This window comes from Zophobas morio, unplaced genomic scaffold, assembly GCF_036711695.1.
Source record: "Zophobas morio isolate AGI-343-1 ecotype UQ-CSIRO unplaced genomic scaffold, CSIRO_AGI_Zmor_V1 ptg000007l, whole genome shotgun sequence".
Taxonomy (NCBI): Eukaryota; Metazoa; Arthropoda; class Insecta; order Coleoptera; family Tenebrionidae; genus Zophobas; species Zophobas morio.
The window spans coordinates 7219812-7508169 of NW_026972112.1; the positions used below are offsets into that span (position 1 = coordinate 7219812).

Here is a 288358-nt window from a genome sequence, read left to right on the forward strand (position 1 = left end):
GCTCTATAGTTTCAACCTTTCCACTTTAATCAGAGAAATGAATAAATAAATAAAGGAGTGCCTTATTCGAATGTTTCACACGATTATAAAATCGTTTTTTCAGTTTTTCTAAATGGTTCTTTCTATGGTTCAGTGTTGATTCCATCAACATCGTTGTTTCTTGGGATGGGGGAAGAAAAAAATCTGAGATGACGCCACCAAATTTTTGAAGAAGGAAAGTTTTAATTAAGAATTTTTTATGTTTTTTTTTTACGTAGGGCATAAGTTAAATTGTAAACTTGTACGATTTTGAATTTTTTCAAAACCTTAGGTACTTTTTAAACTTAGATATACTTAGTTGACAATAGAGATGCTTTAATATCACATGTACAGGAGCATATTATTTTGTATATTTTAAATAAGGAAATACTGTGGCCTCGTTTTTAATATACAATTTTTGAATACAAAAATTTTTTCAAAAGTATTCTGAAATTGAAAGTTCCCCAAAACAATAAAGATAATTGTAATGAAGAATATTATTAATCGCACTGATGTATAAAACGTAAATACGGTGCGTAACGAGGTAAAAATAAAAATTTAATTTAATTTTTAAATAATTAACATTGATAAAAACCTATTAAATATTCTAAATTATTTCAGCTGAAAAGGTCAGTTTTAAAGAATAAATATCTGACGAAATATTAATGTTTGAGTTCTTGCTGAAACGTCGTTCGCTTGTATGTACAATACATACTTCTCTCTTAACATCCGTATTTTTATATCAATTTAGAATAAAAGAATTGAAGAAATAGGGCTACACTTACCCTTTAAATCCTGATTATCTTTCCTTCCGCGCAGATTATTGCAGACTTCTTCCTCATGGACACATCACAACACTCATCTTTCACTTTAAGCCCGGAATCAAATTAATTTTAATAAAAATAAACCACTAAAACACACTAATTTAGACATGGCACTTGCCCTCAATAAAGTGAAACCGACAGAACTCCTTTGCATGCGTAACATGGAAAATCAACAAAAAATTCTCGCCGATTCCTTATCAGACATTTTTTGCAGAGTTTTTTTTTCATCGATGCATCGCACAGGAAATGAATCTTAGCTAAAATACTATAACATTATTTATTAGCAGGACATAATTTTAGCACTGTGTGGATGAATGAGAAATTACAAATTAAAAAATTTGGTTCAAATACATCTTTAAAAAATATTCTATTTCTCAACAGTTAATAACACAATACAGAATTAAATTTTCCTCCATTTCTGCCAAAAAAAAAACCTCATGTAAAATAGATTCATACGGTGTGTTCCAACGTTCAAAGGGTGGAAAATTAAACATTCGCTGTAGAATGTAGAAAAAATTCTTCAACTCAATCTAATAGAGCTGTAACTTGAAAAGTATCTTCAAACATATAGAGTGTTCCGTTTAACTTATATGTACAATAAAGCTGTATGTTTACTTTTGGAGCGTAAGTTAGAAAAGTTTGTAATAGAATCCTTGCCTACTTTCATGTTTTACCGACGTTTCATAATCATAACCCCCAGAATATAAAAAAATTAATTGAAGTTTATTTCGACCTAACTTACCTCGCCCCTGAAACAATTCCCGCCTCTTTGGAAAACTATAAAATTTGCGCCACCGGGACACAAATTTGATACCGCGGTCCGCACAAGTGCAGTCGATAGAAACTATATTTAAATTAACATGAAAATTAATTCTTAGTAATTTAGTTAACTTCGAGTACAAGCACGTACAAGCATCAGCAGCCGCATAGAAGAAAATAAAATTTGATTAATTTTGTCTCCTTAAATCAGAGGACTGGAATGATTAATACAGCAAAACGATCGAACCGTTCTTGATTTGATTAAAAAAAAAAAAAAGATGTAACGAGGATGAGAATGAGATTCGAACTCACTATTGCAAGCTTTATTCGAACGCTTGGGAAGTAGAAATTCGTCACCTCTTGAGGGCGCAACCCAAGCAGCTACAACGCAATTGTTCGCACGCACGTGGTTATATACCGTGTGTTTATTAATTATTTAGATCAAAGAATACTATGCAATTTTGAACGTATGTCGTCTGTGTTTCGGATACTTTTCAGATAATGCAATTAAACAAACACATGTGTAATGTTGGTTATATACAAACATAAATCAATTTACAAATGAAGGTTAGCTCTTGCTTGTTGAAAACTAGAAAAACTAGTGAAAGAAAATAATTTCTAGAGATTTGTGAATAAGTGTACTTGAAAAGCGAAAACAAAGTTAAAGAAACTCTTGGAAATGGTATACACTCGCCTACTACTACGTGGAGCTTTTTTTTACAATTTTATGGCATGTATCTACGAACTTCTTGCTACAGATGCCTCAGTGAAGTCGATGGATTATTTTCCATGCGTTCTTCAACATCTTCTATGACTTTTTTTGTGATTTTTCCAGAAGCACCAATTTTAATTTAAAAAAATTTATTTTGAAGCTAAATATTTTCAAAATCTTGGTTTGAAACCATAAACACGCTGTTTTTCGATTTTTAGACAACTTCTTCAAAGGTACTTTATAAAAAGTTCGACCTCTTTTTTCAAAAATCGTCGAAAATTATCTTTTCTATATTTCGTGCTTCGTAATTTTGACCCCATTTCTTCGTTTTTCCAAAATCGCCAAAATGAAATAAAACATTTTAAGAATTTTTTTGGATTGTTAGACAATTTTTCCAAAAGCTCAGTTTTATAAAGATTTCGACGCTTTTTCGTTCATCTTCCACAATTACCTGAAGAGATTTTTTTTGTTTCGAATTGCTGACGTTATTTTCGGCCACACTTCTCTGAAAATTACAATGGTACTTTCAGAATCGCCAGATTGAAATAGATGTGACAATTTTTGGAATATTTTAAAAATTTGATTTTGGAACCGAATATTTAAAAAATCTGGAACCATCAACACGCTGTTTTTCGATTCAGATCGTCAAGATCTAGATCACAAAAATTTTTGTGAATTTTGAGGCAACTTTTTCAAAATTTCAACTTTCAGATACTACTTGTGAAAGTTTCGACATTTTTTCGGGCAACAGATTTTTTTGTACATTTTGATCTTTAGAAGACACTTTCAGTGTTATTTCTTCGAAAATTTTTCCAAAATCGGCAATACGTATTCTAAAAATTCAAATTTTAAACGAAATATTTCGAAAAACTTTTCCTGGGATCATCAACATGCTAGATTTTTCAATTCAGCTCGACTGCATCATATAAAGTTTTGAAGATGTTTAGCAGATTTTTCCAAAAGCTCAATTTTATGGAAATTTAGACCTTATTTTTCGACCATCTTCGAAAATTACCATAAGAAATTTTTGTTGATCTCGAATTGCAGAAGTTATGTTCGGCCACATTTCTCAAAAAATTACAATCGATATTCCAGAATCGCCAAAATAAAATATGAAGAATTTTGGAATATTTTAAAAATGTGACTTAAAAAAAGAATGTTTTGAAAATTTTGGCTTGGTTCCATCACGCTAAGTTTTTCATTTCAGCTCGGTGAGATCTATATTACAGAATCTTTGTGTATTTTTAGACAGTTTTTCCAAAAGCTCTATTTTATGAAAATTACCTTATGAGAATTTTTGTTAATTTCGAATCACAGAAGTTATTTTCAGTCACATTTCTCCGAAAATAACAACAAAAATATGACCAATTTGGGATACTTTAAAAATTTGACTTTGAAAAAGAATTTTTTGAAAATTTTTGGATTTGTTCAATCAATATGCTTTGTTTTTCGATTAAGTCCGCCAAATCTGTCACAAAATTTTTGGAATTTTTAGAGAGCTTTCCTAAAAGTTCAATTTTATGAAAATTTCGTAATTTTTTCGGCTTGTTTCAAAAATTATGTACCTGTACACATTTCTTTGTTGATTTTGAATTGGAACTTCTCTAAAAATTACAATTGTTTTCTCATAATGGCCAAAATGAAATATGACCATTTTTGGGATATTTTAAAAATTTGATTTTGGAAGCGAATATTTAAAAAATGTTGACCTGTGACCATCATTATGCTACGTTTTCGATTCAGCTCCTCAAGATCTACATTACAGAAAATTTTGTGAACATTTCAAAAGTTCACTTTTTCGACATTATTTCCTTGTGAAAATTCGGACTTTTTTCGACCATCTTTGAAAATTACTTAAACATATTTCTTTGGATATTTCGAGCTTGAGAAGATACTTTCAGCCTTATTTAACTTTGAAAATTCAATCCGTTTTTCTAAAATCCGAAAAATTAAATATAGCCATTTTTGAAAGATTTTAAAAATTCAAATTTTAAACGAAATATTTCGAAGAACTTGTCCTGGGCTCATAGACATGCTAGATTTTTCAATTGAGCTCGACCAGATCTACATCACATAATATTTTGTATATTTCTGGACAATTTTTCCAAAAGCTCAATTTTATGAAAATTTAGACGTTTTTCGACCATTTTCGAAAGTTATCCAAAGATATTTTTTGTGTATCTCAATCTCCAGCAGATACTTTCGACCTCATTTCTTCGAAAAATTCAACCTTTTTCCAAATTCAGCAAGCTGAGGTGTGAATCAATACGCTAGGTTTTTCGAGTGAGGTCGGCTAGATCTACAACACAGAATTTTTTTGCGGATTTTTAGACCATTTTTTCAATTTTATGAAAAATTCGACTGTTTCGATCATTTTCGAAAATACTCTGAAGATATTTTTTTGGTGATTTTTCCAGAACCACCAATTTTATTTTCAAAAATTTTATTTTGAAACTAAACATTTCCAAAATCTTGGTATGAAACCATAAACACGATGTTTTTCGATTTTTAGACAACTTCTTCAAAGGTACTTTATAAAAAGTTTGACCTCTTTTTTAAAAAATCGTCGAACATTACCTTTTCTATATTTCGTGCTTCGTACTTTTGACCGCATTTCTTCGAACATTCCAAACGTTTTTCCAAAATTACCAAAATGCAATAAAATATTTTAAGAATTTTTTTTTGGATTGTTCAACAATTTTTCCAAAAGCTCAAAATTTCGACGCTTTTTCGTTCATCTTCCAAAATTACGTGAAGAGATTTTTTTGTTGATTTCGAATTGGAGAAGTTATTTTCGGCCACACTTCTCTGAAAATTACAATGGTTCTTTCAGAATCGCCAGATTGAAATAGATATGACAATTTTTGGGATATTTTAAAAATTTGATTTTGGAACCGAATATTTAAAAAAAATTGTCTGGGATCATCAACACGCTTTTTTCGATTCAGATCGTAAAGATCTATATCAAAAAAATTTTGTGAATTTTGAGTCAAATTTTTCAAAATTTCAACTGTCAGATACTACTTGTGAAAGTTTCGACGTTTTTTCGGGCATCTTCGAACATTAGATAAACAGGTTTTTTTGTACATTTTGATCTTTAGAAGACACTTTCAGTGTTATTTCTTCGAAAATTCAGACTGTTTTTCCAAAATCGGCAATACGTATCCTAAAAACTCAAATTTTAAACGAAATATTTCGAAAAACTTGGCCTGGGATCATCAACATGTTAGATTTTTCAATTCAACTCGACTGCATCATATAAAGTTTTGAAGATGTTTAGCAGATTTTTCCAAAAGCTCAATTTTATGGAAATTTAGACCTTGTTTTTCGACCATCTTCGAAAATTACCATAAGAAATTTTTGTTGATCTCGAATTGCAGAAGTTATTTTCGGCCACATTTCTCCGAAAATTACAATCGTTATTCCAGAATCGCTAAAATAAAATATGAAGAATTTTGGAATATTTTAAAAATTTGACTTTAAAAAAGAATTTTTTGAAAATTTTGGGATTTGTTCAATTAATACAGGCTGACTGCGAAATACATGCAAAAAAAAAAATGGGGAATAGCTCACAATATGATTATGTCACTGGCAAAAATTCACGGTCCTAAGTGGTAGCAGTGTCTAGAAAAAATTATTTGAAATTAAATGTAAATTGTTATACGCGCCGCTGGTAATGTTTCTTGACCTACATAATTACTGCAATGAATGGGTAGGGGACTCGGAGTAAGTACCAAAAAAGTAACTTTATCAGGCACTTTTTTAATCGCAACGTGAAAAACACGAAAAGGGCCAGTCATTATCGAGCGGTCGTTGAAATCGGTGTATGGTCCAGTTTTCCAATGCAGAGTGTGTCGATATGGTGGTACAGCATCTCCGAGATCATGGTACCTTCAACCTCAGACTCACGATCGTGGTCGTGATGGGGCAGAAAGGAGAATTTGGATTTTCGCAGCTTGTAGTGCATCCTACATTAAAAGAACACGGTCACATCCATACCATGTTGACAAAATGCACGGTTTGGAGCCCGCTGATTGTCCACGTTGTGTAACTCACTTTTTGTCCGATGGAACTCCACATAGTCGTCGACAAGTACGATTTCAAGAGACGGTTTTCAAGAAATGTGTATTGGTTGGATGAAACAATTCGTTTGTGGAAATCAACAGTGTCCAAAAATTATCGAAGAGCTTCAACAAGTGAAAGTGGCAGCCGCTACTTCGGTGTTTTTTTACCTATCAACAAACCTCTTGCGACGTTCTGACGCTTGAATTGCTAGTCAAGGACAACATTTTCAACATTTCTTGTAAAAAGGTAGTAGCATTCTAAGTTGCTCTTATTTCTGTTCCAATAAACAATGTAAAATCGTTGTGACAAGGACCAAACATCCGTCAGAATCAAAATTACCAAAAAACTTTCACACTGACCTTTAACGATGAATGAGTAAATGAATGAACGAATGATAAGCAGCAAAAAGTCGGTTTTACTTTTAATTGAAACTGAAAGTGTTTAGGTCGTTTTTATTCGAACGTTTTTCCAACTCTGTTTACAAGGTGGCTCAGTGCCTTCGTATCGAGGGTGGTTCATGAGGGTTTTGCCCCATTCGATTTTTAATTTGTTTTTTCTATATTTCGGCTCTACTAGGGTGGGGGATGCCGTGGTTAAAATATTTGCACATATTTCGCAGTCACCCTGTATGCTTTGTTTTTCGATTCAGTCCGTCAAATCTGTCACGAAATTTTTGGAATTTTTAGAGAGCTTTCCCAATAGTTCAATTTTATGAAAATTTCGTCCTTTTTTCGGTTTTTGTCGAAAATTACCTGTAGACATTTCTTTGTTCATTTCGAATTGGAGAAGTTGTTTTCGGCCACACTTCTCTGAAAATTACAATCGTTTTCTCAGAATGGCCAAAATGAAATAGATATGACCATTTTTGGGATAGTTTAAAAATTTGATTTTGGAAGCGAATATTTAAAAAATGTTGGTCTGTGACCATCAACATGCTACGTTATCGATTCAAATTTTGTGAAGTTTTCAAAAATTCACTTTTTCGATATTACTTCCTTGTGAAAATTTCGACTTTTTTCGACGATCTTTGAAAATTACTTAAACATATTTCTTTGGATATTTCGAGCTTTAGAAGACCCTTTCAATCTTATTTAACTCTGAAAATTCAATCCGTTTTTCTAAAATCTGCAAAATGAAATATAGCCTTTTTAAAAATTCAAATTTTAAACGAAATATTTCGAAAAACTTGTCCTGGTTCATCAACATCCTAGGTTTTTCAAATGAGCTCGACCAGATCTACATCGCATAATGTTTTGTGCATTTTTGGACAATCTTTCCAAAAGCTAAATTTTATGAAAATTTTGACGTTTTTCGACTATTTTCGAAAGTTATCCAAAGAGATTTATTTGTGTATCTCAATCTCCAGCAGATACTTTCGACCTCATTTCTTCGAACAATTCAACCTTTTTCCAAATTCAGCAAGCTGAGTTGTGACGATTTTTGAGATATTTTAAAAATTTAATTTTGAAAGGGAATATTTCAATATCTTGGTCCACAATCATTAACAGGTTATGGTTTTTGACACACTTCGTCGAGATCTATATTGTAGAAAAAGAATTTTGTGAAAATTTTGGCCTAAGAACATGTTTTTCAATTCAACTCGATCAGATTTATATCACAGAATTTTTTGTGATTATGAAAACGTTGACTTTTTTCCGACCATGTTCGAAAATTACCTAAAAAGATATTTGTGTGTATTTCGATCTCTAGAAGATAATTTCGATCTCATTTCTTCGAAAATTCCAGCCGTTTTTCCAAAATTGGTTAGCCATTTTTGGAATATTTTAAAAATGCAATTTTGAAATAAAATATTTCAAAAAACTTGGTTTGGGATAATCAATACGCTAGGTTTTTCGATTGAAGTCGGGTAGATCTACAACACAGAATTTTTTTGCGGATTTTTAGACCATTTTTCTAGTTTTATGAAAAATTCGACTCTTTCGATCATCTTCGAAAATACTCTGAAGATATTTTTTTGTTAATTTTGATTTGCACAATTTATTTTTGGCCGCAGTTCTCCGAAAATTACAATCGTTTTTCAAAAATCGTCAAAATCAAATATGAGCATCTGAGATATTTTAAAAATTTGATTTTGGAACTCAATAATAAATATTTCATAAATATTGACCTGGAACCATCAACACGCTATATTTTTCGATTCAGCTCGTCAAGATATGTATCATAGGAATTTTTGTGAGTTTTTAAGCAACTTTTACCAAAGCTCAGTTTTTTGAGAAAATTTCGACCTTTTTTCGACAATCTTCGAAAATTACCTAAAGAGATTTTTTTATGTATTTGGATCTCCAGAAGATACTTTGACCTCATATTTTCGAAAAATCCAAAGTTTTTTCCAAAATCGGCAAACTGAAGTACGGTAATTTTTGAGATACTTTAAAAATTTTATTTTGAAACCGAAAATTTTAAAAATTTTAATCTGGGAACGCCAAAAGGCCATTATTAGATTTTTGGTAACGATGAATAGACAAATTTTGTGCATCATATTCTTAAAATTTATGTAAAAGTAAAGTAGAAATACTACCTTAATAGGTTTTATCTAATACAGTCGAAATCCAAAAATAGCTTAATGGCTGCATCTGGTCTCAAAGGACCAGATCAAAACCCGAGTAATAGGTATTTTCCCCCTAATTCATTACGCTTGTATTTTTTAGGTTCGGCTATTTTTTCATTGACTTCATGCTTGCATGACACAATGATTTTTAATTATGTGATAGTTCTCGACCGAAATGGAATCATAAAGTAAATTAATTAATCTTGAAATTAGACTCGTTGTTTCAAAGAGGATTTTTAGTGAAGTATAGTACTAAAAATCGTTAAGTAAAAGTTGGACAAACATTGCATTAATAAACTGAACTATATTAATTTGTTTGTTTATTAATCCTGAAAAGAGACTGGAAAATATTAGTGGCACTAAAAAAAAATTCCAACAAAACGCCGGATCCTCAAAAACCATATTTTCCAATTTCTCCATCTAATCAGAAACGAAATAAAGCTCCAGCTGTGTCTCGTCGTTTAATGTAAGCAAAATTAGTTGAAGGAAAAAAGTAAAATTTCAGGATAATCTTGTGCAGTTTTTTGCTTTATGTAAGTTCTGCTAAAAAAATCAACATACATATTTTTCATAAATCCACTTAGCCTTCTGTTCTAATTTTCCACACCGGAATAGTCACCAAATCGAAGATCGAACATTCAGAGCGGCTATTGGCGGCATTTTACTCCGAAGTAAATAAATCAGACATTTTCATTAGTAAGTCTGCGCCCTCTGCCCCAAGAATAATTTATCCTCTTTTGGTTTGCCTTAGAAGATTCACCTCCTTAAAATATGCAGTTTCTTTTCTTCGGCATTAGTTAACTTTGAGACAGAGATTTAGAAGCGTCTTTAAAATGCAAATCAGGTTCATCAAAGACTTTCTATGCAACCTCCTACCAATAATCGTCTTTTATTTACATCTTGTGTCCGAAGGGCGTTGTTTGCGGCAACAGAACACGTGAATAATTACTTTGTTCGAAAGCGGCAAGGAAAGGGTATTGATTTGGCGATGACGGTGTTGTGATTGTCAACAGGATAATCCTTCTTATAATGCAATATAATGGGAACTGATTTAATGAAAATATTTATATTACGCTCAAACCTTTATCTATCAAGAGCTGTCCGAGCTTTTCTATATCGAATCGGTTCGTAAATGGATTCACGCTTATGTGACAGATTTATGTTGCTAGTTCACACTCTAATAAATCGAAGGAAAATTTTGTTTTCATGTAGATACATTTCTCGTTTTTGTTTAGTGTATAGCTTTATTACCACTTAAGTGAGCAACCCTAGGGATCTCGTGCTGTCTACACCTCCGCCCCAATTATCATAATTCCCGGATTAAATTGCGGTAGGTTGTAATACCCCATAAATTTCGCCACCATATACCATTCGATCAATGATCGTCAATCCGGTGACGGCGACATTATTTAGAATAGATGATCCAACTTGAAATTCAAATTTAACCTTATCTGCGCCATTGTTTGGGGTATTTGCATTGGTATTATGAAAAATAGGAGGTATCATGAGCGCAGTCTTTTAGATAATGTTATCCTTGATGACTGTCATGAAAGTAAAGTCTACCGAAACGAACTTGTGAACTTATGGGCGAAAATTTATATTTCGGAAATACCGGAAACAGAATCGAATATTCATTGTATGTTACAACAGAAAAAACAAGCTTTAATAAAACAGGATTTATTAGCCAATAAACTATATAATCGAGGTTTTTAATTGCCCCAAAAATACGAGTGTATCCTCGATCACGCGGGAGTTCGCATTGCTGGTTGAATTGACATATTTAAGTACTTGCTTAACTGTGTTTTCAAAGTGAAACATGAAAGGATTGTGGATACAAAAATAACTCCAGTTTTTGTAGAAATAAAGAGAGTCTATAAATAAATTTATTTAATTGAAATTCCTTGCTAAAACTGTTATAAAACTGCGTAATGTCGCTAAGTTTCAGTTTTACTGCTTCACAAGTTCGACTGTAGGTATTTGCAACAAAATCAATAAGCAGTGCATTTAAATATTATGTCATATAAAATTAAACTTCAGTTCTTGCATAGAGCATGACCTATTTGTTGAGTTTTTTTGACGTTATTGATTTACTGCAGCAACTGCTAGAATTTTGTTAGTAGAGGAAATATTGAATTATCCAGCGAGTATTCGCAGTTCAAGTATGATATATTCTGAATGAACAATTCTCTGAAAATCAAGAACGGTAATGAGCGAAATGGAAATCTAAACATATGCTGGGGAGACGGTTAAATATTACAAAACTGTAAAAAAAAAAATAATTTTGGATTGCGTACGAAATCCATGTGTATTTAAATTAAATTTCTAAGTTACATTTTATTAACATCAAAAAACGAAACACAAGCATGGGTACTTTGAATCGAAAACATAAACCAAAAACCTTCGTGCTAGACTGATATATAGTGGAGCTTCCGTCCCACTATTTGGGGGGAAAATTTGAATTTATGCGCAGGCGCGGATTCTGGCTCACGCGAGTCTGCGCAAAACATAACTACAGACTTTGGCTAGAGTGCAACAAAAAATTTTAATTTTCCCGCCAACATGTGGCCTAGAGCTTAAGGATGCATAGAAACCACTATAGAACCACTGTAGAGAATAATTTTTTTCCTGAAATTTACGAGCTGGAATAAACTGTATCAACTGTGAAAACTGTTAACTGAGTTTAATTTAAAAGTTATGTAATAATAGAAAAGTTCTCTATATACCTAATAAAGAATACCCCATGAACCTTTCAAGTTGTTTGAAAGGTAAAACAAAACTTTTTCACGTTAAAAAAACACACGCAAGGATCTCACAGATTTTTTCCAAATTTTCTTAAAAACCGAACACCAGGAGGCCCTAAGATATGATTTTTCAGGTTCTTTCCAAAATATTAAAATACCAGGAGTTCCAAAGATTCTTTCTCATTCTGAAAACAAAACACAAAGATCACTGATTCTTTCAAAAAAACACTAGGGGATTTCAAAATTCTTTCAAACATTTGCAAAAACAAAACACGCGAAGCTCACAAGATTTCTTCACATTATAAAAAAAAATCTGGGGACACCCTAAATTCTTTTAAGTTCTTTCTAAAATAAAATACCACGAGTCCATAAGATTGTTTCAGGTATTCTCCAAAATAAAACACCAAGGACCCCAAAGATTGGTCACATTCTTATAAAACACCACGAACGTTCGAGATTTTTTCAAATATTTTCTAAGATAAAATACTAGAAAAAATACCACAGATACCCAAAATTCTCAGGTTCTTTCTAAAATAAAACACCAGAGACCTGAAAGATTTCTTTAAAGATTTTCAAAACAAAATACTAAGAGCTTCAAAAATTTCTTCACATTCTTAAAACACACCAGAGGCACTAAATATTCTTTCACGTTCTTTTTAAAATAGAATACAGGGAACACCAAAGATTCTTCAGGTTCTTAAAAAAGCACCACGGACATCCAAAAGATTCTTTATTATTCTTGAAAAAACAAAAAGAATCCTCTCGATTTTTCCAAATTCTATCAAAAACAAAACACCAGGAGCCCCAAGATTCTTTCACATTCTAAAAAAAAACACACCATGGATACACAAGATTGTTTCAGATTCTTTCTAGAATAAAACACCATGAACCCCAAGGTTGTTCCAAATGCTTCCGAAAATAAGTCTCCAAGATTCTTTATTATTCGTAAAAAAAACACCAAGGATCCCCGAGAGTATTTCAAATTCTTTCAAAAACAGAACATCAGAAGTTCCCAGGATTCTTTCTTTCCCAATCAAAAAAAAAATAGCACGGATACCAAAGATTCCTTCAGGTTTTTTCTAAAATAAAACACCAAAGATCTAAAACATTCTTTCAAACATTAAAAAAAAACGCCAGGATTTTCCAAGATTTCTTCAGATTCTTAAAAAAAGGACCAGATGCATTAAATATTGTTTCACATTCTTGTTGGAATAAAATACAGGAACACCCAAGAGTCTTTCAGATTCTTAAAAAAAAACACTGCGGATACCCAAGATTCTTTAAAGTTCTCTTTAAAATAAAATACCAGGAGTCCCCAAGATGCCTTTCCAATTAAAAAAGATACCACGGGTACCCAAGATTAGTTCAGGTTTTTTCTAAAAGAGACCTAAAACATTCTTCCAAACATTAAAAAAAAAAAACACCAGGAGTTTCCAAGATGTCTTCACATTCTGAAAAAAGACGCCTGAGACCTGAAAGATTTCTTCAAAGATTTTCAAAATAAAATACCAGGAGCTCCGAAGGTTTCTTTACATTCTTAAAAAAACACCAGAGGCACTAAAGATTCTGTCACGTTCTTTTCAAAATAGAACACCAGGAAGGCAAAAGATTCTTCAGGTTCTTAAAAAAACACCAAATTGGTTCAGATTCGTTTTAAAATAAAATACCAGGAGTCCTCAAAAATTTGTACTGTTCTTGAAAAAGTATAACGAATCCTCCAGATTTTTCCAAGTTCTTTCAAAAATAAAACACCAGGAACTCCAAGATTTTTTGACATACTAAAAAAAAGCACCACGGATCAGATTCTTTCAGATTCTTTCTAAAATAAAACACCACGAACGGCCAAGATTCTTCCAAGTACTTTCGAAAATAAAATTCTAGGAGTTCCCAAGATCTTTATTGTTCTTTAAAAAAAAACACAAAGAATTCCGAGAGTTTTCCAAATTCTTTCAAAAACAGAACACCATCTCTGGAGCCCCCAAGATTCTTTCTCAATAAAAAAAAGTATATCACGGATACCCAAGATTCCTTCAGGTTTTTTCTAAAATAAACACCAGGAGTTTACAAGATTTTTTCACATTCCTAAAAAACGCCAGAGGCACTAAAGATTTTTTCACGTTATTTTTAAAATAGAACACCAGGAACGTCAAAGATTCTTCAGGTTCTTAAAAGAAGCACCATGGACATCCAAGATCCTTTCAGGTTCTTTTTAAAATAAAATACCAAAAGTCCTCAAGATTCTTTATTATTCTTGAAAAAACACAAAGGATCTTCGAGATTTTTCCAAATTCTTTCAAAAACAAAACACCAGAACCCCAAGATTCTTCCAAGTACTTCCGAAAATAAAATTCTAGGAGTCCCCAAGATTCTCTATTATTTTTAAGAAAAAAAAAAACACAAAGGGTCCCCGAGAATTTTTTAAATTCTGTCAAAAACAAGACACCAGAAATTATAATTATAAATAAAATTCTGTTCCAATAAAAAAAAGGATACCACGGATTCCCAAGATTCCCTCAGGTTTTTTCTAAAATAAAACACTAGGAGTTTTGAAGATTTTTTCATGTTCTTAAAAAAAACCCAGAGGTTTTTAAGGTTCTTTTATGTTCTTTCTAAAGTAGAACATCACGGACACTCACGATTCGTCAGGTTCTCTTTAAAATAAAACACCAGACAGCTGAAAAACTTTTAGCTTCATCATTTAGAACATCAAGGACACCCAAGATTTTACAGATTCTTTCTAAAATAAAATACTAGGAACTCTCGAAATTCTTTCGTATTCTTAAAGAATACACGAACGATTCCAGAAAACCCTAAAGATTTCAATTTTTTTATATTTTCAAAAACAAAACACCAGGAACTCCCAAGATTTCTTCACATTCTTAAAAAAAATACCAGTAGGGACGCTCAACATTCTTTGACCTTTCTTTTTTAGTAAAACACCAGGAACCCCATGATTCTTGAAAAACACCTAAGATTCTTTCAAATTCTTTCTAAAATAAAATACCAGAAGTCTCCAAGATTCTTTATTATTCTTAAAAAACACAAAGGATCCCCGAGATGTTTTCAAATACTTTCAAAAATAAAACACCATAGATATCCAAGATGATTTCAGGTTCTTTCTAAAATAAAACACCAGGGACCTCCAAGATTCATTCAAACATTTTCAAAAAAAAACACCAGGCATTTCCAAGATTTCTTCACATTCTTAAAAAAAAAAACACCAGAGGCATTCAAGATTATTTCAGGTTCTCTTTGAAAAAAAAAATACCAGGAGTTCCCGAAATTCTTTCGTATTCTTAAAAAAAAACAAGAACGATTCCAGAAATTTTTTTAAATTAATTAACAAACAAAACACTAGGAGATTTCAAATTTTGTAAATAATGTCAAAAACGAAACACCAAGAGTTCCCAAGATTTCTTCAGATTCTTAAAAAAAAAGAACCACTAGGGACGCTCAACATTCTTTCACGTTTTTTCTTTTTAATAAAACACCAGAAGCCCCCACTGTTCTTAAAAAACACCAAGGACACCTAAGATTCTTTCAAATTCTTTCTAGAATAAAATACCAGAAGTCTCCAAGATTCTTTATTATCCTTAAAAAACACAAAGAGTTCTTGAGATGCAGATCCCCGAGATGTCTTCAAATTCTTTGAAAAACAAAACACCACGAATATCCAAGATGCTTTCAGTTTCTTTCTAAAATAAAACACCCGGGACATTCAAGATTCTTTTCCAAGATTCTTTCAAACATTTTCAAAAACAAAACACCGGGAGCTCCAAAATTTCTTCACATTTGTTAAAAAACACCAGAAGCCCCCAAGGTTTTTTCACGTTCTTAAAAAAAACACCACGGAAAATAAAACTCCAGTACCCTGTAAGACTTATTCACATTCTTAAAAATTGATATAAAAGGTTTTTTGAGGTTATTTCTAAAACAAAATACCGGGGATTCCAAGAGTTTATTTTATTTAGACAGAATTTCTCCCACCCCTGAAGCACACACAACTTTTACTTTTTCTATTATAACTCCAATCCAAATTAAAATAGGGGTGGATTTATTAATCCATTTATGAATTATAGTCAAAAGAACGTGCTACACGTCATGTTTAATGTGATGTTTTCTAAATAAAGTAGTTTGATGACGTAATCAAACTTTTAGAGGGGATATGTACATTGCTTTTAATACATACATTGAAACCAATTAATAAAATAAACGGTCATGAAATTTTTGGAATGAACACTTGAATTCTGTTTAATAAAGTTATTTCATCAATATCCCGGAAACCAAACATTAAAATTAAGGCAACGCAGCCATAACAAACATGATGTTTTTATTATAGAAATGCAGCGTTTGTTACATACAAAAATATTAAATTCGTTTGATGACTACACGTTAGAGAAAAAAAATTAAAAAAAAACGTAAACAATTTTGGTTTTAAAAACTTATGACCCAAAAGACTTTTTCGTTAATTGTAGTAATTTGGGTAAACTTGTCCCAGACGCCCTATTAATAAACATAACATGTATTAAAATCTGCACAGTTCAAATCAAGGTTGGCTAAAACCGGAGAAGTTATTATTACCACTATGAAAAGCTCCCACACAGCATTAACCCCAAAACACAAAGTAAGAGTAGGTCATGTTTGTTTCTCATAATACATAATTTCCCGTCAGAGCTTTCACCGTTGACCATAAGTCCCACCAGCAGCACTTATGCTAAAGTCCGTAAGTTTCCGGGCGCACGTCCCAGCCCGTCTCGCCCCTTTCCGGGCCGGACTCCGGGCGAGAGTAACTGCTACAGGTTCAACGTTGAGTTGCAAATTTCCCAAATCGACTGTCGACGGAACCGCACGAATCTGCTCGCGAACGTAAAAGCTCACACGCTGGAGATTTAAGCTCAGTCTCATCTGGGATACTGCCTAGCAACTGGGACTTGTTACCCTCCGATTGCTGGGCCAGAAAGCACGCGATCCGGCGTGGTCTAGGACACGTTTTCAATTTTTTTGTTTTGTGGTGGCACTGATCGATCTCTTGCGGACGGGGCCGATGCTGCAGATTTGAGAAGTGGAAGGCCGATGCTACTGACACTGCTTTGTTGAGAGGGTGAGTGATTTGTTGATGTTCGGGCTGTTTCTGCTATTAATGTGCTTGATTTATTTTGGGCTGTTTATGGCCGCTCGAGGGAGAGGAATTTACAATGATAGGGTTGGAATTGGTGAAGTTTGCTTGCTGGAGAAGAGGGTTGTTTATGTTTTGCTGGGTTTTTGTGGTTAGGTTAAGGGGGTAAATGTTAGTGTTGTTAGTGCTGCTTAAAGTAACACAATGTTTACAAAACTTAAACGTACGGAATTACACACCTTTTAAACAAATTTAATAATTTTGTGAAACACGAATTTTTTCTACAAATGTCTCGAACGCCTGAATTTTATTGATGTCTTCAGTATTAAATCACGTTTGCTTTGATGTTGTCCATTTAGTCACTTGTACAACGCATAATTATTAACTCACATTTATATTGAAGGTCAAATTAGTTAGGAAGTAATCAAAAGCCTACTAAATAATAAGGGTTGGTCTCCTCTGAAATTGGAGGGTTTTGGGAGTTTGCTTAATTGAATTAACAAATTTATTAGGTGACCTTTTGTAAACAAATAACTAAAGGAAGTCGGGTCAAGTACCTCGGCCCCTCATTATAACTACCGAAACATGTCTTGTATGATATCATAAGTTTGACATTACCGGAAATATATAAACTAGAAAAATTTCGTGAAAGCACAAGGAATATAAACCATATATTATTATTGTAATTGTTTTTGTCTATTACGCAAATCGTCGGCATTCAGCCAAGACTAGTATTTGTATCTTACGTGGCACACTTTTCAAATATATCTACTCTCGATTAGACTGTGGAAAATAATGGGACTCAGAAACGAGCTTTTCACTTTAATATCATAAATAATAACCCCCTTAACATCCCAGAAATGTATCCTTCAACTAGAATACTGCCTGATTCACAGAACAATTAAATACCAATTAAAGTTTTAAGACAACAGCAAGCTCTAATTGTGCTTTTTTTTAGATGGCACTATAACAAAGGTCAAATGAGTTAGGAAGTGATAAGCCTACTATAATAAAGTTTCGTCTATGAAACTGGAGGGTTGTAGGAGTTTGCTTAATTCAATTAATAAATTTATTGGGTGACCCTTTGTGAACAAATAACTAAAGGAAACCGGATAATGTACTTCAAATTTTCATTATAATCATTATAATAAGTTATGATTATTAACAATAATATCTTTTGTGATATTTCATTAATGTAACAAATGAAGTTACGAAAGTTTCTTTAAGGGAATTTCAGCAGCCATTCTGTAAGTAATATTTTCCTTAAGGTTCTAAATATCGTGATTGTACTTTCTGAAATATGTATTTAAAGTTGAAAGCAAGACAACCACAAGGAGGCAAATATATATGTTAACATTACTTCTACGTTTACTAAAATTAAACAAAACATCGTAAAAAAACTCAAATTTTAATTTTTACTCCCCAGATAATCTTCAAAACTACTGGACTACTTGTTGTAGATGTATTTTAGAAGAATCGCTTTGATAAAAAAAAATCAAAATCAGTTTACAATTAATTTACAAACATAAACATGGTAAAACGCTACCAAATTTTTTTTTATTGAAAATTACTACATAAATCCTGTCTAAATGTGCAAAATAGTAAACTTCTTGCACATAGTTTATTAGTGAATGTTTTTAAAACATTAATTAATTTTTTTGGTTATAAAAATGGCATTTCAGTTTTTCTGAAAAATGACGTCTTCACAAAATTTTATTAAAGACAACCCTTACAAGGCAAAACAAATTTCGACGAGGATCAGATTCGAACCCACCAGGGGATGCTCAAATTCAAGCCTTAACCACTGAATCACAAGTAATTATATATTACTTATTTTATAAATTTTAAATGGTATTCGCAAAATGTTGAGGAGACGTCATCAAATTGTTGGTGGGGTAACATACATTTAAAATTTGACAATAATCGGTCCGGTAGTTTCGGAGAATTAAAAATCGACACTGATAAGTGATAACAGACAGACGGAAACCGGAGACGTATTTTTTTGTACTCTAGTGGACAACGTGGAGAAAACATGAAAGTAGCTGTTTGGATGGGCCTTACTCCTTAGCGTGTGTTTAACAATCCGCGCCTATTTTATTTTTACGGGTTATGAATGTTATCATAAAAAAATTAAATTCGAATAATCTTTTTTTATAGATTGTGGAAGATTGTTGGGGGTTGGCTTGGTTTTATTAAAAAAAAAGAAAGAAAAATCGGAGAAACTTTCTGTTTTGTTTTTGAAAGCGTCTGAAAGAATGTTATAATATTGTCTTTTTTACAAATTTTTTAGAACAGTCTCTTGTGAAATATTTTTCAAATTTCGAAGGCCTCTAATGTTTAGTTTTTGAAAGAATTTGAAAGAACATTGGGGGTGCCTAGTGTCTTTTTTTTATTATGATGGAATTTTTAGGGCCCCTTGTGTTTTATTTTTGGAAGAAGTACAGTAGACGCCGCTTAATATGATCACGGTTAATGTTATCAATCGCTTAGTGTGATCAAAATGGCTTGGAACGGACCCACGCAATACCTATGCATTACAGTTTTTCCGTTTATTGTGATCAATATTTCGCTTATTGTGATCAATCTCGCAATTCTTATACAAACGGGAATTAATTTTTTGGAGAAGCGAGACGACTAAAACTAGTATTGTGTTTTAATGAACATTCATTGCTCTCAAAAGGTACATTCGCTTATACCACTTATTTTATACAACCACAATCAGTGGTCAAAAACAGACTTAAGTAATCAGTGTGTTTTCGACTTTTGGACGAACGAATTCTTTCTGTTTTAAATTTGAGTATTTATGTAAAAATTAGCAGGTCGAAACGACGAAATCTTAGTTTATCAGAGAAAAAAAAATTCCCAGCCCTTACTTAAGAAATTTCTACAACAAGCAAAGGAAATCAATGGTTCCTTTCTCAGAATGGTAACCAAAATTTAAAATAAATTCTAATATTTATGTACCTTCATCTATCAGCATAATAAACACTGTCTTGTTCATGATTTTGTTTTGTTTCGAGTTTTACTGTCTTTGATGGTGGACTTCGCTTATTATTATCAGTCGGTTAGTGTGATCAATTTGTCTGAGTCCCAAAGTGATCACATTAAGCGGCGTCCACTGTATTTGAAAAACGCTGAAGAGACAGCGTTGTTGTTTTTCGACGTTTCATAACTCCTAGAGTATGAAACAACAGGCTCCCCTGTACCGATTTGTATTAGAGAGATAATCTCCAAAACTACCGCACCGATTACTATCAAAATTAATCGCCCTATAGTGGGGAGGACTGTGGGATTGAATGCGATTAATTTTTAAACAATTTTATGAAATTACAAATATTCGCATACTAAAATTTAACACATATTTCAACTAGTACAAGAAGTAGCAAGGCCCTTAACTAGGTACTAGTGTTTTATAAAAATCTGTTGCACAATTTCTGCGATACGTAAAGTCTGAATTTTAAAAATTTTTTTAGGAAATATTCGATAGTTTCAAAGATTACCTGTTTTGTAAAGTCGCTGGTACATATATTGCAAGCAAGTAGAAACGACAAACCTGCATTTTTGTCTTCTATGAAAGGACCATTAATCGAAGAGGACTGTTATGAACTTACCCTTAACTATAATACTTATAGAAGTAAAACTGGCTGATTTTTGAAAATACATTTTTTTTAAACGAGTGTAGCAATGTGGGTGAAGAAAAAAGATGAGAGAAGGGAGAAAAGGAAAAGACAAAAGGAGCGAAATGATATGGTACGATGTCCACATAAAAAATATAAAAACGACCGAAAAAGGTGACAAAAATGATTACAAAAAAGGTGACAAAAAGGGCCGACATAAAAGAGTGACAAAGAAAAGGATAAATAAAAAAATAATTAAAAAAGAAACAAAACAGGTGGCATAAAACCATAAAAGCAAGTTGACATAAAAAGTCGGTGAAAAAGTGGCCTAAAAAATGTGGAAAAAAGGCAGAAAAATAAAAGCAAAAAACGGCAAAAAAGACAAGCAAATGCAAAAGTGGCAAAAATCGACTAAAAAAAAAGATGAGAAAAAATAAAAAGGGACAAAAAGGCGTTAAAAAAGGACAGAGAGGTGACGAAAACAATGAAAAAAAAAAGGAATAAACTAATAAAAAAAAAACTATGAAAAAGGCATCACAATAAAAAGACCAAAAAAGTGACCAAAATGCTTACAAAAAAGGCCGCAAAAAAGGAGCTACACAAAAAGGTTACAAAAAAAGGCATAAAAGAACAATTAAAAAAAAAAACGAAAAAAGTGACAAAAGAACAACAAATTAAGCGACAAAGAAGGTGACAAAAATCGAAAATAGATGAAAAAAATTGAAAGGGATAAAAGAAAAAGACAAGAAAACAGCGAAAACATGGTGACAAAAAGTGGAAAAAAAGTTGTATTATTAAAAGTGACGAAAAATGACAAAGAAGCGACCCAAAAAAGGATTAAAAAAATGGAACAATAAAACGACAGAAAAAAGTGCCATAAAAAGGGAAAAAAACACAAAAAAGGCGAAAAACTAGTAGCTAACATAAGGTGATAGAAAAAACAAAAAAAAAGGATTGATAAAATTGGTCGAAACTTGTTTCGACAGAACTTCTGCATTTTCGAATTGAGTTTTTTCTTTACACAATTTTGTGATGAGGTCATCAACATTTTTGCAAGAACAAAATTACAGTATTGTATTCCCAAAATTTTCTGGGAAAATGGAGTGAGCCGTTCCCGATTTAATCAATAAAATAAATTGACTGATTCATTAATTTTTTTTGAGTGACCCTGTATAAGCAAATGTAAAAAATGGGGTTCTTAATTTGATCAATAAAAAATTGGGCGAAGACTAAAATATGTAAAATTTGATTTTACGACTTTCGTTTTGTGATAACCGCTGTAAAGTACAAACCAGAGGCATAAATAACACCCCTTGTTCTTCAACGCTAGGTAATAGCAATCTGAAGTTCAACTGTTTATTTATGTTTATACATCGAAAGAATGTCACCTAGAAATTAGTTTGATTTGAATGAGTTTGTATTCTCAAAACAGGATTAAAATTATATTAATTAAACCACAATCGAACACAATGTGCTAAATATTATAATTTTTATTTTATCATTATTATATAAAGACGTGCGTATTCTTCACATTTTCGAGAAAATGGGGTCACTCGTTCTTCCCAGCACAAAAAAAAAGTTCGGCGTCGTTATTATACCTTGCAAATGTTTTTGCGAAAATTTGAACGTTTAGCGAAAAAAACTGAAAGCAGATTCGTACACTATTAGTATATGAGTATATTTTTGTGTAACATTATTAGCTAAATTTTGGTTAGCATTTAACTATCTACATGATATTTCCAAATTCTAATATACATACAAAATTTGACAACAATCGAACCAGCAGGGGCCATGAAACGTCGAGAAAATATAAAAGTGGCCATTCGTCGGATGGATTCGATTATTATACTTCCTTAGCTTACGCTCGGGAAATAAAAAGCGACAAAAAGCGCTAAAAAGGGACAGAAAGGCGACTAAAACGGTGACAAAAAAAGGGCAATAAACAAATGCCAAAAAAAAGACGGTGAAAAAAAGGCGTCACAAAAAAAAACATAAAAATGCAAAAAAGGGCAAAAAAATTCAAAAAAAAGCGCCAGAAAAGGTACAAAAAGGGATAAAAGTAGAAAAAAACTACAAAACACAACAACTTAAGCGGCAAAGAAGGTGATAAAAAATCGGAAAAAGATAAAATAAATGAGAAGGGATAAAAGAAAAAGACAAGAAAACCGCCAAAAAATGGTGATAAAAAATAGCAAAAAAAGTCGTAATATTAAAAGCGACGAAAAATAACAAAAACGCGACCCAAAAAACCGATAAAAAATGGCACATTAGAAGGACTGAAAAAAGTAAAAAAACATAAAAAAATGCAATTTTAGGTATTTGATACTTATACAATAGAAAACGTAAGGGAAGTTTTTGCTCCAAAAAAATGATGGTCCAAGTAGTCCAAGAACTTAAAACTTGTTTTACATTTTCTATTCCATGAGTATTAAATGCCTGAGAAAAATATCGGCTCTTTTTTTACTTGCGAAACTGACGATTTCGTCAATACGTTTAATTTTTGTTTCGTCTGTAAATTCACAGTTGACATTAAAATTTTTAACTATTCACATTTCCAATGCAATTTTGCAAAAAATATTCATATAAACTACGTGGCAGGAAATTCACTTATTCAGTCTCAACTTATCTTTAATTAACGTTGTATCTAAAAGTTGTTGATGTTTTTACTAAAATTATTACATTATCCACCCTCCATACCTTATTACGTAAGATTTATAATAGCTCATTTTGGCATTTAAACTACATATTTTTGAAGAACCTTGAAAATTATCATCAGTTAAATTAATATTATGATTAATTGTAGGTAAGTTAGTAATAAACGTTAAATGAAATTTGTTTGACGTCAGGAGGCGAGAGACCAGGTTTTCGTTTATTTTTGTTTGTCGAAAGTTTTTTTTTATAGATAATTATTTAGTTTTTTCCTTACTAAGATTTGTAGCGAATGACAGGAAATAAAATCCGAATATTTTCGTTCTTTTTTCCAACTAGAGTACCCCAGGCGCCTGAGCAACCGGCCCCGTAGAAGGGGCAAAAATATCTTACATTAGAATATTGGGGTTAAAATTCAGAGTTTTTTTGCTGTTGCTGTGTATTATTCAATTTATGTTATTATCATCCACTCGGTACAATTAAATGATAATAATCTAACCGAAATAAACATTTTAACTTTTCTTTGTTTGATACCTTTCCAGCGTTCACTACGACGTTCCCTCCAACATATGACACAACCCAGACGAGATCAAACGAGATCGAAATCAGAAATCTAGAGCTCGCGTCGTATCTGAAGAAGATCTAAACTGAAAGACGCTACTCCCACAATAAGCTCCTTAGAATCAAACGAAATATTTCAAACCTCCCACCGCATTCATTACACCCCCGACAAACACAATATTTTTTCCAGAACCTTGAACAAACATCGATCACCAAGTGAAATAAAAATTTCTTTATTTAACACACAAACATTTACACGGGCTCTCAGGTGCCACCTTCGTCCGTACGAAAGCTTCCTTTTTATTGGAGCGTTAAAAAAATTATTCAGTTATAAATTAAATCGGGTCGTATGTCAAGCGTGGAGCTTTGCCTTCGTTTGATTTATTTTTGATGGAAATGCCCTGAAAGTAAATTTGAATAGTACGCGCACGCATTGTTTGCCCTTTGTGAAGACAAATTACGTATTCAGTATCACTGTATAGAATGATAATATGACACACCAGACTAAGAGGAAATTTGTTCTGTCTTCCATTGAAATTCGGCTGTGTTTCGCTTTCTGTGACAGTGTCGAGCCCGTTGTGACAGACAGAAAGGGCGTGATTTGGACTTTTAATGTGTTTTTTGTGTTTGATGAGACAGTTGTGCGTTAATAAAGAACTTTGTTTTGAGGGCATCGGGCGGAATTGTTTAATCCTCACATTGCGGGAATTTTTCGGCCTCGAATTTTATCAATAGTCAACATACGCGCATTCCACTCGACTTCTTACTTTACCGCAAATTTCGCGCTGCGTGGGAGGTATTTTAGGCTTTTGCCTACAGTAATGGAATATTGCCTAAACGTCGACAAACAAAATTTGCAAATTGTGCGAGGTTAGAGAAACCCGCAGACGAATCTTGTTGAGACAGTTTGTCAATTTAAATAGCGTATTTCCAACTGTTCTGCTACTCTTTTTCCCACTAATCATAACAAAGACAATGTTAAAGTTCTCAGAATTTACTTTACTAAGTCAACAAAAATATTTTTTTTTTTTTATATAAATCGTTTGAGTTTCCTTGAGTGTACTTGTGATTAGTTTGTCTGCTGAGAAGTTTCGTTTTATTCGATACAAATAGTTCTCGATTTTTATTCTTTTTTAAATGGAGACCAAGGCGAGAAAAATGGGTCACTGGGTCAGAAAGTTGCTCCAGTGTTTGCAGCATATAAACATTCTCTGACTTTCGCAACGTTTTCGCGCATTCTCAATTAATTCTTACTAACTAAACCAATTTAGTGTTAAAAATATTTTGCCTGGACTGGTTAATGTTTTTATGATTTATCGTTTCCACAAAACAAATCTCGTTCATTTCCACTAGGTGGCCATCCCTAATTTAAAGCAGAATAATGAAATACCAACTTTACAGTTTTAATTTAACGCTGTTAAATTAGATAGAGTCTTTCGTGTCTTTCATAACATTATAAAATTAGCTTTGGAGGAAATTTCATTTAATCTGTATCTGCAGTAAGTTAAATTTTACAAATGACACTTTATTAAAACAAACGACGGTTAAATGCAGAAGCTGGAGTTTGTAGAAGCAGACACATAATTATTCATTCTTAGCTAAAACAGCTGCAGTGTCATATTAACATAATATAAGAACACGAACATCTAGAAAAATAGCGTATATAAATGTTTTAGTATAAGACTAGAACAAGACTAGTGTTCTCTATAGGATTATTTGGATATTAATGTTTTTATTTTATCATTTTGTAAATGATGTTGATGTTTAGGGTAAGAACTCAACATAGATTCATAAACCACAAGGATAGGAGTATACGATTCTATAAAATTTTAAAAACATTTGCTATTGTCAACGTTAGAGATGATATTGGTGGGAATGATAAAAACATTTATATTTTCTAGTATGTTGGATATTTCTAACATACCTACATATAAAATTTGATGACAACTGGTCAATAGTTTAATAAAAGCTGATAGAGACGACAGAGAGATGGAAACGGGAGACCACTTTTTTCGCATTCTAGGGATCATGAAACGTCGAGAAAGTATGAAAGTGGCAAATCGCCCGATGGACTCAATTACTATTTCCTTAGCTCAGGCTTAGAAATAAAAAATTGAAAATCTGTCTTACAAATTTTTGAATCAATTTCCCTCGCCAACCAAAATTTGCGTGTTCGTCCCTATCAAAATTTTTTCTAAATAAAAATCCATTTTTTTTCTATCATAAACAAAATCTTAATGTCAAAGTGTAAGAAAAAAATGTTCTTGAGGGGATCGGACACTTTAATCATCTCAGATTGGTCGTTGGTCAATGTTCTTCTTATATTAGTTTAAACTATTATTACAGAAGTTTGATTTTTTTGCGAAAATATGTATGTCCAGGCTAAAAAAATCAATGCGGATTCATGAACTACAAATACAGGAAGTATGTTACTTTATAAAAATTAAATAGTGTTTACCATACAAAATTTAAAGTGGCGTCATCAAATTGTTGATGGCGGTGAATAAAAATTGACACAGACGGAAATGGAAGACCTATTTTTCCATACTCTAGGGGTCAAGAAACGTTGAAAAACATGAAAGTAGAAAGTAGCTCTAGGATGGATCATATTACAATACTTCCTTAGCTTACGTTTGGAAAGTAAAAGTGTTTGTTACACAGAGAACTGCGAACGGAAATATAGGCCAAGAAACATAATTTGTAATCGAGCCCTCCTTGGAAAGGATTTAACATGTCGGTGATTGAACAACACTGATAAATTTTTAATAAAATAAGTGTGAATTTACTAGGAGGTTAGTTAGGTTAATTAATTTCATTAAATGAATAAAATAAATTAAATTACATAAGTGTTGAAAATGTTGCCCATTAAAAAGGTCTTAAATTGCATATTTCAATAGAAACGAGTTAAATTCCTAAGTCTGATTGGATATTTATTTTTTGACAACTCAGTCGTTAATTTTTCTGAGACACCTGTATAAGCAAATTAAAAAATATTAATTACATTTAAAATAAAACACAAGTATAGACTCATCATATTTTGCACATTTCGGGTAGATTCAGGAGTTTAACTCGTTACTATGGAAATTTGTAATTTAACACCTTTAAATTTCACAAGTTTTTAAAAAATTAATAGGGCCAAAATCAGCTTTATCTTAGCAAGTGCCCGCCCACCCACCCCCCATTTTCCCAGAGGATATGTCATTTGCCAAAATCTGTCTGTCTTACCAAGTACTAGCCCCGCCCACCCGCCGCCTATTTTCTCAGAGTTTATATCATTTGCCAAAATCACTCTCATCTTACCAAGGACTAGCCCCGCCCACCTGCCTCATATTTTCTCAGAGGATAAGTCATTTGCCAAAATTAGTCTTATTTTACCAAGTATTAGCCTCGCCCACCCGCCGCCTATTTTGTCAGAGTTTATATCATTTACCAAAATCACTCTCATCTTACCAAGAACTAGCTTATATTTTGCCCCACCCCTCGATCTGATAACGAATGAAAAATTCATCACAATTGAGAATTGAGATCAGGGCGGGTATGGGTGAGGTCTAATCTTCGGCTTAATTTTTCTTATTATACATAGGATTCTTTAAACAACACGTTACTCAAAAACATGTTTTTATTTTCTCGTAGAGAAATAACGACTAATAAAAAAAATTATCACAATTGAGACAGGGCTGGTGGGCGGGGCTTATATTTTGTCCCGCCCCTCGATCTGACAACGAATGAAAAATTCATCATAATTGAGAATTCTTCGGCTTGATTTTTTTCATATTATACATATTTTTTTTTTAAACAACACGATACTTAAAAACATCCTTTTATTTTCTCGTAGAGAAATAAGGATTTTGCAGTTAAGCTCTGCCCTCTTGGTTCACGACTAATAAAAAAAATCATCACAAACAAAAAACTATTTAAATAATTTTCGAAAGTGGGAGAAGAAAGGTGGTAATTTTCACTAGGGGAGAATATTGAAAAATCGACGTTTTGAAAAAGTTGTCCAAAAATCCACAACAAATTCATAGATATACGGTCCCGAGGGTAAAATTTTACAAATATATATTTGGTATGAAATTATTATTTTTTGTAATATTTTTGAAACCTGTAGAATTCATTGGAAATTTGTACCCTATGGAAACTCTGGAAACTTTGGAACTTTTGACACGTTTGGAACTTTTGGAATCCTTTGAACCCTTTAGAAACTCCGTAAACTTTTGAATTTTTGGAGCATTTGGAACTTGTTGAATCTTTGGAAATTTTGGAATCCTTGCAATACTTGCAATCCTTGGAAATCTTGGAATCCTTGGAGTCTTTATGATCTTTAGAGCTTTCGGAACTTTCGGAATCCTTAACATTTTAATATACATATTTAGATATTTAGGATCTTGAGGATATTTACGATCTTTATTATTTTTAGGAACTTTAAAATTTTTAGGATCTATAGGGTATTTAGAGTCGGAATTCCCGAAATCCCTGGGAATGTTACTTGGAATTCTTTGAAACCTTGAAATTCTTCGAACCTTTGAAACCCTTGGCACCCTTGAGAAATCCTTGAATTATGTCGAAAACTTTCGAACATTTGAAATCTTCGGAACCCTTGGAACTCTTCATCCTTGAAACCTTTGAAACCCTTGGAATGCTTGCAATCCTTAGAATCTATAGAAATTTTGATATATTTGGAACTTTTGTTGGAATCCTTGAAACCTTTGGACTCTCTGAAAGCCTTGGAATCCTTGGAACCCTTAGAATCAAAAGAAACTTAAAAACCATGGGAACTTTTGGAAGCTTTCGAAACTTTTGAATCTTTGGAGTGATTGAAACCCGTAGACTCCATTGAAATTTTGTAACCTTTGGAAACTCTGGAAACTTTGAAACTTTTGAAACATTTGGAACCTGTGCAATCTTTGGAAACTTTGGGATCCTTGCAATATTTTCAATTTTTAGAATTCTTGGAATTCTTGGAATATTTGGCATCTTTGCAGTGCTTGAAATCCGTAGACTGCATAGAAACTTTGAACCCTTTAGAAGCTCTGTAAACTTTTGAACTTTTGAAACATTTGGAACCTGGTGAACCTTTGGAAACTTTGGAATCCTGGCAATACTTGCAATCCTTGGAAATATTGGATTACTTGGAAACTTTATGATCTTTGGAAACTTCGGAACTTTCGGAATCCTTAACATTTTAATATATTTAGATATTTAGGATCTTTAAGATTTTTTGAAATTTTTAGGATATTTATGATCTTTATTATTTTTTGGAACTTTAAGATGTTTAGGATCTATATGGTATTTAGAATCGGAATTCCCGAAATCCCTGGGAATATTACTTCGAATTCTTTGAATCCTTGAAATTCTTCGAAATCTTGAACTTGGCAGCCTTGAAAAATCCTTGAAGTATGTCGAAAGCTTTCGAACATTTGAAACCTTCGGAACCTTTGGAACTCTTCACATTGTTGAAACCTTTGGTAACCTTAACATCTTTGAAACCTTTGAAACCCTTGGAATTCTTGCAATCTTCAGAATCTGTAGAAATTTTGATATATTTGGAACTTTTGTTGGAATCATTGAAATTTTTGGACTCTCTGAAAGCCTTGGAATCCTTGGAACCCTGAGAATCAATAGAAACTTAAAAACCATGGAAACTTTTGGAAGCTTTCGAAACTTTTGAACCTTTGGAGTGATTGAAACCCGCAGACTCCATTGAAATTTTGTAATCTTTGAAAACTCTGGAAACTTTGGAGCTTTTGAAACATTTGGAATCTGTGCAATCTTTGGAAACTTTGGAATCCTTGCAATATTTTCAATTTTTAGAATTCTTGGAATTCTTGGAATATTTGGCATCCTTGCAATGCTTGAAATCCCTAGACTGCATAGAAACTTTGAACCCTTTAGAAGCTCTGTAAACTTTTGAACTTTTAAAACATTTGGAATCTGCTGAACCTTTGGAAATTTTGAAATCCTGGCAATACTTGCAATCCTTCGAAATATTGGAATCCTTGGAATCTTTATGATCTTTGGAACCTTCGGAACTTCCGGAATCTTTAACATTTTAATATATTTAGATATTTAGGATCTTCAAGATTTTTAGAACCTTTAGGATATTTATGATCTTTATTATTTTTAGGAACTTTAAGATGTTTAGGATCGATAGGGTATTTAGAATCGGAATTTCCGAAACCCTTGGGAATATTACTTAGAATTCCTTGAATGCTTGAAATTCTTCGATCCCTTGAACCCCTTGGCAGCCTTGAAAAATCCTTGAAGTATGTCGAAAGCTTTCGAACATTTGAAACCTTCGGAACCTTTGGAACTCTTCACATTGTTGAAACCTTTGGTAACCTTAACATCTTTGAAACCTTTGAAACCCTTGGAATGCTTGCAATCTTCAGAATCTATAGAAATTTTGATATATTTGGAACTTTTGTTGGAATCATTGAAATTTTTGGACTCTCTGAAAGCCTTGGAATCCTTGGAACACTGAGATTCAATAGAAACTTAAAAACCATGGAAACTTTTGGAAGCTTTCGAAACTTTTGAACCTTTGGAGTGATTGAAACCCGCAGACTCCATTGAAATTTTGTAATCTTTGAAAACTCTGGAAACTTTGGAGCTTTTGAAACATTTGGAATCTGTGCAATCTTTGGAAACTTTGGAATCCTTGCAATATTTTCAATTTTTAGAATTCTTGGAATTCTTGGAATATTTGGCATCCTTGCAATGCTTGAAATCCCTAGACTGCATAGAAACTTTGAACCCTTTCGAAACTCTGTAAACTTTTGAACTTTTGAAGCATTTGGAACCTGCTGAAACTTTGGAAACTTTGGAATCCTGGCAATACTTGCAATCCTTGGAATCTTTATGATCTTTGGGACCTTCGGAACTTTCGGAATTCTTAACATTTTAATATATTTAGCTATTTAGGATCTTAAGGATTTTTAGAAACTTTAGGATATTTACGATCTTTATTATTTTTAGGAACTTTAAGATTTTTAGGATCTATAGGGTATTTAGAATTGGAATTCCCGAAATCCCTTCGAATATCACTTGGAATTCTTTGAATCCTTGAAATTCTTCGAACCTTTGAAACCCTTGGCACCCTTGAAAAATCCTTGAAGTATGTCGAAAGCTTTCGAACATTTGAAACCTTCGGAATCCTTGGAACTCTTCACATCGTTGAAACCTTTGGTAACCTCAACATCCTTGAAGCCTCTGAAACCCTTGGAATGCTTGCAATCCTTAGAATCTATAGAAATTTTGATATGTTTGGAACTTTTGTTGGAATCCTTGAAATTTTTGGACTCTCTGAAAGCCTTGGAATCCTTGGAATCCTGAGAACCAATAGAAACTTAAAAACCATAGAAACTTGAAACTTATACTTTCGAAAGTTTTGAACCTTTGGAGTGAATGAAACACGTAGACTGCATTGAAATTTTGTAACCTTTGGAAACTCTGGAAACTTTGGAACTTTTGAAACATTTGGAACCTGTGCAATCTTTGGAAACTTTGGAATCCTTGCAATATTTTCAGTTTTTAGAATTCTTGGAATATTTGGCATCCTTGCAATGCTTGAAATCTCTACACTGCATAGAAGCTCTGTAAACTTTTGAACCTTTGAAACATTTGGAACCTGCTGAACTTTTCGAAACTTTGGAATCCTGGCAATACTTTCAATTCTTGGAAATCTTGGAATCCTTGGAATCCTTGTAACCTTTGGAGCCAGCTCAACTTGCGGAAGCTTTAGGATTTTAATATTTTCAGACCTCGTTTTTTTCTTTTTTTCTGAAAATTTTAAAACAATCTTGAAGTTTTAGGTCTTCCAGTTTGGGAAGAATGTGAAAGTGCTTTGGAGCTTCTAGCCCCGCCCACCCACCCTCTCTTTTCTTAGAGGGTATGTCATTTGCCAAAATCAGTCCTAGTAGGTACAAGCTTAGTTGAAATTAGTTGAAAACATTTTCTGGGTAGATTTCGATATCCAGAAGTCATTTTTGGCTTTGCTGCTCGGAAATTCCTACCGTTTTTCCAAAATCGCCAACTGAAATTACAGTTCCATCAAAATGGCTCGGTATAAAAATTTTGTAGATAAAAAAGGAAATAATTATTAATTTTTGTTCCACAAAATACAATTATTTTAAGAAAATACGAGTACTTTATGGTTTTTATATATTCACACAAAAATGTTTAAAATTTGTTTATTTGAGACAATAGAAAAGTCAGAACAGGTCAGGTCACGTTAGATCAAGTCAGGTCAGGTGCATGAAATAAGAAGGATTTTTAGAATCTTTGGTATATTTACGATCTTTATTATTTTTATGAACTTTCAGATTTTTGGGATCTATAAGGTATTTAGAATCGGAATTCTGGAAACTCCTGGGAACATAACTTTGAATTCTTGGAATCCTTCTGATCCTCGAAATCTTTGGAATATATGGATAGAAATAGTTCGAAACCTTCGGAACCTTTGGAACCCTTCACATTGTTGAAACTGTTGGAACTCTTAACATCCTTGAAACCTTTGAAACCCTTGGAATGCTTGAAATCCTTTTGAAATTTTGATACCTTTGGAACGTTTGTGACCACTAGAATCCTTGAAATCTTTGGACTCTATGGAATCCTCTGAACCCTTAAAATCAATAGCAATTTAAGAACCATTAAAACTTTTAGAAGCTTTCCAAACTTTTAAACCCTTGGAATGATTGAAACCCGTAGAATTCATTGGAACTTTGTAACCTATGGAAACGATGGAAACTTTGGAACTTTTGGAACATTTAGAAGCTGTGGAATCTTTAGGAATTTTGGAACCCTAACAATATTTTCAATTTTAGAATTCTTGGAATTCTTGGAATCCTCGGATATATTTTGAGTTCTTAGAGCCTTTAGAATATTTAGGATCTTTAGCGAATTTAAGATCTGTAGAATCTTTATGGTATTTAGTATCTTTAAATTTTTTAGGATCCATAGAATCTTTAGGATTTCCAGACCCTATGGAATTCTTGAATTTTACCAATTTCTTCGTCAACCTGTAACTGCTTATAATCCTGACTATCTATCTATTTTACCTACCTTGCAAAGCTGCTAAAAGTTTTTCAACTTGCGAAATAGAATAATGAACATTTTCAATAAATGTATTTACGATAATTCTAATTCTACCAACTTTTTTGAAAATAGGAAGACGCTCCTTGGTTTGAAAAAAATAGATTTTACATCTTTTTGTTTTAATTGAAATATTTTCATGTTTATAACAGCCCAAATTACCTGAAAACACAACCTCAAATTCACATAATATATAATTGTTGTAGCTCGCTATTTTGATTAACATTCTTTTTCACAAAGTCTATCAAAAATTGGACCTTTCTTCATAGAGCACACAAACTTATTTTTTTTTTAAATATTAGTCAAATTTGTATTAAACTTGCACTCAATCGTAAAAACTACGCATACAAACCATTCATTAACGAATTTAATTAATTAAAAATTTGATAAACTTCAGTACGATTCAGTGTTAACCGGAACTTCTCGTTAAAAATTCTCTCGACACTCAAAGTATGTCTTCTTCAAACTACAACTCATTAAAAAAGAACTTACTTCCGTAGAGTATGATATAAAAATCTGTAGAACAGTTCGACCGATATTTTCAATAACTCACCACCAGGGGACAGCGTCTCTCGGACCTCTAGAATAGACTTTGCGAAAGTGCTATAACTGGCGGCGGACACCTCCCTTAAACTAAACATTAATCCGAAATTGGATTGTTGAGCTTAGAGAGATGCACACCTCTAGATTTCATAATATTTTAATTTATTTATTTAACTAAAATAGCAAAATCAGACCAACCATATCACATGAAATTTTAATGAACTCCAGTCAAAACAATATCGATTTAGGCCGGCGGTGTAAAAACAAGCAAATGTAACTGGATTGGATTAAGTCCAGGAATATTTCGTGCAATCTCTTGTAAATGTTTCTGCATCCATTGTATCCAATACTAGAACAATTGCCGATTTACTTCACCCAGCATAAAGATAATATAGTATCCATCCCTATAATAATTGTAAAGCAAATTCACAATAAATCTCGACGACTATTGTAGTTTATTCAAGCAAAGCCATAACATTTTATCAAGTTATGAGATAAGAAGAGAAGCCCCATAAATTCTCACATTTCAGCATTGTTGCTTTGTTCCCCACAGTCTTCCCGAGATAAACCTCTTTTCAACTAGAATCAATTGATTTATCTCTCAAAGGTAGTCAGAAATTAGAAATCATTCCTTGAAATCAGAACAACGTGGATCTATTTATAACAGCAACGAATACTTTGTTGTGCAAATTTACGTTTGTTTGCTTAGCGCACCCTAAAAGAGAAATACGAATTATCAATCAATCATTAAAACAAACAGAATGCGAACTGCGCGCCAAAGTTAATAAAAGCTGATATTAACGATATTGGGTGTAATTTATTTTGGCAGTAAGTCTCCCATAATGGCAGTTTATTGGGTAGATAATAACGTTACCGAATGTCGGCGGTAACCCACCGAGACTAATGTATTGTAACTGTCCATGAGTAATTAATCAAGCGCAACAATAAACTTCAATACGATTATGTCATTCTGGTAATTAGTCGTTAAATCAGTTTTAAATTAGTTACGGTGAACGACATAATGTCGAAGAAGAAAAGGACCTAGAAGACGGAAAAATTAACACGCAACCGGAAATAAACTAGCGCTTGAATAAATGAATCAAAATTCTTCTTTAATTGTCTCCTACGATATCTATATTTAGCTCGACTGCTCCAGCCGTACCTTTTCTCAAACTTAAGTTATGAAAAAAGTTCGTGCGGAGCGACTTTCCATCAGTCGAGCCCCGAACGATTGTCATAAAATTAATTTGCATAATTTTTGCCCCCAACAACTCGGAAATATTTACATCCACGGCTAAAATTTATTAAAGAACGGACCGTAAAACGTCAGGTCGCGTCTCTAACACAACATTAAAACTTTATTGATGATAAAGAAAAAGTACGAACCCAATAAATTAGTTTTGAAAACGTAAAACCGGCGTCGTTACTGCGCCATCAATACCTCCATCATGTGTAGTACGAAAACGGTCTTTTTCGTCGCAAATTACACTGTCATAAGCAGAAAACATAATAGACGAATGTGAAAAACGTGCATAAATGTCGGGTTTAAGGCGTCTATTTCATCCCTTCCGGTCGCAGGGGCCCATTACGACGTACGTACCTAATAACCGTCCGGTTTTTATTAATGCGAGAAACTGTGTTGCAGGAATTGCCGCCATGTTTTATTAGGGGTCGAGCAAATATTTGCCCATCTAAAGCACTAATCCACGCGAAATCATACTCCGGGAACTGTGGGAAGGGATTCGGTTATCGGTTGGGTGATATTTTCATTGAAATTTTGGTGATGGATATTTTATCTGGTTGGAAGTTTGTTCCACACACAGTGGGGTTGAAGTTTTTATTATTTCATTAAAGCGTATGTTGCAAAAGTTTGACTACAAAGTTGGAGTCGTAATTTCGACTGATTAAAATATAATTTTGTTATTAAATTATGAAAAGTAGGGACCTGTAATGTTCCGAGAGGCGTAACTTGAATATACCCACATCGGACTAAAATGGCAGTCGTCAGTCTGAATTCGGGTTCTATCCTTCGTTACATTTCATGTATGAAGAAAAAAATTAACATTTTCGATATCTCCAACCAGGAGCACATGAGAATTCAAATAAATAAGCTCTTCTGCGGCTCAGGACGTAACTTCTGCTAATGACAGGACAATCGTTCTTCCTTTTCTTAATTTCTAAAGAACCACCCCTCCACCAAGGATAAACAAATTACTGATGTGGGATTTTCTGCCTACAGGAAATCCGCCTCGATCAGCATCGGCCTAATTAATTAGCTCGTTATTGGAGTGATTGAAAGTTAAATCAACATCGTGTGGTTCTTTTCAAATAAAAATAACGTGGGACTTTTTTGCGATTATTTAATCTTCTTACCCACGACGGTCATTAAAATGACTGAGAACATGGATGAACATAATTAGAATATGTAGATGTAGTCCCACTTATTCCACTCATATATAGATTTTTATATTTAATTCAGGAATTTGCTGATTTTACCTGCTGAGTTTATATCTTCTCAAAACTATGAATTACGTTTTATAATTTCTCCTTACATGTAGATCCGTATTAAAAATAAACTTAATCGTAATATTCACTCTATGTTGTTCTCATATATGAGGTTGCGTGGAAAACGAAGTCAAAAATATATCTTCAGATTTTAATTAAAATTAATACAAGACATTAACCTTTTGAGCTACCAAAAATAACAACATCTTACGTAATAAAATTATAACAACATTCAGAAGTTATTTTCAACTTTTTCTCAGAAAAAATCGCCAAAATGCAATGTTAGTTTTGAGAATTTTGAAAAATTTCACTTTGAAAGAGAAGATTTCGAAAATCTTGGTCCAGGATCATCAACACGGTATGCTCATCGATTCACTTCGTGGAGATCTACGTTCCATAATGTTTTGTGGATTTTTAGGAAACTTTTTCAAAAAAAGACTTTTTCCCCACTTACTGAATATTTTCAAAATTCTCATGCGGGATAATAGAATGCTATATTCTTGAAGTAACCAAACCAAACCCATATCTCAGAATTTTCTGTGAATTTTTGACAAAAATTTTCAAAATGCAATGTTAGTTTTGAGAATTTTGAAAAATTTCACTTTTAAAGAGAAGATTTCGAAAATCTTGGTCTAGGATCATCAACACGTTATGTTCATCGATTCACTTCGTGGAGATCTACATTCCAAAATCTTTTGTGGATTTTTAGGAAACTTTTTGAAAAAAGACTTTTTCTCCACTTACGAAATTTTCCACTTGTTTTCGGCCAGTTTTCAAAATTATCGACAGATATTTTTTTGTAGATGTGGACCTTCAAAACTTATTTTCTTCCTACCATTTTTCAAGAGTCGCCAAATGCAAGTTGACAATTATTAAAATTTCTAAATGAATTTCAAATAGAATATTTTCAAAATTCTTATGCGGGATAATAGAATGCTATATTCTTGAAGTAACCAAACCAAACCCATGTCTCAGAATTTTCTGTGAATTTTTGACAAAAATTTTCAAAATGCAATGTTAGTTTTGAGAATTTTGAAAAATTTCACTTTGAAAAAGAAGATTTCGAAAATCTTGGTCTAGGACCATCAACACGTTATGTTTATCGATTCACTTCGTGGAGATCTACATTCCAGAATTTTTTGTGGATTGTTAGGGAACTTTTTCAAAAAAAGACTTTTTCCCCACTTACGAAATTTTCCACTTGTTTTTGACCAGTTTTCAAAATTATCGAAGGATACTTTTTTGTAGATTTGGACCTCCAAAACTTATTTTCCTCGTACCATTTTTCAAGAGTCGCTAAATACAAGTTGACAATTATTAAAATTTCTAAAAAAAAAAAAAAATTAGTTTCAAACTGAATATTTTCAAAATTCTTTTGCCGGATAATAGAATGCTATATTCTTGAAGTAACCAAACCAAACCCATGTCTCAGAACTTTCTGTGAATTTTTGACAAAACGTTTCAAAATGCAATGTTAGTTTTGAGAATTTTGAAAAATTTCACTTTGAATGAAAAGATTTCGATAATCTTGGTCCAGGATCATCAACACGTTATGTTCATCGATTCACTTCGTGGAAATCTACATTCCAGAATTTTTTGTGGATTGTTAGGGAACTTTTTCAAAAAAAGACTTTTTCCCCACTTACGAAATTTTCCACTTATTTTTGACCAGTTTTCAAAATTATCGAAGGATACTTTTTTGTAGATTTGGACCTCCAAAACTTATTTTTCTCGTACCATTTTTCAAGAGTCGCTAAATGCAAGTTGACAATTATTAAAATTTCTAAAAAAAAAGATTAGTTTCAAACTGAATATTTTCAAAATTCTTATGCGGGATAATAGAATTTTACATTCTTTAAGTAACCAAACCAAACCCATGTCTCAGAATTTTCTGTGAATTTTCGACAAAAATTTTCAAAATGCAATGTTAGTTTTGAGAATTTTGAAAAATTTCACTTTGAAAGAGTATAAGAATATTTCGAAAATCTTGGTCCAGGGTCATCAACACGTTATGTTTATCGATTCACTTGGTGTAGATCTACATTCCAAAGTTTTTTGCGGATTTTTAGGAAACTTTTTTAAAAAAATACTTGTTCCCCATTTACGAAATTTTCCAGTTGTTTTCGACCAGTTTTCAAAATTATCGAAAGATATTTTTTTGTAGATTTGGACCTCCTAAACTTATTTTCCGTCTACCATTTTTCAAGAGTCGCCAAATGCAAGTTGACAATTTTTAATATTTTCTAAAAAAAAAAAAAATAATTTCAAACTGAATATTTTCAAAATTCTTATGCGGGATAATAGAATGCTACATTCTTGAAGTAACCAAACCAAACCCATGTTTCAGAATTTTCTGTGAATTTTTGACAAAAATTTTCAAAATGCAATGTTAGTTTTACGAATTTTGAAAAATTTCACATTGAAAGAGAAGATTTCGAAAATCTTGGTCCAGGATCAACACGTTATGTTTATCGATTCACTTCGTGGAGATCTACATTCCAGAATTTTTTGTCGATTTTTAGGAAACTTTTGCAAAAAAAGACTCTTTCCCCACTGACGAAATTTTCCACTTGTTTTCGACCAGGGGCCCTATTCTTGAACTCATGCGGCTCACTTTCGTATACGAAAATCGTTCATTTCGTATACGATTGTCAAACTTCGCATTCTTGAACCGAAAAACGGTCAGTCGTATACGAATTTGTCGTACGAAAAGCAACGCATGGTCTTTACCGAGCGAAAATGAATTTCGTATACGAAAGTGGGTACGATTATTACCGAACTCGTACCGAAACTCAGCGAAGCGCATTGCTGACAACTGAGTGATGGAGTGATTTTGAGGTTAACTCACATGTTTATGTTTACATTTTCTGTTGTGATTGTGTGAATAAAAAAAAAGAGCAAATTGCACATAACGAGCGAGTCAACCCGCAACTTGCTGCAGGGCGCACAATGCAAGCTCGAATAATAAGAAATTATTTTTGAAAATAAATGAAATATATTTATTATTTTATAATAGACTACCATTATTTCTCCTTAACCTATTAGCGATTCTGCGATTTCTTCTTTGGCCTTTACTTGCCGCTCCAATAAATGACCAAACTTAGAAATAAACAACTTAATCCCTAAATCGCTATTTCCGTCCCAACTTTCGAAACTGATAACATTCAGCCTTATCGTCCCAACTGTCTTTTTGAGAAAAGAGAAAGTCGTCTTTAGGAAAATTTCAACCCTTCAATTAGTAAGTGATTTAATACATTTTTATACCGGACACATGTTTTAGAATAAAACATAAAGAATTATGTTATTAAAAACAAATTATATTATTTGCTGTTTCCAGTTATATTGATATCACTTGATAGTTAACATAATATTCACAGTAAAACCGATAAATTCCATATTATTAACTTGCGGGACTTCCAATTAATCTTTGTTGTACTTAAAACGTTAAATTTTCCCTCTCATCTTCCACTGGTCGATAGTGGTTTCTGACAGCAAAGCATCATCTAGGCCGTATGAACTTATCTACGACTGTACGCAAATACGTCGCATGCGAAATTGTATTCGTCTAGCGCTCAAGAATACAGAGCGTGCGACTTTCATCTTTCGCGTACGAAATCACCATGCGACGATTTTCGTATACGACTTGAAGTCGCATGAGTTCAAGAATAGGGCCCCAGTTTTCAAAATTATCGAAAGATATTTTTTTGTAGATTTGGACCTCTAAAACTTATTTTCCTCCTACCATTCTTCAAGAGTCGCCCAATGCAAGTTGACAATTTTTAAAATTTCTAAAAAAAAAATGGATTTCAAACTGAATATTTTCAAAATTCTTATGCGAGATAATAGAATGCTACATTCTTGAAGTAACCAAACCAAATCTTTGTCTCAGAATTTTCTGTGAATTTTTGGTAAAAATTTTCAAAAGGACAATTTTTCAATACTTTCTTCGAGCAATTCGAAAACTACCTAAAAGGATTATTTTTTTTGTCAATTTCAATATCCAAAAGTTATTTTTGGCTTCATTTCTTTAAGATTTCATCCTTTTTTCCGGAATCGCTAAAATGAAACGGCAGTTATTACAATACTTATCCAAATATCGTGCACCCCAACTTGTGCCTGGTTCTGTAAATGGGTGTTTTAATTATTTAATATTATAAACCGGAAAGATAGGATAGAAACCAGATCAGATGCAGTCTTAGCAAGTACGTTTTAAGGTAAACTTTACCATTTACTTTGACGAGTATGTCGTAATATCCCCAGCATGACTGTCGACTTTTCCCCCTAATTACTCCCGGACCTCGACAGCTTAATCAACCCTTCAACAATCAGCGCCAAGGAAAAATCGGACACATGTTGAAGTCACATTCTTCCTAATTGGAAGCGATAAGAAAATCGTCGAAATTGGGGAAATTACTTCCTCCGAGTGACATGTGCTAGAGCGTCCCACACATATTCACTATCTCGTGAAAATCATTGTCAAACTGAACAATGGAGATGTGAAATTAGAGCGCTTTCGCACCGCCGAGTCAATATCTCAGACAGTACAAGCATCAAAGTGATTTCCTTGGCAAACTACATCTCGGTAATGGTTGCTGCATACGATTGTGGATGCTGTTCGTGTAGGACGTGCAGTAATTTCCGACCATAATGGATCCATCAAGGAGACATCGCGTTTCCGGGGAAATTTCAGACGGATGCTTATTACCGCTGTTTTTCGATAAGCAGCCAATTTTGCAGGAAAATTGTGTTTTTGATGGAGTTTCGAGCCAAAAACGTGGAGCAGGAGCTGCGAATATATGCACGGAATTATGGACGCGTTGGAAATGCAAATGTAAACAATTACGTTTGCCTATTGGTAAACTGTTCATGTAAACAGGCGAGCTATGTTGTGTTCCGAATTAATTTCCTAACGTTGCGAATTTTTGTTGCAGTGGCGGGGTTTGTGGAGAGAACGACATTATTTTGAGCATTTATTCCTCATAGAAAATTTATTTCGCATGTGTACATGGAGGTTTTTTCACTTGTACGGAGTAAAATGGCCCCATTTCCCTGTTTGTGTGCTATAAGCGATGTGTGTTTTATGAAAGTGTAATCGTTGTTTTATCTAGGGATGCTAAGTTTAGCTCACGTTTTGTTTTAATGCTACTGTTTTTGCGTTGGGTTGTCGGATTAAGTGTAGTGTACTATGTCTGTAGTGCGACTTATTATTTAAAAAAATCCAATTTACAGCATCTTGTTCCTAAGTTTATCGTATTACGAATATTTAACAACTATTTAGTGTTTTAATAGAAAACGTACAACATTTATTATTAACTTTATAAAGTACGGTTTATCTTGTTTGTCGTTTCAAGATAACTTCGTGTGAATTTAATGAGGTGTCACCCATCCTAGTCGACATTCTACAAAGTCTGAATTTGTCTTACAAAGTTCATGCTTTATAATTTATAATACGTACTAAAAATAAATGTATGTGATTTTGTGTGTAAAACGAGATTGTGCCATTTCATTATTCTTACTTTATTCAGTACAAGAAAGATACAAAAATTGCAAAAACAACTAGGATTTTTCTTATTGGAAATTAGGCTAACGGAACTACCGACACTAAGCGTGCAGCACGTCCTGAATACTCGTGATATAGGTTTGCCCCCACACATTAGTAATATCAGGTTCTGGAGAACAAGTTTAAATTGTTTATTATATTCGCTGTCAGAACACATTTTGATTGACGGGTCTAACAAACAATTAATTCTAAATAGTTAGAAAATGGCTAACAGACTTCACATTTGTGAGTTTGCAAATGTCTTCTGGGGATTTGAGTTCCAACAAATTTCTAATTTCACAAACTTTGCCTTAAGCTGGCCGAAAGTTGTTTTAGGTTAAGTGGATTCATAATTTAGAAGGAATACATAAAACATTTCAGATTATTTTGAAAGTTCGGGTTTAAATAGTAAGGTTTTTGTTTAAAAAATTCGGCAAAAGAGTGAAAAGGTGGAAGCGTTCATAATTCTAGACACATTTCAAGGGTACCAAGTCTTAGAGAATAGGTTTGGAAACATTTCTACAAAATGGACAATACGTTACCTAGGTATTCTCTAAGTCAAAAAAATCCTTTGGAGAATTAGCAACAATTTTGTTTTTTATTTGGATTTGTAAATAGATCCTGATTTTAACAAATTAAATGTAAATAGTTTTTTGAAATTCTTTCAGAAACAAAACCGAAAAACCCCAACGATTCTTTCACTTTTGAAAAAAGACATTAGGCGCACTCAAGATCTTTCAAATTCTGTCAATAAGGAAACACTAGGGATCTGCAGCATTCTTTTAAAAATAAGACACAAGGAATTTTTTCATTTTCTTAAAAAAAGGCATCCGGAGTTTACCAGATCTTTGCAAATAGTTTTAAAAAAAGAAGATTGTTTAATATTTTGAAAGTAGAACACAAGCTGTTCCCAAGATTCTTTCAAGGTCTTGCAGGAACAAAATACTAGGGAGCAGAAGATTCTTTGGAATTCTTTCAAAATGTAACACCAGGTATCTGCAAAGTTTAAAAAATGTTTCAAAAGCAAAACACAAGGGACTCTGAAGATCGTTTAACATTTTAGAGACATAACACAAGTTGCTTTAAAGATTCTTCTGAATTCTATCCAAAACAGAACACAATTGTCATCAAAATTCTTTAATATTCTTGAAAAAAGGAGGCCAAAGATTCCTAAGATTCTTTTAAACACTTTCAAAGACGAGCTCCATGGTCTTCGAGATTTTTTTAATATTCTGTAATAATTTAAAAACTGTTTTAACGATTCTTTCCAACTCTTTCAAGAACAAAACACCCAAGATTCTTGACTAATTTTAAAAAGAAACACTTGGGATCTCTAAGGTGCTTTTAAATACTGTCAAAAAACAAACTCAGGGCCCTCCGAATATTCTTCAACATTTTAAACGCAAAATACACTATGTCCCAAATATTCTTTCAAACTCTTTCACAAAAAGAACACAATAGATCCCCAATATTCGTTGAAATTCTTTCAAAACAAAGTTCCAGAAATCTACGCGACTTTTGCAAACTGTTTCGAAAGCAAAACACAAGAGACTCCGAAGTCCCTTTAACATTTTAAAACCAGAACACATGCTGTTTCAAACTCTCTTAAAAATGAAACATCATCGGTCCCCAAAATACTTTAATATTCCAATTCAATCATAAAATACTAAGCAGGTTCAAAATTTTTGGAATACTTTTAAAAACAAAGCCAAATGGGCTTCAAATATCGTTTAACATTTTGAAGTTACAGTTATAAGATTCTTTTAAACTCTTTCAAAAACAAAACACCATGGATGCCCACAATTTTTTAATATTCTTAAAAAAAGGCACTAGAAATCCCTAAGATTTTTCGAAATACTTTCCTAGATAAAACCCCATAGAACTTCGAGATTTTTTTTCAAATATTTTCATAAGCAAAACACAGTCGATTCCCAAGATTCTTAAAAAATCATTAGAGACCTTCAAGATTTGTTGAAATTCTTTCCAAACAAAACATCAGGGGTCCACCAGATCTTTGCAAAGTAGTTCAAAAACAAAACACCAGGAGCTGCGAATATTCTTTAAAATTTCCAAAGCAGAACAAAACCTGTCCCAAAGATTCTTTCAAACTCTTTAAAAACCAAACATCATGTATCCCCATGATTCTTTGATATTGTTTAAAAAACGCTATGGACCCCAAGATCCGTAAATTTTTACAAAACAAAACTCGAGAAGTCTACGAGGTTTTAGCAAATTATTTCAGAAACAAAATATAATGGTTAAGAAGATTCTTTAAGATTTTAAAAACAGAACACGCGCTTTTGTAAAGATTCTATCAAATTCCTACAAAATCAAAGAATTTTTGAGAATTTTTAGGAAACAAAACTTAGTTTTTCAAAATGAATTTTTTTTAAATATTTCAAGCACTTTTCGAAAATTACCCAAAAGCATTTTCTCGTGTGGGAGTTAGAGTTGTGGAAATTATTTTCGGTTTCATTTCTTCGACAATTCCAACAATTTTTCCAGAATAGTTAAAATAAAAAATGACAATTTTATGGACATATTTAAAAATTTTCATTATCAAACAGTTTTGAAAATGTTGGTCTGAGACTATTAATGGTAAATGTTTTTCGAATCAGCTCTTCGAGATCTATATTTTAGATTTTGTTGTGGAATTTTAGATAACTTTCCAAAAAGTTAAATTATTGAAAAATAAATTTTTAACCATTTTTCGACCACACTTTGAAAATTATTTAAAGATATTTACTTGTAGATTTTGACTTTTAGAAGTCATTTTCAGCTTTATTTTTTCAAAAATTCTAATTTTTCTAAAACTGATAAACTAAAAAATGACCATTTTCAAGATACCTGTGTAAAAAATTTCGTTATCAAACAGATTTCCGAAAATCTTAGTTAACGCACCATATTTTTCAAATCAGCTCCACGAGATCTATATCCTAGAATTTTTGAGAATTTTCAGGCAACTTTTCAAAAATTTCAGTTTTTTAAAATGAATTTTTAAAAAATTTTTGGAATATTTACTGTTCGAAAATTAACGAAACATTTTCTCGTAGACTCCGATTTGTGTAAATTATTCTCGGCTTCATTTCTTCGACAATTCCAACAATTTTTCTAAAATTGCTGACATAAAAAATGGCAATTTTCGAAATAGTTAAAAATTTTCATTATCAAACAGATTTTCGAAAATCTTGCTCTGAGACTTTTGGTACTAAATGCTTTTCGAATCAGGTCCTCCAGATCTATATTTCAGGTTTTTTGAGAACTTTTAGACAACTTTTCAAAAAGTTTAGTTTTCGAAAACTAATTTTTTAATAATTTTTCTAGTAGTCTTCGAAAATTACCTAAGGACAATTTCTTGTCGACCTTGACTTTTAGACGTTATTTTCGGGTCCATTTCTTCGAAAATTTCAACAATTTTTCCAAAATTGATAAACAAATAATGACCCTTTTCGAGATACCTACATAAAAAACTTCATTATCAAACAGATTTTCGAAAATCTTAGTCTGGAATCGTTAACGCTTCATGTTTTTCGAATGAGCTTTTCCCAAAATATTTTGAATATTTTCGGACATCTTTTTTTATAATTTTTTGCCATTTTTCGAGCACTCTTGGAGAATTACCTAAAAAGATTCCGAGAGTTCGACGTCTAGAAGTTATTTTCTGCTTCATTTCTTCGTAAATTTAATATTTTTTTCAGAATTGATAAAATAATAAATGTCAATTTTCTGATTTTCGAAAATCCTTGTCTGGGAACATTAACGCTTTATGTTTTTGGCGTCAACTCATCAAGATCCACAGTCCAGAATTTTTTTGAGGATTTTTGACAATTCAAATTTTCAGAATTTTTACCATTTTTTGAGCACGAAAATTACCTAAAGACATTTTCTTCAAGACTTCGACTTGTAGAAGTCATTTTTGGGTTAATTTCTTCGAAAATTTCAACACTTTTTCCAGAATTGATAAACTAAAAAATGTCTATTTTCGAGATATTTAAAAAATTTCATTATAAAAGAAATTTTGGAAAATGTTGGTCTGGGACCATTAATAGTATTTATATTTTTTAAACAGTTCCAACGATTCTTTAGTATTCTTAGAAAAAGACACATCTAGTCCCTAAGATCCTTTCAAAGACTTTCAAAGACAAAACAGCACGGAGCCTCAAGATTTTTTAGAATATTTTCAAAAACAAAACCCAAGGAACGCCGTACATTCTTTAACATTTAGAAGCAGATCACAACCTGTCGTAAAGATTTTTTTCAAACCATTTCAAAGAGATAAAACTATGAATTCTCAAGATGATTTGAAATTTTTTCAAAAACCAAATACAAGGGGCTTCGATGATTTTTTAACATGTTAAAAGCAAAAATCCTTTCAACCTCTTTTACAAACAAATCACTAGAGATAACCAAGATTCTTTAATACTCTTAAAAAAGGAAGCAATAATGTCCCTAAGATTCTTTTGAACACTTTTGAAGATAAAATACCATGGATCTTCGACATTTTAAAAATATTTTCAAAAACAAAACCCAAGGGTCTTTGAATATTCGTTGTTGTTGTAAAGGTTCTGTCAAAATCTTTCAAAAACAAAACACCACGGATTTCCAGGATTCTTTAATATTCATAAAGAAAAGACATTTGGGATTCCTAAAATTCTTTTTAACACTTTCAAAACAAACCCAAGTAGCCTTGAATATTCTTTAATATTTTGAAGACATAACACATGCTGTTTCAAAGATTCTTTCAAACTCTTAAATACAAAACATCATGGGTCCCCAAAATTCTTTAATATTCTTAAAAAATACACCAGAGATCTCTAAGATTCTTTTAAATAATTACAAAGATAAAATACTATGAAGATTCAAAATTTTTGGAATACTTTCAAAAACAAAATCAAATGAGCTTCAATTTCGTTTAATGTTTTAAATACTGTTTTAAAGATTCTTTCAAGGTCTTTCATAAACAAAACACCAACGATACCCCAACATTTATTAAAATTTCTTTAAAACAAAACACCAGAAGTTCAAGAGGTTTTTGCAAATGATTTTAAAAATAAAACACGAGGGACTCCAAAGATTCTTAAAATTTTGAAAGCAGAATATAAGCTGTTTCAAAGATTCTTTTAATCTCTTTCAAAAAGAAAACACCATGGATCCCCACGATTCTTTAAAATTCTTAAAAAAAGGCAATAAGAATCCCTAAGATTTTTCGAAACACTTTCGGAGATAAAACACCATAGAACTTCGAAATTTTTTTCAAATATTTTCATAAGCAAAATACCATCGATTCCCACGATTCTTAAAAAAAAAACACTTCAAGATTCGTTGAAATTCTTTTCAAGCAAAACACCAGGGATCCACGAGATCTTTGAAATTTATTTCAAAAACAAAACACCAGAAACTCCGAATATTGTTTAAAATCCCAAATATTCGTTCAAACTTTTTAAAAACCAAACATCTACTCCCTAAGATTCTTTCAAACTCTTTCATAAACAAAACATCATCGATATCCAAGAATCTTTTACATTTTTAAAAAAAGAACACTAGGAACCCCCACCATTGATTGAAATTCCTTTAAAACAAAACACTAGAAGTCCAAGAGGTTTTTGCAAATGATTTTAAAAATAAAACACGAGGGACTCCAAGGATTCTTAAAATTTTGAAAGCAGAATATAAGCTGTTTCAAATGTTCTTTTAAACTCTTTCAATAACAAAACACCATGGATCTCCACGATTCTTTAATATTCTTAAAAAAAAGACACTAGGAATCACAAAAATTTTTCGAAACATTTTCGGAGATAAAACACCATAGAACTTCGAGATTTGTTTCAAATATTTTCATAAGCAAAACACCATCGATTCCCAAGATTCTTAAAAAAAAACACTTCAAGATTCGTTGAAATTGTTTCCAAGCAAAACACCAGGGATCCACGAGATCTTTGCAATTTATTTTAAAAACAAAACACCAGAAGCTCAGATTATTCTTTAAAATCCCAAATATTCGTTCAAACTCTTTAAAAACCAAACATCTACTCCCTAAGATTCTTTCAAACTCTTTCATAAACAAAACACCATCGATATCCAAGAATCTTTTACATTCTTAAAAAAAGAACACATTGATTGAAATTCCTTTAAAACAAAACACTAGAAGTCCAAGAGGTTTTTGCAAATGATTTTAAAAATAAAACACGAGGGACTCCAAGGATTCTTAAAATTTTGAAAGCAGAATATAAGCTGTTTCAAATGTTCTTTTAAACTCTTTCAATAACAAAACACCATGGATCTCCACGATTCTTTAATATTCTTAAAAAAAAGACACCAGGAATCACAAAAATTTTTCGAAACATTTTCGGAGATAAAACACCATAGAACTTCGAGATTTGTTTCAAATATTTTCATAAGCAAAACACCATCGATTCCCAAGATTCTTAAAAAAAAAACACTTCAAGATTCGTTGAAATTGTTTCCAAGCAAAACACCAGGGATCCACGAGATCTTTGCAATTTATTTCAAAAACAAAACACCAGAAGCTCAGATTATTCTTTAAAATCCCAAATATTCGTTCAAACTCTTTAAAAACCAAACATCTACTCCCTAAGATTCTTTCAAACTCTTTCATAAACAAAACACCATCGATATCCAAGAATCTTTTACATTCTTAAAAAAAGAACACTAGGAACGCCCAACATTGATTGAAATTCCTTTAAAACAAAACACTAGAAGTCCAAGAGGTTTTTGCAAATGATTTTAAAAATAAAACACGAGGGACTCCAAGGATTCTTAAAATTTTAAAAGCAGAATATAAGCTGTTTCAAATGTTCTTTTAAACTCTTTCAAAAAGAAAACATCATGGATCTCCACGATTATTTAATATTGTTAAAAAAAAGACACTAGGAACCACTAAGATTTTTCGAAACAATTTCGGAGATAAAACACCATAGACCTTTGAGATTTTTTCTAATATTTTTATAAACAAAACACCATCGATTCCCAAGATTCTTTAAAAAACATTAGAGACCTTCAAGATTTGTTGAAATTCTTTCCAAGCAAAACACTAGGGGTCACGAGATCTTTGCAAATTATTTCGAAAACAAAGCACCAGGAGTTCCTAATATTCTTTAAAATTTTAAAAGCAGAACAAAACCTGTCCCAAAGATTCTTTCAAACTCTTTAAAAAGCAAACATCATGTATCCTCAAGATTATTTGGTATTCTTTAAAAAAACACTATGGACCCTAAGATCCTTGTAAATTTTTACAAAACAAAACACGAGGAGACTATGAGATTTTACCAAATTATTTCAGAAATAAAATATAATGGGTTAAGAAGATTCGTTAAGATTTTTAAAATAGAACACGTGCTATTGCAAAGATTCTTTCAAATTGCTTCAAAATCAAAACACCATGGATCCCGACGATTCTTTAGTGTTTTTAGAATGTCCGGTCCCTTAGATCCTTTTTCATTTTCAAAGACAAAACTGCATAGAGCTTCAAGATTTTTTAGAATAAAGCAAAATCCAAGAAACGCCAAATATTCTTTAATATTTTAGAATCAGATCACGACCTGTCTTAAAGATTTTTTTCAAACCCTTTCAAAGACATAAAACTATGGTTTCTCAATATTTTTTGAAATTTTTTGAAAAACCAAACACAAGGGGCTTCTTAAAAGCCAGCTGTGTCAAAAATTCTTTCAAACTCTTTTAAAAACAAAACAAAACGCAAGAGGTACCAAATATTCTTTAATATTTTAAAAATAGATCCTTTCGTATTCTTTAAAGAAAGCTCTAGGGATTCCAAAGATCCTTTAAAATTCTTTGAAAACAAAACACTAAGAATCCACAAGGTTCAAAGATATTTTCAAATTCGTTCAAAAATGAAAACACCGTGGATCTCCAAAATTCTTTTACATTCGTAAAAAAGACACAAGGAATCCCTTAGATTCTTTTCAACACTTTCAAAGACAAAGCACTATGGATATTCGAGATTCTTGCCAATATTTTCAAAAACAAAATATAAGGGCTCCGAACATTCTTCATGATAATATTTCCAGCAGAAATGACTGTATGAATTTTAGATTGAAGCCCTGTAATCTTTAAATTTAGTGAGATTTAATTATTAAACATTACTGGGTCTTCATGATAATCTTGGCTTACGCTTGAAATTTCGGTGGAAGTAATCAATTTGTTGATCTTGGCGATTATCTTTTAAAACCACCAACAAACACTTCCGTATTATACGAACTTCGATGAAGCAAAAATTATTACACAAGGCATGTGCCTATGGAAGTAAAAAATTTAAAAATCAACTAGGATGTTAAAGAATCCTGTAATATCCTGTCGATGTAGCTGAATCATGCTGTTACAAAATTACGTTCTGTCTGCGTATAATGTATCGTTCTGATAATGCCATTCTACAAAGTGGCAATAGAAAAGAGATATTTGAAACGTACAGTGAAAGTGTTTTTTGTTTCCTCATGGTCATGAGTCATGAATGACACTAGAACTTCCAAGATTCGTTTCGATGGTCTAAAAGTAGTGCCATAAATCCGGGTTTCATTTCGATAAAAGTAAAGTTTTTGTGTATATTTGCCTCTTATACGAACGATCCTTAGCACAGCTAACAAGAATATTGTGCACACGTATATCTATTCGAACTTCCAAGTAACTGATATGTTATTTTTATTACAAAAAAGTTCATAAATTAGATTTTCTCTGACCTTCTCAACTCCACAACTCACCGAACAGCATTTTTTCGCCAAAGAGCGAAATAAAACTTTTTCTCTATGATCAGTTTAGATAAAATATGCTCGTCCCAGCTCGCACAGAAGGAACACAAATATTCGAAGACACTAAAAAAGTTGATTTGTTTCGCCTCGAGGTCTTTTAAATGGAAATGTGTGGCTCCGCTGAAAAATTCCCTTGCAATAAAACTTACTCCAACTTACACGAGTCCGAAACTATTCCACCGAAAAGTGAGAGGCCGCAACCTCCCCTCGAAACCTTTCGCATCATCATTAACGCGACATTAATCCAAAACTTCCCGCACTTAAGAGTTTGTGTATAAGTTTAAAGTAAAGCCTTAATTCAGCAGAAATCGTAAGCAGTACACAAGACGCCTCCTCGAACCGAACCGATTGCTTCGTGATTGTTAAATTTGGTGGAAATACGTGTTCAGACATCTAAGCCAGATTACGCTGATTCTGGATTAACTTTAGCAGAAAGTGAGTCGCAAAAACGCTCCGTTGCTCATTGGTTCCTCATGGAGAAGAAATTAATTTTTTTCGGAAAATATTTTGGCCTGGCGGGTAGTTAACCGTATTTATTGGTTTTACAACCTTTAACCTTCCCGACTCGATCCAATAAAATGTTTTATGGCATTTAGAATTTCGTTTGAATTTTCTCCGAGGGCGTCTGCATGTCTTAAAGGGGAGGGTTTGACTTGGGAAATGGGTCGTCGAAGGGGCCGCTGTGTTAACATTTATTGGATCTTCAAGAGTTGGAAAGACAGGAAAGGTCAAGCTTATGACTTTTGTTACGTTTATGTTTTTTCCAAGAATGATAATTATTATTACTGTTAGTGACTATTATTTTTTGTGGCTTGTGCGTGGACACTTTTATATACTTTTTTAGTGTCTTCTGTTCATTTATTTGGGGTAATTTCAAGCAACACTGAACACCTTAAATGCGAAAGTTAACACCAAAATCAGTTTTTGTGGTTATTTGTATAGCAAGTTAAAAACGTTACAATAACAATTACAACAATAATAATTAATATTTTATTCAAAAAATTACGGAAGTTTTTCAAAAAAGGAAACAATGGGATTTATTGTCAAGACCCAAGACGAAGATTACTTAATTATTCATGAAGGTAGGATTTTCGGAATACCCGGTGTTTGTCGTCAATAATTAATTAACACGATTCTGAGGGTAAAGGGGATGTTTGAGTATTCCTATAGAACTAGTTTTAGTTCTCGTAACTAAATAATGAATAGTCCTTATATTGCAAATTAATGAATATTTGTAAATATTATTACAAGTTATTCCCAATAGAGTAACTACTTTTCAGTAAAAATAATGTATTTCTTCGAGTACAGTCAAAATTAGAAACAACAAACAAAAACGATTTTTTTCAGAACCAATGTTATTTAATTTTGACTTATAAGAACAAAAGCATATTTTTCTCTTTTACGTGAAAATAAAAGATAAAAATAAGCATAGATTTGCGATCACAAACAAGTTTCCTGTGAGATTAGACAAAAAGTTGTGGAGACGTCGTGAGAAAATTGATTTTAAGTACTTTTTTTCTAAGCAATATCAAGAAACAATATCTTTTGACTAATAATATTTTTTTTGGAATATATTTTTCTACGCTATTTGGAAAGAAACGATGAAAATTAGCACATCTTTGTGATCTTGAAAAAAAAATCGATCATATTGGTGCGTTTTGAAACCAAATTTTATGAATGTTTATACTTACAAGACACATTATTTTTAGCTGAGATTTCGCATTAATTTTAAGATTAGTATTGTCACTAAGGATACATTTTACATTAAATGTTTGCTAATTTTGCTAATTGGTTAATATATGTACACAATAAAATGTCTACTGCAGCCATGATAATTATTAACAAAAATATCGTTTAAAAAATTTATAAGATTATCTCATAATTTATATCAAATTTATAACTTGATGAACGACTTTTTTTAGTATTTTTATCATTATTAAAAAAAGTCGCTCTGATTCCCGTCCTCATTTGGTTCCTTTTTTCTTATTTATGTTCGTTCATAGTTTTTTCGTTCTTTCTATAATTCCCCTTATCAGTCTCGTTCTCTACAATACTTCTAACTATGGTTATAAATCTGGTTCCCATTTTCTTTACATCTTTATACTTATTTCCGTTCTCAATATTCTTCTAGTTCTTGTTCTCATTTTGTTTTTTTTTTCGTTCTCCTCCGTTTCCTCTTTCTCATTGTCACTTTTGTTTCAATTTTTGTCCACACTTTCGTTCTCTACAACACTGTCGTTTTAATTCAAGCTTTAGTTCGCATTATCTTTCCTATTCCCATTTCGTTTTTTACAATTCTCTTACTGTAATTCTTTGATTTTCAATTTTTTTAAAATCTCGTGTTCTCGAATGTATTTTCGTTATAATTTCTCATTTTAATTTTGGTTCCCATTTGTGTTCTCATCCTTGTTCGTATTTTATATCTCATTTTCCTTCTTTATGATCATTTTGACATTAAATCTAATATTGGTTCTTATTTCCTTCATATTCTCTCAGTGTAATTCTAATTTTAGTTCTCGAATTCCCTCAATTTTCGTTCTTATTCACTTCAATATAATTATCTTCAGTCTCTTTTTGTTTTCGTTGTTATTCTAATTTTTATTTTAGTTTCTTACAATTGTTCTCAACCTCACTCTAATTTTAGTTCTAATTCTGGTTGTCATTTTATTTTACGTTTTAGTTTTCAGTCTTCTTATCATTCCTTTCTAGTTATATTTCGTTTTCATTTAGGTTGCTTTTTTCTTATTAATGTTCGTTCATATTTTTCTTTGTTCTCTCTATAATTTCTCTTATCATTCTCGTTCTTTAAAATCCTTCTAACTGTGGTTATAATTCTGGTTTCTATTTTCTTTATATTCTCATTCTTATTTCAGTTCATAATGTTCTTCTAGTTCTTGTTCTCATTTTGGTTCTTTTTTCTGGTTCTCCTTCGTTTTCTCTTTCTTTATGTCACTTTAGTTCCAATTTCAGTCCACACAATTTCGTTGTCTTTAATTCTTTCATTGTAGTTCTGATACTAGTTCTCTTTTTCTACATTTTTCTTCTTATCACCTTTCAGTCTCGTTCTTATTCTTGTTCTCAACGCCGCTCTAGTTCCAACTTTATTTCGCTCTCATTTTGATTTTTTTTTAAATCATTCTAGCTCGCATTATCTTTTTTATTTTTGTTTTTCTTTTAATTCCCGCCACACTTTCGTTTTCTACCATCCTCTGACTGTAATTCTTTGATTCTCAGTTTCTTTAAAATCTCGTTTTTGTTCTCGAACATATTTTCGTTATAATTTCCCGTTTTAATTTTCGTTCTCATTTGTGTTCTCATCCTTCGTATTTTATATCTTGTTCTCCTTCTTTATAATCATCTGCACATTAGTTCTAATATTGGTTCTTATTTCCTTCATATTCTCTCAGTCTAATTCTAATTTTAGTTCTCAAATTCCCTCAATTATCGTTCTTTTTCACTTCAATATAATTGTCTTCAGTCGCAATTTTGTTTTCGTTGTTATTCTAATTTTTATTTTAATTTCTTACAATTGTTCTCAACCCCACTCTAATTTTAGTTCTAATTCTGGTTGTCATTCAATTTTACGTTTTAGTTTTCGGTCTTATTATCATTTCCTTTCTAGTTCTAGTTCTATTTCGTTCTCATTTTGGTTTCTTTTTTATTATTCATGTTCGTTCATATTTTTCTTCGTTCTCTCTATAATTCCCCTTATCATTCTCGTTCTTTACAATCCTTCTAACTGTGGTTATAATTCTGGTTTCCATTTTCTTTATATTCTCATTCTTATTTGCGTTCACAATGTTCTTCTAGTTCTTGTCCTCATTTTGGTTCTTTTTTCTGGTTCTTCTTCGTTTTTTCTTTCTCATTGTCATTTTAGTTCCAGTTTCAGTTCACACTTTCGTTCTCTATGATTGTTTAATTGTAATTCTAGTTCTGGTTCTCATTTTTCTTCAATTTTTCTTTTTATCACTTTTCAGTCTCGTTCTTATTCTTGTTCTCAACGCCGCTCTAGTTCCAACTTTATTTCACTCTCATTTTGGTTCTTTTTTTGATCATTCTAGCTCGCATTATCTTTTTTCTTTTCGCTTTTCTTCTAATTCTCGCCACACTTTCGTTTTCTACAATTCTCTGACTGTAATTCTTTGATTCTCAGTTCATTTAAAATCTCGTTTTTGTTCTCGAACATATTTTCGTTATAATTTCCCGTTTTTATTTTGGTTCTCATTTGTCTTCTCATCCTTCGTATTTCATATCTTATTCTACTTCTTTATAATCATCTACACATTAGTCCTAATATTGTTCTTATTTCCTTGATATTCTCTCACTGTAATTCTAGTGTTAGTTCTCAACTTCTCTCAATTTTAGTTCTTATTCACCTCCATATTATGATCGTCTTCAGTCTCACTTTTGTTTCTGATATTCTAATTTTTATTCTAGTTCTTATTATTTTTCTCAACTACACTATAATTTTTGTTCCATTTTACGTTTTAGTTTTTTGGGTCTTGTTACCATTTCCTTTCTAGTTCTAGTTCTATTTCGTTCTCAATTTGGTTCCTTTCTTCTTATTCATGTTCGTTCATATTTTCTTCGTTTTCTCTATAATTCCCCTTATCATTCTCGTTTTTTACAATCTTTCTAACTTTGGTTATAATTCTGGCTCCCACATTATCTTTATATTCTCCTTCTTATTTCCATTCTCAATGTTCTTCTAGTTCTTGTTAGAACTAGAGCGGGATTGAGAACAAGAATGAGAACGAAAGGTTGATAAGAAGGAAAATGAGAGCCAAAATTAGAATTACAATGAGAGAATTGTAGAGAACAAAAGCGTGGACGGAGATTGGAATTAAAGTAACAATGACAAAAAGAAAACAAAGGAGAATGAGAAAAAAGAACCAAAATGAGAACAAGAATTAGAAGAACATTAAGAACGGAAATAAGAAGGAGAACACATATAAAGAAAATGTGGGAACCAGAATTATAACTACAGTTAGAAGAATTGTAAACAACGAGAATGATAAGGGGAGTTATAGAGTGAACAAAGAAAAATTTGAAAGAACATGAATATGAAAAAAGAAACCAAAATGAGAACGAGAAAGGACTAGAACCTGAAAGGAAATGACAACAAGACCGAAAACTAAAACATAAAATAGAATGAGAACGAGAATTACAACAAAAATTAGAGTGGGGTTGAGAACAATTATAAGAAACTGAAATAAAAATTAGAACAAGAACGAAAACAAAAATGAGACTGAAGACAATGATATGGAGCTGAATAAGAACGCAAATTGAGGAAAATTGAGAACCAAAACTAGAATTACAGTGAGAGAAAATAAGAACCAATATTAGAAATTATGTGAAAATAATTACTAAGAATAATGAATAAGAAGAAAGGAACCAAATTGAGAACGAAATAGAACTAGAACTAGAAAGGAAATGGTAACAAGAACCATTTCCTTTCTAGTTCTAGTTCTATTTCGTTCTCAATTTGGTTCCTTTCTTCTTATTCATGTTCGTTCATATTTTCTTCGTTCTCTCTATAATTCCCCTTATCATTCTCGTTTTTTACAATCTTTCTAACTTTGGTTATAATTCTGGCTCCCACATTATCTTTATATTCTCCTTCTTATTTCCATTCTCAATGTTCTTCTAGTTCTTGTTTTCATTTTGATTCTTTTTTCTGGTTCTCCTTGGTTTTCTCTTTCTCATTGTCACTTTAGTTCCAATTTCCGTCAACACTTTCGTTCTCTACAATTCTCTTATTGTAATTCTAATTTTGGTTCTCATTTTCTTATCGACCTTTCAGTCTCATTCTTATTCTTGTTCGCAACCCCGTTCTAGTTCTTTATTTCGCGCTCATTTGTGCTCATTTTCACTCGCATTATCTTTCTTATTCTCGTTTTTGTTCTAATTCCCACCACATTTTCGTTTTTTACAGTTCTCTCACAACAATTCTTTGACCCTCAATTTCTTCAAAATCTCGGTTTTTTCGTCTAACATATTTTCGTTATAATTTCTCGTTTTAATTTTGGTTCCCACTTGTGTTCTCAATCTTGTTCGTATTTTATATCTCATTTTGCTTTTTTGTAATTATTTTCACATAATTTCTAATATTGGTTCTTATTTTCTCTCACTGTAATTCTAGTTTTGATTCTCAATTTTCCTCAATTTGCGTTCTTATTCAGCTCCATATCATTGTCTTCAGTCTCATTTTTGTTTTCGTTCTTGTTCTAATTTTTATTTCAGTTTCTTATAATTGTTCTCAACCCCACTCTAATTTTTGTTGTAATTCTCGTTCTCATTCTATTTTATGTTTTAGTTTTCGGTCTTGTTGTCATTTCCTTTCAGGTTCTAGTCCTTTCTCGTTCTCATTTTGGTTTCTTTTTTCATATTCATGTTCTTTCAAATTTTTCTTTGTTCACTCTATAACTCCCCTTATCATTCTCGTTGTTTACAATTCTTCTAACTGTAGTTATAATTCTGGTTCCCACATTTTCTTTATATGTGTTCTCCTTCTTATTTCCGTTCTTAATGTTCTTCTAATTCTTGTTCTCATTTTGGTTCTTTTTTCTCATTCTCCTTTGTTTTCTTTTTGTCATTGTTACTTTAATTCCAATCTCCGTCCACGCTTTTGTTCTCTACAATTCTCTCATTGTAATTCTAATTTTGGCTCTCATTTTCCTTCTTATCAACCTTTCGTTCTCATTCTTGTTCTCAATCCCGCTCTAGTTCTAACTCTATTTCGCTCTCATTTTGGTTGTCTTTTTTCTCATTCTTGATCGCATTATCTTTCCTATTCTCGACTTTGTTCTAATTCCCGCAACAATTTTGTTTTTTAAAATTCTCTCACTATAATTTTTTGATCCTCAATTTCTTCAAAATCTCGCTTTTGTCCTCGAAAGTATATACAGGGTTAGTCACGAGAGAATTACTTCTGAAAATTAATTTTACGCAACCCAAAATACGAATACCATGTACCATTTGATACTAACTGAATTTAAAATGAAATGCTTAATCCATGATTGCTTTGAGTTTGACAATCTCATTTTGACAATTGTGGAAAAGGAGGTTACGCGAGTGTCCATGGTGGTACCGCAGCCAGTCGGAAATCTCCTCCGGCGCCGCTAATAAATTTGTCAGTGTGCCTCTTGATCTTTTGCAACCGATTAATCACGAGAAAATTATTTCTAAAAATTTCTTTTACGGCATTTTATTCAAAGATTACAATACAAACTCAAACAAGTAAGTAAATAATTTAACTACTAATCTCTTGAAAATGTTGGGCATTTTGGGGGGATGCTACGGCTTTTTTGTAAATGGATGGCCGAAGAAGTCCAGAGGCTGCAGATTTGCACTTCGAAGAGGCTCTAGATGACGCAGACATGGTGAATTAACACATGTACATTATCGGCGAACAACATTAGTAGAGCACTTACGGCTTCAGTATAGCCCAGATTGATCTGACTGTATGTCGTCGATCCAATGGGGCTCTAGAGGCGAGTCAACGATGAAAAAAATTTTTTTTAATTAATTAACGTCAAAGTGACACTGCCAAAGTCAAAGCAATCATAGATTAGGCATTTCATTTTAAATTTAGATAATATCAAGTGGCACAGGGTATTAGTATTTTGGGTTGCGTAAAAATAATTTTCAGAAGTAATTCTCTCGTGACTAACCCTGTATAATTATAAATAAATATATAATTTCCCGTTTTAATTTTGGCTCCCATTTGTGTTCTCACCCTTGTTCGTATTTAATACCTCATTTTCCTTCTTTGTAACTATCAACATATTAGTTCTAATGTTGGTTCTTATTTCCTTCATATTCTCTCACTGTAATTCTAGTGTTAGTTCTCAATTTCTATCTGTTTTTGTTCTTATTCACATCCATATTGTGATCATCTTCAGTCTCACTTTTGTTTTCCTTGTCATTCTATTTTACGTTTTATTTTTTGATTTTGTCTCCATTTCCTTTTTGGTTCTAGTTCTATTTCGTTCTCAGTTTTGTTCCTTTTTTTTATTCATGTTCGTTCATATTTGTCTTCGTTCTCTCTATAATTCCCCTTATCATTCTCGTTCTTTACAATCCTTCTAACTGTGGTTATATTTCTGGTTCCCACATTTTCTTTGTATTTTCTTTGTTATTTCCGTTCTCAATGTTCTTCTAGTTCTTGTTTTCATTTTGGTCTTTTTTTCTCGTTCTCCTTTGTTTTCTCTTTCTCGTTGCCACTTTTATTGCAATTTCCGTCCACACTTTCTTTCTCTACAATTCTCTTTTTGTAATTCTAGTTTTGCTTTTCATTTTTCAACTTTTCTTTGTATTTCGTTCTCATTTTAGTTTTCTAGTTTTGCTTTTCATTTTGCAACTTTTCTCTCTATTTCGTTCTCATTTTAGTTCTCTTTTTGCTCATTTTCGCTAGCATTATCTTTCTACTTTTCGTTTTTGTTCCAATTCCCGCCACACTTTCGTGTTCTACAGTTCTCTCACTAATTCTTCGATTCTCAATTTCTTTAAAATCTCGTTTTTGTTCTCGAAAGTATTTTCGTTATAATTTCCTGTCTTAATTTTGGCTCCTAATTGTGTTCTCACCCTTGTTCGTATTTCATATTTCATTCTCCTTCTTTATAATCATTTTCATATTAGTTCTAATATTGGTTCTTATTTTCTTCATATTCTCTCACTGTAGTTCTAGTTTTAGTTCTCAATTTCCTTAAATTTTCGTTCTTATTCACCTCTTCTTTAGTCTCATTCTGCTTTCCTTTCGTTATTCTAATTTTATTCTATTATCGTTCTCAACTCTGTCCTAACTCTAAGTAGTTCTAATTGTCCTTGTCATTCTAATTTTCGTTTTAGTTATCGTTCCTGTTATCATTTCCTTTCTAGTTGTAGTTCTATTTCGTTCTCGTCTTGGTTCTTTTTTAGCTCATTCTAATTCGTTTTATTTTTTTCATTCTCATTTTTATTCTAATGGCTCTCCACGTTTTCGTTTTTCACAATTCTCTCACTACAATTCTTTGTTTCTCAATTTCTTAGCTATCTCGTTTTGTTCTTGAACACATTTTCGTTCTAATTTCACGTTTTAATTTGGGTTCTTATTCCTTCTTTAGTTCTCATTAATTTTCTCTTTCCACTTCCAGTTCCACTTCTCAATTTTTGTTATAACACTTCTGATACTAGTTCCAACATTGTTTTCTTTCCTTTATAATTTCCCACTGTTATTTAAGTTTTGGTTCCCTTTTACAGTCACTTTTCGTTTTTATTCACCTTCAGATGGTCCTCTTCAGTTCGTTATTGTTTTCGTTGTCGTTCTAATTTTCATTTTCGTTCTTATGTTTGTTCTCAACCCCGCTCTAATTCTTGTTCTAATTCTCATTGTAATTCTAATTTAGTTTCAGTTTTCATTTTTGTTCGAATTCCTATCCACACTTTCGTTTATCATATTTCTCTCACTGTAATTCGTTGATTCTCAATTTCCTTAAAATCTCGTTTTTATTTCTAACGCATTTCTTTATGTATCTCAGACAATATAATATAATAAGGGTATTTAGATAAAATCGCGAAACAAATACAGATTTAAACCAAAATAAACAATGTCTCTTAGAGTCAGTTTTACTGATTTTACTTTTTTTTGCAGAAATTTATATTTATTTCAAAAGAAAAGATGAAAAGATTCGGAGTCCTGAAAAAATTTACGCTAATTTTAGTGTATTCTGGAATTGATTTTTGGTATAAAAATTGCGGGGGCGCCGGAAAAAACTAATTTTAAAATTATTTATTTTTAGAATACATACCTGAATTTTTTTTTGTGTATAAATGAATTATTTATTCGACTGCTTTGCTAACTAAACAAAATTATGAAATACACAAAAATTTGAGCCGAATTAAACCATCTCTTTTCAAACAAATTTTATCAACTTTAATTTTTTACACAAAAATACAAATTTGTGGTTTCAAAAAAGATATTAGACCATTCAGATTTTAATTTGGGCAACTTTAATTTTTCGCGTAGAAATGGTGGAGGCGCCGGGGTAAAAAACTTAATTCATTTCGTTAACTAGATAAAATTACGAACCAGACACACATTGGAGCCATAACAATAGATCTCTTTAAAACCAATTTTAATCATTTTTTGCATAGAAAGACATTTTTCTTTTTTAATTGGGAAGAAACGAAGGAAACAAACACAGAATTGTGGTCATGAGAAAAATTCCTGCGTATTGGGATCAATTTGACCAATTTTAATTTTTTACAAACAAATATTTACTTAGAAAAATACTACGAGGCTTTTACATGAAAAACTTTTTTTGTAAGAAATAATATTAGATTATAAGAAGAATTCAACAATTCTAAAATAAACATTTTACTTCGAATTACAAAATAAAAAATAGAAAACTTCAGTGGAGCAAGTTTTGTTTATTTACATAGGATGTCATTATTTTCAACTTTCTAAAGAATACGATAAATCTTTGAATTATTACGAAGCATACTCTAGTGAACACAATAATTTACTGGCATCTAGAAGTTGTCCCGACAAAGCCCCTGTAATTTTGCAGAAAGCAGAAAATCTGAAACAACGGCCGACTGCAGCAATTCAAGGGAAAGTTTTAAACCTGCGAAAAGAGAGTAAACAATCAGAAAAGTCCCAGTTTCTGTCTGGTCACATTACAGCTTCGGAAATATAATTGAATTCTTTTTCTCTTTGGACGGATTTGTTTGCGCGGAATTCGCAGGACCGTATTTCATGAAACCGGTTAAAAATGGGAAAAGTTCCGCAAACAATGAACTTTCCTTTTGTGAGATTTCCCTCAAGTAGTGGCCGGATCGGGCTTTCAATTAATTAAAATCGTTCATCAATCCCGACTTTTATGTAGATGTTAATGGAGGCTTGATTAGACCGGAAAATATTTCCATTGCATGATTCCGGCCGAATTAAATAACTACTAATGATTTAACAAAATGGGGTTCGGGTAACGCATCACGGGATTGCGTGGGGGTGCGTTTCATTCTGGGGACATGCAAATTTCGCTCAAAGTCTATCCGGCGTCAATATTTCCTATTAATTTCCAACGGAACGAAATTTTATTTTTTGCTGCCTCCAGTCAGCCTCGGTTTGAGGAGGGTCGTAAAAAGGGCGCTGCGCGTCTTCACCTTCGATAACTTTCGTCAGAAAAATAATATCGCCGTTCGTTATCGATATGAGATCTTCATAAATGGATGCTGTTCAAATTTCGACATTGGAAACTTCCCTTTGTCGATAAAAAATCGCTCAAAGCCAGAACAATTTTTTGAGATAATCGTAATTGTCGAAAGTAGGGGAATTTATGTCGCGCTTGATCGAAACATCTGTTATTTTACACTTGCGGCCAGTGGCGGCTCGACAAATGAGACGGCCGAAAATTTTTCTTACCACAATTTCTTAGCACAGTATACAGGGTGTCTCAGAAATAAGATCCTAATATATGCTAAGATAAAACGAATTTTGGCAAATCACATATCCTCTAAGAAAATAAAGGTGGGTGGGCGGGGCTAGAACTTGCCACGATAAGATTGAATAATAATAAGAGTAGTCATTGGAATGAAGAGGGGGTCGGTGGGGGGGTTCTTCTGCTTGCTTATAAAACTCTTTAGAAACATCTAAACTCACCTCCGCCCACCTTTTTTGGGGCTTCTAGTGTTTTTTTCAGAATTCAAATCCCTAATAGTTGATTTCAGCTTGTCTCGACGTTTTACACGATCTAGAAAATGAAAATAGATCCCCCGTTTTTGTCCATATAATATTATTGATTAAAAAAAAGTATTACCCACGTATTATTACAAAAATTGGTTGAAGATTATTTCGACAGAACTTCCCTCACCTCGACTTTTGCTTGAATTTTTCAGTTCTTCAATTTTCCCACTTTTGATTTTTTCAATTTTTACATTTTGAAATTTTTCGGTTTTTTATTTTCGTTATTTTTTCACTTATTCAATTTTAGTTGTTTCAGTTTCTCGTTTCTTCAATTTTTCGATATGCAAATTTTCAATTTTTCATTTTTTTTTGTTTTTTTATTTTTAAGGTATGCGACTCTTCCAGTTTTCGTTTTTAAATTTTTCAGTTTTTCAACTTTCCAATTTTTTGGATCTTTCACTTTTCAGATTTTGCATTTTTTTTTCTATTTTCAATTTTTAATTTCTCACTTTTTGGATTTTTCTATTTCTCGATTAGCAATTTTTCAAATTTTAATTTTTGGTAAGACTGATTTTGGCAAATAACATACTCTCTAAGAAAAGAGAGGGTGGGTGGGCGGTCCTAATATATGCTAAGATAAAACGAATTTTGGCAAATCACAAATCCTCTAAGAAAATAAAGGGTGGGTGGGCGGGGCTAGGACTTGCCAAGTTAAGATTAAATAATAATAAGAATAGTCATTGGAAAAGGGGGGGCGGTAGGCGGGGCTACTGCTTGCTTATAAAACTCTTTAGAAAAATCTAAACTCACCTCCGCTCACCTTCTTTGAGGCTCCTAGTGTTTTTTTCAGAATTCAAATCCGTAATAGTTGATTTCAGCTTGTCTCGACGTTTTACACGATCTAGAAAATGAAAATAGATCCCCCGTTTTTGTCCATATAATATTATTGATTAAAAAAAAATTACCCACGTATTATTACAAAAATTGCTTGAAGATTATTTCGACAGAACTTCCCTCGCCTCGACTTTTGCTTGAATTTTTCAGTTCTTCAATTTTCCCACTTTTGATTTTTTCAATTTTTACATTTTGAAATTTTTCGGTTTTTTATTTTTGTTATTTTTTCACTTATTCAATTTTAGTTGTTTCAGTTTCTCGTTTCTTCAGTTTTTCGATATGCAAATTTTTAATTTTTCATTTTTTTTTGTTTTTTCATTTTTCAAGTATGCGACTCTTCCAGTTTTCATTTTTAAATTTTTCAGTTTTTCAATTTTCCAATTTTTTGGATCTTTCAATTTTCAGATTTTGCTTTTTTTTCTATTTTCAATTTTTAATTTCTCACTTTTTGAATTTTTCTATTTTTCGATTAGCAATTTTTTAAATTTTTAATTTTTGTTAATACTTGCTAAGACTGATTTTGGCAAATCACATACTCTCTAAGAAAAGAGAGGGTGGGTGGGCGGGCCTAGTACATGCTAAGATAAAACGAATTTTGGCAAATCACATACGCTCTAAGAAAATAGAGTGTGGGTGGGCGGGGCTAGTACTTTAAAACCCATTTACTATATTTAATTTTGAAGTGACGTCAGCACATACATTATTGGTGGGGATGATGAGACAAATTTTGGTTAGCGTTTCTACCCAAGCGAAAAATCTACGAATTTGTAATTCCATTTGTCTTGTCTCCTAAATTACCGAAGAGAGTAAAATAAGATTTTCAAAAATTTTCCAAAAAAATCATAAAATTAGGCGTATTTAAGCAAAAAATGATGGTATATTACTAAAAATTCACCCTTAATTCAGAGTATGACGTTCAAAGAATTCGATTTTATTTTTCAAAAAAATTTCAAAAAAAAGGTAAATGTGCCATTTGAGCGGAAAAATATCGGTTTGTAGACACTTTTCCACGGATTACGAATCTGAAGTGTTTTTGCAACACTTCTTTAAATAACCGAAAAAATGAGATTTCGATTTTCAAAAATTTTCCAGAAAATGATGAATTCGGGAAATGATAATATTTTATAGAAAACTGATGCTTAATTACAAATCTGCAGTATTATTGACTTCTTCAAATAAGCAATAAAATTGAAGATTAGATTTCCAAAATTTTTCAAAAAAAGCAGTGAAAGTGGACTGTTCGAGCAGAAAAAAGTGGTAGTGGAAACAGATATTTCCGCAAATTACGAATCCGAAACCATATTTACAACGTCATTGCAAATAGTCGACAAAAATAAAACTTTAATTTCCCAAAATTTCCAAAAAAAAAAATAAAGTGGCTGCATTCAAGTGAAAAATTAACTATGTTACCTTATAGAATTTGTTCTAGTAGCGCCCTTTGATACCTCTTAAATGACCGAAAAAATGAAAGTGAATTTATTGATTTAAATTTTAAAAAATTTTCCAAAAAATGGGGAAATCGGGTTTTTTAAAATTGAAAATGATGAATATAACTGAAAATTCACCCTAATTTTCGAATATGAAGTCCTTCTTTCGATGCCACTTTAATTAACTGAAAAAGATGCCATTTAAATTTACAAATTAAAAAAAAAAGACGAATGGGGCTCTGCTCGAGTGGAAAAAAAGCGTCTTTACAATATTTCTTCAAACAACCCAAAAATTATGAATTTAATTTCCAAAAAATCTGAGACAGCTTGTACAACTAAATCAGTAACTCACGAACAGCCACTGTCTCCAATTTTCGGCATGGTATATTGCTCAGAATAACACTGACCTTTAACTTTTAAATTCTGTGTCACAATTTTAATGTGGACACGTCACGAAGCGAAAGATGAATGAATTACATTAAAAAAAGTTCCCTAGTGGCAGGCTTTCCAACAACATAGATAATAGGAAGGAAAATCTAACGTTTAACCAACTGAAACTTTTTTCCCTGGAAGAAACTGTTCTAAATATTGAATCAATTTTACACAAACATGTTAGTTTCCTGTCGGCTTTTCTTTTATCGGGAAGGACAGATATGTTAACCCAAATCGGCCGTCATTGAGACGTATTTGTTATCGTCATGGTTTCGCTTTTTGTGTAATCGGTTTGTTTTGATTGTGTTCATCTCCGGAGAAAATATTTCCAAGGAACGTCACCTATACATCCTGAACTTCTACAAATCTCGTCACCACAATTTATCACCGCTTTATTAGAAACTAACGATTCAAGTACTCCCAGCCATAACTTGCGGAAGCGCGACGATAATGCACAAAGTTTAAAGCTGCAACCCATACTTTGCCATTACACATTAAAACTAAAAGCAACAAGTAGTCTAAAAGCAGTACTTAAATTTCAGAATTAATGGGTCACGTACTTTGACACTGCTTCAATTTTGCAGCACGCTGTAATGACCCTGGTAAGTTATGAATTGACGGATTCCAGACACGTGAAATGTGCTAATTTATTAAAAAGCTCTGCAACTGACGCTAAATATACAGCCAGTGTCAGAAATGACAAACGATATACAAAGATGCTTGGAAGTGTTACGCAACGCCACCGTAAAATAGCTATTGGAATTTTAATAATAAATGAGAGCGACGTGAAATTTGCAATTTAGAAAGTGTTTCTCAGTTAAGGGCGGAGCAGAAAACTAAGGACTGTTTACGTTTAGAGTAAGAGCATTCTTTAAGTAAACAGGTTAGTAATTCGATTGAGATGGGTAAGGTAGAAAATAAATTCGACCTCTAAATGTTGTATTGAATTCTCGGAGCGAAGTCAAAATGATCTAATAATAATAATAATTCATCGGCCATCGGATGTCAGAATTCAGGTGTTCTATGGATCCGATTTGAGTATGCTAACAACATCAGGGCCGCGGAACCCTCCAAAGTAATTAGTTGTTGTCAAAACGATTCAGTTCACTGTCCATACGTCCGCTTTTATTCGGATTGATATATTTATGTCGGCACGGAGGGAAATAGTCGGATTTCCCGAGAAAGAAAAATAGGTTAGCCAGGCACTAGCCTAATCCAGGCGATTTGTTAACCGATTTGTACGTTACAGTGAAACATTGGTGAATTTATTGCATCCGCAATTTATGCGCTCGCTATATTTTTTTCCTAATGGGCCTATAAACATTTCTGAATGGGAAAGATAGATGTATGACACGAGTTCTCCATTATGGCTCTGCTGGAGAGTTAATTGAAACGGACAAGGCTGCAATTTCTAGAATTCATTTCTACAAGTAAGTTTCGTATTTCATTAAAATTAATTTGGTCGGGCTTGCTTGCTCCCGACGTGGTATTAATTTATCGCCTGATAAAACGTGAGCTAAATTAAAATTTCGGTGATAGAGAGAAACTATTTTTGATTCCGCTACTTCATATTTCATCGGAGAAATCTATTGCCTTTGACGGAAAATACGTTAGTTAAAGTTGAACCGGCGCCACTGAGAAAAACAAAATTATCACTTCGGAATTTGCCAATTTTATATTTTCTCGACGTTTCATGACCCATACAGTACGAAAAAAGTAGCCTCCCGTTTACGCCCGTCTGTCTGTCTGGATCCATTTTTATTAGGTAGACACGTAATCTCCGAAACTGCTGGACCAATTGTTGTCAAATGTTGTATGTATATTAGAAAATGTAGAGAATACCCACGTTTTCATATAATAATGATAAAGTAAGAATTATAATATTCAGAACATTTTGTTCGATTGTGGTTTAATTAATAATTTTAGTCCTGTTTTGAGAAGACAAACTCATTCAAATCAAACTAATTTCTACGTGACATTCTTTCGATGTGTAAACATAAATATTTATGTCTCTGGTTTTTACTTTGCAGTGGTTATTACAAAACAAAAATTGTAAAATCAAATTTTATAATTTGTTTAAAGAGCTGGATTTGTTGGATTATACTTATAGCCTTCCACCAATTTTTTATTGATCAAATTAAGAACCTCATTTTCCTGAAAATGTGAGAATATCCACGTCTTTATTTAATTATGATCAAATAAGAATAATAATAATGATATTTAAAACGTTTTGTTCCATTTTGGCTTAATTAATTATTTTAGCCCTATGGGACTTTAAGAGCGAGGGAAATTCTGTAATTTGGACCAATGTTTTTAAAAATGTGAAACGTTCTCGGGGGTCCCAGCTGTACATTTTTTAAGAAGATAAAACCTTCTCGAAGATCTCAAATGTTTTTTTTAAGAAGATGAAACCTTCTCAAGGGCTACAACTATTTTTTTTTTGAGTCTGAAACCTTATCGAGGGCCCCAACTATCTTTTTTTAAGAAGTTGAATCCTAGTCGCTGGTCCCAACTCTCTTTTTTTAAGATGATAAAACCTTCTCGGAGACCCCAACTGCTTTTTAAACAAAATGAAACTGTCTGGGGGCCACCAACTGTGATTTCCTTAGGAATGTGAAACATTGTCAGGGATCCCAAATGTCTTTTTTGTCAACAAAATGAAACCCTTTCGAGGGCCCCAGCAGTCTTTTCTTTAAGAAGATGAAACCTTCTGGGGGGGCACAAATGGTTTTTTATGAAAGTCAAATTTTCTCAGGGACCCAAATGTTTTTTCCAGAAGGTAAAATCTTCTCTGGGGTCACAACTATCCATTTTTTAAAAAGATAAAACCTTCTCGGAGGTCCCAAATGTCTTTTTTTTTAAGAATCTGAAACCTTAGCGAGGGTCCCAATTGTTTTTTTTTAAGAAGTTGAATCCTAGTCGGTGGTCACAACTCTCTTTTTTTAAGATGATAAAACCTTCTCGGGGACCCCAACTGCTTTTTAAACAAAATGAAACTGTCTGGGGGCCACCAACTGTGATTTCCTTAGGAATGTGAAACATTGTCAGATCCCAAATGTCTTTTTTGTCAACAAAGTGAAACCCTTTCGAGGGCCACAACAGTCTTTTTTTTAAGAAGATGAAACCTTCTGGGGGAGCACAAATGGTTTTTTATGAAAGTCAAATCTTCTCGGGGATCCAAATGTTTTTTCAGAAGGTGAAATCTTCTCGGGGGTCCCAACTGGTTTTTTTTTAATGTAAAGCCTTCTCGGGGGTCCCAGATGTCTTTTTTATGTGAAACCTTCTTCCAATTCAAGAAGGGTCCCAATTCTCTTTTTTAAAAATGTAAAACCTTCTCGGGAGACCTAAATGTCTTTTTTTAATGTGCAACTTTCTCAGGGGTCCCAACTCTATTTTTTAAAGATGTAAAACCTTCTCGGGGGCGCCAAATGTCTTTTTTGTAATATGAAACCTTCTCGGGGGTCCCAACTGTTCATTTTTTAAGAAGATAAAACCTTCTCGGAGATCCCAACTGTCTGTTTTTTTCAAGAATGTGAAATCTTCTCTAGGATCCCAATGTCTTTTTTTACGAAGATGAAACCTTCTCGGGGGCCCCAATTGCTTTTCTTAAGAATATGGAACCCTGGTGCGTTTTTTTAAGAAAAGAAACCTTTTCTGAGGTCCAAACTCTCTTTTTTTTTAAGTCGAACCTTCCCAGAGACCCCAATTGGTTTTTATAAGAATGTAAAACTTTCTTGTCTCTTTTTTTAAATATGCAACCTTCTTGAAACCCTCAACTGTCCTTTTATTTGACAATTTGAAACCTTCTCGAGGACCCAACTGTCTTTTTAGAATTTGAAACCTTGTCAGAGCCCCATTTTTTTTAAAGGTGAAATCTGTTTTTTTTTTTCTTTATTCTGTGACTACTACTTTCTCTATTGTTTTTACTCCATATATGTTAGTTATCTCAATAAACAAAATTTCACAGAATCAAATTTTATAATTTTTCAAAGAAGCAGAATTTGCTGGACTGTATTTCAGGAGTGAGGGAAGTTTTGTCGAAATAACTTTAGACCAATTTTTTATTGATAAAATTACCCAACTTTCTCGAAAAAACCTTCTCGAGGTTCCAATTGTTTTTTTTAAACATCTAAACCTTCTCGGGGCCGCCAATTGTCTTTTTTTTAGAAAGTGAAATCTTTTCTGAGGTCCCAACTGTCTTTAAAAATGTAAGAAGACTTTCTAGGGGGCCCTAAATGTCTTTTTTTAAGAATGTGAAACGTTCTCTGAGGTCCCAACAGTTTTTTTTTTATGCAAAACCTGCTCGGGGGTCCCAGATGTCTTTTTTATCTCAAACCTTCTCCCAACTCAAGAAGGGTCCCAATTTTCTTTTTTAAAAATGCAAAACCTTCTCGGGAGACCCAAATGTCTTTTTTGTAATGTGCAACCTTCGGGGGCTCCCAACTCTATTTTTTAAGTTTGTAAAACCTTCTCGGGGGCGTCAAATGTCTTTTTTGTAATGTGAAACCATTTCGGGGGTCCCAACAGTCCATTTTCTAAGAAGATAAAACCTTCTCGGAGATCCCAACTGTCTGTTTTTTTCAAGAACGTGTAATTTTCTCGAGGATCCTAACTGTTTTTTTTACGAAGATGAAACCTTCTCGGGGGCCCCAATTGCTTTTCTTAAGAATATGGAACCTTGGTGCGTTTTTTTAAGAAGAGAAACTTTTTGGGAGGTCCAAACTCTCTTTTTTTATGTCGAATCTTCTCAGGGATCCCAATTGATTTTTATAAGAATGTAGAACCTTCTTGTCTTTTTTTTTTTAATATGCAACTACTTAGAACCCTCAACTGTCTTTTTTTTAACAATTTGAAACCTTCTCGAGGGCACAACTGTCTTTTTAGGATGTGAAACCTTGTCAGAGCCCCAATTGTTTTTTGTTTTTAAAGGTGAAACCTTTTTTTTTCTCTATTCTGTGACTACTATTTTCTATATTGTTTTTACTCCATAGATGTTAGTTATCTCAAAAAACAAAATTACGCAAAATCAAATTTTATAATTTTTCACAAAAGCAAAATTTGCTGGACTGTATTTCAGGAGTGAGGGAAGTTTTGTCGAAATAACTTTAGACCAATTTTTTGTTGATAAAATTACTCCACTTTTTCGAAAAAACCTTCTCGAGGTTCCAATTGTCTTTTTTACACATCTAAGCCTTCTCGGAGGCGCTAATTGTTTTTTTTTAGAATGTGAAACCTTTTCTGGGGTCCCAACTGTCCTTTTTAAAAATGTACGAAGACCTTCTCGGGGGCCCCAAATGTCTTTTTTTAACAATGTAAAACCTTCTCTGAGGTCCCAACTGTTTGTTTTTAATGTAAAACCTTGTCGGGGGTCCCAGATGTCTTTTTTATCTGAAACCTTCTCCCAATTCAAGAAGGGTCCCAATTCTCTTTTTTAAAAATGTAGAACCTTCTCGGGAGACCTAAATGTCTTTTTTGTAATGTGCAAACTTCGGGGGGTCCCAAGTCTATTTTTCAAAGATGTAAAACCTTCTCGGGGGCGCCAAATGTCTTTTTTGTAATGTGAAACCTTCACGGGGGTCCCAACTCTCCATTTTTTAAGAAGATAAAACCTTCTCGAGGATCACAACACGAAGATGAAACCTTCTCGGGAGCCCCAATTGCTTTTCTTAAGAATATGGAACCTTGATGTCACCAACTGTCGTTTTTTTAAGAAGAGAAACCTTCTCGGAGGTCCAAACTCTCTTTTTTTTATGTCGAAAGTTCTCAGGGACCCCAATTCATTTTTATAAGAATGTAAAACCTTCTTGTCTCTTTTTTTAAATATGCAACCTTCTTGGAACCCTCAACTGTTTTTTTTAAAATTTGAAACCTTCTTGAGGGCCCAACTGTCTTTTTAGAATGTGAAACTTTTTTTTCTCTATTCTGTGACTACTACTTTCTAAATTGTTTTTACTCCATAGATGTTAGTTTCCTCAAAAAAAAAAAAATTTCGCAAAATCAAATTTTTAACAGAAGCAAAATTTGCTGGACTGTATTTCAGGAGTGAGGGAAGTTTTGTGGAAATAACTTTAGACCAATTTTTTATTGATGAAATTACCCCACTTTCTCGAAAAAACCTTCTCGATGTTCCAGTTGTCTTTTTTAAATATCTAAACCTTCTCGGGGGCACCAAATGTCTTTTTTAAGAATGTGAAACCTTGTCTGGGGTCCTACCTGTCTTTTTAAAAATGTAAAACCTTCTCGGGGCTCCCAACTCTCTTTTTTAAAGATGTAAAACCTTCTCGGGGACGCCAAATGTCTTTTTTGTAATGTGAAACCTTCTCGGGGGTGCCAACTGTCTTTTTAAAAATGTTAAACCTTCTCGGAGGCGCCAAAGGTCATTTTTTAAGAATGTGAAACTTTCTGGGGTCCCAACTGTCTTTTTAAAAAATCTGAAACATTCTCTGGGCCGAATTTTTTTTGTTAATGTGAAACGCTCTCGAGGCCCCAAATCTCTTTTTTAAGAATGTAAAACCTTCCCAAATTTTTTTTAGAATTTGAAACCTTCTCAGGGGTCCCAACTGTCTTTTTTTAATAATGTAAAACCTTCTCGGGAGCCTTAAATGCCTTTTTTTTAATGTGCAACCTTCTCGGGGGTCCCGACTGTCTTTTTTAAAGATGTAAAACCTTCCCGGGGGTGCCAAATGTGTTTTTTCTCGAATGTGAAACTTTTTAGGGGTCCAACTGTCTTTTTTAAAAATCTGAAACCTTCTTGGAAGCCGCAATTGTTTTTTTTTTAATATGAAACGTTCTCGAGGCCCCAATTCTCTTTTAAAAAATATAAAACCTTCCCAATTTTTTTTTCTAGAACTTGAAACCTTCTCGAAAGTTCCAACTGTCTTTTTTTAATAATGTGAAACCTTCTCGGGGGTCCCAATTGTTCTTTTTTAAAGCAGGTGAAACCTTCTTTTTTTTCTATTACATTGTGACAAGTTCTGTCGAAATAACTTTAGACCAATTTTTTAATTAAATAATTTTTAAAACAAGCTGAAACAGCCAAGGCAATTATTATCGATCTGAGTTCAAAACACGCCCTAACTATTACTGACATTATAACACGTATAGTTCCACAAAACGAACAATATCCAAACTTCATAGACCACATATTACTAGCATTTCACGTTTCATTACCACATTTCCTTTGAATTTGAAGCTCACCGGAACAGTAAGCTGCAAACCAACAATTCGCCCGTAAAAGCACGTTCCTGTGGAGTCCGTGCCATAAAATTTTTAAAATTTAAATGCAAATTAACGCTTAAACCTACATTCTAAATTTCCTTTTGCGACCGGCTGTCTTAGAAATTTATTAGACCTTATAGTACTTAGCAATAAAGTGCAAAAAGTTACCGCCACTGGGAAATCCAGTAATAAAATTAAGCGCCACACTAACAAGATTGCTTCATAATTTCAAACTACACACCACAGCAATAAATTTTGTCGGTTATAACTTGTAAACGAAGTAGAGAAGAAAATCGTTTTATTGCCAAATAGATTCAGTTTCATGTTTGATACCCAGCAACAAAAGCGGATTTATTAAAGCTTTTCAGCTAACGCAATTTACAAAACTCAGGGCTTGGATTTCTTACTTGGCGAAGAAATTTACATGGCATTAAAGCTTTCTGACAACAACTTTATTATTGAAGTCGAATTTTAAAATCGTTATCATTCCTGCTTTGAAATACATAACCGAGAAGATACTAAAATAATTGTCCACCTCTTCCAGAAACCGATGACGTCATAGTCAAATATTTTGTCGATATCGTTGAAAATAAGCTACAAAAAGCGAATTGCTAACAGGATTAGACGACCTCCACCAAAAAAGCTCCTTTCCAATAACAAAACCCCTGTACAACACTGTCGACTCGCATTCACTTCAGCACATTAATCCTTTTTGCGTTTGAGTGGGTTCGAGACAATGAATGTAGGACGAAACTTAATGTCCTGCGGCTAACAAATGCAAACAGTGGCGCCAACTCTACTAAAGACAACAGTAACGCAGCATGTCACATTATCAAGGCAGCCCGTAAAATATTACCAGGATATTCCATCCTTTTCATGTCCTTTTTTGTCAATCGATGATAGAACAACAAATCCTGGCTGCGCTTGAGAATAATTAATAAATCCGTTCGGGTGTCCTAGATAAGGACTAATGAAATTCCGAATTCGATGGGGGATGTGGGTTAGTGGATTAACATTGCTTGGAAATATATGGGATGGAAGTTGTAGCTTGTCCAGGTTTCAATTCCAAATGTCATGACACCATTAAGGAGGGAGGATTAGGGTGGGAAGCCACTTAGACAAATTGGTGCGGATCTATTTCTTTATCACTGGAAGAAATCTCAAGTTTGTTTCGGGGATTTTCAAGAAAGGGTGAGGCGAACAAAGAGATTTTAATTTTACGAAGTTCAAATTTCCTGTAGTGAGAGATGTAAAACTTTTCACAAAGAAGGATATCAGTGGGAGTCATCGGAATAATGCCTCAAAATAATCTCAATAAACCTGAAGATCCGTCCTTTGTAACACGACACACTACAGTTAGAGGAGATTGTACAGGAAAATTCGTTCTCACAAGACAACTTAAAATTATCTAAGTAAAACATGCAAGCGTGAAGAAAGATGGAAATGAAGGTATTTTGCAAAGAAAACAGTACTTTTTATCAGTTTCAATAACAAAAGTTAAACAAATTATGAACTCGCTTCAGTAGTTACGCTGTCATCTTCTCTCTTAGAAAATGACAGCGTAGCTGCGGAAACAGTCTATTACTAAAACTTTCGATGTGGTGGGGATAATACTATGTGTTTGCGTACATTGAGTGATCATTATTAAGAATTGATTTTACCCGTGACCCGTCAAAATAGCTCCAGCAAAATAGCTCTATCAAAAAAGCCCCACAAAATAGCTCCCGACAAAACAGCCACGTCATAATACCCCGATATGAAGTCAGGTCAAGTCAGGTCAGGTTATACAATTCCCGAATGTTTAGCCAAATTTTAGGCAACTTTTCCAAAAACCCAATTTTTCAAAGCTTACCACTTGAGAATCGTCGAAAAAAACCTACAGAGATTTTTTTGTAGATTTCGACCTTCAGAAGTTATTTTTGGCTTCACTTTTTCGAAAATTCTTACCATATCCTCAGAACCGCCAATTTTGAAAATTTTTACTTTGAAAACGGTGATTTCAAAAAACCTAGGCCAGGTTCATCAACAATATGTTTCTATTCAACTAGTCGAGATCTGCATCGCCGATTTTTTTTGTGAGTTCTTGGCAAAATTTTCAAAATCTCAATTTCTCAATGGCCCCGTATGAAATTTTTGACAATTTTCGAGCAGCATCGAAAATTATCTAAGAAGTTTTTTTGAAAATTTCGATCTTCAGAAGTTATTTTCGGTTTCAATTCTTCGAAAATGCTTTCCATTTTTTCAGAATCGCCAAAATGAAATATTGAAATTTTTGGAATTTTTAAAAATTTGAGGAATGTTTAGAAAATATTTGTCCTGGACATTAATATGCATTGTTTATCTATTTAGCTCGTCGCCATCTAGAACCCAGAATTTGTTTTGAATTTTTAGGCAACTTTTCCAAAAAATCACTGTTTTAGTGCTCCTCTTATGATATTTTTGATCTTTTTTCATGCATCTTCGAGAATTATTTAAAAAAGATTTTTTTGTAAATGTCGAAATTTAGGAGTTATTTTCCATTTTTAATTCTTAGAAAATTGGTACCATTTTTTGAAAATCGCCAAAATCAAATATAGCAAATTTTAGAATTTTTAAAAATTTGAATCCATAAATGAATATTTTGAACATCTTGTCCAGTACTATTAATAGGCATCGTTTTTCTATTTAGCTCGTCTCAATCTACATCTCAGAATTTTTTGGTGATTTTTAAGTAACTTTTCCAAAATCTCAATTTTTCGATGATTTATGAAATTTTTGACTCTTTTTCAACATCTTTGAAAATTACTTACATTTTTTTGTATATTTCGATCTGTATAAGTTATTTGCGACTTCATTTTTTTGAAAATTCCTATTCCTATATCTCACAACTTTTTTTTGGAAAAAACTCAATTTTTTTATTTCAAAGTTCTTGAAAATTTCTATCAGTTAGAAATATAGCATTCTTAGAATTTTGAAAAAATTTCACTTTGAAAACGAAGATTTAAAAAATTCTTGGTTTTGGACCATCATCATGAGATTTACAACACAGATTTTTTTTTTTAATTTTTAGACAACTTTAAAAGCTCCTTTTTTTATTTCCCCATCAGGATATGTTTGACCTTTTTTGAGCATCTTCTCAATTACTTAAAGACTTTTTTTTTATAAATTTGGATCTCCAGAAGTCATTTCTAAAAATTTAAACTTAAAAATGAATATTTCGAAAATCTTGGTCCAGGACGATTAATGTGCAATGTTTTTTGATTTAGCGCGTAGGAATTTACATCTCAGAGATTTTTATGGACGTTTAAGCAAGTTTTCCAAAAGCTCCATTTTTCGATTTCAGACTGTATGAAATTTTTGACCTTTTTGGAGTATCTTTTACCTAAAGAGATTTATTTTGTAGATTAGAATTTTCAAAAATTTCTTTTTGAAAGGGAATATGTCTAAAATCTTGGTCTAGAACCATCAACCTGCGATGTTTCTCTATTCAGCCTGTCCAAATTTATATCTCAGAATTTTTATAGAGTTTTAGATAACTTTTCCAAAACCTCAGTTTATCGATTTCCCATTTTGAAATGATTGACTTTTTTTGGAAAACCTTCTAAATTATCTCAAGATTTTTTTTCGTAAATGTTGAGTTCTAGATTATTTCAATTCCTTGAAAATTCCTATTACTTTTCCAGAATCGCCAAAATTACATCAAATAATTTTTAGAATTTGCATAAATTTGAATTTAAAGGCGAATATCAAAAATTTTTATCCGGGCTCATTTTCGATTTAGCTCGTCACCATCTAAATCCCAGAGTTTTTTGTAGGTTTTTAGGAAACTTTATCAAAAATTCACTTTTTCATTGCTTCCTTAAGAAATTTTTGACCCGTTTTCGAACATCTTCGAGAATTACCTAAAAAGTTTTTTTGTAGATTTTGATTTTTAGAAATTATTGTCAGCTTCACTTCGGCATTTACTACACAAGTTTTAGAATTTTGGAAAATTTCACCTTGACACAATGTTCCAGAATTTTTTGTATTGGTTTTTAGACGACTTTTCCAAAAACTCATTTTTTCGGTTTCCCCATTATGAAATATTTGACCTCTACTTAAAAACATTTTTTTTTTAATAAATTTCTACCTCCAAAAGTTATTTCGGTGTCAATTCCTTGAAAATTTCTACGATTTTTATAGAATCGCTAAAATCAAATACTAGACAATTTTTTTAAATTTTTAAAAATTTGACTTGCAAATAATTTTGGCCCAGAACGGTTAATGAGAAATGTTTTTCGGTTTAGCTTGTCGAGATCTACTTCCCAGAATTTCTTGTGGACTTCTAAGCAGTTTTTCAATGCTTCCTCTTTATCTAAAAAACTTTTTTTTGAAAATTTAGACCTCTAGAAGTTTTTTCGAAAAAATATTTCGAAAATCCGGACCTAGGACAATCAACACGTTATTGCATCAAAATAATATGTTGTGTATTTTCCAAAGGTATTTTTTTTAATGTATACGTTTATTTATAACCGAAAAATTCACTTTTTTAAATTTTGTGTGACATCATGTAACATAAAATAAATATGTCAAACCATCTTGTCATAATCAGAGATATGCAAAAAAAAAGATATTTAAACACATTTTTCAAATGTGAACTATAATAAAATGTAAAACTTAACAATTTTAAGTTTATTTCTTAAACGGAAAATCGTCAAGATGATTGATACAAATTTGAAAAGTTGTCATCTTCTACAAGAAACTGATCCGTAGTTTATACACTGAATTGAAATAGCATTTGCCATGAAAATTTTGAAGTGACGTCATCAAAGTGTTGAATTCTTGGTGGGGATGAAAATTGAATTTTCGTTAACGTTTTATCATTTGCACGATAAAACACTCACAAAATTTAATAACAATCAGTCCAATAGTTTCGGGAATTACCTTTCTGATAAAAATATTGGCGCTGATAGACAGATGACAGGGGGAAACAGAAGATCTATTTTTCCATTCAAGAAAAAATTCTTCTAGAGCTAATTTTCTCTTTTCCAGTTCTTCTAATCGATAATTGTACTAATACGCTCCTTTCAATTCCACATCTTCAGTCTTTTTAATATAGCAAATCTTATTTTAGCACCAGTATTAGAGTGGAAATACTTTGAGAAGGACACACAATAGGCGTAAAAGCATTCAGAAGGATCTATTGGTCTTACACATTGTATGACCTGATGTTCATGTTTTTCTCGCAGTATTTCTGTTCTACGTCGGACTGATGAAAAATGCATAAACTTTTGGCATTTGAAATTAATTTAAGAATAATAGAAAAATGGTAAACTGATTCTGTTTCTAGAATGCTTCCAGTTCTCGTATCCGTCTGTTCCAGAGCTCTCTCGATGCCTCTCGTTGTATATTAATAATTGTAAAATGTATTAGAAAATTGCGAAAAGCTAAATGAACACAATTAAAACAAAAGTATCAAGTAAGTACACTTCTCATGTAAAATTAAATCGCTTAATTGAAAACTGGAATAAATTAAAGACGATGTTTCGCTTTTGGGAGAACCAAACGTCATGAAATTTTCTAGGCGACGTCTCGGAAAACTTTTCAACAAATTAAGTTTCAATAAATTGTAATTAGGCAAAAAACCGCAATAGGCCGTTAAAGCGCCAGTAAAACTGCCATAAACCCATTCTTCTTTAACGATTCCTCACTGTTTACTACCAATTCCGTCTCGCGATGCTAAGAATTAGAGAAATAAAAGGCAAGGAATCTGCCGCAATTATTCCAATTCTCCGCTTATTACTCGGAAATTCACTTGCAATAAATTTTACTACAGCCTGAATTTTTTATGAACCCGTAGGATTTGTTGCAACATCATTAACTAAACCGTCTTGAAAATCTAATTAAATCGCCCCTCAACAAGCTTAGGCCGAATTCTGCGCTGAAATAGTGGCGGGAAGTTCCACTCAAAGAGAAATATTTATGAAAGTCGAAGTTTCGTTGCGAAATTTACTGGAAACGGCTCTACATTAAACCGTGAAAAGACACCTTGTGTATTTTACCTGAGTTTTCACTTTTTTTAATTTGAAAGTTTCGCTGAAATGATAGGAAAACTTTTAAGCGTTAATATTAGTTTAAAGAACTCGCAGCTTTCAACTTTGTGGGGAAAAAATTTAATAAAGTGGCGAAACAATCTGCTTGTGAGGGTTTAATTTAGTTTTGTAATATCCGGTTTTGTTCATCAGAAGTTGTGGAAACGACAGAGAAAAATAAAGCAAAACGGAAAAACGAGTATAAACAATGTTGAACATACTCATACGCTGTTTGTTCTTTAGTGACCCGGCGAAATGGGAGCGGTTGTGGAAAATTTGACATTTGTGGGGGAGATATTTTGATGCTGTGATATAATAACGCTGCGTGGCCGTTTTTGGGTTTTATACGCCCAGATTTATACGTTCCACCAATTAGGGAACTTCATAAATTTCTCTTGGAGCAGACCTATTACACATCAGATAACTAAATCAATAAAAATTAATTACAGTACAATTTTGATAAAGTTTCTCCTATAGTTATATAAAGGGTGGATTTTAGGCCAAACAAATTCAAAATAGGCCTTAAAATAGGCGGTAAACACAAGCGATTTAGGTACCACAAACGGCAAAAAGGGGCGTTAGGCAAGTTTTACGCAATGTCTGTTTTCTCTGAGACCTACATTTATTTTATTATTTTGACATTCAGAAGTTATTTTCTGGTTCAACTCTTCGAACATTCCATATTTCAATTTCCCAGAATCGCTGAAATGAAATATGGTAATTTTTAGAATTGCTAAAAAATTTCACTTTGGGAACGAAAATTTCGAAAATCTTGGTCTAGACCGTCAATACGCTTGTTTTTCTATTCAGCTGGTCGAGATTTATGTTTTAAAATTTTTTGTGGATGTTAGACAACTTTTCGGAGAACTCAATTTCTTGATTTTTCCGTCATAATTTTTGACCTTTTTTCAGGCATCTTCGGAAATTATTTAAAAAAGATTTTTTCGTAAATGTCGAAATCTAAATTTCGATTCGATTTTCATTGAACGAAAATTCCTACCATTTTTCGAAAATCATCAAAACCAAATGGAGCAACTTTCAGAATTTTTAAAAATTTGAATCTAAAAGCAAATATTTTGAAAAACATGTTGGGCATTTTTTTTTAAGTACTTTTCCAAAAACTCAATGTTTCGATGATTTATGAAATTTTTTACTCTTTTTCAACATCTTCGAAAATTGCCTAAAACATTTTTTTGTATATTTCGACCTATAGAAGTTACTTTTGGCTTCATTTCTTTGAAAATCCCTACTATTTTTTAAGAATTGCCGACATGAAATACAATTTTTAGAATTTTGAAAATTTTTACTTTAAAAGTGAATACTTCGTAAATCTTTGTCCAGAACCGACAACACTCTATGATTTTCTGTTCAGATTGTCGAGATTTATATATTGGAGGTTAGACAACTTTTCCAACAACTCAATATTTAAATTTTCCCGTCATGAAATTTTGACATGTTTTCAGACATCTTCAAGAATTATTTAAAAAAGATTTTTTCGTAAATGTCAGAAGAGATTATTTTCGATTTCAATCCTTCGAAAATTCCTACCATTTTTCGAAAATCATCAAAATCAAATGTAGCAAATTTTTGAATTTAAAAAAATTTGAATCCAAAAGCGAATATTTTGAAAATCTTGTCGAGTACCAATAATAGGTATTATTTTTCTATTTAGATCTTGTCGATCTACATCTCAGAATTTTTTGATGATTTTTAAATAACTTTTCCAAAAACTCAATTTTTCGATGATTTATGAAATTTTTGACTGTTTTCCAAACGTCTTTCAAAATTACCTAAAGAGATTTTTTGTATATTTCGACATAAAGAAGTTATTTTCGGTTTCATTTCTTTAAAAATTCTATTATTTTCTTAGAATGTCCAAAATGAAATACGACAATTTTTAGAATTTTGAAAATTTTTATTTTGAAAGTGACTATTTGGAAAATCATGGCCCAGAACCGACAAAACGTTATAATTTTTTCAGCTCGTCGAGATTTATATGTCACAACTTTTTGTAGTCGTTTAGATAATTTTTTCAGCAACTCAATTTTTCGATTTTCGCGTCATGAAATTTTTGAAATTTTTTCATGCATCTTCGAGAATTATTTAAAAAAGATTTTTTTGTAAATGTCGAACTTGGGAGTTACTTTCCATTTTTAATTCTTAGAAAATTGGTACCATTTTTTGAAAATCGCCAAAATCAAATATAGCAAAATTTTAGAATTTTAAAAAATTTGAATCCATGAACGAATATTTTGAACATCTTGTCCTACTGGACAATAATACTTTATTAATAGGCATCGTTTTTCTATTTAGCTCGTCTCAATCTACATCTCAGAATTTTTTGGTGATTTTTAAGTAACTTTTCCAAAACCTCAATTTTTCGATGATTTGTGAAATTTTTGACTCTTTTTCAACATCTTTGAAAATTACTTACAACATTTTTTTGTTTATTTCGATCTGTATAAGTTATTTGAGATTTCATTTTTTTGAAAATTCCTATTCCTATATATCACAACTTTTTTTTGGAAAAAACTCAATTTTTTAATTTCAAAATTCTTAAAAATTTCTATCAGTTAGAAAGAAATATAGCATTCTTAGAATTTTGAAAAAAATTCACTTTGAAAACGAAGATTTAAAAAATTCTTGGTTCTGGACCATCATCATGAGATTTACAACACAGAATTCTTTTTTTGAATTTTTAGACAACTTTAAAAGCTCCTTTTTTTATTTCCCCATAAAGATATGTTTCACATTTTTTGAGCATCTTCTCAATTACTTAAAGACTTGTTTTTTTATAAATTTGTATCTCCAGAAGTCATTTCTAAAAATTTAAATTTAAAAATGAATATTTCGAAAATCTTGGTCCAGGACGATTAATGTGCAATGTTTTTTGATTTAGCGCGTAGGAATTTACATCTCAGAGATTTTTGTGGACGTTTAAGCAACTTTTCCAAAAGCTCAATTTTTCGATTTCAGACTTTATGAAATTTTTGACCTTTTCTGAGTATCTTTTACCTAAAGAGATTTATTTTGTAGATTAGAATTTTCAAAAATTTCTTTTTGAAAGGGAATATGTCTAAAATCTTGGTCTAGAACCATCAACCCGCCATGTTTCTCTATTCAGCCTGTCCAAATTTATATCTCAGAATTTTTATAAAGTTTTAGATAACTTTTCCAAAACCTCAGTTTACCGATTCCCCATTTTGAAATGTTTGACTTTTTTGCGAGAACCTTCTAAATTATTTCAAGATTTTTTTTTCGTAAATGTTGATTTCTAGATTATTTCAATTCCTTGAAAATTCCTATTACTTTTTCAGAATCGCCAAAATTACATCAAATAATTTTTAGAATTTGTATAAATTTGATTTTAAAGGCGAATATCAAAAATTTTTATCCGGGGCCATTTTCGATTTAGCTCGTCACCATCTAACTCCCAGAGTTTTTTGTAGGTTTTTAGGAAACTTTCCCAAAAATTCACTTTTTCATTGCTTCCTTAAGAAATTTTTGACCCGTTTTCGAACATCTTCGAAAATTACCTAGAAAGATTTTTTTGTAGAATTTTGCTTTTTGGTGGTAACTTCTTTAAGAAAAGACTTAAGGGTTCACCTTTTAAAAACAAAGACAATTAGGACCCTCTAGAAAGTCTCATCTTCTTCCATCTTAAAAAAAAGACAGTTGGAATCCCCGAGAAGGGTTCAAAAAAAAGATAGTTTGGAGCCCTGGGACCTTGGAGAAGATTTCACATTCTTAAAACAAAAAACAAAAGGGCCCCCGGGAGGGTTTCATCTGTTTAAAAAACTGACAGTTGGGTTCCTTGAGAAGGTATTACAGTCTCAAAAAAGAAAACTGGGGTCCCTAGTAGGTTTCAGATTCGTACCAAAACACAGTTGGGGCCTCCGAGAAGGTTAAAAAAAGACAGTTTGCAGCCCCGAGAAGATTTTATACTTAAAAAAAAAACACTTGGAGCCTCCGAGAAGATTTCGCCTTCTTAAAAAACGACAGTTGAGGTCCCCGAGAAGGTTTTAGATTCTTCAAGAAAAAAAAACACTTGGAGCCCCCGAGAAGGTTTTACCTTGTTAAAAAAAGACAACTGGGACCTCTGACAAGGTTTCACATTCTTAAAACAAAAACCACTTGGGACCCCCAAGATTTCAGCTGCTTAAAAAAATCTGTTGGGGTCACCGAAAGGTTTTCCATTCTCAAAACAATTGGTGCCTCCGAAAAAGTATAACCTACTTTAACCTTTCACCTTTTTAAAAAAAGACAGTCGGTGATCCCAAGAATATTTTATTTTTTTAATTGGCCCCCCTGAGAATGTTTTACCTTCTGCTATAAAAAGTTACTTGGTACCTCCGAGGTTTCACATTTTTAGAAACACATTTTGGTCCCCCAAGAAGGTTTCGCCTTCTGAAAAAAAAAAGACAGTTGGGATTCCCGAGAAGGTTTCATATTCTTCAAAAAAAAACAATTGAGACCCCCAGAATGTTTCACTTTCAGTTAAAAAAAGGGCAGTTGGGACCTCTAAGATTTCACTATTTATGAACAATAACGACGTTGACGGCGCTGTAAAGCACGCGTGCGGGAAGTTCGACCTCCTGCATCCTGGTGAATGCATGAAAGTTATCAAAAAAGCTCATGAGTGCAAAAACATATACATTTTGATTAAAAAGTTGCCCTGCTTACAATAACTTAAATCACTAACTAACTAATCAATAAAATAAATTTACCCAGTAATTAATTTTCTTCAGACACCCTATATAAGCAAATCCAAAAAATGTGAATGGAAAGATAAATCACAAGTATAGACTCATTACATCTTGGGCATATTAGGTAGGATTTATTCAGCCAAATTTTGCGTCATCAATTTTTTGGAGGGGATAAGCAAATATATTTTGAATAAATTTTTGTATGCTTATAATAACTTTAAAACATCTGTAAGATTTAAAAGCATTCGGGTCAAAATTAAATTGCAAAATGTTGTAGTAGGTAGCCTCGCTCCCCTACATCATTCTAGTAGCTACTCTTAGCATTGTTCAGTCTTATCTTTGTAAACACTAGCCACGCCCACCAGCCCACTATTTTCTCAGAAAGTGTCATTTGCCAAAATCAGTCTTATCTTAGGAAGTGCTAGCCCCGCCCAGTCGCCCTTTTCCTCTTTTTTTTCTGTTCAATATAAGATCTACTTTCAGTCTGAGCGGATAAAATGCATCAGTGGAATAGAGGGGAGGTGGGTGGGAGGGGTTAATTATATAATCTTCTGTAGAGAGAATGGGAACTAATAGGACCTAGGTTAAAAAAAAAATAAAAAAAAAGAAGCAATTGTTAACTCTTCTTGTACTATTTAAGTAAAAACTAATAGAACCTAGGCTATAAACAAATAGTAATAAGAAAATCAGCAACTTTTTTTGTAATACTATTTATTTAAGTAAGATTGACTTTTTTCTACAATCTTATGAGCAAGCTGTAGCCCCGCCCACCTACTTCATTCTAGTAACTACTCTTAATATTGTTCAGCCTTGTCTTCGTAAGCACTAGCCCCGCCCACCAGCTCTCAGAAAGTATCATTTGCCAAAATCACTCTTATCTTATAATTGTCATTTTTTTCCAAAAATTTGGACGTTTAGGGTAAAAACTCAATACGGAGTCATAAACTACAGGTGTAGGGCTATGTTATTTTATACAATTTAAAACCCATTTACTATGTACATTATTGGTGGGGATGATTAGACAAATTTTGGTTAGCGTTATTACAAAATCCTATAATAAATACAAAATTTGACAACAATTGGCGCTGTATTTTCGGGGATTATCTGTCTAATCAAAATCGGGATCGCAAATAAACCGACAGATGGCCAGACGGACAGACGGACAGACGGACAGACGTAAACCGGAGACCTATTTCTGTGTTTACAGTAGTAGGGGTCATTGAAGGTCGAGAAAACGTAAAAGTAGAGAGTCGCCCGACGTACTCGATTACAAACAAAACGCAAAATAGGACCTACTCGTAGCGTAAGCGATAAATAGTGCATTAGGCAAGTTTTAGGAAAAATAAAGCTTAGCCAACGTCTGGTTTTCTCTGAGATCTACGTTTGTTTTATATTTTACATAATCTGCGATCCTAATCTTCGTTAAAATTTGCTTAACAAAAGTGGTAGTTTTCTAAATTTTTCCTTTGTCTGTTAAGGCATTTTTATATCTAGGAAGGATCTCTCGACTTTATTTTTTGTCCATTTTCTTAACTTGTCCTTTGAAGACGATTTGACTTTGGAAATTTTTAAAAATGGCACATAATACTAGATTATAAACAAATTTTAATTTTAGCCTACCACCAAAAGGAAAAAGTATTAGCCCTAGAATCCGCTGTTAATAATAACAATAACGTTGTCTACGTACCGAAACACGTGTCTCAACAATTATTCGTACCAACAATTCAAACGTAAAAAAGACACGCTTGTGAAAAAAGCACACAAAGACGTTAAAGCAGTAATTTTATTTTTCGCAAAGAGGATTTTAAATATTGAATCTTTTCCCTTTTTATTCACAAAGCATTGACTTTAAAATTCATTTTCAGGCCGACTATATTCAGACACGTAGTCTTTTGAATTATAGAAACCAAGGTGCAGCAGTGTCAAAAGACAAAAACAACCCGAAATACACATGTTTTTGTTACTGAAATCTTACGTTTCGTAAGAAAACTCCAGCTTATTAAAAATTCCAAACAGCTGTAATTTAAATCTGCAAACAATTATACGCTCAAGAAGAAACGAAACTGATTAGAGTAATAAAAGAGATGTGTTTCATTCCCTCTCAGCTTCTCGCCATTATCATCTTTTATTTCTTAATTTCAGCTCCGTTCTCATTCCTCCCCAGTAACCCTTCCGACTTTTCAATAAACCCAAATGAATCTTTGAAAATTACTTCCGCGTCACGAATCCAAGGAGTCGAGCCTGTGTATTAATTTATTCGTCCTAGATAAAAGCCGAATTTTGTCGTAAATTTTCCGAATCAGGTTGTAATTGCAGGTTCCAAGTCGCGTTTAGGGATTTTCTCTCCGGCGAAACCGATTTCGTATATGTATTTTTTTGTCGATTTTGGCTGGGAAAAGCTTGATTGATGTTCGTTTATGGCATGCATTTGCTCGTTCCTCGCAGTGAAAAGAAAATATATTACTGGAAATATCTTGACCGGTTTGGAATTAAAAAAGGATTAAAGTGGGGCTACACTTAACAAATTGAAGCGGGGCTTCAGTAAACGAAAGTTTTCAAAGCGGCAAAAGACATTAACTTCAAAAGAATCGCAAGTTGGCTATTGTTGGATAGTTCTTTTCAGCGTTTGGAGTGGGTCCACAATGATTATTTTTCGTGCTTGAAAGGAAGGGTTTTATCGTAAGTAAATTGATTTTTGGATAATATTTGACTACTTCGCCGTTTCTTTTTGTACTCGGAGTGTCGAATTGAATCCCGAGTCGAGATAAATTTTACCTTGAAGCGAAAGTTGAAGGGTTTTATTCGACCCAAGTTAATAATTCCTCAGATATGTCAATTTCTTCGGCTCATGTCGAACGAGGAACCAAATCAAAACGTACAGATGCGTGGCACGTACTACTTCAAATATGCCCAATGAATTTAGATGACATGTGAATAGAGGGAGATTTTTGCCCGAGATAATACAGGGCCGTATTAGCACCGAACTACGGGATTATCTTGCTTAAAACTCGCTCCAACTTCACCATTTTTGTCGCTTTGAATAACGTGCTCGAGAAACTACAATATTTAAACTTTGAGCCAGATATTCGACGGAGCGACTTGAAGCTAACAAAGCATTTTTGCTCTCCCGAAGATGTAAACATCTCTAATTTCACATGAAAAACAACCTACGCGTCTAGATTCACTTCCGGCAAACAAGTAAAAACCCGGCGCAATTTCGCAGAAATTCTTGCCAAATTCAGCTAAAAAGCCGCAGTTTCTTGCGGATATAAAACCTTTCGGGCGCGTTTTCTTTTTGTTTCAGTGTTTCCCGCAATTTATTATTTCCACCTAATAATTCCAGACAAAGTTTTTCACTTAATCGCAAGATAACAACCTTTACGGAGCATTTTTATCCAACTTGGCGGTTCTTCACTGTTAATGACAATAGATCAAGTTTCGTGCTAATTACCAAAGTTCTTCTCCATCCAGAAATCTTTATGAATTCCGGATTGTGTTTTAAGCTGGCTCAAACTTCGCTAAACAGGTCTGGCCAAGTCATTTTGTAAGTACAATGGGAGCAAAAAGCGCTGTTGCAAATTATTTTCAGCATTAATCAAAGCTGTCGACGCTCCGGAAAGAGCAAATCTTACCGGAAATATTAATTGATCCGGGTTGATTTATCGGGGTTGTGTGTTTTCGTTTTGAATTGTTGCTTTACATGTTGGCGTAGGTAGTGCGGAAAAATGGGGTTTTCTCGCCAGATTTACTCGTGGTGATTTTGATCTCGTTTTGTTTTTTTGCTAGCAAAGTTCGATCCGTGGTAATAAACACCCGATAGGTTAACGTAGAAAAAACGAACAGACTGCTAAGTTTGAAAGTAGACCAGTGGGCGATCTGATCGATGGCTTCGCATTTATTTCTTAAAAAATACTTGAGAATATTTGATGGTTCGGCTCGGGTCGACTTTCCAATAAATTGGTATGTCAAACTTGTCTCACTACATGTTGTTTTGTTCAGTTTACTGCTGTTTGGCGAAATTTCAGAAGTTATTGGAACATGTTTCTGCATGTGAAATTTGATCGCTTATAGTTGTGTTATTCAAGAAAGGTAGATCTCATCACTGAGTTTGCACATCGATTTATAATTTCATTAAAGTTAGAAAACTGGGAACATTCTCCATTTACATTACGTAGAACTTGTGTCTTACTTTTGTGTAGGTATTATGGAATCATATTGCTACGAATATCTATAAAAAAAGGTGGTAACTAAATAATTAATTAATTACTGACATTATCAGAGTTTTTTTTTCTCAGTTTTTCTAAACACCTGAACCTTTACAAAAATATTCTCATCAGAAATTTTCGCTGACACACTTTTGTCTGTGCTGGTTTTAATCGACTCATTTTTCGTAGATTAGGTGCAGTATCTCATCTATATTGTCACATACATGACTGCGAAGTACCTGAATAACAAATTCGCATAAAATGAACATTTCCCAGCGAAAGCTTGTTTGCCAATTCCGGCTTGAATTACGATAAAGTCCACATTAAATGGACGTAAACATTGTTGCTCACTTTGACATATAGTACGAGTACAACGATGTATATTCTACTAGAGGGCTTTAAATGGTAATTTTTATGGGTTTTCTCTTAATCTCTGTTTAAAAAATTAGAGGCCATAAATACTTATAGTCGCTGTATGAATATCATTTGAAGGACCTATTCCACTTTTCAAAAATTAAAGCTTCACTTACACATCCTATATTTATCATATGCATTAGCATATGAAAAAGCATGTGTAAGTGATGCTTTAAAAAATGTGAGGACTAATAACCTTTTTTAATTTCTTATATTAATAAAAAATTAAAAAAGATCCTCACATTTTAATTATATCTGACTTACTCTTAGTTACACCATGTTTAAGTTTACACTTTCTTATAGCTCACGTTTATCAAAAATTTTGACATTTGTTTTCTGTGGATATCTCTAATTATGACAAATTTATCGTTGATTTATACTTTTTTTTAATCTCACTTTAATACAGGAAAAAAATTATGCTTTCTTTAGTTAAACAAATTAACTTGTTTATTATCTGCCATAAGTAAAACATCCTGTATAATATAACTAAACTTTTATAACTGTAAAGTTTTAGCCCTGAATGTTTCGCTGTATTTTCTTCTTTTCTCATTTTCAATAGTTTATTTAGAAAATAGATCTACTAATTGTTTTTTCAGCCCTTTTACAAACACTGAATTTAAAAAACTAAGACTTTTGAAATATTCACTTTTAAAATGAAATTTTTCAAAATTCTAAAAACGGCCATATTTTATTTTGGCGATTCTGAAAAAATGGTAGAAATTTTCAAAGAAGCGAAGCTCAAAAATAACTTGTGACGGTCGAAATCAACAAAAACAATTGTCGGTAATTTTCGAAAATGCTCGAAAAAAATCAAAAACTTCATAAAGTCGGAAATTGAAAAATTGGGTTTTCGGAAAAGTTGCTTCAAAATCAACAAAAATTCTGTGATGTAGATCGAGACAAGCTAATCAGAAAAAGTTCTCAAATATTTTGGAAGTATTCGCTTTTGAATTCAAAGTTTCAAAAATTGTTAAAATCGCTATATTTGATTTCGGTGAATTCAAACCGGATTCGAAATTAAAAAAAAAAATCTTTTCAAAGTAATTTTGTAACATGCCTGAAGAAAAGTCAAAAATTTCATAGGGGAAAATTGAAAAATTGAATTTTTGGAAAAGACTACAAAAAATTCTGCGAAATAAATTTTGATGGGTGGTCCTGAATTAAGATTTTCAAAATTTTCCTTTTCAAAGTGAATTTTTTTCAAAATTCTAAAATTTGGTGGGAATTTTCAAGAAGTGAATCCAAAAATACCTTCTGAAGGTCGAAATCTACAAAAAAAAATTCTTTAAGTATTGTTCGAAGATGTTCGAAAAAGGGTCGAATATTTCTTAAGGGGGCATGAAAACGTGAGTTACCTAAAAACCCACAAAAAAACTCCGGAATGTAGATGGCGACGAATTAATCGAAAATGGCACTGGATAAAGATTTTTGAGAAATTTTTATTTTGATAATTGGTCGAAAAAAGGTTTAGTATTTCAAAATGGGAAAATCGAAAATTTGAGTTTTTGGAAAAGTTATTTAAAAGTCCACAAAAAATCTGGACGAATCGAATAGAAAAACATAATGGTTCTAGAGCAAGGTTAGAAATATTCGCTTTCAGAAAGAAATACTTATTTCAAAATTTTAAAAACTGTCATATTTTATTTTGGCGACTTTGAGAAAATGGTAGGAATTTTCTAAGAAGTGAGGCCGAAAATAACTTGTAAAAGTCGAAATCTACAAAAAGTCTCTTTATGTAATTTTTCGAAAATTCTAGAAAAAAGGTCAAAAATTTCATAGTCTGATGAAATCGATAAATTGAGTTTTTGCAAAAAATGCTTAAAAATCCATAAAAATCTCTGAGATGTAAATTCCGACGAACTAAATCAAAAAACCTTGCACATTAATTGTCCTGGACCAAGATTTTCGAAATATTCGTTTTTAAAGTCAAATTTTTAGAAATTCAAAAAAAATATTGTTTATTTTATTTTGGTGATTCTAGAAAATAATAGAAATTTTCAACACATTGAAACCGAAAATAACTTCTGGAGGTTGAAATTTACAAAAAAAAATGTGTTTAGGTAATTTAGGAGATGCTTGAAAAAAGGTGAATCATATCCTTATGGGGAAATATAAAAAGGAGTTTTTAAAGTTAAAAAAAAAATAATAATTTTGGAATATGTCTCATGATGATGGTCCTGAACCAAGATTTTCAACATCTTCGTTTGCAAAGTGAAAAAAATCTCTTTCGGCAATTTTCGAAAATATTTGAAAAAAAGTCAAACATTTCTTAAGGGAGCAATGAAAACGTGAGTTTTTAGACAAGTTGCCTAAAAATCCATGAAAAAACTCTGGCATTTAGACGAGGACAAACTAAATCGGATATGGCTTCGGATAAGGATTTTTGATTTTACTTTTAAAATCAAGTTTATAAAAATTATTCGATGTCATTTTGGAGAATCTGGAAAACTGATACGAATTTTCAAGAAATTAAAATAACTTCTAGAGGTCGACATTTATCCAAAAAATTTTTTAGATAATTTAGGTGTTGAAAAAAGGCGAAACATTTCAAAATAGGAAAATCGAAAAATTCGGTATTGGAACAGTTATCTAAAAGTCCACAAAAAATTCTGAGATATAAATCTGGAGAGTTGAATAGAAAAACATGGCATGCTGATGGTCCTACACCAAGATTTCAAAAAGAAATTTTCCAAAACTCTAAAAACGGCCATATTTTATTTTGGCGATTCTGAGAAAATAGTGGGAATTTTCAAATAAGTGACGCCGAAAATAACTTCTCTCGGTAGAAATTTAGCAAAACATTCCTTGCAGTAATTTTCTAAGATGTCCGAAAAAAAAGTTCATAAATCGAAAAACTTACTTAAAAATCATCAAAAAATTCTGAGATATAAATCGAGAGGAGCTAAATATAAATGCCTGTTTGGGTTAAAAATTTTGAAAATTCTAAAAGTTGCTACACATTTGATTTTGGTCGAAAAATGGTAACAATTTTCGAAGAATTCAAACCGAAAATAACGAATTCTATATTTACGATTTATTTTTTTTTTGTAAATAACTTTTGAAGATACCTGTAGAAAGATCAATCTCCATGAGCTGAATAGAAAAATACTCTCCTTGAACCAAGATTTCGAAATTTTCGTTTTCATAGTGAAAATTTTAACAATTCTAAAAATTACTGTATCTCATTGTAGCGATTCTGGAAAAATGGTAGACATTTATTACCCCACGATAACTTATGAATGTCGAAATCTACTTAAAAATCTGTTGAGGTAATGTTCGAAAGTACTCGGAAATAGGTCAAAAATTTCATAATGGAGAAATCCAAAAATTAAGTTTTTAGTAAAGTTGTCCAAGAATCCACAAAAAAATCTGGAATATAAATGTTGACGAGTTGAATAAGTAGCAAAATATAGCGATTTGGGTGGTCCTGGACCAAGATTTTCGAAACACGTATTTGTTTTTACAGTGGGATTTTTCAAAATTCTATAAATCATTCTGCAAGTCGCCATAAAAATGATCTCTTTAAGTGACTTTCGAAAATGCACGAAAATACATTGAACATTTGGTAAGTCGGGTAAAAAAATTGAACATTATTTCGAAAAACGTAATCAATAAATCGTCCCAGAACAAGATTTTCGAAATATTCGTTTTCAAACCAAAATACTAAAAACTCACAGATTACTTTTTGGCGATGCTCAAAATAAATTCTTGAGGTGAAAATTTACAAAAAAATTACTTTCGGTAATTTTCGCAGGTGCTCGAAACAAGGTCAAAAGGAGCCCGAACACTAAAAAGATTTTCGAAATATTCGCTTTTAAAGTGAAACTTAAAGATTCAAAAAACGATCTCTATTTTATTTTGGCGATTCTAGAAAAATGGTAGGAATTTTTAAGGCATTAAAACGGAAATAACTGGAGGTCAAAATTTACAAAAGAAATGTCTTTAGGTAATTCCTCCTAATGGGGAAATAAAACAAAATAGTTTTTGACAAAGTTATCTAAAAAAAAAAAAATTTGGGATGTAAATCTCGTGAGGGTGGTCCTGGAACAAGATTTAAAAAATTTTTCTTTTCAAAGTAATTTTTTTTTTAAATTCTAAAAATTGGTGTGAATTTTCAAAAAGTGAATCCTAAAATAACTTCTGAAAATCGAATCTAAAAACAACTGTCTTGAAGTAATTTTCGAAGGTGTTCGAAAGAGGGTCAAAAATTTCTTGAAGGAGCAATGAAAAAGTGAGTTTTTGGAAAAGTTGCCTAAAAACCCACAAAAAAACTCTAGATTATATTTAGATCGCGACCTTAGGGGTTCTCTTAGTCACCATTATCCTATAGTATAGTGTATAGCTTTTGATAGGGTTTACAAAATTTGGTGAATTACATTGTGTCAAGAATGCCTTGCAGCTGTGGAGAATTGGCAAAATTCATTGCAAGAAATACCTTAGGCCACAAAATTTTCGAGGTGAAAAATGTATCGATCACGCTCTGGGTATAAAAGAGACGGTAGTGACATTTTCGCAGAAAGAGAATGGGCTCGAAATCTGGAAAATAGGTGATTTGGTGGTAGCACATTTGTGGCAAAGTGTGAAACTTATCACCAATGTTAGGTAAATGAATGTGGTTAGTTTTCGACCCATTTCACAATGGTTTTGACGTCTTTTTATCACGCTTTTATTAGCTTGGGTTGTATGTATGTATGTAACGGAATCTTTGAGCTTAATTTTCATCGGTTTCTAAAAGTCTGATCATCTTGAAACTTTGCACACGTCTCAAGGATCGATGACAATGCAATAATTTGATAACAGTTTCCCATTATCCTTATTAGGACCGCCAGGATTTATAAATTCTTTTATGGATCCTGTGTAGTGGAGTAAAAGAGATAAAGCTAGCGCGCGATCTGCGCATGCTAATTAATTCCCCAATTTATGAATTTGTCGCAGACTAAAAAATGAAAAATAAAAAATAGTTTAAAAAACTAAAAAAACACGCTTTTATTGCTAATCGAACTAAAAACTAGAAAATAATTTTTAATGACAGAATTTAATATTACAGTAGTAGAAGATCAAACAATCAATCATAATAAATCACCTCAAATTAAAATTATAATAAAATTTAAGTTATTAACAGAATAATTCAATTCAGAGTAAAAAGCGTGGGGTGCATTTTACTGCGGTTCATAACTATCCTCTCATAGATAGTTGCCAATAGAATGATTGTAATATTTAAAATATCAAGCACCCCACGCTTTTTACTCTGAATTGAATTATTCTGTTAATAACTTAAATTTTATTATAATTTTAATTTGAGGTGATTTATTATGATTGATTGTTTGATCTTCTACTACTGTAATATTAAACTCTGTCATTAAAAATTATTTTCTAGTTTTTAGTTCGATTAGCAATAAAAGCGTGTTTTTTTAGTTTTTTAAACTATTATTTTTCTTTAAGGTTTTTGTGTTCACCGTATATAGTTTTAACATCTACTAAATTAAAAGCCATTTCGACTTTTGGTCTAAATTGTGGACTTAATTTAGATACTCAGATAAGGAACGTTTTGATGTTAGTTTCAAATTCGACTCGTATTTATATAGTTTTAGTGATAATCGAAACATACAATTTTTTTAATATTGTTGATACATATAACTAATTAAAACCAGGTTCTTTATCGATTCTAGGCTCCAGCTCGTGACCCTAGTATCGAAAGAGTGAAAACATGCAGATACATCGTATCTTAATCTCACGTCAATAGCGCTTAAAATAAATCTTTGTTTTTTCAAAATTGGTAAAAGAAGATACATCTTGTCCTTATCAGCTTACAATATTTTCATGAATGTTGTCTTGAAGTTTTGACTATCTCCTAGTTGTCTAGAATTCTGGTCTACGCTTATGTAATTCTGATAATACATGTATTATCTTTTGTTGTGTTAACCCTTAGCGAACTCGTATATTTATTTCTTACAGTTTAAGATAATTTTTGTTAATAACGTGTAAATACAAACATTTTTTGTACTCTTTATTTCACTATATTTAATTTCAACAAAAACTACAACGAGCACCAATTTTTCCAGACATGTAACCCTAGGAACAACTCAAACTAGAGAAATTTTCCCAGTTTGACTATTTTCCAAATCCAAACATATTCTGAGCAATCGTGTTGTTAGCTGGCCTCTTACTCTCATCAACCGTCAACTGATCTTGCCACTCAAAGAAGGCACCATTCTTCAACAACTCGCTTTTGCTCTTCTCTGCAAAAAACAAAACTGGAAATTCAAAATCACACCAGAATTAGTTCTCACCATGCAAAGCATCTGAAGTATCTAACAAACCACCATAATCCTGAGGCAAGCACTCCTTGGGAACATACTTCACCAAATCGTCAACCGACTCATGAAGACTCACTAAAGGCAAAAGCGACTTCAAAACAGCCGATTCTAAAACCCCAACAATAACATCTTTCTTCGGGTTCGAGTTAAAAAAGTGCATCCTTTTTATTTGCATCGTCGGCACGACTTCGTAATCGTAGTAGAAAAATTTCTTAAAAGGTCCATATTCCATTTTAGGGACGAAACTTGGCGGGAAATGTTGAATATCTTGGACAATGATGTGCCCGTTGGGTGGCCCATTTTGGTACACGTCCAACATACAAACTAAATGCAGGTATTTGAAGAAAGTTTCGAGTTTGTAGTTGACCATTTTGTCGCTCCAAGGTTTCATAAAAATGATAGTGTGGCCTTCGGGAGTTCTCTTGGGGAGTGTCATGATTATCCTGGAGAGAACAGTGTTTGACAAAATTAGCGACTAGGGTAACTTACATCGTGTCAAGGATGCCTTGTTGTTGGGGAGACTTTGCCAAATTCCTGTCCTGGAATACGTCAGGCCACAAGTTCTTCAAAGTGAAGTAGGTGTCGATCACAGTTTGAGAATGAATGAAGCGATAATCGCATTTTTTCAAAAAAAGGATAGCCTCGAAATCTAAGAAACGATTTAATTTATAAACTAGCCGTTGAAGTTGAAGTTCCCGTTGCAGTTGCATGTTTTAAGTTTATTGTCGTCGAAATAAGTCTACACATATTAAGAAAAAAAAGACAAAATGTAGCCCCGCCCACCCGCCCTATCTCAATTGCGATGATTTTTTTTATTCGTCGTGAGCCAAGAAGGCGGAGCTTAACTGCAAAATCCTTATTTCTCTGTAGATGACTACGTATATTAGGAAAAAAGGCAAAATATAAGCCCCACCCACCCACCCTATCTCAATTGTGATGATTTTTTTTTATTGTCGAGAGCCAAAGGAGCGAAATTTAATTGCAAAATCTTTATTATTTCTCTAGAAGATATTACCATGTAAATCATGTTTTTGAGTATCCTGTTATTCAAAGAATACTATGTATATTAAGAAAAAATTAAAGCCAAAGATAAGCCCCATCCATACCTGCAGTGATCTACATAGTAACGAAGTTTTCATTCGTTGGCAGATCTAGGGGCGGAGCCTAATTGCAAAATCCACATTTCTTTACAAAATTTTAGCATTTTAAACGTGTTTTAAGTTTCTAAGAATAAAAGAAAATCATCACAATTCAGAAGGGCAGGGTTTATATTTTGCCTTTATTCTTAATATACATTAGTATTCTTTGAAGAACACAATACTCAAAAACATGTTTTTAATTTCTTGTAAAGAAATAAGTATTTTGCAGTTAAGTTCCGCCCCCTTGGTTCACGGCCAATAAAAAAAAACATCACAATTGAGATAGGGCGGGTGGGGGGGGGGGGGCTTACATTTTGCGTTTTTGTTTTAATATGTGTAAACTGATTTCCACAATATGAAACTTAAAACATGTTTAAAATGGAAAATTTGTATAACGAAATATTAAAATATTTCCTTGCAAAAATGTACCATTTTTACAAGAAATTAAAAACATGTTTTTGAGTACTGTGTTGTTCAAAGAATACTAACTATGTATATTAAGAAAAAAAGGCAAAATATAAACCCCGCCCTTCTGAATTGTGATGATTTTTTTAATCTTCCGAGGGGCGGAGCCTAATTGTAAAATCCTAATTTTTCTACGAGAAATTACCAAATATATTCTTAAGTAATGTTTGGCTCTATTTTTTTTTCTTAATATACATAGTATTTTTTGAATAACACGATTCTTACTCAAAATTTACCATAAAATGTCCCTCTTGGCCCCCTTCAATTGATTTTCTTTCAAGTTGGCAGCACTCCACGCTACCGCAATTTGATTGGTTGAAAACCCAACGGCAACGTCAACGGCGAACAGCAACGTCAGCGACAAGTTTATATACTAACCTCATTTGACATACACCTTGTAAAACAAAGCACTGCTTTGGCTTAAGCCGCTTAAGTCATACAAGTTTTACAAGGTGTATGTCAAGTGAGTTTAGTATAAGTCGACTTTTATGCTATAAAACTAAGTATATTTGTTAGAAAATCTGTACGCTTACCACCAATGTTGGGCAAATGGGGTTGGTCTTGAACCCATTTGACAAGGGCTTTGACGTCTTTTTCTTTAAGCTTTTTGTCTTCGGCATATATAGCTTTAACATCGACCAAATTAAGTGCCATTTTGGTACGACAGTTTCAGGAATGTTAGTCGGTTTGGGAACGTAGTAGAATATGATTCCAAAAAGGATTACCACTTATATAGTACCAGCGATAAGTGCGTTATCTTCATGAGTGATTATTATTATTTATATAATTAATATAAAAAACAAGATTTTATATTTTTTTTTATATTGAAAAACGCAACGTCGGCTGTTTACATAGATTGGTCTTATCATATTGTGATAAACTTATTAAACAAGTGTGTTTTAACATTATTTAGCAAATCTAAACATGTCTTGAACGACCGTAATATTGGCTGGTCTCTTGCTCTCATCCACTACTAGTTGATCTTGCCAGTCAAAAAAGGCACCATTTTTCAACAACTCGCTTTTGATTTTTTCCAAAAATAACAGTCAAAATTGCTATCTTCAAAATTACAAAACAAAGTAAATTTTTTTCAAAATTCTTAAAATTGGTGTGAATTTTCAAAAAGTGAATCCTAAAATAACTTCTGAAAGTCGAATCTACAAAAAAATGTCTTGAAGTAATTTTCGAAGGTGTTCGAAAAAGAGTCAAAAATTTCTTGAAGGAGCAATGAAAAAGTGAGTTTTTGGAAAAGTTGCCTAAAAACCCACAAACAAACTCCAGGTTATATTTAGATCGCGACGAGCTAAATCAAAATCCAATCTGTGTTAATGGCCCCGAATAAGGATTTTTGAAATATTCGCTTTTAAAATCAAATTCAAAAAAATACTCGACGTCAATTTGGTGATTCTCGAAAAATGATACAAATTTTCAAGGAACTCAAAAACTTCTAGAAGAGAAATCAAAAAATTGAGTTTTTGAAAAATTAAAGGTTCAAAAAATTGTGGGGTATAAATATCAACGAACTTAGCAGAAAATCATAGCGTGTTGTGGGTTTTGGACCAAGATTTTAGAAATATTTACTTTCAAAATAAAAATCTAATATCTATAGGTCGAAATATACAAAAAAAATGTTTTCGGAAATCATGGAAAAATTGAATTTTTGGAAAACTTACTTAAACATCCTCAAACGATTCTGAGATGTAGATCGAGATGAGTTAAATAGGAAAACAGTGCCTATTAACGGTCCCGGGCAAGATTTTCAAAATATTCGCTTTTGGATTCAAATTTTTAAAAATTCTAATTTGCTATATGTGATTTTGATGATTTTCGAAAAATTATAGCAATTTTCGAAGAATTGAAATCGGAAATATCCCTAACTTCTAAAGTTCGACGTTTACAAAAAGATTTATTTTTAATAATTTTCGAAGATGCCTGGAAAAACGAAAAATTAAGTTTTTGGAAAAGTTGTTTTAATATCCACAAAAAATTCTGAGATAAATAATTCTGATAAATCTCGACGAGCTGAACAGAAAATCATAGCAACCAAGATTTTCGAAATTTTCATTCTCAAAGTGAAATTTAACAAATCTGAAAATTGCCATATTAGATTTTAGAGATTCTGGGAAAATGATAGGATTTTTCGAAGAGATGAACCCAAAAATAACTTTTGAATTTTTTTTTTTTAAATTTGTTTAGGTAATTTTCGAAAACACTTGAAAAAGAGTCAAAAATTCCATAATGACAAAAAAAAAATTAAATTTTTGGAAAGTTGTCTAAAAATCCCCAAACAGATTTCTGCGATATAAATCTTGATGAACTAAATAGGAAAATATAGCGTTTTGGGTAGTCCTGGAAAAAGATTTTCGAAATCTTCGGTTTTAAAGTAAGATTTTTCAAAATTTTAAAAATACTTCTGTAAGTTCACATAAAAACCTTTAGCTGGTTTTCGAAAGTGAAAATCTATAAAAAGTTTTGAGATGTAGATGTTGACGAGTTGTTTCGAAAAACGTAATCTGTTAATGATTTCAGAATAAATTTTTCAAGAAATTATCATTGTGCCACTTTTGGAAAAATGGTTGGAATTTTTTAAGAAATGAAGCTGAAAATAACTTCTGCAAGTTTAAATCAACAAGAAAATCACTTTCGGTAATTTTCGAAAATATTTGGAAAAAAGTCAAAAATTTCATCAGAGGAAAATATTGAAAAATTGAGCTTTGACGAAGTTGTCTAAAATTTTACAAAAAGTTATAGGTATACTGACGACTTGACTGGAAAAACATAGCAAGAATTTTTAAAATAATAAACCCAATATACGCTTTTTTACATCAATTTGTTATCAACTAAATGGGACAGGAAGAGTCTAGAGCAAAATTTTCACAAAGTAGTTGTTTCAAAAACAAACCTTAGGGAAATATTCCAAAATTTAACAGCCTGCTCTTAGAAAAAATAAAATTTTTGGTAAAATTCTTGAATCGAAACTAGAATGACATCTACCTTTGAAAATATTGATACACGATGAGTAAATTCGGAGAGTTTGAACTAAATAAACAATTAATAATTCTGAATAAATAAAATATATTATTAAGATAATAATTGGTGTTTTTCTTGGACACCACAGTCCTCTACATAAAAGACGTCCCCAACAAATCAACCCGGACTAACCCATACCCTTTAAATAAATCTCCCAACCCGGAAAACATTCATTCCTGAGGTCAAACAAGTCTGGCAACATATTAATTTTGACTTTTTTCGCGGTCATCAATCATTTTCTTTCGCCCCGAAAAAGAAAAGCAGTAAGTAGCATGTGAAAGGGACGGCCTAAGACTATTATCTAACACGAGCGGCGGCGGCGTCGGCGTCTGGAGCACACATGCACCGGATCATCTTTATTGCTTTTTTTCTCCAAGACGTTTTTACGCGTGTTAAGACTGGAAAGAGTAAATCGTTGCCATGGAGACAAAGACACGAATTAGAAGTCATTTATTTTTCAGTGTGGAACCCTTTTATTGTCTGCTTTGCTTCGCGTAATGGATGACAATGGAGCCATATTGGAACACAATCCTATATCTGGGGAAAATATCGCAGTTAGCTGAGCTGAAATGCGAAACGCAATAAGGGCGCTCGAGGACTTCTCTCGTCGACGTTTTTCGAGGAAAAGAAAATTTCACCCAAAGTGATGTATCTCTGTGGTTTTTTGCGGATCATTTTTCGGATAGGCGCTGATTTTAAGTAATGGGGAGATATTTGTTTTCATAGGGAGAATGGGTTTTGACGCTAGATTTGCTGTAATTTTATAGCGGGAACGGACGGAGGGGTTAAGTGTGGATGGTCAAGTACGTTTATTAATGTTTTCCAATATCTACTTGTGTAGCGTACTTTATATCCGTCGTATTACGTTTCTAAAGCAACCCTTTGTTGACGAGGAGAAATAAAATCTTTATTGTTATTGACAACGTGTTTAAAGTAGCAACGGACACGGGGTTTTCCAGTAATACGTTTAAAGCTCCTCATACTGCTTCGTAAAAGTATATTACAGTACAGAACATCGTCGGAGAATTAATTTCCAAACGAAAATTTAAAAATGGCAGTGAGACTGCAAATCTATAGAGAAAAACTGAAAACTGCGCTTTTGTATTCTATGAGCTGTGAAACAGTTATTAAAAAATTGGTCAAAAGATACTTCGACAGAATTTCTCTCAACACTGAAGTACAGTCCAACAAATCCAGCTTCTTTGAAAAATTATAAAATTTGATATTGCGAAATTTTGCTTTTTTGAGATAAGCTCTAGGGAATATAAACAATATAGAAAGGACTAGTCACAGAAAAAGGGAAAAAAAGGTTTATTTAAAAAATAAGACAATTCTACATTCTTATAAAATTCAGTTGGAGTTCCTGAGAAGGTTTCACCTTCTTAAAAAACAAAACAGTTTGGACCTCCGAGAAGGTTTCATCATCTTAAAAAACGACAGTTGGGACCGGCGAAAAAGCTTGGTTCTTCTAAATAAAGTTTCAGATTCTCGGAAAAAACCAGTTGGGACCTCTAGGTTTCGCATTCTTAAAAAAATAGTTGTAGCCCCCGAGAAGATTTGACCTAAATAAAAAAACAATTGGGGCCCCCGAGAAGGTTTCATCTTCTTTAAAAAAAACCGTTGAGGCCTTCGCGGAGGTTTCATTTAAAAAAAAAGACAGTTGAAACCCTGAGAATGTTTCACACTCTAAAAGAAATCATAGTTGGTGCCTCACTTTCATTTTGTTTAAAAAAGAGTTAAGGTCCCCAAGAAGGTTTCAACTTGTTAAAAAAACAGTTGGGGCCCTCAATAAGATTTCAGATTTAAAAAAAAAGACTATTGGAACCCCCGACAAGGTTTTATCTTCTTAAAAAATGAATAGTTGGGACCCCCGAGAAGATTTCATCTTCTAAAAAAAAACATTTGGGACTCCCGAGAAGGTCTCATCTTTGTAAAAAAAAGACAGCTGGGGCCCTCAAGAAAATTTCACCTTCTTGAAAAAAACATATGGGGAAACCGAGAAACTTCCATCTTCGTAAAAAAAGACAGTTGGGGCCTTTGAGAAAGTTTCAAATTCTCAAAAAAAAAAACCAATTGCCCCCCCGAGGTTTCACATTCTTAAAAAACAGTTGGAACCCCCGAGAAGATTTCACCTTCATAAAAAAATATTTGGCACTCCCGAAAAGAGTTCATCTTCGTAAAAAAAAACAGTTGGGACCCTCAACAAGGTTTCAGATTCTCAAAAACCTGGGTGGCCCCAACTGTTTTTGAGCCCCCCGAAGTTTCACATTCTTAAAAAAACAGTCGGAGAAGATTTCCACTTCATTAAGAAACATTTGGGGCACCCCAGAAGATTTCATCTTCTTTAAAAAAAAAAGACAGTTGGAGCCCTTGAGGAGGTTTCACTTTCTGGAAAAGCTGGGATCCCGTAGAATATATTTCACGTTCTTAAGGAACCTAGATGGTTGCATTTAATTTAAAAAGCAGCTGGGGTCATCGAGAAGGTTTCATCCTATTTAATCAGGACAGTTGGGACCTCCGAGAAGGTTTTATCTTCTTAAAAAATGGACAGTTGGGGTCCCCGAGAAGATCTCACTTTCATAAAAAAAACACTTGACGTCCCCAAGAAAGTTTCATCTTCGTAAAAAAAACAGTTGGGGCCCTCGAGAAGATTTCCCTTCTTGAAAAAAACAGACGGTTGGGACCTCCGAGAAGGTTCTATCTTCTTAAAATATGGACAGTTAGGATCCCCGACAAGATTTCACCTTTAAAAAAACGTTTGAGGTCGCCGAGATGGTTTCATCTTCGTAAAAAAAACAGTTGGAGCCCTCGAGAAGATTTTATCTTATTGAAAAAAAAAAAAAAAACAGACAGTTGGGATCTTCGAGAAGGATTTATCTTACATACATACATAGGACTTTATTCATGTTAAAGTAATACATTATTAGGCGGAGTCTAGTCTATCTTCTTAAAAAATGGACAGTTGGGGCTCTCGAGAAGAACTCACCTTCATTAAAAAAATACTTGGCTCCCCCAAGAAAGTTTCATCTTTGGAAAAAAAGAAAGTTGGGGCCCCCGACAAGGTTTAGGCCCTCAAAAAGCTTTCACTTTCTTGAAAAGAAAAAAGAGTTGGGACCACCGAGAAGGTTTCATCCTATTTAATAAGGACATTTGGGACCTCCCAGAAGATTTTACCTTCTTCAAAAATGGAGAGTTGGGATCCCCAGAATATTTCACCTTCTTAAAAAAAACCGACACTTGAGACCTCTGAGAAGATTTTATCTTCTTCAAAAATGAAAAGTTGGGACCGCCAGAAGATTTCGACTTCGTGAAAAAAAAACGACGCTTGAGATCTCCGAGAAGGTTTTATCTTCTTAAAAAATGGACAGTTAGGACCCCCGAGAAATTTTTACCTTCTGAAAAAAACGTTTGAGGCCCCCGAGAAGGTTTCATCTTCGTAAAAAAACAGTTGGGGCCCTCGAGAAGATTTCCCTTCTTAAAAAAAAACAGACAGTTGGGACCTCCGACAAGGTTCTATCTCCTTAGAAAATGGACAGTTAGGATCCCCGACAAGATTTCATCTTAAAAAAAAACGTTTGAGGCCGCCGAGAAGGTTTCATCTTCGTAAAAAACAGTTGGGACCCTCGAGAAGATTTTATCTTCTTGAAAAAAAAAACAGAGAGTTGGGATCTTCGAGAAGATTTTATCTTCTTGAAAAAAACAGACAGTTGGGACCTCCGAGAAGGTTTTATCTTTTTAAAAAATGGACAGTTGGGGTCCCGAGAAGATCTCATCTTCAAAAAAAAAATACTTGGCGCCCCCAAGAAAGTTTTATTTTTGCAAAAAAGAAAGTTGGGGCCCCCGACAAGGTTTAGGCCCTCAAGAAGCTTTCACTTTCTTGAAAAGAAAAAAGAGTTGGGACCACCGAGAAGGTTTCATCCTATTTATTAAGGACAGTTGGGACCTTCCAGAAGATTTTATCTTCTTCAAAAATGGAGAGTTTGGACCCCCCAGAAAAAAAACGACACTTGAGATCTCTGAGAAGATTTCATCTTCTTAAAAAATACACCGTTGGGACCCCCGAGAAGTTTTCACCTTTTGAAAAAAACGTTTGAGGCCCCCGAGAAGGTCTCATCTCCGTAAAAAAACAAACAGTTGATGTCTCTGAGAAGGTTCTTCTTCTTAAGAAAAGGACAATTGGGGCCCTCGAGAAGATTTCACCTTCTGGAAAAAACATTTGGTGCCCCCGAGAAGGTTTCATCTTCGTAAAAAAAAACAGTTGGGGCCCCCGAGGTTTCACATTCTTAAAAAAAGAGTTGGACTCTCTTAGAAGGTCGCACCTTCTTAAAAAAAGACAGTTGGGGCTCTCGAGAACGTTTCACAATCTTGAATAAAAAGACAGTTGGAATTCCTGAGAATGTTTCACATTCTTAAGGAAATCAGAGTTTGTCTCTAGGCGATTTCGTTTTGTTTAAAAATCAATTGGAGTCCCTGAGAAGGTTTCATCATCTTAAAAAAAGGAGAATTGGGACCACCGAGAAAGTTTCAACTTATTTAAAAAAGACAGTCGAGACCTCTGAAAAGTTTTATTTTCTTCAAAAATGGTCAGTTGGGACCCCCGAAAAGATTTCACCTCCGAAAAAAAACGTTTAAGGCGCCCGAGAAGATTTTATCTTCGTAAAAAACAGACAGTTGGAATCTCCGAGAAGGTTTTATCTTCTTAAAAAATTGACAGTCGGGACCTCCGAGAATGTTTTATTTTCATAAAAAATAGACAGTTGGGGCCCACGAGTAGATTTCACCTTCATAGAAAAACATTCGGGGCCCTCGAGAAGGTTTCATCTTGTTAAAACAAAGACAGTCGAGGCTCTCGAGAAGATTTCACTTTCTTGAAGAAAAAGTTCAGATCTCTGAGAGTGTTTCACATTCTTAAGGAAATCACAGTGCCCCCTAGATGGTTTCATCATCTTAAAAATGTGTGAGTTGGGACCACCGAGAAGGTTTCGGTTTCTTTAAAAAAGACAGTCTGAACCTTCAATAAGGCTTCAGATTCTTAAAAAAAAAACAGTCGTGGTCCGTGAGAAAGTTTTATCTTCTTAGAAAATGGACAGTTGGGACCCCCAAGAAGGTTTCATATTCGTAAAAAAATTGGTCTAAAGAGTTTAGACAGTACTTCCCTCGCTGTCGGAAACTTGACGACTGCATGCATATTGTGTTTTTTTTCTCATTACATTTTTGTAGTGGGAATTTAAAAAAAATTGCGATGACGTCATCAACATTTTTGCAAGGACACGTATATCAGTTGGGATAGATGTAGTGTAATACTAAGAATAAAATTATTATATTCTCAAATTTTCGGGAAAATGAATTGGGTCGTTTTGAATATTGATTTGTAATAATCAATAAAATAACGAAACAATTTACTCACGTATACGTATCAGAGGCAACTGAAAATCGTGTATGTATAAACATTCTTAATTTAAGATGACAGGGGTAACAGCATACGTGAGAGTCAAACAGAGAAACTGTAAACAAAACGACCATCGGTTTTATTGCTTCGACTTCCGCTTATTATATAAAACATTGGGTTTTATTTTAATTCTTGACGGTGAAATTCACAATTGGTTGGTTATAAACATGTCTATTTCACATTCGCGGAACCAAGTGAACGCATAAAACAAATGCAGGTCTGTAATGTTAAAGTCGATGTAAATAAGCGTGCTACCCTTATGTTTCAACCGAGTTTTTCCTTTAACAAATTTTGTGTCTACCAAATTGGGTTGGTTGGGGTGTAATACTAATAATAAGTGTTGCCTTTAATTTAATCAATAAAATAAACTGACTTCATTAATTTTTTTGAACCACCTCTTAAGAAAATCTAAAAAATATGAATGGAATGATAAATCACAAGTACAAACTCATCATATTTTTTGCATTTTAGATAGGATTTATTCAGCAAAATTTAAGGGTGACGTCATCAATTTTTTTAGGAGGGATGAACAAACACATTTTGAACAAAAGTTTACCATGCTTATAATAACTTTAAACTATTCCCAAGATTTCAAAGCATTCGGTTTTGTAATTCCTGATTAAATCGATAAAATAAATTCACGCCTTCATTAATTTTTTTGAGTCACCCTGCATATTCAAATCCGAAAATATGAATGGAATGATAAATCACAAGTACAGACTCATCATATTTTGTACATTTTAGATACGATTTATTCGGCAAACTTTTGAGCTGACGTCATCAGTTTTTTGTAGAAGATAACCAAATATATTTTGACTAAAAATTTATTATGCTCTTTATAACCTTAAAACATCTGCAAGATTTCAAAGCATTCGGTTTTGTAGTTCCTGATTAAATCAATAAAATAAATTTACGCATTCATTAATTTTTTTGAGTCACCCTGTATATGCAAATCGAAAAAATTCGAATGGAATGATAAACCACAAGAAGAGACTCACCATATTTTGTACATTTTAGATAGGATTTATTCAGCAAAATTTTGTGGTGACGTCATAAATTTTTTAGGGGGGACGACCAAATACGTTTTGATCAAAAATTGACCATGCTTATGATAATTTTAAAATATCTTCAAGATTTCGAAGCATTCGGTTTTGTAGTTCCTGGGTAAATCAGTAAAATAAATGTACGCTTTCATTTATTTTCTTGAATCACCCTGTATATGCAAATCCAAAAAATATGAATGGAGTGATAGATCACAAGTACAGACTGATCATATTTTGTACATTTTAGATATGATTTATTCGGCAAATTTTCGAGCTGACGTCATCAAGTTTTTGGAGGGGAGAAGCAAATATATTTTGACTAAACAGTTATTATGTATTATGCTCTTTATAACCTTAAAACATCTGCAAGATGTCAGAGCATTCCGTTTTGTAGTTCCTGATTAAATCAATAAAATATATTTACGCATTCATTAATTTTTTTGAGTCACTCTGTATATGCAAATCCAAAAAATATGAATGGAGTGATAAATGACAAGCACAGGCTCATCATATTTTGTACATTTTAGATATGATTTATTCGGAAAACTTTCGAGCTGACGTCATCAAGTTTTTGGAGGGGATAAGCAAATATATTTTGACTAAACATTTATTATGCTCTTTATGACCTTAAAACATCTGCAAGATTTCAGATCATTCGGTTTTGTAGTTCCTGATTAAATCAATAAAATATATTTACGCATTCATTAATTTTTTTGAGTCACCCTGTATATGCAAATCCAAAAAATATGAATGGAGTGATAGATCACAAGTACAGACTCATCATATTTTGTACATTTTAGATATGATTTATTCCACAAACTTTTGAGCTGACGTCATCAAGTTTTTGGAGGGGACAAGCAAATATTTTTTGACTAAAGCTTTATGATGCTCTTTATAGTCTTAAAACATCTGAAACATTTCAAAGCATTCTGGTTAGCAGATTAAAAATTAAATTTCAAAATGTTGTTTTATAATTTTTTTTTTCCAAAAATCTGGACGTTTCGGGTGAAAAGTCGATTCAGAGTTGTAAACTACATGTGTAGGACTATGTTATTTTATACAATTGAAAACCCATTTACTATGTACAATTTTGAAGTGACGTCATCGCATTGGTGGTGGGGATGATTAGACAAATTTTGGTTAGCGTTTTACCATCTACATGATATTCTTAATATAAATACAAAATTTCACAACAATCGGTCGAGTACTTTCGGAGATTATCTGTCTAATAAAAATCCGGGACGGCAGACGGACAGACGGACGGACAGACGGACGGACAGACGGACGGACAGACGGACAGACGGACAGTCGGACAGACGGACAGACGGACAGACAGACGGAAATGGGAGACCTATTTCTTCGTCTTCTAGGGGTCATGAAAGATCGAGAAAACGTAAAAGTAGAGAGTCGGCCGACGGACTCGATTACAATACTTCCTTTGCTTACGCTCGGGAAGTAAAAACAGTTAGGTTTCACTTTCTTTAAAAAAACACAGTTGGTGCCCCCCGACACGGTTTCATCAAAAAAAGGTAACTGGGACCCCCGAAAAAGTTTCACCTTCTTAAAAAAAAAACAGTTGGAGCATTCGAGAACGTTTCATATTCTTACAAAGAAACAAGGCAGGTTTCACATTCTTTAGAAAAAAGACAGTTGGAATCCCTGACAATATTTCATATTCTTAAAGAAAAGACAATTGGGCTCCCGAAAAGGTTTCACATCCTAAAATTAAAAAAAAAATCGAAAATGATTTCGACAAAATCCGATTTATTTAAAATTCTATAAAATGTGACTTTGCAATTTTCTTTTTGTGGTAACTAAAAGTAAAAATCTAGTGGTGTAATATCACCCCGCGGTCCACACAAGTGTGGACAATATGAAATATGCAGTCGTGACCAGGAAATCTTGGACATCAATGTCATTCCATTGTAACAAAGTGTGAGACACTTTTACGTTTTGTAACCTTATTTTTAAATTTAGTCATTTTTGACACTACAAGCACTTTTTTTGACACTGCATGTGACGTAACAAATATTTTAAACTTCAAGCGTCAAAGTGACAATAAATAATAAACTACATCAAAATTTTCAAAATGACAGAAAAATGACGTCGAAGATTTTCTGGCCCTGACTGTATTTAAAACCACCGGGAAACATGTAGATAGTCTCAATTTACAGTACATGATTAACTTCAAGTGTTTATGTTTATACTGCAAAAAAATCGAATTATCACGTTCAGATTACAAGTGTCGGCGGTTAAAAGAAAATGAAGACAGGACTGATAAATTACTTAAACACACTCATAAATTTGAAGAACATTTGTTCGGTAAAATTGTAAAATGACGGAAAAATGTTCATTAACAATTTACTATGCTTCCAATAAGCTTTTTCACAACATTCGGTTTTTGCAATTTCAAAGTTAAATTGTAAAATACTGTTATAAAATTTCGACTTTTGTACCCAAAAATTTGGATGCCAAGATTAAAAACTCAACTCGGATTCATAAATCACACATGCAGGAATATGTAATTCTGTATAATTTAAAAAACATTTATTCGCAAAATTGTAAAATCACGTCATTACTTTTTTCGGACGCATAAGAAAAAAAAATGAGTAACTGTTTACTATGGCTACGATAACCTTAAAACGTTTTCAGGATTTCAGAGCATTCGGTTTTGCAGTTTCAAAGTTAAATAGCAAAATGTTGTTATATAATTTTAATTTTTTTTCCATAAATTAGGACTATCCAAATTTTGGTTAATACACATATAAAATTTGACAACAATCGGTCGAGTAGTTTCGGAAATTATCTGTCTAATATACGGGAGACCTATTTTTTCGTGTTCTATTAGCTTACGCTCGGGAAATAAAAATACTACAACCATAAAAATTATTAATGTTGTGAACGCGGAAAATGAGGTTCGAAAAATATTAAGAACGTCATTATTCTGTGAAATGCGATTTTATTGAATTTTATTATCCTTAAAAGAGAGACTCCAGAATCAATAACTGCGTTAATGATATTTTCAGAGATTAAAGGTTTACAATTTCTAATTTAAAAGTTTAACGAAGTAATAAACGAGAAGACAGGAAGCGAGACTTTTGAAGTCTAAATAAAACGAGTATTTGTTTTTCTGTTCCGTTGCAAAATAATATCGATGTTCTGATACTCATCTCGATTTCAATTTGGTGTTCATTTTGTAACTGCCTCCAGAAAATGAAACCATTTTGATCTTCGAGATGATTTCCACAGCACTTATTTTAAAACTGTTAGATATCAGTTTTATTAATTAATTATGACGATGTTAATTCAGTGAAGTACATATTTAGGTACATTTTTAAAAATAGAGTCTGTCAAGAACCATTTTCGTACTGCAGACAGTCTGCAGAAATAAAAACCTTTGTTTTCGCCAGGACACAAAGAGCACTCGTCCTTCGCCAACCTTCAAGAATGAATTAAGAATCGTCTGCTGGATTCATCTAAATGAGAACGATAAATCTAGGGAAATAAATTGCCTTTTTAATTGTTTACTGTGCGAATTCTGGAATGCCGGTGATAAAAGTGTAATTAATGCTGCTGAGGATTTTTCATTATTGTTGTAATAGTTTTCCCGACTTCAGCCACATATTAAATTAAACCCACGTCAAACAAGCAGAAAACGCTAATATTACGCTATGTCGAAGCGATTAAAATTTTACATTATTGTGGTAATTCAACTACAGCGTAATTTTATTAGTGGTAGAAATATTGCTACGTCGAATTAATTTATAATTTATTACTGAGTATAATCAAATCAATCGATAAACTCGCACAAATGCTTTTAATTGCTTTTTCATTTTCGCGCAAGCCACAGTATGTGATTTATCGGTTCGATATAAATTACGTTTGCGAAATTTAATAAATCTGAATTTTGAGAGAAGTTTTTTGTTGCAGATACACCTGGTCCGGAGAAAGATAGGGCAGAGTAAGTACTAGGAATCCTACTTACTAGACCAACGAGTTGGGGAAAACATAACGATTCTGGAAAATTTTTGTGCTATAAATTTAGGAATTATGAACATCACGTTCTACACATGTTACAACAGTAATGATAAAAACAAACAAAATTAATTAATTAATTTAGTACAGAAAATTGTCAAATAATTTCCCTATGTGGATGGAAATCCGGCTTGTGTGGTTTGCTGAACGCAACCTCAACTCGAATTTAGTTGCTCCGTTTGAAACTTATGGAAAACAGTATCAATTATGCATCGATGAATATGTATGTACGAGAGTTGTTTACTAAATTATAAGAATTTGTTTCTTCATCTTTTATGTATTCACTTTATTAAGATGTATTTTTGCCTTTTCAAGAACTTTTAACCTGCTATTAAATATTTATACTTTTTTGTGATGCAAATTTTTGTTCACTGTTCTGTTGTCGTCAGCTAAACGGAGGACAAAAAAAAAATTACAAAATTATGTTTATTGAGGTATCTAAAAGCTTTTGAAAGCCTTCCTGAAAAAACGCTTCCTTGTGCGGCTACTGAAAGATAAAATCAATTCAAAACAATAAAAAATTACTAACAGTTTTTAATTTTGCGACAAGTTAAATTGAAGCTGTTGAAACGTCACCTCTATTTAATCTTATAGTTGAATTATAAAGCTAACTGCACGTTAAAAGCTAATAAATGTCTGAAATTTAAAACAAACTGGACTTTTAGAATATTTCCACTAATCTGAAAAATTAAACCAAAATTTTATGTTATGGATATTATTTTATGTTATGGATATTATCGGTGTCGAGAAGTGTCGATATTATTTCTAATTTAAATTATTATTAATTTTAACTGTAATTTCGTAATTGTCACAACACCTTTAGCAAAATTTATATTGCATTAAAATTTTCAAATATAAAAATTGGATTATTTTAATTAGAGTTATAATTCATGCCCTTCAAGCTAAAAACCGCCGTTTATTTTTGTAATTATTTAGGATAAGACGTTGCCACGTTATTCCAATATTCTTGGACTTGTTAACAAAAAAAATTATATTATGTTATTTATGAGATCTGTATTGCAATATTTTATGGAGAGATTAACAAAGGTACGCGCTTTTTGTGGTATTAATTAAAGCAGTAAATCAATTTTAAGTTTATAAAAAATTCTAAAGTTGCAAGTTTCAAATTTTGATATTTCAGTTTTTTCAAATACATTTTTCATTTCTGGTTCTCCTTTTTTCAATATGCCAGTGTGCAATCACTGTCAACTTTAAATATAGAAAATACTTAACGTAAAGAGAGAGAACAGACGATGGAAAAACATGCACTATAACAAAATACAAGGTGTTCTTTTAGCAAAAATAAAAATATCGACATTTAAAAATTTTAGTTTTTTTATTAACACTGTGTATGTTAGGACTCAATTTTCTTTAAACCGCAAGAAAGTATGTATCTCTATGTCTTCCAAAAATACTGTAATAATTTTAAAAATAACCCTATTGCGGATTCTTTATGAATCTTTCCATTGTCAAAAAATTAAAAAAAAAAATGAAATAATGTGGCAACGTTGCATCGGAATTTAAAAAATTAACCGTGGTTTTAAAGCCTTAGAAGTGGTCAAACAAAATAAAAGGCTATTTCAGTTTTAAATGTTTCATTTTTTAGATTTTCCAACTTTTAGGTGGTTCAGTTCTTAAATTTTTCAATTGTTGGATTTGCAATTTCACAAGTTTTCAATTTTAAAAATTTTTCGATTTTTCAATGTTCTGATTTTGTCATGTCTCTTTTTTCAATGTGAAAATTTTCAGTTTTTCCATTTGCAATTTTTCTAGCTTTCATTTTAAATATGTCATAATTAGAGAGCGGATTTTATGAAATTTGCATATCTGTTATTTTTTGCATATAAGTCTTGATATTTAATATGTCAACGAATCATGCTAATTAAAAATGAATACAGCTATAAAAAAATTGCATATTTGCATATATTTGCCTTCTGCTGCATATTTCACCAAACGGGTGCATATTTTGCATTTTTATCAATTTTTGTACTAATTTGAAAAAAAAATTATCGTCATTCTATCGGAATTTATCTAGAAAGACGAAATTTTATGAATCATATTGCAGATATTGTCCTGAGTTTAAAATAACTAGGAAAGGTTTGGGTTTTATGGTAGTTTGGAAACACCACTGGGTATTAAGCCATCCTTCCAGGTAAATTCGCGCCCTAATTACTTTTGGAAATACCGTTCATTCTCAAAATTTTTGTTCGTTGGTTAAGTGGTGGTCTAAGGGACGTTATACTATTATTTTTCATCGTGAGTTTGTATTGAAAGCAATTAAAGGGATACAGGTGAATCAATATGTCGAAGAGAACTCAAATTAATGTATGAATTAAACCTTTTCCTGAACTTATTCTTCAAGAACGAACTGTGTTTTGTCGCGCCTGCCCTAAACCGGTAAGTATTTTTACATCTGCGGACGTAGTACGCAGTTTTTCTATTTGCAAATACTTATACTTATTTTAGAATCACCGGAAAAACTTTTTGTTAGAATATTTCGAAAAAAATCTAAAAATAAATTGTTACCAAAATAGTAATTAAATAGTGGATTACTACTATTTTTTAATTTGTCCTATTTATAAATATTTATTTTTTAGTATAAGAATAATATCTTTAAAAACGTGATTTATGTGTTAGTGAGATGTAATTAAACACTTTGCAATGTGATTTCTGTATTTTTTGTAATAAAACGTAAGCTCGGGAACCCTGTTTTTGTATTTTATAAATAAATTTAGTTCGCTTTTTTTTTAATTTTTGGAGCATATGCATCTGCATATCTCTGCATATATTAAGAAAGTTACTGCATATTTGCATAAATTTGGTGCATATCATATGATCATATTTCTCAAAATTTTGGTGCATATTTTCCGCTCTCTAGTCATAATAATTATAATTTTTAAAAATTTTCACTTTTTCAATCTTACGTTTTTAAAATTTTTCCATTTTCCAATTACTGGATTTTAAAATTTTTCAGTTATTCGATTTTAAATTTTTTATTAGTAATTTTTTTATTTCTCGATATCTAATTTTTCAAATTTTCGATCTTTCAGTGTAACAGTTTTTCGACTTTACAATTTTGACGATTCTCTAATTTGTCAATAAAATTCAAAAATTGAGAAACTGAAAAAACGAAAAATTGCAAACTTGAAAAACTGCAAACCGAAAAATTGAAGAAAGGAAAAATTGGAAAATCGAAAGAATGAAATTTGGGAAAAATGGAAAAAAATCAAAATCGGCAAAACGCAATAGTGTAAAATCGAAATATTAAAAATCGGATCATTGAGAAATCCAAAAATTGCAAAATTGAAAAAGTCAAAAGTTGAAAATTGAGTAAATAAAGAATTATAAAATCGAAAGAAATATTGAAACAATAAATGAAATAAAAAATCGAAAATTTGCTCAGATGTAAAACCGACACAAAGAAAATTAGAACGTCAGGAAAATGAAAAATAAAGAACTTGAGAAATTGAGAAAAAAAATTTGAAAAATTTTGCAACAAATATTTAAAAAAATAACCCTATTGCCGATTTTTTATGAATCTTTCCGTTACCAAACAATTTCAAAAAAATTGAAATGGTGTGGCAACGTCGTATTGGAATTTAAAAAATTAACCGTGGTGGGAATATACACTACACAGGCTATTTGATTTTTAACTTTTTGAGTGTTCCGTCTTTTGGGTGGTTCAATTTTTGAAATTTTGCAATTTTTCGATTTGCAATCTCACAAGTTTCCAACTTTTAATTTATCGATTTATCAATTTTTTATTTCTACAATTTTTCGTGTCGGTTTTTTATTTTCTTTTTTTTCAATTTTTCCGTTTTTAAATGTTCTGATTTTATCATTTTTCTTTTTTGAATGTAAAATTTTTAAATTTTTCGATTTACAGTAATTCTAGCTCTTATTTTAAATGTCTAAGTATCATAATTTTTAATTTCAATTTTTTTTTTGTTATTTTTCTATTTTTCATTTTTCAATATCTGGAAATTTTATTTTTTAGTTTTTAGATTATTCAGTGTTAGAGTTTATCGACTTTATAACTTTGACGATTCACTAATTTTCCAATAAAAATGAAAAATTGAGAAACTGAAAAATCGAAAAATGAAAAATTGTAATATCGAAAAATTGCAAACTTGAAAATTTGCAAACCGAAAAATTGAAAAAACAAAAAATTGTAAAATCGAAAGATTAAAAATTGGGAAAATTAAAAATAGGAAAAATGAAAAATCGGAAAATGAATTATTGTAAAATCGAGATATTTATTAAAATTTAAAGAAATCTAAAAATCGCATCATTGAGAAATCCAAAAACTGTAAATTTGAAAAAGTTAAAAGTTGAAAATTGAGTAAATAAAAAAATTATAAAATCGAAAGAAACATTGAAACGATAAATGAAACGAAACATTGCTAAGATATAAAATCGATAAAAAGAAAAAAAAGGTCAGGAAAATGAAAAATAAAAATAAAGAACTTGAGAAGTTGAGGAAAGAAAAATTAAAAATTTTGATTTTAAAAATACCCCAATTGCCGATTTTTTATGATTATAAATCTTTCCATTTCCAAAATATTTCAAAAAAATTGAAACAATGTGGCAACTTCGCATCGAAATGTTGCAATTTTTTTAGCTTTTATTTTAAATATGTCATAATAATTATAATTTTAAAAATTTTTCACGTTTTCGATTTCACGATTTTAGAATTTTTCCATTCATTATTCAATTACTGGATTTGAAAACTTTTTCAGTTATTCGATTTTTAATTTTTCAATTTGTGGATATTCAATTTTTCGATGTTTCGATGATTCAATGTTACAGTTTCCCGACTCTATAACTTTGACGATTCTCTAGTTTTTCAATAAAAAGTGAAAATTGAGAAACTGAAAATTCGAAAAATGAAAAATTGTAATATCGAAATATTGTAAACTTGATACATTGCAAACCGAAAAACTGAAAAAACGAATAATTGGATTTTAGATATATTAAAAATTAAAGAAATCGAAAAATTGGATCACTGAGAAATCCAAAAATTGCAAAACTGAAAAATCATATATTGAAAATTTGAAAAATTGGATAAATAAGAAATTATAAAATCGAAAGCAACATTGAAACGATAAATGAAACGAAAAATCGAGAAATTGCTATACATATAAAAGCCCACAAAATGAAAATTAGAAAGTCGGGAAGACGTAAAATAAAAATCAAGAAGAGACTTGAGAAATTGAGGAAAAAAAAATGGAAAATATTATAATAAAGATTTTAAAAATAACCCTATTGCCTATTTTTTTAATCTACCGATTGCCCAAAATAAAAAAAGAAATTGAAGTAATGTGGCAACGTCTCATGGGAATTTCAAAAATTAACCGTGGTAATTAGAAGTGGTCAATCAAAATATAATTAAATTTTTCAGTTTTTCGATTTTCCATCTATGAGGTGGTTCAATTTTTAAATATTGCAATTTTTCGATTTGCAATTTCAGCAGTTCTCAATTTTTAATTTTTCGATTTTTTGATTTATCAGTTTTTCATTTCTTCAATTTTTTGTGTCGGTTTTTTTTACTTCTTCAATTTTTCGGATTTTCTATTTTTTATTTTTAAATTCTTTGATTTGCAATATTTCTAGCTTTTCATTTTAAATATGTCATAATAATTATAATTTTTAAAATTTTTCATTTTTTCAATTTTACGATTTTAGAATTCTTTCACTTTTCAATTACTGGACTTTAAAACTTTTTCAGTTATTCAATTTTTCAATTTTTTATTGGTAATTTTTCAATTGCTCGATATTTAATTTTTCAGTTTTTCCAGATTTTCGACTTTCCAACTTTGTTGATTCTCCAATTTTTCAACAAAAATTTAAAATTGAGAAACTGAAAAATCGAAAAATGAAAAATTGTAATATAGAAAAATTGCATACTTGAAAAATTGCAAACCGAAAACTTGAAGAAATAAAAAATTGGAAAATCGGAAGATTGAAAATTGGGAAACTTAAAATGGGAAAAAACGCAAAATCGGAAAAACGAAATATTGTAAAATCGACATATTAAAATTTAAAGAAATCGAAAAACTGGATCATTGAGAAATCCAAAAATTGTAAAATTGGAAATTTAATTGAAAAAAAAAAACATTGAAACAATAAATGAAATGAAAAAACGAAAAATTGCGATATAAAATCGACAAAATGAAATATAAGTAGTCCGAAAATGAAAAATAAAAATCAAGAACTTGAGAAATTGAGGAAAAAAAAATTGAAAAGTATTGTAATAAATATTTTAAAAATAACCCTATTGCCGATTTTTTATGAATCTTTCCAATACCAAAAATTATCAAAAAAATTGAAATAGTGTGGCAACGTCGCATCGAAATTTCAAAAATTAACCGTGATTGTAAAGCCTTACAAGTAATCAATCAAAGTCTATAAAAATGTACAGGGTATTCCATTTGACAAAATTAAATTTTGTGTTAGACCTTAAAAACGAAACACTATAGAGGTGAAAATAATTTTAGTGCAAATTTAATTCTGTTCTTTCGCAATTTCGGAGAAATTATCATCGTTTTACTAGAATATGTTACTTATTTTTTACGACATAATTCGCTATTAAAATTAAACCCTTAGAATAAAAACCACTGAAAAAAGGTAGATCACGGTACTCTGACAAGATATCTTCGGACAAAATAAATGGTCCAAGATCTAAAAACCGTCACAAAGTCAAATTTGAAAATGCGTAAAAAGCGAACAATTTTTGGTTATTTCACAATTTCATTTAAAAAAAAGTATATATTATATGTATATAAACGTTACTACTTAATTATGACCTGACTTGACCTGACGTGACCTGACCTGACTTCTTTCAATTGTTTGAAATAAACTAATTTTAAACATTTCTGTAGATAAACATAAACCAAAAATTACAGTTGTATTTTCCGAAGCAAAAATTATTGATCATTTCTTTTTTTATCTACAGAAATTTTACATAGGGCTATTTTGACGGGGTTATTTTGTCTAATCACGGGCTAAAATGAAACCATTCTAAAATCTTGAACCTCCCTCACTTAGAGAGCGCCCCGATAACTGACAAAATAAATCATTCCATTTTAAATATTTTGAAACATACTATGCAATCAGTAAATAAAGATTATTTTATTATTATCTTGATACTATGTCCTGAATTTTCTGGAACACATGCATAAACGTCTAAAATTTTAAAACATAATGTGCTTTATTTACGTGGGATTTTTACCACGACAAAGCTGTTCTTAGGTTGCTTTTAAAATAATTAACATCCTATTTAAAAAAATTGCACACATATAAAATCCATTACGACACAAAATAAAGCGACACACGGGAGAATTTATCCATATAAAGTTCTACGGTAATCTGTCCGGAAAAAAAAAGAGTTGTGTAACAGTATATTGTGATAAGTAAGGCGACATTTTTTTGAAAATACTAATTATTATATTATATTTAAAATAAAAGAACTAAAGGTGGAACGGGAAACCTGCATTTTCGTATCTTGCATGAACTGAAACATTAATTAAAATCATTTTGTTACAACAAGAAACTAAAATTAAAGCAGTAAAATTTTTAATAACCTGAATTACAATTTTTAGCACGAATTTTGTCTTTTATCGAGGTAATATTGACGAATTCGGTGATGACACCAACAATACAATTGTGTAACTACCATTAAATAATTGAAGTAGTGGTGGTATAAAAAATTTACTTCGCTTAGTTCAATAAAGTGCAATAAAAAAATAGAGCAGAAATAAATTCGTAAGCTCGTGATGTATTTTACGTCGCTAAAAAATTCAGTTTATTGGCTCAAGTATGTTCCGAGCAGTGTATCCACGACCTGTGGGTGTAAATAAATTTCTTTGCCCTGCGTAATGTTATTTTACACATAAATTCTCAACATTTATGTTCTCTTTTCCTGGTGGAAAAAATATATTGGCAATACATCTTCGCACGTTTCATAATACAAAAATAATAAATTGATAAGGGAAGTTCTAACCCCAACAGAGTCAGCATTGTTGGTTTTTCTCGCCTCTTGGCGGCAGACTTTCATAAATCCCCGAACCCGTAAATATAGATAATTGACATAATACTTGACACGGCCTGTAAAAACGGTTCCCGAGCTGACTATAATCTTCACAATGGATCCTTTTCCATCGTAAATAGCAGCATCAAGATAAAACAAACTATCGACGCAATTTTATCATTAAGCGAAAATCCCGAAAGCCACTTACCCCGAAAGCTATTATTTGCTGTTGTAATCTCTGTAGTTAATTTCGGCCGGAATATAGAAATTGGAAGCTTCTGTTTTAATATGATTATCATTAACCCATCCTGTGACCCACCTTCACCACCGTCTATGTGTATATTAATATCAAACTGAATTCATGACAGTGTAGACGATGAGACTTAATTTAAATTTACATTGCGGCGTTGTTTTCGACGGATTCATGCCATGATTTAATTACTATTATGTAAATCATATTGTTTTCTATGCCATTACTGTTTCGCGCTGAAAGATAAAAGAGCAACTTAAAACTTTAATGCTTGTTCTGACAGCAAATTCAGCTTAACTCGTGCATACTGCCGTTGAGAAGTAAAAAACTGCTGAAACTTGACAAGAGAGAAAAGCGGATCATTCCTACTTCGAGATTAACTGAAAGCTCGCATTTTTCATGTTGACTTTTCAGATACTGGCAGTCGACGATTAGACGGAGAAGGTGGGAACTAAAACCTGCTGCTTCTATTATTTTAAAGTTTACGAGCATTCATTTCGTTCCAATGCACGAATACAAGTACTAGTCTAACTCGGTCATACTTCCAAGGGGCTGAATTTATTGCTTAAACTTTTAAAAATAACCAAAGCTGTTTGATTTGTGACCGTATTGCATGAGTTCGAACTCTCTCCCTTTTCAGGACACAATAATCCATTGCTGTGTTGCTAAGCCCACACTAGATTCAATATCCGAAAGTTTTCTAAGGATAGCTCTAAAATCTCGAATTTATTTTGAGCTTAAAGAGAGCTTTTGCGGTGCACAGTAAAAGCAACTTATTTCGCTCAACTACAGTCGTTGTAACTAAAGCTTCTATGTGACGGAACGAACATTTTTAAGGCCTTTTTTACTTTGTTTTATTAAGCTGTGCTTTTTGCTTTAATGATATATTGTCTGTGTTTTTACTTCATAAAAATAAACTAAAGACGAAATTCGCAAGGCTAAAATTGCTTTATGGAGTTGTAACTGCTAGTTTTAACCCGTCTATATCATTTGTTTACTAATAAATAACCTATAAATATCAGGAATATTTGTAGTATGCCATCTAGTGACAGAAATGATCTATTGTTGTAAGCACCTTAAGTAAGTCACCTCTCTGGGGAAAGTTATTCGAAAATGCTTTTAACATGTATTTAAAAATTGACTGAAGGTTATTTCGAGAGAACTTACCTCGCCCTTGAAGTACAGTACCTTTTTGTTTTCTAATAACTTCTATGAAATTAAAACTAGTGGTGTAAATAACTCTCCTTTTTTAACACCATTTTTTTAATTCTTAATTATTTTTATTACTCCAGTTTTTCAATTTGCAATTTTTTTAATTTCCTAGCTTAAATTTCTCAATTTTTCAATTTTTCGACTTGCAATTGTACAAGTTTTCAATTTTTCGGTTTCTCAAAGTTCTGATTTTAGAATTTTTCATTTTTCAATGTGAAATTATTCAATTTTTGGATTTTTCAATTTTTCGATTTGCAGATTTTCGGATTTTAATTTTTTGGTTTTTTCAATTTTAGATTTTTCATTTCTTGATTTTTCAATTTTTCGTTTCTTCTTTTGTCCAACTTTTCAATTTTTAGATTTAAAATGTCCCGAGTTTTCGATTTTCAATTTTTCAATTCTTTGATTATCCATTTCGTCGAATTTTCGATTGGTAATTTTTCGTTTCCTTTTTTATTTTCATTATTTTTCAATTTTTCGATTTTTCAGTGTGTTGATTTTATAATTTTGTGTTTTTTCATTTACAATTTTTTTGTTTCTTGAATTCATGGATTTGAAGTTTTCCATTTTTAACTTTTGTAATTTCACGAGTTTTCAATTTTTATTTTTTTAATTTTTCGATTTTTTAGTTTTCCGTTTCTTCAATTTTTCGATTTGCATTTTTTCATTTCCCTTATGATTTCAATTTTTCGGTTTTTCAATGTTCTGATTTTAGAATTGTCCTTTTTTTAAATTTCGATTTCCGGAATTTTAGGTGTTTAATTTTCCAGTTTTTCAACTCTTGCATTTTTTAACTTTTAGTTTTTTCTATTTTTGATTTTTCGTTTCTCTTGGTTTTTTAATTTTCCGTTTCTCGATTTTTTAATTTTTCGTTTCTTAAATTTTTGATTTGCAATTTTTCTAGTTTTCATTTTAAATATGTAATAGGAAATGAAATTTTTACAATTTTTCACTTTTTCAATTTTCCAACATTTGAATTTTTCAATTTTTAATTTTTCGGTTCAAAATTTCTCGAGTTTTCAATTTTCAATTTTTCAGTTCTTTGATTTATCCATTTCGTCAAATTTTCGATTGCCAATTTGTTGTTTCCGCTTTTTATTTTCATTATTTTTACCATTTTTCGATCTTTCAGTGTGCTGATTTTATAATTGTTTGTTTTTCATTTACAATTTTTTTGTTTCTTCAATTCTTCGATTTGCAATTTTTTGATTTTCAATTTTTTGATTTTCCAACTGTTGAATGTTTCCATTTCCAAATTTTGCAATTTCACGTGTTTTCAATATTAGGTTTTGCAATTTTTAGATTTTTTAGTTTCCCATTCCTTGATTTTTTCGATTTGCAATTTTTCATTTCTCTTATGTTTTAAATTCTTGGGTTTTTCAGTATTCTGAGTTTAGAATTTTTTTTTTTCAACGTGAAATTTTTCAATTTTTGAATTTTTCGGTACTTCGATTTGCAGAATTTTGGGTTTTCAAGTTTAGGGATTTTCACCCTTCAGATTTTTTAATTTTTGTTTTTTTCTATTTTAGATTTTTCTTTTCTCGATTTTCCAAATAAGTGTAAATTTCAAAATTATCCAGTTTTTCAATTGTCTAACTTTTGAATTTTTCAATTTTTACATTTTGCAATTTGTCGATTTAAAATCTCGCGAGTTTTCAATTTTTGGTTTTTCTTTTTTTTATTATTCAGTTTATTTTTTCAATTTTTCGTTTCCCTTACGTTTGTCATTTTTCGGTTTTTCAATGTTCTGATTTTAGAATTTTCTTTTTTCAGTACCAAAATTTTCATTTTTTTAATTTATGAGAATTTTTCAATTTTCAAGATTTTCATTTAATTTTTCGGTTTTTCACCATTTAGATTTTTTAACTTTTGGTTTTTTCCATTTCTCAATTTTTTAATTTTTCGTTTCTTAAATTTTTGATTTACAGTTTTTCCAGTTTTCATTTTAACTATGTAATAAGTGTAATTTTAAAAGTTTTCCACGTTTTCAATTTTCCAACTTTCGAATTTTTAAATTTTTAATCATTCGAATCAAAATTTCAAGGGTTTTCAATTTTCAATTTTTCAATTCTTTAATTATCCATTTCACAAGTATGTATTCAATTTTTAGTTTTTCAAATTTTGGATTTTTCAATTTTTCGTCTCTTCAGTTTTTCGATTTGCAATTTTTCGTTTCGGTTTTTGATTTTCTCTATGTTTTCAACTTTTCGGTTTATCAATGTTCTGATTTTAATGTCAAACCTTTAAATTTTTGGATTTTTCAATTTTTTGATTTTTCAGTTTTTCATTTTTAAAATTTTTCGATTTATAATTTTTTTCCTCGTATGTTTTCAATTTTTGGAAATTTCAATTTTTCAATTTGCACAATTTTCGGTTTTAAATTTTTCGGTTTTTCACCTTATAGATTTTTTTTTTATTTTAGATTTTCCATTTCTCGATTTTTCAGTTTTTCGTTTCTTCAATATTTGATTTACAATTTTTCTAGTTTTCATTTTAAATATGCAGTAATAACTGTATTTTTTCTAATTTTCACTTTTTCAATTTTACGATTTTAAAATTTTTCCAATTTTGCGTTATTGGATTTTAAAACGTTTTCATTTATTCCATGTTTCAATTTTTCGATTTGTAATTTTTCAATTTTTCGATCTTCCAATGTTACAGCTTTTAGACTTTACAATTTTGATGATTTTATAATTTTTGGATTTTACAATTTTTGGATTTTCCGATTTTTCGATTCGACGTGTTTTTTCTTCTTTCCAATTTTTCCATTCATTAATTTTTTTCGATTTTCCACTTTTTTAGTTTTTGATTTTTAATTTTTTGATTTTTCAGTTGTTCAGGTTTTGAACTCTTCGAATCAAAAAAATGATAAAATGCAAAATTGTAAAATTGAAACATAAAAAATAAAAAAACAAAAAAGTATAAAACGAAAATTCGAAAATCTAAAAATTAGAAAGGAAGAACTTGAAAAATTGAAGAAGCCAAGAATTGAAAAATCGAAGGATTAAAAACTGAGAAACATAAAATGCAAACTAAATATTATGAAATAGAAAAATATTGTAAATTAATGAAATTGGAAAATCGCATAACGATGAAATCCAAGAATTGCAAAATTTGAAAATTTAAAATTGGAAAACGAGGAATTCAAACATTGAAGATTGAAAATTTTAAAAATTGAGTAAACGAAAAATTGTCAAAACGACAGAACGTTGAAAAATGAAGGAAATGAAAAAACGAAAAATTGTGAGATAAAATCGAAAAAATGAATTTAGAGGACGGAAAATTAAAGTTGAAAAAACGAAATATGATGAAACCAAAACAGTGAAAAATGGAAAAATGAAAAAAATTAAAAAAGCAAAAATTATAATAGCGAAAAAAATTAAGCTAGATTTTTCGAAAAATTTTAAGATTAGTTTCGAAGTTTATCTGTCGAATAGAAATTGATACAGACGATAGACAGATGGACAGACAGACGATAGACAGGTGGAAACGGGGCACCACTTTTTTCGTACTCTAGGGTACATGGAACGTCGAGAAAACAACAAATTAAAATTAAAAAATCGGATAACTGAAAAATCCAAGAATTGCAAAATTGACAAATTAGAAAAACGAGAAATTGAAACATTAATGATCGAAAATTTGAAAAATTGTACAAACGAAAAATTATAAAATTAAAGAAACGTTGAAAAATTTAAACATCAAAAATTGAAAAAATGAAAAATTGTAATTTAGAAAATTGCAAACTTGAAAAATTGCAAACCGAAAAAATTTTAAGTCGAGAAATGGAATATTGAATGTTGAAAGAAGGAAAAATCATGAAACCGGAACATTGAAAAAATAAAGGAATTGAAAAAACGAAAAATTGTGATATCAAAAAATTGTAAAATCGAAGAAAAAAGAGAATCGAAAAATTGTTATCACTTCTCTTGGAAGGGAATAAGCGATCAAATTTTGATCAAGATTTACCAAAATTACCTTAACCTTAAAATCAAGATGTCAGAGCATTCTCTGGTTTTACAAAGCTGTTTCGCACTCTAGGGGTCATAAAACGTCGACAAAACATAAAAGTAGCCAGTCGTCCAATGGACTCGTTAGTTTACGCTCAAGAAGTAAAAAACATTATCACTCAACTAAAAAAATTCTCCCAGCCTTCGAGCTAATTTAAATGGGTCTATTTGTTGATATGATTACTATTATCTCTTTCCCTTTTCGTCTATTCTGTATTAAAGACGCGACCAGAATGTAGTTAAATGTGGCTAATATTCTTCCATGCGTAAATGCTAGAAATTGATTGTGAAAGGACCACCCTATTCCGTGTAATTTCCGCTTTTTGAAAGCGACCACGCCCATCTTTGCCACTTTGCTCTCATATTACCCAGTTATGAATAAATAGCATTGGAAGTAATAGCCATATAAGAAGAGGATCAAGCCTGCTCGAATTCGACGAGAAACGGAAATAATCCAACCATCAGTAAAATTGGACAGGCAAAGGCAGCGCCAGCTTTTTAATAAAAAAAGAAACCTATTGACAATTCGATATTTGGGCCCGATGGGGAGAGGATTAGGTGGTCGGATGGGAGTTTTGAGATTTAGATCATTTTAATATGAGAGTTGTAATAATGTTGCTACAGATCTACCACTGGAAAGGACGTTAAGATTTTGATGACTGAATAATTTCGTGCTGCATATTCTTCTCAAAATTGATGACGTCACAATATATTTTAGGAGCAATAATCCTACTAGCTTTCAGTGAGTGACAATAATAGCTGGTAGTTAGATAATAATTAAGGAGTACTAACCGTTATCAAAGTAATCTTCCATTAAGCTCTAAAGCATGTCACTTCTTCTAATTTACGAGAGTAATAATAGACTTGCACCTCAGTGCACTCAAGAAAAGCTCCACGTACACTTTTATTGGAAAACTAATGAAATGCAGCTGCCGTGCCGATAACGAATCGTATTGTCATTTCCACCCTCACCAACGATGTGGCCAAATTAATGTAATATGGCGCCGAAGAACGAGCTCCACAATAATTCAATAAATTATTGTCATCGCTGACCTAAAAATAAAAATTTGCTCAACGCTCGCGTTCGGGAAAACTAGACAACAAAAAAGAACGAGCACTTTACGAGTAATGCCCGAAGTTTCTAAATGAAATTTTCTTTTAATAAATTCATATTTCGAAAAGTTGGCGGGCGACACTTTGCTGCACTTAAATTTTTTAATGCTTATTGGTGTTTGAAGTTGCGGGTGTGACTTACTCCTTTAAAAAGCAGCTGAGTGAAAGACTGAAATTTTTATCGAGTTAAACAATAAATCATCTTAATTTAATTTAAAAAATAACATATCCTGTAGTTGTGGTTTATGAATCCGTCTTATTTTATGTAAATTTTGTCCATAAATCCATCGTTATAAAATAACTTAACTGATCGTAACTTCTTCAAATACAGTTCGATTTTGTAATATTGATTTGCACCACTTTTCTCTAGTTGTTCTGTTGACAAAGAATTCTCGAAGGCGACTTTTCCATTTCCTCGAGAGATGACGTTGCTGTCGTTGTTGCGTTTGAAGTGCCATTGGTGTATGGGTTTCCATGGAAGTGTTTAGTTGTCCCTACAATAACACTCGTCGCTTGTGGCCAGAGTTAGCCCTCGGCTCCCTTTCAAAGAATAAACGTTTCAAAATGAAACTTCAATGTCCCAACAATTTCCGTCATCGCACTGAACCGCTTTCCTGGTTAATTGTGATATTTATTTTTTGTTTTATCTTTTAATAAAACCTCTACAGATCGGAATTTTGTGACTTTGGAAGACTAACTTCAATGCCGAGATCACACAATAGTTGCTTTGAGTCCCTTAGGAACGCTTAAATCCACACCAGTCAGAACTTCTTCAACAAGAACTTTACACCATCTAGAATTACCTTAACAACTACACCTACATACATGTAACATTTTGATGAATGGGGGATACATTACAACTTTGGACAACCTTGATGTTCTGACATTACTATACTATCCTAGCAACTGTACTTTATTAAACAACGGTATCCTGATTTTCTCTTCTTGATTTCTAACAGTAAATGTCAAAAAACGACAACTGTAAAAGCAAAAGTAAGATTATTGAACTTTGTTAAATAAATAAAAAACGGGTTGAAGGTTTTTTTTATATCCTGAAAATTGCCGCATTTAATATTAGCGACTCTGAAAAAATAGTAGGAATTTTTAAAGAAAGAATGCCTAAAAGATATTATTCACGTCGTAATTTACAGAAAAAGCTCTTTAGATAATTTTCAGGTCATCAAAAAAAGTCGAAAACTTTATTTTTCATTGGAAGATTTTCGAAATGTTCGCTTCTGAAATACAATTTTCAACATTTTAAAAAGTATCATATTTCATATTGGTTATTTTGGAAAAGTGGTAATAATTTCCTTGGAAATTTCCTTTTTGGGGCCGAAAATAAATTCCCGAAGTTGTAATTTATAGAAAAATCTCTGAGGATAATTTTTTAAGGTGGTTGAAAAAAGAGCGTAATTTTAATTTTTCATTGAAAAATAGAGCTTTTGGAAAAGTTGAATAAAAATCCAGAACCAATCCTCGAAACTATAGTTCTCGAAGAACTGAATCGGAAAACCAAGCGTGTTGATGGTCCTGGACAAGATTTTCGAAAACTTCAGTTACAAAATGCCATTTTTGAATTTTTTGATTTTTCAGTTTTTCAGGTTTTGAACTCTTCGACTAGGAAACATGATATAATGCAAAATTGTAAAACTGAAAAATCAAAAATAAAAATAAAAAAGTATAAAACGAAAACTTGGAAAATCTAAAAATTGGAAATCAGGAACTTGAAAAATTGGAGAACCGAAAAATCGAAAGATTAAAAATTGAGAAACATATAAATCGAAAAAAGTACAAACGAAATATTGTAAAATAGAAATATTGGAAATTGGAAAAACGAGGAATTGAAATATTAAAGATTGAAAAATTGAGTAAACGTTGAAATAAAAGAAACGAAAAAACGAAAAATTGTGATAGAAAATCGAGAAAATGAAAATTAAAAAATTGCGAATTGAAGAAAAAGTAATCAATAAAAAAAAATTGGTGGAACGAAAACTAAAGCTGAAAAAAACGAAAAATGATGAAACGGAAACATTGAAAAATGGAAAAATTAAAGAAATGAAAAAACTAAAATTTGTACTAGCAAAAAATAATTCCAGGTTTTTCGAAAAATTATAAGATTTAATTTTGCGACTTTTATATATAAGAAACGTTGAAAAATAAAGGAAATGCAAAAATTGGTCGAAAGCTGTTTCGACCGAACTTCCCTCGCTCCTAAAGTACAGTGAAACATATTTAGCAATTTTGAGTTGAGTTTTTACTTTACAGAATTTTGTGATAACGTCATCAACATCTTTGCAAGGACACGTATATCAAGTTGGATTGGTGCACTGTAATACTAAAAATATCAGAATTGTATTCCCAAAATTTTCAGGGAAAATGGGGTAAGCCGTTCCTGATAGAATCAATAAAATAAATTGACACATTCATTAAATGTTTAAGCCACCTGTATAAGCAAATCTAAAAAATATGAATGCAATGACAAATCACAAGTAAAAACTCATCATGTTTTGCACATTTCTGGTAGACTTAGGAATTTAACTTGTTACTATGGAAATTTGCAATGTAACACCTTTAAATTTCACAAGTTTTTACAAGATTAATAGACAAAATCAGTTTTATCTCAACAAATACGAGGCCCGCCCACCCGCCCCTTATTTTCCCAGAAGATATGTCATTTGCCAAAATCAGTCTTATCTTACCAAGTACTAGAAAAAATAGTAGAAATATTTGAATAAATGATGGCTAAAAGATATTATTCACGTCGTAATTTATAGAAAAAGCTCTTCAAATAATTTTCAGGTGATCCAAAAAAGTGGAAATCTTCATTTTTCATTGGAAAATTGAGATTTTGAAACAGTTGAATAAAAATCCACAATAAATTCTCCGAGCTAAATATCCCGAATGAATCGAATAACATAGCGCCTTGATAGTCCTGGACCGAGATTTTCGAAATCTTCAATTCTGAAATATATATCGGAAAACAAAGCGTGTTGATGGTCCTGTACCCAGATTATCGAAAACTTCAGTTACAAAATGCCATTTTCGAATTTTTTGATTTTTCAGCTTTTCAGGCTTTGAACTTTTCGACTTAGAAACATGATATAATGCAAAATTCTAAAGCTGAAAAATCAAAAATAAGAAAACAAAAAAGTATAAAACCAAAACTTGGAAAATCTAAAAATTGGAAATCAAGAACTTGAAAAATTGAAGAAGCGAAAATTCCTAAGATTAAAAATTGAGATACATAAAAATCGAAAAAAGTGCAAATCAAATATTGTGAATTAGAAATATTGGAAATTGGAAAAACGAAGAATTGAAATGAAGATTGAAAAATTTGAAAAATTGAGAAATGAAAAAACGAAAAATTGTGATATAAAATCGAGAAAATGAAAATTAAAAAAATGCGGAACTGAAGAAAAAGGAATCAATAAAAAAAATTGGAGGAACGAAAGTTGAAGCTGAAAAAACGAAAAATGATGAAACCGTAACATTGAAAAATGGAAAAATTAAAGAAATGAGAAAACCAAAAGTTGTACTAGCAAAAAATAATTCCAGATTTTTCGAAAAATTATAAGTTTTAATTTTGCGAATTTTATATATAAGAAACGTTGCAAAATAAAGCAATTGAAAAAATTGTTCTAAAGCTGCGTCGACAGAACTTCCCTCGCTCCTAAAGTACAGTGAAACATATTTAACAATTTTGAGTTGAGTTTCTAATTTACAGTATTTTGTGATGACATCAACATTTTTGCAAGGACACGTATATCAAGTTGGATTGGTGCACTGTAATAGCAGTATCGTATTCCCAAAATTTTCAGGGAAAATGGAGTAAGCCGTTCCTGATAGAATCAATAAAATAAATTGACACATTCGTTAAATGTTTTAACCACCTGTATAAGCAAATCTAAAAAATATTAATGCAATGATAAATCACAAGGAAAAAGTCATCATATTTTGCACATTTCTGGTAGACTTAGGAATTTAACTCGTTACTGTGGAATTTTGCAATTTAACACCTTTAAATTTTACAAGTTTTTACAAGATTAATAGACAAAGTCAGTTTTATCTCAACAAATACTATGGCCCTCCCACCCGCCCCATATTTTTCCAGAGGATATGTCATTTGCCAAAATCAATCTTATCTTACCAAGTACTTGAAAAAATAGTAGAAATTTTTGAAGAAATGATGGCTAAAAGATATTATTCACCTCGTAATTTATAGAGAAAGCTCTTTAGATAATTTTCAGGTGATCCAAAAAAATGGAAAACTTCATTTTTTATTAGAAAATTGAGATTTTGGAAAAGTTGAATAAAAATCCATAATAAATTCTCCGAGTTAAATATCCCGAATAAACCGAATAACATAGCGCCTTGATAGTCCTGGACCCAGATTTTCGAAATCTTCGCTTCTGAAATATATTTTTCAACATTTTAAAAAGTAGCATATTTCATATTGGCTATTTTAGAAAAATGGTAATAATTTCCTTAGAAATGGGGCCAAAAATAAATTCCCGAAGTCGTAGTTTATAGAAAAATCTCTGAGGGTAATTTTCGAAGGTGGTTTTTTTCAACCACCATAATTTTCATTTTTCTTTGAAAAATAGAGCTTTTGGAAAAGTTTAATAACAATCCAGAACAAATCCTCGAAACTATAGTTCTCGAAGAACTGAATCGGAAAATAAAGCGTGTTGATGGTCCTGGACCCAGATTTTCGAAAACTTCAGTTACAAAATGCCATTTTCGAATTTTTTGCTTTTTCAGCTTTTCAGGCTTTGAACTCTTCGACTCAGAAACATGATATAATGCAAAATTGTAAAACTGAAAAATCAAAAACAAAAAAAAAAACAAAAAATTATCAAACGAAAACTTGGAAAATCTAAAAATTGGAAATCAAGAACTTGAAAAATTAAAAAAACGAAAAATGATAAAACCGGCATTGAAAAATGGAAGAATTAAAGAAATGAGAACACCAAAAATTGTATTAGCAAAAAATAATTCCAGATTTTTTGAAAAATTATAAGATTTAATTTTGCGAATTTTATATATAAGGAACGTTGAAAAATAAACGAAATGAAAAAATTGGTCGAAAGATGTTTCGACAGAACTTCCCTCGCTCCTAAAGTACAGTGAAACATATTTAGCAATTTTGACTTGCGATTTTATTTTACAGAATTTTGTGATAAGGTCATCAACATTTTTGCAAGGACACGTATATCAAGTTGGATTGGTGCATTGTAATACTAAAAATAGCAATATTGTATTCCCAAAATTTTCATGGAAAATGGAGTAAGCCGTTCCTGATAGAATCAATAAAATAAATTGACACATTCGTTAAATGTTTTAGTCACCTGTATAAGCAAATCTAAAAAATATGAATGCAATGATAAATCACAAGTAAAAACTCATCATATTTTGCACATTTCTGGTAGACTTAGGAATTTAACTCGTTACTATGGAAATTTGCAATTTAACACCTTTAAATTTCACAAGTTTATACAAGATTAATAGACAAAATCAGTTTTATCTCAACAAATACTAGGCCCGCCCACCCGCCACTTATTTTACCAGAAGATGTCATTTGCCAAAATCAGTCTTATCTTACCAAGTACTAGAAAAAATAGTAGAAATTTTTGAAGAAATGTTGGCTAAAAGATATTATTCACGTCGTAATTTACAGAAAAAGCTCTTTAGATCATTTTCAGATGATCCAAAAAAGTGTAAAACTTCATTTTTCATTGGAAAATTGAAATTTTAGAAAAGTTGAATAAAAATCTAAAATAAATTCTCCAGTCTAAATATCCCGAATAAATCTAATAAGTAATAACACAGCGCCTTGATAGTCCTGGACCAAGATTTTCGAAATATATTTTTCAACATTTTGAAAAGTACTATACTTATTATATAGTATATTTATATATATATATATATATATATATCAAAATGGTAATAATTTCCCTAGAAATGGGGCCGAAAATAAATTCCCGAAGTCGTAATATATAAAAAAATGTCTGAGGGTTATTTTCGAAGGTTGAAAAAAAAGCCCAATTTTCATTTTTCATTGAAAAATAGAGCTTTTGGAAAAGTTGAATAAAAACCAAGAACAAATCCTCGAAACTATAATTCTCGAAGAACTGTCCTGAACCCAGATTTTCGAAATCTTCATTTACAAAATGCCATTTTTGAAAAATTTAAAAATCGCCACTGTTCAAATTGGTAGTTGTGGAAAATTGGTGGTAATTTTCGAAGAAATCAAGCCGAAAATAAATTCTGAAAGTCGTTTAGACTTACGAAATATTCGGTTTGAAAGTCAAACCCTGAAAATTTCTAAGTTTCATCGGCCTAAGTTTCATCAGCGATTCTAGAGAAGTGGTAGGAATTCTCGACGAAATTAACCCTAAAATAAATTGTGGATGTCGTAATCTAAAGAAAAAGTTCTGGAGGTAATTTTCGAAGGTGGTCGAAAGAAGGTGAATTTTTTTTTGCATAGAAAAATTTAGCTTTCGTCAAAGTTGAATAAAAATTCACAACAAATTCTCCGGATTATATTCGAGAAATTGAATCGAAAAACATAGCGTGTTGATGGTCCTGGACTCAAATTTCCGAAATCTTCATTTAGGAAATGCGATTTTTCAAAATTTGAAAAATTGCCACTGTTCATATTGGTAGTTCTGGAAAATTGGTGGTAATTTTCGAAGAAATGAAACCGAAAATAATTTCGGATAGTCGTCATCTAGAGAAAAAGCTCTTCAGATTTACGAAATATTCGCTTTGAACCTCAATTTTGTTTTTAACCCTGAAAATTTGTAAGTTTCTGTTAGCGATTCCCGAGAAATGGTAGAAACTTTAGAAGAAATAAAAAGTTCTTCAGGTAATTTTCGAAGGTGGTCGAAATAAGGTAGAAAATTTCATTTTTCCTAGAAAAATTTGGCCTTCAAAAAAGTTTAATAAGAATTCACAACAAATTTTCCGGATTATATCTGGAGAAACTCGAATTTTTCAAATTTACGAAGAAATGCCGAAAATAAATTCTGAAAGTCGTAATCTGCAGGAAAAGCTCTTCAGATTTACGAAATATTGGGTTTGAATGTCAATTTTTTTTTAACCCTGAAAATATCGAAGTTTCATTCAGCGATTCTGGAGAAATGGTAGGAATTTTCAATAATAAGATCCCGAGACCGAGAAAACTTGGCGATAATTTTTCATCAATTTCCCGGGTGAGACCAGCGAACGAAGGAAATTGGAAAAATTATCGCCAAGTTTTCGAGGATGAGGGGTCTTTTGGTAGACTATTTTTTAGCCTTATGCTAATTTTTTATAAATAAAATTCTAAACACTCATAATTAAAAACTAAAATTGCTCTATCTGTATTTTCGTCGTCATCACAACAAACGAAACAAGTCAGCAAAAATTATAAATTCAGCAAAATTTAGTGTGTTTTCATTGGTCCATGCGGGGAAATGTTCGCTTGCTACTATGTCATCATTTGTTTATGCAGGGAACTTATCGATCGATACGTTTTTGGCTAAAAAAATGTTCACCTAAGTCGCTTATGATTTGTCATAATTTGATTTTTCTCATAATTTTATTGGACGAAATTTTCTGAGGAAAATGTCAAAGAAACGAACCAAAAAAAAATGTGGATGTCGTAATTTAAAGAAAAATTTCTTCAGGTAATTTTCGGAGATAGGCGAAGAAAGGTAGAAAATTTCATTATTCATCGAAAAATTTGGCTTTCGAGAAAGTTGAATAAACATTAACAACAAATTCTCTGGATTATATATTGAGAAACTGAATCGAAAAACATAGCGTGATGGTCCTGGACCCAGATTTTCGAAATCTTTATTTACAAAATGCGATTTTTCAAAATTTTTAAAATTACCACTGTTCATATTCGGAGTTCTGGGAAATTGGTGGTAATTTTCGATGAAATGAAGCCGAAAATAAATTCTGAAAGTCCTCAGATTTACGAAATATTCAGTTTGACAGTCCATTTTATTTTGAACCCTAGAAATTTCTACGTTTCATCTAGCGATTTAGGAGAAATGGTAGGAATTTTAGAAGAAACGAACCCAAAAAAAAAGTGGATCTTGTGATCTAAAGAAAAAATTCGTGAGGTAATTTTCAAAGGTGATCGAAAAAAGGTAGCAAATTTCCTTTTTCATAGAAAAATTAAGCTTTCGCGAAAATTGAATAAAAATGCGCAATACATTTTCCGGAATATATATCGGGAAACTGAATCAAAGAACATAGGGTGTTGATGGTCCTGGACCCAGATTTTAGAAATCTTCATTTACAAAAAGCGATTTTTCAAAATTTTTAAAATTGCCACTGTTCATATTGATAGTTCTGGAAAATTGGTGGTAATTTTCGAAGAAACGAAGCCGAAAATAAATTCTGAAACTCGTAATCTATAGGAAAAGCCCTTCAGATTTACGAAATATTCGGATGGAAACTCAATTTTATTTTAAACCCTGAAAATTTCAAAGTTTCAAGAAATAGTAGGAATTCTCAAAGAAATGGACCCATAAATAAATTGGGGATGTAGTAATGTAATAATCATGTAATTTTCAAAGGTGGTCGAAAACAGTTACAAAATTTAATTTTTCATAGAAAATTTTAGCTTTCGAAGTAATTGAATAAAAATTCAAATCAAATTCTCCGGATTGCATCTCGAGAAACTGAATCGAAAAAATAGGGTGTGACAGTCCTGGACCCAGATTTTCGAAATCTTCATTAACAAAATGCCATTTTTCAAAATTTTAAAAATTGCCAATGATCGTATTGGTAGTTCTGGAAAATTGATGGTAATCTCGGAAGAAATGAAGTCGAAAATAAATTCTGAAAGTCGTAATCTACAGAAAAAACTTTTCAGATTTGCGAAAATTAAAATCAATATTATTTTACACTCTGAAAATTTCCAAGTCCCATTCAGCGATTCTGCAGAAATGGGAGGAACTTTCGAAGAAATGAACCCAAAAATTGATTATATCTCGAGAAACTGAATCGAAAACCATAGGGTGTTGACGGTTCTGGACCCAGATTTACGAAATCTTCAGTTACAAAATGCGATTTTTCAAAATTTAAAAAATTGGCACTGTTCATATTGGTAGTTCTGGAAAATTGGTCGTAATTTTCGAAGAAATGAAACCGAAAATAATTTCTGATAGTCGTAATCTACAGAAAAAGCTCTTCAGGTTTACGAAATATTCGGTTTGAAACTCAATTTTTTTAAACCCTGAAAATTTGTAAGTTTCTTTCAGCGATTCCAGAGAAATGGCAGAAACTTTCGAAGAAATGAACCCAAAAATAAATGGTGGATATCTAAACTTAAGAAAAAGTTCTTCAGGTAATTTTCGAAGGTGGTCCAAAAAGGTAGAAAATTTCATTTTTCGTAAAAAAATTTGGTCTTGGAAAAAGTTTAATAAGAATGCACAACAAATTTTCCGGACTATATCGGGAGAAACTCGAATTTTTCGTATTTACGAAGAAATGTAAAAACACCTTAGTTTTTCCTTTTTGTGTGTCAAATATCCTTATAAAATTATTTTCTTTTACTCTTCTTTATTTAGTTAAACGTATCATTTCAAAGAAAACTTAATTAGGTACTAATACAACATAATTAACTCAGAGCAGTCACACTGTAATTACTCTTCTTGTTGATAATAATCACCTAAACAAATATTTGCACCTCATTGCCGCAGTAACTCCATTGTTCTAACACATTAATCTTTACGTTTGTGTAATGCATCAGTCCGGCTGTGACGATTCAAATTGTCGTACTAGAAATTATAAAAATATATAAAGAAAATCAGGGTTATATAACCCATATTTAAGGCGGTAGGAGAGTAATATCCCCCTGATTCCCTGGAAACGACCTATCCCCAAAAACGAGAATGTCCATTCTGACCATCGGATTTTTCCTCGCCATAAGCCATTCCCTTAATACGATTTTTTCTCTTAAGAACATCCACTAAAAACACTTCATTGCCCTTTCATACCATCTTTCCGGCAAATAGCCCCTATCGCTGATTCCTGTTTATGGCGACACTACGATACGTTCGTTAACTCTAACTGTAAACTCCACACCGGCTCCGGATTCAATAATATCCGCAAATAACTAAAATTTATGATTGTTTTTGCCACAGGCCAGCAAAATAACTTTCGTTGTTGTCCCATCTCCCATAAATAGTCGATTTGGCGTGGGCGCCCATGCAGTAATGGACGAAAATGGCCCTTTAACAGCACATGGCGCTAAACAAACTTTGCAAACACGTTGCCACTGATGAACACTCGCTGGAAATGCAGGAAGCGTCAGTTTGGTTCCGAGTCGAACTACCGTTCGACACGTTTGCATTCTTTTGTCGGGAAATTGGCGCAATGTGGCTCTTTGTTCCGGTTTCAGGTTTAACAATGCACCATTCACGATATTTGATGGAAATTTAATAGTGCGACCGGAGTTCAGGTGCTTCCAGTTTTTATTGTAGTGAGGTTTAATTGGCCATTTACTGATTGCTGTGGGATTACTGCTGATTAATATTATTGCTGCAACTCCATTTGTGTTTCGACTTTACTTTTTCAGTCACGGCGGGGGCGGAAATGGTTATTTGAGGTTTTTCAGAAATAAATTAGTCCTCGCTTGGCTGCCATATTTTCAAATGATGAAGATCCGGATGTGGCTGACGCCCAAATTGGATTTCAACAAGATGTCCGCCGTCTCATTATCCTGCTGTGTTGGGCATTATGTGGGTATTATTTTGGCGAACAAATGGAGCGAATCAGGCTTCCAACAATGTATTTTTTGGATATTAATTATAATGAATAATGATATTGGTCTATTACTCAAACTAGACATTGAGAGAAGTCAACCCGTTTCCGGTCGTCTGTCTGTTTATTTGTGACGAAAATAAGAGCATATTCGTGGTTCTGAGATATTTTCTAAAAGAACGACATATTTTTGGAATAATTTGACCAATTAATCTATATAAATAAAAATGAACGCGCATAACTTCAGAACGACTGCGCCAAATTGTCAGTTTAATACTATTATGAACACTAATGACAGACTTTTAGATTTTATTCTTTCTAACTATGAGTGCTCTGTTAATGGTTGTCATGATTATCTTTTGCCAGAAGACAGTCATCATCCTTCTCTGGTAATTACCATAGATACTCATCAAGGAAAAAGTAAAATTTTAGGTAATTCTGAAATATTAGTTAAACGGTGGAACTTTCGGAAAGCTGATTATCCCAACCTTTATCACCATCTTGGGCAAATTAATTGGTCGTTTTTAAATAGAGTTAATGATCCGAATACTGCATGTACTTTATTCTACAATAAACTTATTAACATCCTTGATATTTATGTGCCCAAGACTCGTAACATTCGTCATAGCCCCTTCCCGCCTTGGTTCACATTTGACATTATTAATAAAATCAAATTTAAATGGAAACTTTGGTCTAGGTATAAACGAAGTAAAAGTTTAGAGGATCTTTTGAATTTCAAATCTGTACGTTCCGAAATAAAACGTGATGTCAAAATTGCCTATCGTGATTACATCTGCGATTTGGAAAATAACATAAAAGCCAATCCTAATAAATTCTGGACACATATAAGCAGACTTAAAAAACAAGGGGGTATACCGTCCCAAATGAGTTATAATAACAAGGTACTCTGTAATCCTGCAGATATAGTAAATGCATTTGCAACCCATTTTAGTTCAGGTTACACTGACTGTAAAGCCACAAATTTGAATGAATTCGTATGTGAGTCTTACAATGATCTTATACAATTCAACACGATAAGTGAAGCAGATGTGTTTAAAGCGCTAAAAAAAATTAAGTGTAACTTAACGAGTGGTCACGATAATATTCCGGGTTTTTTATTATCTGATTGTGCTTCGGTGCTTTCTCATCCCTTATCAGTCATCTTTAATTTAATAATAAATTCTGCCATCTTTCCCGATATCTGGAAACATTCTATTATTTCTCCAATTTTTAAGAAAGGGAGTAGAAATACAATTGAGAATTACAGGCCCATTTCGCTAATTTGTAACTTTGCCAAAGTTTTTGAATTTGTTTTACATAAATTTTTGTTATTTAATGTTCGTAGTAAAATATCTGATTGTCAACATGGATTTGTAAGTAACCGTTCCACCATATCTAACCTCTGTGTATTCACACAGTTTGTTTCAGAAAGCTTTGATGCTATGCTTCAGGTTGACGTGGCCTATACTGATTTTTCCAAGGCCTTCGACAAACTTAATCATGATATTTTGCTGGTTAAATTAAGTAATTTTGGGTTTTCTGCTTCATTACTTTCATTGTTTAAATCGTATTTATCCAATAGGACTCAGTGCGTTAAATATAATGGTCATGTGTCAGATAGTATTTCTGTCTTGTCTGGAGTGCCTCAGGGTTCGGTTCTTGGACCTCTTTTGTTCGTGATTTACATAAATGACATCGCAAAGAGTATTAGTTCAAACATTCTTATGTATGCGGATGATTTAAAAATTTTTAGAACTGTTTCGAGTATTAATGACTGCCGGATGTTACAAGATGATCTGCAGAAATTTCTATGTTGGAGCAATTGTAACTTTCTCCCGGTGAATTTTGACAAATGCTTTATTATGTCATTTACTAACAAAAATATCCAAACCTTGTATCCCTATGATCTCAATAACACCATTTTGACTAGAGTTGATTCTTTCTGTGATTTGGGAGTCACTTTTGATTCCAAACTCTCTTTTGTAAATCACATAAATAATATATGTGCCAATGCTCTCAAATCACTCGGTTTTATACTAAGATGTGGCAGTAGTTTTAGTGACTTTGATTGTTTGAAAATTTTATATTTTGCTTATGTGCGATCCAAGCTTGAATATGCAAGTGTTGTTTGGTCTCCATTTTCTCGGATTCATATAGACACATTGGAGAAGATTCAACGACGTTTTTTGAAGTACTTAGCTTTTAGGGCGGATGGTGTTTATCCACCAAGGGGTTCGTCCCATATTACTCTTTTAAATAAATTTGGGTTTAGAGATTTACATTGCAGACGGACTATTGCATCGTTGAATTTTTTAAAAAAGTTGGTTCATTTTCATATTGATTGTCCGGATCTTTTGAGTCGATTATATTTGCTTGTCCCCAGATTGTCATCTCGTTCTCATGATTGCTTCTATTTGCCTACTCCTCGCTTAAACGTTGTAAAACACTCACCTATATACGAGATGTGTACTTTATACAATTCGGAACAGAATGCATTTGATATATTTAAATAAATAGGTTTTTTCTTTGTATATGTAGCTACATTCAGTCTGTTTAACTTTGCCTTCGTGGGTTCAGCTGTTGGTCATATATTTTGCTAAGGTGGTCAGTAATTGGGCTATTGCCTGTTGACCATCACTGACATAATAATAACAATAATAATAATAATAATAATAAATTGGATGATTCCTTTTTTTATGTGTTCCTTATTGTCAGGACAAGGTTTGTACATATATAAGAAAATTTATAAAAAATAAGACAGCTAAAAAATCAAAAAATTCTACAAATTTTGTATGGGAATCGCCACTTCGAATTAATTTCAATAGTTGGCGTTCCTGACGGACCTGTCGTCTAACTAACGTGTCATAAAAAACTATTTCGTCCGTGCGATTGTGAAAAGTACATTGCAATTCAAATCGTTCTTTGTTTTTTCGTAAAAAAAACGTCGTTTATTTTAAGAAAAGTCTTGGTTAAAGTGAATTTAGTTACACATTGCGAAAGTTTCTTATTAATTTTGATCTGCCATTCTATTTACCTATATTCACTTTGTTGGTTTCGACAAAACCTCAACCTTTACCGTTATTCGAGGATTTAATTTGAAGTTTTCAATATTTTAAAATTCTCAAGACAAAATTTACAGATTTGATTGACTGTGAAAATAATTCTGTGTCCTTTTATGAAGTTCATTACAATGCCGAGAAGACGACAAGCTGACATAGGTCCAAGAAGTCAATCAAATGTGCGACGAACTACCTCAGGTGCAAATCGCAATGATTTATTTCATGGGTAATTCGGATACGGAAGTTGATCAGCGTTGTGCTCATATATATATATATATATATATAATTCAGCTCTGCAGGCCTTAAAGGCCCTGGGGTTTTTTAACAATGCTTTTCCATTTATTCCTGTCGGCTGCTTTGGATTTCCAATCTTCAATGCCTAAGTTTTGAAGATCTTTTCGAACATCGTCTATCCACTTCAGTTTTGGCCTTCCTCTCTTTTTCTTTCCTCCTTTTAGGCGGTCTAATGCTTTCCCAATGGTCCTTTCCTCTGGTGCTCTTCCGACATGGCCTAGCCATCTTAGTCTCTGTGCTCTGATTATCTTCGTGATTGTTGGTTCTCCGTATATTTCCTCGATCTCTCGGTTTGTTCTTCTTCTCCATTGGTCTAGTTCTTTTATACCTTCATATATCTTTCGTAGTATCTTGCGTTCCCATACTTCCAACTTCTGTTCCTTTTCGTTCGTTAGCGTCCATGTTTAACTAGCGTACAGGACTGTAGGTCTTACTATTGTCTTATATACTTGTTTCTTTGTTCATCGTGTTACATTCTTACTCCTCAGAAATCTGTTTAATCTTCCTACACTCTTGTTTGCTTTCGCGATCCGTTCTTCTATCTCTTCGTTCATTTCGTTTTTGTTTGTAATTACTACTCCTAGATATTTGAACCTATTTACTTCTTCGAATTCGTATGTTGTTCCTTCTTCTGTAGTTACTTTCAGTGGTTTTGCTGGGGTTTGTTTTGTTTCCATCTTCATAAACTTCGTTTTCTCTTGGTTGATCGCTAAACCCATTCGTTCCGCTTCTCTGATTAGATTTTTTGTCATTTTCTTCATTTCTGCTTCTGTTCTCGTTATACATGTCACGTCATCTGCAAAGGCTATATTTTGGTGTCTTTTTTCGTATATCGTGCTCGTTCTGTGGATGCCACTTCTCCTTATTATTGCTTCGAGTACTAGATTGAACAGGGTAGTTGATATTGGATCTCCTTGCCGGAGTCCTGTTCTTACTTGGAATGGTTCTGACAACAGACCATTTATCCTGACTCTGTTTCTGGTGCTCTGCAGGGTATCTTTGTCAGTTTTATTAGTTTTCTTGGGACTCCCAGTTCTTTCATGGCTTCTAGCAGTTCTCTCCTGTTAACCGTGTCATAGGCTTTTTTAAAGTCTATGAACAGCAGATATAAGTTGATTCCCTGCTCGTAATGTACTTCTTGTAGTTGCTTCAATATAAATATCTGGTCTACAGTAGATCTATTTTTCCTAAACCCTGCTTGATATTTTCCTACTATTTTTTCCATATGCTGCTTTAGTCTTCGGTTGATGCAAGTGGCCATTACCTTATACGTTACGTCTAGCAGCGCTACTCCGCGATAATTTTCGCATTTCGTAATATCTCCTTTTTTAAATATCGGGCAAAGTACTGCTTCACTCCATTGTTCTGGCATTTTTCCTTCCTTCCAACATTCTAGCACTAGTCGATGTATCTCTGATGCCAGAGCTGTTCAGTACTTCAAGTAAAAGTACTTGAAGTAATACTTCAAGTACTTTAAGTACTTCAAGTACTTTACTTGAAGTACTTTTATATTTAGGTACTTGGTACTTGGTACTTGGAGTATTTCTAAAATGTACTTGAGTTTAGTACTTGATTTTGCCAAGTACTTTACTCAAGTACTTCACTCAGTATTTTAAATACTCTTGAATTACTTGAAGTATGAAAGTGGAAATTTCAAATACTTTACTCTCTATTTTACGAAGTTTTCACATCTCAAAATAGGGTCTGTTAAATACTTGAAGTTATTAATTCAATTATTTGATTAGATGTATTTTTATAGTAAAATCGTGTTTGTTTCCTGTGAGGTTATATTTTGATCTGTGATTGTGGATATCTTATCTACAATATGACGTACATTTCATAGGTACTTGCATAATGCCGATAGATAGGTAGGTAAGAAAATTAATGTCATAAATATGTCATTTGAGAGTGGATGACGACAGCAGAAGGGTCGGAGATCTGTGTAAAATTTTCAGCGATGTAGAGTTGTCAATATATGAATTTTATCTTTTTTGTATTTTGGTCTGGAACTTAACTTTGCGGGTAGTTTTTCAGTACCTTCCCGGTACCCCAAAGGGAATCGGGTTTGTTGACGTACCTGCTAAAGTGCAAGGTCGAATTTAAGAATATTTGAGAAATGATTCAGTACTCGTTCAAAAAGATAGTTATTCTTTCATTAGTTTATTAACCCCGCCGTGTATTTGTCAGTAAGAAGCCTGCCTGGTCAGGGCGGAGAACTCGGCAGGGGATTATCCCTTTTATTACAATAGCAATACCTGATGGCAGGTACAGACTTTCATATTCGCCTCTTCCTCGTAGAATTTAAACACAATTTTATGTTAAATATTTTGCAGTTTAATTTTCTTTATCATGTTAGACACTCGTTTTTTACCAAATTTTCTTTTTTTGTTTATACATGGTTCAGCCATATAAACTTAGTTTGTTATTACTACTTATATTTTCTCACATTACAGTTTCAAATAATCTGTTAAATTGTATGAATTATTTGAACACCAACAATTTAAAAAGACGTAATGCAGAAAAACAATGATTTTAAAAGTCACACTAATTAGTGTCATTTATATTTCCTGTGCGGATTTTATTTACTCGTATTACCGTATAACAACTTTACGTATTACATTGCATCGCTTATTACATAAACCCAATATTGTTCAAAATGAAATATGTTTTGTGAAACTCGGCTCGTAGTACCAATGTTTTTTGTAATCCAGTTGATACGACCATGATTGTATGGTTTTGATGAGTACCGAATTGTACTTTGATATTGCTCGAAGGACCTTTGTTTTGTTGTGTGCGAAATAATAGACAGCGTTCGGTTTCGATGTTTAAATACAGGAGTACTGAATTTACATTTGTATTTACAATATCAGGTAAAGATACCCAAAAGGGTCAGTGGCCGCTTCCGTAAATGGAACAAAATACATATTCACATTATAAAAAAATACAAAGTTAATGAAATTCGCGATTGGTTAGTATAATTGCTTAGATAAATACACCCCTACGAAATATTTTAACAATAATAAATTTAGTACATATTTACCTGAATTTTCGCAAAAGCCGTTGTTAGGCATTCCCTGAAGTCGTTGTAGTTATCAATGTAAAGGAAAATTCTGAAAGTATTGTGGCATTAGAAGAACAAAATTTTGTATAAATGGACGGAACAGCATTACGAACCTATTATTTGTGATTTGTCAGTGTAAAGTTACATACTTAGTTAGACAAACATTGTAGTGATTAGTGTTTACTATTTAGTCACTGTAGTATTTAGGTTAATTTAATAATTTTTAGAATAGTAAATACGTAAGTGGTAGACAGATATATTCAGGAATATGGGGCATTCATTCCAAGAAAATTCTCAACATTTTTGGTAACCGCAAAAGTAAAAAACGACTAATTACTTTGATGTCCTTGATATTTTTCAAGAGTTATAGTTTTCGCTGAAAATGGACTCTCGTTTTAGGCATTTTATTTTTTATTTAAAAAATTCATACGTTTTTTTTTGAAAATGCAACATAGTGACTTAAACATTTTTATGTCATGAGCATGTATATGTATCGCACTGTTATTAAAATTTTTTTCTGAAAAATTTCAGTTTCACAAATCCGGCCCTGTGCACTTTCACAATGGGTAATGATTAAGGGTGCTGTAAACTACCCACAAACTTAAACACGGAACCGGTTCATAAAATTCATATATTTTTAACACAACTTTATTAAAAAATCAGAACGTTTTGGTGGTGAACCAAAATTCAAAATATTAAAAAAAGGCAACAGAAGCCTGAGAAAATACCATACAGCGCCGATGTTTTTGTTATAAATTAATAGTAAGCATATATAGACAACGCCGTCATGTATTTTATTTTAAATTTTAAATTAGAAATAGACGTTAATTTTGTCGAAGGCATTGTGTCAACAGAAAGATGTAAAAGTATGTCAAAAGAATATTGTTTATAAATAACATAGTATTATTAATAAGTGAGCTACCATTCTGCATTTAAGTTGATGCTTATGCAATTTTTTATGTGGCGAAATATGTATTATTGTATACTTAAATTCTGAGTATTAAAAAATTCAGTTCTAAAATATATTAAGCTTTTTTAAAGAAACAGGAAAAGTTATCTAGTTCTACAGTATTTCAAATAATTAGAAAGTACTTGAAGCATTTTCAGTACTTCAAGTATTTGTAAGTACTTGAAGTATACCTCCAGTACTTCAAGTACTCGTAAGTACTTGAAGTAATGTACTTGGCTTGTACTTCAAGTAGATCTGAAAAGTACTTGATACTTGAAATAGTCTTGCTGAAAGTAAGTACTTGGTACTTTACTTGAACACTATTTCAAATAGTACTTTGTACTTGGTACTTCAAGTACTTTTTTTGAGTACTTTGAACAGCTCTGTCTGATGCTACTGCTTCTCTTCCGTACTTTAGCATCTCGTCCTTTATTCCGTTTCTACCAGGACTTTTGTTGTTTTTCATCTGCCTTAGTGTTTCTCTGATCTCTCCTTCGTCAATTTCTATTGTTTCATCTGGGTCATCCGAGTCGTTCACTCTTTCGTTCGTATCTTGCTGTGTATCCTGTTCGTTTAGCAGCTCTTCAAAGTATTCTGCCCATCGTTTTATTCTTGCTTATTCGTCTCCTATCAGGTGGCCGTCCTTGTCTTTACAATATATTACTCGTGGTTGATAGCCTCTTTTCTCTTTTTTCACGTCCTGGTAGAAGTTCCTTATTTCGTTCTTGTTGAAGTTTTCTTCTATTTGTCGTATTTGTTCTTCCATCTTTGCTCGTTTCTTATTTCTGCATATCTTCTTGTACTCTTTCCTTTTTTCTTGGTAATCTTTTTGGTTCTTCTCATTTTTTGATTTTAGATATTTCTGTCTGGCTGACCTCCCCGCTTCTATTGCTTTTCTACATTCCTCGTCAAACCATTCGTTTCTATTTTTGTTGTCTTTTTTGACGAACCCTAGTACTTCTTCCGAGGTCTTCCATATGTTCTCTTGTAGTTCTTCCCACCTCTTTTCTATAGGTATGTCTTGCTCTGTTGATCTTATTCTCTCATTCATCTTTTGTTCGTATTCCTGTTGTACTTCAGCTTTCTTAAGTTTGTTTACATTTATATCACGTTGCGTCTTCTTTCCTTCTTTTTTCTTCGGTATTTCTTGTTTGAGGTCTGCTCTTACTAGAAAGTAGTCTTAATTCGCTTCTGCTCCCCTGTAGCTTCTTAATCTGGTTATTAGTTGGGCATCTCTCCTTTCTACCAGTATGTGGTCTATTTGGTTGACCGTTTTTCCGTCAGGTGACATCCATGTGCTTTTGTAGATCTCTTTCTGCGCAAAGAAGGTGCTTTTCACTACCATTTTATTTTCTTCTGCAAACTCTATCAGTTTTTCTCCATTTTGATTCGTTTTTTGGTGTTTGCTTTCTTTCCCGATTGTTGGCCTGTAGCAATTCTCTTTACCTATCATTGCGTTGGCGTCTCCTATAACCATTTTAATGTCATGCTTTGGTATTTTCGCATATTCTCTTTCTAGTTCTTCGTAATATTCTGTTTTTACTTCTAGATCTTTCTTTTCAGTCGGTGCATGTATATTCACTAGGCTTATTTTCCTGTACTTAAGTACTTCTCAATCTTATATAGCTCATTCTTTCTGAGATTGGTTTGAAGGTAATTACTACTCCTTTCAGGTTCTTCTTCACCATGAATCCTGTTCCTAGTTCTCTGTTGTCAATTCCGCTATTAAATAATATGTAGTTGTCTATTTCAGTAATGAATTTGCCTTTTTGTTTCGCCTCTTGTATAGCTGCTACATTTATATTATACCTTTGTAATTCTTGAACTATTTGTTTGAGTTTTCCTTCGCTATATGTTCCTCGAACATTCCATGTTCCTATTCTAATTTTCGGGTTTTTCTTTCTCTTCGTAATTCCTATCGGGTCATCCATGAGCTTTGCATACGTCGTCATTGTTTTCCGGTGTGTGGTTTCTTCCTCTGTTAGTTTTTTGGATTTTCTTTGGGGTGCGACGGTGCTTTCACTAATTTGTCTAATTTAGTGTCCCAATGCCAGACTTCTCCTGCCCATATCATCTTTTTGTACCCTACTTTTGCCTCGACTCCTTTCCCTTTTTCTGCTGCTGCTATTCCTCTTATTTTCTTCTGTATCTCGCCCTCTTGTTTGGTGTAATCGTCTTCAATAAACGTTTTTGATCCTTTTAATTTGTTCTTCTGTTTCATGATTGCTCTTTTTGTGTCCCAGTTCTCTATCGTTGCTACTACTATGTCGTATTTTTCGCTGACTAATCTTGCGTCTTGTATCTTAGTTTGGATTCCTACCTTATTTTTTAGGAGTTCTTCAACCTCTGCTGTTATTTTGCTTCCTTGTAGTTTCCTTCCTTTGATTACGATGTTGTTTCTCGTTTCTGCTTTTTCCAGTTTTTCTAAGTGTTGCTCCACTCTTTCTAATCTTTTGGTCAGTCTTTGGTTTTCTTCTCTTAGTGTTGTTACTTCTGTTTGGTATGCTCTTTGGTCTCTTTTCATTTCTGCGATTTCCTCCATTAACGTTTTGAACATATTCTTTACTCCGTCCATGTCTCCTGCTTGTACCCTCTTCTGCTTCCTCTGTACTCTTTGACCTTCCGGTGATGGTGAAAAGGAGGTTTCTCTTTTTCGTTTCTGGTTGTCTTGTCCTTCTATTGCTAGTTTGTGTCCTTTTTCCGGTTCAGGATTCCCGTTTAGCATTCCCTGGCCGACTTTCTTGCTTCCTGTGTATCTAGTACGTTCCTGTGTTGTTTACTTCGTGCCGCGATAAGAACTGTCACCCAGACTATCTCTTCGGAGGTTAGGTTCTTTTGATTCCACACTTTCCCTAATAATTACTGTCCTTACACTTCTTGGTGCTTCTTACTGTTATTCCACTCCACTTCTTTGTTTTCTACTACTTCTCTTTCGCTTTTGACGCTCGATATCTCTCGATTTTCGAGTTTGGATTTCGGGGCGTGTTCTGCTTATCGTAGTCAGGACCGTACTCATAATCAACATAATAATCAAAGATTGAAGCGAGACATTGGATGGTATGAATAAAACTGAGTAGATACTCATATTCGAAGTACGAAGTACCTACTTGCAAACATTGTATCTCCCCGGACACAAATTGAACATCTACGCGTTTTGTGAGCATTTAATCTAAAAATGAACATCGGTGTGGCAAATGACTATTTGTCCTTATAAATAATAAATTAAATGTAATATATTTTTGTTTCCTTAAGAATACCAAGTTAACAAAGTTAGTTGAGTTACAAAAGTCTCTTTTGCTCCAAGTTGGCCAACAACGAGCGATTTTCAAGATTTTTGTGAAACTTTACTGGTTTTGAATTTGAATTTTCTGTCCTCGATAGTTGATGCTCAGCAAGAACCACGGGAAAGTCTGGAGCAGATCTCTCTAGGAAAGGAGAGGGCTAGGATTTGTTAATGAGGGATAGAACGTTATACAGTACAATACAACAGAAATACAATACAGGTACCGACAATGTAACTACAATACAGAATACAGTACAGATACAGATACAATTCAGATACAATACAAATGCAAAGTCACGATGAGACTGCAAAAATGATTTTTCAAAATTTGGTCGGGAAAATGCCCATTTTCGGGGATAATTTAACATTGTTTAAACAAATTGATTTGTTTTTAATAATTTCGGGTTTGTAGGAAAACGAGTTTCGGTTTAATTATCGTGTATTGATGCTTATCATATTTAAATATTATAAATGATATTAATTACGTTTAAAATTTATTTATTTATATAGCGAAAATGTATAGCTTTGATCAACCAACTTCAATCGTTTCGAAAATCTTCCCAAAAGTTAAACATTGTCGAGTAAACAAATCACGGAACCCAGTAAATTAAAACTCAAATCGTACTTACCATGATTATCGGCCTTTTCGGAACAATATCCACTATCCTTCGTGTTCACAGCACTTAACACAAAACATTTTCGCTAATATTTATTAACAATATATTAGAAATTCGCGAACACGTGCTACTTTTAACCCAAAACGGAGCTCCAGTGTTGCTGCTACCAGACCGGAATCAAAACTGAACACAAAGGATCGAAAATGTGACCTTTCATCAGGTAGCTCACGTGACAGTGACATCATCGTACGTTACGATGATATTGCAAAAATTATTTTTAACATTTTCGCTCAGAAATTGTACATGTTCGGGGTTAATTTAACAATGTTTAAACAAACTAATTTGTTTTTGCTAACCTCGTGTTCTTAAACATTATGAATTATATTAGTTATGTCATTTCTGCAACTCTTGAGTTATTCTCTAAAATAAATTGACTGATCCATACATTTTTTTGAGTCACTGTAAAAGCAAATCTAAAAAATATGAATGCAATGATAAATTACGAAAACATACTGATGATATTTTGCACATTTTAGATAGGATTTATTCGGCAAAATCTTGAGATGACGTCATCAAGTTTTTGGGCTTGATAAACAGATATATTTTGATTAAAAACGTACCATGTCGAACATTAACTTCAAAACGTCTGCAATATTTCAAAATTCAGTTTTGCAATTCTTGATTCAATCAATAAAATAAACTGACTCAGTGATTAATTTTTTTGAGACACTCCCTATAAGCAAAACTATAAAATATGAATGGAATGATAAATCACAAGTATAGTCTCATCCTATTTTGGATATTTTAAAAAGGATTGATTTGGCAAAATTTTGGGCTGACGTCATCAATTTTTTACAGGGGATAAGTAAATATATTTTGAATAAAAATTTATGTTTAAAACATCTGCAAGATTTCAAAGCATTCGGTTTTACAGATTCAAAATTAAATTGTAGGTGAAACGAATTTCACGGGGTCAGCTAGTTTTTATATAAAAATGGTGGATGCGGCGGGATAAAAAAAATTTACAAATAGTCAAACACTTGTGTTTGTCAGAAATTGGTTTCTACCATATTTTTTAACTTTTCACCCTTCACCCGGATAAATTTAATAAAACTTTGAAGATAGGAGTTTAATTTGTAAATTCCAAATTCCGATACGTTACGATAGCCTAGCACAAATATTTTCTCAAAACGGAGATAACCTTCCCCGTTTCTCGAAATACACCCGCCCGCCTATTTAAAAATATAAATATTGACACAATTTATTCACCGGATTTCGCGTAATAAATTTAGCTCCGGAAGAGTGCTCCCGACATTCCCGTTCCAGCGGGAGCGCTCCGTTCGAAGCTGCATTTTACGACGATTCGCATTCCGCGACGTCGGTTTTAACCAAGAAAATTAAAAATCTCCGAAAACTTAATTACAAACATCCAGAGCATCCAGAAATTCTCTCAAAGACGAAGTAGCTTCCAAAAAGAGGGAAAGAAGTTGCCATGCCGCCAGGATATTAACTTAGGCTGCGACTACGTCGCCTCCAGTGAAACGTTTCACGGCAGACTGGCTTCTTAAATCTAATTTGATTAGCCCTGTTAAAGGTGTTTACTTTTTTCTTCTGTGTTTAAATTATGTTCCGCCCTAATGTCTTACCGGTTAATCTCGGAAGTCGGGTTGTTATGTGAGTTTATTTCGGGTAATAACTTGCCAGATTTTGCTTAGGCAAGTGGTCGGGATAATTAGTCTTTCGACTAACTCTTCTTCGGAGGAATAAAAAGGAAGTGGCAGTTCCTGCCAAGGATTTGTTTTATTTAGCTTGTGAGATAACATTTGCAATTAGAAGCACTGGCGGGACTGAATCATATAGTTCTACACTATTTCAGGTAAAAAAAACACCATACTGTGGTTGTGTTACATAATATAAAAACACGAATTAAAACACTTATTAGTATTGTTGCGAATTATAATAATTTAATAATTAATGCGTTATACCTTTGACAAATATAATAATTTCAATCGGTTGCTTTCTGTTTGCAATAATTATAAATGCGGCTCGATATGAAATGACCATCATTTTATAGGTAATCTCTTTGTCTCTATCTATAATAATTTACTTTACCACAGCCATGTCATAATCCCTGATTTATGACAATCGACGGTTTCAAGAGGATTATGGACACCAAACATCAATTCAGTAGAGTGGAGTGGTCAGGCAATAACAAAGGATCTGAAATGATGAAGATTGACAGATATTGATAATCTTATGTCAAAACATAATATGCAAATGAAGACCCTTAGTCATAACAGATGCATGAGCAAGCAAAACCCCGTTTACGATTTTCAGCAAACCCCTAAAAGTATTTCTTTGTAGCAAGGAAGTGGGGGAAAAGGCGGCTGTAATCTAAGAGAAAAATAATAAAACTAGAAAAGTCGTATGTCATAACGGTAGTTGTTCGGATAACTTCAGTGCCACCTGCGATCCAAAGTATGCACTGAAAGACAATGTCAGTGGAAATTCCAAAGTTTTCATGAGAATTTCACCGACACGAGAAAACTTAAATGTCTCTCTAAAGCGCTTTATTGTATGATTTAGAGGCACTCGTTTCACGAGACTCACTCTTCAACACCTTCATAACACTTTGTATGATCCTTTATTGGTCCTTCAGAATACAGCAGGCAAGACAAATGTTTATGCGCAAATGTATCATTCTTCCCAAAATTCATTCCCCGGATGTAATTTAAATTTTAATTGCGAAATATCAAATGTTTGTTCTCGTAAAGCTTCGCCGTGGGCCGTTATTCAATACGGCGGAATTAGCAAACAAAGTAATTAATTAACTACACAAACGAAAATTATCGAAACTCATCATCCGGAGAAAAGACGGAATGGATGAATTTAAACTGTGTATTTTTATGAATGCGAAATTGATTACATTACGACAGCAATCTAAAATGGTAATCACGGCTCAAAATTCCGCGCTTCTGCTGAATTAAATATTTACGTAGGCTCACCTAAATCACAAAGTTCTCGAAAAAATTATACGCCGCCAAATCTAATTTGCGTTTTGCACATACTGAAAAATTGAGCACTTCCCGAATCGATTATCTTTCTTCGCACTCGCGGAAATACATATTCAGAGAGATTTTTGTTTGTTTTATTGTCCTCGAATTTATGATTTATCGCCGTTTCGACCGCGGCTTTTTCCGTCTGCTGTTTTTACGGCGGTTCTCTCAAGAGCGCAAATTTTTATTTTCGGGCAGGAACGACGTTAATTTATTGAATTGCGGACAGACGGAACTATCGGCAGAGGCTGTCGTAATAACTTTATTTGTGTCGGGAATGAACAGGTAAAGTTTTATTAAGCAAACACACGACGGGTTCTTATAGTTTATTCGATAAATAAAGTGGAGACTGACACCTTTATTTTCGGATGTTATGGGTCTGATTAAATAATTGATTTGTCGCAGAAAATAAGCGGTTTTTAAATAGTTGTTCATATATCATTTCAATTTGATCTAATTTTTTGTATATCCACTTATAAAAAACTTTTAAATGTGACGCTTTATATATAGTAGATTTTAGATAAAACGCTCAGCGATGTTCTAATAATTTCTTCAAAAGTCACTCAATTAATGTTTCCTATTTTAGAGGTTAAAAAACTATGACTGGTCCTAACTTCGTACCAGCAGAATTACACCATTGCTATTTTTTATATAGAACGAGCTTAAAATGAAATTTTATATATCTTTGACACTATTCAAATTTCCTTAGAAAATATTCTATTAAATTATATATATGCAGAGCTACACGTGGCAATTAAAAAAATATATAAAATTATTTTTAGAGAACTTTGTTTGAATTTTACTTTTAAGGAAGAATTGTAGTAGGGTCCATCCGACGAACGGCTACTTTATTATTCCTCTGTCCTTCATCCTTTGTCCTTCGTCTTTCGACTTTCGTTAATTGTTCTTCGTCCTTCTGGAGTGAGTGGTGGTCGCCGAGATTCTTTCAAACTACTTGAAAAACAAAAAAAAGGGATCGCCAGGATTCTTTGAAATTACTTCAAAAACAACACAAAGAATCCTCGAGGTTCTTTCAAACTACTTGAAAAATAAGGCACAAGGGGTCTTGGAGATTCTTTTAAACCACTTCAAAAACAAAAGAAAAAGGGTCCCCGATCTTGTTTCAAGCTACTTCAAAAACAAAACATAAAGAGTCCCCGGATTCTCTCAAATTACTTCAAAAGAAAACAAAGGATCCTCGAAAATTTTTCAGACTATTTCCGAAAACTGGACGCAAGGGGTCCCCGATTTTTTTTTCAAACTACTTGGGCAATCAGATCAAATACGGATCCCCAATTTTACGATTTTTCGATCATAAAATTTGTCGTTTTTTTAAAGTGTCATTTTTATTTTTTTGCATGGCCTGACTTGACTTGACCTGACTCGGCCGAAGCTGAATTAACTTGACTTGTTTAAGAATCCAATATTTACTATTTTGACGATATTTAGATGATTTTGAAGATAAGAATATTAGCTATTTGTCAGTTGTACAATTTTTTCTAAAGGCTTTTGATTAAAAGGAGTACATTTCATAACTTACGACTTATAGGTATAAAGGACTGGATTACGTTTCCCCGTAATATAATTAGCTATATATTTTATTAATACAAAAGTTTTTAAGTTCTTCACTAATGGCTCCCGAGATTCTTTCAAATTCTTTTTAAAAACATCAGCGACTCCCGACATTCTTTCAAATCCTCTCAAAAAACACCAGCGCTCCCGAGATTCTGGCAAATTGCTTTAAAATACACCAGGGGCTCCCGATATTCATTAAAATTCTTCCAGAAAAAAGAACACTGAAGCCCTTGAGATTCTTGCAAATTCTTTCAAAAAAATCACTAATGGCTCTCAAGATTCTTTCAAATTCTTTCAAAAAAACTCTAAATGCCTCCGAGATTCTTTCAAATTAATCCACACAAAAAACTAGGGCTTTCCGAAATCCTTTAAATTTTTAGACAAAAAACATCGGCTGTTTCCAAGATTCTCTCAAATTTTTGGGAAAAAACACCTGAGTTGCCCCAAATTCTTTCAAGTTCTTCCAAAAACGGCTCGCGAGATTTTCAACCATTTTTGAAAAAAAGAACAATACCAGAGACTCCCGAGATTCTTTCAGATTCTCTCAAAAAAACACTAACAACTCCCAAGATTCTTTCAAATTCGTTTAAGAAACACCAGATACTCCCGAGATTCTTTCAATTTGTTACAAAAAACACTACCCGTCCCCGAGATTCTTTCAAATTCCTTTTTAAAACAGCAGGGGCTTCCGAGATTCTTTCAGATTATTCCAGAAAAAAATTAGAGCTTCCCGAGAATTTTTAAATTCTTGAAAAAAAAGACCGTCTGTTACCGAGATTCTCCCAAATTTTTGGGAAAAAAACACCTGAGGTGCCCGAAATTCTACCAAATTGTTTAAAAAATACGTGCGAAATTCTTTCAACAATTTTCGAAAAAAAAAATAGAGACTCTCGAGAATCTTTTAAATTCTTCCAGAAAAAAAACACTAGGAACCCTCGAGATTCTTTCAAATTGTCACAAAAAAACACTAACGGCTTCTGAGGTTCTTTCAAATTCCCTCACAATAATAAATTCCTTTAAAATACATCAGGGGCTCCCCAAATTCTTTCAAATTCTTCCAGAAAAAAAACACTAAAAGCTCCTAAGATTTTTTAACATTCTTTCAAAAAAAATGGCTAATGGCTCCCAAAATTCTTTCAGCTTCTCTCAAAAAGACACTAACGGCTTCCGAGATTTTTTCAAATTCCTTTAAAAACACCAGGGACTCCTGAGATTTTTTCAAAATCTCTTCCGAGCTTCTTTCAGATTATTCTAGGAAAAAAAACTAGGTTTTCTCGATTTTCTTTAAAAATTTGAAAAAAAAAACACCGGCTGTTCCCGAGGCTCTCCTTAAGTTTTGGAAAAACAAAACATCTAAGGTACCCGAAATTCTTTCAAATTCTTCCAAAAAACGGCTTGCGACATTCTTCCAACTATTTTCAAAAAAAAAAAATAAAAAACAACAGAGACTCCCGAGAATCTTTCAAATTCTTCCAGAAAAAAAACACTAGGAGCCCCCGAGATTCTTTCAAATCGTCTCAAACTGAAAGCAACGGCTCGCGGGCTTCTTTCAAATTCTCTCAAAATGACACTAGCTGCCCCCGAGATTCTGTCAAATTTCTTTAAAAACACAAGGAGCTTCAAAGATTCTTTCAGACTATTGCGAAAAAAACTAAGGCTTCCCGAAATTCTTCAAATTTTTGGCAAAAAAACACCGGCTGTTGCCGAGATTCTCTCAAATTTTTGGGGAAAAGCACTTGAGATGCCCGAAAAACATTTTTCGAATAAAAAAGAAAAAACAACGGAGACTCCCGAGAATCTTTCAAATTCTTCCAGAAAAAAAAACACTAGAAACCCTCGAGATTCTTTCAAATTGTCTCAGAAAAACGCAAACGGCTCCTGAGGTTCTTTCAAATTCGTTTAAAAAACACCAGGGACTCCCGAGATTCTTTCTAATTCCCTCGCAATAACACTAGCGGCCCCCGACATTCTCTTAAATTTCTTTAAAATACATCAGGGGTTCCCCAAATTCTTTCAAATTCTTCCAGAAAAAAAAAACACTAAAAGTTCCTAAGCTTTTTTAAAATTGTTTAAAAAAAATAGCTAATGGTTCCCAAAATTCTTTCAAATTCTCTCAAAAAAACACTAACGGGTCCCGAGATTCTTTCAAATTCCTTTAAAAATACCAGGGACTCCTGAGATTCTTTCAAATTCTCTTAATAATCACCAGGGGCTCCCGAGCTTCTTTCAGATTATTCTAGAAAATAATACTAGTGACCCCCGAGATTCTGTCAAATTTTGTTCAAAATACACCAGGGGCTCCCAAAATTCTTTCAAATTCTTCCAGAAAAAAGAACACTAGAAGCCCCTGAGATTCCTTCAAATTCTTTAAAAAAATCACTAATGGCTCCCGAGATTCTTTCAAATTGGTTTAAGAAACACCAGAAACTCCCAAGAATCTTTCAAATTCTTTCAAAAAAATACTAACGGTCCCCGAGATTCTTTCAAATTCTCTCAAAAAAATCACTAATGGCTAACGAGATTCTTTCAAATTCTCTCAAAAAAAGACTAACGGGTCCCAAGATTTTTTCAAAATCTCTCAAGAAAACACTGGAGGCACCCGAGATTATTTCAAATTCCTTTTAAAATCAGCAGGAGTTCCCCAGATTCTTTCAGATTATTTCAGAAAAAAAACTAGAACTTCCCGAGAATGTTTAAATTTTTGAAAAAAAATACAGTCTGTTCCCGAGATTCTCCAAAATTTTTGGGAAAAAACACCTGAGGTGCCCGAAATTCTTTCAAATTCTTAAAAAAAGACGTGCGAGATTCTTTCAACCATTTTCGAAAAAAAAACAACACAGACTCCCGAGAAGATTTCAAATTCTTCCAGAAAATAAACACTAGGAACCCTCGAGATTCTTTCAAATTCGTTTAAAAAACACCAAAGACTCCCGAGATTCTTTCAATCTGTCTCAAAAAACACTAGCCATCCCCGAGATTCCCTCAAATTTCTTTCAAAAACAGCAGGGGCTCCCGAGATTCTTTTAGATTACTCCAGAAAAAAAACCTAGAGCTTTCCGAGAATCTTTCAATTTAAAAAAAAACTGCGTCTGTTCCCGAGATTCTTCCAAATTTTTGGGAAAACAGCACCTGAGGTGCCCGAAATTCTTTGAAATTCTTAAAAAATAACGTGCGAGATTCTTTCAACCATTTTCGAAAAAAAAAACAATAGAAAATCTTTCAAATTCGTCCAAAAAAACACTAGGAACCCTCGAGATTCTTTCAAATTGTCTCAAAAAAACACTAACGGCTACTGAGGTTCTTTCAAATTCGTTTAAAAAACACCAGGGACTCCCGAGATTCTTTCAAATTCTCTCAAAATAACACTGGGGGCCCCACGACATTCTGTTAAATTTCTTTAAAATACACCAAGGTCCCCCCAAATTCTTCCAGAAAAAAAACACTAAAAGCCCTAAGATTCTTTAAAATTTTTTCAAAAAAATCGCTAATGTCTCCCAATTTTCTATCAAATTCCCACAAAAAGACACTAACGGCTCCCGAGATTCTTTCAGATTCCGTTAAAAACACCACGGATTCCAGAGAATCTTTCAAAATCTCTTAAAAAATCACCAGGGACTCCCGAGATTCTTTCAGATTATTCTAGAAAAAAAACTAGGGCTTCCCGAGATTCTTTAAATTTTTGAAAAAAAACACTTGCTGTTCCTGAGACTTTTACAAAGTTTTGGAAAAACGAAACACCTGAGTGCTCCAAATTCTTTCAAACCAAAAACAAACAACAGAGACTTTCGAGACTCTTTCAAATTCTTCCAGAAAAAAAAACTAGGAACCCCGAGATTCTTTCAAATTGTCTCAAAAAACATAAACAGCTCCCGAGATTCTTTCAAATTCTCTAAAAATGACACTAGCGGCCCCCGAGATTCTGTCAAATTCCTTTAAAAAACACCAGAGGCTTCCAAAATTCTTTCAGATGATTGCAAAAAGGAACTAAAACACCTGAGGTGCCCGAAATTCTTTCAAATTCTTCCAAAAAACGACTCACGAGATCTTTTCAACCATTTTCGAAAATAAAAGAAAAAAAAACGGAGACTCGCGAGAATCTTTCAAATTCTTTCAGAAAAAAAAAACACTAGGAGCCCCGAAATTCTTAAATTGTCTCAAAAACCCACTAACGGCTCCCGAGATTCTTTCAAATTCGTTTAAGAGACACCAGGGACTGACTCCCGAGATTCCTTCAAATTCTCTCAAAAAAAACACTAACGACCCCCAAGATTTTTTCAAAATCTCTCAAAAAATCAGTAACGACTCTCCAAATTCGTGTAAGAAACACCAGAAACTTCCGAGATTCTTTCAATTTGTCTCAGAAATCACTACCCGTCCCCGAGATTCTTTCAAATTCCTTTTAAAAACAGCTGGGGCTTCCGAGATTCTTTCAGATTATTCCAGAAAAAAAATTAGAGCTTCCCGAGAATCTTTAAATTTTTGAAAAAAAAACGTCTGTTCCCTAGATTCTCCCAAATTTTTGGGAAAAAACATCTAAGGTGCCTGAAATTCTTTCAAATTTTTTAAAAAGGCACGACTAACTCCAGAAAATCTTTAAAAAAAAATCAGATTATTCTAGAAAAAAAGAACTAGGGTTTCCCGAGATTCTTTAAATTTTTGAAAAAAAAACACCTGCTGTTCCCGAGACTCTCCCAAAGTTTTGGAAAAAAAAACACCTGAGTGCCCGAAATTCATTCAAATTCTTCCAAAAAACAGCTTGCGAAATTCTTTCCACCATTTTCGAAAAAAAAAACAACAGACTCCCGAGATTCTTTCAAATTCTTCCAGAAAAAAAATACTAGAAACCCCGAGATTCTTTCAAATTGTCTCAAAAAAACATCAACAGCTCCCGAGATTTTTTCAAATTATCTCAAAATGACACTAGCGCCCCTGAGATTCTGGCAAATTCCTTTAAAAAACACCAAAGGCTCCCAAAATTCTTTCAGATTATGGCAAAAAAAATCTAAGGCTTCCCGAAATTCTTTAAATTTTTGTCAAAAAACACCGGCTGTTGTCGAAATTCTGTCAAATTTTTGGGAAAAACCACCTAAGGTGCCCGAAATTCTTTCAAATTCTTCCAAAAAACGGCTCGCGAGATTTTTTCAACCATTTTCGAAAAAAAAGAAGAAACGACGGAGACTCGCGAAAATCTTTCAAATTCTTTAAGAAAAAAACACTAGGAGCCCCGAAATTCTTAAATTGTCTCAAAAACCCACTAACGGCTCCCGAGATTCTTTCAAATTCGTTTAAGAGACACCAGGGACTGATTTCCGAGAATCTTTCAAAATCTCTCAAAAAAACACTAGCGGCTCCCGAGATTCTTTCAAATTCTTTGAAAAAAATACCAGGGGCTCTCGAAATTATTTCAAATTCTTCCAAAAAAAAGAACACTATAAGCCCCCCAGATTCTTTCAAATTCTCTCCACTAATGGCTCGCAAGATTCATTCAAATTCCTTTAAAAACCCGAGATACTTTCATATTCTTCCAGAAAAAACTAGGGCTCCCCGAAATTCTATAAATTCTTTAAATTTTTGCAAAATAAACACCAGCTGTTCCAGAAATTATTTAAAATTTTTGAAAAAAAAATACCAGAGATGGTCGATATTCTTCCAAATTTTCAAAAAAAGGACTCATGAGGCCCCTAGATTTTTACAAATTCTTCCAAAAAAAAAGAAAATACCAGGGGCTCCGAGGTTACTCCAAAAACAAAAAAAGGCACGAGCTTCGCTCACTTTTAGTACTTTTTCGTTTAGATTTTCCTAATTTACGGATCCACCGTATATATGATGAGATATATTGAACTGTCCAAAGTGTACGATGCATGTCGTTAAGTACCAAGAAAATCTTGCAAATAAACCAAGACCTGTACTTCAACAATAAACAATTAAAAATGCCATTTTGTTTTATTTATATACATACTTATTTTGACCAAAAATATGTGCCTTGGACATGACCTGACCTCCAGGACACGTCTCAAAATTGCCTCCACGTGTGATGCAAGCCCCCCGTAAATCAACGTAAAGAAGTACATTCTTGCCAAGACCCATTTGTCACGACGACTTCCAAAATACATGAATACATAAACTCTCCACTTGGAAGCGACCCAAAGCAGCTCGTTGGCCCACTTCTTTATGGCAACCATTAAAGTATGTACATTTCGCGTATATTCGAAATCTCCGCCACTTTATATGGAGATGAAACGACCACACTCCGAAGTAATTCGAAATCTCTCCTACGCATAAAAATGATTAATATGTGTGGAAGTATCGGTAGGATTTATCGGACACGGCGGTAAAGCATCGGGATCAGGGGGAAATTGCGATCGGGGGAAATGACAGGTGGTCTGTGCAGGTGAAATACTCCGGGCCGACTCGGTTAGCGTGCATACATTATAGACGATTCATTATTCAAGGGGTTAATTGAATGGGAATTTCTGAAAGCGTTGTTTTATCGTAAAGCGATAGAACGATTTGCAAATTGTACGAGGGATAATTACCCAATTTGCACACGATTGAAAATTCTCTTTGAGCAAGTTGCGAGAAAGCCGGCTCGACAGCGTTGTTGTTAGTGTGCTGAATTATTGGAGGTGACAGCATGCATAATGCAGATGCAAAATGCAGCATGCGTCGAAAATAGAGTTTCCTCTGATAAATAAGTTAGGGGAATATGGATGCAGGTAATGTTTATAAAACGCGAAAAGTCGTTACGTGGATTTCACGATTTTGAAATGCACGAATTGTGTTTTTGTTTACACGGGTATTGATTCGAATAAACGAAACAATGCAGTAGTACGTATATTGAAGTGCGTTATTCAAAGTCGTTTTTACACGCCTAGTGTAATAATTATACAATGTGCACAACAGAAAACTTACTATACTTATTATATCAATAAAGCATACGAATAAGTAGCACCAGAATTCTGCAGATGCTGCTTTTACCATTACAAACATTTCCCTTGCCAGTTGTTCCAAACCAACAAAAATTTATTGATACTTTTCTCTCAATTTAAATCAATAATGTAAACTTTAAAAGCGAGGGAATAAAAGTAGTGGTGATATATTGCAGTTTATCTATACAGGGTCGTAAAGCACCAATTCCAGTTTTCCTTGAAAATAACTCTCGCACTAAACTTTAACTTGGTGTAATCATCGTATGTGCTTTAAATGTGTTACCTAGTTGGTTGATATCTGCTCGAAAATGAATCTGTAATAAATATAACCTAAACTCTAGTACCTTCCTACCTACTGAACGAAAGAAATTTGAAAAAAGGTTTGATTTTATCTTGAAATCAAATTTTCAAAAAAACAAAAAGTTAGAAACTAGAAACAGTATTTTTGTCGATTTTTATTAAATATGAACTATATTTCAACATTTTTTTATGATTCTGAGCGACGAAACACACTTAAAGCATGCAGAATCGTCTCAGATTAGGAAAAGGAAACGTTTGGGTCAATTTTATGCATTCTGGCGTTCGTAGATACAAGAAAATTGTTAAATTCTTCAGAAACGTCACTTTTGAAGTGTTTTCTTGTAGTTTTAAGCCAATCAGAAATCCTACGGGCTCGGAAAGAGTAACGAAACCATCAAATTTTAGCTAGAAACAGTATTTTTGTCGATTTTTATTAAATATGAACTATATTTCAACATTTTTTGATGATTCTGAGCGACGAAACACACTTAAAGCATGCAGAATCGTCTCAGATTAGGAAAAGGAGACGTTTGGGTCAATTTTATGCATTCTGGCGTTCGTAGATACAAGAAAATTGTTAAATTCTTCAGAAACGTCACTTTTGAAGTGTTTTCTTGTAGTTTTAAGCCAATCAGAAAACCTACGGGCTCGGAAAGAGCAACGAAACCATCAAATTTTAGCTAGAAACAGTATTTTTTTCGATTTTTATTAAATATGAACTATATTTCAACATTTTTTGATGATTCTGAGCGACGAAACACACTTAAAGCATGCAGAATCGTCTCAGATTAGGAAAAGGAGACGTTTGGGTCAATTTTATGCATTCTGGCGTTCGTAGATACAAGAAAATTGTTAAAATTCTTCAGAAACGTCACTTTTGAAATGTTTTCTTGTAGTTTTAAGCCAATCAGAAACCCTACTAACTAAAGATATTTTCACCCTTGAGATCCAGTAGACATCCACAAAAATATATCAACATTGTATGGTAACAAATTATACCAGTAATGTAAAAAGTGGGTCTCCTCATGGGTCACTTTCTTTCTTAAACTGTGACTAGCGTTAACTATTTTTTTCTGTTTTTTCTAAAACGCCGAATAACATGAGTCCACTTTTTATACAGAATATTTTTGTAAGGTTTGCTATTTTTTTTTCGATAAAAAAAATATCTCAAAGCGAAGATTTCTAAAATCTTGACCTGAGACCAGAAAGACGCTATATTTTTGGAATCAGCACATCGAAATGTATTTTTGAATTATAAAATTTTGGAACATTTTTTGTGCATTTCGATCAAGACAAGTTACTTTCGTTCTCATTTCTTCGATAACTCGATAAATATATTTCGAAATTCGCCCACTGAAATATATATCTATTTTTTTTAATGGCACCTCAACTCGAATATTTCTAAAATCTTTCCCAGAGACGATACATTTTTAGAATCAGCATGTCAGAATCTATATTCCAGATTCTTTTGAAGATTTTTAGACCACATATCTAAATCTATATCCCAAAATTTTTCTGAAGATTTTTAGATAACAGTTTCAAAACCAAAATTTGTCAGTATGGAAATTTTAGAATTTTTCGAGTATCTTCGAAACTTAACCAAGGACACTTTTTGTGCTTTCGACCTCCACAAGTTCCTTTCGTCCTCATTTCTACGGTAACTATCATCATTAGAGAGCGGAAAATATGCAGCAAAATTTTGGAAAATATGATCATATGATATGCATCAAGTTTATGCAAATATGCAGTAATTTTCTTAATATATGCAGAGATATGCAGTTGCATATGCTCCAAAAATTAAAAAAAAAAGCTTAATAACCGAACTAAATTTATTTACAAATTGCAAAAGTAGGTTTCCCGTGCTAACCTTTTATTACAAAAAAAATACATAAATCGCATTGCAAAGTGTTTAATTATTAGATCTCACTGACACATAAGTCACATTTTTGAAGATAATATTAAAATTATATTAAAAAATAAATATAGGTAAACAGAACGAATTAAAAAATAGTAGTAATCGTAGTAATCGACTATTTAATTACTATTTTCGTACCTAACAATTTATTTTTAAATGTTTTTCGAAATATTGTAACAAAAAGTTTTTTTTGAAGAATATGTCCACGAAAAGGTTTAATCCATAAATTAATTTGAGTTATTTACATATTAACACACCTGTGTCGCTTTAAATGCTTTGAATGCAACACACGATGAAAAACAATAGGATAACGTCCCTTCGACCACCATAAAACATACCATTAATATACTTAAGTAACGAACAAAAATATTGGGAATGAACGGTATTTCCAAAAGTAATTAGAACCCGAATTTACCTGGAAGGTTGGCTGAATACCCAGTGGTTCCTCCAAACTAACATAAAACCCAAACCTTTCCTAGTTATTTGAAGCTCAGAGGACAATATTTGCAATATGATTAATGAAATTTGGTCTTTCTAGATAAATGTCGATATAATGGCAATCTTTTTTTTTCAAATTAGCACAAAAATTGATAAAAATGCAAAATATGCACCCGTTACGTGAAATATGCAACACAAGGTAAATATATGCAAATATGCAATTTTTTTATAGCTGTACTCATTTTTAATTAGCATGATTTGTTCACATTTTAAATATCAAGACTTATATGCCAAAAATAACGGATATGCAAATTTCATAAAATCCGCTCTCTAATCATCATTTTGCCAGATTCCCCCATTGAAATGACTTTTTTATTTTTTAAAAATTGCACCTCCAATTGAATATTTGTAAAATCTTGCTCTGAAACTATATTTTTGAAATCAGCACGTCTAAATCCATATTCCAGAGTTTTTTCAGGATTTTTGGACAACTTTTTCAAAATCAAAATTTCTGGATATACATAGAAATTTTAGAACACCATCAAAACTTTACCAAAGCCATCTTCTCGTATATTTAGATATACAGAATGTACTTCCGCCCTCATTTCTTTGAAAACTCCTCCCATTTTTCGAGAATTGTCCACTGAAATATGACATTATTTTGAATTTTCTTAAATTGCATTTCAAACTGAATATTTTTAAAATCCTGCTCGGAGACCATAACAGCACTATAATTTTGCGATCAGGGTGTCGAAATCTAAATTCCAGAATTATTTGTCAAATTTTAAACAACTTTTCCAAAACTAAAATCTTTTATAATGAAAATTTCGAAATTTTTCGACCACGTTCGAAATTTAACTCAACACATTTTCTTGCACATTTGGGCCTCCAGAAGTTATTTTCGTTCTCACTTTTTCGAAAACACCTATCATCTTTTCTGATTCGTTCACCGAAATATGGCAGTTTTCTGGATTTAAAAAAAATGCATCTCAAACCGAATATTCCTAAAATCTTTCCCTGCTATCAAAAAGTGCTATATTTTTGGAGTCAGCATGTCTGAATCTATCTCCTAGAATTTTTTCAGGATATTTAGACAATGATTTCAAAAACAAAATTCTTCATATCCCCTTTATGAAAATTTCGGGATTTTTTGACCATCTTTGAAACTTAACCAAAGACATTTTCTTGTACATTTCGACCACTACAAGTTACTTAAGGTCCAATTTCTTCGGTAACTGTACCATTTTTCCAGAATCAACCATTGAAATATGAGTCTTTTGGATTTTTTTAATTGCATTTCAAACCAACTATTTCTAAAATTTTGCCTCGCGACCTTAAATACTCTACGTTTTTAAAATCAGCACGAAATCTATGCCCCACAATTTTTGCAGGATTTATAGGTAACTTCTTCTAAATCAAAATTTTTCACTATATCGAAATTTTGAAATTTTTGGACCACTTTCGAAACTTCACAAAAGACATTTTCTTCTTCATTTCAACCTCTAGAAACTACTTTTAGCGTCATTTCTTCGATAATTCTTATCATTTTTCCAGATTCACCCACTGAAATATGACACTTTAATTATTTTTTTTTAATTGCACTTGAAGTCGAATATTTCTAAAATCTTGTCCAAAAACCATGAAACGCTATATTTTTAAAATCAACATCTCAGAATCTATAATCCAGATTTTTTTGAAAATTTTTAAACCACTCTTTCATAAATTAAATTTTCCCTTTTTCGACCATCCTCGAAACCTAACTAAAGGTAAATCTATATCCTAGGATTTTTTAAGGAATTCTAGACAACTTAAAAACGAAATTCTTATGAAATTTTCGGGATTTTTCTAACATCTTCGAAATTTAACCAAAGACATTTTCTTGTACATTTCGACCTCCATAAGTTACTTTTGGTCTCAAGTTTGTAAAACGCTATGTGAAAATCTATATCCTAAAATTTTTTGGACATTTTTAGACAATTTTAGCAATACCAAAATTTTTCAATAGGGAAAACTTCACTAAAGACTTTCTCTTGTACATTTCAACTTCCACAAGTTACTTTCATCCTCATTTCTTCGAAAACTCATCATTTTTCTAGAACTTACCATTGAAATATGACCGTTTTTTAAGTTATTTTTAAAAATTGAATTTCAACCTATTATTTCTAAATTCTTGCCCTGAAATCATAAAAGTGGTATATTTTTTAAATCAGTGCGTCCAGATCTATATCCCAGAATTGTTTGAGTATTTTTAGACTACTTTTTCAAAACGACAATTTTGCAGTATTTTTTCGAGAACTTCTTTTTTCAGAATCTACTGCTGAAATGTGGCAGAATTTTGGATTTTTTTTTAATTATATTTCAAACCGAATATTTCTAAAACCGTTCCCAGAGATTATAAAAACGCTACATTTTGGAATCAGCAAGAATTTGTTTAAGATTTTTCAACAACATTTTCAAAACCAAAATTTTTCAATATGGAAATTTCGCAATTTTTCGACCTCTTTCGAAACTTGAATAAAAACATTTTTTTTAATTGTATCTCAAACAGAATATTTCGAAAATCTTGCTCTGAGGCCATATTTTTGCAATCAGCACATCGAAATCCATATCCCAGATTTTGTAAGAATTTTGGACAACTTTTTCAAGATCAAAATGTTTCTATTACCATCGAAACTTAACTAAAGACATGTTCGTGGACATTTCCACCTCGGGAAGTTACTTTCAGTCTCAGTTCTTTGATAACTCCTACCATTTTTCCAGAATCATCCACTGAAACAAGGCATTTTTTTGGATTTTTAAAAATATTGCGTTCCAAACAGAATATTTCTAAAATTCTGCTCCGAAACACTATATTTCTGGAATCAGCACGTCGAAATCTATATTTCCGAATTATTTGAGGATTTTTAAACAACTTCTTCAAAACCAGAATTTTTCCTTGTGAAAATTTCGGAACTTTTAGACCACATTCGATACTTAACTAGAGACATTTTCTTGTACATTTCGATGTCCAGAAGTTACTTTCGTTGTAATTTCTCGATAACTCCTATAATTTTTTCAGATTCCCCCATTAAGATATGACAGTTTTTTGGATTTTTTTAAACAATTACATACATTTAAAACCGAGTATAGAATAAGCAAATCGAAATTCATATCCCAAATTTTTTTCAGGATTTTTAGACAACTTGCAAAATCAAAATTTTTCAATATTAAAATTTTAGAACGTTTCGATTATTATCGAAACTTAAGTAAATACAATTTTCTGAACATTTCCAATTCCAGAAGTTACTTTCAGCTTCATTTCTTCGATAACTCACACCATGTTTCTAGAATCGTTCACTGAAATGTGGCATGTTTTTGGATTTAAAAAAAAATTGCATTTCAAACAGAATATTTCTAAAATCCTGCTCCGAAACACTGTATTTTTGGAATTACCGCGTCGAAATCTATATGCCAGAATTTAAGAGAATATTTGACGATTTTAAAACAACTTTTCCAAAACCAAAATTTTTCAGTATGGAATTATTGGAATTTTTGGATCACTTTCGAAACTTAACCAGTGACATTTTCTTGTATATTTCGACCTTCACAAGTTACTTTCGTCCTCATTTCTACGATAACTTCTATCATTTTTGCAGATTCGCCCACTGCAATATGAGATTTTCGATTTTTTTTAATTGTATCTCAAGCAGAATATTTCTAAAATCTTGCTCTGAGACGATATTTTTGGAATCAGCACACTGAATGCCATATCCCAGATTTTTCTCAGGAATTTTAGACAACTTTTTCAAAACTAAAATTTTTCAATACTGAAATTTTGGAATTTTTCGATTACCGTCGAAACTTAAGTAAAGACAACTTGTTGCACATTTCCAACTCCAGAAGTTACTTTCAACCTCATTTCTTCGATAACTCATACCATTTTTCCAGAATCGTCCACTGAAATGACATTTTTTGGACTTAAAAACAAAATTGCACTTCAAAGAGAAAATTTCTCAAATTCTTTTCCGAGGCCATAAATACGCTATATTTTTGGAATCAACACGTCGAAATCTATATTCCAGAATTATTTAAGGCTTTTTAAACAACTTTTTCAAAACCAAAATTTTTCAATATGAAAATATTGGAATTTTTGGACCACTTTCGGAACTTAACCAATGACATTTTCTTGTACATTTCGACCTTCACAAGTTACTTTCGTCTTCATTTCTACGATAATTTCTATCATTTTTCCAGATACGCCCATTGAAATATGATATTTTTTATTTTTTTTTAATTGTACCTGAAACAGGATATTTTTTTAATCAGCACATGGAAATCCATATTTCAGATTTTTTCAGGATTTTCAGACAACTTTTCCAAAATCAAAATTTTTCAATACTGAAATTTTGGAATTTTTCGATTACCATCGAGACTTAAGTAAAGACAATTTCCTGTACATTTCCAACTCCAGAAGTTACTCATTTCTTAGATAACTCATACCAGAATTTGAGAGATTTCCAGAATCGTCCACTGAAATATGTAATTTTTTTAATTTAAAAAAACTGCATTTCAAAGAGAAAATTTCTAAAATTCTTTTCCGAGACCATAAACACGTTACATTTTTGGAATCAACACGTCGAAATCTATATTCCAGAATTATTTGAGGATTACAACTCCTCCAAAACCAAAATTTTTCATTATGAAGAAGCTACTTTTGTTCTTATTTCTTCGATAACTCCTAACATTTTTTCCTATTCGTCCAATGAAATGTGAGTTTTTTTGGGTTTAAAAAAATGCATTTTTACACAACTTTTTCAAGACAAAATTTTTTCAATGAAAATTTCGTATTTTGCGACCACCTACATTTTTAAATTTTGAAGATAAGAGAAATTGTTGATTGTTTTATTGTGCAAAAACAACTGAATTTTTATCAGATTTCGTAGTATATTTACCAATTGGCCATTACCACAACATAATTCGTTTCTGTTTTTCCTTGTTATTTGTTATTTTCCGTGCCCACGATTTAGTCTTAAATTTGCTTCTCTCATCAATAGATACAGATATTTCTTTTTTGCACAAGAAAGGTCCAAATTCATTAATTAATGAATTCCGAAGTCCTATGATATCTATTTAATAAATAACTATTATTGTTTGAATTTCCTTCCTATTTGTGGTTTGATCATAAATAAATTTTTGTGGCTTTAATTAGGAATCTATCTAATCTCACACGCAATCCAGTGTGACATTTACATTTCATTTTCTAAGTTTATAATTCTCCAAAATTCTGAAACAACATTGTGAAGTTTTCGTGACTACTTACCACATTATTAAAGAAAGTGTTTTAATCTTTCTAGCTATGTATACTTATCACTTTTATTATAGCATATAATGGAGAAAAAAAGACGTCTAGTAACCATTGAAATTTAATGTTAAAGAAATTATGTTCATGACACGAACGCATTCCTTGCACGGTTCGACAGTTAGGATCAAATAAACTGTGAAATAGCTGCAAATAAATTTCATGATGTACTAAACGTTTTTTTTTTTCGATCATATGATACATGTAAATTCTGTTCCTAAAATATTTAATTGGTTTATTTTGTTGTAAAAACACAATTAATAAGTAGTTAATCTTAGTTAACATATGAAACAAGTTGAACAGTTGTCATTTGACAAAAAATTTTATTATATAACGACCTGCCCTCTTAATTAGAGCGCAAGTTCAGCTTTAACCACTCAAGCCACACTTTCGTCAAAACCCTTTCAAATAAAGAAAATCTAAGACACGCTATCGCAGAATCGGTAACTAGAAGCCGTTGTGAATGCTGCCGTCACCTCGTTCCCCCACAATTACAGCGTTCGCCGAACAACCATATTTAATTTTTTGTTCGGATCTCTCGTTTGTCCTCATTATTCTTTGAAATCGTATCATTAAAATTGGACACATGACTAACTAGTCTGCGTGCCGTACATGTGGGCTTACTTTTTCACAAAAGCAATCCAAGTATCGATCCTCCCATCATTAACAACATAAAACAAATCCTGGAACGTGCACTGCGAAATGTAGATTAGACAGAGTAAACAAGCAAGCTTGGAGAGTTGATACCAAACATTTGTTGCCGAAGTTTATTCAGTAACGTAACATACAACACTTCAAATAGATAATATTTACCAAAGCCGTTTAAATAGACGAAATGTACTAAAGGCTGCATAAAGGTTTTGCAGGGAATCGGCGTACTCCAGGAGATAGCTTTGAGCGCGGATTTTCTGCTGAATGAAAATCGAGAAAGCGGAGCTTTAAGGTGCATATACATTTGCTGAATTTTGATAAGCAACGCGCAGTGATGAATTGCCGGAATGTAAATACAAAGAGTGGGCCGAAGTGATGGACACTCGCTGTTGGCAAAGAAGTACGTGCCAGAGGATAATTGTTTTTGTTTCACAGAATAATTTCATTCGTGCAATACAATTACGAGCTTACAGTTCTACATTAATTTTATTATTTTATAGGTATGTGGGAAAGAATGTCTAATTAGTAATTATAAATTTTTTGCAATTTTTGTTCTTTGATAACCTCTATACAGTAAAAACTAGTGGTGTAAATAACACTCCCGCAACTTTTTGACCTAAATTTTTCAAATCTTCGATTTTAATTTTTTTGTATCTGCAGGTTTAAGCTTCGTAACTTCTAGCGTTGCCAAGCTTAAATTTTTCAGTTCTTCAATTTTCCAACTTTCAGTTTTTCAATTTTGCAATTTTTCGATTCGGTTTTTTATTTTCTTTAATTTTTCAGTTATTCGATTTTATAATTTTTTGTTTTTCCGAGTTTAATTTTTTCATCATTTCGTTGCTTCAGTTTTTCGATTTGCGGTTTTTCAATTTCTCATTCAGTTTTGCAATTTGCGATTTTTCAATTTTTCATTTTTCTTGTTTCTCTAATCTTCAGATTTTGCAGTTTTTCGATTTAAAATTTATCGAGTTTTCAATTTATAATTTTTCATTTCAAATTTTCAGTTTGCAACTTTTCGTTTCGATTTTTTATTTTCTTCATTTTTACAATTTTTCAATGTTCCGATTTTATTTTTTTTTGTTTTTTACTATTTTACAACATGCATCTTTTTGAGTTTTGGTTTTCAAATTTTTAAGTTTTCCAAATTTCCAACTTTTGGATAATTCAATTCTTATACATATTTTGCAATTTTTCGATTTGCAATTTCACAAGTTTTCAATTTATAATTCCTCAATTTTTAGATTTTTCAATCTTTAGATTTTTCAATTTTTCATTTCTTCAATTTTTTGTTTCGGCTTTTTAGTTTCTTATTTTTACATTTTTTAGACTTTTCAGTGTTCCGATTTTATCATTTTTTGTTTTGGAATTTCGATTTTTTCAATTTCCCGTTTTTTCAATTTTTCAATTTACATTTTTTCAAGATTCCTTTTTTTTCTGTTTCTTTCATTTTATAATATGTATCTCTTGGAGTTTCCGTTTTTAAATGTTTCAGTTTTCCAGTTTTTGGATCTTCCAATTTTTATATTTTGCAAGTTTTCAATATGCAATTTCACGAGTTTACAATTTTTAATTTCTTCAATTTTTCAATTTTCAATTTTTTATTTTCTTTGTTTTTTCAATTTTTCGGTTTTTCAATATTTTTAATTTAGAATTTTTTTTCAACTTGAAATTATTCAATTTTTGAATCTGACTTTTCATTTTCAACTTTTACATTTTTCATTTTTCATTTACTCAATTTTTGGCTTTTCAGTTTCTCGATATGACAATTTTTCATTTCTTCAGTTTTTGATAATTAATTTTTCTAATATTCATTCTAAATATGTATCTAATAGTTATTATAATTTTCAAAATTCTTCATCTTTTCAATTTCATGATTTTAGAATTTTTTCCATTTTTTAATTATTTTAAAAGTTTTTTGTTATTCGATTTTTAATTTTTCAATTTATTGAGATTCCAATGTTAACAGTTTTTCGACTTTACAATTTTGATGATTCTACACATTACGAGTTTTCCAATTTTTCAATTCAATTCGTTTTTCCTTCTTTCCACTTTTTCGATTTGGCAATTTTTCGTTCTTTTGGTTTTTCGATTTCTCAATTTTTTCCGATTTTTTAACTTTTCGAAAAAAAAAATGGAAAATTTGCAAAATTGTAAAACTGAAAAATCAAAAATAAAAAAACGAAAAAGTATAAACTAAGAAAACTATGAAACTACGAACTATAAAAAATCTAAAAATTGGAAATCAAAAACTTGAAAAATTGAAGAAACGAAAATTAAAAAATCGAATACTTTAAAATATAGTCACATCTAAATATTGAAAATTAAAGAAAACTGACTGAGAAATCCAAAACTTGTTAAACTGAAAAATTTAAAAACTGAAAAATCGAGGAATCAAAATTTGAAAATTTGAAGATTTGAGTTAATAAAAAATTATAAAATCGCCAGAAACATTAAATCGAAAAAATGACATTAAAAAATCAAGAACTTGAAAAACTGAGAAAATGAAAGAATAAAAAAACGAAAAATGAAAAACTAATATTAAATTATTACAGAAAAATTAATGAAAAATTTGAAAGTCGAGAAACTGCAAAATTAACAGAATTAAAATCGAAAAAACGAGTTACTGTAAAACGGAAATATTGAAAAAAAAAAATCGGAAAATCGGATAATTGAGAAATTCAAAATTGCAAAATTTCAAAACTGAAAAATCGAGAATGGAACAATCAAAGTTTGAAAATTTGAAGAATTAAATAAACAAAAAATTATAAAATCGAAAGAAATATTGAAAGAATTGTGATATAAAATTGAGAAAAAAAATAAATAAATTGGGAAATTGAAAAATAAAAATCAAGAACTTGAAAAATTGGGAAAACCAAAAAAGTGTAAGTAACGAAGTATTGTAAAATGGAAAGGTGGAAAATTAAAAAAAAACTGAAAAGCGGATAATTGAAAAATCCATAATTTAAAAATTGGAAAATCAGGGAACTGAAAAATCGAAGTTTGAAAATTTGAAGAAATGATCAAACATAAAATTATAAAATCCAAAAAATATTGAAAAAAATAAAGGAAATGAAGGAACGAAAAATTGAGATATACAATTGAGTAAATGAAATTAAAAAAATGAGAAATTCAGATATCAAAATCAAGAATTTAAAAAATTGAGAAACTGAAAAATCGAAAAATTAAAATTTGTAATATCGAAAAATTGTAAAATTGAAAAATTGTAAATCGAAAAATTGAAGAAAGTAACGACGAAAAAACGAAAAATTATGAAACCGAAACATTGAAGAATGGGAAAATTGAAAAATCAAAGAAACGAAAATTTGAAGTATCGAAAAAGAGCCAAATCCAAAAAAATTAAATATTGTAAAATGGAAATATTGAAAATTAAAAAATCGGAAAATCCGATAATTGAGAAATCAAAAATTGCAAAATTGTTAAATTTAAAAATTGGAAAATCGAGGAATTGAAAATCAAAGATTGAAAATTGGCAAAATTGAATAAACGAAAAATCATAAAATCGAAGTAACGAAATATTGTAAGATAAAAAAATCGGAAAATCGGATAACTGCTAAATTCAAATTTGCAAAATTGAAAAATTTAAAAATTGGAAAATGGAGGAATTGAAAAATCGAAGTTTGAAAACTTGAAGAATATAAACCAAAAATTATAAAACCGAAAGGAATATTGAAAAAATAAGGAAAATAAAAAAACGAAAAATTATAATATAAAATCGAGAAAATGAAATTAAAAAATCGAAAAATGAAAATTTGTAATATCAAGAAATTACAAAATTAAAAAATTGTATACCGAAGAATAGAAGAAGCGAAAAACTGGAAAATTTGGAAGTTAAGAAATTGAAAAATTGAAGAAAGTAGTGTTGAAAAAACGAAAAATTATGAAACCGAAACAATGAAGAATGAAAAAATTGAAAAATGAAAGAAACGAAAATTTTAAGCACCGAAAAACTTCAAAATCTAAAAAAATAAAATATTGCTAAATCAGAAGATTGAAAATTAAAATAATCGGATAATTGGGAAATCCAAAAATTGCAAAATTGATAAATTTAAAAATTGGAAAATCGAGGAATTGAAAATTTGAAAAATTGAATAAACGAAAAATTATAGAATCGAAGGAAACATTGAAAAAATAAAGTCAGTGAAAAAACAAAAAATTGTGATATAAAATAAGAAAATGAAACTAAAAATTCGGGCTAATGAAAAATAAAAAATTAAGAATGTGAAAAATCCAAAATTGAAAAAGTGTAACACCGAAAATTTGCAAACCTGAAAAATTGGACACCGAAAAATTGGAGAAACGAAAAAGTGAAATATTTGGAAGTCGAAAAATTTTAAAATAGAAACAATTATAGTTGAAAAAACGAAAAATCATGAAATCGAAACTTTGAAAAAAATAGAAAAATTGAAAAATGAGAGAAAATGAAAAAAAGAAATACCAAAAAATTGTAAAATCGAAGAAAAAGGAAAAACAAAAAATTATGATATCAAAAAATTTGACGAAGTTAAATAAATCCAGAATTTTTGCCATATATTTGGAATTAGCACGTCAAGATCTACAGGTGTTCAAAAAATGACGCACCAACTCAACGATACATGATTAAATTTACAAATCTAAGTTCGAGAAAAATCATTAAAAAACTCTCCACGTCAATTTGACGTTTCCTTAGAAAAACAAAATGTCGATTTAGATAGATAGGTCAAAAAACGTAAAAATTTAGAAACTGTCGTCAGATTCATCTTAACAATTTTATATTTTCTAAATTTGGAGAAAAGTATTTTAAAATTTTTTTTTTTTCTGTTTTCAAAAGTGAAATTTTCTCATAGATTTCGAGCTCTGAAAGCAATTTCGGCCTTCTTTTACAAAATTTGGGTTTACGAGACCTACATAAAATTACTGGTAGATTTCCAGCAACGATGAATATATTTTAAGTAAGATTAATAATTTCCTCTGTGTTTTCCACTTCCGTTGACAAAACGATCTGATATTAACAAGAAATATTGTTGTAATACTACATTCATATAGAATTAGAATTGCCACCAAGCGCTTAATTAAAGATTCAGACAAAGCGTTTCGGATATCTCTCTCTCCAGCAAACTAGAATCTGTAACTATCAACTGTAGCTTGTAACCCGATTTTACTTTGATGACGTCACTGCATTTTAGAGAAATCCGATTTTTAGCCCATGTTCGTTGCAAAAAAATGTATTCATTCCGGCCCTGTGCCCTACTCCGCCGACGTCACTAGAGTCAGTTTGGCCCCGACTGTCGAAAAGTCTGCACTGCTTAATTGCAGAATTTGCGGCAAAAATCACTTAGTCGTCGGTATTTAATTTTGGGGTAGATTTTCGCTCCGTCTCTTTTTGTCGTCCGGCATCGACGAGGACAGACGTCAGATTATTACGGCATCACCTTTCACAGTAACGCTTAACTCTTAAATGGTTCATTACGATGAGAAAATGTTCATTAGGGTGCATTATCTTTCGTCTCTCTGTGTCTTGATTATACGGCGTGAAGAAAATCTGCGATCGCCAAGTCGACAAATTGCAACCCTCGTAATTTTAACGTCCGTATAAAGTAGGCCGTTCGGTCTTTAGGGGATGTCCGGACGTGCCAATAGACTGACGACTTTTTTATTTCACCTTAGGTCAGGCTGCCTCCGGTTAACTAATTTGTGCTTTTTTCTGGAACTTCCCTTTTATTCGCGGTAAATCTGTAGCTTTATTTCGTCCAAGTCGAAGTTTGCTTCCCACATTTAACGAAAAGTCTTTCAGCATTTTGTGGAAATTTATACTAAAGCATGTCTAATAAGTTACCGGACTAAACAAAAAAAAAAATTGTGCTACTTCGATAGTAAAAATCTCACCCATTTTCCAACTGTCTGGCTGTCTGCCTGTCTGTGTATCGTCTGTCCGGATTTTTATTAGACAGATAATATTCGAAACTACTGGATCGATTGTTGTCAATTCCCTAAAGTTCGTAAATATCATGCTATTATTATTAATGTTACACTACATTTATCCAAATGGATTTATGCTCACTTGAAACACAACGAGTAGGAGCTTCTTTACATTTATTTTGACATTACATTGTTTCTTCCGATTTTATTTAATTTTTTTCAATTCTTTGCAGAAGGTATAGCCCTGTAAAGTTTAATTTTTCTCGTTAATATTTCACTATATTTTAATTCGCTACTTTCTGTTGGGTATTTGAAATTATTTATTATGCAAAATAATTTTGGGGCGATTTGTTTTTGTCCATAGAATTCTTCACTTTATAACATTACAAAAAATTTCGAAGTTATTTACTGTTTAAATCAATATTTTGTTTTTGGAAGGGAACATCAAATTGACGTAAAAAAATTTTTAATGATTTTTCTGGAACATACATTTGTAAATTTAATCATGTATCGTTGAGTTCGTGCGCCAGTTCCTGACCACCCTGTAGATTTCGACATAATGGTTCCAAAAATATAGCGCGTTTATGTTCACCGAGCAATATTTTCGATTTTTAAAGTTAAATTTTTTAAAATCCCAAAATTACGACATTTCATTGACCGATTCTGGAACAACGGTTTCACTTTTGAAAAAGATCTCTAAAACTCCGCAGAAACGTCTGTGATATAGATCTCGACGTGCTAATTCCAAAAATATAGTGTATTTAGGATCACGGAGTAATATTTTCGAAATTTTCGGTTTTCAAATCAAACTTTTTCAATATTACAAAAATTGCGATGTTTCAATGGCTGATTCTGGAAAAACGGTTGGAGTTATCGAAGAAACGAGGACGGAAGTGACTTTCAGAACTCGAAATATACAAGAATATGTAGATATATAGCGTGTTTCTGGTCATGGAGCAATATTTTCGAAAATTTCGGTTTTAAAATCAATTTTTTTTTAAATTCCAAAAATTGCGTTGTTCCAATGGACAACACGAGGGCGAAAGTGACTTCTAAAGTTCTAAGTTCTAAATCTACAAGAAAGTGGATTTAGTTAAGTTTAGAAAATACTTGAAAATGGGTAGAAATTTGAAGTAGGAAGAAAAATTTCTCTTTTGAAAAAATTCTCTAAAAATAGCAAAAAATTCTGGGATATAGATCTCGACGTACTGATTCCAAAAATATGGTGTATTGATGATCACGGAACAATATTTTATAATTTTTCGGTCTTACAATCAAACTTTTTCAAAATTACAAAAATTCAAATATTTCAATGTAAGATTCTGAAAAAACGATTGGAGTTATCGAAGAAACGAGGACAGAAATGACTTCTAGAGCTCGAAATCTACACGAAAATGTATTGAGTTAAATTTCGAAAATGGTCGAAAATAGGTCGAAATTAAATTTGAAGAAAAATTTCACTCTGCAAAAGTTTTCCAAAAATCAACAAAAAATTTTGAATATAGATCTCGACATGCGGATTCCAAAAATATAGCGTGTTTATAGTCATGGAGCAATATTTTCGAAATATTCGGTTTCAAGTATAATTTTTTAAATATTCCGAAAAGTATGATAATTCAATGGGCGATTCAGGAAAAACGGTTTGAATTATGGAAATAACGAAGAAAGAAGTAGTTTCTAGAGCTCGAAATCTGAAGAAAATGTGTTTACTGTTAACTTTCTGAAATGGTCGAAAATAGGTCGAATTTTGAAGAAGTTATTGGAAAAATATCATTTTTGAAAATGTTGTCTAAAAATCCACAAAAAATTTGGGATATACAGCGTGTTCAAAAAATGACTCACCAACTCTGTGCCATTTATGGAGCAGAAAAAAAAATTTTTTTAAATTCTTTTGTCCAAATGTAGAAGATCTAACCCTTTAAAATTTCAATTTTCTCTTCGGAATTTCACCATATTTTAATTCACTATTTTGTGTTCAGTATTTGAAATTAAAATCTACAAGAATGTGTGTTTAGTTAAGTTTCGAAATTGGTCAAAAATGGGTCGAAATTTAAAATGTAAAAATTTCACTTTTGCAAAAGGTCTCTAAAAATTTGCAAAAAATTCTGAGATATAGATCTCGACTTGCTGATTCCAAAAATAAGTGCGCTGATGATTACGAAATAATATTTTCGAAATTTTCGGTCTTCAGTTCAAACTTTTTCAAAATTACAAAATTTGCGATGTTTCAGTGTGAGATTCTGAAAAAACGATTTGAGTTATCGAATAAACGAGCCCGGAAATGACTTCTAGAGCTCGAAATTTACACGAAAATGCATCAAGTTAAATTTCGAAACTGGTCGAAAATAGATCGAAATTAAATTTGAAGAAAAATTTCGGTCTAAAAATAAAGTTTTCCAAAAATCAACAAAAAATTTTGAATATACATCTCTACGTGCAGATACCAAAAATATTGCGTGTTTATAGTCATGGAGCAATATTTTTAAATATTCAGTTTCAAAATTATTATTTTTTTTTAATTCCGAAAATTGTAATAATTCAATGGGCGATTCAGGCAAAACGGTTTGAATTATGGAAGTAACCAAGAAGTAAGTAGTTTCTAGAGCTCGAAATCTGAAGACAATGTGTTTAGTGTTAAATTTCTGAAATGGTCGAAAATAGCTCGAAACTTCAAGAAGGTATTGGAAAAATATCATTTTTGAAAAAATTGTCTAAAAATCCACAAAAAAATTTGGGATATACAGGGTTTCAAGAAATGACTCACCAACTCTGTAATACATTTTTCAGGTCCATTTATGGAGCAGAAACAAATTAAAAAAAATTTTCTTTCGCCCAAATGTAGAAGATATAGCTCTTTAAAATGTAATTTTTCTCTACGAAATTCCACCATGTCATAATTCATCACTTTGTGATAAATTTGGCGCCATTTCTTGAACAGCCTGTAGATATCCACGTTCTAATTCCAAAAATATTACGTGTTTATGTCCAAGGAGCATCATTTTCGAGATATGCGGTTTTAAAGTCAATTTTTTTAAAAATTCCAAAAATTACGATTTTTGAATAGCCGATTCTGGAACAACGGTTGGAGTTATCGAAGAAAAGTTATGGAAAACACGAGGCCGAAAGTGACTTCCAAAGCTCGAAATCTACAAGAAAGTGTATTTGGTTAAGTTTAGAAAATACTTGAAAATGGGTAGTAGAACTTTGAAGTTAGGAGGAAAAATGTCTCTTTTGAAAAAATTCTCTAAAAACCGCAAAAAATTCTGGGATATAGATCTCGGCGTACTGATTTCAAAAATATAGTATATTGATGATCACGGAACAATATTTTCAAACTTTTCGGTCTTAAAATCAAATGTTTCCAAAATTACAAAAAATGAGATGTTTCAATGTGATATTCTGAAGAAACAGTTGGAGTTATCGAAGAACCGAGGCTGGAAATTAATTCTAGACCTCGAAATCTACAAGAAAATGTATTTAGTTAAATTTCAAAATGGTTGAAGAAAAATTTCTTCAATCTAGAAAAAGTTTTCTTAAAATAAACAAAAAATTTTGGGATGCAGATGTCGACGTGCTGATTACGAAAATTGTGATAATTCAATGGGCGATTTAGGAAAAACGGTTTAAATTGTGGAAGAAACGAAGAAGGAAGTGGTTTCTAGAGCTCGAAATCTGAAGAAAATGTGTTGTGTTAAGTTTCGGAAGTGGTCGAAAATAGATCGAAATTTGAAGAAGTTATTGGAAAAGTATCATTTTTGAAAAAGTTGTCTAAAAATCCACAAAAAATTTTGGAAAATACAGTCTTCAAAAATGACGCACCAATTCAACATGTTGTTCAGGACCATTTAAGGAACAGAACAAAAATATTTAAAAAAATTCTTTTGCCCAAATGTCGAAGATATTTTTCCCTTCAAAGTTTAATTTTTCCCTACGAAATTTCACCATGTTATTCATCACTTTGTGTTGGGTATTTGAAATTGAGTGCTCTTTCATCATTCAAAATAAGGCATTTTGTTTTTTATAATGTTACAAAAAACTTCAAAATCTTTCTCTATCTATCTAAATCGACATTTTGTTTTTGTAAGTAAATGTCAATTTGACGTATGTAAAGAATTTTTTAATGAATTTAGATAAATTTGTGAATTTAATCATGTATCGTTGAGTTTGGGGCCATCTCTTGAACAGTTCTAATTCCAAAAATATAGCGCGTTTTTTGGCCAAGGAGCAACATTTTCGTATATTCGTTTTCAAAGTCAATTTTTTTTTAAATTTCAAAAATTACAACATTTCATTAACCGATTCTGGAAAAACGGTTGGAGTTATGGAAGAAACGAGAGCTCGAAATGTACAAAAATATTTATGTGTTAAAGTTTCGAAATTATTGGGTTTTCCAATTTTTTCGATTTTACAATTTTTGGGTTTTCCAATTTTTCAATTCAATTCGTTTTTCCTTCTTTGCACCTTTTCGATTTTGTAGTTTTTCGTTCTTCCGGTTTTTCGATTTCTCAATTTTTTACGATTTTTTAGTTCTTCGATTTTTAATTTTTTCATTTTTTAACTTTTCGAATAGAAAAATTGAAAAAAACTGCAAAATTGCGAAACTGAAAAACCAAAAATAATAAAACGAAAAAGTTTAAACTAAGAAAACTATGTAACTACGAACTATGGAAAATCTAAAAGTTGGAAATCAAAAACTTGAAAGATTGAAGAAATGAAAAATTGAAACATCGACAGCTTTAAAATTGAGAAATTAAAAAGTCGAAAAAGTGTAAAATCGAAAATACTAAATATTGTAAATTAAAGAAAACTGAGAAATCCAAAACTTCTAAAATAGAATAATTTAAACACTGGAAAATCTAAGAATTGAAAAATCAAAGTTTGAAAATTTGAAGAATTGAGTAAATGAAAAATTATAAAATCGAAAGAAACATTAAATCGAGAAAATGAAATTAAAAAATCAATAACTTGGAAAACTGTGACAACAAAAGAATAAAAAATCGAAAAATGAAGAATTGAGAAACTGAAAAATCGAAAAACTAATACTGAAAAGTTGCAAATCGAAAAATTGAATAATTTGAAGTCGAGGAACTCCAAAATTAAAAAAATTAAAATCGAAAAAAGAAAATATTGTAAAATGGACATATGGAAAAATATAGAAATCGGAAAATCGGATAACTGACAACAAAAATTATCAAATCGAAAGAAATATTGAAAAAAATAAGGGAAGTGAAAAAACGAAAAATTGTGATATAAAATTGAGAAAATTAAATTGAAAAATTGGAAAATTGAAAAATAAAAATCAAGAATTGAAAAATAAAAATCAAGAATTTGGAAATTAAGAAAACGAAAAATTGTAAAATTCTTTTACCCAAATGTCGAAAGTTTAATTTTTCTCTACGAAATTTCACCATGTTTTAATTCATCACTCTGTGTTGGGTATTCAGTTTGGGGCCATGTTTTGAACAATTCTAATCCAAAAATATAGCGCGTTTTTTTGTCCAAGGAGCAACATTTTCGTATATTTGTTTAAAAGTCAAATTTTTTAAAAATTCCAAAAATTCATTTCAGTAACCGATTCTGGAAAAACGGTTGGAGTTATGGAAGAAACGAGAGCTCGAACTGTAGAAGAATATTTATGTGTTTAAGTTTGGAAATTTGAAGTTGGTGTTCACTTTTGAAAAAGTTGTCTAAAAATCCACAAAATATGTGAGATGTAGATCTCAACGTGTTGATTCCAAAAATATAGCATGTTTATGGTCACGGAGCAATAATTTCGAAAATTTCGGTTTTAAAATATATTTTTTTTAATCCAGTAATTTTTTTTGTTTCAATGGGCTATTCTGGAAAAATGATTGGAGATATAGAAGAAACGAGGCAGGAAGTGACTTCTAGAGCTCGAAATCTTTAAGAAAATGTAGTTAGTTTATTTTCAAAATATTCGGTTTTAAAAACATTTTTTTTAATTCCAAAAATTGCGATGATTCAATTGGGCGATTCTGAAAAAACGGTTCGAGTTATTAAGAAACGACGCCGAAAGTAAAGCTGAAAATCTACAAGAAAACGTACATCATTGGAAATAGAGAAATTGAAAAATAAAGAAAGTGAAGAAACGAAAAATTATGATATCAAAAAATTGTAAACTCGAAGAAAATAAAACGAAAAACTGTGATATCAAACAATTGGTCGAAGGTATATAAATCCAGATTTTTTTAAAAATTATAACTTTTGATTTTGCAAATTTAGTTAAGTTTCGAAAATGGTCGAAAATGAATAGAAATTTGAGGAAAGAAAATTTCTCTTTTGAAAAAGTTGTCTAAAAATCCAAGAAAAAAATTAAGATATAGATCTCGACGTACTAATTCAAAAAATATAGTATGTTTATGGTCACGGATCAAATTTTTCAAAATATCCTGATTTAAAGTATTTTTTTTAATTCCAAAAATTGCGATGATTCAATTGGGCGATTCTGGAAAAACGGTTGGAGTTATCAAGAAACGACGCCGGAAGTGAAGATCGAAATCTACAAGACAACGTATTTCATTGAAAAATAGAAAAATTAAAAAATAAGAAAATGAAAAAACGAGAGATTGTGATATCGTAAAATTGGTCGAAGGTAAATAAATCCAGATTTTTCGAAAAAACGTAAGCTTTGATTTTGCGAATTCAGTTAAGTTTCCAAAATGGTCGAAAATGGATCAAAATTTGAGGAAGGAGACTTTCACTTTTGAAAAAGTTGTCTAAAAATCCACAAAAAATGCTAGGATACAGATCTCGACGTACTAATTCAAAAAATATAGTATGTTTAAGGTCACCGGTCAAAATTTTCGAAATATTTTTTTTAAGTCATTTTTTTTTAATTCCAAAAATTATGATGATTCAGTTGGGCGATTCTGGAAAAGCAGTTGAAATTATCAAGAACCGACGCCAGAAGTAAAACTCGAAATCTACGAAAACGTATATCATTGGAAAATAGAAAAATTGAAATATAAAGAAAGTGAAAAAACGAGAAAATATCAAACAATTGGTCGAAGGTACATACATCCAGATATTTCGAAAAATTATAAATATCCGAAATCATCACACCTGAAACATAATTAATGAGTTAAAACAAAAATAATTTTACCGAAAATTCCACAATGAAGATCATCTTAACAAGAAAATGTCATTGATTTGTCTAATTGTCTAAAAAATTCCGATTTGGATATCGAAAGAAATGGCTCTTCGTTTGTGATTCAAAATCAAAATAAAAATAATTAGAACATAAAATCAATTATTCTAAGTGTAATGTAAAATAATTTGATGTTGAATATTCCCGGGATAATGATTGGAGTAAAAAATAATAATCACATTAAATTAAATTAGAAGACTTACTACCGTTTTAAATATAAAATAATCAATAAGTTTGAAAATAAACCGAAGCTCAATTTTCCTTTTTCGATCTTAGAAATTCTAGCTTTATCAACATAAGTCAGTGATTATACTCTAATTGGATTTATTTAATCCCATTTTAAAAATCACGTAGGAAGTCGCATTATTTTCTTGGCACTCTTTCTAATCGAATTATGAATGTGGTTCACGTAACGATCTCATATTTAACAATAAATCTAACCAATTAATAAACATTATATTTTTGATGTTGATGTACAGCAAAATCATAAAGGGTTTTTTTACTTCATTCAGTTCTTCTACAACGTCTGAATAAAAATTCAGAAAATTCACGATTACACTTACGAGAAACTAAAAAAATCCACATAATTAGTCCAGAAATTTAGTGGCGGAAGCTCGTATGTGAAAGATACGTTCAGCTGCCAGCAGGCAAGAATGTTATTGTTGGGTGAAAGCTCTGGCATCATTGCCCCTAGAAGCAAATACTTGGCATCAATTTGGTCGACATTTTTTATTAAATTATCAATACTGTCGCTAAAACTCTAAATTAAAATTTATGCAGAATGTTAGAATTTCGACTTAAGTGAGTATACTGAATTGAAAAATATTTTTATTATTGTCATCAACAGCAAACGATTAGAATTATTTCCGATTCTCGACAGCTTTGTTTACATATTCGTATAAACACGAGACACTGTATCACATAATTTGTATCGAATTTTAAACCAGAATCGGTAGATCGTTTCTGTGGTGTCAAGCTCAAAGTTCGCCCTAGTTTAAGCTACTCGAACTTGAAAACCACAAATGCTACAACGTTGTGGATTCGTTGTTTCTCTATTAAATATTTTTTTCATTTTTTATTAAAAGCTCAACTGGCAATTGGACATTTTCAGATGTTTTACCGAGACAAAATATATCTCGAAATCTGTACACATTTTTTCATCCAGCTTTTTTCTGACACCTGGACACATCTGCACATTCCTAATTAATTTATTCATACTCTTCCAGCTGCCCTTTTCGGTCCGAACCTCTCAAAAGTGCCTCGTTTTCCGTCAATTCCTATAAAGCTGAAACGTAATTAGCCTCGATGCAGTAATGAAGTAATCCCTACATTCTGTTCAAAGGATAATGATCGATCAGAGCATCCAATTTCTCGCTGATTTGATTTTCGCCTTAATTCCATTTAAAATATGATGGAGAAAAAGATCAGCTCTGATTGAAGTATACTACTTTGTAATTAAAGGCAGAATCGATTTTTCTCATCTCCTGCCTTAATTAAAGACACGCTAGACAAGATTTTCAGAAAGACAAGCCTGATAACAAGCACGGATTAAATTAAGCGAACATAATACGTACATACAGCATTAGAGTAATTAGTGCGATGTAAAAATAAACAAGCTTATGTCAGAGACGTCGACACGAATGATATCACGTTAACTATTTGAGTTTAGTAAAAATGTGGAATTATTTAACGCGTGTTTTGCTATGATCTGCGAATATAACGAAATGAAGCAATAAATTTGTAAAGTCTAGCAGGGAAATTCTCCAAGGGACGCGAACGCAACTCAGGATCTCTTAATTACTTCTAATGGCGTCCTAATTATGGCCCTTAATCAGGGTCTGTGTTCTATAAATTAACACAGCTAGTTATGGAGAATGATTACCGTATTTATGGCAGGTGCAGCCCATGTCCGTATATATAAACCATCTTACCGGAATGAGACAGATTTATTTATGAACTCTGGTGCCTGCCAGGCCGTTGTTTCTGATTATATTAAGGGACTGGGATGTTCGTTGTTTACTTAATCATTTCAAATTAATATTTGGTTCGGTTCGAAAATTAATAGCAACCTACTTCACGTCTATATTCGAATTTTACGTATTTTATTTTACTTTATTTCTGTTCTCTCTACAGTGTGTAATTTTTTTATGGTCCATGTAGCTCTGTTCTCAAATAAAACCTGTTTATTGGCAAATTCCGACACCCAATTTACTCGGATTTCCAAATAAATTCAAATTTCACGGTGAGCAAATACATTTATTAATTACTTTTTGTTCGATTGATAGCACTTTTTACACTCAGGTTTCTTCTCGCTACATTTACCGACTGTTTTTTACTGAAAATAATTTAATTGATTTTAATAGTCTGCAAAATTACATTTCATTTCGAATGGTTTTCAGAGATTCCTTTTAGGTTCGATGCTTTTTCGTTATTTTGTCAGTGAGCTATTTTAGATAGGTGAAGACATAGCTCGTGCATAGTCTATCGAGAGAAAATTAAACTGGAATGTGTTTGTTGCGAGCTAAACAACACGAAGCAATCTTGCGTAAATTCTCGATAATTCCTTGCCGACGCAATTACTTTCCACGCACACATTGTAAACAACTTCAATAATTAATTAATCAGCTCTATTAGCGAGTTGCGAAATTAATTAAGTATTCAAACATATTGTGTGGCCTGGGAGTAAATATTGTAGAGGAGCTCCAACAGTTGCTCCATTTTAGTTTCCATTATTTATAGCCTGGAGCGGCACCGCTCTACGCACTATGAACTCCGTTCTAAATTCGATAAAATTAATAAAGCTTGATGTGTGAAATTCACTATTTAGAAAAAAGCGTGCCGATGACTCTTGCAAGAACGAAAATCGAAACAACATATTTTATTCCTTTTGTGTCTGTTTTTCACTTTGGAGAACAAAGGATTCGGGTGTTAAGAGAAATTTATAGGGGATTTTTCCCTTTGTATTGGTGAGGGAGAGGTTTTATGGGGAAGGCTTAACAACTGTTAACAACAAAATGGGTGTAAGCCGTTATTTTAAAATTTCATGCGTAAAATATTAGCGCTGTTGACTGGACGTCAAATTAGGGGAAGAGGGCCCAAAGCGGGCACCATAAGGAAAAATATTAAAAAAAGTAGTTTATGGATAATCTAGATCCTTTAAATTTTTATATTATAATGCTTCATTTAACCCTTTTCAATGATGCATAACTAAAATTGAAGAAAGTTTATTAAAAAAAAAGTTAGAAGCAGATAACTAAATCTTTACAACTGCCCGCTTTGCCCTACGGGGAGGCCTAAAGCGGACATTCAGCTAGGGCAAACCAGGCAATGGTTAAGGTTGGCGTCTGGTTCGGTTTCGCTCTATACTAAATACATTGAAAACATTGTCGGGGTTTCCGGAATTGCATTTTAGAAATACTAAAGTCTGCAACCAAACCAGAAGTTAAGAAAGCTCATTTTAATAGATTTTGACTTTTCGAGAGTTATTTGCCTCAGTCATGGATTTTTTTAGGATTATAAATGGTATCAAAAGAAAGCTGACACTTTTCCCCAGAGGACCTTCTATCTCAAAATGCAGACCTCTTCAGCACTTCGTCAAAAAATGCATCAATGTGCCGATTAAAGTGTGATGTAAAAGTTGCTCAACTTTATATTTTGTTTTTTTGTAAAAACTGTAGACTAGATATGAATATAAATATGAAGGTCCCCTGGACTGAAGTTTGGAAATTCGAAATATAATTTTTTTAAAGCGATATATCTCGTATTTTTCTTTTTGGTTTTTTCACTTCTTAGACTTCGTTTTATCTTCAGCAAGTTCTTCTTTTATAATTTGTTTCACAGACTCCACATTGCCTTTGTTCTTCTTTTCGAAACAACTATAGATATTTAGTAAATACACTAGAAGGACAAACCGGACAAGTGCCCGCTTTGCCCTGCCCGCTTTGCCCATTTCGACAATTAAAATTGCAAACAACATCTACACTCAAAATGATGCGACAAGTGGCAGTTAACTGCTACCTTATGGTAGCCGAATAAACACAAATTGACTAACGAATTTCATTTTTAGCTTAAAAATCACAAACATAGAAAAAACAGATGTGACACACTTTGCAATATTTTTCAAAACCATGTGAAAATTATTTATTTATTACAGCACATAATTGGGTACTCGCAGGAGACCCGGGCGACTGATGTAAAGTATGCGGGGGGGGATGCACTATGTCCGGGCGGTTAGGGCGCACCATCTTTTGAAACGCCAAAACTAAAGAGAGTGCCCGCTTTAGGCTCTATGCCCGCTTTAGGCCCCCTTCCCCTATGTATTAACCTTGCAATATTAATAAAACTGGTGGATGCGCCGGGATTATTGATTAGTTTTACTTTCAAAAATACATATACAAAATTTCTGATAAATTTTTGGTCTCATCCTGCATAAGACAACCGAGTAAACACATTGTGGTACATAGCACAATATGCACACATTTTTGATCAAAATATGTACCACTTTATTAAAAATATGCAGCTAAATATGCAAACACATATAATGTATACGCAAATACTTAATTTGAATATCTATATAAATAAAAATGGATCGCCGAAATGTATGTGCGAGCATAACTTCAGAACGACTGCACCAAATTGGGTGGTTCTTTTTTTATGTGTTCCTTATTGTCAGGACAAGGTTTGTATATAAGAAAATTTAGAAAAAATAAGACAGCTAAAAAATCAAAAAATGCTAAAAATTGTGTATGGGAATCGCCACTTCGAATTAATTTCAATAGTTGGCGTTCCTGACGGACCTGTCGTCTAAGTGACGTGTCATAAAAAAACTAATTCTTCCGTGCGATTGTGAAATGTATATTGCATTTCAAATCGTTCTTTGTTTTTTCGTAAAAAAAAACGTTTATTTTAAGAAAAGTCTTGGTTAAAGTGAATTTAGTTACACATTGCGAAAGTTTCTTATTAATTTTGATCTGCCATTCTATTTACCTATATATATTCACTCTGTTGGTTTCGACAAAACCTCAACCTTTACCGTTATTCGAGGATTTAATTTGAAGTTTTCAATATTTTAAAACTCTCAAGACAAAATTTACAGATTTGATTGACTGTGAAAATAATTCTTCATATTTTGGCCGGGAAATTAGACACTTTCAGGATTAACTTAACAATATTTAAACAAATTGCTTTGTTTTTAGTACCATGGTGTTTTTAGTAAAACCGTTTTCGGTTTGATTATCATATATTAATAGTTACTTACCATATTTGAGCATTATAAATAATTTTAATTATGTCTAAATTTTATTTAATTACATCGTGAAAATGCATAGCTTTCACCGATCAACTTCAACCGTTTCGAATTTTTTTTCCAAAATTTAAACATTGTCGAGTAAACGAATCATGGAACACGATGAATTAAAGCTGAAGTCGTACTTACCTTATTTTCGGTCTTTTTCGGAAAAATATCGATCTTGGTTCGTGTTCACAATACTAATACAACACATTTTCACTAATATTCATTAATAATAAATTAGAAAGTCGTGAAAAGAGCCCTACTTTTAAGCCAAAACGGACTCTAATGTTGCTGCCACCAAACCGAAATCAAAACGAAACACAGAGGACCGAAAAATGTGACCTTTTATCAGGTAGCTCACGTGACAGTGACGTCATCGTACGTCACCATGAGATTGCAAAGATTATTTTTCATATTTTCGCTCAGAAATTGTACATGTTCGGGGTTAATTTAACAATGTTTAAACAAACTAATTTGTTTTTGCTAACCTCGTGTTCTTAGGAAAATGGTTTTCGGTTTAATTATCACATATTGATAGTTATCATATTTAAACATTATGAATTATATTAATTATGTCATTTCTGCAACTCTTGAGTTATTCTCTAAAATAAATTGAGTGATCCAAACATTTTTTTTGAGTCACTGTAAAAGCAAATCTAGAAAATATGAATGCAATGATAAATTACGAAAATATACTGATGATATTTTGCACATTTTAGATAGGGTTTATTCGTCAAAATCTTGAGATGACGTCATCAAGTTTTTGGGCTTGATAAACAGATATATTTTGATTAAAAACGTACCATGTCAAACAGTAACTTCAAAACGTCTGCAATATTTCAAAATTCAGTTTTGCAATTCTTGATTCAATCAATAAAATAAACTGACTCGGTGATTAATTTTTTTGAGACACTCCCTATAAGCAAATTTAAAAAATATGAATGGAATGATAAATCACAAATATAGTCTCATCCTATTTTGGACATTTTAAAAAGGATTCATTTGGCAAAATTTTGGGCTGACGTCATCAATTTTTTGGAGGAAGTAAATATTATTTTGAATAAAAATTTATTATGCTTATCATATGTTTAAGGCATCTGCAAGATTTCAAAGCACTCGGTTTTGCAGATTCAAAATTAAGTTGTAGGTGAAACGAAGTTCACGGGGTCAGCTAGCATGTTTCATAAAACAAAATGACATTTTTAATTATTTATTGTTAAAGTACAAGTCTGGTAACGTCTATTTCCGATATGAGAATTCAAATTATAATTAAATCAAGTATGTAAGAAAATGCTGTTTATATTGTATTTGCATTTTAACTATAATTTTTATTACATGAGTTGATTATAATTAAATCAATAGTACTTGCTAAGATAAGACTGATTATGGCAAATTACATACCCTCTAAGGAAATAGAGGGCCGTGGGCGGAGTTAGTATTTGTTAAAATAAGACTGTTTTTGGTAAATGACTGAAAAATATTAAGAATAATCATTGGAATGAAGAGAAGGTGGGTACTTCCTTATAAAAGACTCGGCACGGAAAAGTAAAACTTAACCCCGCCCACCCACCCGTTTTCTCATTTCTTTTTTCCGAAATAAAAAATAAATCTTATAGCACATATATAGTTTAATTAAAAAAATACGGTTAGCGTGATTTTTTTTCTTTTTTTAACAGCTTACGTTCTATTAGTTCTCATTCTCACTCTACAGAAGAAAATATAATTTAGCCCGCCTCCATTTCAGTGATTCATTTTATCTAGCCAGAATGTGAGATTGATCTCATACTGAACAAAAATAAAATCGCTAGAATGAGAACAGTACAGGTGATTTTAGGAAATGACGTAGCTTCTAAGAAAATAAAGGGTGGATGGGCGGGGCTAATGCTTGCTTATAAAAGACCCTGCAAGGCAAAGTTACACTTAACCCCGCCCACCCACCCGTTTTCATATTTACATTTTCTGAATTAAAAAGTAAATCTTATAGCACATGGTATAATAAAAAACAAATACGATTAACGTTTTTCTCTTCTTTATTTAGCAGCCTATGTTCTATTAGTTCCCATTCCCACTCTACAGAACAACATATAATTAAACCCGCCCACCCACCCCGCCTCCATTTTAGTGGTCTATTTTATCTAGCCAAAATAAAAGGTGGATCTCATACTGAACAGAAATAAAATCGTTAGAGTGAGAACAGTGCGAGTGGACGGAGCTAGTACTTGCTAAAATAAGACTGAATTTGGCAAATCACATATCTACTAAGAAAATAAAGGGTGGGTGGGCGGGGCTATTCTTGCTAAGATAAGACTGAACAATATTAAGTAGTCACTCGAATGAAGAGAGGACGGATCTAATGCTTGCTTATAAAAAACTCTGTAGGAAAAAGTTAAACTTAGCCCCACTCAACCACCCGTTTCCTCATGTATTCTTTCTGAATACAAATTAAATCTTATAGCACATAGTACAGGGTCATTATAAAATATTGTAGTCAACTCACCTATGAAAAACAAATGAAATTTTTCTCGTGCCGCTAATCACCAAAATGATTTGAACTGTTTTGAAATGTCACGAACGTCCAAACAAATCTGTCAGATGTGTCAAAAATTGAAATGCCCGGTTCGCGGTTTAAATTCATTTTAAATAGAAACGAAAAGACGCCAGGCCAGAGCATTAAGGGTTGCAGTGTTATCGAGCATTTGTGAACGCCACTGCAATACATTTCAGTTTCAACAATTGTAAATTGTCAGAAAAATGTTTAAGGGCTTTGTCATGAATTACACCTTGGAAAGTCGATTGGAGTTGAACAGAATAAATCATCTGGTCTGTTTTGCAAAGAAGCAATAATTTTTCAAATAATGAAATCCAAAAAGTGAGGTTAAGTTTGTCGAAACCAATGAACACGGTAATTATTTAAAAAATTACATTTTTATAGGTACCCTGAAGGTAAAAATTGTGAAAAATCACGCAATGGACAATGGCAGAGCAAGTCTTATCACAGTTAACGAACACTATGAGTACCTAATGAGTTTTTGCAGTAAATAATTTTGCCAAAGTTGTGATCCCGCGAAAGTTCTGTTTGTAAATTGTAAGGAATCGTCAAAATATTGGTGCAGACATGGTTTGTGACCGGTGCTTTTCTCTTGAAAAAACACAACTGAAATCCTTGATCTTCATCCCTACAATAGGTGAAAACTGCTATGTCCAAACATTACCTTCAGCTTTGCAGTTTCTAGATATCTGAAACATGCCAGATCTGCATAACAGGAATGTCAAAGAGGTTCTACCCAAAACACGCCCACATGGCCATCCTAATATCAAGATTTTTCAAAATTTCTATAAGAAAAAAGATGAAAAAACCAATAAAATTTCAGGAGCATAGTGTTAAGAGTACTGTAGCTGATTATGAGATCTCTTGAAACAACAGAATGTTTAATAAAGATTTTTAACTTTCCTAATAGTAAAATTACAATTATTACTAAACAGTAAGTTGAAGTAAGTTTTAAATTAAGAGAATGCAACTAACACCGAAAGAAAAATGAAAGTTACTGAAAATAAAAAACTTTATTGCAGTACCTACATACACTTTCTACATCTAATTTTGTTTATTGATCACATTCATTTACTTGAAAAAGTATCAGGCCTATGAATCGTCGTCTGCTAACCACACACCAACCTTCATTGCGTGTGATGGTGTTTCTTCAAAAGCGTGAGTATTTTCTATACACCAAATTCTGAAGTTCTGTCAGTTGACATAATAGCCTAACAGATGAAACCAGGCTTCATCAGAAAAGAACGACAAATCGAGAATCCCGTTATCGTCCATATCAGCTTGAAACCAACTACACTACCCAACGCGGCAAGGAAAATCAGCTGGTTGCAGCTCCTGAACCAACAAAATCTTGTATGGATGCATATGTAACTTCTCTTTTACGATTTTCTGACATGGGCTGTATGGTACTCCGGACAGTAAAGATTTTTGACAAAGCTTTATTCGGATTTTGTTCCATTCTCATCCTTAAATCTTCAACAACGTCTTCACTAACTTGAGGTCTCCCCGTCGGTTTTCACTTAGAAATGCTACCAGTGTCGTTAAATCTGGCCATAATTCGCCATATAGCGTCTTCAAAGATTCTTCATCAATGACAACAGAACATTTCACTAGATACTCGTTTTTAGACGCCTCCACAGAGTACACTCCATCCCCATCCTCATTTAACACCCCATTACGGTAATAGGCATGATGATTGCGCCAAAGAACTAAAAAAATCATTTGTAACACTGACCATAGTTATTCCTCTGTGTTCATTACCTGAGATTATTCCACAATGATCTGTAGTTTTGATAAAAACTGTTTTTTGAGACACTTATTAAAGTTCTAACAAAGGGGAAGACAGCAAAAATGAAAACAAGACAAGTCAATTAACGCACAAAGTGAGGGAAAACGTACCAGTACAAACGAAAAAATTATTGACATCTGACAGAATTTGATGAAGCGTTGAAACAGTGCAGCCGCTAATGTCAACTAATGTGGCGTTAAAAATAAAAATTCCAATATTAGTGTAATCCTTTCCACAAAACTGAAAAAGGCGGCACAAAATGTCACCAAAATCATGGCCTTCTTCGACTACAATATTTTATAATGACCCTGTATAATACAAAATATTAGTATTTACGGTTTTTTTAACAACTTACAATTTATTAGTTCCTATTCCCACTTTACAGAAGGACATATAATTAACCCCGCCCACCAACCCCGCCTCGATTTCATTGCTTAATTTTATCTAGCCAGAATGAAAGGTGGAGCTTACATTGAACAGAAATAAAATCGTTAGAATGAGAATAATGCGCGTGGGTGCGGCTAGTATTTGCTAAGATAAGACTGATTTTGGCAAATGACATATCTTTTAAGAAAATAAAGGGTGGGTGGGCGGGGCTAATACTTGCTTATAAAAGACTCTGCAGTAGAAAGGTAAACTTAGCCCCACCCACCCACCTGATTTCTCTTTTTTTTTTCTGAAATATAAAATAAATCTTATAGCACATAGTATACTTAATACAAAAAAATACGATTAGCGTTTTTTTTTCTTTTTTAACAGCCTATGTTCTATTAGTTCCCATTCTCACTTTACAGAATAACATATAATTAACCTCGCCCACCCACCCCGTCTCCATTTCAGTGATTAATTCTATCCAGCCGGAATGAAAGTGGATCTTATACTGAACAGAAATAAAATCGTTAGAATGAGAACAATGCTGGTGGGCGGGGCTAGTACTTGATAAGATAAGACTGATTTTGGTATATGACATATCTACTAAGAAAATAAACGGTGGGTGGGCGGGGCTATTCTTGCTAAGATAAGACTGAACAATATTAAGTAGTCACTCGAATGAAGAGAGGACGGATCTAATGCTTACTTATAAAAAACTCTGTAGGAAAAAGTTAAACTTAGCCCCACCCACCCACCCGTTTTCTCATGTATTCTTTCAGAAATACAAATTAAATCTTATAGCACATAGTATAATACAAAAAATTACTATTTACGTTTTTTTTTACAGCTTAAGCTTTATTAGTTCCCATTCTTACTCTAGACAGGACATGTAATTAACCCCGCCCACCAACCCCGCCTCCATTTCAGTGATTAATTTTATCTAGCCAGAATGAAAGGTGGAACTTATATTGAACAGAAATAAAATCGTTAGAATGAGAGCAATGCGGGAGGGTGCGGCTAGTACTTGCTAAGATAAGACTGATTTTGGCAAATGACATATCTTTTAAGAAAAAAAAGGGTGGGTGGGTGGGGCTAATGCTTGCTTACAAAAGGTTCTGTGGGAAAAAACTAAACTTAGCCCCACCCACCCACCCGTTTTCTCATTTATTTTCTTCTAAAATAAAAAATAATCTTATAGCAAATAGTATAATAAAAAATTACGAGTAACATTTTTTTAACATCCTACGTTCTACAAGTTTCCATTCTCAATTTACATAAAAATATATCATTATCACCACCCTCCCACCCCGCCTCCATTTCAGTGATTCATTTTATCTAGCCAGAATGAAAAGTGGATCTTAGACTGAACAGGAATAAAATCGTTAAAATGAGAACAGTGCGAGTGGGCGGGGCTAGTACTTGCTAATATAAAACTGATTTTGATAAATGACATACCCTCTAAGGATATAAAGAGTGGGTGGGCGGGACTAGTACTTGCTAAGAAGAAACTGAAGAATATAAAATACCTAGTCATTCAAATGAAGAGAGGATAGGTGGGCGGGGCTAATGCTTGTATATAAAAGCGTCTGTAGGAGAAAGTTAAACTTAGTTATATTCTATTAATTCCCTTTTCCACTCTTCAGAAAAACATATAATTAACCCCGCCCACCCACCCTGCCTCCATTTCAGTGATTCCTTTCATCTAGGCAGAATGAAAGATGGGTCTTATACTGAACAAAAATACAATCGTTAGAATTAGAACAGCCCAAGTGAACGGGCCTAGTACTTGCTAAGATAACAATGATTTTGGTAAATGACTTACCCTCTAAGGAAATAAAGGGTGGGTGGGCGGGGCTAGTACTTGCTAAGATGAAACTGAACAATATTAAATAGTCACTCAAATGAAGAGAGGGTAAGTGGGCGGGGCTAATGTTTGTTTATAAAAGCGTCTGGAAGAAAACATTAAACTTAGCCCCACCCCCCGCCCCCATTTCAGTGAATCATTTTATCTAGTCAGAATGAAAGATGGATCCCATACTGAACAGAAATACAATCGTTAGAATTAGAACAGCGCGAGTGGGCAATTAACCAAAAAAAACTTTAATAATTGATAAATATTTTTCAAAATTTTCCATTAGAAATTATTTGCGTTTGTCACACAACACATTTCTTTAACATTGAAAGCTATCTTTCAACATCTACAGAAGTTATTGAAGCAAATTTTAAATTCTCTATTATATCTGGATCTATTTCCACATTTACGAATTCTGTTCCCTAAATTTTACTCACAAGCGGCATTTATATTAAAACCTTCATTTTTTTCTAAAGCAGACTTGAATTTCTGAAAAAAAATTTCACCTATTTTACCTTGAACATTGGATAGTTTTTGAAAACAATTTGTTACTAGCTGAATAGAATCTACCACTACTAAATTGATATATTCAAGTTTTAAAATTATATCAACAACTATGGAAAAGTTAGCTGAAATAACAGCTAAACATTATTTTAGATTATTTAATAGAGTTAGCATCATCTGACAGCTCATTAACAAAGTTCTAATTGCACTGTAGTTTTTAGTATAAAATACAACTACATTTAAACTTGTTCTCCACCTAGTTCCAACAGGTTACGGAGATAATGCTAAATTGAACAATGCATTTGGATAAAATTGTACTCTCAAATGTGATTTAACAAAAAAATTTTTTTGTGACTTCACATTGGCAGAATTCCTCAGCTTATTTTTGTGAAGGCTTGTCCCAATATGCTGGGTTATCGAAAACGTCTTTTCACAGGCGACCTGAATATCTAGTATCAATAAATTAAAGCAATTATTTGAAATTGGAACTAATAAAAATAAATGTGACCGAATATGATAAAATAAAAAATATAGCAATGATAAAAATTTGGATACCTTACTTACCTTTGTATAGCACGCTCTGCAAAAAACACATTGAGAATTTTCATATAACACTAGTTATGGATACTTTTTTATCCAGTCGTGGACACGTTTGGCAGGTAAAGATTCTACCGAAATATCTTGGTATTTGCTGAATAAAGATACAATTTGAAAATTTTACAAAAATATGCATAAATATGCACTTAATCGGTAAATATGCAGTTGCATACAATCCGAGGCTTATTGATTACATTACACAGTAGAGGGAACGCAGACGTGCGCAGTATGTGATGTAACATGTAACAAGTTCGTAGGCACAGCTACCTTGCATTAATATCGCTGCAACGTAACTCTGTTTACTAGAAAATAAATTATCAGTCCCCAAAGCTCCGCCGGCTATTTATCATTCGCAACGAAACCTTTCGTTACACTGCGTACATCCCTGGCAAATAGCCAGAATTCCGCCAAAATGTATGCACTTTGCCCTATTGAACCCGCATTGCCCCACATCCATACCCAATTAAGCTCGCTAATATCTTACGACCTCATTGCGGACATAACTCCAAAAAGCCATGTTCCAACACGCATCCTATAAATCTCACGACCCCTTCTCACTATTACTGTAAAAGGGGGACAGGGACGGTTTAAATAATTGCTGGGTCGGATGGCGCTAAAAGCGGAAACGCAAACGTCACAGGCTGATATACACAGACGTCCGAAGACATTATTTGCATGGAAGGGCACACCTACGATGAAATAGCTCCCAGTACAGCGTAGCTGTCGATTTCAAAAATAACTACAGAATGTGAATTAGATGACTTTGAGAGTTCAGCAGAATGTGAAAACACTTCGTTTAAACTAACAATAGTTCGACTCCCTCATGAGTGCTTTCTGTACGCAATGCGGGATCGAGGTCCTTCGGGTATTAATCACGCACCAAGAAGGAGTCGAAGATAAGAGGATGATGAAGGATCGACCAGTCCACTCCAAGACCCGAACCTAATGGACCGCGGATGGTAAGATGTGACGTTCCTTTCGACCGGAAAAGCAGTGCAGACGCGTCCAAACCCCTATTAATTGGAAACGGAGTGGCCATTCAGTCTCACTCGAATAAGCTGTAAAACATTATTGCTGCTCCTCTATGTGGCATTAGAGCCAGGACGTTCGGCTTTAAACTTAGAGTACACCTACAAACTCCGCTTTAATGAGCTTGTTTGTTCGGCCGCGAATGTACTTCGCAGAGGCGGAATTGGGAAAAAATTCGACAGATATGGCGCTAGTTTGAGGCGGGGCTGGTGGGTGGTATGGTGTGCGAGAAAATCAAATCATAAAAAAATATTTCTTTAATCGCGATTTAAAAGTAAGCTATTCTTCGTCTTCACTTCAGATGTTCATATTGTAGCAACATTTAATTATTCTGTTCAGTTTTTTTTTAAAGTACAACATAACATTGTGTTTAAATATCGTGGATATCTGAACTCTCGAAATTCGATCCTGGAATATCTTCTTATCTTTCGCTGAACTTCCTAAATACCTATACGCTTTTTTATTCTCAGTTCATTAATTCATTATTTTTGATTGGAACTCAACGTATTTCAAATTTAATTTCTTAAAATTGGATAATAATCCATAAAGATTTAAATCTAATTATGAAAACTGAACTAATTAACTGTCGATGTCTTTTTTCTCTAGTTTAAAAATCTGACAGCATCACCATTCTAGCAGTAAAGTCGCAAATTATTTTCGACTAAAATCTTCGACGAACAAACACATGTGCTTTTGACGATAATTTAAAATCGGATGATGCACTGAAAATATGGGAAATTAGATTCATAATGTAACATAATATAAACTCATAAAATAATTTGCAAACACCGAAAGCTTTTTGCTGTATAACAAATTCGTGTTACAAATTCAAATCATGATAAACACTTGCACATATCATACTACTTTACACCTAATAAAAATAACTATTAACATTAGGAAATTCGACAACACTGACCTCATCAACTTTTTATTGGAGATAAGTACATTCATCGATTTTGATGTATATAAGTATGTACACAGTAATATTTTTTTAAAATTGCAGTAAAATACCTACATGTAAAATTTTAAAGAAAACTGATACAATAAATTGCGTTGTTTAAACTCTAAAGGAAAAAAAAAATCCTTATTATGGATTTTTTGTAAAAAAAATTAAATTCGTGCTACAAATCTGCATTCATAAGTATTCTAGAACTTCTTTTCTAAAAAGAATAAAAAACTAGAACCGACGCTATATAGTTATTATTTGCAAATTGTCGCCTTTCGTATTCCTTCAATAAATTTGTAGAAATTTATCGTAATTGTTTTTTTACTTCTCAAGCGTGAGCGAAAGAAGTGTTGCAATCAGGTCCATCGGGGGATTTGTTACTTTTATTTTCTCGACTTTTCATGACCCCTAGAGTACGAAAAAAGTTCTCTCTCGTTTCAGTCTGTCTATCGTCTGTGTCGATTTTTATTAGACAGATAATCTCCGAAACTACTAAACCGGTTATTGTGAAATTCTGTAGGTATGTACATTAAGAATATCATGTATATTATAGAACGGTAACCAAAATTTGGCTAAACATCCCCACCAAGAATTTGGTGACTTGATCTCAAAAGATTCGTTCTTTAAATGATTTATTTATTAGGAGTATAATATAATATACTCCATCCAATACCATAGACATCCAAATGTTCAGAAAAAAAAAAACCTAAATTGTGTGATCACCATTAATGTCTAAGGGTGGCTTCATTTTTTGTCTTAAACTGACTCTTATTCTACATATTTTTTATTGATTAAATCAAGAACGATTCACCCAATTTTTGCCTATATTTGCTAATAAATAAACTTATGTATTAGTATATATTATAACAAGACGTGAACAAAAAAATTGGTCTAAAGAGTTTAGACAGTACTTCCCTCGCTGTCGGAAACGTGACGACTGCATGCCTATTATGTTTTTTTTTTCGCAGTGGATTTCAAAGAATTCGGTTTTGTAGTTCCTGATTAAATCAATAAAATATATTTACGCATTCATTAATTTTTTTGAGTCACTCTGTATATGCAAATCCAAAAAATATGAATGGAGTGATAAATGACAAGTACAGACTCATCATATTTTGTACATTTTAGATATGATTTATTCGGCAAACTTTCGAGCTGACGTCATCAAGTTTTTGGAGGGGATAAGCAAATATTTTTTGACTAAAGATTTATGATGCTCTTTATAGCCTTAAAACATCTGCAACATTTCAAAGCATTCTGGTTAGCAGATTAAAAATTAAATTTCAAAATGTTGTTTTATAATTTTGATTTTTTTTCCAAAAATCTGGACGTTTCGGGTGAAAAGTCGATTCGGAGTTGTAAACTACATGTGTAGGACTATGTTATTTTATACAATTGAAAACCCATTTACTATGTACAATTTTGAAGTGACGTCATCGCATTAGTGGTGGGGATGATTAGACAAATTTTGGTTAGCGTTTTACCATCTACATGATTTTCTTAATATAAGTACAAAATTTCACAACAATCGGTCGAGTACTTTCGGAGATTATCTGTCTAATAAAAATCCGGGACAACAGACGGACAGACGGACGGACAGACGGACAGACGGACAGACGGACGGACAGACGACAGACGGACAGACGGACGGACAGACGGACAGACGGACAGACAGACGGAAATGGGAGACCTATTTCTTCGTCTTCTAGGGGTCATGAAAGATCGAGAAAACGTAAAAGTAGAGAGTCGGCCGACGGACTCGATTACAATACTTCCTTTGCTTACGCTCGGGAAGTAAAAATTCAACAACAAGACAATCATTCTCATTTTTTGTTAATAAATTAGCTTCTTAGGGGCAGCAACGAACTATATTTAATAATACTTGCACATGCTCGCTGCGCTCGCATTCTAAGCGTTCTTTTTTTACAGATTATTCTCATAGGAGGGTTTAAGAAAAAATTTCACCAAAGCTGTCTAGGTTTTGTTGTAATAACAAATCACTTATCATTATTACTTAAAAAAATATTTTTAAAATGCGAGTGCAGCGAGCACGTTCATATTGCTGCTGATTCGCTGTTTTTAGACACTTAAAAATTCTCTCATTAATAATAATAATTTAGCTTCCCAGGCACTGTGTATCAGTAAAAAAAGCTTGTGTCGTAGAAGCTGCTAAACGATTATTTTTACAATATCTCAGTTCCAACAAATAAAATCGAAAATATATCTAATCGATTTCTAAAGTTTTGTAAGCTGAAAACAGTGATCAAAACCGCGTTCCAAAAATTTACATAAATAACTAAAATATTGATTTTTTAAAATAGGTGGTGTAAAAATTTCAACAAAATTTTAAAAATCTTATAATAAACTGTTTAAAAAAACTGTTCTCGCATATTACATGTGAAAACTTCTCGAGGGCCCAACTGTCTTTTTTAAAAATGTAAAACTTTCTCGGGGTCACCAAGTGGTTTTTTTAGGATGTGAAACCTTGTCGGGAACCCAACTGTCTTAGTTAAAAATGGAAAATCTTCTTGGAGGTCCCAAGTGATCTGTTAGAAGGCGTTCAGAGGCGCATGACTCGATTACCTTATGGCATTTTGCGACCATCGTATGAACAGAGACTCGTAATCATGAAATGCCCTGCATTGGGTCAAAGAAGAACAAGAGGAGACGCCATTGCAACATTTATTGCACTCATATTAAATGTTCCTCCGACGAACAGCATGTTTACTTTGAATTCTGATGTGCGTATTAGAGGTCATCAGTTCAAGCTCCAGAAAGAAGCGTTTCGCACCAGAACCCGCCAGTTCTTCTTCTCGAACCGTATTTTCGACACATGGAACTCTCTGCCATTACAAGTAGTGTGCAGCCCAAGTGTACTTAGTTTCAAGAAAAATTTTGATCATTTTATGAATATGTAAACTATTTGTATTGTAATATTTGTATTTGTTGAATTTAATAAAGTTAAGAACTATTGTTGCTCACGCGGGCATAACAGATTGTGAGCTCTCTGCTCGAGCGTGCAATAATAATAATAATAATAATAATAATAATAATAATTGTCTTTTTAATTTGGAACCTTTTCGATGATCTCGACTGACATTTTTAAAAATGTAAAACCTTCTCGGGGGCCACAAACGTCTTTTTTTTTTATTTGAAACCTTTTTGGAATGGGTTTCTCCCGATTTTTCCCCTTCTCGTTTTTAGATTCTCCGGTTCTTTAATTTTTCGGAATTAATTTTTTAGTTTTTTCGATGTTTCGATTTTTCACTTTTTGGTTTATCGGTTTTTTCCGGTTCATTTAGAATTTTCCCATTTTTAGATTTCTCAGTTTTTCCATAATTCATCTTTTCGATTTTCAAATTTTTCAACGTTTCATTTTTGGGATTTATGTATTTAAATTTTTCAATCCTTCAATTTTTCAATTTCAGGCCTTGATTTTTTAATTATTCGATTGATCAATATTTTGCAATTTATTATATCTTAGATCTTGCAATTTTTTGATTTTTCGATTTGTTGATGTTTTGATTGCTGGATTTTTTAAATTTTCTATATTTCGAATTTTCAGTTTTTTATTGTTTCCATTACTCAATCTTTCGATTTTTTGCCTTCTCGTTTTTGAATTTTTCTATTTTTCAATTTTTCGGAATTAATTTTTCAGTTTTTCGATATCTAGATTTTTCAATTTTCGATTTAAGGGTTTTCTTTCGATTTTTCACCTTTCCTTTTTCAAATTTGCCTGAATTAATTTTTCAATTTTTGGATGTTTTGATTTTTCACTTTGTGGTTTATCGGTTTTTTCTAGTTAAAATTTTTTTATTTTGAATTTTCCTATTTTTCGATTTTTTCCCTCTTCCATTGTTCCATTTTTCGATGATTCAATTTTTCGATTTTGATTTCTGTTTTTCGATAATAATTCATATTTTCAATTTTTCGATTTTCCAATTTTTCAACGTTTCAGTATTGGAATTGGCGTTTCTAAATTTTTCAATTTTTCGATTTCTCAATTTCACGATTAATGGAGTTTTTAATTTTTCGACTTTTCGATTTTTCGTCTTTTCGATTCCTTTTTTTTAATTTGACACCTTCTCGAGAACCCCAACTGTTCTTTTTAAGAATGTAAAACCTTCTCGGGGGCCCAACTGTCATTTTTAAAAATGTAACACCTTCTCGGGGGGCCCGAATGTTTTTTTTAAGAGTGTGAATCCTTCTCGGGGGTCCTAATTGTCTTTTTAAAAATAAAACCTTCTCAGGGTAGCCAAATGTATTTTTTTTAGGATGTGAAACCTTCTCGGGAACCCAACTATCTTATTTAAAAAGGGAAAACCTTCTCGGGGGCCCCAAATGTTTTTTTTAATTTGAAACCTTCTCGATGATCTCAACTGTCTTTTTAAAAATGTAGAACCTTCTCGGAGGCCCCAAATGTCTTTTAATTTGTAACTTTGTCCAGCATCCCAACTATCTTTTTTAAAAATGTAAAACCTTCTCGGGGGCCCAAATGTTTTTTTAAGAATGTGAAACCTTCTCCGGGGTTCTAATTGTCTTTTTAAAAAATGTTAAAACCTTCTCGGGGTAGCCAAATGTTTTTTTTAGGATGTGAAACCTTCTCGGGAACCCAACTAACTTATTTAAAAATGGAAAACCTTCTCGGGGGCCCCAAATGATTTTTTTTTTAATTTTAAACTTTCTCGAGGATCTCAACTGACTTTTTTAAAAATGTAAAATCTTCTCGGGGGGCCCAAATGACTTTTTTTAATTTGAAACCTTCTCCAGGATCCCAACTATCTTTTTTAAAAATGTAAAACCTTCTCGGGGGCCCAACTGTCTTTTTTAAGAGTCTTGAACCTTCTCGGAGAGCCCAAATGTTTTTTTTAAGAATGTGAAACCTTCTCGGGAGCCCAACTCTCTTTTTTAAAAATATAAAGCCTCGGTGGCCCCAAATATCTTCTTTTTAATGTGAAACCTTCTTGAGGGTCCAAACTGTCTTTTTCAAGAATGTGGAACTTTCTTGGGGGACCGAAATGTCTTTTTTTTAATATGAAATTTTCTCGGCGGTCCTAATTCTCTTTTTTAAAAATGTGAAACTTTCTCGGTGGCGCCAAATGGTTTTTTTTTCTTAATGTGAAACCTTCTCGGGGGCCCAACTGTCTTTTTAAAAAAATGTAAAATCATCTCAGGGGCCCCAAATGTTTTTTTTTAAGAATGTGAAACCTTCGGGGGTCTTGTCTTTTTTTAAATGTAAAACCTTGTCGGGGTCCCCATTTCTTTTTAGGAATATGAAACCTTCTCGGGGGACCCAATTGTCTTTTTTTCAAGAATGTGAAACCTTCTCGTGGGTCCTAATTGTCTTTTTAAAAAATGTTAAACCTTCTCGGGGACTACAAGTGCTTTTTTTTAGAATGTGAAACCTTCTCGGGGGTCTGGTCTTTTTTAAAAATGTAAAACCTTCTCGGGGACCCCAATTTTTTTTTTAAGAATGTTTAAATATCTCGGGGGCGCCAAATGTTTTTTTTTTAGAATGTGAAACCTTCTTGGGGGCCCAACTGTCTTTTTAAAAATGTAAAACTTTTCGGTGCCCCCAAATGTCTTTTTTTAATGTGAAACCTTCTCGAGGGTCCCAACTGTCTTTTTCAACAATTTGAAACTTTCTTGGGGGACCCAAATATCATTTTTTTAATATGAAATTTTCTCGGCGGTCCTAATTCTCTTTTTTAAAAATGTGTAATTTTCTCGGTAGTGTCAAATGGTTGTTTTTGAAATGTGAAACCTTCTCGGGGGCCCAACTGTCTTTTTAAAAAAATATAAAACCTTCTCGGGGGCCCCAAATGTTTTTTTTTAAGAATGTGAAACCTTCTCGGTGGTCCTAATTGTCTTTTTAAAAAATGTTAAACCTTCTCGGGGCCGCCAAGTGTTTCTTTTTTTTTAGAATGTGAAACCTTCTCGGGGGTCCTGGCTTTTTTAAAACCTTCTCGAGGGCCCCATTTTTTTTTAGGAATATGAAACCTTCTCGGAGGACCGAATTGTCTTTTTTTTAAGTATGTAAAACCTTTTCGGGGATCCCAACTGTCCTTTTATAAAGCAGGTGAAAACTTTTCGTTCTATTTTACTGTGGCTAGTACCTTCTATATTGTGAGAAGAAGAAAATGTAAAATTCGGTAAAATCAAATTTCATCATTTTTCAGAGCAGTATTTGTTGGCTTAGAGGCGAGAGAAGTTCTATTCATTTTTTTAAATTAATTTAGTGTCACAGTTACGAAAGAACGGTCAGCAAGGCTACTTAGTTGTTATTGTAGTAATTCTAAAGATCTTCCCATAAAGGTAAAGTACTCCGAAAAAAATGCTAGTGTAGCGAGCACATTTAGGATATTTCAGTCTCACAGAAATTAGTGATCACAGTCAATCTTAAAACTCATATTTCTATGTAACAACAAAATTGTTCTTAATAATTTAGTTTCTTAGGGACACCAAAAAATATTTTTTTAAATTATACCTGAACGTGCTCGCTGCACTCGCATTTTAAATTTCTTCTTTTCAGCTTTATTCTCATAGAAGTGTACAATGAAACATCTCAGCGAAGTTATTTGGATTCCATTGTAAGAATAAATCTCTGAAATTAAAAAAAAAAAACACCCTTAGAATAAGGGCGTAGCGAGTACGTTTAGATTGTCTCCCCAATTTTAGCAAGTAATCAATGTCTTATTAATAAAAATTTAGCCTTTCTTTTTTAAAATAATTTTATTGATTCAATGTGATCTACATAAATTCTTTAGACCGATTTTTTAGAATTATGGTTAAGATAAGCTGTTAAAAAATCAATTTAAAAATAAGAAAAAGACAATTTGTGATAATTTCAAATCTTGTTCGACTTTTAGAAACTGCGAAAAAAATAAAAACAAATTTTGTTGTTGTTCTATAATCTCTCCACATGTGCTGAATTTTCTATCTGAAATATAAACGAATTATAAAATCACAGATAAAGAACATTTCGCGGTTCAGAGGTTATAGCAAGTTTTACGACTATGAATAAAAACGTAAGAGTATTTTAAAAATAGCCCAGATCACACATATGCAATTTTACAACGTAACTAAAACATTTTACTTTTTTTTCAACTTGTAAATAAACACAATTCGTAATCAATAGGGGAGTTCGGAACTAACTTCTCCGGGACAAGGTTTCATGTCAAATTTTTTTGTCTAAACGTACACTATCAAGACCAAAGCCAATTTACTCATGCTTCTTCGAACGTATACACTCAGGAATGTTGCGTTCTTCATTTCAGAACTGTTTTATACAAACAGAGGTTAATTATTAAACTGTTTGCACACCACCTGAAATTTCAGAGCAGGTCGCTGAACCGGAATTTCCCTCCACTGTTTGCTGGACCACTATAATGAAAAGTAAAAAATCGTCCATTGTCTACTGCATAACACAAAATTTTATTAACCCATATGCTACTCATATATAAAGCATATATTTTCCAGTTTTTGTAGATCCAGTCTCCCCTACTTTTATTATTTACAAACATACAGCAGTTGAAAATTTCCACAGCGACACTACCGATATTTCACAAATAAAAATCTCATTCCCTTATAGAGTTAAAAGATAGCACACATTGTCTCCCAGAACACGCCTGTTTTATTCATAAGTTAGTCTACTTTTTCATTAATAACAACACGAGATTATCAGCTGAAACAGGCTCCTTCTCCCATCTCGGCCACTCCACTTGGTTGGATTTTAAGACATCAGGGATTTATTTTTCTCCAGAAACCCACAGACTATTAGCCCTCCCATGCATCACCCGCCTTGAACGTTAATATGGCGTCGGTGTGTTCATGACATCGCTCCTATTAATTAAAGAGAGTGGTGTATAAGATGGTAGTCACTCCTACGATTTTACGTGAACCACATAACCCAACATTAATCGATTCCACTACCTACAGTTTCGCATTTATGTTTATATACCTCCAGGCCGGAGAAGTTATGGTGTGGAATAAACATATGTATTGTTTCCAGCAGTGCTTTATTGTGGGATAAAGCAACGTCTGGGGGTTTATTAAGTTCGTTTTTCGTAAAAGAGGATTCTGCATAGAAATATCTGACACTTTAATATTGTAGTATTTTTCAATACTATACGTCATTAAATTTTTTAATGAAATGACATCAACTCGTTCGAGTTTACCTGTGTATACAAAGGTATTCGGTTCCTTTTAGGAGCAGATTAAGTGCGTCACAAAGCAATTTTAGTATAGTGCAGAATGATATAACGAGATTTTTCAGGAGTGTGCACTGAAAGCTCCTTTGAAACTAACAGCTACACATATACATCATGTAATAATAACATCTGTGTTAGCTGAAAGGCACAAAGAACAGTGAATGCATGAAAGCTTATTAAACTTGAGACTACTCTGAATTATTCTCTTCCACTCGTACAACCTCCCTAAATGTATTAATCAAAAGGGTGCATGTACCTAGTGTCAGACCTGAGCTCACAATTACAAATTTAATCAAACACACTGAGCATTTTCACGTTGCATGCAAGTAACAAAGTTCCTAAACTCCCACATTATCCGCTACTTAAATTTTTAAGCAGAACAAAAAATTGTTTTGTTCCATTAAAGTTGGGAGGAAGTTAGAGTGCTTCATACATTATGGACGACCAACTCGGTAAAAGAAATTTAATGACTTGTGTTTTATAACTAGCCAGATTTATTAAGATTGTGCTTTTAGCTTCGTTGGGTGGAATGTACAAACAATAGTGTTTACTAGAAATCCTGATTAGATTGTTTTGTTTTTCGCGACTTGTTTTCCAGACGTGGTGACGTCGGATAAGAATTATCTTTACGAGGAGTGTTAAATTGCGTCGAAAGGGCGATTTCGGCAGTATTGCCGGAAAACATTTTCCACACAAGTGGAAACTTTCAGATTCATGAATTTTTTTAAGTTGGTTTCGTGAAAATTGCGGATTGTAGAGACAAGTAGAAAATAAAAACAACTTTGTTGTTATTTTTTCCGACAGAAGTTGATTAACACCTATCGAATGAACTTCTAACCGGAGGAAACATTTTTTACCTTTTTTATCACCAGCGATAACACCAGTCTGTATATATAGATCTCACGAGGATGGTCATTCGCACAAGTACTTCGAACGAAGAATCATGTCTCACATTTCTCATTTATTCTTGTGTTTACTCCAGTTCAGTTTTTATTCCATTTTGTTGTGTGATAACTACAAGAACTACTCATTTCCACTACGAAAAATCAGTCTAAATCGAGAATGGCTGAAGAATCAATACGACAACGTCCACATCAAAAACGAAGACATCCCTATCATCACAAAAGAGCTAACTCAAGACTTGGCAGCAGTCAAGAAATTGGAAATACAGTCTTCAAACGTCACATCTATCCAAGAAGGCTCCTTCTACAATCTCCGACTTTTGAAAAAATTGAGTTTGAAAGATAATTTTTTGCACGAGATCAAAAACAACATTTTTTCAAATTTACGGATCGAAGAACTGGATTTGAGTAATAACCTGATTTCAGTGATTGAAGCAGAAGCATTCGATTCCATGTGGAATTTAAAAAGAATCAACTTACGAAACAACGAACTCAACAACTACGACAACAGATGGTTCGTCAATGTTCCGTTTTTGAGTAACATCAACTTTGAAAACAATTTTATCACATATCTTCCTAGAGAAATTCTGGGTAGGAATAAATTTTACTACATAGACTTCATTATGAGTTACAACCGTCTTGAAGAAATCGATGAAGATGCTTTCTATGGAATTTATCGTTTCAATCGGCTGTATTTGGACCATAATGGACTTTCCACCATCAGTAACCAAATCTTCAGATATATATCTGAAATCAGAGATTTGAGGCTTGATAATAATAACATTGTGTGCATAGCAGTTGATTTGAAAAAAGTAAGGTACGGTAATTTGGATTTTAACCCATGGAATGAAGAATGTTGGAGGCGTCTCATCCAAAATATGAATAGCAATGAACTTAATGTCACCACAACTAGTACAATTTAACAGTCAATTATTTTTATGGTTGATTATTATGTTTACGATGAATCGTGTACAGATATCATTAATTTACAATAAATTAAAAGTATTTATATTATTGTATCAAGTCGTTAGGTTAAAGGTCGCATCGGTTCATTAACTGCATTTTCTGAAAAAAATTTCAAAACGTACAATTTTTTTAAATTTCAAACTGAACCAAAATTTGACTCCTTTTTGCAAAAGTGAAAATTTTCACTCATTCCCAACTATTGACCCATTTCCATCGACTAGCTTATTAACTTAACATTTAATGACTAGCAATAAATAATTCATGCTCCACATCTCTGTATATTCAAAATCACTAAGAAAATATTCACGTCAAAAATAAAAATATCTGAAGAATATTAACTGAAAAACTACCTATCTATCAAAAAATTCCGATAGATATGTATATTAATGTTTAAATGTGAAAAATTGCGATATGAACATTAATCCCTGAAATGAAGAGTGCTGTAGACGTTTCCTGAAAATTTTATTAGTAATTAACTTAATATCGTAAGAGATGACCCGATTTAAGTGGCAATTAAAACATTTTTATCACGAAAGTTCTGCAATGAAGTGTCTATAAATCAGTTTTGTATGTCAGATAAGATACTTTTTCAAACGGTTACAAAGAACTTTTTTTTAGTTGTGTTCTGAACTAGAATTACTATTAGTTTTGATAACATATGAACTCTTTATATCAGTGTAACTGTGTATCTATTATGCAACACTTAAATAAACTAGATTTTACTAAAAATTGATTTACATTTATTATTTATGGGTGGATTTTAAATGGGATGTAGTGTTTTTTTATCAACCTGACTTAGTGAGAAATCGAGTAAATTGACGAACATTGACATCTGGGAAATAAAACAAGACGACACCTCGGAATGAAATATATAAAAATCTTCGATTTACCTTCTATCTATTTCATTTTTCGAACTTTTAAATACTTCGACTTTTAACTTTTTCGATTTTTCGACTTTTATTGTTTTTGATTTTTTACTTATTCGATTTTTCAATTTATTTATTTTCCGATTTTTTTTAATTTTAGATTTTTCCCTTTTTGTTGTTTCGATTACTCAATCTTTCGATTTTTTGCCTTCCTGTTTTTACATGTTTTGAATTTTCAATTTTTCTGAATTTATTTTACAGTTTTTCGATATTTCGATTTTCAATTTTCGATTTAACTATTTTCTTTCGATTTTTCGCCTTCTCGTTTTTAGATTTCCCGGTTTTTTAATTTTTCAGAATTAATTTTTCATTTTTTTGATGCTTCGATTTTTCACTTTTTGTTTTATGGGTTCTTTAAAAAAAAATTTTCAATTTTGAATTTTCCTATTTTTCGATTTTTGGCCACTTCGATTTCTCAGTTTTTCCATAATTCATCTTTTCGATTTTTCGATTTTTAAATTTTTCAACGTTTTATTTTTAAGATTTATGTATTTAAATTTTTCAATCATTCCATTTTTTAATTTTAGGCGTTTCTAAATGTTTGGATTTTTTGATTTCTTAATTTCTGGATTAAAGTTTTTCATTTTTCAACTTTTCGATTTTCCGTCTTTCCTACATTTTTCGACTTTTCGATTTTTCGTCTTTCCGATTTCTCAATTTTTCGATTTTTAAATTTTCAGTGTTTAAGTTTTGGGATTTTTCAATATGTATTTCGATTTTTAAATTTTAGATTTTTCGACTTTTTCTTTTTTTGATTTTTTACTTATATTTTTAAAAATTTTTGCGATTTACTAAATCTTACATTTTTCGATCTTTCAATTTTTTTATTTTTCGTTTAGTTGATGTTTTGATTGCTGGATTTTTAAAATTTTCAATTTTTCGGATTTTTAAAATTTTAAATTTTTCACTTTTTTGTTGTTTCGATTACTCAATCTTTCGATTTTTTGCCTTCTGGTTTTTAGATTTCTTCATTTTTCAATTTTTCGGAATTAATTTTTCAGTTATTCGATATATCGATTTTTCAATTCTCGATTTAAAGGTTTTCTTTCGATTTTCCGGCTTCTCGTTTTTAGATTATCCGGTTTTTCAATTTTTCGGAATTAATTTTTCAGCTTTCCGATGTCAGGATTTTTCACTTTTCTATCGGCTTTTTTGACTTAAAATTTTTCTATTTTGAATTTTTCGATTTTTCAATTTTTCAATTTTTGGCGTTTCAAAATTTTTTAATTATTCGAATTTTCAATTCGATTAATGGAGTTTTTAATGTTTCGACTTTTCGATTATTCGTCGTTCCTATTTCTCAATTTCTCAATTTTTCGATTTTCAAATTTTCAGTGTTTAAATTTTGGGATTATTCAATATGTACCTACTTATTTCGATTTTTAAATTTTAGATTTTCCGACTTTTTGTTTTTTTTTTATTTTTTTACCTGTTCGATTTTTTAAAATTTGTAATTTATTAAATCTTAGATTTTTCAATGTTTCAATTTTTTGATTTTTTGATTTTAGATTTTTCACTTTTTTATTGTTTCGATTTTTCAATTTTTCGGAACTAATTTTTCACTTTTTCGATATCTCGAGTTTTCCATTTTCGATTGAACGGTTTTCTTCCGATTTTTGGCTTTCTCGTTTTTAGATCTTCCGATTTTTCAATTTTTCAGAATTAATTTTTCAGTTTTCCGATATTTCGGTTTTTCACTTTATGGTGTATCGGTTTTCTTTAAATTAAAAATGTTTGTATTTTGAATTTCCCCATTTTTCGATTTTTAGCCACTTCCATTTCTTAATTTTTGGATGTTTCGATTTCGTGATTTTTCAATTTTGCGATTTCGATTTCTCAGTTATTCGATAATTCATCTTTCCAATTTTTCAACGTTTCAGTTTTGGTATTTAAATTTTCCGATTTTTCAATTTTTCAATTTTTGGCTTTTCTAAATTTTTGAATTTTTCGTCTTTTCCATTTCTCGATTTCTCAATTTTTCGATTTTCAAATTTTCAATGATTAAGTTTTGGGATTTTTAAATTTTTAGATTTTTCGACTTCCTGTTTTTTTGATTTTTTTCTTGTTTGATTTTTCCAAACTTTACGATTTTTTAAATCTTACATTTTTGGATTTTTCGATTCATTGATGCTTTCATTTCTCGATTTTGTAAATGTTCAATTTTTCGAATTTTTCAATTTTTGTTGTTCCGATTTCTCAGTCTGTCGATTTTGTGTCTTCTCATTTTGAGATTTTTCGATTTTTCAATTTTATGGAAATAAGTTTTTCAGCTTTTCGAAATTTCGATCTAATTTAAATTTCGTTTTTTAAGATTAAATTTTTCAATTTTGAATTTTCCCATTTTTCGATCTTCAGCTATTTTTATTATTTTTATCTCAGTTTTTCGATTTTTCAACTTCTCGGCTTATCGATCTTTAATGTTTCGATTTCGCGTTTTTTCAATTGTTCGATTTCGATTTCTCTATTTCTCAGTTTTTCGATTATTCGTCTTTTCGATTATTATCAGAGTTTTCAATTTTTCAGCGTTTCAGTTGTGGAATTTACGTATTTAAGATTTTCCGACTTTTTGTTCTTTTTTTGTTTTTTGACTTATTTGATGTTTCAAAATTTGTGATTTATTAAATCTTAGATTTTTCAATGTTACAATTATTTGATTTTTTGATTTGTTGATGTTTTGATTGCTCGATTTTTTAAATTTTCAACTTTTTTCGAAATTTAAAATTTAGATTTTTCTCTTTTTTATTGTTTCGATTACTCTCTTTCGTTTTTTCGCCTTTTTGTTTTTAGATTTTCCGGGTTTTCAATTTTTCGGAATTAATTTTTCGATGTTTCACTTTTTGATTTATCGGTTCTTTTAAGTTAAAATTATTCAATTTTTAATTTTCCCATTTTTTGATTTTTAGCCACTTCTATTTTTCAATTTTTTGATGTTTCAATTTTTCGACTTCTCAGTTTTTCGATAATTCATCCTTTCGTGTTTTCGATTTTCTAATTTTTGGCGTTTCCAAATTTTTGGGTTTTCGATTTCTCAATTTCTCGCTTAATGGAGTTTTTAATTTTTCCACTATTCGATTTTTCGTATTTCCGATTTCTCGATTTCTCAATTTTTGGATTTTCATATTTTCTATGTTAAAGTTGTGGGATTTTTCAATATGTATTTCGATTTTTAAATTTTTAGATTTTTCGACTTTCCGTTTTTTTGATTTTTTACTCAGTCGCTTTTTCATACTTTTACGACTACATACAATCTTACATTTTTTAATTTTTCGATTCGTTGATGTTTTGATTTCTCGATTTTATAAATTTTCAATTTTCCGGATTTTTAAATTTTAGATTTTTCAATTTTTGTTGTTTCGATTTCTCAGTCTTTCGATTTTTTGCCTTCTCATTTTTATATTTTTCTACTTTTCAATTTTTCGGAATAAATTTTTCCAGTTTTTCGATATTTCTATATCGGGTTTTTTAAGTTTAAATTTTTCAATTTTGAATTTTTCCATTTTTCGATCTTTAGCTATTTTTATTATTTTTATCTCAGTTTTTCGATTTTTCAACTTCTCGACTTATCGATCTTTTGGTGTTTCAATTTCTCTATTTCTGTTTTGCGATTATTTATTTGTGTTTACAATTATTCGAGTTTCCAATTTTTCGACATTTTAGTTTTGGGATTTATGCACATATTTAAATTTTTCGATTTTTTAATTTTTCAATTTTTGGCGTTTCTAAATTTTGGATTTTTCGATTTCTCAATTTCTCGATTAATCGATTTTTTAGTTTCCGATTTTTCGATTTCCCGATTTAAGTTTTAGGATTTTTCAATTTTGGCATTTTTCAAAATTTTGATTTTAAAATTTTTGACCTACTCGATTTTTTAAAATTTTGCTAAATATTCGATATGTATGCGTATATGTAGGCGGCTACAAGACTTTTTCTTTTAAACGCAAAAAGTTGGTTTAAAGTTATTTAGATGTATATGCTTAACTTCAATTGTTTATGTCTATATATCGAAAGAATGCGACAATTAAGCACGCAGCAAATTGTCTCCTCAAAACAGAGGAAGCGATTAAAATTATTAATTAAGCTACAATGCAGCAAAACATTTTGAATATTATTTTGGATAAGGTGATGTCAATGATAATTTTTATTTTATCATTATTAAATATAGGCGGGCACAACGTTACTGTATTCTAAAACTTTCGAGCCCCAGCGTCCTCCAAAACCAGTGGCCGTATATTGGCATAAAATGTGATAATCTGAAAACGAGAAGGCGAAAAATGGAAAGAAAACGCTAAAAATTAATTCTGAAAAAGAAATCAAAAGATTGAGAAACCGAAACAACAAAAAAGTGAAAAATCTATAACTTAAACATTCGAAAAATTGAAAATTTAAAATATCGAAACATCAACAAATTGAAAAATAAAAAAATTGAAAAATCCAAAAATGTAAGATTTTAAAAGTCACAATATTTTGAAAAATCGAGTACCTGAGTGTTTAGGGAATTATGGCAACCCGCAGAGAGAAGGCGGAGGAGCTTAATACCCCTCGTTGCTAGGTACCGACAATATTTTCGTGTGGGATAGTACGTACTTCAAGTAACAATTTCTTTATAATAGTTATAAAGTTAGTTCGTGAAATAATAATCCAAAAAGTTCCTTTCTTCTCCGTTCCCTTCGTCTTGTCGTTCTTAATCTGTAGAAATGTCGAACACACTCCTTGATTAATTATCAACTGTCTCTATCTCGATATTTGCCGCTCGAACTCTAATTGGTTTAATTTCCTTAAAAACCTGTGTTAAGCAAACTCGACTCGAAAAACAAAAATAAAACTTCTTCAAGTCGACTATAATTAAGGGTTCGCTACATTTACGAAAAGATTGCGTCGAGTTTACTTGTTCATTTCGTACTCATTAAGAAAACGAAGCAGGTTTTTTACATTTTTAACTCTTACTAGAACAAAGTCATTTACATTTTTAAAACACCCTCCGGACTGAATAAAATAAAATGACAAATGGGCAAATTATGGAGATGCGACCTTTTAATGGAGACTTTCCTAATTGATTTCTCGTCTAGATGGTAGAGGCGGCGAAGCTCAAGTCGCGACGTGGGAAACTATTAAGACAAAAAGAACTTTTTTCTTATTACAACGCTTCAGTTTTATCGATTTATATATCTAGTTAGGAGGTGACGTCGTAGTACTTTATTTACGTGGGTGAAGTGTAGGTGGGTCATTTTAAGTTTTAATGATTTGGAAATTGCGAGCAATTAAACGTAATGTATGACCTAACTTGTAGCTAGCATTGGCGTAAATTGTATTGGTTCAGTTGCGTTTAATGACAGATAGGCCTACATAGCAGATGTAAATTATTAATTATGCTGACAAGATTAACAGAAATCGGAAAGCTGTAATTGTAAAGCACCGATAATTGGTTAGTGATGCACGAGCTTATTACTGAGACAGTTTTACAACCATAACATTTAGAGGAATTTACTGAGTTCAATACAACAGGTATACATTAAACAGATGCGCAAAAGCACTGTGTAATGTTTTTGTCTTATGAAAAACGTCGAAATAAATTTTATAATAAAGTTGAAGAACTTATAAAAAAATTAATTGTAACTGTGACACTACAATTAAAGCAATTTAACATAAATTAAAGTTTTAATTAACACTAATAAAACGTACACTGTTACCGATTTTTAACAAAAACAACTGGCTAGTAGTATACCTAGTTTTATATAGAATTTTCTCAGCGTACACTGACGTAACAGGCAAAATTGGTGATTGAAATAAAAATTTTCTAACAGTAATATTTTATTAGGAAATTTAGAACATCCTAAAAGTTTGAGAAAAACTAATAACACCAAAGGAACGCAACTTGAAACTTACCCAAATGTTCACGAAAAGGCCATCTGACCTGACCTGACCTGACCTGAAATTAATCTTCTCAAGATCACGAATTTGTACCTATTTTTCCTGTTTTTCGCTACTCAGGAGGAATGAATTTTTGAAATTTGCTCAAATTTTCACAAAAAGGCATTCTTTCGCCTGAGAACTTGTTTGATCCACAGACCAAAGCGCGCTCAGGCCAATGTCGACTCTAAGCGTTCAGAATTTCTGCGGGAAATAGTTATCATTTAGATGCTTTTATTTACAAACATATTATCACATCTCACATGTTACACTCGATTTTGACAAGCAACTGTTTTTTTGTTTAACTAAGAATTAATTCCTTAATTGTGTTTGGTTATTAACAAAACATCCTAAATTAGCAACACCAGTGAAACCGTAATCATGCAATAGATTTTTTTCGGAAAAATTGTAGTTATTTTTATGTTTTAGAAACACTGTATTCTATTTTGTATCAATTTTTACATATTTTTAATCAAAATGTTAGTAGTTATTTATTTTCTATAGATTATATGACACGTATTAACATTGGGAAAACTTTCATCAACAACGATTTGTTATCGAAAAACCAAGAAAATGAAAAACTGAATTATCGAAGAATCAAAAATTTAAAAATTGAAAAATTAAAAGAACTAGAAATTGAAAAGTTCCTAAAACTGATAATTTTGAAACAATTGAGAAATCGAAGTATAAAACAGTTGAAAAATTGAAAAAATCTAGAGTTTAAAAAACGAAAACTTGAAAATCTGGAAAGTACAAAGTCGAAGAATCGAAAAGTCTAAATACTAAAAAATCCCAAAACTGAAACATCGAAAAATTGCAAAATACTTAGAAGAAAAATCACAAAATTGAACGAAATATCCAAAAGTTGGGAAATTAGAAAACTGAAAAATTGAGAAATCGAAAAGTCAAAAAAGCAAAGTCGAAAAATCGCAGACTTAAGGTAGAAAATTTGAAAAATCAAGAACCTGAAAAATTGAAAAATCGAAAAATCCAAAATTTAAAACACTGAAAAATTAAAATATCGTAAAATTGAAAAATGGAGAAATCCGAACTTCAAAAAAACAATAAACAAAAATTCGAAAGTCTAAAATTTAAAAATCGAAAAACTGAAAAAGTAACAAATCCAGAAATTGAAACTTGAAAAATTAAAAGATTGGAAACTTAAAAAATCGGATCATGCAAAATCGAAAAACCAACAAACCAAAAAATCGGAAAAATTCAAAAACTGACACATTGAGAAATCGAAAAATCAAAGGATCGAGAAATCGAAGAGTCGAAAAGTCGAGAAAGAAGTATCTAGAATTTTAAAAACTGATAAAATATCAAAAAGTTAAAAAATTGACAAAACGAAATAAATAAATTCAAAAAGCTAAAGTTTAAAAAACGAAAAACTGAAAATCAAAGACTTAACAATCGGAAAATCCAGAAGTCGGAAAGAACTGAACTAAATATCCAAAAACTGAGAAATTAAAAAAATGGAAAATTGAGAAATCGAAAAACCAATAAGGTAAAGTCGAAAAATCAAAAAATTGAAGAATTGAAGAACAGAAAAATCGAAACTTTGAGAATTCGAGAAATGGGAAAATCAAAAATAGATTAATTGAGAAATCGGAAAATTGAAAAATTGAAAAACAAAAATACTGAAAAACTGAAAAATAAAAAATTCAAGAAATCGAAAAACCTAAAATTTAAGACATTGAACAGTTAAAATATCGCAAAATTGAAAAATCGTAAAATCCAAACATCAAAAACATCAAAAAATAAAATTGGAAAATCTAAATATTACAAATTGAAAAACTAAAAAATTGACAAATAAAGAAATCGAAACATCGAAAAACTGAAAAATCCAAAAATTTAAATGCCCAAAAGTAAAAATCGAAATACTGAGAAATCCAAAAATCTAAACATCGAAAAATTCTTAAACTCAGAGAAATCGAAAAATCAGAGGATCGAGAAATCGAGGAGCCGAAATCCGAGGAGAAAAGTTAAAAATTGAAAAATTGATAAATCGAGAAACTGAACAATCAAAACATCGAAACATCTAAATTCGATAATCGAGAAATCAAAAAATTGAAACATCGAAACATTTTAAAAAAGAAAAATTGGAAAATTGAAAAATTGAAACATAGAAGAACTGAAGACTCAAGGAATCGAAAAACCTAGAATTTTAAAAATTGAAAAATGAAAACATCGAAAAGTTGAAAAATTGAAAAATCTAATCTTTCGAAAATTCAAAATGTAAAAATCGAGAAACCAAAAAACCTAGGAGTCCAAAAATCGCAAAGTCTAAAAATCATAATACTGAAAAATCTCAAAACTGAAGGAAATATTCAAAAAATTGAGAAATTAAAAAATTGGAAAATTAAGAAATCGAAAAACTTAAAACGCAAAGTCGAAAAATCGTAAGCTTGAAAAATAGAAAAATTGAAAAATCGAAAAATTGAAGAATTGAAGAAGTGAAAAATTAAACCTTTGAGAAGTCGAAAAATAAGAAAATAAAAAAAAAGATTACTTCAGAAATCAGAATGGAAATTTAGAAACCTCAAAATTTGAAAAATTCAAAAATTGGATAATTGAAAAATCAAAACATCGAAAAATTGGAAAATCCAAAAATTGAAAAGCCCAAAAGTAACAAACCGAAAAACAGAAATCCTGAAATTGAAACATCGAAAAATTCTTAAACTCAGAGAAATCGAAAAATCAGAGGATCGAGAAATCGAGGAGCCGAAATTCGAGAAGAAAAGTTAAAGATTGAAAAATTGATAATCGAGAAACTGAACAATCAAAACATCGAAACATCTAAATTCGATAAATCGAGAAATCAAAAAATGAAACATCGAAACATTTTAAAAAAGAACAATTGGAAAATCGAAAATTTAAAAATTCGGAAAATTGAAAAATTGAAATATAGAAGAACTAAAGACTCAAGGAATCGAAAAACCTAGAATTTTAAAAATTGAAAAATGAAAACATCAAAAAGTTGAAAACTTGAAAAATCTAAAATTTCGAAAATCCAAAATGTAAAAAATTGAGAAACCAAAAAAACTAGGAGTCCAAAAATCGCAAAGTCTAAAAATCATAATACTGAAAAATCTCAAAACTGAAGGAAATATCCAAAAAATTGAGAAATTAAAAAATTGGAAAATTGAGAAGTCGAAAAACTAAAAAAGCAAAGTTGAAAAATTGTAAGCTTAAAAAATAGAAAAATTGAAAAATCGAAAAATTGAAGAATTGAAGAAGTCAAAAACTGAACCTTTGAGAAGTCGAAAAATAAGAAAATAAAAAAAGATTACTTCAGAAATCAAAAAATTGGAAATTTAGAAACCTCCAAATTTGAAAAAATTCAAAAATTGAAATAAGTATTTAAAAATAGTAAAATTGAAGAGGACAAAAATTGAGAAATTGAAAAATAAAAAAATCCAGAAAATCGAAAATTTGAAGAATGGGAAAATTGAAAATGCCCAAGATTGAAATACTTATTGAAAAATTGAGACATCTAAAGCCGAAAAAACTCAATGGCGTATTTATAAACCACAAGTTCAGGACTATGCTACTTTTTAACATTTAAATAACATTTATTCGACAAAATTGTAAAATAACATTGTGAGCGTTTTACCATTTAATAAATACAATTTGAAATGTAAATTTTGTCACTGGGGAACATTATCTCCTGAGTACGAATCTGTCCTTATTTTTGCGGTAGGTCGTCAATTAAAAAAAGAAATAAATTTTTATTTTGGCACCTCCACCATTTTTGACACAAAATTTGAAACTTCCTCAAGCCTTCAGAAGAAGGCATTAATCTGAACCTAAATTTTCACAGAATCAAGAATTTGTCTTTATTTGTTCAATACTTTATAAAATAAGAAAAAAACGAATTTTTATTCTTGCGTCTCCACCATATTTGCACAAAATTTGAAACTTGATCAAACCTTCACAAAAAGGCATTAACCTGAACCAAAATCTTCACAGAATCAAGAACGTGTCCTTATTTTTTCAGTACTTCATTAAACAAAAGAAAAATAAATTTTTATTTGGGTGCCTCCACCATTTTTACATTAAATTTGAAATTTGATCAAGTCGTCACAAAAAGGCATTTGTCTGAGCAGAAATCTTCTCAGGAGCACGAATCTGTTCTTATTTTTGCGGTGGGTCGTCAAATAACGAAAAACCAGAAATTTTTTTTGACGCCTCCACCATTTTTTCACAAAATTTGAAACTTGTGCTAATCTTCAGAAAAATGAAATTATCTTAACCTAAATTTTCTCAGGATCACAAATCCCAATTTAACTTTGAAATAGTTCATCAATCAGGACAGATATAAATGTTTATCCTGGCGCCTCCACCATTTTTTCATTATATTTGAAACTTGGTCATTGTCACAAAAAGGCATCTGTCTGAACACAAATCTTCTGAGGAGCACGAACCTGTTTTTATTTTGGCGGTAGGTCGTCAAATAAATAAAAAAATTAATTTTTATTTTAGCGCCTCAACCATTTATTCTCAAAATTTTAAACTGTTCAAATCTTCAGAAAAACGTAATTGTCTGAACCCAAATTTTCTCAGGATCACGAATCCAACTTTATCTTCGCGGTAATTCATCAAACAGGAGAGAAATAAATTTTCAAACACAGAAAAACTAATTTTTCTCCTGGCGCCTCCACCATTTATACACTAAATTTCATGATCAAAATTTGGAGTACTTTATAAACATATCGCGTTGATGGGCTCGGACCAAAATTTTCGAAAAATTCAGCTTGAAATGAAAATTGTCGTTATTCATTTTATCAATTCTGGAAAAATTCTTGAAATTTTTGATGAAATGAAGCCCAAAAACCAGATGAAATCTATAAGAAAATTTCTTTAAGTAAATTCCAATTCATGCAATTTTTTCGTTGGAGGAAGGTATTAAAAATGTGAGAATTTTGAAACCTTGCTTAAAAATACTCAAAAAAATTTTAGCATATAAATCTCGACAGTTTATTTTAAAAACAGAGTATTAATGCTTTGATTGATAATGAATTTTTTTGAATCGAAAATTGGCATTTTTTATTTGATCAATTCTGGTAAGTGTTGGAATTTTCGAAGACATGGAATCAAAAATAACTTACAAATCTAAACTAATAAAAAAATGCCCTTGGCTCATTTCCGAAGTGTTCGAAGGACAAAAAAATGTAGCATGTACTAGCCCCCCCCACCCGCCCTTTTTTTCTTAGAGGGTGTGTCATTTGACAAAATCAGACTTATCTTAGCAAATAGCTGCTGCCCCGCCCACCCACCCTTTATTTTTGTAGAGAGTATGTCATTTGCCAACATCAGTCTTATCTTGGCAAGTGGTACTACGAATATGACAGAAAAACTGATCGTTTACTTATCTTACACTAACACACATGTATAAAAAAATTATTAAAATATACTTACTATTACTGGGTGTTTTGATTTCCATGTCACTTAGTATAAATAAGGAAATCAATTTTCGTTTTGGCGCCTCCACCATTTTTGTCACTTTTTTGACTTGAAAAATGCAACTATCTGAACATAAATTTTCATAGGATCACATCATCATTGCAGTAGTTCATCAAACAAGGAAGAAATAAAGTTTTATTTTGACGCCTCCACCATTTTTACATTAAATTTGAAACTTGTTCAAGTCGTCACAAAAAGACATCTGTCTAAGCAGAAATCTTCTCAGAGGCTTGCTTGCTTATAAAAGATTTGTATGAAAAAGTTAAACTTACCCCCACCCACCCACCTGTTCTCTCTTTTTTTTCTTCAGAAATAAGAAATAAATGTTATAACAAATAAGTAGTATAACAAAAAATTTACGATTAACGCTTTTTTCTAATAACCTACGTTCTATTGGTTCCCATTCTCGCTAATTGATTTTGGTAAATTATTATCTTCTAAGAAAATAGAGGGCAGGTGGGCGGGGATAGTACTTGTTAAGATAAGACTGATTTTGGGAAATGACATCTTCTAAGAAAAAAAAGGATGGTAGGGCGGGGCTAAAACTTGCTAAGCTAGAAGTAAACAATATTAAGAGTTGTCCTTGGAACGAAGAAAGGGTGGGTGGGCGGGGCTACTGCTTGCTCTTAAAACTAGAACAAACCTAAATTTAGCTCTGCCTACTTCTTTTCCCCATTTCACTGACTTGTTTTTATAGTGTAAAATGGAAATTGAAAAACAACAGCATTGTATTCCCAAAATTTGCTGGAAAAATGGAGTCAGCCGTTTCTGATTTCACTTTTGCAATTCTTGATTTAATCAATAAAATTAATTGACTCAGTTATTAATTTTTTTGAGACACCCTGTATAAATAACTTACTTTTTTAGAAAGTATGTCATTTGCCAAAATTAGTCTAATCTTACCAATTACTAGCCCCGCCCACCCGCCCCCTATTTTCTCAGAGGATATGTCATTTGCCAAAATAAGACTTATGTTAGCAAGTACTAGCCCCGCCCATCCATCCTTTATTTCTTCAGAAGGTAGTACTTGCTAGCACTTGCTCAGATAAAACTGATTTTGGCATAAGTCATATCCTCTGAGAAAATAGAAGGCGAGTGGGCGGGACTAGTACATACTTGCAAAGATAAAACGTATTTTGGCAAATGACATAATCTTTGAGAAAGTAGGGGGCGGGTGGGCGGAGCTAAAATAAGACTCATTTTGCCCCTACTAAACTTGTAAAAACTTTAAAAGGTCGCGATCTGAGAACCATAAGATTCTAAATCATGTCTACATAATTTTACAGAATATAAATATACATCTTCCTGAATATTTATCGGAATCTATAACCAGAAAACTCAATTGCCGTTGGAAAGATAACGTCTTTTAATCACGTTTCTAAATAAAATGTTTAATAATTACTTAAATAATAAGCTTGGAATAGATCCTGCTTTTTTGTTTTGGAATTCTACTTAGAACCTTACAGTCCAGAAGATGTTTCAAAATCAAAAATGACATACAGTTTTAACTGAAAAAAATGAATTAACATCACATAAAATTAAATTAATAACAGCTTTTTAAATTTTATTCATACTTTTCAAAAAGATGCAGCATATAATCTTATCTTCTTGACGCATCCATTTATAACTGAACCTAGTATCTTGTATTTTTCGTTGATGTAGGCTTGCTGTTTGATAGCATGTAGCAACGTCAATTGTTGTAAGATTTCTTTCATCAGTCGTCTGTTTATGATGTTTAAGCCTAGTAATTAAAGGTGAATGACAGGTAATTTTTAGACTAAAGGTTTAATGAAAATTTTGGTAGAACATTTTCTAACGACTAGTTATTTACGTTTTTATAAGTAGTAAATGAGATTTCTATTATTTTTCAATTACTAGTTTACAAAATATTAAAAAAAAAGTTAATAATCAGTCAATTGTTTACGTCTTCTTAAACTGAACATCATTTTTTTATTAGAGATGATGTTTAAATTGATAGTAAATAAACAATGCTATCAATATTAAAAATACTTCTCTTATTCACTAATTATTATTATATCATGTAATTTTTTAATGAAAATTTTAAGCTGTTTCGTCGAATAAATACAGAAATGAATGTTTATTCTGGCGCCTCCACCATTTTTGTCACAAAATTTAAAACATCTTCAAATCTGCACAAAATGGAATCTATCTGAACCGAAATTTTCTCAGAATCACGAATCTGTCGTTATTCTTCCAGTAGTTCATGAAACATGGGAGCAAGAAATTTTTTTAAAATTTGCTTTACGAAAAGACATATATTTGAACAAAACCTTCTCACGATCACGAACCTACTTTTATTTTTCCAGTGGATGGTCCAACGAAAGAAAAATCTATATATTTTAATTTTATTAATGCAGAACTTTCGTAGACATTGTTTAAACATAAAATCAATTTTTCCAGCGCCTTCACCATTTTTAATCATAATCATCGCAAATCGACAACTTCGTCTTATTTGATAACGCCAGAGATAGATTATGGTAAACAAAGAACTAGACGACAGACGCGGAAATATAAATGTCACTGTTAAAATTTCCCCTGCAATTAATTCCACTTTCACCCCATTTTCCTCTGCCATATTTTGTAACAATAGAGCTAACATCACTGTTTGTTCCAGCAATGAAAGGGGAAATAATAAACTGCCCGGCGCACAAGGATATTTACTTTTTGGAAACCAACACGAAATCCGAGGTAAACGCAGCTAATTGTTTGAGCTTCCAATTTGTTGTTTCTGGAAAACTCGTTGCTAATTTCCGTGTTTTTTACAGAATACGAACTTAGCTAATTTATTCGCATCGCCCGCAGGAAGAGAAATGTTCAAATACAAACCTCGACCCAAACTTAAACACAAACTTAATCCAGCACTAGAGGTAAGTCACGGGATAGTTTTAGCTTACTGTGTATTATTTCGTACCGGAAGCTCGCTTTTATATTATATTCTCGAGCTTTCACACAAAAGCTCCGAATCGATGTTTCAAACACTAAAAAGTTTCCTCACGTACGATGGTTATGGGCACACAGCTCAGGTTTAATGGTGAAATATTTTTATGCTAACCACACAAGTTTCAAACAATCAAACAGCGCACAATTTCTTATAATTATATGTATGCGAGTAATTCAGACATTGAATTCGTGAAAATTGGTCTGTTATCGAACGGGTTGATTAAACTGAATAAAGGAGATAACTTTAATTACCAAGAAAATCCAATTAAGACGACGGGAGGTGATAGCATCGTGAAATATTTTTTGCTGAATTGGGCGTTGGTATCGAGGCGAAGAAAAATTACAACATCGTCAAGAATTTAAACCCAGCAGTTACACAAAAACGCTCCTGTGTTATTTTAGGATTGTAAATTGAAACGTCTTTTCGGGCCGCAAAAACTTATTAAAACATTACACGCATATGAAAATTAGCAAATAAGAAAATGAGAAAAATCAACAAGGACGTAATTTGCGCAAACAGAGTTACTGCTCTTTCCATTGTTACAACCCCTACCTGAACCACCCCCATTTCCATAAATAAACAAAACAGTAGTGGACCCCGCTGTCTCCCTAATTAAAACGATTTCCATTAAGTTTATTTTTACTGCTTTACCCAAAGCGCAAAAACATAAATTAAAGGGAAACGCTTTTCAACAGTTGCCTCGTTCTAACTACGCTACGCGCGAAAAAAATCTAAATTTAATTTATTTTAGTTTTGTATTGTTGTATTATTACATTTAGAAACACGACTACAGCAGTAACCAGTGTATGACATAAATTTGTAGTTAATCGTTCGGAAGACATTGATTCGTGTGGGAACTATATATGACGTCCGTAAATCACAAAATTTGTGGTGGAAAACCGTGGAACAATTTATAAAGTTGGCTATTTTAAAAGTAAAAAACCATAAATTAAAACATACCCTTCCGTCTGTTCCATCTGGTCGTGTCGCATTTTCTATTAGAAGAACCCCTGAAATTCCTAAATATTTTTTCACTGTGACATAATGTCACGCAATTTCAGCAAGATATATGGCGTCGGTTGACAAATAAAATGTGCCGCAGTTTATACTCCGGGGATTCCCGGTCCGGTGTGCCTGACAGCCAACGTATTAGAGTCGACCGGAAACAAGTCACAGGAAAAAGGAAAGAAGTAACAACTTGGGCAAACAGAACTTGCTTGTTAACATTACCGCGCCGTTGCCCGGATTTTCACCAACAACTTCAACTCTCTTCAAACCGGAAAATTCTGAATAAACTTGAATAACAAAATAACGCCATTCTTCGACCGTGTTCGGATAAAGTTTAAATAGTGAGAAACCCCTGGACGATTTATCGCCCTCGCGGGCCTTTTCACCGGTTTTTTGTCACGTTTCCGCAACAAATTCTATGGGAAGTGTTCTTATACGGGCCAATAAACGCCCAAAACTCAATTCCGGACGCTAATAAGACGAAATTAATTAATCGCGTTTTTCGGCCGCGCTTTTTAGCCTGTCTAATCTAGTTCCGGGCATCGTTAATTTAGAAAGTTCGCTGATGAAAAATAATTCGTAGCAACACAGTATTTTCGTGTCAGTATATTTTACAAAATTATAAATATACATGGAGAGAGTTATGTCGGGTTTTTTGCAACATTTCCATTTTTAATTCACCGAGATTGAAAACCTAGTCGAAATCGAATTTTCAGCGGTTGGAGCAAACTAGTTTTGCGGTCTGCGTTTCCTCAATTTAGTTCGCCCCACTTTCCCGATATAATTTAAAAATGTTTATGAGTAAAACTAGCAATACCGAGTCGGCGTCTATCCTCACCAGATCAGCTCAGTTTATCGGTGAAATTGGATTTTCTTTCCACAAACGCTCCTATTTTATTTATTTTGTGACCATTTGTTCCTGGAACAATCCTTTTGTTTTCGAGCGCCTCTATTTCGCATTACCATAAAAATATTGAAAACATATTTCATTTGTCAGAATAGGATTCTTTTATTAAAAACGTTTTTCTTCTGTTTTAGTTTTTTATTCAGAATAAGTCGGCGAATTCGTCACTACAAGATACGAGCCATAAAGCGACAACAACGGCTGAAAACAAATGTTCGACGTCTGCCTCTTCGCCGACGGCGGAGGGCTGCAGGAGCAGGAGGAGTAGTATAGATCTTTACGAAGAAGCAGCCTCGATATTGGGTCTCACCTGTTCACAGACTGATGACTGCAAATGTATAGAATGTCAGGTAATAAATTAATTGGACATATGTATAACAAATTTTTAGTATACTTATTATTTGTGAAAAAATATTGAATTAGGTTGATAAAATTCAAATATATTACATTTCAATTATATCAAATTTTAAAATACGTAATGTTTATAAAAAATTCTAAAACTTTGCAATTTTCAAATATCCATATTTCAATTTTTGTTAATAGAACTTATTTTATTACTTTATTTGACCTTATTTTTCGTCCTCGTTCTTCAAATATTTCGATGTGCCTCTTAAAAAAGTAAAAAATTTCAGTAACAAAAAACCGAATCAGATGCAGTAATAAAATATAAGATCTTCTATTTGAAAAACTAAAATATCGATACCTGAAAATTGTAATAGTCAAACATTTTAATAAACACTCTGTATACGACAATGTTATTTGATTTATACCACAAGAAAGCGCCTCTGCTGCGATTTTTTTTGTGAATCCTTCCACTGCTAGAAAACTCAAGAAAATTGGAATAACGTGGCAATGTCGCATCAGAGTTTCAAAAATAAATTGTGACTGTAAAGTCTAAGAAAAATCAACACAAATATCTAAAAATATATAAGACAAAAAAACGATACAACTTTGGTCTTTGACTTTTTTCTATTTCTAAGAATCATTAATGAGATATTGACTCACAAATTTTCATCCCCTATTTGCCCCTTCAGAGGTGGAATTTCCAAAAACGCCAAATTACTTTGAAAATGTACGACGAAACAAACATTAAGATTTTCATCCCTTATTGTATCCCCTTGGGGGAAGAATTTCGAAAACTTCGACCTTATTCCTTGTCTTAAGGGAACCTCTGTGCTTTTGTACTGAATTTTTTTTCAGCTTTCTAGATCCAAGGGTTTAATGAGTCAGTCATAGAGTGAGTGAGATTGTATTATCAAATGGTAAAACGCTCACCAGATGTAATTTAAATTTTATATCCTTCGTTTACCGTTTATAAATCCGTATTGAGCGTTTACCTTAGACGTGAAGATTTTTGGAAAAATCAACATTTTCCAATTAATAGTTATTAGAAGCAAGTTAAAACGTTAGTCGAAATTTATCCGTTGATGTCCCCCAGGAGTTGATAGTGTCATCTTACAATTTTGTCGAATAAATGGTATTTAAATGTTAAAATGTTGTTAGAACTTGTGGTTCATAATAAATACGCTATTGAGATTTTTCGACTTTTCGATTTCTTGATTTTTCAACTTTAGATCTTTCAATTTTTCAATATTTAAGTTTTGGACTTTTTCAATTTTCCTGTTCTTCAAATTTTCGATTCCTTGATGTTTTTTATTTTTCGATTTCTCAATTTTCCGATGTTTAAATGATATAATTTTTCAGTTTTTGTCCCCTTCAATTTTACGATTTCTAAATATTTCGATTTTTCAATTTTTCAAATTTTGACGGTTCTAAATTTTCAGTTTTCCGATTTCTGAAGTAATCTTGGACTCCTGGATTTTTTGATTTCTCCATTTTTTTTTAATATATTTTCAATTTTTTGTTGGACTTTAGATGTTTCAAATTTTCGACTTTTTAAAATTTAGAAATTCGAATTTGTATTTTTTGATTTTTCGATGTATGAAATTCTCAATTTTTCAATTTTGCGTTATTTTAATTGTTCAATGTTTTAAATCTTAAATTTTTCGATTTCTGGATTTTTTTAATTTTTCAGTTCTTCAGTATTTCTATTTCTCAATTTTGACGTTCCTAAATTTTGAGTTTTCTGATTTCTCAATTAATCTACTTATTTTTGAGTTTCCCACTTCTCCAAGTTTCGATTCTTCAGTTCTTCAGTTTTTCGAATTTTCGACTTTGCTTTTTTGGTTTTTCGATTTCTCAGTTTCCCAATTTTTTAATTTCTCAAGTGTTTAGATATTTCTTTCAGTTTTGTGATTTTTTCAATATTTCGATTTTTTGACATTTCGATTTTTGGACTTCTGGATTTTTTTATTTCTCGATTTTTTTCGTTATATATTTTCAATTTTTTGTTGGACTTTATATGTTTCAATTTTTCGACTTTTTCAATTTTCTGTTTTCCAATTTTCCTTTTTTAAAAGTTTTGGAATTTTCAATTTTTTGATTTTTGGATTTATCGAATTCAGACGTTTCGATGTTTCGATTGTTGAATTTCTCAATTCATCACTTTTTAACTTTTCTTCTCGGCTTTCGATTCGTCGATTTCTTGGTCCTCTGATTTTTTGATTTCTCGATTTTTGTCTTTATATATTTTCAATTTTTTGTTGGACTTTAGATGTTTCAATTTTTCGACTTTTTAAAATTTTAGGTTTTTCAATTTCTCGAGGTTTCAGGTCTTCTATATATCAATTTTTCAATTTTCCGAAATTTTAAATTTTCGATTTTCCAATTTTTCTTTTTAAAAATTTTTAGAATTTTTAATTTTTTGATTTCTCGATTTGTCGAATTCAGATGTTTCGATTGTTCAATTTCTTATCAATTTTTAACTTTTCTCCTCGGATTTCGACTCCTCGATTTCTCGATCCTCTGATTTTTCAGTTTCTCGATGTTTAGATTTTTCGGTTCTTCGAATTTTTACTTTTGAGCTTTCATTTTTTTGGATTTTTCAGTGTTTCGATTTTTCAGTTATCCGATTTTCAATGTTTCATTCTTTCAAATTCTAGAGTTTTGATTTCTCGATTGTTTGATTTTTCAGTTTTTCGAATTTTGAATTTTAGATTTGCGAATTTTATTTTTTTTATTTTTTAATGTTTGGAATTCTCGATTTTCAACTTTGCGATAGATATTTTAATTGTTCAATGTTTTAAATTTTCGATTTTTCGATTTCTCGATTTTTTTATTTTTCAGTTCTTCAGTATTTCTATCTTTGGATTTTTTCAATTTTGACGTTCCTAAATTTTCAGTTTTACAATTTTTCAATTAATCTACTTATTTTTGAATTTTCCACTTCTCCAAGTTTCGATTCTTCAGTTCTTCAGAATTTTCGACTTTGCTTTTTTGGTTTTTCGATTTTTCAATTTTACCAATTTTTTAATTTCTCAACTGTTGAATATTTTTTTCTGTATTGGGATTTTTCAATATTTCGTTTCTTCGACTTTTCGGTTTTTCGACTTGTGGATTTTTCGATTTTTCGATTTTTTATTTCTTGGATTTTCAGTTTTCGTTTTTTAAACCTTAGATTTTTCAATTTTTCGACTGTTTTATATGTCGATTTCTCAATTTCTCAACTTTAAATATTTTAATTTTTCATTATTAAAATTCTAGATTTCTCGATTTCTACAGCTTTCAGTTCTTCTATACTTATTTTAATTTTTCAATTTTCCGAATTTTTAAATTTTCGCTTTTTCAATTTTTTGAGATTTAGATTTATGGAGATTCGGATGTTTCGATGTTTTGATTCCCCAATCTCTTGATTTATCAATTTTTCGATTTTTCGACTTCTCCATCCTTCGACTCCTGGATTTCTGGATCTTTTGATTTTTTAAATTTTCGATGTTTCGATTTTTCGATTTACCCGTTTTTCGATTTTTTACTTTTCGACTTTTAGTTTTTTCGATGTTTCAATTTTTGAATTATCCGATTTTTCTATTTTCCGAATTTTTTAATTTTCGTGTTTCGATTTTTTAATTTTTTAATTTTTCAGTTCTTCGATTTCTAAGTTATAGATTTTCGAATTTTTATTTTTTTGATTTTTTGATATTTAGATTTCCCCATTTTTCAATTTTACCATATTTTAGTTTTCAATGTTTTAAATTTTCCATTTTTCGATTTTTTAGTTCAACATTTTTTAATTTTTCAAATTTTGTCGTTTCTGAATTTTCAGTTTTCCAATTTCTAAATTAATTTTTTGATTTTTCCATTTCTCGACTTTCCATAGTTTCGATCTTTCAGTTCTTCAGTTCTTCAATTTTTCGATTTTTCAGGTTTTCGGTTTTTCAATTTTTCGAGTTTTTATGTTTGCCATTTTCCGACTTTGCTTTTTAACTTTTTGATTTCTGGACATTTCGTTCAATTTTGTGATTTTTCAGTTTTTCTATTTTTCAATTTCTCTCCTATTTTGCAATTTTTCGATATCTGAGTTTTTGGAATTTCAATTTTTCGTTTTTTAAACTTTAGATTTTTCAGTTTTTCCACTATTTTATATTTCGATTTCTCAGTATGTCAACTTTTCCATATTTTTACTTTCAGTTTTAAAATTTTAGCTTTTACGATTTCTCGAGTTTTCAGTTCTTCTGTATTTCAATATTTCAATTTTTAGAATTTTTAAATTTTCGATTTTCCAATTTTTTTTATTTTTCGATTTTCCAATTTTTCGATGTTTACATTTTCCAAATTTTCGATGTTTCGATTTTTCAGTTATCTGATTTTCAATGTTTCAATTTTTTAAATTCCAGAGTCTCGATTTCTCGATTTTTTCATTTTTCAGTTTTTCGAATTTTGAATTTTAGATTTTTGAATTTTTATTTTTTTGTTTTTTAATGTTTGGAATTCTCAATTTTTCAATTTTGCGTTATTTTAATTTGTTCATTGTTTTAAATTTTAGAGTTTTTGGGTTCTCGATTTTTTGATTTTTCGGTTCTTCAGTATTTCTATTTTTCAATTTTTCAAATTTTGACGTTCCTAAATTTTCAGTTTTCCGATTTCTCAATTAACCTATTTTTGATTTTCCCATTTCTCCAAGTTTCGATTCTTCAGTTCTTCGAATTTTCGACTTCGCTTTTTTGGTTTTTCGATTTCTCAATTTTACCAATTTTTTAATGTCTCTACTTTTGGATATTTCTTTCTGTATTGGGATTTTCCAATATTTCGTTTCTTCGACTTTTCGGTTTTTCGACTTCTGGATTTTTCGATTTTTCGCTTTTTTATTTCTTGGATTTTCAGTTTTCGTTTTTTAAACCTTACATTTTATTATATTTCGATTTCTCAATTTCTCAACTTTTCGAAATTTTAATCTGTTATTATTAAAATTCTAGATTTTCGAATTGCTGGAGTTTTCAGTTGTTCCATAACTTAATTTTTCAATTTTCCCAATCTCTCGATTTATCAAGTTTTCCATTTTTAACTTTTCGATTTTTAGGTTTTAGATTATTTCAGTTTCTCAATTTCTCGATTTTTCCACTTCTCGACTTTCGACTCCTCGATTTCTCAGTTCTTGAATTTTCCGATGTTTCGATTTTTCGATTTTTCAGTTCTTCAATATTTTTTAATTTTTCAAATTTTGACGTTTCTGAATTTTCAGTTTTCCTATTTCTCAATTAATCAATTTTTTTATTTTCCCATTTCTCGACTTTCCAAAGTTTCGATCTTTCAGTCCTTCACTTCTTCAATTCTTGGATTTTTCAGGATTTTAATTTTTCAGTTTTTCGAGTTTTTATGTTTGCGATTTTTCGACTTTGCTTTTTTGACTTTTTATTTCCTCAGTTTTTTAATTTTTTAATTTCCCAATTTTTGGACATTTCGTTCAACCTTGCGGTTTTTCACTTGTTCGATTTTTCAATTTTTCTCGTATTTTTCAATGTTTCCATATTTGAGTTTTGGGATTTTTTAATATTTCCATTTTGCAATTTTTTCAACATTATTACTATTATCAGTTTTGGGAACTTTTCAATTTCTGGTATTTTTAATTTTTCGATGTTTTAATTTTTCCATTTTTAAATTTTTTTATTCGTCGATAATTCAGTTTTTCAATTTTTCGGTTTTTCGATCACTGTTGCTAAAAGTAAAAAATAACTACCAAAATTGTGACCAAAAATATGTAAAAATCAATACAGAATAGAACACAATGTTTCCATATCAACACTGAATGGTTCCTTAAATAAAGTAATAATCACTAGTTAAATGAATCATTTTTAAAACGATTTTGTGAAAAATATTTCAGTGGCCGTTTTTTTGCCGGTCAGTACATATGGATTTAGCAAATAACATGAAACCATTATATAATTTATTAAGAAAAGATGTTATACAGGGTTTTTACAAAAGATTCCGAGGTCGTAGTTGGCTATGGATTTCAAAAATTCCGCTTCACTGAAATTATGTTATGTCTTATTATCGCAATGGTGCATTCATAAAGGGAGAGTGAGTGTATTCTGTAACCGCAGTGGCAGTGTCGACAAAGAGAAATCTTATGGAAGACCTTCAGCATCTGAGGAAGTTGTTGATGATTTGAGATGACTTGAGCAGGATCCGCAAACCTCTTTGACAAGATTTTCTCAGCTGTCAGAAGTTCCCGTCGCAACATAAAATTGAACAAGGGGTCCAAAGTATTAACGAAAGGATGTTACTGAACATTTTTGAAATTAAAAAGAGAAAATGATGAACATTTTCAATATTTACTGTGATGTTTAACCGCGATAAATTTGTTTAAGGAATTAGTTTTATTTTTTAATAAGATATGAAGCATTTAGGCAACTAGTTATACAGATGCGTGTGGTATTTATCGTGACTCCTTGGGCATTTAGTAAAGTCCTAAATTGAGAGGCGGCACTTTCCATAACCTACTTCCACTCTATAATCATTTATAAAAACCCTGTATTTAAGTGGACGCCAGAGTGTGAGAGTGCATATAATTTAGCTAAACAATCACTTCTGATTTAGTATTGACACATTTTAAACAAAATCGGCCCACCATATTAAAGTGTGATGCTCCTAATCGTAGTGTTTCAGCTCACACCGAATGATTTTATCTTAAATAAATATTTGAGATCAAATCTGTAAATTCCCAGGAAATAATTCATAAATTACGAGAAGTATTTGTAAGATTTGAAGTTCCAAACAAGCTAGTTAGTGATAGTAGTACTAGTTTCACTTCTTCAAAATTTAAAACATTTTGTGATAAAAATAATATTAAGCAAGTTTTTAGTCTACCTTATCATCCGTCATCCAATGCTTGGCAAAAAATAGCGTTAATTATTTAAAAATGCATTGAAAAAGCTTTGTTTGATAGTGAAAATAGAAATTTTCCGTTCTCTACTTTAATTAGTACCTAGATATTTATTTGCATACAAAAGGACTCCCCATTCTACAATACGTGGAACTCCAGCGAAGTTAGTATCTAATAGAGAATTAAAATGATAAATTTAGTGTTTTAGAGCCCAATTATCTGGAAAATTCTGTAGAAAAACACGTTCAGTACTTAACTTTTCTCAACATTTTCAAAAAATCTGTTGTGGACTGCGGGCCGCCCCTGCGTCCGCCCCTGGCTTATCGGCTCCAAAGCCAGAAAGTCACGCTTTGCACACCCCACTGGGCAAAGCCCCGCTTTTATTGCATTGAAATTTTAATTCCAATTTGGCCCGAGAGCACACAGTTACAAAACAAAGCCCTCAGTCTGTTCCGTGTTTGTTAAATATATGAATTATATTGGCCGCAATATACGCTTTCGATGTGGCGCAAACACCAAACTACCACTGAGGGCTTAATACCGTCAACTTGCGCCAGACAATTCCGACATGAAGTTGATGCAGAAATGATTGCCGTCATACAATGCACAGACTAATAAACATCGTCGTTGTCTGTCTTCAGCAACAGACGTAATGTGCAGACACGCTTCATTCAGCGTAATTTCGCATTTTTTATCATTCCGACGTCCTATATTTTATTTTCTTTGAAAAAAGTAATTGCGTTACATCCGCTTTCTCCATATTTCATATCAGAGCTGCCAAGTTCAAAATAATATAGCAGTATTTACGTCAGGCGGGCAATTTTATTAGGAAAACATTCCAGACGTGACACCACACAATCATTTGGAAAAAGCAATTTGGAAAGAGCAAAAGAAATATTTACCCTAATTCAGGGCTTGATTAAAATTTAATTACCTGCCTGAAATCGACTCAATGGCAATATTTCATTTCAATCAGCGGAGGCACTTAGCTGAATCGATTCGGCACTCGCAAAAAAGCCACCGTAACCACTTCTTTTAAGAAGGATAATTGAGAGAAATTCATTCCAAAACCTTCCGACTCTTTACAATTAAACATTAATATCGTCAGACCTTTTTTAATATTTGGATTTGCACGCTATACACAATTTGCTAAACACACAGAAACGAATTAAAAAAATGTTTAGGTTCTTCAAACAATTTCTTAAACAAGCTACGTTTTCAAATGGTTATTTCTGTAATTATGGCAAGAAATCTTACCTTCGTGCATGATAATCATTAAAAAAATATTTCGGTGCAAAGAGTTATTTTACTGGCAGTTTTCAAAAATTTTATCGTCGATGTTTCATTTTTTATTAAATAAGAAGAAATTATTAAAACATGCGTTTAGAGGCCACAAAAATATTCATCATAAAAATTTCACCATTCCAATTTAATAAACTCGCATGACATACGCACGTACTGGTTGGTACATAAAAACTGTGTTCTTTTCGTTTTTTATTGTCTACTTAGATATTAAAATTCTTACGAGAAAATTTTACGTCCTGACAACCATCCTTCTTTCTGCAATGTCTATTTTTAATGTATTCACACATGAAAATGGTGATATTACAGTTACTATGTTTGATATGTGTATCTTCACCTAATTTGGCTATCGAAAATTTTCTCTTCTAACCTCATATTTTTTTATATTTATTTTACTAAAATACAACCAATACCTACAACCTATTTTTTTTTTCTTTCATAAAATGAAATTAGTTCATTTTAAAATTATTTTGTTATCTGTAGAGTACGAAAAATAAGATCTCCCGTTTTCGTCTGTCTGTCTGTCATCTGTGCCAAGATTTATTAAATAAATAATCTTCGAAACTACTAGACAGATTCTTGTCAAATTTTATATGTGTTTTTGGAATACATGTACGAGTAAGTAGTAAAACGCTAACCAATGTCACTCCAAAATTATGCATAGTAAATGTTATTCAAATTTCATACAATAACAGCTTCTGTAATTGTAGTTTATGACAAGTTTAAGACAAATCCTAAAAAACCATGACTGTTGTTGATCGTGTTTTTTTATTGTTCTCTCTTCACAAAATAAAATTATATAATTTTTCAAAAAAGCTAGATTTGTTGTACTCCAGGGATATGGGAAGTTCTGTCTAACACTATGTCTAAGGACATTTCATAACCCCTGGAATGCGAAAAAGTAAAAAGTCTTCCATTTTCATCCGTCCGTCTGTCGCCATATGTTTCAGTTTTTATTAAACAGGTAGTGTCCAAACTACTGGACCGATTGTTGTCAAATTTTACAAGTACATATGTTACGAATATCGTGTACATACTATGACACTAACCAAAATTTATCTAGTCGTCCCCGTTAAAAACGTGATGACATTTCCTCAAAATTTCATACATTAAACATTATTTAAATTTTATAAATAGTATACTTCTACACTTATGACTTATGAATACGCCTTGACATTTAATCACATTTATTTTACAAAAAATTTTATAAAATATCTGCGGCATTTTTCATGTAGTTGATGTTTTCCCCACGTGACAAATTGGGCGTGGCAAAATTATCTAAAAGCGTTGACTTTGAGTGTCAACACTTTTTTTATTTATAGAGGTATCACAAAAAAAAATCTAAATGAAAACTTTTTTATGTACAAAATAAGTATTGTTTTTTCTCTGAAATTTCTACAATGTCAAAAAAACGTGCAAATTTATTGTCATTTTTACTTAAAAAATGTTACTATATTGTTACTTTTTAGTTTCAAACTTACGATAATTTTTCATTTTACTTTTTCGTTAGCATAAGAAACAAAGAGAGTTAGTGAAATTCAAAACAACTTTAAAACTAAAGCTTACTTTTTCCACAGTATGCTCTCCCGAGACTTACATGTCCCGAATTTCACTTCTATTTAAGTTAAAAGTTACTTAATTTTAATGAGCTTTAAAGTTCAGTGACTTTCAACTTACAGTTTTCGTAGTTCTCAAATTCATTTAAAACAGATTCTGTTTCCATGATTTATGAAAATTACGTGGGAAATATCTTCCAATTTTCCTCTGAAAATTTCCTCTGAACTAGTTTTTATATTTTTAATAACGAAATCCAATAACACAAATTGACAGTAAGTTATAATACGTTTTAGTCTTTTTCTTTTGGAAAATTTTTGAAAATTTTGAATTCATTTCGAGTTATTGTAACAGATATCGTGACGGGATTTCAGATTTGTTACTGGCAAAAGATTATCTAGGATTTGACACCAATTTTCAGTCGATTGAGCAAATTTTAACCATTTTTTTTGGAAAATTTTTGAAAATTTTGAATTCACTTTTCGTGATTCTTACAGCAGATATCGAGACAGCGATTTTTAGATTTATAATTGACCGAAGATTATCTACAATTTGACACCAATTTTCAGCCGATTAAGCAAATTTTAACCATTTTTTTGAAATATTTTTGAAAATTTTGAACTGACTTTTGTGTATATTGGAATAGATATCGTAACGGCAGTTTCAGATTAGTAACCGTCGGAGGATTATTTACAATTTGACACCCATTTTTGCTCCCTGGAAGCAATTTTAACCATTTTTTTGGAAAATTTTTGAAAATTTTGATACCACTTTTTGTATTTATTGGAACAGATATCGTGATGACAATTTCAGATACGTAACTGATGGAAGATTATCTACAATTTGACAACAATTTTGGCTCGATTGAACCAATATTAACCATTTTTTTGAAAATTTTTGGAAATTTTGATTTCACCTTTAGTGTTTATTTGAACAGATATCGTAATGGTGATCTCAGATTTATAACTAGCTGAAGATTATTTACTATTTGACACTAATTTTCGGTCGATTGAACAAATTTAAACCATTTTTTTGAAAAATTTTTAGAAATTTTGAATTCATGTTTTGTGTTTATTAGAACACATATCCTGACGCCTATTTCAGATTAGCAAGTGGCGAAAGTTTATCTACGATTTAACACCAATTATCGACCGATTGAACCAAATTTAACCATATTTTTCGAAAATTTTTGAAAAATTTGAAACCATTTTTCGTATTTATTGGAACAGATATCGTGGCGGCGATTTCAGATTTGTTACTGAATGATGATTATCTACAATTTGACACCAATTTTCAGTCGATTAAGCAAATTTTCACCATTTTTTTGAAAAATTTTCGAAATTTTTGAACTCACTTTTGCTGTTTATTGGAACAGATATCGTGACGGCGATTTCAGATTTGTTACTTATGGAAGATTATTTACGATCTGATACCAATCTTCAGTCGATTGAGCAAGTTTTAACCACGGTTTTTTTGAAAATTTGTGAATTCACTTTTCGTGTTTATTTGAACAAATATCGTGATAGCGGGCTCGGATGTATAACTGGCAGAAGATTATCCACAATTTGACACCAACTTTTAGTCGATTGAGAAAATTTTAACCATTTTTTTGGAAAATTTTTGAAAATTTTTAATCCACTTTTCGTATTTCTTGCAACAGATATTGTGACAGCGATTTTTAGATTTGTAATTGACCGAATATTATCTACAATTTGACACCAAGCCTCAGTCGATGAACCCGTTTTGACCATTTTTTTGAAAATTTGAATGCACTTTTCGTGTTTATTGGAACATATATCATTACTGGGATTTCAGATTTGTATCTGGTGGAAAAATATCTACAATTTGACACCACTTTTCAGTCGATTCAGCAAATTTTAACCATTTTTTTGGAAAATTTTTGAAAATTTTCACATTTCGTGATCTGATACCGTGATGGTGATCTCATATTTATAACTACCTGAAGATTATCTACTATTTGACACCAATTTTCGGTCGATTGAACAAATTTAAACCATTTTTTGAAAAATTTTTAGAAATTTTGAATTCATGTTTTGTGTTTATTGGAACACATATCCTGACGCCGATTTCAGATTACCAAATGGCGGAAGTTTATCTACAATTTGACACCAATTATCGATCGATTGAACCAAATTTAACCATATTTTTCGAAAGTTTTTGAAAATTTTGAATCTATTTTTCGTGTTTATTGGAACAGATATCGTGGCGGCGATTTCAGATTTATTACTGGATGATGATTATCTATAATTTGACACCAATTTTCAGTCGATTAAGCAAATTTTCACCATTTTTTTGAAAAATTTTCGAAATTTTTTAATTCACTTTTCCTGTTTATTGGAACAGATATCGTAACGGCGATTTCAGATTGGTTACTTATGGAAGATTATTTACGATCTGATACCAATCTTCAGTCGATTGAGCAAATTTTAAGTACCTTTTTTTTTTGAAAATTTGTGAATCCACTTTGCGTGTTTATTTGAACAAATATCGTGATGGCGAGCTCAGATGTATAACTGGCGGTAGCTTATCCACAATTTGACACCAACTTTTGGTCGATTGAGCAAATTTTAACCATTTTTTTGGAAAATTTTTGAAAATTTTTAATCCACTTTTCGTGTTTCTTGCAACAGATATTGTGACAGCGATTTTAAGATTTGTAATTGACCGAAGATTATCTACAATTTTACACCAATTCTCAGTCGATTCAGCAAATTTTAACCATTTTTTTAGAAAACTTTTGAAAATTTTGTATTAATTTTTCGTGATTCTTGCAGCAGATATCGTGACAGCGACTTTTATATTTGTAATTGACCGAAGATTATTTACAATTTGACACCAATTCTCAGTCGATTGAACCTATTTTGACTATTTTTTGGATTTTTTTTTTGAAAATTTGAATGCACTTTTCGTGTCTATTGGAACAGATATCATTACTGCGATTTCAGATTTATAACTGGCGGAAAATTATCTACAATTTGACACCAATTTTCAGTCGATTGAGCAAATTTTAACCATTTCTTTGGAATATTTTTAAAAATTTTAAATTCACTTTTCGTGTTTCTTGCAACAGATATCGTGATAGCGATTTTTAGATTTCTAATTGGTCGAAGATTATCTACAATTTAACATCAATTCTCAGTCGATTAAACACATTTTGACCATTTTTCTGGAATTTTTTTTGAAAATTTGAATACACTTTGCGTTTTTATTGAAACAGATATCATTACTGGGATCTCAGATTTGTAACTAGCGGAAAATTTGACACCAATTTTCAGTGGATTAAGCAAATTTTAACCATTTCTTTAGAATATTTTTGAAACTTTTGAACACACTTTTTGTATTTATTGAAACAGATATCGTAACGACGGTTTCAGATTTGTAAAAGAATATTTACAATTTGACACCAATTTTTGCTCTATGGAAGCAATTGTAATCATTTTTTGGAATTTTTTTAAAAATTTTGAAACCACTTTTTGTATTTATTGTTGTGTACAGTTTCAAATATTTAACTGACGGAAGATTATCTACAATTTGACAACAATTTTGGATTGATTGAGCCAATATTAACCATTTTTGGAAAATTTTTGGGAAATTTTGAATTCACCTTTCGTGTTTATTTGAACAGATATCCTGACTCCGATTTCAAATTAGCAACTGGCGGAAGTTTATCTACAGTATGGCACCAATTATCGATGGATTGAACCAAATTTAACCATATTTCTGTAAATTTTTTAAAAATTTTGAATCCACTGTTCGCGTTTATTGGAACAGATATCGTGGCGGTGATTTCAGATTTGTTACTGGCGGATGATTATCTACAATTTGACACCAATTTTCAGTTGGTTAAGCAAATTTTAACCATTTTTTGGAAACATTTTTGAAATTTTTGAATTCACTTTTGCTGTTTATTGGAACAGACATCGTGACGGCGATTTCAGATTTGTTACTTGTGGAAGATTATCTACAATCTTCAGTCGATTGAGTAAATTTTAACCACTTTTTTTTGGAAATTTTTGAATTCACTATGTTTATCTGAACAAATATAGCGATGGCGACTTCAGATGTATAACTGACAGAACATTATCTACAATCTGACAACAATTTTCGGTCGATTAAATCAATTTTAACCATTTTTTTGGAACATTTTTGAAAATTTTCAACTTACTTTTTGTGTTTAATCGAACAGATATGGTGACGGCGATTTCAGATTCGTAACTGGCGGAAGATTATCAAAAATTTGACACCAATTTTCAATCGATTGAAGCAATTTTAACCGTTTTTTTTTGGAAATTTTTTGAAAATTTTGAATTCGCTTTCCGTGTTTATTAGAACAAATATCGTAACGGCGAAGTTGGCCATGACGAGTACGTCAGCAGTGCAACTGAAACGGTCGACGTAAGCGTGATGGTCAACTAGAGTAAAAATTTAAAAAATCACCCAATATTTAAATTATATAATACTAAAAAAATAAATGCTTTTAAAAAACTCAAGGTGGACTAGTTTAATTAAAACAAACTGAAAGTAGTATTAACTCACTCAATTAATTAGACAGATTTAAAACTGAAAATGGAAAAAACACTGTTTTACTGTACAACCGTCTTAAAAATTTCTTTAAGTCAAAGCATCTCCATGAAAAGACGTCAGCTTCATATTTAACTTTCCACGATTTTCTTGATTTGCTTTACGTATTCACGATATTTTTTAATTAAACTTAAAATTTGTGAAACTTTGACTGAAAATCCTCGTTAGAAATTGCAACTTTAAAGTAGTCCCCAGAGGATCCAAAGTTCACAAAGAGCCTCCAGTATTGGCAAAATTTTCCGTAATAAAGTCCACTGATGAAATCATCACAGCGTGCCTTACTCCTACATTAAAAATAAAGAACGAAAACAAACACAAAATCTCCGCCTTATTTCATGAGAACATGATTAAATTTCGATCCCACCTGTCGACTTAATGGCAATATTTCTTTCAAGCAACCCACGCATTTAGCTGAATCGATTCGGCACTTTAGTGCAATATCCTGAAAAATAACTAAATAAACGTCTCTCTGCGCTGCGGACGTTCGTAAAAATTAATTTAATTTTTGTTTCAGTGCCATTACTTCGACTTTGAGGAGGATATCGACTACCCAGGTGAATGCGTCGTCGATCACAGTTCGTCGTGTACCATTCAATAACGAATAAACGAAGGCTGATTTTACTTTTTTTAAGCATGGATTTTAAGTGTTCCACGTCTTTCACGTTATTTTAAAAATTTTACGAAAAAGGAATATTCTTGTATTGTATATAAAAACACAACTGATCTGTTTGGACTTGCAACACTCGTTGTTTATACTGAGATTGTTCACTTTTTTTATATTGTATCCTTTTGAACAGTCTTTGGTACTATTGTAAATACTGTTTGTAACTATCAACGATTCTAAATATTACTGCTCTCATTGTTTTAATAAAGCTTATTTTCGTCGTTTGTGGACTTTTATTTTCGACCTTATGTAATTAGTTCTGGTTAGTGTGGAACAGAGAACTACTGTAATTGATGTCTACTGGTCAATCGCTGTTAATTACAGACTAATAATTACAGTGCGTAACTAGGAGCTGAAGTGGGTCGCAGTTGATGGAGACACTGTAATTAAATTGAAAACTACATGAACTGTGTGGTTTAGTATAATTTTTTTTAACAAAATTATATTATCCATTTAATTAAGAGAAAAACTGTCGAAAACGACACAAAATATGTATGATAAAGGGAAGAACGTAAGATTGATTTAAAATACACACAGCATGTCACGTTCGCATTTTACACACAGCTGACACAATTCAATTTTATATAACTATTTTGCAAATGATTGACAGAATTCAGATTGCAAAAATAAAGCTCGATGTGCGTAAACAAAAGCACACGCTTCAAGGCAGAGCTTGAAAAATTCAATTGAATGAATGTGGTTTTATATATAATTTATTAAAAGCACCGAAAACATAGAATTTTAGAGGGAGTTGGTTTATGCATCTTAAAAAATAATAATAACTATTTAAGCAGGAAGAAAATAGATAACGTTAGTGATATCTAAATGTGTAGGTAATTTGTTTCCCAATTAATCTTAATTTCAATTAAGTATATCAGATAATGTTTCCTTTGTATCCCATTTTTAACCAGGTAAAACAACAACTACCTTGGAAAAACATATATTCTCTAAAATTACTAAAAGAAGTTAGTAAAAAGAGAATTAACAATTGTAACTCCAAAGAAAGCATACAAATTTTCAGATAAATATTTTACATCTAGTCAGCAACTTCACCTTTTTGTTGAAAAATCACTTTATAACAAAAGCAACGAAACTTTTACTAAAACACAAAATATTACTAGACTTGGATCTAATGAAAAATCAAATAGCATACAGTTTACATTAGATTTTTCGTCAAAATATTAATCACGTAAACATTTTCAAGAACAGCAAGCTATGAGCAATTGAGCATGTTTTGAGAAAGTAGGTAACATTAGTATTTTTTTACAGTTTTAGATTTAATAATAGGTAAAAAATGAATTGTGTAAAACTTTTTACCCTCGACTACACTTCGGCATAATTTTTACACCAAGGAGAAAATTATTAACAATAGTAATGTATTTATAAGTTTTCTGGAAAATGGGCTGATTTGTTCCTGATTTTATCAAGAAAACAAACAAACTTAGAGTTATCCTCTAAGAATTTCTAAACAATATACACATGCATATTTTCTTTCGGGGTGGGATGAACTGACACATTTTGATTTACTATGATTACTATAATGTTAAAACCTTTACAAGATTTCAGAGAATTCGCTTCTTCAGTTACAAAGTTAAATGGTAAAAATAAAAATAACTTGAGTTCTGAACAAACCAACTTAAAATATATATGTATAAAAAAGTTGGAGGCGCCGGGAATTTTTTTTTTAAGATATTTATTCACGTTTTCTTAAGAAATCTAGCTGAGGGATAACTTGAATTCTGAACGAAATCACAAAGCAAGCACAAATTTTAACCAAGGTAAACAATTTGTTTTTGGAGAATTTTGAGAAACTATATTTGTTTTTGCACGAAGATGCCTTTTTCTTCTTTATTTGACAGTCACAGTCACAATCACAAAATAACAACGAATTCGTGATGCTGAGAAAATTTCTGATAATAATAACGCATTACCGAAACAATTTGGCCAACTTAAAATATTTGCATAAAAATAGTGGATGCGCCGGGAAAATTAATTTTTAAAAAATATTTATTACACGTTTTCTTAAGATATTTAGATAATGACATTTATATTATAGATTGAATCGTGTATTTCTTTGAATAACTTGAATTCTGAACGAAATAACGAAACAAGCCCGAATTTTATCCAAGGTAAACAAATTGTTTTCGGAGAATTTTGACAAAGGATGTTTGTTTTTTGCACAAAGATGCTTTTTTCTCCGTTATTTGACGAGATATCACAAAAATAACTACGAATTCGTGATGCTGGAAAAATTTCTGTTAATAATAACCCATTTTCGAAAAATTTTACGAACTTAAAATATTTGCATAAAATGTAGGAGGCGCCGGAAAAATTAATTTTTAAAAGCTATTTATTTCACGTTTTCTTAAGAAATTTAGAAAAGAGATTTTATCTTATGGAAAGCATCATGAATTTCTTTACATAACTTGAATTCTGAACGAAATAACGAAACAAGCCCAAATTTTATCTAAGGTAAACAATTGTTTTCAGACAATTTTGAGAAAGGATGTTTGTTTTTACACAGAGACGCATTTTTCACTTTTATTTGAAGATATATCACAAAAATAACTACTAATTCGTGATGCTGGGATATTTTATGATTATAGTAATGCATTTTCGAAACAATTTGGCCAACTTAAAGTATTTGCATAAATATTGTGGAGGTGCCGGGAAAATAAGTTTTTAAAAGTTATTTATTTTACGTTTTCTTCAGACATTTAGATAAGGGATATTATATTATAGAAAACATCGTGTATTGCTTTAGATAACTTGAATTTTGAACGAAATAATGAAACAAACCCAAATTTTATCTGAGATAAACAAATTGTTTTCAGAGAATTTTGAGAAACGGTGTTTCTGTTTGCACAAAGATGCCGTTTTTTCCTTTATTTGACGAGATATGACAAAGATAACTAGAAATTCGTGATTGTGGAAAAATTTCTGATAATAATAACGTATTTTCCAAACAATTTGTCGATTTTAAAATATTTGCATAAAAATGGTGTAGGCGCCAGGAAAATTAATTTTTAAACGCTATTTATTTCACGGTTTTCTAAGAAATTTTGAAAAGAAATTTTATATAATAGAAAGTCTCATAAATTTTTTTACATTACTTCAATTCTGAACGAATTAACGAAATAAGCCAAAATTTTATCTAAGGTAAATAAATCGTTTTCGGAGAATTTTGAGAAACGATGTTTCTTTTTGCACAAAGATGCCTTTTTCTCCGTTATTTGACGAGATATCACAAAGATAACTAGGAATTCGCGATGCTGGGAAAATTTCTGATAATAATTACGCATTTTCGAAACAATTTGACAGACGTAAAATATTTGCATAAAAATTGTGGAGGCGCCGGAAAATTAATTTTTAAAAGCTATTTATTTCACGTTTTCTTAAGAAATTTAGAAAAGAAATTTTATATTATAGAAAGTATCATGAATTTCTTTACATGACTTGAATTCTGAACGAAATCACGAAACAAGTCCAAATTTTATCTAAGGTAAACAATTGTTTTCAGAGAATTTTGAGAAAGGATGTTTGTTTTTGCACAAACATGCGTTTTTCTCCGTTATTTGACGAGATATCACAAAGATAACTACGAATTCGTGATGCTGGGAAAATTTCTGATAATAATTGCGCATTTTCGAAACAATTTGACTAACTTAAAAAATATGCATAAAAATGGTGGAGGCGCCGAGAAAATTAATTTTTAAAAGCTATTTATTTCACGTTTTCTTAAGAAATTTAGAAAAGAGATTTTATGTTATAGAAAGTGTCATTAATTTCTTTACATAACTTGAATTCTGAACGAAATAACGAAACAAGCCCAAATTTTATGTAAGGTGAACAAATTGTTTTCGGAGAATTTTGAGAAACGATGTTTGTTTTTGCACAGAGATGCCTTTTTCTACTTTATTTAATAAGATAACAGAAAAATAACTGCAATTCGTGATGCTGGGAAAATTTCTGACAATAATAACGTATTTTTGAAACAATTTGACCAACTTTAAATATTTGCATAAAAATGGTGTAGGCGCCGGGAAAATAGAATTTTGAAAAGATATTTATTTCACATTTTCTTAAGACATTTAGATAAGGGATTTTATAATTTAGTAAAAGCATCGTGTATTTCTTTAGATAACTTGAATACTGAACGAAATAACGAAGCAAGCCCTTGTTTTTCCAAAAATCTGGATGCCTAGAGTAAAAAATCAAACCGGTTTTATAAACTGCAAGTTTCCTACATTGTGGTTCATAAAACCGGCTTGAATTTTATATTATTTTATACAATTTAAGTGAAGTTTATTATTCAAAATTTTAAGGTGACGTCAAGACGTTGTTGGTGGGGACGATTAGGCAAATTTAGGTTAGTGTTTATTACAAAGTATTTGTAAAATACGCACAATATTCGACAACAATCGGTCCAGTAGTCACAGGGACTATTATATTTATTTATTTTTGGAAATCTGTTGCTTGAAAATTTTGAGTAGTGTTGTTGAGAACTTTCCAAAAAAATGTTTGTTTTTTTTCAGTCAGCCTTAGAGAATATCAATATTTCAACATTTTCTAAAATTTAAATTTTCAAGTGTGGGTCTATACCTAGTAAGATCTTCTTATTTTAATAGCTTTTCAGATAAAAAATATATATTAAATTTGTTATTTTATATTTTCAACACATTGAAATCAAAAAGATATTATTTTGAAATGTTAATATTCAGAAACTAAAAAAATATATACTTAATAATATGAAGATCATTGGAAAAAAGACTTTGAACATGCATTGTTATAAAATTTTCGTTAAAAATATCGACAGTACAAACTTGTCAAAACAATGCTAAATAGTCAAAGCTTAAATTACCGAAAAGATCTTATACCTACCTCAAGATTCAATTTTCGTCTCTATCTAAGTCGATATAAAATTTTTGATAAAACACTGCTCGAACTTTTAAAACTTCAAATACTGTTACGACGGTTACATTTATATTTTCAAAATCTCAAGACGGAAGATTTTGAATAGTGTGTTCTGTAATTTTTAAAACAAACAAGTTTATTATTTTGTTCTAATGTTGTGAGAGTTGTACAAGCAGTTTATTGATATAGTCATCAGTATAATTCAAATTTAGGGATTGTTCCTCTTGCATACGTCGGGGTCCCGAGTATCGGTGTCGGTGTCAGTGTCGGTGTCGGTGTCGGTGTTGTTTGCGTTTTTCAGTATTTTGTTAAATAAAATTTAATTCTGCGTTTATTTATCTTCTTTTTTGCTAATATATAATCATGTGTCAATAAATAAATAGTTAAATTAATAATTGGTTTTGCGAAATTTTTCAGGGTGGCCGATTTTTTTGCCGGCTCTAGCATTTCTAAATATTTACTGGTTACTTTAGTTGGTAAATTGCTCACTTTAATTTTTTTTATACAATATTATTATACTAATTAATTATGATATTTCTACATGATAAATAAATAAAAAAAGTATATTTTATAATAAACAACACGTGACAATACATGGATATTTACTTTAATTAACCCAATCATCATCATTAATCATCATTTTGTCAAAAAATACAAATGCAACATATTTTTGGTTTTTATTATTAAGTATACGTGTTTAATTTATATAAATTGACAGCGCAGAGTTAAAACTCCAACCGTGCGTCCCTGATTCGACTCACTCTTTTTATATTTTCTCGACGTTTCATGACCCCTACAGTAAGAAAAAAGCAGTCTCCCATTTCCGTTTCTCTGTCTGTCTATCTGCCTGTCTGTCTGTCTGGGGTCTGTATCCATTTTTATTAGACACAGAATCTCCGAAACTGCTGGACCAATTGTTGTTAAATTTTGTATGTATGTTAGAAATGTTATATAAATGCTAACCAAAATTTGGCTAATCATCCCTACCAAAAATTTGAAGACGTCATTTCAATGAATGGTATTTTAAAGTGATTTCAATGTAACAACATATACTCATCTGCCTTTAAATTTTCAGAAAAATATTTGCAAGGTATAATAACGTTTTATTCCCAGCATGGTTTGTATGTCTCCGTGGCGCAGTAATAACGCTGTGACTACTTTTCTTTTGTGTTGTGCCTAGAATTGTTCATGTTGATGACGTCATCACAAATTTTTTATTGGTCAAATTAAGAACGAATCACTCCATTTTCTCGAAAATGTGAAGAATACGGAGTTTATGTGTAATGATGATAAAATATGAATTATAATATTCAGAACATTCTTTCGATGTATAAATATGAATTAACACTTGAGCTTCAGGTTGCTATTACCTAGTGCTGAATGAAAGTCAAGGGGTGTTACTTATGCCTCTGATTTTTATTTTACAGCAGTTATTACAAAACGAAAATCGTAAAATCAATATATAGTCTTCGACCAATTTTTTATTGATCAAATGAAGAACCTCATTTTCTAGAAAATTTGAGAATAATGATCAAATAAGAATAATAATAATCACATTCAAAACATTTTGTTCCATTGTGGCTTGAATAATCATTTTAGTCTTGTGTTTTGAAGCGACAACTCATTCAAATTAAACAAATTTCTACGTGACATTCTTTCGATGTATAAACATAAACAATCGGAGTTAAGCATGTACACTGATAAAAATACACTCTTTTCCATTGGTTATTTGCTTGAATACATTTCATATTGTCTGCATATCTGCGGACGGCACCTCCTTGGAATTTGTACCCCAGCGGCTTAGGGGGTTCGAGATGTCATTTACACCACTAATTTTTACTATATAAAGGTTATCAAAAGACACAAATTTTCTATCATTTTTCAAAAAAGCTGAATTTGTTGGATTGTACTTCAAGGGCAAGGGAAGTTCTGTCGAAGTAACCTTGGACCAATTTTTTTTTTGATTAAAAAAATTTATATTTAAAAAAATCGACACAGCGACAAATCGACAGACGACAAACAAACGGAAACGAGAGACCTACTTTTAATATACCATAGAAATCAGGAAATATCGAAAAAAATGAAAGTAGCCATTCACACTAAAAGTAATATTTATTTAATCAAAATTTGACATGATCTTCCTAGGATCCAAATCACATGTAATTGCTTTTTTATACCCCTCAATATTTTTCTGCCAAGATTATTAATAGTTCAATTACAATACTACACTCAATAACATATGGTACATATATTAAAAAACTTGCCATAATCAGCTTGTAGAAGTGCGCTTGTTCTAATAATGTACCTAGATGACAACACACAAGGGTAAAAAGCTCTCTTTTTTCACCGTAGAGAAAGGAACGTATTGTCATATAGTTAGTTTGAGGAATCGGTCAGTTTCAAGTTTTCTTCAGATTTTACGACCTGGACGATACGTCTGTCTGCCTGTCTGTTGGCGATTTTATTAGACAAATCTTCTCTAAAACTACTAGACCGATTGTTGTGGAATGTTGAGTGCATTTTAACACTAAAAAAATTCAAAAGAAAATTAGAAATATTCTAGAAAGTTATTTTATTTTCCTAAGATTTTGCAACACAGTGCTCGTGTTATTAGCATGACAATGTACCTACTCAAAGTAATATTTTTGTCCCTAAAATGTTGATGACGTCATCCTCATCACTATCATCATCATCACAAAATTGTATTAAGAAATCATCAAAAATCACTTGAAATTTATTTTAATAATCAAGCTCTAGATTCATTTTCACTTATACTTTTCATATTTTACAAAAAACAATCTGGATTTGTGTGACTGTGTTCTTTTTAAATAATTTTATACCAACATTATTTGTTATTGACATTTGCAAAATATTTTATTTTTTAGTTTTCTTCAAATCTAATATTGAATCTAAATTATGTAAAGAGAAGTACAGAGTTGAAATAAATTTGAAATAAAAAACGTAAGTCTATAAAAATAAAAAAATCATTTGTGAAATTCTCATAAAAAAACGAAAAACTTTTGTACGTTTAAAATAAGACACGAAATATGTCTTAACGCATAAATTCGGTGCAATTTAAATTCTGAAACAAAGAAAACAAAGCCGGGAATAAAATTCCAGCACTTTTATCGCATCGACATATTTTTTCTTATCAACGACATATAATTACACTTCTTTTCTCGCTTTGGCAATTAACCATAAATAACCCTCCACACAAAGCATAAATTAGCGCAACACAAAACAGACTTCTTTATACTCCACTATTTTATTTTCTCGAAATAAAAACATCCACAATAAAGGTTACAAGTTAAATATAATATCACACGGTTATTTGCAATTCCGATATACAAAATATACGTGCGAAAGATATTTTGGTGCAATTTTAACATTTATTACGTTATACAAGATATAGGCCCTATGTTTTTTGTTACATTTTAATAGGTCAGACAGGTATATACTGAACACAAAGTTATAATACAATAATGTTCTGCCACACTTCGTAAGCTTCATCTAATCAATACAGGGCGTACAAATCTTAAAAAAAATCTAAAACTGTAGGACAGCCATGGTTGGTGGACAATGTAATAGTAGATAATAAAAGTGGGTAAAAAAAAGTCTCAAAATCTTAACCTACGATTATTTTAATCAGTTCGAAGACACCCTGTCTCTTGGATTTTCGAAACTTGTCGCCAATGTTAGCAGTAGCAGTGGCTTAACCGTATAATTTGACATTGTTCCCAATATCAGGTAACACTGAACAGGTTTTCTCAACTATTGTACAATGCGCACTCGGTTCTCTGTTATTATCTTTCTTAACAATAACTATCCTAACACACATCCACGATATAGTACGAAAATAGTAATATCTGGACACTTACACCACTTAGGAATGACATTTAAAGATGTAAAAGTTACACTTGGTATTGACTAAGTTACTCTAGAGACAAAAAACTGTAGCCAATAATAGTTGCCTAGCCGAGGAAAGTCAAGTAAAGAGACTCTATACAGTAAACACAGTTCTACAGCGAAAGTATAAAAACACTGAAGCTTAGACTCTAGAAGGCATATTAAGTGCACGTTCTACAGACGCGTGTACAACTTTTAGAAGAATAAGTACAGAAAGCACAGTAATACGCAACTTACAAACGTTTTATACAATCAAGTTTGTTAGGCCATTTCTTTGCGTATTACAACAACATTATGAGATCTTTTGAAAGCACCTATCCCATGCTATGATACAGTTTTCTGTATTATATGTACAACATTGGCTACTGAAATATATAACAAATACTCCTATCTTCTATACACTCTAACAGTACAAGTTAAAACTATCTCATTAAAAAAAGTCGTTAAAACGTGTGCGTTACCTGTAAAGCCATACATCTGTTTTCATTTTCACCTTTTGATTTAAGTATAAGAGTTTCATTAAAGCTGTATTGGCGTTTCGCCTGTTTAAAATGGATTTTTGTTGTTTTTTTAATTTCATAAAATTTTTTACAATATGGTGCAGGCAGTGCCGTGCATTACTTCAGATATGAACATTGGTGTTCCGGCTCCAAGACCTCCATCTGTTTTTTCCTGTTCATTTTGTTCGTATTCGCATTCGAAATAATGGCTTTGGCAATCAAAACAACGACATTGATCCGACATTTTGCATGTTATACCAAATTGTTTGGCGACGGCTTTGTATAATTCCTTGCTGGACTTGTGCATTATTTCAGGTCCTTTCAGCGGGTTCACGGGCGAAGAGGCGTCACTTTGGGCTTTGAGTCTTGTCTGAAAAACAGAAATTAAAACCATAGAAACGAGATTCTACTTATACACAAAAAATGTGCAGCATTAATAATAACGTTAACATTGTTTGCGTTTTAAACAATTCCTCTGAGAAACAATGTCAAACTCATGAGCGATTTATGGACTATAAACTTCTGCACACATAAAATATGTGTTACACAATCCATTACAGAAGCTTAGTTAAATGTGGCTCATATATTTAGGAACTTCCCCGATGAACCCATTTAGATAAAATTTTAACGAGGAAAATACAAATTATCGTAAATCTTGTCTAGAAACTTCCCCGAAATTACGGCCAACAAGAACGTTGCTCCTCAAAACAAAATTCCACTATCCAATCCGCTTCCCGGAAGATGCAAAGAATCAAATAATCTTCCCGGATAAGACAAAAACAAAAGTATAATAATGAAATTTCAGACTATAACTTAGTTTCTTATTGGCTAGAGCTCATCTCTAATCCCTGCAGAAATTTAACCGAAATCTGTCCCCAGCGGCGAGCTTAGAGTTTCGATTAAACCAAAGTGTTTCGCCAGAGCTTTCAAAGCTCATTCCAATTATATAAAAACGTAAAAGAAACTACCGATTCCGCCCCCATGTAACACAAACCCATTATCGTATTTCAACGATTCCACAACAAATAACGTAAATAATTGTCAAAGAATACGGTGAAATTAAATAAGATTTTGTACTATGTAATATTTTCAAGGAAACAACTACAATAACAGCATGCAAAATAGTAACCTCTTTCAGAACATATTCATAGGATGGCGGCGGACTCGACGGCACCACTTCCTGACCTTCAGCCGCCTCCATGATGGCAGGAACGTCCCTTTGAGGACTACACACTTCGCTTTCGCATTCAGCAGGAGTCTCCATCGAATTACTCCTGGTTGAAGAATTCGACTTCGACATCCTGCTAAATTTCAATTTGAACGGTGCCACTTTTATTGCTTCTTCGACGTCAGCAAGTCGTTTAAGTGCTGCAAGGACTTATTCTCATTATCGTAAAGTGGAAAAAATCTTATTTTGATTGGATCCAGGTACTGTTGGTGTGGAAATACCAGTCTTTTGGAGTGAGAGAAAGACGAGGGTAGTTGTGGCTAGAAACAAAAAATTGCACCTGAAATTTATACATATTTAAATATTTATTTGGTTTCAAGTTCATTCAACTTTAGAATATAAAGTATGGTATTAAAATGTTGAGAAGATGGGCTGCGTGGAGGTGGTAACTACCCAATAAACAAGTTATTGTCTGGCCATTAAGTGCAATTTATAAAGGTTTGATATTTAACTTTCCGAACATAAAGGGTAAACCGTAAAACGTGTCGGTGTTTTATAAAAGAAAAAATAATATCGGAACATGCTAATCCACAAAAAAATCCATAAAAATCCTGAAGAAGGCAGAAAAAAGCGCTCGGAAAAGCTATTTATTTTTACACGATCTACGCTTTAAGAGCAACTTTGAAACTTTTTAGTTCGAATTTGTATTTTATTACTTGCGTTAGAAAAGGTTAAAGAACAAATCGTTACCACGTGAACAGACGGGAATTTTTCAACACGGACCTAACGAATTTTTCGACAGGATATCTTAAATTTGTAACTTTCTTGAATTCTTAAATTTATAATTATTACTTAATTCCCAAAATTTTGATGAACGTTTCTGAAGAGATTGTCTTAACCATATTTTCATTTTTCTACTTGAGCAATGATTAATAATTAAATGTTTAATGGTGTTTTAGTAATATTTATGTAACAACATATTTAAATTACAGGGTAATCCTAAAAGATTCCAAAATTTAGAAAATTTTCCAGTAAATACATACCGAAAACGACACAACTAAAAAACTTGCATTTTTGTCTTCTAGGAGCTGAGAAAAACCAAAAGTGAAAAACATCCCCTTGACCCCTAAACAAAAATTTAGATATAATTTTATCCAATTTTGAATGTTTTACTAATTTATTCTTTCATGAAAATATTTTTTAGTCTCGACAATTTATTTCTTAATAACTCGAATTACACAACTGATTATTACACAGCGATTATGTACAAAATAATTCCGGCACAACTTGATTGTACTCTCGTGGACTCGATTTGATGAATCCCTCGTTCCCAACTGTAGCCTCTATTTAAACCTATACTATACGTTCATCCCGATGGTTCGAGAACCCCGCTTCGAGGGTTTTCTGGGTTACCCATAGCAACTTCCGCTTCATCAGCGAACGTATACATACTAGAAGACCCACAGGCGTCGTACCGGGGAGACGTATGGGATTATTTCATAACAATATTTTGCCAATTACGGTCCGTTAAACAATGATGTTTTAAATGAATTTATACTAAATTTTTATTGACACGTACAATAATTGAGACATTGTTTTTGAAGTAATTTCAATGAATCTCTGAGTGTCCTTATTGTGTCTGGTTTTTAAAGTAATTTGAAAGAATCTCGGGGACTCCTTGTGTTTTGTTTTTGAAGTAGTTTGAAAGGATCTCGGGAATTCCTTGTATTTTGTTTTTGAAGTAATATGAAAAGATTTCGTGGACCGCTTGCGTTTTATTTTTGAAGTTGACATTTTAAAAGAATCTCGGAATTCCTTTGTGCCTGGTTTTAGAAGTAAGAATCTCGGGGACTCCTTGTGTTTTATTTTTGAACTACATAGTTTGAAAGAATGTCAAGGAACCTTTGTGTCTGGTTTTTGAAGTATTTTGAAAGCATCTCTGGGACTTCTTATGTCTTGTTTTTGAAGTAGTTTGAAAGAATCTCGAGGACTACTTGTGTTTTGTTTTTGAAGTAATTTGAAAAAATCTCGTGGACCGCTTGAGTTTTGTTTTTGAAGTACGTATTTTGAAAGAATCTCGGAGACCCTTTGCACCTGGTTTTTAAAGTAAGAATCTCGGTGACTCTTTGTGTTTCGTTTTTGAAGTAGCTTGAAAGAATCTCAAGGAACCTTTGTGTCTGGTTTTTGAAGTAATTTGAAAGAATCTCGGAGATTACATGTGTTTCGTTTTTTAAATAGTTTAAAAGAATCTCAAGAATGAGCTTTCTTGTTTTTGAAGTAATCTGAAGGAATCTCGGGGATCACTTTGTTTGATTTTTGAAGTATGTATTTTGAAACAATCCCAGGGGAGTTTTAACCACATTTTCACGTTTCTATTTTAGCAATGATTAATAATTAAATGTTTAGTAGTTTTTACTAACTTCACAATTATGTTACAACAAAATAGTTCCAAAGGATTCCAAAAATTTAGAACAATTTCCAGTAACAGATACCAAAAAACGGCGTGAAAAGTGAACAAAAAATCCCTTGACTCGTAAACAAAAATTTAGATATAATCTTATCCAATTTTGAATGTTTTATTAATTTATCCTTTCATAAAAATATTTTTTAGACTGCTTAATATTTTTCCAATTACGGTCAGTTAAACTATGATGTTTTAAATGAATTTAAACTAAACATTTAAATGACACGTATAATCTTTGAGGCATTGTTTTTGAAGTACTTAATTTCAAAAAATCTCGGGGACTTCTTGTGTCTTGTTTTTGAAGTGGTTTGAAAGAATCTCGAAGACCCTTTGTGTTGAAGTATGTATTTTGAAAGTATATCGTGGAACCTTCTAATTTATAAAATAATTTGAAAGAATTTCGGGGATCTTTGTCTTGTTTTTGAAGTAATTTCAAAAATTCTCGAAGACTGCTTGTCTCTAGAAACCTTGGTGCCTAAATTATAAAGTAATTTAAAAAAATTTGAGGGATCCCTTGTGTTTTGTTCTTGAAGTAAATAGTTTAAAAGAATCACAGGGAACCTTTGTATCTGCTTTTTGAAGTAGTTTTAAATCGTCTCCGGGACTCCTTGTGTCTTGTTTTTGAAGTAGTTTGAAAGCAATTCGGTGACTCCTTGTGTTTTGTTTTTTAAGTAGTTTGAACGAATCTCGGGAACTCCTTGTGTCTGGTTTTTGAAGTAGTTTGAAAGTATCTCGGGGACTCCTTGTGTCTTGTTTTTGAAGTAGTTTGAAAGAATCTCGAAGACCCCTTTTGTTGAAAGAATCGCGGGGAACCTTCGTGCCTAATTTATAAAGTAATTTAAAAGAATTTTAGGGATCTTTTTTCTTGTTATTTGAAGTAATTTGAAAAATCTCGGGGACCCCTTGTGTTTCGTTTTTGAAGTAGTTTGAAAGCGTCTTGGGGACATTTTGTGTCTTGTTTTTGAAATAGTTTGAAAGAATCTCGGTGACTCCTTGTGTCTGATTTTTGAAGTAGTTTGAAAGTATCTTGGGGACTATTTGTGTCTTGTTTTTGAAGAAGTTTGAAAGCTTCTTGGGGACTCCTTGTATCTTGTTTTTTAAGTAGTTTGAAAGAATCTCGGTGACTCCTTGTGTCTGGTTTTTGAAGTAGTTTAAAAGTATCTCGGGGACTCCTTGTGTCTAGTTTTTGAAGTAGTTTTAGAGCATCTCGGGAACTCCTTGTGCCTTATTTTTGAAGTAGTTTGAAAGTATCTCGGAGACTTCTTGTGTCTTGTTTTTGAAGTAGTTTGAAAGAATCTCGGGGACTCCTTGTGTTTTATTTTTGAAATAAAGGGATAAAAAATCAGGGATAGCTTGTCTTGTTTTTGAAGTACGTATTTTGAAGGAATCTCAGGGAGCCTACGCGTCTGTTCTTTGAAGTAAATTGAAAGAATCTCGGGGACTCCTTGTGGGTTTTTTATTTATTAATTTGAAAGAATCTCGGAAACCTTTTGTGTCTGGTTTTTAAAGTAATTTGAAAACATCTTGAGGACCCCTTGTGTTTTGTTTTTGAAGTACATAGTTTAAAAAAATCTCAGAAACCTTTGTCTATGGTTTTTGAAGTAGTTTGAAAAAATCTCCAAGACACCTTGTGTTGCAGTATGTATTTTGAAAGTATCTCGAGGAACCTTCGTGCCTAATTTATAAACCAATTTGAAAGAATTTTAAGGATAATTTTTCTTGGTTTTGTTCTTGTTTTTGAAGTACATAGTTTGAAAGAATCTCAGACAACCTTTGTCTCTAGTTTGTAAAGTAGTTTGAAACCGTCTCGGGAACTCCTTGTGTCTTGTTTTTGAAGTAGTTTGAAAGTATCTCGGGAACTTCTTGTATCTTGTTGTTCAAGTAGTTTGAAAGAATCTCGAAGACCCCTTGTGTTGAAGTATGTATTTTGTAAGAATCTCGTGGAACCTTCGTGTCTAATTTATAAAGTAATTTGAAAGAATTTCCGGGATCCTTTGTCTTGTTTTTGAAGTAATTTGAAAAAATCTCGGAGACTGCTTGTGTTTCGTTTTTGAAGTACATAGGTTGAAAGAATCTCAAGCAATATTTGCGTCTGGTTTTTGAGGTAGTTTGATAGTATCTCGGAGGCTTCTTGTATCTTGTTTTGAAGTAGTTTGAAAGAATCTCGGGGACTCCTTGTGTTTGGTTTTTGAAATAATTTGACAGAATCTCAGGGATGCCTTTTCTTGTTTTTGAAGTAATCTGAACGCATCTCGGAGATCAGTTGTGTTTAATTTTTGAAGTGTGTATTTTGAAGGAATCTCAGGGAGCCTACGTGTCCGGTTTTTGAAGTAAATTGAAAGAATCTCGGGAATCCTTGTGGTTTATTTTTGAAGTAATTTGAAAAAATCTTGGAGACCTTTTGTATCTGGTTTTTGAAGTTACTTAAAAACATATTGACTACCCCTTGTGTTTTGTTTTTGAAGTAGTTTAAAAAGAATCTCGGAATCCCGTGGTGAGAGACGAATGGAACCTCCTGAACCAGCTCCGGAAGAATTTAGATCGGCGTCTGAAGCTCCAAAATTTTACTTCATTTAAAAGAAAATTTGAATTCCGGCACCGGCGCTCTAGATTACCACGACTGTTGGCGCCTCTGGATAATTCCCGATTTCCTGGTATCACATCCTCCCTTGCGTTTAATACACAGTCCTTCTCTTTCAACATTGCTTTATTAATTCAATTACATAGTATCAATTAAATCGCCCAGCCTCCCAATAACCAAGAAAACCTTGTAAGGGAATCTGTGATAAACACAGGCTAGTGCGTATCGACAGTATTGATCGGACACCTGAATAAAAGCAAATAAATTACGCAACGTGAGACCGAAGTAAACAAACCCTACTTGGACATGACAACTTATCACATGACAACGATCTCTCCATTACAGCCCTTGACGTATGAGGACAGGGCCAAATTCATACATCACGAATGATTTAAGTTTATTAACCGAAAAATGGGCTCCGGATCATTTCGGTGGTGACATCGCAAAATTTTCCGATATTGAAAATGTCAGTAATATTTATTGATTTCGGGACAAGCGTCATGATTTTAATATTCGGTGCTAGTAAAGCTGACAACGCTCCGGCGGTATTTCCGTCTCCGATGCCTAAATACTTTTAGACTGTTTAAAAATTAAATAAGGAGGGATTTGGCTTCTAAAAATGGGTCTTCCGTTAAATATTGATGAAGGGCTATATTCGGGCTCTTCGAACCTCCGCAGAAATGTCAAATTACAATAAAATTTTCATGGGGAATATTTAAATTTAACAACGGCAGGATCGATAATTTTAGTTGTTTTCAGCTTTAGCTTTATGAAAAATCGTTCATTGTCTAATTGTTCGATACTGTCAATAAGAAAAAAATTCATTACTTCGTTTGTGTGACAAGAAAATCAAATAAAGTGATAATTACACGAATGAGTGGAACTACTTACTACTCGTACTTTATGGATTAATTTAGTTATTCAGCTGGGATCGACATTAAAATTTGTCATTTAATCTGACACATTAAACATAGGGAATCCATTTGGAAATTACATATTACGTGGTATATTTAATTTGCTTTTTACCCAAAATGAAAAAAAAAAAACACATTTTTCATGTACAGTTTTAACAGCTTAAAACTGAGACGTAGTGTACTAAAATAAATTAATTAAATCTGTGTTTAAAAATGACACTCTTAATTAAAACGTTATTTAAAATAAACATTATCCACCTCAGTAATTAATTACGGTTTACTAATTCCTTTTCTGGTCGTGGGATGCTCGTAAAACCTGTAATTACGATAGAATGTTACCTTTTATAAGCTTTAGAATCTTACAGCTTGAGTAATTCAGAAACTAAAAAAGTCCTTTCGCTATAAAACATGACCGTAAAGTACGTTAGAATAGAAAACATGGTTCTATTTGGTATTAAAACTCTGCGGATCAAGGAGCGGTGTGGAGGTGGTAACTACCCAATAAACAAGCTATTGTCCATTAAATGAAATTTATAAAGCTCTGTTTATTTAACTTTCTGTACATAAAGGATAAACCCCAAAACGTGTCGGTGTTTTATTAAAGAAAAAAAAATATCCAAGGAAGCTAATTCGCCCAAAAATTCCATAAAAATCCTGAAGGAGGCAGAAAAACGGCTTGGAACGGTCATTTATTTTTTACAGGACCTACGCTTTAAGAGCAACTTTAAACAATCGAATTTCGATTACGTACGTTAGAGAAGGTTAAAAAACAAATTGTTATCAGGCATGTCTGAACTAAAAACGTGTTCAACAATTATTATAAATCATTATAAACAATTATTGATCCTTATTGGGTTTTGTTTTTTTCGAGTTTCTTCAGGATTAATTTACTAAGGTAGATATTCTGCCGACAAAATGTGTAGGTAGTTTCCACAAAATCTTACAATTCCCGCTTAAAAGATTAATCTCACGAAAGAAATTGAATTCTCGCATCCGTATTGTGCCGAAATAACCCAGAATTATTGAAGGACATTAACACAAAATCGACAAAATCCTGAATATGTGGCCATATTAAAAGAGAACGAGAACTGACCTAAAATACTGAACAAAAAACCGGATAAAAGGGCATCAACCCGCTTTTAGTGATTAAATACTCAGTTGTGGCAAAAACAGTTCGCTTCAGATTTAGACAAAAACTTTGAGAATAGCAGAAAATTATCAACAGTTTCCAGGCACTCTAAACACCATCAAGTAATGTTAAAAAAAGATCTAAAGTGATTTGGAGAGAACTTCCCACGCATCTGAAGCCAACATTCAAAGAAATTCGATGTCTTAGAAAAAAAATATCGACGGGGGTGGGATTCGAATCCTCGCGGGCAAAGCTCAAGTTCAACGCCTTAACCACTCAGCCTCGTACTTATTCCGTTCATAATCCAGATATTGGCTGCAAACACATGACAAATATTACACAAACATTTTTTAACGTAATTGTGAAAAAACAAAGTGGACTCATAAACCATAAATAAAATGTCATCAAATTGTTGGTGAGGACAACTATTGGTCCGGTGATTTCAAAAATTATTAAAATTGACAGAGATGACAGACGACAGGCGACAAACAAGAAACGTAAACGGGAGACTTATTGTATCATAGTCTGGGGATCATGAAATGTCGGGAAAAAGTGAAAGACCCCCAAAATCTGAATATCAGAAGCCTCAGAAATTTGAAAAATATTTCACTATAAACCCGGAAGAGCTCAAATTTTGAAAAGAGGACACTAAGGGGCCCTCACATTCTTTCAGACGCTTTCAAACACAAAACAGCAGGAGTCTCCTAGATTTATTCAAGTTTTTACTGATATATTTTTGGAAAAATTATATTCAGGTGAATTTTATAATCTAACAAGGGTACTTATATCAGTTTGGATAGGTGGAGTGTAATCCTAAGAATGACAACACTCTATTCAAAAATTTCCTTGATTTAATCAATAATATAAATTGTCTCATTCATAAAATTTTTCGAGTGATTCGTTATAAGCAGTTACAAACACATTTTTCCAAGAAACCATAAACTCAGAACAGGAAACGTAGACGGCCGGCAATCAGACTTTTTCGACTTCAAAAAAATTAATAATAATGATAATAATAAGCTCAAATTCCATATAATCAGTAAACTGGTTTAGAAGATTACTTCTTCAAAAGTTTCCAACAGTGAAAGACGAAACTAGAAAACGTGCATATTCGTATCCCAAGAAGACATGAAATTAGACATTCGTCAAAACAACTATCCTTTCTAACAGGAATGGAACTCACATTCCAAGAATGCTGAATGAACGTAAACACATCTTTTCCCTTAAGAACTAAAGTCGTAAAGGGAGCACAATTTAAATTTATGGTTAGAATTACTTTGATGTTTTCGTGGAAGGTCTAAGGACCTTCATAAAATAAAATTTACTGTTTGGCCCAGTTTTAACGTGGTTTAAATTTACTTCTAATAAAAAAATCGACTGCGTCAATGGATTACATTCATTCATAAATTTAACAAACAATGTTAAAATATAAAATGTTATTTTGTTATTAATATTTTTACAAATGTGTATTTTATAACAATCAACAAAACTCAAAATTTTTCCATTGTTCTTTCCCGCAATAACAAACAAGTGAAAAGTTTCTATTCGCCGACCCTTCAACATCCGACCTCCAAACTTCAGCGATAAAATCACCAAACACATGTACAAAATTTAAATTTCATGAGATAAATAGAGTTAGTGCTTGTAAAAGCTCCTGAAACTCCTGCCCTGATTGGCATTTCGGTCAAGCACTCTCCAAATGGCTTTAGAAGCAAACCTTGTCGATTCATCTTTTAAAAATTAGACCCTCGACCCGACTTTGCTTTGAATAAGCGATGAGAAAAATTTACTTCAGCAATTTTTTCGCTCAATTGCGCTTTCCTTATCACGGAATGATCAAACGCGGTGGAGAATTAATAGACTTTTGACCGCATCAGAATCCTGAAAATTACGTTTCAGCCGGAAAGGAAACGAATTTTTGTGGATTTATCGCGTGTCCGGCCGCCAGAAATCCGGAGTATTCGCACGGTTTTTAAAAGTATAACGAACAATAGGTTTGGCTTGAAAATGAAAAGATTAATTTTGAATTGTCTTTGCTTAGTGGCTCGCACAGGCTGAGAATGTGGGGTGATACGCGGCTTAAAATTACCCCGTATTGATCTAGAAAACCAAGGGTGTCTCTTTCCGTTTCTAACATCCCTTGTAACCACGGTAACGTCATAAAATTTGGAGAATTATCTTCGAGGAGGATCGTGGGGTTTTAAACTAAAGCGAGATGTGGTGCAATATTTAAGTTCGCTAAATAAACAACTAGATCAATGTGGAGTGGAACGAGGTGAAAAATTTATGTTTGGTACTTACTTGAGTGTTGCAGTGGCGAGCGGCTGATTGTTGTTTTATGTTGGCAAATTTTGTAAAATTTTGTTCGAATTTGCCGAATGATGTTGGAACACAAGTAAAACCCACATTAGGCCAAGAAAAACAGATTATTTTGGGTCGTTCGGACGCTCACCGTCGCGGCGCCACCGGTTTATGGGCGCTATCTGCGTGTGCAGTGAACGCCATCAATAACAGGGAGGGTGAAATCGAATCAACGAATGGAAACTACAGGGTGGCTTAAATCGCGTGACATTCTTTCTAGAAATAATTTGAATATTTCCGAATTATATTTATCTAATTATTTCTTTTTTTATTATTTTTATGACAACAATGTACTTTTAAGCCCTAGTTCTCAAAAACAGATCTCTAAAATAACTACGCAGATTTTTCCAAGATGGGTGTATGATTTCTTCATTTTTGATGTTAACGTCAAAAATTTTCAAAAGGAGATGAAGAGATAAATTTTATTTGATATTCAGTAATCTCTAAATATTATTTAATCGTAGTTTTGAAGGAATACATTTTATGTTCTCTCATTTAAATTGCAATATTTACTGAATTTTACATATCACGGGAAACTTATTTAAAAATATTTTCTAACAAAGACCAAATGAACATAAATATTTGATTAAACTTTCCTATCATTACCACAGTATCTTTAGACAACTTTTCCAAAAACTCAGTTTTTCAACATTCTCCCTTATGAAATTTATTACCTTTTTTAGAACACGTTCACATATTACCCAAAAAGATTTTTTTTGTAAATTTCGACATCCAGATATTATTTCTTCGAAAATTCCAACCATTTTTCCAAAATCGTCGAAATAAAATAGGACAATTTTTATAATTAAAAAAAAATGACTTTAAACGGAAATATTTCAAAAATCTTGGTCCGGAACCATCAAAAAGCAATGTTTTCGATTCAGGCTGTTGAAATCTACATATATCCCACATCTTTTTGTAAAATTTTGGCCAACTTCTACAAAAACACAATTTTTCAATTTATCATTTTTTTCTTTTTTTCGGGACCTTCAAAAATACGGAACAAACTTTTTTGTAGATTTCGACTTCTCTGACTTCACTTCTTCGAACATTCTTATCATTTTCAAAAATTGCTAAAATAAAGAATGGCAAATTTTTAGAATTTTAAAAAATTTCACTTTGAAAGCGAAAATTTCGAAAATCTTGGTCCAGAACCATCAACACGCTATTTTCGATTCAGCTCGTCGAGACTGAAAATTACTTTCGAAAATTACCCAAACAGATTTTTTTTGTAAAATTCTTCAAAAATTACCACCATTTTTCCAAAATCGCCAAAATGAAATATTTGGAAAATATTGGCCGGAACTATCAACAAGCACTGTTTTCGGTTCAACTCGTCGAGATATACATATATGTCAGATTTTTTGTAGATTTTTAGATAACTTTTCCAAAAACCAAATTTTTCGATTTTTTTCAATTTATGTTTTTTTCTTCGAGATCTTCGAAAATTACCGAGCAAATTGCGTAAATAAAAAGTGGCGAAATTTTCAAATTTTGAAAAATTTAACTTTGAAAGCGAAGATTTCAAAAATCTTGGTCCAGAACTATCAATATGCTATTTTCGGTTCAACTCGTCGATACCGAAAATAAATTACTTTCGAAATTACCCAAACAAATTCTTTTTTGTAAATTTTGACATCCAGATTTTTACTTTTTACAAAATTACTACCATTTTTCCAAAAACGCCGAAATGAAATAGGACAATTTTTAGAATTAAAAAAAAGACTTTAGATGGAAATTTTTCGAAAATCTTGGTCCGAAACCATCAAAAAGCAATGTTTTCGGTTCAGCTCGTCGAGATCTACATAAGTATATCCCAGATTTTTTTTTGTAAATTTTTCGAAAATTTTTCCAAAAACCCAATTTTTCGATTGTTTCTATTTATGAATTTTTTTTCTTTTTTTTGGCACCTCAAAAATTACCAAACAAATTTTTTTGTAGATTTCGACTTCTCTGTCTTCAGCTCTTCGAAAATTCTTATCATTTTTCCAAAATTACTAAAATAAAAAATGACATTTTTTTAAAATTTTGAAACATTTTACTTTGAGATGATTTCGAAAATCTTGATCCAAAACAATCAATATGCTATTTTCGGTTGAGTTCTTCGAAGATTTTTAGCGTTTCCCCATTATCGTCAAAATTAAACATTGCAATTTCTGAATTTTTAAAAATTTCACTTAAAATTTTGATTAAGTCCATAAACACGCAATACTTTTCGGTTCAGTTTCCTGAGAACAAAATTGTTCCATTTTTGACCTTTTTTCGAGTAGTTTCGAAAATTAACGATATGGATTTTTTTTAATCTCGGTATCCAGATTGTATTTTGGCTCTATTTCTTCGAAATTTCCTACCATTTTTAGAATTCTTTAAAAATGTGACTTTAAAACAACATATTTGGAAGATCTTGGCCCGAAACCATCAACTGGCAATGTTTTTGATTTAGATCTTCGAAATTTTTATGTAGAGTTTTAGACAACTTTTCCAAAAACTGCATTTTTCAATACTACACTTTTATGAAATTTTTGACCATTTTTCAGCACCTACAAAAACTACCGAAACAAATTTTTTCTAGATTTCAACCTCCAAAAACAATTTCTGGCCTCACTTCTGCGAAAATTCTTACCATTTTCCCAGAATCGCCAAAATAAAATATGTCAATTTAGAATTTTGAAAAAATTTATTTTGGAAGCAAAGATTTCGAAAATCGATTTAGCTCGTCGAGATCAATGTCCCAGAATTTTTTGTAGATTTCTGGGAAACTTTTCCAAAAACCCAATTTTCCATTTTTTTCAATTTATGAAATTTTTGACCTTTTTTCGGCAGCTTCAAAAATTACTGAAATAATTTCTTTTGTAGATTTCGACTTCCTGAAGCTATCTCTGGCTGCCGTTCTTCGAAAATTCTTACCATTTTCCCAGAATTGGTAAAATGAAACAAGGCAAATTTTTGGAATTTTGAAGAATTTCACTTTGAAAGCGAAAATTTCTAAAATTTGGTCCATGACCATCAATACGCTCGTCCAGATCGATGTCCCAGGCTTTATGGTAAATTTTTAGGTAACTTTTACAGAAAAACAATTTTTCAGTACTCCCCGTTATGAAATTTTTGCCATTTTTGGAACACACTCGAAAATTAAATTTTAAAAAAGTCACTTTGAAAGCGAAAATTTCTAAAATCTTCGTGGGTCCATTAACACGTAATACTTTTCAGTTTAGCTTCTACAAACACAATTCTTCGATATTTGACGTTTTTTCGAACAGTTTCGAAAATTAACGACAAAGAATTTTTTTTAGATTTCGACGTCCAGATTTTTGGCTTCATTTCTTAGAAAATTTCTATCATTTGTTTTTAAAAATTTAACTTTAAAATAAAATATTTCCAAAATCTTGGCCCGAGACCATTGAGTGACAATGTCTTTAATTCAGATCGTCGAAATTTCTATGTCGATTTCTGAACAACTTTTCCAAAAACTCAGTTTTATGAAATTTTCGACCTTTTTTAGCACCTTCGAAAATTACCGAAATAAATTTTTGCACATTTCGACTTCTGGGTTCAGTTCTTTGAAAATTCTTACCATTTTCCCACAATTACTGAAATAAAAATTGGCAAACTTTTAGAATTTTGAAAAATTTTGTTTTGAAAGTGAAGATTTCGAAAATCTTGATCCAGGACCATCAACCAATTACGCTATTTTCGATTCAGCTCGTCGACATCGATGTCTCAAAATTTTTTGTAAATTTTTAGACAACTTTAAAAAAAAACTCAATTTTTCAATAGATTGTGAAATTTTTGACATTTTTCTAACACATCGCTTCGGTTCTTCGAAAATTCTTACCAATTTCCCAGAATTGCTGAAATGAAACAAGGCAAATTTTTGGAATTTCGAAAAATTTCACTCTGAAAGCGAAGATTTCGAAAATATTTTACCTTTTTTTCTTAATATATATAGTATTCTTTGAACAACCCGATACTAAAAAACGTGATTTTAATTTCTTCAAAGAAATAAATATTTTGCAATTAAGCTCCGCCCCCTTGGTTCACGGCGAATAAAAAAAATCATCACAATTGAGATAGTGGGTGCGCGGACTTACATTTTGCCTTCTTGTTTTAATATGTGTAGATTTCTTTTCGCAACATGAAACTTAAAACATGTTTAAAATGGAATATTTGTATAAAGAGACATCGATTTTGCAATTTCTTATTGTAAAAAAAATGACTGTACATATTAAGAAAAAAAAAAAGGAAAATTATAAGCCCCGCCCACCCAGCCTGTCTCTATTCTGATGATTTTTTTTATTCGTCGTAAGCCGAGGGGCGGAGCTTAATTATAAAATCCTTTTTTTTCTACGAAAAATTACCATTTTAAACATGTTTTAAGTTTCAATAATTAAAAAAAATCTTCACAAACGAGATGGGGTGGGTGGGCCGGGTATATATTTTGTCTTTTTTTTTAATAATATATGTAGTATTCTTTGAACACGAGACTCAAAAACGTGTTTTTGATTTTTTATGTTCAGGGTTACCTTACGGAACCTTTTCTATGCTGCTTCTCGACAAATTTATATATGTTTGTTACGTAATTATTTTAATTTAAGATTTCTGTTCCGATATCACGTACTAGACAGCTCAGTTCTTGTGTTTGAATTCGCAGCAGCTCCACCTTCCCCCACCCCCAATACTCCCTCCGAGGTATGAAATTTTTGACATTTTTTGAAGAAAGAAAATTTTTTGTAGATTTCGACATCTAGAAGTTATTTTTGACTTGAATTCTTCGAAAATTTTAATTATCTTCCCATAATCGTCAAAATGAAACATGGCAATTTTTGAATTTAAAAAAAGTCATTTTGAAAGTGAAAATTTCTAAAATCTTCGGAGGTCCATTAACACGCAATACTTTTCGGTTTAGCTTCTCGAGAACACAATTCTTCGATATTTGACCTTTTTTCGAACAGTTTCGAAAATTAACGACAAAGATTTTTTTTTAGATTTCGACTTCCAGATTTTCAGCTTCACTTTAGTGTTTTTAAAAATTTAAGTTTAAAATAAAATATTTCAAAAATGTTGGTCCGAGACCATTAGCTGACAATATTTTTGATTCAGATCGTCGAAATTTCTAATTACCGAAACAAATTTTTGTAGATTTCGACTTTCTGAACCTATCTCCGGTTTCAGTTCTTTAAAAATTTTTACTATTTTCCAAAATTACTAAAATAAAAAATGGCAAATTTTTAGAATTTTGAAAAATTTTATTTTGAAAGTGAAGATTTCGAAAATCTTGGTCCAGGACCATCAACCAATTACGCTATTTTTGATTCAGTTCGTTGGCATTGATATCCCAAAATTTTTTGTAAATTTTTGGACAACTTTTTCAAAAATTCAATTTTTCAATAAGTACTCCCCGTTGTGAAATTTTTGACAGTTTTCTAACATATTTGAAAATAACCCAAACAGATCTTTTTCTAAATTTCGACACTCCGATGTTATTTTCAGCGTCATTTCTTCGAAAATTTCCTTGATTTTTCTAAAATCGCCTAAAAAAAATAAGCCAATTTTTAAAATAAAAAAAAATTTGGGGTAAATGGAAATATTTCGAAAATCTTGGCTCGGAACCATCAACGAGCAACTTTTCCAAAATCCCAATTTTGCAATTTTTCAATTTATGAAATATTTGACTTTTTTTCAGCACCTTCGAAAATTATCGAACAAATTTTTTTGTACATTTCGACTTCCTCAAGCTATCTCTGGTTTCAGTTCTTTGAAAATTTTTAGAATTTTTGAAAAATTTCACTTTGAAAGCGAAGATATCGAAAATTGGCCCAAGATTATAATCAATTACACTATTTTAGGTTCAGCTCGTCGAGATCGATATCCCAGAATTTTTTGTAAATTTTTGGGCAACTTTTATAACAACTGAATTTTTCAATAGGTGAAGTTTTTGACAATTTTTAAACACATTCGAAAATTACCAAAGAAGGTTTTTTTTGTAAATTTCGACATGTAGAAATTATTTTAGGGTTCAGTTATTCGAAAATTTTTACTGTTTTCCCATAATCATCAAAGTGAAATATTGCAATTTTTAAATTTTTAAAAATGTCACTTTGAAAACGAAAATTTAGAAAATTTGGTGGGTCTATTTAACACTTGATACTTTTCGGTTCAGCTTCCCCAGAACACAATTCTTCCATTTTTGAGCTTTTTTCGAGCAATTTCGAAAATTCACGACATATAATTTTTTTAGTTTTCAACATCCAGATTGATTGTATTTTCGGATTCATTCCTTCGAAAATTTCTACCATTTTTTGAATTTTCTAAAAATTCGATTTTAAAATAAAATATTTCGAAAATCTTGCAGTGTTTTTCGTTTAGATCGTCGAAATTTGTATGTTGACAATTTTTCCAAAAACTCAATTTTTCAGTACTTTTCCTTCATGAAATTTTTGACCTTTTTTTCGGCTCCTTCAAAAATTACCGAAACAAATTTTTCATAGACTTCGACCTCTTAAAGCAATTTCCGGCTTCAGTTCTACAAAAATTTTTACCATCTTCCCAGAATCGTCAAAATAAAACATGATGTTTTTTTTAATATTGAGAAAAATTACTTTGAAAGCACAGATTTAAAAAATCTTGGTCCAGAACCATCAATACGATAGGTTTTTCGATTCAGCTCTTCGAGATCAATGTCCCAGAATTTTTTGTAGATTTTTTGCATGATCTCAATTTTTCAATTTTGAAATTTTTGATGTTTTTCGAACACGATTTTTTGTATATTTCGACATCTAGAAGTTATTTTCCGCTTCAGCCCTTTGAAAATTTTTTCCGTTTTCCCAGAATCGTCAAAAGGAAGCAAGCCAATTTTTAGAATTTTGAAAAATATTACTTTGAAAGCGAAGATTTTGAAAATCCTGGTCCCGGACCATTATCACGCAATACTTTTCAATTCAGTTTGTCAAGGTCTACATCCCTTAATGTTTTTTAGAATTTTAGACACATTTTCGAAAAATTCAATTATTCAATACTCTTATGAAATTTTGGTCATTTCTCTAGCACTTTTGAAAATTACCGAAACACGGTTTTTTGTATGTTTCGACCTCTTGAAGTTATTTTCCATTTCAGTTATTCTACCATCTTCTTAGAATCGCCAAAATAAACTATATAAGTAGGTCGGTTCAGTACAATTTTATTTTTATGTTCAAAAATTATAAAGTTAAAAATATCAATATATTTTCAGCTGTTTTAGCTTCTTTTAAGTACCAGTTTTGAGTCGGTGCTATGTATATGTACCTGAAATCAAAATTTCAAACTATTTTGACCTGTTTTTTGAATTTGGAGTAAGGAAACCAAAGTAAAATTCAAAAGATATAAGCTTGAAATAGTCTTTGGGACATGAATCTGGTACAGACATTTCAAATACACTTTTTTTTAAACAACCAAGCTGATAAAGTGAGTCCGTAGCCGAACTGTCTGAACGTTAATTGGGTTGCCTATCTCGAAAATTTCACGATTTATATTTTCTGCTGTCTATGTTGTGAGTATGCGCAAAATGAAACTATGAACCAGTTGACATTGTTGACAACAATATAGAAGTCCTAGTAGTAGTGAGGACATTCGATGATCCAAAATTGGAATTGATATTAATTTTTGTGTTTCTTCTGTGGGTTGGTTTTCATCAGTTTGAGATACCTTAAGCAATGTAATACCACTGGATAAAATCCCTATCCAAAATTCCTCAAACCAGCTCATAACCAGCTATGATAATCATGTAAATTTTCTAAAATAAAGTGAAAATATTTATGGAGTTTATTTATTTGGGCATAGGAATGTTACCGCTGCCGCCACGTGGCCGCCACTGGACCGGCCCCCGTGATGCTGGCGCCGCTGGCGTGGACCGGCACAGAGAGAAGAGGAACAGCTGAGCGGAACGACGTAGAAAAAATATGGCGTACCAGTGGTGCCCTGTATAACTTTTGTAATTCGGACACTTTTCTTTGAAATATATTATAGGAAATTGATTTTTAATAATGTTATGATTTTCCAACAAGAGATTTTCTGACCTTAGCACCACTTAGTTAGTTTTAATTTAACGAATCTTGAAAATCAATCTAATTTCTGGTTTCTTTAAAGCACTTTATTAGCTGTTTTGTTGTTTGCTTATTAAAACTACTCAAAAATCTCAGTGAAAACAGAAGCAACTTTGCCGCCCTAATTTAAATTCGCCATCTTGTTATAGCTATGCCGACCAAATAAAAACAAACAATCACAGACGTACACCGCACGTAACCAACGGAATTTACCACACCATAAAGAAAGACAGAGAATAGCACACATGTGTAAACAAACGTCATCTGTCATTACCGGTCTGTCACTTCGCTATCTAACACGTCATTTAACAACCGAAACAGGTCAAAAGTAACCGAAATCATAGTTTTTACAAAAATGAATTGGTTCGAAGGCGAAATCGCCCAAGCAATCGTTACATCAAAAGCCAAACAAGCTATTTTTGTAGTGTACGTTCACGGTAAGCGTAATCTAAATTTTTTTACCTATTTTTTACCAACGTTATCTATTAGGAAAAGATGAAAAGTCATCGCAAATCACCGAATTAATCAACAACCCAGAGGTGGTGAAAATTTTGGGAAGCGACAGCTTCGTGGCAATTAAAATTGAAGCAGAATCTGTCCCGTATCAGCAGTTTAGCCAAATTTGTATCCTTTTGCCAAATTGGATTGTAATGTCACAATCAGTTGTAATGTTATTCCTGAACGTTTGCCAGATAAACAAGTTCCAGTACCGTCTGTATATTTTATTGGTAAACAAGGGGTGCCACTTGAGATTGTAAAAGAAGCAAGTGATGTTAAAAGCTTTCAGGGCCAACTTAACCTAATTTTGCAAAAGGGAGGTTTATCTCCTATTTGTAAGTGATTGCGGTGACCGTTGTTTTATTATTAAATTTTGTGTTACAGCTGCACAAACACAAGATTTCATTAAAAGTGAGCAGGTTGCCGAACCATCGGCTCCAGCTCCTGTCTCAGCTCCGGCACCTGAAAATGTAGTTTGTGATAATGGCGTTTGTGTAATTAAAAGGGATGAAAAACCATCCACTAGTCAGGAAACTCAGTCTGAAGACGCTACGTCTGTTGAAAACCAGGAGTTGTCAGTCGAGGAGAAAGTTGAGAGGGCAAAGCAGCTGGTTGAGAAGAAGAGGGAAGAAAAGAAAAAAGAGGAAATGGAGGTGGGTTTTTTATATTATGAAAATGTCAGAATGAATTTAATATAGATTGAAAAAATCGCGGATATTAAAAGTTGAGAAATGACGCAATAGTTTTGTAGTCATCTTTATTTTAAGGAATGACAAAGTGGGTGGAATTAAGAATCTAACGTTTTCACGCCATAATTGACGGTAATTAAATTAAATTTCTAATATTCTGACCAATTCAGATTTTTATTTTTTAAGTTTTGTGATAATCTTTACAAATTTTTGACTTTGAAGATTTTTAGAATATTTATAGAAAAATTTACAATTCTTCAATCCAGTTAATTTGAACTTGAGTGAAAATATTAGGGTTTTCTTTTATTTTGAAGGAATGGAATATTTAGATACTTTAAACAATTATAAAATACTGATATGAAAGTTTGTGTGCTAAAATCTATGCGCTGAATGCAAGAAATAATTATTTTTGCATTTGTTACAACTAATTTTTTTTCTGTGGCCTTCAGATCGTAAAAATTTGCTTTAAATTAATGTGCTAAGTTAAGTGGACACGCTAGAGAAGGTTTTTTTCTTCTATGATAAAATTATTTTAATATAGATATATTATTCATCAACCTGTAGCTTTTTTCAAGGTCTTCATTGAGATTTTTGTTTTTAAGTTTTGTGATTTTAATCTTTACAAATTTTAAACTTTGAAGATTTTTTAGAATGTGTATAGAGAAATTTACAATTCTTCAATTCAGTTAATTGAAAAAGTAGAAATGAGTGAAAATATTAGGGTTTTTCTTTTTTTTGAAGGCGTTTGCCAAAATAAATTTTACATTTGCAAGTACTAGCCCCACCCACCCGCCCTCTATTTTCTCAGACGATATATCATTTGCCAAAATCAGTCTTATCTTACCAAGTACTAGCCCCGCCCACTCGCCCCGTATTTTCTCAGAAGATATGTCATTTGCCAAAATAAGACTTATCTTAACAACTACTACCCTCTGAGAAAGTAAAGAACGTGTGGGCGGGTCTAGTCCTTGCTATATATCTTATTTTGGCAAATCATATATTCTCTGAGAAAATAGAGGGCGGGTGGGCGGGCCTAGTACTTAGTAAGATAAGACTGATCTTGGCAAATGGCATATCCTCTGAGAAAATACGGAGCGGGTGGGCGGGCCTAGTACTTGGTAAGATAAGACTGATTTTGGCAAATGACATCTTCTGAGAAAATAGGGGGCGGGTGGGCGGGCTTAGTATTTGTTAAGATAAAACTGATTTTGCCCCGATTAATCTTGTAAAAACTTGTGAAATTTAAAGGTGTTAAATTGCAAATTTCCATAGTGACCAATTAAATTCCCAAGATACCCGAAATGTGCAAAATATGATGAGTTTTTACTTGTGATTTATTATTGCATTAATATTTTTTAGCTTTGCTTATACAGGTGGCTCAAGAAAAATTAATTAATGTGTCAATTTATTTTATTCATTAAATCAGGAACGGCTCCATTTTCCCAGAAAATTTTGGGAATACAATACTGTTATTTTTAGTATTATACTGCACCAATCCAAACTAATATACGTGACCTAAAAAATGTTGATGATGTCATCACAAAATTCTGTAACGTAAAAACTCAACTCTAAAATGCTGGATCACTGTACTTTAGCTTTCGAGCAATTTTTTTTTTTTTTGAAGAAGAAGAAATGGAATATTTAGGAAGTTTAAGCAATCAAAAATACTGATATGAAAGTTTGTATGATATACTCTATGCGCTGAATGCAATAAATAATGACAACTAATTTTTTTTCTGTGACCTTCAGATCGTAAAAATTTGCTCGAAATTAATGTGGTAAGTTAAGTAGTTACATTAGAGGAAGTCAATTTTTTTTTTGTGATGTATTATTCATCAACCTGTAGCTTTTTTCAACTTCTAAGCCTCTGAAAACAGTTCAATAAACCAAAAAAATGTGACTTATTATAGAAAAAACTACTCTCTACTGTTTGGTTGAAAATGTTATCTCAAAAGTTCTCGTTTCGAATTCAAAATTTTCTGTAATCAAACCAGAAAATGTTTATTCTTATCTCACTATTCTATATAAGTGTTGAGGGGTTATGGAAACCCTCAGTGAGGAGGTGGAACAGTCTTAATACCTCTCGTTGCCGAGTACCTTGCTCCTAAGTACAGCTGCTTTCACAAAAAACGGGAAAAGATGAGCAAATCAAGTTCTCATAGATCAATGAAAAGCAATGGGAATATGTCATTTGTCATTTGTCCCGTTTTTTTTTTTAACCAGTTGTACAATGATATTTTTTTTAGTCACCCTGTATATGCAAATCCAAAAAATATTAATGGAATTATAAATCACAAGTACAGACTCATCATATTTTGTACATTTTAGATAGGATTTATTCAGCAAAATTTTGGGGTGACGTCATCAATTTTTAAGGGGGATGAATAACTTTAAAACATCTCCAAGATTTCAAAGCATTCGGTTTTGTAGTTCCTGATTAAATCAATAAAATAAATTCACGCATTCATTTTTTTTGAGTCACCCTGTATACACAAATTAAAAAAATATGAATGGAATGATAAATTACAAGTACAGATTCATCATATTTTGTACATTTTGGATAAGCAAATATATTTTGACTAAAAATTTATTATGCTCTTTATAACCTTAAAACAGCTGCAAGATTTCAACGCATTCGGTTTAGCAGATTCAAAGTGTTGTTTTATGATTTTTTTTTTTTTTCAAGTTTTTACAAGTTAAATTGGGGCAAAATCAGTCTTATCTAGCAAGTGCTAGCCCCTCCCACCCGCCCCCTATTTTCTCAGAGTTTGTCATTTGTCAAAATAAGTTTTACATTTGCAAGTACTAGCTGAGGATTATTCTGCATTTAAGGTCTATTGTAGCCAGTCTGTCATAAATTATCAATACTCTTCAATATCAACTTACGACGGTTTTGTGACCCATTTCCCGTAATTATCTATCCTTTAGTTATAAATCGTAAATTTCTCAGACAGTCGGATCATGTTAATTTAAGTAGGGTAAAAAGCGTTCAGACATGAAAAGTGTTCGTTTATGAGAGGTTGAAGTGTTAAAAGTCAAACATTATTCATGTTATGCAAATACATTGTGAAAGCGAATACATTTCATATTCGGGAAATTGAAATGAAACTTTTCCACTGTCAGCTCTACTTTCAAAGCTTTAAAATTATTTTATCGCAGCAAAGCGGATGTTTGCGCATTGTTGGCCTAAATGACCTAATAGGTTACAAAATTTTATTAGTATACAAACATAATGTACAAATAGCAATAAACTCGAAACTTAGCAACTGTTATTAAAACAACTATGAAGTACTACCACCTAATTATCATTTACAGAAAGAACGCCAACAAGAAATCGAACGCCGCAAAATGGGCCAAAACGTCCAGCAACTAAAACGTTGGCAAGACGACCAAGAACTCAAGCAAGTTTTAGAAGAACGCGAAAAAGAAAAGCGCGAAAGCCAGGCAGCTCGAGAACGAGTCCTAGCACAAATAGCCCAAGATAAGGCCGAACGAGCGGCTAAATTTTCTCCACCTGCGGCACCCCAACCGGCTCCCGCAGCCCCAACACCACCGAGACCGGTGAACACCAACGTAGCGCGTTTACAGTTCCGAATGCCCGATGGTAAAACGTCCACTAACGACTTTCCGAGCACCGACACTCTGGAGAGCGTCCACAACTACATAAAAGCCAGTTTGAATCTGTCCTTCAGCACCTATACCCTGTCGACGACATTTCCAAGACGGGAGTTCACTGATGACGACAAAACTCAGACTTTGTTGGAGCTGGGGTTGGTCCCGACCGCTGTTATCTTGATTTTGCCTATAACCAGAGGCGCGGTTTCGACTAACACGGAGGGGGGTTGGACCGGGTTTATCTGGTCGCTGTTTGCTCCGATTTTCACGCTTTTGGGGTATTTGAAGACGTTTGTTTTTGGGACGGGGCCGGCGCCGAATCCTAGCGAGAATCAGAACAAGAGAGCGGCGGATGCGAGTAACGAACCGAGGTAGTAGTTGAGGACTGGGAGTTGGTGGAAATAATTTGGGGTTTGTTGTAGGACTCAACCAAAAATTCGTAGGGCTGGGGAGACTACTGTGATTAGAAGGCAAGGGAATGTTCATCGTCTGTCAAATAAGAATGATAGTGATGATGAAAATAATACTTGGAATGGCAATTCTACCCAGCAAATGTAATTTATTTTATTCTACTTATATAAAATCAGTTTGCAAATTTTCTTTGTTGTTATTATTCTGGTATTAGGCACAAGGATATTGATCTTGTAAATATATTTCAATAATTTTTATTGCGTGTTTTGTGTTCAGAGCAAAGAGATTACTATTTAACAAATACCAGATTTGTATTTTTTTCAAAGCCGTAGATAAAATCCTTATTATTATTTTTTTTAATTAAGTTAGATAATTCAGGAGAGAGACAGTCCAAGTTTAATAAAACCGCCAACGTGCTTAAACAGCTACGCTGTCATGTTCTCAGACTAAACTGAAGATTCCATTATTCTAAAAGCGCCACTAACTCTTAAAAGCGGAAACAAAAGTAAGCGTCTATTCACTCCTAGATGTCGCTTTTCCATGTGTTTTGAGATGCCAACACGTTTTCTTTTATATGTGAGAGCACTAGAGCGGTAAGTATGAAGTTTCTGCCGTGAAGATGGCGCTTTCAACTACCGGTAAAATTAAATGCACTTGCTTGTTAAAAGTTTGAATCCACATAATGATACAAAAAAAGACAACATCGTTCCAACGATATAATGAAAAGTCACCCTAAAACATTATAGAAAATAACTGCAACAACAGAAAAAATAGGACAAAATATCTACAGATTTCTGTAATACAAGATGTTAGTTTTTTAAATTCATGTTCATCAATCTTAAAAAATATTTTATTCATTTAGATACATTTTTATTAAAATTTCTTACAACCAGTATCCAAGAGCCATCGAAAGACTTTAGTACTGTGATGTTATGTGAAATAACCGTATATATTTTCCTTTCCATATTTATTTGAAGAATTTACGTGAAGCAGTAGATATCTCAAGTAAGAATTTGTGTTCAAATACGAAAGTATTTGCATATGTCAAATAAATGAAGTCATTCTTTACAAAAAATGAACCCAAAAAATAATCATTTTCTTTCCTTTTTTCGAATAAATCACATAGGATATAATTTTTATAATATGGTTTGTTTATAATCGTCTAGACCCCTTATGGTTTTTTTGTTATAATAAAGAATAATCGGCTTACCCTGAATATTGTCTATAATTGTCACGGATACTTTTTTTTTTGTTATGACAAATATAAAAAGTCCTACTAGTGAGTAAAAAAAAATGTCAACTTGTTTGAGTTATTGTCAAAATAGCTATTTATGGTATAAGTGAATAAAAGTGAATTTTATCCAACGAAAAAACAGTTTGGCACACGAGGCGAAGCTGAGTGTAATAATGTTTTTGAGTGGATAAAATTCGTTTTCGCCAGCCGTCTTAAAAGATGTCACTTTTAACGTCAATTTTGGACGGAAAACTTGACGTTTTTGTGAGAGTAAAAAAAAGTTGCGTTACTAAAGTAACAACGTCATTTTTGCCTTTTTAATCCTAGCATTAATTTTTTTTTTAATCCTAGCCTTAAAAAGTTAAAATTTTTTTGAGATTTACTTTTTGGCTGGCGAAAAAGTAGTATGTTTCATTCGGATTAAAAGTCAGTTTTTGACTCGCAATTTTGCATCCGCTCGGCTTCGCTTCGCTCCGCCTCGCAAATGCAAAATTTGCTCGTCGCAAAAAATGGCACTTTTAATCCTAATAAAACAATCTACTATTATTCACGTGTATCATACACGATTTGTTGTTAATGACAGTGTGAATAAAGTGTTGCTATAAACATTTTATTCATCCTTGCGATTTAACTATTGTTTTAATAGCGAGATTTAACATACAAAATGAGCATTTTATTAGTAGAAATTAAAAAAAATGTTTTACATAAGTGTAAAAAATATTCGATGCATCTAGCATCACGTTGCCGCCTATATTTTTGTAGGAAACTGTGTCGTTGGTGGACTCTTAAAAAAATATATACAGGGTGACTCGGCCTAAATGACGAATGTGATTTGTGGTTAACGGCAACCCGAAATACATTATTTATTTATTCCTGGATTAACACTAGAATTGCAAAAATATCACAAATCCACGAAGTATGTGGTTTTAAAAACGTCAAAATGAAGTGTCACTGTAACGGATGATGTTTAAAGTAGGTCAAAGTTGATGGAAATAATTCTCTGAAAAGGAGTTTCACAGATCCATCGTGGATTTTCTTATGCGTAATGTAATTGTGTTTGTTTACAGTCCCATTGTTGGAAAATTTAAACTCATCACGAAATAAAATGTTCCTGATAAAATTGAGATCATTTAGCAGCTGTTCCCGAACAAATTTCCAAAATGCTAATTTTTTTAAATTCTACTATGAATCAAGGAACAAGAGAAAAATGTATTTTGGAGTGCCTATAGGGATAGGGACAAATCAGATTCGTCATTTACGCTGAATCAGCCTGTACTCTATAAACGCTATTAAAAAAATAAAACAAATGCTGTTTTAACTAAAAACAAGAAATTAAATATCTACTTTGGAATTTCTTGTTCTACAAAATCAAGTAATGTAATGTATTGTTGAGGTAACATTGGTTGCATACTTCCAATGCATTGATGTATATTTTTTAAAACTGAATTTAGGGATTAACTTCTATTTTCCTATTACTTATATGTTCAGAGTTAACAAAATGTCTCGATCATGGAGGTAAAATAAGAGGAAGGAAGATTAGTTCCTCCGAAAACTGGTTGTTAATGACATTGATTAAGTACATTGTGATAATCCAAGCATCCCGTTTTAAATTGACATGTGAAAAAAAAATGAAAGCCCTCAAAAAATTCAAAAATTCAAAATTTGGCCTTGGCTCTGATCGTTTAACAAAATTGAACCCTATGTTGTGTTTTTGAAAAATGGAGGGATGGGTTCAGATGTAAATGGTGGACCCAAGGTCACGCTAAATAAAACACAAAATTTATGGAGGACACAAAATTATTTATTCGTCCACTGACAAAAAAAAAAAAGAAAAAAAAGCTGCATGCGAGGGAGACTCATGACTTATCCTCAGGCTGCCCAGAGGAGACCGAATCGCAATCGCGTTCAGCTCCAAAAAAAAAACTTATTGAACTTGGGATGAAATTTAAATGAAATCCAAATAAACGTTCTGAATCAGTGCAAATAAATGAATAACACAAATTTAATAAAAACAAATCAAAATCTGCATCCAGACGTGTGGTGGCAAATTTAAAATTATGGCAGTCAACAAGAGCACAACAAAAATACCCATAGGAGCGTTCTAGCACAAGCGGAGTTTGGGGCTACTGTTCTCCTCCACGACGGTGATTCTACCGCAAAGCAATTTTCTATTACGGACAAGCCGTACGTGCAGGCCGTTAAGTATAGAAGCCGACAGCGTTACGTCATCTCGACCGCTCCTGAATTCTATTCTAATCTGCATCTTTTGTACAGAAGAAAAAAGAATTTATATTATATTAAATTATGTATAGATCCAAGTGATTGGTTACTTAAAACAATTAGCTTTGAGAGTTTATAATATCCTGAACTGCTTACCCCAAACAAAACACATGATAAATAAACATACAAAATATCCAGTCAGCGTTGCGAGGAAAAAGCGTCTCGGTGATGTAGTAATCTTTAACGTTGCGAGGAAATGCCTCAGTGATGTAATCAATCTTTAACGTTGCGAGGAGATGCTTCGATGATGTAATGATGATAACGATAATAATAGCGATGATAACTGCCTAAGGTAAGAAATTATTTTAACCCCCAGTTTACGATATGATGAATTTTGTTAATTTACTGCCGTAAATGAACTATTAGCGATCTTGCGTGAGAAATTTAGAAGTGTTATAATGTAACACTTACGTATTAGCATCCAGAAACTTATTCATTATTAGACAAACAAAGTCGAACGAGTCCTGACTAAGTGAATTTCATGGAAACTCCTAGCAAATGTCTGTTACATTGTGTAATAGAACCAGTTAACGATTAAAATCCTAACATGAACTGTGAATTTACAAACAACATGTTTGCCGATTAAAAAGCTGCAAGAATTAACTTCAGGAAACAACTAAACATGCACAAGGCCTATGTTTAACAATTTTTTTTGTTGCATTTTTTTTTCGAATTCAAATTATTCAAATGTGACTTCGCGCCGCTGTTAATTAATTTCAGCGTGAAAATTTGGTTCAAAAAATCATTATCAAAACGAATTTCACGAAAATTTTGGTCCGAGGCCAAAAATTGTTTGTGTTTTTCGAATCAACTTGTCAAGATTTAGGAGTATATCTCAGAATTTTTCGAGGATTTTTAGGCCACTTTTTAAAAATCTTAATCCCCCCGTATAATTTTTTTGAGAATATTTCGAACATGATTCGGAAATTACCTAAAGACATTTTCTTGTAGACTTCAACTGGTAAAACTTACTTTCGGCTTTATTTCTTCAAGAATTCCAAGAAGTTTTCCAAATTCGATAAATTAAAAATGACAGTTTTAGAAATACATTTTATGTATCTAAAAAATTTCATTATCAAATTCAAATTTTCGAAAAATCTTGGTTCGGCTCATTTGCAATAGTACATGAGTTTTTCGAATCAACTCGTCAACATAAATTTATGGTATATACGGCCCTCTTCATAGTTTGGTTAGCTTCGTACTTATTAAATCGTACTCAGAGAATCTTAGTCAACGGTTTTATATCTGATCCTATTTCTATTCCTTCTGGAGTTCCACAAGGTACCCATAGTGCTTCTATTTTATTTTTATTATTTGCAAACGATCTGCCACTGTCACTCGATTCTGTAAGATTTTTATTCTTTGCTGGTGATCTTAAATTATTTATTTAAGTTAACAATTTTGCTGATTGCTAAACAATCTGTCCTGGCGATATTATCAAACTGGTGCAGTGATAATATTATGTTATTGAATAAAGATAAATGTAAACACTTAAACAGATAACATTCTCCAAATAAAATTCTGATATAGTATTAACAACCATTTCTTGGAAGCTATTAGTGAAATCTGGGACTTGGGAGTCATTTTTGATTCTGAGGTTAGCTTTATATTACCATGGTTAGACCAATCTTAGAATATAGCATTCTTATATAGAACAGCCTTAAGCCTCAGCAGCTCTCCATGCCATGTAATATCTTAAGGAAAAACTGTTACCACCAGTTTGAATAAATGTATTTTTACTTAACTTGACTTCCTATACAATTCGCGAAACTCAACCCGAAAGAGTTCAGAGCAAATTTTGTAATTATTTAATATTGTTACGTTTGTCGAGTGATTGAAATCGGCGTGGGTAAAACTCAACAATTTATTTCTTAATAACTCAAATTTACACGACTAACTGCACAGCGATTATGTACAAACTAGTTCCGGCGCAACTCGACTGGCTCTTCTTAACATTCGCTGGACTCGGCTCGATTGGATAATCCTCGTTCCCGATGGTGGCCTCTATTTAAACCTATACCTCCTTCTATATGTGCAGCGATCGGGATCTTTCTGAAATACCAATCGCGAGTTCGCTTCCAGGCTTTTCTGCAGCAAACGCCGTCCGGCCGCGTCATCGACGATGAATCATCAACGCCGTGCATCTAGAACCCATAAGCGTCGTACCGGGCCGGCGTATGGATTTCTTTCCTAACAATGCAATAAAATGGGTCTCAATAAATCTAATTACAATTATAGTCAAAGATTATAACTGAACTAGAGACTCTTAAACAACGCAAGCTAAAATTTGATTTTAGGTTATAAATTACACTATAAACTGTTCTACAATCAAATGGATAGTGACGAACTGCCGAATTATTAACTTTTTCTAATTTCAGAGTACCGTTAGTAAATACTAGGAATTTTAACACAATCGACAAAAAAAAAACAAAGCTTGGTTACAATTTAATAATTATTTTTAAGGCGTGTTTAGAAATAGTTAAGTACAATTTAAGTTACTAATATTATTTTTCTTTATTATTATTATTATTTTTTTTGTATAACTTTTGTCTCTTTTGGAACTTTTGTTCTGTTAGTCAATAAATCTATATTATTATTATTATTATTCATATTATTATGATCTACATCCCAAATTTTTTTAAGGATTTCTAGGATTTTTAGGCAACCTTTAATAAATCTCAAATTTTCTCCCTATGAATTTCTTCTGATTAGCTTTTTTCCAGAAACGACTTCTTTTCTGATGGAATATTGTATATATTTTCAGAAAGGAAATTTTTTCATCTCTTTACAAATGAAGTACACAATATCAAAAAAAAATGAAAAGGAGATTTTGAGACTTATATTTATAATAATTAATTATAAATCAATCAATCAACAGTGGAAGGAGATGTCCACCAATAGTTACTAAACATAATTTTTCTATACTTATTAAAATCCCTTGCACACTCTTGTTCTTAAAAGAAACCTTGAAAGTTGATGTATTTTTCACACTATTCACGTTTATAGGAGTTGTAAAATTCAACTCTCTTTCGTATAAAAAAGACTACAAAAACAAATCAAGTGATGCCAAATCCGGAGATCTTGCAGAGCACCCAGCACAAATTAAAACTACATATTAACTCTACAGAGAGATGCATTAAATATAACATGTGCTGACCTACAAGAGCGCCAGATCTTACACTACTTGATTTTTTATTTACAAAAAAAGGATACATTTAGCATCTCATACAAACTTGAAAAATATTTCAAAAATCATAAATAAATATTGAAAAGTTAAAAAAAATATCAAACTCCTTATATTAAAGAACTCAGTTCACATTATTTCTATCTGTTCATTTCCCAGTGTAAATTTTGGAAAATTGCTGGGTGTTTTTTCGGATTTTAGGGAAAAAGTGGAGAAAAACTTAAGTGAGGTTAAAACGGTATCAAATTCTTTTAAATGTCAAAGAATTCGAACGAAATTTTGTATTTTTCTCAATAAAACACACTAACCCGCCGTATAAACAATCGAATACATGTTTTTTGCCAGGTTGGCAACATATTTAAATATGACATACCTGATTATCAAGTTGATATTTATGACACCAAGTCAGCAAAATCCCTCTATTAATAATTAGTACATTAATATAGTGACTTTGTTAAGTCAGTAGCTGGAAATCTTCTCAACGTGTTTGTCAGACCTCATGTCAAAATGAACTGCCAATATTTCAGAATTGCCAACACAAAAATTTCAAATCGTCACCCGAAATCAACTCGTGTCTCCTATCGATTTTATTGATAGATAATTCCCAAAACGACTGAACCAATTAGTAGATACGAAATTTTAGATGCAATCTAAGATTATCGTGAGGATGGTACAAGGGTAAACATCTGTTCATCCTCTACAAGAAACTGATAACGTCTTTTCAAAATATCATTACATCAATCTAATTTTAAGTATACAACAGTTAAAATGTTCTTTTATCATGAACTGAGAAGATTGACATAATTTTTCAAAAAAAAAAAAACTTTTTTGACAACGTGTAAAAGTTATGTACCTACTTCTTCGGTAGTTGGTGACGTGAACTACACAAAATATGTTCTTGAGTAATTAATATTCGAGTTTTACTTCCAAACCAATTTTTGGGGAAGAATTACAATGAACTATTTTGACAAATAGAATCTAAATTCATTTCTCCGTTTTTCCAAGTTCATAGCATACGGAAATCTAGGTTTTCCACTTCCAACTACCTATCTCATGCAAATACGCCTTCTGTCGAATTATAGTTATATGTTAAGGTCACAGTATAAGGCTAACAAAATTTGTCTGAGGGCCCTCTTCCCCTAAAAAAATTAATGACATCATTTGGAAGCATCGTTAAATATTAAATTGCTACTTTCCAGCTTGTATATAAATATATGCTTAATATTATTTTGTAATAACGAGATAAAAATAACCACTGGGAGTTTCGGAATACAAGAATTTAAAAAAGGACTGATTAGAGACAAAAATTGCTGCACCTTTCGGTTCAAAAAGCACATTTTCATAGACAGTTAATAAATTATTCCATAATTGCTAAAAACCCGCCTTTTTCCTAATTAATTCATTAAAACATCAAAAGATATATTACCTGACAAAGATAATGGTATAATCAACAGTTGATTTGTTATCGATATTATTGTTTCTCGGTGTTATTTTGCGGGTTTTTTTTTTCATAAATAGCTAATCTTGTCCCTTTTTTGACAATCATCAGTTTAATTAACCAACTAACCCCTAATCTACGTTAAGTATCATGTGATCTCCACAGACACCCAATGGTATTTACTTCAATGCAGACTTATACAAAGCCATATTTTTGGTTTTTAGACATTTCTACGCGTATTTTTTTGCGGTAAAATTGATTTCAAACTGGAATTTTACACACCATAATAAACGAAAGCAGTACCATATCGACAATCAACTTTTATAATAATTATAAGAATAAGAAATAAAAATCGTTCCATCCAACTAGAATACAACAACGTTAAAAGTGGAGACCGCCCCCCAAAAACAATAACCGTTATGCCTCCACCGCAGTTTATAATTGACAGTACTTAGTGTTGGCAAAGTTAATTTGCATAGTTAAAGCGTCCGCATTCATCTCCTTCAAATTGCCGACGAGATGGATGCACTGGGTCCATTTTCGCGAAGATATGAGTGTAGAGGGAAACACTTGAAGTTAAATGTGTCATCTCTCATAATTGCCTTCTTGGATTGTTTCATTAGCGACATCGTTAAAACTAACGACTCTCGAGTTGCAAGCTTGTCGTAGGAAATTATATCTCGTTCGCTACGGGTTTGATGTTGCGTCAGAGTTTAACTCCACCTATTAATTTCGACTTTTATGCCGTAACGAGCTTAAATGTTGCCATTTATCAATAGGGAGAATTAATCTGGAAATTTGTTTCGTCTTGATTATGCAACCAGTTATACTTTTCGGTTTAAATGAGGTGAAGTTGAGTTTGTTTATGCAAAATAGAGGATTTTGCAGATGGATTAATGGCAAGGTTTGCCTCTGAGAAAGTTGGTGCTCATAATGGAGTAGTCTGCATGCAGATCGGTGTTCTAACGTTATAGTGGTAATTAACGTTGTGGTTACCGGTAATCAGTCTCGAACCACTTCGAAACGGCTCCTTTGGGATTCGCATTAGTTAACAACCACTATGTGTACCAATTTACCAAGCCTATATTAAGAGAATTAATTAATTTAAATGAAAAATTTATGACGGATGTGGGAATTATGTAAAACAATAATAAATCGATCGAAAAATTCAACGAATTTATTTTCTGTTTAAGTAGTTAGAAACTGTTTTTTTTTTATTCATTCATCTTAAACTGAATTAAATGATCCCGTAGTCTTTCTGTTGCACTTAAAATGATAAGCAATTCCTTTATTTTTTGCAGTTTCCTAAGCACAGTCGCACCACAGTGGTTAATCTTCATGGCGAGCAGAAAATAACTTTTACCTTTTATATAATCATGATTTTTTCGAATAGTGACATTTACTACGCAAAATATTGAGCTGACACCGATTTATCATGTCTAGGATAATCTTAAATCGTGTCAGCGCAATGAGTGGCGGTTTCTAAAAAAAAAAAAACATTAAATTGGTCATTCGACAGATGACTGATTTTAATAAGTTGATAATAGTTAAATCTTTATTTTTATTGGAAACTTAATTCTTATTAATAGAATTACGGAATTTTTATCGTCTTTACGTTGATTTCCTTGTAATTAGAAACAATCCATCAAAATTTAAACAGACAGTTTTAACTGTATATTATTCAGATTAAAATAAAAGTGTTGTGCGAAATGGATGACGCAAGTGTCAAGGAAACGTAGTGTGAATTTTGGAGGTGTGAATTAAAAGGGACTCTCTAAAGGAGGTATACAATTTTTTCCTTTTTTCTATGATAAAATAATTTTAATATAGACGTATTATACATCAAATTACAACTTCTTTCATGTTTTAAGCCCCTGAAAACCTAAAGTTCAATCAATCAAAAAATTGTGACGTAGAAATATCGTAAAAGAACAAATTCGTTGTAATAATTTTGGTTTTGCAGTTCCAGATTTAATCAATAAAATATATTGACTCATTCATTTTTTTTACTCAGCCTGTATAAGCAGTTCTAAAAAATACGAATGCAATGGTTACCATTTGGGCTCGAGACACCGATAAAGAGAACGATGTCATTTTTCCAAAGGTAGCATGTCACAAAAAATTAAGAAAGCCCTGTAGGTCAATTCCGAACTCAGATTCGTATTCAAGACACTCGAATTTGTAAAGAGACCATTTTTCAGATAGCTGATATCCCAATTAACCGAGATAATTGAAAATGAAGAAAAACCAAAATTTTCACAAATATAAGGTGAAAAAAATCATACCTTTAGATGTGGTTAAAATTGCGTCTCAAGACTAATTTTATACTGCAGAATTTGATTCTGCTATTTGAAAAGTTGTTGAATATTAATTTGATTTCAGTAGAAATCGGGTTTAAGTCCTTATCTCAAAAAATATTTTTCGCGTTTACGGGTTTACCAGCTCAAAACGGCTCAAGATACCAATTTACCGTCTGTAGCATTCGATGCTTTGAATTAAAATTGAAAAAAAGAAATTTCCAATGAAACAATACTGAGATAATAAAACGCCAGAGACATATCAATTTATTTAATGAGATTTAATAATTTAATATAAATAATACAATTTTTTTTTCCAAAAATCTGGATGCCTAGGATAAGACCTCAACACGGATTTATAAACCACAAGTGCAGGTGTATGTTATTCTGTAAAATTTAAATAACTTTTTGCGAGGGATGAACGCACAAATTTTAATTAATCTTTTACCACGCGTTTTCAAGAATCCAGAGCATTCGGTTTTGTTGATCTTTAAATGAAAAAATACTACTTCCCATCTAAAATATACCTTGTGGTAGCTCAGCGGTTTATTGATAATAAGCAAACAATACAAAGCAAAATATGGGTATGGGTTATCGAAGTGGTGGCAATTCTCGTCGGGGATGGTGGCGGCTCCTGGGACTCAGAGCGTCGTAGGGGATGACGGCGGCGATGTATGTAGCACAGGGCACCTGGACAGTGCGACCCTGGAGATGACGACGTCGGCGGTGCGGCACAGGAGACCTAGAGAATGCGACCCTGGAGATGACGACGTCGGCGATGCGGCACAGGGGACCTAGAGAGTGCGACCCTGGAGATGACGACGTCGGCGATACGGCACAGGGGACCTAGAGAGTGCGACCCTGGAGATGACGACGTCAGCGATACGGCACAGGGGACCTAGAGAGTGCGACCCTGGAGATGACGACGTCGGCGATGCGGCACAGGGGACCTAGACAGTGCGACCCTGGAGATGACGTCGTAGAAGCGGCGCAGGGGGACCGTAAAACAGTGCAGCCCTGGTGAAGATCTCGAAGCGGCGCAGGGGACCGTAAAACAGTGCAGCCCTGGTGAAGATCTCGAAGCAGCGCAGGGGACCGTAACACAGTGCAGCCCTGGTAATAATATCGAAGCGGCGCAGGGGACCGTAACACAGTGCAGCCCTGGTGATCACCAGAAGGGGACCGAGACAGTGCAGCCCTTAAGGTGGAGATGGTGGAGTTCCATCTGCCTGGAAAGCGTCCGAGTTGCCCTTTTATAGGCAGGGTTGAGATGCGTGGGAGTACCTGCACAATGAAGTAACTTCAGGTGGGGTGCGTTCCAGTGGGGGTGAGCTTGGTGGGGTTGATATCGGCGCTGCCGAGGACAGCGCCCTCGAAAGGGTACTAGCGGAGCGCTTTGAAAGCTCCGCTACAACCTGTAATAAATTTATTAAATAAAGATTCATTATTGTTAAAAAAAAATCACTATTTTGTTTGGTTTAAAATATTGTTCCAAAAAGTTCTCGTTTCGAATTTAAAATTTTCTGTAATTAAATCAGAAACTTTTGATCCTTGTTGATTAAAAGAAAATACAGTGGTGAAGAAGAAATTTTTTCAAATTATTCCAAACAAAAACACACCCAGTGTTCCCGAATGTGACAAATTCTTAAAAAAAAAAACATCATTCTTTCAAATTCTATGAAAAAGAAAACACCACAGAATCAGAGATTCTTAAAAAGAAAAAAAAAACATCAGGGGACCTCAAGCATCAGATTGTGTGAAAGTCTTAAAAAAAGCCCGCTGCTGCGTCCCGTAGATTCTTCCAAATTCTACGGAAAGAAAAACACTAGGGATTACGAGAATCTTTAAATTTTTTTCCAAAGTACATCCTGGGATGCCCCAATTCTTTCAAATTCGATCAAAAGGAAAATACCCGGGGTCCTCGAAATTTTTTCATTTCAAATTTGTCCTAAAAACTTGTCGGATTGTTTCTGGCTTAAAGAATTGAAAAAGATCTCGGGGAAAATTGAGTCTTATTTGTGAAATAAGTGAAAGAATCTTGAGGGCTCCTGGTCGTTTGTTATTGGCTGAAAGAATTGGAAAAAAATTCGGAAGCCTTTGACATGTAATTTTTAAAATAATTGAAGAATCTGGAGGGCTTCTGGTGATTTGTTCTTGACTTAATCATTTGGAAAGAATCTCTGAAGCCCTTAAGGTGTTAATTTTGAAACAATTGAAAGAATTTGTGGAGTCCTTCGTGCGTAAATTATGAAATTATTGAGAGATTATAGCATACATAAATAGGAAAAATGCAGGACGCCTTTGAAGTATTATTTTTGAAATAATTAAAGATTCCAAGGGGGCTCTTAGTGGTTTGTTCTTGGCTCAAAGAATTGGAAAGGATTTCGGGGACCCTTATTGTGTAATTTATGAAATAATTGGAATAATCTTGAAGGGCCCAAGTCGTTTGTCCTTGGCATAAAAATAATAATTTGACGGCTTCAGGAGTTTGGAAAAAATAATATTCATCAAATTTTCAGAACTTCACAATTCTCAAATTCTTAGAACACCACAACTTAAATTCTCAGAACACCATAATTCTCAATTCCTCAGAACAGCAAAATCCTCAAAACCTGAAAACTCCATAATCAATCCTCACAAAATCATAATCCTCATATCCTTAGAACACCATAATCCCCAAATCCTCAGAACAGCAAAATCCTTAAATCCTCAGAACTCCACAATCCTGAAGTCCTTAGAACACCGTAATCCTCAAATCCTCAGAACTTCATAATCCTCAAATCCTCAGAAAAGCAAAATCCTCAAATCCTCAAAACAGCAAAATCCTTAAATCCTCAGAACTCCACAATTCTGAACTCCTTAGAACAGCGTAATCATCAAATCCTCAGAACTTCATAATCTACAAATCTTCAGAACAGCAAAATCCTCAAATCTTCAGAACTCTATAATCCTGAAGTCCTCAGAACGTCATTATCCTCAAATCCTCAGGTCAGCAAAATTCTCAGATGCTTCGGACAGCAAAATCCTCAAATCCTCAGAAAATCAAATTCTATAAATCCTTAGAACAGCAAGATCTTTAAATCCTCAGAACTCCATAATCCTGAAATCCCCAGAACATCGAAATCCTCAAATCCTCTGAAGAGCAAAATTCTCAAATCCTCAGAACAGCAAAATCCTCAAATCCTCAGAACAGCAAAATCTTCAAATCCTCAGAACGCCATTATCCTCAAATCCTCAAAACAGTAAAATACGCAAATCCTTAGAACTCCATTATTCTCAAATTCTCAGAAGTCTATAATTCTTAAATCCTCAGAACACCATAATTATCAAATCCTCAAAACACAATACTCCTCGAAACCTCAGAACAACATAATCTTCAAATCCTCAAAACAGCAAAATTCTCAAATCCTCAGAACACTAGATTCCTCAACTCGTCCTTCTTGGCATAAAAAATTGGAAAGAATATCGGTGGACCTTGGTGTGTTATTTTTTAAACAATTGAAATAATTTGACGGCTTCAAGAGTTTGGAAAAAATAATATTCATCAAATTTTCAGAACTTCACAATCCTCAAATTCTTAGAACACCACAACTTAAATCCTCAAAACACCATAATCCTCAATTCCTCAGAACAGCAAAATCCTCAAATCCTCAGAACTCCATAATCAATCCTCACAAAATCATAATCCTCAAATCCTTAGAACACCATAATCGTCAAATTCTCAGAACTCTACAATCCTGAAGTCCTCAGAACATCATAATCTTCAAATCCTCAGGACAGCAAAATTCTCAAATCCTCAGAACAGCAAAATCCTCAAATCCTCAGAACACCAAATTGTTCAAATCCTTAGAACAGCAAGATCGTTAAATCCTCAGAACTCCATAATCCTGAAATCCCCAGAACATCATAATTCTCAAATCCCAAGAAGAACAAAATCCTCAAATCCTCAGAACGCCATAATCCTCAAATCCTCAAATCCTTAAAACTCCATTATCCTCAAATTGTCAGAAGTCTATAATTCTGAAATCCTCAGAACACCATAATTATCAAATCCTCAAAACACAATACTCCTCGAAACCTCAGAACATAATCTTCAAATCCTCAGAAAAGCAAAATCCTCAAATCCTCAGAACGCCATAATCCTCAAACCCTCAAAACAGCAAAATCTTTAGAACAGTGAAATCCTCAGATCCTCAGAATTCCATAATCCCCAAATCCTCAGAACTCCATAATCCTCAAATCTTCAGAACTCTATAATCCTGAAATCCTCAGAACACCATAGTTCTCAAATTCTCAGAACTCCATAATCCTCAAATCCTCAGAACTCCATAATCCAGAAATCTTCAGAACACCATAATCCCCAAATCCTCAGATGAGCAAAATCCTCAAATCCTAAGAACTCCATAATAATCCCCAAATCCTCAGAACTCCATAATCCCTAAATCCTCAGGACAGCAAAATCCTCAAATCCTCAGAACAGTAAAATCCTCAGATCCTCAGAACACCATAATCCTCAAATTCTCAGAACTCCATAATCCTCAAATCCTCAGAACTCCATAATCCAGAAATCTTTAGAACACCATAATCCCCAAATCCTCAGATGAGCAAAATCCTCAAATCCTCAGATGAGCAGAATCCTCAAATCCTCAGAACTCCATAATAATCCCCCAAATCCTCAGAACTCCATAATCCCTAAATCCTCAGGACAGCAAAATCCTCAAATCCTCAGAACAGTAAAATCCTCAAATCCCCAGAACTTCTTAATTCTCAAATTCTCAGCAAACCATAATCTGTGAAATCCCCAGAAGAGCAGAAACCTCAAATCATCAGAACTCCATTTATTCTATAAAAAAATGTTTAGGGATTCTGGAACCCCCGGTGAAGAGGCGGAGAAGTCCACTATATTCTCTGCTAGGCACCAACAATACTTTTGCATGTCATGGTAACTTTCAATAATTACTTCATAGATATATGATTGTTGAGTTGCGACCGTGTCCCAAAAACTCAGTTGACACGGTTCCAACTCCGAAAACGAGCATGTATTGACTCCGGCCGTGGAAGTCTCCGAAATTATTTCAGAGATCTTTAGCAAATAGTTTATTAATGAATGTTCTAAGAACTTGCGTAAATACTAAAAAGAAGAATAAAAGAATTTCTGCCAATAAAAGGTATAAAAAGATATTTTCAAAGGTAGTACAATGTTCTCTTCCTTTTTTTATTTATTCCTATTTAATTTTTTTTCGCCAATAATTAGGGTACGATTTCTTGTACCCTTATTCCTATAATTTCAGTTGATTTGTACAATTGGTTCTCAAGATATTTAACCGTTTCCATACATTCTACCAACCCTGTATAAACTGAGTAGCTACTCTTGCAAAATAGAATTAATAGATGTATATTGACTTAACTTTAATTCTGTTATAAAAAAAATTACTCTTCAATATCAACTTTATATTTCATGAGCATGTCCCTTAATTGTCTATCCCTTTTTGGGCAACAAATGCGCCTAATTCAAACTTGTCTGTCGTCTAGCATTCAATCTTAACCACTATAACAAGAATCTCTGCTATGTGTCTCTATACAAAGAAATCTCTACAAAATCCCTTTAATTTTAAATTAATAAAAAATTAAAAAGAAAATTCTTGCTATATCAACATTTTATGACATTTGGAGCACCAAAAACCATGAAATTCGGAAAATGAAATTTGAAAATGAGTCCCTGCAATTTCAGAACACACTGTATATACACTTTATAATTAGTTCCACTGGATGGATGTTCCAAATTCCATATCCCAAAAATGCGTAGTCCCAAATCCACCTTGCTCGCCCTTTTCAACCCACCTATTTATCTCCTCTATCCGTCCCATATCTATATTCAACACACAACCGTTTTAGGATGGAATAAAGGTGGTTGTATGTGCGCGATATACGGTCGTCGCGGGGAGAGAAGCAGAAGGGATGTTATAATTAGCACCAGATTAAAGTAATGTCTGGGGACACATTAAACGATTTAGCTCTGTTAATTAAAAGTGTAGCACGGAGTGGGGCAGTTAGACAAATGGCTGCTGGGGGCGACCTCGCATCCACCCCCACACCCTTCCAAATACAGACATGGCCGCCTTATTAAACCCAATCATTTTTTAAACTCTCTGTTTTTTAACAACACGTAAATGACTTCGATTGGGAGTGTTTTAGTTACATAATCGTGTCCAAGGTGTGGATTAAGACGAAGTGTAGGACGAAGTTACGAGTCTGAGTTGAGGAGTATGAGGCAAAAGGAGTATGAGAGGATCGGTTAATTGTCGCTTTCCAAAGGGAGTGTACCCTTAATGGCCGTTGGGGGACATCGCAGTTTTAATCTGGGACTAATTTGGCTCATAGCGCCGTTGCGGACGGACTACGCACTAAGTACTCTGTTGGGTCGCTTACAAGGAATTTCTGAAAAGAAAGATACACGGGCTGGATTTTGTATTCGCAGTGTGATAATTTATGCATTTTTTTTAAACAAATGTCAAAACTTATTAAAACGTTACGGAAGGTAAAATTTACATAAATTAATATTAAAAGGGGGTGTTTATTTCAAAGTCAGGTCAAAACAATCCTGATTGACACTTCTGAAAATTTCTCAGACTTTCACTTATTTTCACTATAAATTCAAGCTCATTGCTTTAAAAAACCAAATCAATTAAGTAGGACGATTTAAGGACGACGGAGAGGGCGAATGATGTGCGTTGTGCGCTCCCTTTTTGCTGAAACTCCCTAGCTGGAAGACATAAAGATGATTTCACTGCCTACTAATTAAGCTTAAATGAACAATCAGCAGTTTTTACGACGCCATCTTGCTCGAGTTACTTCTAGATTAATGATTCGATGCAGTTTCCAGGCCTTTATGCCTTTTTTATGTCAGTTTAAGGATAATTTGTTTGGATTTTATCCTTAATACAGGACGATATTCAATTAATATATGAGATTAGCGAAGATTATAAAACGAAATGGTCGCAATATTGAAGAATTAGAAAAAACATAAATTTTTTATGTAAAGCTCTTTTAGCTCTTTTATGGGGTTTGTGTAGGCGGCTTGTGATCAGAATATGGTTTAGTTTGTCGAGGAATATTCAGAAAAGTAGCCACTTTTCAGCATTATATGATTCGTACAGAAGGCGGTATTAATTTTTTTAATATCGTTATCAGCCCAAGAGCACACATTTCCTACAAAGCTATCAAAAGTCAACGCTCTGTGAATGGACTCGCTGATTAAATCGCACACTCTGCCCACATGAAGCTCCGCTTTTTGACGTTGTTGTAACAAATCCATTAACCGCGGGATTAGCAAAAAATTTGCTAAATAATGGTAGTTAAGTAATGAACGATGTTCTAGCCACCGATTTTTCCATCCGAATTTTCGAGTGGCAGTAAATTATTCCTATTAAAATAATTTTAATGTGACAGATGGATGGCACCAACTGTCAACAGTACATCATATGCTACTGTACACATAAAGCAGATCAGTGCTAATAGCGATCGTGGCGAGTGCTGGATTTCGGTGGGAGAGTGGAATGGGTGGTTGTACATATCGATAATTGATAAAGTGTTGCAGTTAAATAACACTTATGTTTTAATATAGCCATATTACTGATTATGCCGTGTAAATATTTTTAAAAGCATTAAAATATGTTTCACACGATGGGTGTTTTGTGGGAAATGCTCGATTAATTTTCGGGCATTCGATCAAATATTGGCGGTAGGGTAAATAGCAGATAAAGATATGCCAAATGTGGTTGAAGTCAGTCGCTTACAAAATTCGGTAATAAAATGAAATTAGAAACTAGGTTAAATTGCAAATTCCATAGTAACGAGTTAAATTCCTAAATCTACCCGAATCCGAAATGTGCAAAACATGATGAGTTTTTCCTTGTGATTTATCATTGCATTCATATTTTTAGGTTTGCTTATATAGGTGGGTCAAAAAAATTAATGAATATGTCAATTTATTGATTAAATTAGGAACGGTTCACTCCATTTTCTCAGAAAATTTTGGGAATACTCACTGTTATATTTAATATTACAGTGCACCAATCCAAGGTGTCTTTGCAAAAATGTTGATGACGTCAAGTCAAAAATAATGGATATATTTCACTGTACTTTAGGTGCGACCATTTTTTTTCTATATATTTAGAATTTCTAATTTTTTAAATTATTCAAATTTTTCATTTTCGTTGTTCCAGTTTCTTGATTTTTCATTTCTGGGTTTTGTAAATTTGTCAATTTCTCGCTTTTTATTTTTTTTAGTATAACTTGTGAATTTTTCAATTCTTCGTCTCATCTCCTCAATCTATCGATTTGAAATTTTTCGGTGTTACAATTTTCATTTTTCTTTAATTTTTCCATTTTTCTGTTTCTAGATTTTTATTTTTTTTATTGTTCAATTTTTCGAATTTTCAGTATTCTGATTTTTGATTTTTCCGTTTTTCAGTTTTTCGATTTGCAATTTTTTTGGGAATTTAGTTTAAAATTCTGTCGAAAACTATTTGTCGGGATACCAATGAATTTACATTAATAGAGAGCGCATCGTTTAACATTATCACGTAAGTAAATTTTTGAAATGTTTTGAAATCAAGCTAAAATTTTTAAAAGCGATTTGTTTGGATCTGCGAATTTTCCAAAAATCCGAAAGCGA

The 288358-nt window shown here is 32.0% G+C and overlaps 5 protein-coding genes and 1 long non-coding RNA gene across 7 annotated transcripts; 3 read left to right on the plus strand and 3 right to left on the minus strand.

The window, feature by feature from the left end:
- Positions 1–16599: 16599 nt before the first annotated feature.
- LOC135124066 (uncharacterized) lies at positions 16600–236241 on the plus strand. The gene is made up of 6 exons (XM_064048927.1): positions 16600–16789; positions 108473–108503; positions 218441–218514; positions 218592–218693; positions 220814–221029; positions 235871–236241. The coding sequence occupies exons 3-6, from the start codon at positions 218443–218445 to the stop codon at positions 235952–235954; spliced, it is 474 nt and encodes a 157-aa protein (XP_063904997.1). The 5' UTR covers positions 16600–16789; positions 108473–108503; positions 218441–218442; the 3' UTR covers positions 235955–236241.
- On the minus strand, positions 93100–95732 carry LOC135124063 (uncharacterized). The gene is made up of 4 exons (XM_064048925.1): positions 95554–95732; positions 93906–94065; positions 93390–93859; positions 93100–93338 (listed from the first exon to the last, which is right to left on the minus strand). Exons 1-4 carry the CDS (start codon positions 95672–95674, stop codon positions 93211–93213), a joined length of 879 nt encoding a protein of 292 aa, XP_063904995.1. The 5' UTR covers positions 95675–95732; the 3' UTR covers positions 93100–93210.
- LOC135123906 (craniofacial development protein 2-like) lies at positions 142496–143267 on the minus strand. Its single transcript, XM_064048767.1, has 2 exons — positions 142925–143267; positions 142496–142782 (listed from the first exon to the last, which is right to left on the minus strand). The coding sequence occupies exons 1-2, from the start codon at positions 143265–143267 to the stop codon at positions 142496–142498; spliced, it is 630 nt and encodes a 209-aa protein (XP_063904837.1).
- A 7939-nt stretch (positions 236242–244180) lies between the features above and the next one.
- On the minus strand, positions 244181–256069 carry LOC135124064 (uncharacterized). Its single transcript, XM_064048926.1, has 3 exons — positions 255898–256069; positions 246470–246828; positions 244181–245710 (listed from the first exon to the last, which is right to left on the minus strand). Exons 2-3 carry the CDS (start codon positions 246638–246640, stop codon positions 245429–245431), a joined length of 453 nt encoding a protein of 150 aa, XP_063904996.1. The 5' UTR covers positions 246641–246828; positions 255898–256069; the 3' UTR covers positions 244181–245428.
- A 7459-nt stretch (positions 256070–263528) lies between these two features.
- Positions 263529–263976, plus strand: LOC135124065 (uncharacterized). Its single transcript, XR_010279749.1, has 2 exons — positions 263529–263716; positions 263773–263976. It is a non-coding gene; the product is annotated as an uncharacterized LOC135124065 (long non-coding RNA).
- Positions 263977–264287: 311 nt separating this feature from the next.
- LOC135124394 (UBX domain-containing protein 4-like) lies at positions 264288–269436 on the plus strand. Of its 2 annotated transcripts, none has more exons than XM_064049441.1 (6): positions 264288–264472; positions 264525–264659; positions 264728–264868; positions 264918–265186; positions 268538–269211; positions 269260–269436. In XM_064049441.1, coding segments are annotated over exons 1-6 (1302 nt in total). In that variant the 5' UTR covers positions 264288–264390; the 3' UTR covers positions 269261–269436. The 2 variants fall into 2 exon arrangements, with proteins under 2 accessions (XP_063905511.1, XP_063905510.1); XM_064049440.1 differs by having other exon boundaries at positions 268538–269208.
- Positions 269437–288358: the final 18922 nt, after the last annotated feature.

Excerpts from the sequence above, each read along its gene's own strand:
- LOC135124066 (XM_064048927.1), top strand. The coding sequence starts at position 218,443 with ATGAAAGGGGAAATAATAAACTGCCCGGCGCACAAGGATATTTACTTT. Across the intron at positions 218,515-218,591 it reads AAACCAACACGAAATCCGAG|AATACGAACTTAGCTAATTT; the intron begins GTAAACGCAGCT and ends TGTTTTTTACAG. Across the intron at positions 218,694-220,813 it reads AACTTAATCCAGCACTAGAG|TTTTTTATTCAGAATAAGTC; the intron begins GTAAGTCACGGG and ends CTTCTGTTTTAG.
- LOC135124063 (XM_064048925.1), bottom strand. The coding sequence starts at position 95,674 with ATGGCACTTAATTTGGTCGATGTTAAAGCTATATATGCCGAAGACAAA. Across the intron at positions 94,066-95,553 it reads CCATTTGCCCAACATTGGTG|ATTTCGAGGCTATCCTTTTT; the intron begins GTAAGCGTACAG and ends ATCGTTTCTTAG. Across the intron at positions 93,860-93,905 it reads CAAGGCATCCTTGACACGAT|GATAATCATGACACTCCCCA; the intron begins GTAAGTTACCCT and ends TGTTCTCTCCAG.
- LOC135124394 (XM_064049440.1), top strand. The coding sequence starts at position 264,391 with ATGAATTGGTTCGAAGGCGAAATCGCCCAAGCAATCGTTACATCAAAA. Across the intron at positions 264,869-264,917 it reads GGGAGGTTTATCTCCTATTT|CTGCACAAACACAAGATTTC; the intron begins GTAAGTGATTGC and ends TTTGTGTTACAG. Across the intron at positions 265,187-268,537 it reads AGAAAAAAGAGGAAATGGAG|AAAGAACGCCAACAAGAAAT; the intron begins GTGGGTTTTTTA and ends TATCATTTACAG.
- LOC135124064 (XM_064048926.1), bottom strand. The coding sequence starts at position 246,640 with ATGTCGAAGTCGAATTCTTCAACCAGGAGTAATTCGATGGAGACTCCT. Across the intron at positions 245,711-246,469 it reads ATGAATATGTTCTGAAAGAG|ACAAGACTCAAAGCCCAAAG; the intron begins GTTACTATTTTG and ends TCTGTTTTTCAG.
- LOC135123906 (XM_064048767.1), bottom strand. The coding sequence starts at position 143,267 with ATGACGACGTATGCAAAGCTCATGGATGACCCGATAGGAATTACGAAG. Across the intron at positions 142,783-142,924 it reads GAGCTATATAAGATTGAGAA|GAGACGCCAACGCAATGATA; the intron begins GTACTTAAGTAC and ends AAATGGTTATAG.